The sequence below is a fragment of the Acomys minous genome, assembly GCF_964271855.1.
Source record: "Acomys minous genome assembly, chromosome: 16".
Classification (NCBI taxonomy): domain Eukaryota; kingdom Metazoa; phylum Chordata; class Mammalia; order Rodentia; family Muridae; genus Acomys; species Acomys minous.
This window is the reverse complement of record NC_140498.1, coordinates 2,385,649-2,604,925: the sequence shown is the minus strand read 5'-3', so window position 1 is coordinate 2,604,925 and position 219,277 is coordinate 2,385,649. Positions and strand designations below refer to the sequence as shown.

The 219,277-nt window shown below is 53.6% G+C and overlaps 24 protein-coding genes and 2 long non-coding RNA genes across 71 annotated transcripts; 9 read left to right on the top strand and 17 right to left on the bottom strand.

Annotated features, from left to right (window-relative positions):
• Positions 1-733: 733 nt before the first annotated feature.
• Positions 734-24,213, bottom strand: POLR2A (RNA polymerase II subunit A). Its single transcript, XM_084764339.1, has 29 exons — positions 23,670-24,213; positions 15,945-16,077; positions 15,509-15,645; positions 15,243-15,416; positions 14,828-15,109; positions 14,421-14,582; positions 14,091-14,311; positions 13,770-13,902; positions 13,108-13,232; positions 12,787-12,997; positions 11,826-12,035; positions 11,574-11,742; positions 11,341-11,435; positions 11,019-11,222; positions 10,595-10,817; positions 10,290-10,473; positions 9,956-10,127; positions 9,758-9,863; positions 9,056-9,261; positions 7,194-7,418; positions 6,832-7,078; positions 6,120-6,220; positions 4,041-4,145; positions 3,766-3,948; positions 3,408-3,611; positions 2,801-2,987; positions 2,556-2,669; positions 2,306-2,455; positions 734-2,225 (listed from the first exon to the last, which is right to left on the bottom strand). The coding sequence occupies exons 1-29, from the start codon at positions 23,760-23,762 to the stop codon at positions 1,069-1,071; spliced, it is 5,913 nt and encodes a 1,970-aa protein (XP_084620465.1). The 5' UTR covers positions 23,763-24,213; the 3' UTR covers positions 734-1,068.
• Positions 24,214-25,747: 1,534 nt separating this feature from the next.
• SLC35G6 (solute carrier family 35 member G6) lies at positions 25,748-27,609 on the bottom strand. Its single transcript, XM_084764346.1, has 2 exons — positions 27,195-27,609; positions 25,748-26,769 (listed from the first exon to the last, which is right to left on the bottom strand). Exons 1-2 carry the CDS (start codon positions 27,264-27,266, stop codon positions 25,750-25,752), a joined length of 1,092 nt encoding a protein of 363 aa, XP_084620472.1. The 5' UTR covers positions 27,267-27,609; the 3' UTR covers positions 25,748-25,749.
• ZBTB4 (zinc finger and BTB domain containing 4) lies at positions 26,431-44,946 on the top strand. Of its 4 annotated transcripts, XM_084764342.1 has the most exons (5): positions 30,791-30,949; positions 36,922-36,989; positions 38,396-38,463; positions 38,882-39,918; positions 40,517-44,946. In XM_084764342.1, exons 4-5 carry the CDS (start codon positions 38,891-38,893, stop codon positions 42,417-42,419), a joined length of 2,931 nt encoding a protein of 976 aa, XP_084620468.1. In that variant the 5' UTR covers positions 30,791-30,949; positions 36,922-36,989; positions 38,396-38,463; positions 38,882-38,890; the 3' UTR covers positions 42,420-44,946. The 4 variants fall into 4 exon arrangements, with proteins under 4 accessions (XP_084620469.1, XP_084620468.1, XP_084620466.1 ...); XM_084764343.1 differs by lacking the exons at positions 30,791-30,949; positions 36,922-36,989 and adding an exon at positions 26,431-26,568; XM_084764340.1 differs by lacking the exon at positions 36,922-36,989.
• Positions 43,371-61,822, bottom strand: CHRNB1 (cholinergic receptor nicotinic beta 1 subunit). 2 transcript variants are annotated; one of them, XM_084764345.1, is made up of 12 exons: positions 61,672-61,822; positions 61,437-61,576; positions 60,840-60,884; positions 59,674-59,783; positions 59,456-59,564; positions 59,055-59,202; positions 58,285-58,494; positions 51,028-51,251; positions 49,345-49,517; positions 48,875-49,022; positions 48,406-48,579; positions 43,371-45,159 (listed from the first exon to the last, which is right to left on the bottom strand). In XM_084764345.1, exons 1-11 carry the CDS (start codon positions 61,727-61,729, stop codon positions 48,439-48,441), a joined length of 1,506 nt encoding a protein of 501 aa, XP_084620471.1. In that variant the 5' UTR covers positions 61,730-61,822; the 3' UTR covers positions 43,371-45,159; positions 48,406-48,438. The 2 variants fall into 2 exon arrangements, with proteins under 2 accessions (XP_084620471.1, XP_084620470.1); XM_084764344.1 differs by lacking the exon at positions 43,371-45,159 and having other exon boundaries at positions 47,562-48,579.
• A 113-nt stretch (positions 61,823-61,935) lies between these two features.
• FGF11 (fibroblast growth factor 11) lies at positions 61,936-68,875 on the bottom strand. Its single transcript, XM_084762338.1, has 5 exons — positions 67,296-68,875; positions 65,559-65,669; positions 65,265-65,368; positions 64,464-64,662; positions 61,936-64,182 (listed from the first exon to the last, which is right to left on the bottom strand). The coding sequence occupies exons 1-5, from the start codon at positions 67,486-67,488 to the stop codon at positions 64,112-64,114; spliced, it is 678 nt and encodes a 225-aa protein (XP_084618464.1). The 5' UTR covers positions 67,489-68,875; the 3' UTR covers positions 61,936-64,111.
• A 618-nt stretch (positions 68,876-69,493) lies between these two features.
• Positions 69,494-71,633, bottom strand: TMEM102 (transmembrane protein 102). The gene is made up of 2 exons (XM_084762334.1): positions 70,935-71,633; positions 69,494-70,829 (listed from the first exon to the last, which is right to left on the bottom strand). The coding sequence occupies exons 1-2, from the start codon at positions 71,146-71,148 to the stop codon at positions 69,514-69,516; spliced, it is 1,530 nt and encodes a 509-aa protein (XP_084618460.1). The 5' UTR covers positions 71,149-71,633; the 3' UTR covers positions 69,494-69,513.
• Positions 71,634-77,666: 6,033 nt separating this feature from the next.
• On the bottom strand, positions 77,667-81,953 carry SPEM3 (SPEM family member 3; the record flags this gene model as incomplete). The annotated part of the gene is made up of 3 exons (XM_084762333.1): positions 77,667-81,242; positions 81,414-81,471; positions 81,735-81,953. 3 exons carry the CDS (start codon positions 81,951-81,953, stop codon positions 77,917-77,919), a joined length of 3,603 nt encoding a protein of 1,200 aa, XP_084618459.1. The 3' UTR covers positions 77,667-77,916.
• LOC311586395 lies at positions 81,170-85,310 on the top strand. Its single transcript, XR_014775526.1, has 3 exons — positions 81,170-81,307; positions 81,691-83,435; positions 85,225-85,310. It is a non-coding gene; the product is annotated as an uncharacterized lncRNA (long non-coding RNA).
• SPEM2 (SPEM family member 2) lies at positions 83,383-88,039 on the bottom strand. Of its 3 annotated transcripts, none has more exons than XM_084762336.1 (3): positions 85,408-88,039; positions 85,208-85,265; positions 83,383-84,759 (listed from the first exon to the last, which is right to left on the bottom strand). In XM_084762336.1, the coding sequence occupies exons 1-3, from the start codon at positions 85,543-85,545 to the stop codon at positions 83,432-83,434; spliced, it is 1,524 nt and encodes a 507-aa protein (XP_084618462.1). In that variant the 5' UTR covers positions 85,546-88,039; the 3' UTR covers positions 83,383-83,431. The 3 variants fall into 3 exon arrangements, with proteins under 3 accessions (XP_084618462.1, XP_084618461.1, XP_084618463.1); XM_084762335.1 differs by having other exon boundaries at positions 83,383-84,762; positions 85,408-88,038; XM_084762337.1 differs by having other exon boundaries at positions 83,383-84,670; positions 85,408-85,460.
• A 1,570-nt stretch (positions 88,040-89,609) lies between these two features.
• SPEM1 (spermatid maturation 1) lies at positions 89,610-90,944 on the bottom strand. The gene is made up of 3 exons (XM_084764327.1): positions 90,697-90,944; positions 90,511-90,568; positions 89,610-90,358 (listed from the first exon to the last, which is right to left on the bottom strand). The coding sequence occupies exons 1-3, from the start codon at positions 90,838-90,840 to the stop codon at positions 89,637-89,639; spliced, it is 924 nt and encodes a 307-aa protein (XP_084620453.1). The 5' UTR covers positions 90,841-90,944; the 3' UTR covers positions 89,610-89,636.
• Positions 90,945-91,756: 812 nt separating this feature from the next.
• NLGN2 (neuroligin 2) lies at positions 91,757-107,686 on the bottom strand. 4 transcript variants are annotated; one of them, XM_084761477.1, is made up of 9 exons: positions 107,467-107,686; positions 105,762-106,345; positions 102,655-103,352; positions 99,253-99,303; positions 97,109-97,258; positions 96,771-96,956; positions 96,413-96,605; positions 95,450-96,046; positions 91,757-94,665 (listed from the first exon to the last, which is right to left on the bottom strand). In XM_084761477.1, the coding sequence occupies exons 3-9, from the start codon at positions 103,115-103,117 to the stop codon at positions 93,789-93,791; spliced, it is 2,517 nt and encodes an 838-aa protein (XP_084617603.1). In that variant the 5' UTR covers positions 103,118-103,352; positions 105,762-106,345; positions 107,467-107,686; the 3' UTR covers positions 91,757-93,788. The 4 variants fall into 4 exon arrangements, with proteins under 4 accessions (XP_084617603.1, XP_084617602.1, XP_084617601.1 ...); XM_084761476.1 differs by lacking the exon at positions 107,467-107,686 and adding an exon at positions 103,578-103,769 and having other exon boundaries at positions 105,762-106,609; XM_084761475.1 differs by lacking the exon at positions 107,467-107,686 and having other exon boundaries at positions 105,762-106,609.
• Positions 107,187-109,046, top strand: TMEM256 (transmembrane protein 256). 5 transcript variants are annotated; one of them, XM_084761513.1, is made up of 4 exons: positions 107,187-107,317; positions 107,699-107,730; positions 108,012-108,092; positions 108,190-109,046. In XM_084761513.1, the coding sequence occupies exons 1-4, from the start codon at positions 107,236-107,238 to the stop codon at positions 108,331-108,333; spliced, it is 339 nt and encodes a 112-aa protein (XP_084617639.1). In that variant the 5' UTR covers positions 107,187-107,235; the 3' UTR covers positions 108,334-109,046. The 5 variants fall into 5 exon arrangements, with proteins under 5 accessions (XP_084617639.1, XP_084617637.1, XP_084617636.1 ...); XM_084761511.1 differs by having other exon boundaries at positions 107,216-107,342; positions 107,699-107,735; XM_084761510.1 differs by having other exon boundaries at positions 107,221-107,393; positions 107,699-107,735.
• Positions 109,047-114,029: 4,983 nt separating this feature from the next.
• On the top strand, positions 114,030-119,183 carry PLSCR3 (phospholipid scramblase 3). 5 transcript variants are annotated; one of them, XM_084761507.1, is made up of 8 exons: positions 114,030-114,397; positions 114,701-114,756; positions 115,027-115,265; positions 115,355-115,397; positions 115,498-115,718; positions 115,867-116,028; positions 118,124-118,285; positions 118,473-119,183. In XM_084761507.1, exons 2-8 carry the CDS (start codon positions 114,750-114,752, stop codon positions 118,527-118,529), a joined length of 891 nt encoding a protein of 296 aa, XP_084617633.1. In that variant the 5' UTR covers positions 114,030-114,397; positions 114,701-114,749; the 3' UTR covers positions 118,530-119,183. The 5 variants fall into 5 exon arrangements, with proteins under 5 accessions (XP_084617633.1, XP_084617632.1, XP_084617631.1 ...); XM_084761506.1 differs by having other exon boundaries at positions 114,031-114,397; positions 114,614-114,756; XM_084761505.1 differs by having other exon boundaries at positions 114,031-114,397; positions 114,608-114,756.
• Positions 119,184-119,249: 66 nt separating this feature from the next.
• Positions 119,250-126,880, bottom strand: TNK1 (tyrosine kinase non receptor 1). 3 transcript variants are annotated; one of them, XM_084761484.1, is made up of 13 exons: positions 126,731-126,880; positions 125,172-125,360; positions 124,954-125,024; positions 124,651-124,842; positions 124,145-124,300; positions 123,755-124,038; positions 123,175-123,448; positions 121,993-122,087; positions 121,513-121,677; positions 121,187-121,266; positions 120,148-120,446; positions 119,967-120,062; positions 119,250-119,881 (listed from the first exon to the last, which is right to left on the bottom strand). In XM_084761484.1, exons 2-13 carry the CDS (start codon positions 125,332-125,334, stop codon positions 119,768-119,770), a joined length of 1,989 nt encoding a protein of 662 aa, XP_084617610.1. In that variant the 5' UTR covers positions 125,335-125,360; positions 126,731-126,880; the 3' UTR covers positions 119,250-119,767. The 3 variants fall into 3 exon arrangements, with proteins under 3 accessions (XP_084617610.1, XP_084617608.1, XP_084617609.1); XM_084761482.1 differs by lacking the exon at positions 126,731-126,880 and having other exon boundaries at positions 121,187-121,314; XM_084761483.1 differs by lacking the exon at positions 126,731-126,880.
• Positions 126,881-139,915: 13,035 nt separating this feature from the next.
• Positions 139,916-145,204, bottom strand: TMEM95 (transmembrane protein 95). 15 transcript variants are annotated; one of them, XM_084761496.1, is made up of 7 exons: positions 144,716-145,204; positions 144,260-144,316; positions 144,033-144,113; positions 143,915-143,935; positions 143,746-143,830; positions 143,583-143,661; positions 139,916-143,460 (listed from the first exon to the last, which is right to left on the bottom strand). In XM_084761496.1, exons 1-7 carry the CDS (start codon positions 144,873-144,875, stop codon positions 143,176-143,178), a joined length of 768 nt encoding a protein of 255 aa, XP_084617622.1. In that variant the 5' UTR covers positions 144,876-145,204; the 3' UTR covers positions 139,916-143,175. The 15 variants fall into 15 exon arrangements, with proteins under 15 accessions (XP_084617622.1, XP_084617618.1, XP_084617620.1 ...); XM_084761488.1 differs by having other exon boundaries at positions 143,330-143,460; positions 143,578-143,661; positions 144,255-144,316; XM_084761489.1 differs by having other exon boundaries at positions 143,334-143,460; positions 144,255-144,316.
• Positions 145,205-145,290: 86 nt separating this feature from the next.
• KCTD11 (potassium channel tetramerization domain containing 11) lies at positions 145,291-148,507 on the bottom strand. Its single transcript, XM_084761509.1, has one exon. The coding sequence runs from the start codon at positions 147,304-147,306 to the stop codon at positions 146,608-146,610; it is 699 nt and encodes a 232-aa protein (XP_084617635.1). The 5' UTR covers positions 147,307-148,507; the 3' UTR covers positions 145,291-146,607.
• A 129-nt stretch (positions 148,508-148,636) lies between these two features.
• Positions 148,637-163,014, bottom strand: ACAP1 (ArfGAP with coiled-coil, ankyrin repeat and PH domains 1). 5 transcript variants are annotated; one of them, XR_014775372.1, is made up of 22 exons: positions 162,745-163,013; positions 162,049-162,106; positions 158,476-158,595; positions 158,271-158,324; positions 158,121-158,179; positions 157,693-157,876; positions 157,478-157,522; positions 157,269-157,364; positions 157,084-157,158; positions 156,881-156,990; positions 154,673-154,724; positions 154,483-154,583; positions 152,884-153,007; positions 152,576-152,787; positions 151,632-151,701; positions 151,431-151,525; positions 151,178-151,347; positions 150,494-150,666; positions 149,806-149,915; positions 149,593-149,724; positions 149,237-149,286; positions 148,637-148,807 (listed from the first exon to the last, which is right to left on the bottom strand). XR_014775372.1 is itself a non-coding variant. In XM_084761479.1 (22 exons), exons 1-22 carry the CDS (start codon positions 162,795-162,797, stop codon positions 148,707-148,709), a joined length of 2,223 nt encoding a protein of 740 aa, XP_084617605.1. In that variant the 5' UTR covers positions 162,798-163,012; the 3' UTR covers positions 148,637-148,706. The 5 variants fall into 5 exon arrangements, 2 of the variants coding, with proteins under 2 accessions (XP_084617605.1, XP_084617606.1); XM_084761479.1 differs by having other exon boundaries at positions 149,614-149,724; positions 162,745-163,012; XR_014775370.1 differs by lacking the exon at positions 149,806-149,915 and having other exon boundaries at positions 162,745-163,014.
• On the top strand, positions 149,884-156,862 carry LOC311585865. Its single transcript, XR_014775373.1, has 3 exons — positions 149,884-149,955; positions 155,084-155,131; positions 155,741-156,862. It is a non-coding gene; the product is annotated as an uncharacterized lncRNA (long non-coding RNA).
• Positions 163,015-163,622: 608 nt separating the features above from the next.
• Positions 163,623-169,642, bottom strand: LOC311586648 (uncharacterized protein). Of its 2 annotated transcripts, none has more exons than XM_084762764.1 (7): positions 168,421-169,642; positions 167,985-168,089; positions 167,805-167,876; positions 167,580-167,668; positions 167,239-167,472; positions 166,112-166,267; positions 163,623-164,739 (listed from the first exon to the last, which is right to left on the bottom strand). In XM_084762764.1, exons 1-7 carry the CDS (start codon positions 168,891-168,893, stop codon positions 164,618-164,620), a joined length of 1,251 nt encoding a protein of 416 aa, XP_084618890.1. In that variant the 5' UTR covers positions 168,894-169,642; the 3' UTR covers positions 163,623-164,617. The 2 variants fall into 2 exon arrangements, with proteins under 2 accessions (XP_084618890.1, XP_084618891.1); XM_084762765.1 differs by having other exon boundaries at positions 164,605-164,739; positions 166,117-166,267; positions 168,421-169,641.
• Positions 169,643-169,889: 247 nt separating this feature from the next.
• NEURL4 (neuralized E3 ubiquitin protein ligase 4) lies at positions 169,890-182,416 on the top strand. Of its 5 annotated transcripts, none has more exons than XM_084762758.1 (29): positions 169,890-170,382; positions 171,209-171,653; positions 171,865-171,912; positions 172,077-172,375; positions 172,521-172,632; positions 172,716-172,804; positions 173,639-173,711; positions 173,817-174,081; positions 174,318-174,499; positions 174,599-174,684; positions 174,801-174,963; positions 175,058-175,256; positions 175,339-175,415; positions 175,494-175,572; positions 175,896-176,071; positions 176,154-176,285; positions 176,873-177,018; positions 177,091-177,315; positions 177,411-177,509; positions 177,602-177,763; positions 177,934-178,098; positions 178,690-178,848; positions 179,160-179,339; positions 179,445-179,532; positions 179,644-179,751; positions 179,847-179,991; positions 180,139-180,251; positions 180,328-180,493; positions 181,720-182,416. In XM_084762758.1, the coding sequence occupies exons 1-29, from the start codon at positions 170,074-170,076 to the stop codon at positions 181,922-181,924; spliced, it is 4,695 nt and encodes a 1,564-aa protein (XP_084618884.1). In that variant the 5' UTR covers positions 169,890-170,073; the 3' UTR covers positions 181,925-182,416. The 5 variants fall into 5 exon arrangements, with proteins under 5 accessions (XP_084618884.1, XP_084618883.1, XP_084618882.1 ...); XM_084762757.1 differs by having other exon boundaries at positions 171,847-171,912; positions 175,896-176,065; XM_084762756.1 differs by having other exon boundaries at positions 171,847-171,912.
• A 113-nt stretch (positions 182,417-182,529) lies between these two features.
• GPS2 (G protein pathway suppressor 2) lies at positions 182,530-185,101 on the top strand. Its single transcript, XM_084762766.1, has 11 exons — positions 182,530-182,680; positions 182,820-182,982; positions 183,254-183,363; positions 183,431-183,543; positions 183,654-183,733; positions 183,810-183,892; positions 184,187-184,340; positions 184,425-184,514; positions 184,604-184,683; positions 184,760-184,855; positions 184,939-185,101. The coding sequence occupies exons 1-11, from the start codon at positions 182,552-182,554 to the stop codon at positions 185,020-185,022; spliced, it is 1,182 nt and encodes a 393-aa protein (XP_084618892.1). The 5' UTR covers positions 182,530-182,551; the 3' UTR covers positions 185,023-185,101.
• Positions 185,102-185,196: 95 nt separating this feature from the next.
• On the bottom strand, positions 185,197-189,768 carry EIF5A (eukaryotic translation initiation factor 5A). 3 transcript variants are annotated; one of them, XM_084762770.1, is made up of 7 exons: positions 189,603-189,752; positions 188,782-188,875; positions 187,616-187,801; positions 186,377-186,481; positions 186,098-186,229; positions 185,925-185,998; positions 185,197-185,796 (listed from the first exon to the last, which is right to left on the bottom strand). In XM_084762770.1, the coding sequence occupies exons 3-6, from the start codon at positions 187,778-187,780 to the stop codon at positions 185,936-185,938; spliced, it is 465 nt and encodes a 154-aa protein (XP_084618896.1). In that variant the 5' UTR covers positions 187,781-187,801; positions 188,782-188,875; positions 189,603-189,752; the 3' UTR covers positions 185,197-185,796; positions 185,925-185,935. The 3 variants fall into 3 exon arrangements, with proteins under 3 accessions (XP_084618896.1, XP_084618895.1, XP_084618894.1); XM_084762769.1 differs by lacking the exon at positions 188,782-188,875 and having other exon boundaries at positions 189,603-189,768; XM_084762768.1 differs by lacking the exons at positions 188,782-188,875; positions 189,603-189,752 and adding an exon at positions 189,245-189,359.
• Positions 189,769-189,877: 109 nt separating this feature from the next.
• LOC311586652 (uncharacterized protein) lies at positions 189,878-190,740 on the top strand. The gene is made up of 2 exons (XM_084762771.1): positions 189,878-190,355; positions 190,388-190,740. The coding sequence occupies exon 1, from the start codon at positions 189,883-189,885 to the stop codon at positions 190,324-190,326; it is 444 nt and encodes a 147-aa protein (XP_084618897.1). The 5' UTR covers positions 189,878-189,882; the 3' UTR covers positions 190,327-190,355; positions 190,388-190,740.
• An 8,561-nt stretch (positions 190,741-199,301) lies between these two features.
• Positions 199,302-205,029, top strand: YBX2 (Y-box binding protein 2). Its single transcript, XM_084762767.1, has 9 exons — positions 199,302-199,670; positions 200,308-200,371; positions 201,810-201,843; positions 202,651-202,740; positions 203,287-203,571; positions 203,751-203,854; positions 204,009-204,186; positions 204,496-204,578; positions 204,668-205,029. The coding sequence occupies exons 1-8, from the start codon at positions 199,397-199,399 to the stop codon at positions 204,544-204,546; spliced, it is 1,080 nt and encodes a 359-aa protein (XP_084618893.1). The 5' UTR covers positions 199,302-199,396; the 3' UTR covers positions 204,547-204,578; positions 204,668-205,029.
• Positions 205,030-205,244: 215 nt separating this feature from the next.
• On the bottom strand, positions 205,245-211,577 carry SLC2A4 (solute carrier family 2 member 4). Of its 2 annotated transcripts, none has more exons than XM_084762763.1 (11): positions 211,305-211,577; positions 209,932-210,048; positions 209,671-209,843; positions 209,446-209,570; positions 209,219-209,334; positions 208,938-209,100; positions 208,631-208,818; positions 208,361-208,465; positions 208,133-208,234; positions 207,446-207,649; positions 205,245-206,835 (listed from the first exon to the last, which is right to left on the bottom strand). In XM_084762763.1, exons 1-11 carry the CDS (start codon positions 211,335-211,337, stop codon positions 206,632-206,634), a joined length of 1,530 nt encoding a protein of 509 aa, XP_084618889.1. In that variant the 5' UTR covers positions 211,338-211,577; the 3' UTR covers positions 205,245-206,631. The 2 variants fall into 2 exon arrangements, with proteins under 2 accessions (XP_084618889.1, XP_084618888.1); XM_084762762.1 differs by lacking the exon at positions 211,305-211,577 and adding an exon at positions 210,224-210,612.
• Positions 211,578-215,352: 3,775 nt separating this feature from the next.
• LOC311586559 (large ribosomal subunit protein eL42-like) lies at positions 215,353-215,817 on the bottom strand. The gene has a single exon (XM_084762625.1). It carries the CDS (start codon positions 215,740-215,742, stop codon positions 215,422-215,424), a length of 321 nt encoding a protein of 106 aa, XP_084618751.1. The 5' UTR covers positions 215,743-215,817; the 3' UTR covers positions 215,353-215,421.
• Positions 215,818-219,277: the final 3,460 nt, after the last annotated feature.

Sequence of the window (219,277 nt, the reverse complement as noted above, 5' to 3'; positions counted from 1 at the left end):
GTAAATAACTTTCCACAAAGGTAGAAAAGCAGAAAGCAACACTTCTAAAAACAAACAAATTAAGAGTCAACCATGTATAATATTCAACTATTTCCCTTATGGAAATTGTATTGTAATACTCCAACAGCACATTACTTTTTTCTTTTTTTAATATTTATTTATTTATTATTTTTACAATGTTCTGTCTGCATGTCTGCAGGTCCACCTACAGGCCAGAAGAGGGCACCAGATCTCATTATAGATGGTTGTGAGCTACCATGTGGTTGCTGGGAACTGAACTCAGGCCCTCTGGAAGAGCAGACGGTGCTCTTAACCTCTGAGCCATCTCTCCAGCCCCTCCTTTCTTTTTTTTAAATTTAATTTTTATAGAGACAGGGTTCCTCTGTGTATCCTTGGCTGTCCTGACTCACTTTGTAGACCAGGCTGGCCTAGAACTCACAGTGATCCACCTGCCTCTGCCTCCCGAGTGCTGGGATTACAGGCGTGTGCGCCCCCACCTTTAATCTCAGCATTTCCGAGGCAGAGAGCCTGAGCTGGAGGCTGCGGAGACTCAGACAGAGACGGTCAGGTTAGCGCCCTGGCTGCTGCTCCTCTGCTCAGTCCTCAGCGCCCACGTGGCGGCTCACAGTACCCTGTGACTCTAGCTCCAACAGCACTGCAGGCGTGTGCAGACTCCGCACATAAGCAGAACGCACATGCACATGAAGCCCCAACTAAGCAGCACAATATAGACTTTTGGTCAAAATTAGTAAACTTTATTTAAATTTCAAAAAATAACAGACAAAAGGCAGCTTAAGCTTTGTTCGTCCAGATCACATGTATGACCCAAAGCAGGAACTAACCTTCCGAGGTTAAAATGCCTGTAGTCAAGGCACAGGCAAGCAAAGACCTCCACGGTGGGGTCAGGCAGGGAACTGGTGGGGCAACAAGGCCCTGCAGTGAGTCGATGGAGGAATGGAGGACAAGACCAAACGTGGGACCCAGGAGACTGTGTCACGGGTGATGTACAGGGCGGAAAGCACTGAGCGTCTCTCACCCTAACCTGCCGCCGCTGTGCCCCACTCACTCTCAGTTTTCCTCATCACTGTCGTCTGGGCTGATGGCCGGGCTGGTGAGGCTGTAGGTGGGGCTAGTAGGCGAGTAGCCAGGAGAAGTGGGAGAGTAGGTGGAGCCCTTGGGGGAGGTGGGGGAGTAGGTGGGGCTGGTGGGCGAGTACTTGGGGGAGGTGGGGGAGTAGGTGGGGCTAGTAGGTGAGTACTTGGGGGAGGTTGGGGTGTAGACTGGGGAGGTTGGTGAGTACGTAGGAGAGGTGGGCGAGTATTTTGGGGTGGTAGGTGAGTACGTGGGGCTAGTGGGCGAGTACTTGGGAGAAGTGGGGGAATATTTAGGGCTAGTAGGCGAGTACTTGGGAGAGGTTGGGGTGTACTCTGGTGAGCTGGGACTGTAGGAAGGACTAGTTGGGGTATACTTGGGCGAAGTTGGGCTGTAGCTCGGTGAGCTGGGACTGTAGCTTGGTGAGCTTGGTGTATAGGTTGGAGACTGTGGTGTGTACCGTGGGCTGGAGGGGGAGTAGCTCGGTGAGGTCGGGGAGTAGCTAGGTGAAGTTGGGGAGTAGCTTGGAGAGGTTGGGCTGTAGTTAGGGCTGGTTGGTGTGTAGTTTGGACTGGTAGGTGAGTAGCTAGGTGACGTGGGGCTGTAGCTGGGTGACGTTGGGGTATAATTGGGACTAGTTGGAGAATAGTTAGGGCTCGTGGGTGAGTAGCTTGGAGAAGTTGGTGAGTAGCTGGGAGATGTTGGGGAGTAGCTGGGAGATGTTGGGGAGTAGCTGGGGGAAGTGGGAGAATAGCTAGGCGAGGTTGGTGAATAGCTGGGAGACGTTGGGGAGTAGCTGGGGGACGTTGGGGAGTAGCTGGGGGATGTTGGGGAGTAGCTGGGAGAAGTTGGGGAGTAGCTGGGGGATGTTGGTGAATAGCTTGGAGATGTTGGGGAGTAGCTGGGCGAGGTTGGCGAGTAAGATGGAGAGGTGGGTGAGTAGCTGGGCGAGGTCGGCGAGTAGCTGGGCGAGGTCGGGCTATAGTTGGGGCTGGTTGGAGAGTAAGATGGAGACGTTGGGGAGTAGGAAGGTGAAGTAGGGGAGTATGAGGGGCTCTGGGGTGTGTATCCGCCAGGGGAGCGTGGCTCATACGCAGGTGATGTTGGTGAGTAGCTGGGAGACATAGCACCACCTATAGGAAAAGACAAAAAGGGAGGTAAGTGATGGAGAGCCTGGCATAGGAGTGAGGCGGAAAGGGGCACAGCAGCTCACCTGGTGAGGGGATGTAGGGGCTTGAGGGTCCAGGGGAGCCTGGAGAGCCTGGTGTGGGAGACCATGCAGGGGAGTAACCGGGGCTGAAGCCACTGGCATCAGATGCAGCACTGGGAGAGAAGCCAGCTGCTCCTGGGGTCATCCCACTCCCTGAAAGGAAGAACAGGTGGCATAAGCCGGAGCTCAAGTAGACCTTCCCCAGCCCCCACAACCTGCCGGGACAAGGCTTTCCCTGGACTAGGCTACTCACCAACACTTGGGGACCAGGCACCATAGGCTGGGGTTGCACCCTGGTTCCAGGGTGTCATTGCAGGAGATATTCCTCCCATTGGGCTGGGTGCAGAGCCAAAGAACATGCCAGTAGCTGCAAAGAAACCGAGAATAATTCACGAGGAACAGCACTCAGGGACTAACAGCACCCTCCCTCGCATGGCTACCCTTACCCATCCTCCACAGACCCAGCCAGTCCTACACAGCTGAAGCCCCCAGACTCACGTCCAGCAGCTCCCAGACCAGGGATGTTGGTGGGGATCTCCATGCCATATTTGCACTTCTCAGCATCAAGCAGGAGGTCAAAACAGCCAGTGCCAGCTGGAGCCAGCTGGCCCAGCATGATGTTCTCAGAGACCCCCTTCATGGGGTCACTCTCCCCATGGGCAGCTGCTTCCATGAGGACATCCACCTGAACAACCAGAAGACACATCAATCCCCTACACACCACAGCACCCACAGTTAGCAGAGGGCAGTGCCATGGCCTGCACATTCCCTACCCTGACACAGCTCCCCCTCTTGGCCGACTCAGAATCTGCCTTTACTAAGCTGGGAATGATGGCTCACGCATTTAATCCCACCACTTGGGAGACAGAGACAGAAGGATCTTCTTGAGTTCAAAGCCAGCCTGGTCTACACAGGGAATTTCAGTGAGGGGTACACAGTGAGACCCTGCTTCATACACACAGACATGATAACGATAAAACAAAACTGTCATTAGCAGCTGGGCATGCAAAGTCCTCAGAAGGCTGAGGCAGGAGGATTACTGAGAGTTTAAGACTAGGGGAAGGACTACACCCTTCCTGAACCCAGGGGGAAAGACCACCATTACCGTTTCCTCAAACGAGCACTTCATGAGGGGTCCAGTGTCCTGGCGGTTGACTCCATGACGAGTGATGGCCATCAAGTGGCCACGGCATGTCATAGTGTCACACAGGAGAGCCAAATGCCGGTAATTGACATAGGAACCATCAAAGGAGATGACATGGTATAGTTCTCGCTCCAGAGCCTTCCGCACTGCCTCAATGCCCAGCACCTGCCATGGAGTTGAAAGAGTCAACCCTGACCCTGTCACTCTGCAGACTGGCAGGGAGGATACCTGGGGTCAGTCCATCCTAGACTAAAAAGTGGATTCAGAGAGGAAGCCTCAGCATGGAAGTCCGTTCAGGCATCACGCACTGTGGACTCACCGTGAAGATCTCCACGATGTCATTGGATGTGGTACGCACAGGGTCCACATCCTTCTCGCTCAGCACCCGCATCAGGCTCACACCGTCCGTCTCCAGGATCCACTCTTGCAGGGCCTTGAACTCCCCGTCTTCTGTGATGATGATCTTCTTCTTGTTGTCTGTCTGAGGCAGGTGCATGTACACCTGGAGAGACAAAGTGAGCTCCAGTCAGGCTGAGCAAGGGCACAGGTAGGAGGGCATCCGGTCACAGGGTGGATGGGGGTTCCGATGCCGACCTTGCTAATCTGCTCAATTCCCTGCAGGGTCATATCTGTCAGCATGTTAGACTCAATGCACCGCAGGAAAACATCGTCATCCATCTTGTCCACAACCTCTTCCTCCTGCAACAAAGGTGAGGTCAGTGACCCTGGCACCTTTGGTCGCCCTCAGTCCTTCCCAAACTATAATCTCCCAAGCAAGAATTGCTTTGTTGGCTCCACTAAGACTCTTAGGTTTTAAAAATAACTTTCAAAATATTTATATATTTACCTTATGAGTGTTCTGTTTGGGTGTATGTCTGTGTACAGTATATGTACCTGGTGCTGGGAACAGAACCTCTAATCCCAGCACTTGGGAGGCAGAGGCAGGTGGATCGCTGTGAGTTTGAGGCCAGCCTGGTCTACAAAGCGAGTCCAGGACAGACAGAGAAACCCTGACTTGAAAAAGCAAACCACCCCCCCAAAATAAAAAAAAAGTAGAGTAACAAGCACTAAACTGGGGAGGGGGCGTGAGGCGAGGTGGCGCACACCTTTAATCCCAGAACTTGGGAGGCAGAGGCAGGTGGGTCTTCAAGTTCTAGGACAGCCAGGGCTACACAGAGAAACTCTGTCTTGAGAAAACAAATAAATGAATTTTTTGTTTTTGGTTTTTTGAGATAGGGTTTCCCTGCTGAGCAAACTCTTTAAAACCTAGCCACGCCCTTTTTGAAAATTTGTTTTGAAACAGGAACTCATGGAGCTGAGGCTACACTGATTCTCCTGCCCCACATCTCAAGCAGTGGAATTGAAGAAACTCACAGTAATCCTCCTGCTTCCACCTCTGTAAGAGCACTGGGCCCAGCTAAACTAGTATTATTTTTTAAAGATTTATTTACTTTATGTATATGAATGCTCCATCTACATGTACACCTACAGGCCAGAGGAGGGCATCAGATCACATTATAGATGGTTGTGAGCCACCATGTGGTTGCTGGGAATTGACCACAGGACCTCTGGAAGAGCAGCCAGTGTCTCTCCAGCTCTTAAGAAGCCTTTTGGGTTGTTTTGTTTTCTTTTTTTGGTTTTTCTGAGACACGGTTTCTCTGTGTAGCCCTGACTTTCTGGACTTACTTTGTAGACCAGGCTGGCCTCGAACTCACAATAATCCGCCTGCCTCTGCCTCCTGAGTGCTGGGATTAAAGGTGTGCGCCACCACGCCCGGCTCCAGACTTCTTACAATTTGGGCTTTCCTTCCTTCATCTTCCCAGCCACAGCTCTCTCCAAAGTAATGCTTTCTATGCTCCCACCTGCTTGACTTGGAATAGCTAAAACCAGAACTAGCTAAATTGCAGATGGCATACACTTGTAATCACAGTACTCCCTCAGAAGTGTAAGGCAGGAGGACCATGATTTACCTGGGCTAATGGGGTATATGGTCAGAACCTGACTCAAAAGAACAAAACCCAAAGAGAAAACAAACAACAAAAAACCAAACCAAACCCAACCAAACGTAAGGTTCAAGGGAATCTGAATCTATGATCTGTGTAGCTCATTCCAGACCAGCAGACAGGTACAGTCTCTGAGGGCCACGTCACTAGCCACGCGGATCCTTGTCAGCTACATACCATTTCCCAAGAACACAAACCCTCCTGCTGCCCATCTGCCCCAAGGCTGAAGTCTACGCAGGAGCTCTGGGTGGAGAGCTAAGGGCAGAGCTGTCGGCACCCCTTCCCCAAAGCATGCTGTTGTCTATCTGGATGCTGTATGGTTATTATTATTATTATTAATTATTATTATTTTGGTTTTTGGAGACAGGGTCTCTCTGTGTAGCCTTGGCTGTCCTAGACTCGCTTTGTAGACCAGGCTGGCCTCAAACTCACAGCGATCCGCCTGCCTCTGCCTCCCGAGTGCTGGGATTAAAGGTCTGCGCCACCCCGCCTGGCCCCTGTGTGGTTTATTTTAAAGATTTTTTCCTTAACTGATCGTTGTGAAAATCATTATTAACCATTTCCTGTACCTGTATTAGGTGGGTGTGACTGACCCTTCAATACTTCTCACATCTTAATGCTTTTGGTCACTAAACAAGATTTTATTTTATCCCCTTGGGTCCCCATTTACCTCCTGCATCTTGTTCTCATCACTGTTCATAATGCGGATACGAAGGACCAGCTTTTCTGCATTGTCATCATTGAAGATGCAATTCAAATCATCGCCAAAACCTGGTAGGACAGTGATGCCCCATGAGAATGACCACCTTACACACACTGTTTCCTAGGCTCACTTCACGTCACTTCCCAGAGGGTTCTGTTGGCTTGTCCATCCTCACAGATACCTCTGTAGAAAGGACAGGGCCAGGGCGATGGCCTAGGGGTGAAAGGTACCTGCTCTGCAAGCACTAGGACCTGAGTTCAGAGCACTCAGTGCAGTGTGGGGAGTGGAGGGGCCGTGTCTGTGACCTCAGTGCTGGGCGTGAGGAGACAGGACAGGTGGATAGCTCCTACAGACTCACTGGTGCAACCACATCAGCCGGTCATCCAGCCCAGATAAAACAGTGGGCTCCAGGTTCAGCCAGAGAATGAAAGAGGAAGACATGGCCAATGCCAGCCTTTGGCCACTGATGTGCAAGTGCCTGTACACATGCACATACCCAAACCAAAGCCAAACACACTGAGACGGGAAGTAAGTACAGGGAGCACTGTCGGGTTTAAGGATCCTAAGAAAGACCTGTGGAAAGCAGTGTTCACGGGGGACTCTTAGGACTCAAGTGAAGTGACCATAAAAGAACAGGAGCCTGTGTGGGACATCCGTGCGGGCGCCTGCCCAGCCTTACCTGCATTGATTTTTTCAGCAATCTGTTCCATGGTGAGCTTCCGGTCGGTCATGTGCTTTCGGTCCAGCTCCACACGCAGCAGCCAGGGGGATATTCGGGCCACATCAAAGTCAGGCATCTCGTAGTACACATTGACCCACTCCTGATCCTCTGCCACCACTGTGCTCTGAGGGTTGGGGTCATAGTAGATGGCTGTGTTGGCAGTCACCTTCCTTAGTGTTGTGTGTTCCAGGCGGCACAGAATGTCCTAGGAAGAGATGACAAGTCATGACGCGGCACTGCAGTCCTGAAAAGCTCCAACGAAATCTTCAAGCAGAGCCGTTCCCACCTCTTGTCAGGCGGTCTACTCTCCTGACTCCTACCTTGGCCCGCTCAGCATCTCGAGCAGACTGGCCTAACAGGAAGACAGTGAGTGACGGGGTCTTTGGCTTCTTGGAAATGTTGATGAGCTCCTTAAGCCGAGGTACACCCAGTGTCACATTCTTGGCAGACACCCCAGCGTAGTGGAAAGTGTTCAGGGTCATCTGAGTGGCAGGTTCTCCAAGAGACTGAGCAGCCAGAGCTCCCACCATCTCTCCAGGATGGGCCTATGGAAAAGCTGGTATTAGACAAAGCCTATCTTGCAAGTTATGGGATGCAGTCAGGGTGAGCCTATTTGTTAGTCATTATGGAACTTGCAAAAGATGACTGTAGCAAAGGAAAAAACACGCAAAACCTCGTCTTACTCAATTATTTCCTCCACAGGGGCTGGGGTTTTATAACCTAATCGCTTTGGGCTATGCTGCAGAAAAGTTACTATAACATGCCAAATCCATTTTGTGTCTCTAAAGAAATTGAATTTATGTGTATGGTCTTTTGCCTGCATGTATATTCTGTTTCTACAGAGGCCAGAAGAGGGTATCAGATCCTATGACTGGAGTTAAATTACCATATAGGTGCTATGAATTGAACTTGGGTCCTTTGTGAAAGTAGCCAGTGTTGTAAACCACAGAGCCATCTCTCTCCTCCATATCTACAGTCTCCATGATGCCTACATGTGTGCATGTGTGGCCCATGCCTGCCACGGCACATGTGTGAGGTCAGAGGACAGCTCACAGAAGTGCTCTCCTTCCATCACAGGGTCATCAGGCTTAATGACAAGCACCTTTATCTACTGAGCTATCACATCAGCTTTGTTGTCTCTCTTTCAAACATTATTTTGTTTCTGGGTCTTCCGTATTTCCATGTGGATGTTGTTAGGATCAAGTTGTAACCTTCTGCCTCAAAAGTGCACTGGGACTTTGGTAAGAACTGCGCCAAGGCTGTAACTCACTCTGGGGATTAGAGACATTTAACAACATTTGAGTTTTCCAATCCAAACATGGAGGTTTCTTTCCATTTAAATCCATTCTCTTTTTGGTTTTCTGAGACAGGGTTTCTCTGTATAACCCTGGCGAGGGTGGCCTTGAACTTACAGAGCTCCACCTGCTTCTGTACCCTTTTGCTGGAGTTAAAGGCCCACACCACCCCATATGAACTTCTAAAAATATTAGCCTGGGCAGTGGTGGCGTAGCCTTTAATCCCAGCACTTGGGAGGCAGAGGCAGGTGGATGAGGCCAGCCTGGTCTACAAAGTGAATTCCAAGACAGTCAGGGCTACAGAGAAACCCTGTCTTGAACCTCCCCTGACCCCCTTTCCCAAAATGTATTGTGTATACAATGTTCTGACTGCATGTGGGGCCTGCAGGTCAGAAGAGGGCACCAGATCTCATTGTAGATGGTTGTGAGCCACCATGTGGTGGCTGGGAATTGAACTCAGGACCTCTGGAAAAACAGTCAGTACTCTTGTAACTGTGAGCCATCTCTCCAGCATGTACTTTTTTGTTTGTTTTGTTTTGTAGAGGCAAGGTTTCTCTGTATAGCCTTGGCTGTCCTGGACTCACTTTCAAGACCAGGCTGGCCTTGAACTCAGACTCCACCTGCCTCTGCCTCCCAAGTGCTGGGATTAAAGGCGTGCACCACCATGCCAGGCCCTCCTCACTTTTAGTGTTGCTATGACACAATGGTATTGCTATGCATAGCAGTCTTGCAAAGATATCAAGTGATGTGAAGAGAAACCGGCTACTCCTAGGAACCATAGAAGCCAATAAGCAAAAGAATGAAACAAACAAACAAACAAACAACAACAACAAAGAAACCACTAACTAACTAAATAAATCAAGGCTAAGGAGAAGCATAGCACTCACAATGGCTTGGTTGAACTTGGACTCTATCTCCCCAAGCAGCCAGTCAAAGGCCTCTCCGCTCAGCCGGAACTCCTCAGCCATGCGCCGAGAGCAGAGTGTGGATCTCAGGTGGATGTTGAAGAGCAACGTGGCATTCTCCTGCGCCTGCCGACTCAGTGGGTCATCCCCATTCACAATCACCAACTTCTTGCTCAATTCCTTGACTCCTGGGACCCAGTAAGGGGCAAAGAGATTGTCAGATCAAAATATAGCAGCAGACTCTAGTCCTCCCATCTAGTCTGCAGACAGCAAAGCAAGTGCTCCTTACAGCTGAGAGGTGCTTATTTAACATATTCAAAGCGGACCAGGCCTCCAGGTTCTCCCAGCATCCCTCAGTCCCTACCTGTTACAGGGCTCTCCTGGCTGGCATACCCAGCCCCCTTACCCTAAACTTCTCCAGCCCAGGGGCTGGGCTGCCCTTCCCTATATAATCCAAACATTTTTGCTACCTGCTCCTTTTGAACCTTTGGCCTCCTGGCTGCTGCACCTGGCTCCCCTCTCCTCACATGTTCAGGGCCACGTCCACTCTGGACCCTCCCCATGCGACAGCCCCTGGCTGTGCTCTCCCTTTTGTCTATATAAACTTCCTCCTCCACCACACCAGGGGCAGTCATGTCCTTTCCTTTCCTTTCCTTTTTCTTTCTTTCTTTTCCATTTACTTACCCTCTACCACTTTGATGGGGTGCAGGTCAGAGGGGAGACGAGGGTTGATGTGAAAGATTTTCTGAGCATTCCAGATCATCCGCAGAAGGTTACAGGGGAGGACCACCTGATGGAGGAGGGATTGAAGGGAGAGCTGTCACTCAGGATGGCCATCCAACAGCAGGGCCCCTCTAGCTAGCCCTCCCTCTTTACATGTACCTTGCTGTCACCAGTAGGGAAGATGACCCTGAGCACTTCCCGATCCTCACGCATCCGCTCAAATTCCCGCTCCAGCTCATTCTGTATGTGGGCGTTGCTCAGCACATCCTTTACCAGATCCTCCTGAAGAGTGCGCCGCAAGGCCCTCTCATTGGTGTAATCAAATCGGAATCTGGAGCGACAAGGGGTGAAATCAGGGGACACATGGACTGTGTTCTCACCACCACAGGACATAGTGTGGTTTCCAAATGTGAACAGACCACTGGGAACGGCTTTAGAGCAAGAATCTTAAATAGAGACATGGTGTGAATTGTCTGTTTGCACACTTTCTTACTTCTTCTCAAAAGCTTTGTTAGAAGGTTTAAGTGTAGCCAGATTCTGGAACTCAACGCTCTCGCCTGCCAGGCCGTCCTCTCCGTAGCGCAGCTGGACCACCTGGTTGATGGAGTTCCGCACAGTCGCATCGTACTTCACCATCACTGACTCCATGGACTTTATCAGCCTTCGCTGAATGTACCCTGGGCAAGGGGGTCAGATGCTCAGAGGTGCAGAGGCCACATTCACCCTGGGAACAGAGCCCTTTAGACCAAGAGCCCCCACCCCCACCCCATGCCCACACGTGGGCCGAGAAGGCCTCACCAGTCTCAGCAGTCTTAACAGCTGTGTCAATGAGACCCTCTCGTCCTCCCATGGCATGGAAGAAGAACTCAGTGGGTGTGAGACCAGCTAAGTATGAGTTTTCAACAAAGCCTCGGCTCTCAGGACCATAATCGTCTTTGATAAAGTGAGGAAGAGTCCGATGCTTAAATCCAAATGGGATCCGTTTGCCTTCCACATTCTGCTGCCCGACAACAGCAATGACCTGGGAGGGGAATAAATAAATAAAAATAAATTTAAAAATTAAAGAAGGCCTTTTACATGTGAGTGGACCTTGTCTGAAGACCCAATGCTGCAGGGGTGGGGGTGGGAAATCATCTCTCACACCAAAACACACACACACTACCTTCCCTCTACTTCCAGCCTCTGTTGTAGGCCACGTGTCTGGAAAAATAAAGCTTCTTACCTGGGAGATGTTGATCTTGGAACCTTTAGCTCCAGACACCACCATAGACTTGAAGTTGTTGTATTCAGACAGTGATTTCTGTGCAGAGGAGCCAGTTTTATCTCGAGCATCGTTGAGAATACGATTCACTTGATTCTCGAATGTCTGCCGCAACGTGTTTCCCGGGGTGGGTTCTAGCTCGTTGTTATGAGCCTTCTCGATGACCTGGGGAGAGTTCTCACTGACACACTGCAGTCTCTTTGCCCTTTTTTCTCTAAACCTGTTTTGTTCTTGTTAAGCTCACATCCCTAGGAAAACTCCTCTGCCCAGCCTTCCTTCTCACCTCTATTACATCCTGTTTAGCCTTCTTGATAGTGTTCTGAATGTCCTGGTAAGTCTTGGAGTCAGCAATGGAGTCCCCAATGCCAATGGTGTGACCTAGGGGGGAAAAAAAGCATTAGCAACAATCACTTTTGGACTCCTAGCTAATCTTGAGGACAGTGTGAAGAAAAAAGGATAAACAGTGGGTGAGGGGAAGAAGACTCAGGTATGATCTGCAGCACTTGCTGTACTTGCCCTCGATGAGGAGCCAGTTGTTAATGACAGTCTGGATGTTGGAGTAGAAGAGGCGGGTGATGTCATGACCCATCTCTAGGTAGGAGATATGGACCAGAGAGCCTGCCGACGTGCCCAGGGACTTCTTACAGAGGATGCCCATGATAAGCTCCCCATTCTCCACTACCACCTGTGGACAAGCACTCACTCAAAGTTTTGTTCTCATCCCCATGTCCAAGTCCTTGCTGTATGTGCCCAGAAGCCATGCCTTACTTTGGTGTCTCCAGGAGAGATGTGCTTGTAAGGGCCACTGTCTTCATCGTCGGGATGGGTGCTGTGGGTACGGATACAATTGATGTGGCCAGGGATGATGAGGGAGAAGATCTGCTTGCCTGTCCACAGGGGCCGGGGCTTGAGGATAGCAGGCTGTGGGACTTTCCCATCCCATGTGGACAGAAACATTAAGAGGTTCATCACTTCACCCTGTGAGGTAAACAAGGAAAAAAGAAGAGCGGGGAGAAGGTCAGACTGTGTGTTTTGTTTATGTCAGGAGGTGTCCTATCCATTGAGGAAAGCCAGATTTGTGGAGCAAAAGGATGCTAGAAGTGTCTTCCAAATTTCTAGTAAAAAACAAAATATTATAATAGTAAGACCAGCCGGGCATTGGTGGCATATGCCTCTAATCCCAGCACTTGGGAGGCAGAGGCAGGAGGATCTCTGTGAGTTCGAGGCCAGCCTGTTCTACAAAGTGAGTCCAGGACAGCCAAGGCTACACAGAGAAACCCTGTGGGGGGGGGGGGAAGAGGGGGGAGAATAGTAAGACCTTATTTTTCTTTTAATAATTAGAAAATAAGAAAAATATAGAAATTATAAAAATTTAACAAGGACATACTTTCCCCTCATCTTTTTTTAAAATCATTTTTTAAAAATTTATTTATTTATTATTTTTATACTGTATTCTGCCTGCACATATACCTGCAGCCCAGAAGAAGGCACCAGATCACATTATAGATGGTTGTGAGCCACCATGTGGTTGCTGGGAATTGAACTCAGGACCTCTGGAAGAGCAGGTGGCGCTCTTAACCACTGAGCCATCTCTCCAGCCCACCCCCCATCTTTATTTTACACATAATACATGAAATTAAAGGAAAACACCGTGCCTCTCCTACTCTGGCTCTTTCATACTCTAAAACCCCTTTGCCCACCCAAGACGGTTTCTGTTCAGATCACACACCCGCTCCAGGAAGACGTCTCTCTTGGTGAATTTGCGCACTGCCGTGAGTGTGTCCTGCACAATACCCATGACAGGCCGATTGCTTTGGGGGGTGACAATCATTCTCGGCACCATGGCCAACTCCTGGATCTCTGCTCGTGTCTCCAGAGACTGCGGTAGGTGCAAATTCATCTCATCCCCATCAAAGTCTGCATTGTATGGAGTTGTCACACTGTAGCCAAAGAGAGAAAGAACTCAGAGTTGGGACTGTGCTTCAGGGACACTTAATGGACGGCTTGGCCTGTTCTCATCTCAGCATGACTCCCTCAGGTAGGAACTGACCTAAGATTCAAGCGAAAAGTAGACCAGGGGAGGATGCGGACCCGATGCCCCATCATGGACATTTTGTGCAAAGTTGGCTGGCGATTGAAGATAACAATGTCCCCATCACACATGTGCCGTTCCACCTAGAGAGGCGAGGTACAGAAAAGGGCTCAGTGAAGGAGTCACACTAGGGATGAAATGACAGTGGACCTAGAATCTCTTGTAGACCGGAAGAGATGATGCTGTGATTTTTTTTTCACTGAAAAGTGAATCAAATGCCCCCTCTGCACAGCCTGGTCCATCACCAGGTCACCATGGATAATCAAATGGAGTAACCACCAACATCCATGGAGCTCTCTCCCCGGCCACGCACTTGCTGATATAATCCCATTCTGGTATCAGGGTTGCCAACACAACTGGGTCAGCACAACCCTTTAAAACAAAAAGCACCCAGCATCACAGCGGCACACACCAACACTAAGGACCCTAAGGCAGGAGGAACAGGAACGTAAAGTCTGCCAGTGCCAGGTCAGCCTGGGGTATATGGTGAAAACCTATCTCCAACAAACCCCCATGACACCTCAACTTCCACCTCCCACTCAACAAGCTCCAGTCTAGGCCAGCCCGTCCTACAGGCAGTTTCCTGCTCTGGCTCAGGCTGGCCTTGGCTTGTCACACACCTTATAGCCAGTCTGCAGGTGCAGGTCACTGGGCTTAGGATGGAAACGCAAGTCAATTCGGTCTCCGTTGTCTCGAATGATGTACTTGGCTCCTGGATACTGGCTGTTCCCCCTGCGAACTAATTCCTGAAGTCTAGGACGGAAAGAAGTATGAAATGAGCAAAATACTTTCCAAAACGCATGCACTCCCACCTTCATTCCACAACTGCAAGCAGATGCCAAACTTATAGACTTCAGTGTGTCACTGCCTCACTCCACGCTGCGAGTGAGCTCCTGATAGCACTCGTCCCGCCCGACCTGCTGGCTGTGACCACAGCACACCTGTCAATGTTGAAGGGGGTGACGATCTCTGCAAAGGTCATGTTGGCAGCGATGGAGCGAGGCACACCGACTTGGTCAATGGACAGGTTAGGGTCGGGGGTGATGACAGTGCGGGCTGAGAAGTCCACGCGCTTGCCCATCAGATTCCCTCGGACCCGTCCTTCCTTGCCCTTCAACCGTTGCTTCAGGGACTTGAGGGGACGGCCAGACTTCTGCATGGCCTACAAGAAAACATAGGAAGGGAACCCAGGCAGTCAGCACTGGGTTCTCCTCCAGAGTCCGGCCCCTACCCTGGCTCCAACCCACACGGGCAGGCGTGTGCAGACGCACCCGGGGTAAGCCGGGCAGTTCGTTGTCCACCATGGTGGCCACATGGAACTGGAGGAGCTTCACGTCCTCTGCGATGACGTGGGCAGCGGCGCCATTCTGCTCGTTCCGCCGCAGCTGGTTGTTGATCTTCACAATGTCAGCCAGCTTGTGAGTCAGGTCGTCCTGAGGTAAGAACTCGCCACAGTCAGGCCACCCGCGACCGGCACACGGTGGAAATCCTTCACCTTCCCGGGGACCATGGTAAGGGTGTCTTTAAAGGTTACACAACTATCAAGTGACAGCATATTTCCACACTCAGACGGGCCCACCTGCCCTTCACACATGCTACACCCAGGTGCGTTCGCAATCATCCTCTAGGCACACGCTCCTTTCCCAGAAACCCAGTGCAGAGTCCTAGAGCAGCTGACCTGGTTTCGGGCAGAGCCCTGCATCACCACAGCAGGCCGCACAGAGAGAGGCGGCACAGGCAGCACGGTGACGATCATCCACTCAGGCCGGGCGTAGCGAGGCTCCATGCCCAGCACAAAGCACTCCTCGTCTGAGATGCGTTTGAAGATTTCGTGCACCCGCTCTGGACTCAGCAAGATCTTCTTCTCCTGAGAGTCCTCGTTCACGTGCTTCCACTCGGCATACAGCTCCAGGCCGGAGCGCCGGATCCGGGGCTGGTAGCGCCCACAGCCGCCGTGGCCCTTCCAGGAGGAGAGGAGCATCAGAGCCCAGCCCCTGCCACTCCTGCCACACCCACCATGAGAGTCCACAGCTCATCGTCATTTCACTGAATTTCCCACAGCTACTTTCCCAGTCTTAGCCAGCCCCTGTCACCTTCTCTTTGGTCAGATCCTCATCACCCTCAGGCTGCTCCACACCAAATTTGTTGTCCATCTCTTCTCCGCCTTCGCAGATGTTTTTGCCCTTGCAAAGGTCATAGACATGTGTGAGGCGTTTCTTGGGCTGCCCCTTAGACTTGGCCAGGATGTCCTTAATCTTTGGGTTGTTCTGGGGAAAGAACAGAGCAGGGTCAACTGGAGCTTCCCCTCACCTGCCAAAGGCAACCACACTCCCAGACTGGACGCCAGTGCCCCACTCACAGAATCTACAAGCAGTTTGGAGCAGAAGAAGCAGACACAGCGCAACACTTTCATCGTCTTCACCAGAAAGCCCACATGAAACACAGGCTTGGCCAGTTCGATGTGGCCAAAATGGCCAGGACACTCCGTCATGTTTCCTGTGGAAACAAACACCTGAAACTTTCTTCAAAGCTCCTACTGACCCTGAAGAGACTAGAGTGTTTGTTTATTTCCAAGACAGGGTTTTTCTGTGTAGCCCCAGCTGTCCTGGAACTTTGTCTGTAGACCTGGCTGGCTTTGAACTCAGAGTTTCACCTTGCTTTGTCTCCCAAGTGCTGGGATTAGAGGTGTGCCCACCACTGCCCCGCTAGGAGACTAGGTTTTTAGGTATCCATCCACTCCTGGCTTTAAGGACCTACAACTATGCCACCAGGGACTCCTATGACCCTGCACTTACCTGCACATGTTTGGCAGCGGCCAGTCCGCTCAATCACCCCCTGCCTTGGATCCATTAGTCCCCCAAGCTTGGGGCGACCTCCCTCCGTTGTCTCTGGGTATTTGATACCACCCTCTGTCACAGACATCCGCTTCTGCAGAAAAGAAAAGCCAGTACCAACTAAGTAGGATTCCTAGTCTGCAGAGCTACAGCTCTGTACTAAGGCCTTAGACAATACCAAACACTTGTTTGACCAGGTATGAAATGGGAATGTCAGCACAGTTAAAACTGAACACTAAACTCGAGCAACACATCCCAAAAGCCACTTTGTGTGTTCCTGTGTTCCTAACAGATACGAGCCTTTGCTCTACACCTACCTCTAATGTTTTGTTCTCAGACAGTCTTGTTATATGTAGTCCATGCTGGCCTCAAATTCAAAAATTATCCTGCTTTTCTTCCAAAAGCTAAGGTTACACACGTACCACTATGCCCAATCCACCTGCCTGTAGCTAGCACTGGAACCCCCAGCTAGCTCTCTGGGTTAAATTCCATTTCACAATGACAGCCACAAGATTTAACATAAAAGAGATGCAAGCTGCTTCAAGAGGCTGTCTTCTTCTTCTCCCGAGCTGAAATCAGGCCATGATTATCTGATCCTCTGGAGGGCCCTCTCTGCACCTGCACTGTGTCTGAGAGCCCAGTGTGCTGTCAAGAGATCTCCACCCTGAGAAGAAACAAGGCACATCAGATTCAGTCTCTCCCTCTCCCCCTCTTTTTTGAGACAGGGTTTCTTTGTGTAGGCTTGGCTGTTCTGGACTCACTTCGTAGGATCAGGCTGGCCTCGAACTCAGAGATCCACCTGCCTCTGCCTCCTAAGCTCTGCAGACACGGTCCTTTTCTGTTCATCTGTACATATGGGGAGGAGGATGCAGTCCTGGCAAGCCCAGGGCCACAAGCAGGCTAAGGCGAGCACTCTGTCAAAAACCATGTCTTGGCTTGGAAGTAACTACGGTGGTCAAGGCAACCCTGAGTATCCTTTCACAATGAAAGCCAGACTTTCAGATTAGGCTTTGGTCCACAGCTTCTAGAGATATAAAGCTCTAAGAATCTAACAGAAACTTCACTGAGTGTTAACTCCAAGATACAGACAAAAGTAGTTTCTCTAATCCTAACACTGACCTCCTAGAAATGAACTCTTATCTCTTAGATACCAAAACCTTGACATTGCAACAAGTTATTTACCCAAGCCTTCAGTCTCAAACAGTCAGCAGAAATTAAACCCAAGACTCTAGTCCTAAGCAGACTCATCCCACTGCCCCTGCGATAGCAGAGACAATACCACCTTGCTAAGTAGCCTCAACCCCTCCCAGAATCTGTCACCCCTGCCTCTAAAGTGCTGGGCACGTACCACCACGACCAGACAGCGTGCGTGTGTCTTTTATGTGTTACCCCAGGCCACAGGGAAAAACACAAACCAGCAGCAGCCGCAGCAGCAGCCGCACGTGTTCACTAAGACCTCATTCTCTTCCCTCTGGATGTTCCAAACACACAGCGCCTGGTCCTCCTATCTTTGGACTTCAACTCACTTCACAGCTTTATTTGCTATAATTCTCTCACCTTACACATTTACACTTCAGCTACAACAAAGTCACCTTTCAATCCCTCTGGTCTTACCCCAGTACACACACACTTTGAGTAAAGTCATTCATTTGTTTAAGACCCAGCTATCCTTTCCAATTCCTCCTTTAAAAAAAAAATTATTAAGTATAGTGTTTTGCCTGCACACCAGAAGAGGGCACCAGATCTTATCAGAGATGGCTGTGAGCCACCATGTGGTTGCTGGGAACTGAACATTTCTCCAGCCTTCCAATTCCTCTTTTTATGTTGTTGGTTTTTCCACCCCACCCCACCCCCAAGCATTGAGGGAATCACAGACAAAGGCATGGTGGCAAGAGAGTGAAGCAGCTGGTCACACTGTGTCTGTAGTCAGGAAGCAGAGTCAAACACAGGCTTCTTGGCTCACTCTATATTAGCCTTATCCTCCCCCCCCCACACACAGGGTTTCTCTGTGTAGCCCTGGCTATCCTGGACTCACTCTGTAGACCAGGCTGGCCTCGAACTCACAGCGACCGCCTGCCTCTGCCTCCCACTGCCTCCCAAGTGCTGGGATTAAAGGTGTGCGCCACCATACCCACGCCTTGTTTTGTTTTTTTAAGACAGAGTTTCTCTGTGTTACCTGGGCTGTCCTGAACTTGGCTGGCCTTGAACTCACAGTGATCTGCCAGCCTCTGCCTCCCAAAAGAAAGAGTCTGTGTAGCTCTAAATGGCCAGGAACTAGCAATTTAGACGAGGACAGCCTTGAACTTACAAGCACTGCCACCATGTCTAGCAGACTTTTCCCCTCCAAAAGATGTATTCTTATGTTTGTGTGTTCTGTGTGCGTGTGCGTGCCTGGTGCCAGAGGAGGCCAGAAGAGAGCACTGGAGTTAAGGTGGTATAAGCTGCTGCCATGTGGGTGCCGGGAACTAGACCAAGGTCCAGTAGGCAGTGCTCTTAACCACCGAACCATCTCTTTAGCTCGTGGCAGCATGCATTTTTAAAAAATTGTTATTGGTTTTTCAAGACAGGGTTTCTCTGTGTAGCCTTGGCTGTCCTGGACCCACTTTGTAGACCAGGCTATCCTCAAACTCACAGTAATCTGCCTGGTCTACAGAGTCCAGGACAGCCAAGGCTACATAGAGAAACCCTGTCTTGAAAAACCAAACCAAACAAACAAAAAAACCGTGTAATTCCCTCAAAATCAGGCTCTCACTGAACCTGGAGCTCCCCGATGTGGCTAGACTGACTAGCCAGCAAGCCCCAGGGACCCTCCTGCCTATGCCCCTGCCGGGACCACAGGAGCAACCTCCACACCAGTGCCTCCCGCCACTAGGTCCTTATGCTCGTGCAGCCAGCTCCTTAGCAGTTAAGCCACTCTAGCTCCAGGTGCCGCGTATTTTAAAAGTGGTAAAATACAAGGCATAATGGCGCACGCCTTTAATCCCAGCACTCGGGAGGCAGAGGCAGGCAGATCGCTGTGAGTTCGAGGCCAGCCTGGTCTACAGAGAGTCCAGGACAGCCAAGGCTACACAGAGAAACCCTGTTTTGAAAAGCCAACAAACAAACAAAAATATTTATTTCTTAGCAACCAGTAACCATCTGAAACAAACAAACAAACAAGCTGAAGAGTATTTAACTCATTAAAATAGAGCCAGGAGTGGTGACGTGTGCCTGTCATCTCAGAAAGAGGCCAGCCTGGGCCTAAATAGACACCTTGTCTAAATAAATAATGAATTAAGAATAGTTTTACTGCCTGTAATCCCAGCACTCAGGAGGCAGAGGCAGCAGATCCCTGAATTTGAGGCCAGCCTGGTCTACAGAGTGAGTTTCAGGACAGCCAGGGCTACACAGAGAAACCCTGTCTCAAAAACCAAACCAAACCAAACCCACACACTGCTCTTGCAGACGGCTGGAGTTCAGTTCCTGGCACCTGTGTCTGGTGGCTCACAACCATCTGTAACGCTAGCTCCAGGGGTTCAACACCTCTTCTGGCCTCTTCAAGCACCCGCACATACACACGGCATACACACACCCCAAACCTTTTTTTTTAAGTGGCAAACAACGTGAATGCAGCTCTAGGGGGTCAGATGCCTCTGATCTCTGTAAGCACCTGCGCTAGTACACACAAAACTACAAGGGGGAAAAACAGGAAGCCAAACCAAACAAAAACTAATTCAGCTTCACAAGCACATGATGTCATTCAAAGGGATCCAGCGCCACCTAATGTTGGAAGTGAACCATGTGCACCTGTGCTTCTCTCCAGAGCCCAGAACAATGCTGTGCCCGCGGCTTTGCTACAGTGCCTCAAATGTGACAACAGTTTGGGAACACTGGATTCAGAGTATTAGGACAGTCTTGTTCTATTCGAAAGATGGGATCTAAGTTATTCTAGAAGGGTTCCTATTATTAAATATTCAGGTGACTCACAATTGTCCTTTCCCCGCCTCGAGACAGGGTTTCTCTGTGTAACTGCCCTGGTTGTCCTGGACTCATTTGTAGACCAGGCTGGCCCCAAACACAGAGCCCACCTGCCTCTGCCTCCCAAGTGCTGGGATTAAAGGCATTCACCAGCACACCCAGCTCCACAACTGTCATTTTCAATTAATGTTAAAATTCATTTACCCAAATAATTTTAACTATATGCCAGTCAGTACCAGGAACGACTTGAAATGCTGAGTAACGGCATTCTATAGAGAACAAGATGTCAAAAAAATCAATCCTCCCAGAGCGACAGGCTATTAAAGTAGTACAACAGGCAAGCGTCACAGAGTAAGGACACCATAGTGAGGGCACAGACAGGAAGGGAGGCCCCTAGGAGGTCTGGGCAATGTCATTCTAAGCAGCAGAGCAATGATTAAACAGCCCCTGGAGCAAGGATAAACTTGCTGTGTTAACAGATAAGCAGGTCAGAACTGCAAAAGAAAAGCAATAGCGGCTAGAGATGGCTGAGTGGTAAAGATCACTTGTTGCTCTTAGAGAGAACCCAGCACCAGCATGTTTGCTCACAACTTTCTTTAACTCCAATTAGGGGATCCAATGCCCTCTTCTCTCAGCACCAGGCACACATGTAGTGTACATACACACATGCTGACAAAACATTCATACGCATAAAATAAATAAATCTAAAAATTATGATCAGGCCGGACAGTGGTGGCGCACGTCTTTAATCCCAGCACTCGGGAGGCAGAGGCAGGCGGTCGCTGTGAGTTCGAGGCCAGCCTCGTCTACAGAGTTAATCCAGGACAGCCAAGGCTACACAGAGAGACCCTGTCTCGAAAAACTATAAAATAAAATAAAAATTATGATCAAAAGATTTCTACAGCTTCAGGAGGACTGAGGCGGAGGGCAAGGAAGGCAGATCTCTGTGAGATTGAAGCCAGCCTGGTCTACAAATGAGCTGCAGGACAGCCAGGGCTACAGAGAAACTCTAACAAAACAAACAACAAAGACAAACTTAGTATAGTGCTGGGTCAAGAGACACATATACTAAAGATTGAATGACCTCCAAAAACTTATGCCAATCTACTCTTCTATCACCAATGCATAAGCATGCCTACTTCCTCAGTATTTTTGCTATCAGACTAGGAGACTCCTTTAACCTGCTATTAGGAAGCCGTTTTGTTCAGTTGAGGACTGAAGGGAAGGCCCTTAATGAACCAAACCCTTAACTAAAGAAACACTTGTTCTGCTGCTAAATGTCTACTCACAACCTTTATCCAGTGTTCTATAGTGCAGGGTTGGGTTTTTGGTTTTTGAGGCAGTATCACTAAACGCGGCCTTGGCAGAGATCCTCCCTCCTCTCTCTGAGTGCTAGAATTAAAGGCATCAAACACCAGTCAGTGCTCTTAACCTCTGAGCCATCTCGCCAGCCCAGTTGGTTGGTTTGTTTGTTTGTTTTTCCCAAGACAGTGTCTCTCTGTGTAGCCTTGATTGTCCTGGGCTCACTTTGTAGACCAGGCTGGCCTTGAACTCACAGGGATCCACCTGCCTCTGCCTCCTGAGTGCTGGGATTAAAGGTGTGCGCCACCACTGTCTGGCCGCCTGGCTTCCTGTTATTACCACACTTGGTGGCTCATCAGCACATCATCTCCCACTGCACTGCTGACCTCCACAAACACCCGCACCCACACAACCAAAGGCATAGACCTTTTTTGGGTTGTTTTGTTTTCCGAAACAGGGTTTCTCTGTGTAGCCCTGGCTGTCCTGGGTTCCCTTTGTAGACCAGGCTGGCCTCGAACTCGTAAGAGATCCACCTGCCTCTGCCTCCCCAAGTGCTGGGATTAAAGGAGTACAAAACCAGGCCATGCTTAAAATTATCCTTTAATTTTATGTGTATTAGTGTTTTGCCTGCTTTGTATGTCTGTGCTCCAAGTGCATAGGGTCCACAGAGGCTAGAAGGTGTCAGATCCTGTACATCTGGAGTGATAAATAGCTGTGAGCCACTACTCAGGTTCTGAGAATTGAACTTGAGTCCTCTACAAGAGCAACTAGTAACTGTTGAGCCATTTCATCTGCCCTATATGTTTTTTTTCTTTTTCGTTTTTTTGAGACAGAGTTTCTCTGTGTATTCTTGGCTGTCCTGGACCTAGCTCCATAAACCAGGCTGGCCTTGAACTCACAGGGATCGACCTGACTCTGCCCTCTGGGTGCTGGGATTAAAGCACCACCTCCAGCTTTCCCTATAAACCTTTGATGTATGTTGGGGAGTCTAAGAGAGCCAGGTGTGGTGTTGCACACTTACGCTCTCGGCACTCAGGAAGGCGAGGCAGAAGAATCCCCATTTCCAGGGCGGCCTGAACTGAACATCAAGATTCTGTTTCAAAATACCAAGAGCTGGAGATTCAAGTGGCCACGTGGTTGGAGCACCTGCCTAGCAGGTACAGGAAAGGCTGACTTTGAGCCCAAGCGAAAACTAAAAGAATTCCAGCCTGGTCTACAATGTAAGTTCCTGGGCAGCCAGGACTACAAAGAAAGAGGCCCTGTTTGTAAAGCAAAACAAAAAAGACAAAACAAATGCTGAAAAATCATACCCCGTCCTTCACACTACAAATTGTTTATCAATTTATAATGTTTTTTAGTTCTGTCAATAGAGCCTCTGGTAAACAAAAGTGGCTCATTATCTGCTTCCTTCCTGTACAATGCTTGGCTCACTGTACTCTCACCATAAAATTTACCTTTATTTAATTTATTAATGTAAGGCTTTGTGTTCTGGTATCTCTCCCATAAAAGCCTGTGGTTTCTGATGTTCTATTACATTGTTGGAATATTTATATTGAATTTATTCTGTGGTGGTCTGTGAGGTAGGTTTTTTTCCTGTTTTTTATGAGTCCTGTCATAGTTGAGCCTTTACCCCAATAGAACTGTCTCGGTCTAGAAACACAGCCACTTAACTCCATTCTATTCCCGCCTGTTCCTTCAGGAGGCAGAGGTCAAGTCTCCGAAAGCTATCCCCTGGGACTCCCCCTTCTCTGGCCGCTCTCCTGTCTGTCCTCATCCACTTCCCAGCAGGTTTTTACAGAGCTGCTCTATGCGCATGTGGGTAAAAACCGCTGTCGTTCTGTTTATAATTACCCGGTGGTTTCCTACTGAAAATAGACATGGGCTCTTTAACATCCTCTGCAACATCCCAAGCGCCCTCAGCAGACCCCTGCCCCAGCACTGGATTGCCAGTCTCTAGGACGCAAGCTCACTCTTCCTCAGTTCCATAACATCTGTTTCCTTCACCTAAAAATAAGCCCACGCCCCAGAACCTATGGCTCAGATGCCCGATGCTCTTCATTAGTGTCACCTCCTCCGACAGGTCTTCAAACCGTGACACCATTCGATTCCAGTGACTTTTTATGGTATTCTAGGAGGTAGGGGCCCTTGTTGTGTGTTCCTGGTGCCTGTCACATAGCAGGGTGCTCGGTATTTTTGGGAGGAAAGAAGGAAAAACAAAAAACAAACAAACAAAAAAACCCAAAGACCTTGAGAATCCACGTCCTGAGTACAAACTTTCAACTACGGCTCGCTGAGCCGCAGCAACTCTAAAGTACGGAATCACCTCCTCCGTCTCAGACTACAGCGCGAGGCGGGACCCCCGCGCGACACCGGCGACACCACCGGCCCCTCCACCCCGGAGGCAGCGCGGACGCACGAGCAGCTTACCAACTCATCCGGGCTCAGGACTCCGAACTGCACTCGCTTGATGGTGCGCAGCGGGCATGCGCTGTCCCCGGAGGGGGGGCCGCCCCCGTGCATGGTGAGGTAGGCGCGCTGCGCAGGCGCAAACCTCGCTACAAAAAGCCTGCGCCACCGCCGGCTAAGCGCTCAGAACCCGTCTGGGCGGCCAGCAGGAAAGAGCTCCCGGGGAAGGGAGGGAAAGGCCCGAGGAGGGGGAAGGGAGGAGGTTGGCGGGGGGGGGGGGAACGGGAAGGGCCGGAGAGAAAGCCTTCTCTCCCTTTCCGGAGATTCCTCGGCTTCCTCCCCCCACCCAAAAAAAAAAAAAAGGAAACAAAAGAAAGGAGGAAGGGAGGTTTTGGGAGGGGAAGGAAGAAGAAGAAGCGGGGTAACGAATAAATAAGTAACCGCGATCCCGAACGGCGGAGGGTACGGCAGTTTGTCTCTCCCCCTTCCGGGAGCCACCTTCTTCTCCAACCGTCCCGGTCGCGCTCTCGGCGCTTCTGAGGAGAGAACGGGCTGAACGACGCCTTTTATAGACTCGCCCTTGTGTCCCGCCCCTTCCTTTCCCGCCCTCCCTTGCGCTACGGGGCCGCCCGCCCCGGCCCGCAGGGGAGACGGGGATGGGGAATGCGCGCGCGCGAGCCGGGCGTTGTTGACCGCGGGGCTCCGGCTCCCTGGTTGGGTGTTCTTTCGCCGTGACAGGAGGAGGAGGAAGAGGAGGATTTTTTTTTTCTTCTCCTGGCCCTGCCGCCTCCCTTCCCCGACTTCCCGTGCACTCCAAGGCTGACGACTTTTACAAAAGTCGGAGATAAAGTTAGGTCACCTCTACTCGGGTTCAAGCTCATTTCCGGCTACGGTGTCTTGCTAACGTTCCCCCTCCCCCCCTACACACACCTGGAAAATGGTTCGTTCTACGCGGCGGGAACAAAGGCGGGGCCCCCGGAGCGTGTTCCGGGGCGGGGGGGGGGGTGGGGAGAAAAGGGGGAAAGAGGGCGTGGCGGGCCCGCCCTCCCTCATGAATATTCAGCCTTTTTCGTTGAATATGCACAAGCAAACAAGATGGCGATCCCAACCTATTGACCAGTGGCGGATGTTCGTCGAGAGGCCTCCCGGCATGACGGGAGCGCCTCCTGTCCTCTCATGGACGTCTTTACGGAACCCTGGCCCCCCCCGGATCCACAGCCTGAGCTGCTCCTGAGCTCGCAGGCCTATTCTGGAGATAGGATGGCTGCCGTTGCTACCCGGGAGCGGCAGATCACAGGGCCGCGACAACCCGAGAAAAGCACATCAGCGGTGGGGAATTTGGGGGGGGGGGGGAGAAGGGGGAAGGGCCAAGGAATGTGAACTTTTATGAAATCCTCCACTTTCCGGGCTATTTTCAGAAATAGTGTGGCGGCTGAGTGTTTCAAGGGAGTCTCCAGTTAGAGTGTTTACTACACTCTCTCTCTCCAAAGCGGACGACACCAGCTGCGCAGCCACAGTGATCCAAGTTTGATGTCAGTGTTACGTCACCACTCGGACAGGGAGCTTCACCACTGAGAAGAGAAAAACATCACCCAGGGGGAAAGGGACGCTCCCCTACGCCAGGGCTGCCTGTTTGCCTGACAACCTGTGTGCTTCATCCCCAGAGCTCTTCTCCTTCCCGCCTGTGGGGTTATTCGCCACGGCCCACTACCAGGCGTCCTCAGTGCCCTGGGTCTGAGACGTCACTGCTTAATTATCCCCATATCCCCTGTTCCCAGCCCAAACTCCATTCCCTGATTTCCTGTACTTCAAGTCTTCCCTTTCCACCAAACAGCCCTCTCTCCACACCAGTTGTTTTTTTTGTTTTTTCTTTAATATTTTTATTTTATGTGTGGGCGAGCATGCCACAGAGCACGTGTAGAGAGGATGGTTTGTAGCAGTTGGTTTTCTCAGCCTACCATGTGAGATCAGGCTTGGTAGCACCAGCCTTTACCTGCTGAGCCATCTCCCTGGCCCTTTCACTCCAGGCCTTTCCCAGGCATTTGTTCTCCCATGGTTTTTACTCCGGTCTCCTATCCCCGCCAGGCTCTCAAGTGTGGTTTCAGTCCTCCACTTGCCTTTCCTTCTCACAGCTGAGGTTCTGGGCGGTAATGATGGCAATGCTGCCCAAAACGACCCCTGCTCCCATGATGTCAGTCGGCGCCACCCTCTCGTAGAGCACGTAATACTGCAGCATCAGTGCCACCACCACCTCAGAGTGCAAGACAGCACACACCAGGGCAGGATGCGCCTTAGTGACCGCATAGCTCACACAGACAAAGGAGACCAGTGCAAGGAGCCCCACTGCCACCACACAGCTCCAGCTCAGAGTGTCGTGGGGTACCACAGGCGTCTGCAGCACAAAGAGGCCTGGCACGGAGATCATTAGCCCCACCAGGCCAAATAGGAAGGCCACAGTTGGTAAGCAGGAAGGGAAGTGTAGAGAGCGGTAAACCTGTAGCCCCAGGGACAGCGCCAGACCTCCCAGGAAAGCCAGGATGTAGCCCAGGGCTGTGTAGAGGCCAGTGGTCCCCTCTTGCAGCGTCCCTAGTCCAGGCCCCACGATGATGATTAGTCCCAGGGTGCTGCCGAAGAGGCCGCACCAGGCGTAGCCGCTGAGACCCTGGCTCTCGATGCAGAGTGCGAGGAGGGCAGAGCACACAGTGGAGGAGCCCTTGCGGACAGTGACTGCGTTGCCAGCGGGCACCACCTGAACCGCACTGTAGGCACAGCCAATGCTGAGAACATTGAGAACGGCATGAAGGAAGGCCCGAACCCGGACGTCGGGAGGCCCCAGCAGCGGGTCACCGCGAAACTTAAGTAACAGGGCAATGGGGAGATGGAAGAGGCATCGGAAGATGAGCAGCTCCAGCGAGGGCAGGTGAGAGGTCTGGTAAGCCATACGGGAGAACGGACCCACGAAGCCAGCAGACAGGCCTCCACCCAGCAGGGCCACAAACAGGCCCTTGGTGGCATCGGAGGGCCTGCATCGATGGGGATGGCTCGAGGGGAGGCTGGCTGGAGTGGAGGGCGGCGATGGCTCGGTGAAGTCAGGCAGGTCGAAATAAGGACTCCTGGCATCCTGTAAGGGAGGAACGAGCTCAGAACCGAGGGCAGCCACTGCCTGGGCAGCTTGAGGTGGGGCAAGTGCCAGGCCGAGATCCTGCACCCTTCAGGATAAATAGAGGCACTCACAAGAGCTAGAAAGGGCCCGAGCACGGAGGAGGTGGTACAACGTGGGCCCTGAGCATCTTAAGTGGGAGGCGGCGGGTGAAAGCTCCCGGAGCAGCATGTTTTTCTGAGTAGTAGTTTGAGGAAGGGGGCGTGTTACCATCAGATGCCATGAATCCATATAATGTCACAGGCTCCAGGGCCTTCTGAGAGCACCATTATGAGTGTCATTGGTTGGTGTCTCCAGGACCACTGGGAAGTTTAGAGGAGGGCAGGGAAGGGGAGTGCCCAGATGCTGAGCGAGCGAGTGGTGCTGCTTTTGGCCCCAGTGCTCACCTTCTCTTCTTGTTGGACCTCCTCCCCTCCTCCTGGGTCCAGTTGCCTGATCCCTTTCAGAGCTCCAGCCATTGTGACTGGAGTGGGGGTGAGGTTCCTCCCTGGAACCTTCCTGAGGGGGCCAGGGACTACTTTCTCATTAATTCCAATTCTGTTTTTGTTTTGTTTTTGTTCTTTGTTTATTTGGGGGATTGGTTTAGGGTTTTTGTTTGTTTGTTTGTTTTTGGTTTGGGGTGAGTTTTAAGGGTGAGAGGGGAAAGAGACAGGCTCTTTCTATAGGCCAGGGTACTCTGGAATTCACCGTGCTGCCCAGGATGACTATAGGTATGTACCGCCATTCCAGGCTTGGTTGCTATGACTCCCAACTTCATTCTCTCTCTCCCTTCCTCTTCCCTCCTCCTCCTCATCCCCCTACCCCCCCTTTCCCCTTCCTCTCCCCCATCCCCCCCAACAGCTCCTCTCTTTCTCTAGCTCTGTAATAAAACCGATTTTGGTTTATTTCGTTTATGTTTTGCCTCATTTTACAAGGGTTGTACTTTTTCTTTTCGGTTTCTGTGTATCTGTGGGTTCATGTCCCTATAAATATAAAAGCCGGAGGGTAACATTAGGTATATTTCTTCAGGCTCTGTCCACTTTTTAAATTTTTTTTTAAGCGCAGTCTTCATTGGCCAAAACTTGCTTAGTAGGTTGGGCTAGCTGGTCAGAGAGCCCCAGGGATCCACCTGCCTCCTTTCCTCCTACTCTGTGATTACAAGCGTGCAGCGAGCACCCTTACTTGGCTTCCTTCCTTCCTTCCTTCTTTCCTTTCTTTCTTTCTGGGTGAATGTGGGTGTGCCATGCATGTGGGTGTGGGCACACGTGGGGCACCGTGAGCAAGTGGAGGTCAGACATGTCAGTCCTCACCTTCCACTGTGTCTGAGACTGAGTCTTTTGCTGCGTGCTTCTGCAAATGCCAGAGTCACTGGCCTGAGAGCTCCTGAGAATCCTCCCAATCTCTGCCTTCTATCTTGTCATTGTAGGAGTGCTAGGATTACAAAAGCTGGGACTACAAAAGTGAGGCTTTAGCCAGGTGTGGTGGTGCACGCCTTTAATCCCAGCACTCAGGAGGCAGAAGCAGGTGGATCGCTGTGAGTTCAGGGCTAGCCTGGTCTATGAAGTGAGTCCAGGATAGCCAAGCCTACACAGAGAAACCTTGTCTCGGAAAAACAAAACAAAACAAAACAAAACAAAAAGTCTAGCTTTATGTGGGCTAAAGTATATGAACTTGGAACCCAGCCCCTGCCGTTCTGGGACTCAAACCCAGGTCTTCATGCTTGTCCAACAGGCCTTTACCAAGTGAGCTGTCTGCCTCCCGAGCTCTTCGCTTATTGCTTGGATTTATTTATTCATTATGTATACAGTATTCTACCTGCATGTACACCTGCACACCAGAAGAGGGCATCAGATCACCGTATAGATGGTTGTGAGCCACCGTGTGGTTGCTGGGAATTGAACTCAGGACCTCTGGAGGAGCAGTCAGTGCCTTTAACCTCTGAGCCATCTCTCCAGCCCTGTTTGTTTGTTCTTATTCTTTAGTTTCATTTTGTGCACATAAGTGTGTTGCCGGCATGTGTGTCTTTGCATGTGCCTGATGCCCTCAGAGGTCATAAGATGATGTTGGACCTCTGAAATGAGTTACATGTTTGTACACCACCATGTGGGTCCTGAAAGTTGAACCTGGGAAAGCTGCCTTGTACTCTTAACCACTGAGTCATCTTTACAGCCTCAGCTTTGTTTTTTGTTTTTTTGTTTTTTGTTTTTTAATGAGTTTAGTGTGTGGACGGGTGGGTTGGCACACACCTTAAATCCCAACATTTGGGAGGCAGAACCAGATCCCTGTAAATTCTGGGCCAACCTGATCTAAATAGTGAGTTCCAGGTCAGCCAGAGCTACACTGTGAGACCCTGCCTCAAACAAACAAACCAAAAACAAAAAGAGTGTTTGTAGTTATGTTCACGTGGGTGCATAAGCTGAGCCATTTCTCCAGCCCTAAATTTTATTTTGTTTGTTAATTATGTGTATACCTCTGTGTAAAGTTGTGTGTAAAAAATGCAGGTGCCTGCAGAAGCCAGAGACACCAGGTTCTCTCCTGGAGCCGGAGTGACAGGTGGCTGTGAGTGGCCCGTAGATGGTGGGACTCGAACTCTTGGCCTTCTCAAAGAGCAGTTCTCTCTCTTGACCTCTGAGCAATTTCTCTAGCCCTCGGGGCTTTTGGGGTATTTTGTTGTTGTTGGTGGTGGTTTTGTTTGTTTGTTTTATACAACGCCTTTCCCTGGCTGGTGTCAAATTCCCTATGTACTGTGTGGATTCTGGCCTTGAAATCTTGGTCCTCAAGCTACTCTGGCCCAAAGTGCTTGGGGTTATAGGCACCATGCTTAGCTTCACTGATTGTGTGTGTGTGTGTGTGTGTGTGTGTGTGTGTGTGTGTGTTTCGTTGCTGCTGCTGTTTAGGAGAAGGGTTGCTGTGTAGCTTGTACAGCTCCGAGTGGCTTGGGAGGTGCTAGTGGCCAGCATGGCCTTGGGCTTGCAGTATCTTCCTGTCTTTGCTGCCTGAGTCCAGGGATGGGAGGCTTGGCCATCGTGTCCCACAGGGGACTTTTGAGTTTGCTCCTCTGCCTCCTGAAGTGTTTTTTTTTGGGGGGGGAGGGCTGTTCTTTTTGTGGGGGCGGGGAGCGGGGCTTACTAAGCAGCCCTGGCTGACCTGGAACTTGCTGCTTAGACTAGATTGGCCTCCAAGTGGCAGAAATCCACCTGCCTCTGCCTCCCCAGCAACACCATGCCAGGCCTCTTCAGAGGTTTACATTTTGCAGCCCCAGGGGAGGAGTCTGTAGGGTTGTCCCATTGAGGTTTCAGGAATATGTTTTGTAGATATGCTGTGTTTCTCTCCGGCTCCCACCTGGTTTGCAGCTAGTGTCCTGCCAGGAGGCCGGCAGCAAGGCGTCTGCATTATATGCAAGCACACAGAAGTGGCTATTTCCACTGGTGGAGACACAGTGCCAAGCTGGGTGTTTATCTGCATGCGCTAGTGATCATTCGTGGCCGGTCCAGGCCTTCCTCGCCTGTGGGCCTGGTGATGGCCCCTAGGCACTCCTGAAGGTGGGTGCCCCCAGGGTTCCACTGGGCCCAATTGTGAATCTGCCATGTTGTAAGTCTGCAGCCCCCAAGAACGTGTGATGTGGTGTGGTGTGGTGTGGTGTGTGTGTGTGTGTGTGTGTGTGTGTGTGTGTGTGTTAAGCAAATGTGCACACGCAGCATGCTCTGGACGGTGTGCATTCCTGAGAGGGTGGGCGTGGGGGTGAGTCTCTCCACAGCGAGCCAGTGGTCTAGGGCAGTGCAGCCCAGCCACCGCCCAGCAAGGTGTCCACCCTGCGCGTGGCCCCGAGTCTTTCGTTTTCCTGTGTGGGATCCACCGTGCCTTGCCTATCAGACGCCAGAGCCCAGTGTCGGTGTCCGCTGCGCTGTGCTGGCTTCCTCTCGGCAGCAGCGGCGACGCTTGGGGGGGGACTGTTTCCGGGGGTGGAGGTGGGGGGGAGGACCGGGGCGGGGGGAGCAGATGATGTCAGCGGCGGCGGCGGCGGCGGGGCTGGGCCGGGGCCGGGCGCTGGGGGGGCCTGGGCCGGAGCCGGAGCCGGAGCTGGAAGAGGGCGAAACCCAAGCGGCCGGGGGCGGCCACGGTGATGAGCCGGGCTCGGCGGACGCGGCGCCATCGCAGTCAGGTGGGCCCCGGGGCGAACCCGGCAGGGCTAGGACGGACGCCCCTTCTCTGCTGCCAGGAGCCGCGGGGGCAGGAGCCGCACCCCGCGACCGCTCCCCTTCCAGGTTGATCTAGGGGCGCAGGGGTCGGGGGCTGGAATAGGCCCCGCCCCCGGGCGCGCACGGCGCTGGGGAGCAACTTAAGGGCGCCCTGGTATGGCGTCCAGCGAACCTTAGCTGGGGAACTCGGTCTCCTGGGGCCGTGAAGGGGGTCGCAGTCACTCCACCTACGAAGGGTTAAATTCTGCAGCCCAATGCCCCCCTCCCTCTGTGGGGCAGGTTGGGGGTGGGGCGGGGCGGGTGTGATCCGGGGCAAGCGCTGCAAGCTGCTGGGAGGGCGATGGCGTAGGAGCCAGGCAGAGAGGGGGAGGGGTGGCCCTCTGAGCGCCCCAGAGTTGGGGTGTGCAGGGTGCGCAGTGCGAGCAAGGGCCCCGGAACCGCCGCGCCGTCGGGGCAGGGTTGTTGCCGTGAGTCTTGGAGATTGTGCCTCCTGCGGTGCTGTGGGGCAAGGTAAACTGCCCCTCCTGGGCAGCACCAATTGCTAGCATAGCATCAAGGGGTCTAGTAGTGCCCTCTCGGGTACATAGAGATAGAAAGCGAGGAGGGGTTCGCATAGGTACAGAATTTCAAGACATGGCTCTGTGGCTTTAGGTGACAGATACCTCAAGTGTGGTGTCTGGGCTTGTGTGTATAGTTTTTGCCAGCGTGTGTTTCCTTGCACGTATGTCTTGTGTTGCACATATAAATGTTTGTTTTCTGGAGGGCGTGTGTGTGTGTGTGTGTGTGTGTGTGTGTGTGTGAGTGAGAGTCATGGTGGGCACCAGAATGCAGGGTGTAGGTGCCCATATGAAGAGTGGAGTTGTGGGCATTTGAATCAGAAGGTTCCAAGCCTGAGTTCCATTTCTGTAGTCCTGATGAGGTGTGGTCCAGTTGTGTAGGGGACAGAACGGCGGATGGATTTGTGTGTCTGTGATGAGTGAGTTTCGTAGGGGTTGCGTGTCTGGAACTCAGACCCACTGGTCATCAGGAGCGTGAGAACGTGAAGCCTGGTGTGAGGCGACGGGCCTTGGGCGGTACGTGCAGGCTGTGTTTGTGGGATCACGGGCAGCCAAGCACAGGAAGGGTTGCGTGTTTGCAACATTCTCCACGGGATTCTTTTGTGACGTTGTTTGTGGGAGCCTGTCTGGGCTGCTGGGCTGGGAGGCAAGCTGGTCAGAAAACACTTGGGAGGAGGTGGCGTGACAAGGGCAGTGTGGGCCTCAGATCCAGGAGACCAGTGGAAAGCTTTGTGTGCGTGCGTGCCTGCCTTCTGTGTGACGGAGCGTAGCGCTGCCCAGGAGATGTAGGAGACTTGGGAGAGAAACATTAGGCAGAGCAAGAGCAGCAGGCATGGGTGCTGGTGGGTGGCACAGCTCTTCTTTTGTAGGGTCTCTGTGTTTACCCCTCACTCAGCACGTCAGGGCCGAGGAGAGGAAAGTCCTGGCGCCTACAAGGGAAGTGAGCTTAGACAGAGTGGTTCCTTGGCCATGTTTATGTAAAGGCCGGGTGTGACTCTTGTCACTAAGATGGAAAAAGGGATCGTGAAGTCTTCGGTCTCCTCCTCCTGCTTTGCCCTCTCCCTTTCTCTGCCCCCCTTGCGGGCGTCTCTGACGCACACGAAGTCCTACTCCTGTGACAGTGGAAGGGCTTTGGACAGAAGTCGCTCACTAAGCAGATTCTTCGGAACAGGTTTCCCTCACCTTTGGGGCCTGGGCCCTCCGGTGCTTGTGGACGGTACACATGTATGCTCACTCCATTTGTGTACAATGGCGTGCACTCCCTGTAGCCTGCGTGTGTACATAGGGGGGTGTGCACTCCCTGTAGCCCGCGTGTGTACATAGGGGAGTGGGAAGGCTTTATGGCCGTGCCCTCTGGAGTGGGCTGCCTATGAGGCCTGTAGGACAGGTGAGAGAGACAGGGGCCCTGCTCTGGAACTGCAGTGTTCTGCTGCCTCTACAACTTCTCTCACTGGAACATTCTCTGGGGGTCCTTTTCCACATCTGTAAGATGGCGCTGGTGACCTGCCCTACCGAACTCCCAACAGCGTGCGGAAAGTGGAGCTGCCATACAGCAGCGAATTAGAGAGTGTGCCCGTGCCAGCCCTGCTGCTGCAGAGAACCCCCAGGCCCCCGTCTCACTAGTAACAGTAGTCATAAACAGTTGGCTTGCACTAACTGTGCAGGCGCTGTTCCCGGGCTTTTATGTACCGCCACTCATCCGTTCCTTGCTCTGGCACGCTGACGACCTCACTTATCCAGGCCAAGCAGCTGAAACCCAGGGAAGCTAAGTCCTTCGCCCCAAGTCCCTTGGGTATGAGAGGCCGTCAGGCTCTGCATTGCGTGTGGTACGGTGCTGATGGAGCACCCAGCATGCACAGGACAACACAACACCACCGTTTTTTGTTTTGTTTTGTTTTGTTTTTTTCTTTTCCCTGACAGGGTCACACACACTCTGTAGCCAAGACCAACCTCTAATTTTTGGCAATCTTCTTGCCTCAACTTCCTGGCTACTGGGATTATGGGCTTATCACACCTGACTCACCAAAACTAACCCCACACACACACCCCACACCCACGGAGACAGGGTCTCTCTGTGTAGCCTTGGCTGTCCTGGACTCTCTTTGTAGTTCAGTCTGGCCTCGAACTCACAGCGATCCACCTGCCTCTGCCTCCTCAGTGCTGGGATTAAAGGCCTGTGCCACCCTGCTGGGGGCTAAATTTTAACTTAAAAAAAAAAGGTTTATTTATGTGTATGAGTTCCCCCCCCCATATGTATGCCTGTATGCCATGTTTGCGCCTGGGGCCTGAGGAGGTCAGAAAATGGTGTTGGATCCTCTCCGGCTGGACTTATGAATGGCCCTGAGCCTGTGACTTGTGGGTGCTGGGGAATGGAACCTGGGTCTTCTTCAAGAGCCATTGCTCCAGCCCTTCACCAATCTATTTTTTGGTTTTTGGTTTTGTTTTTTAGAGACAGGGTTTCTCTGTGTAGCCTTGGCTGTCCTGGACTCCCTTTGTAGACCTGGCTGGCCTCGAACTCACGGTAACCTGCCTGCCTCTGCCTCCCGAGTGCTGGGATTGAAGACGTGCACTGCCACGCCCGGCCCCAATCTATTTTTTTGAAGACCAGTTCTCTTTTGAAGAGGCAGTGCTCTCAAGGGTGTGGGAGCCTGAGTGTCAGTGGCTTTGTCTTGTGGGTGCTGGCTGTGGGGCACTGACTCTTGGTTCATCAGACTGTCCTTGTCTCATGGGTCATACAGGACAAGGGAGGAGATGCAGTTTAGTTCAGGCCCAGCCGAGGGGTGTGTGTGTGTGTGTGCGTGCACATGTGTGTGTGTGTGCGCGTGATGCACTTGAATGTGGGGATACAAGTGTCCACTGCACACGCGGAGGCCCGAGCAAGACATTGCTTTGCCTTCTGTTGCCTTCTGCCTCATTGGCTGGAGAAAGGACCTGACATTGACCCAGAATGTTGCCATTTTGGCTAGCACGAGCAGCCAGGGAGCCCTCAGCCTGTCTTTGCCCCGTCAGTGCTGGGGTGATGGGCACAGAGCCACGCCCCAGCTTTTTATGTGGGTGCTAGGGATTTGAACTCAAGCACTATTGCTCGCAGAACTGTCTCCCAGCCCTGTTTTTCTTGAATTGCACTTATTTTGTGTGTGACCCCACGCCACAGGGTACGTGGAGAGTTCAGAGGAGAGCTCGCAAGAGTGGGTTCTCCACTTGTACCATGTAGATCCCGGGGCCCAGGGCTCCAGGCTTGTGTGCTGTGGCAAGTGCCTTTGCCTTCTGAGGTATCTGGCACACCCTAGCTTTTGTGTTTTTGAGGCAGAGTCTCACGATATAGCCCAGAGTGGCCCTCAACTCCCTGCTGCCCTCCTGCCCCAGCCTTCTGAGTGCTGGGATTACAGGCACCAGCAACCGGGCCCAGATTCCAAAGACTATTTTCATCCCAGGAGTTGAACTGAACTGCAGTTGGTGCCGAGGACTCTCAATGGGAGACTGCAGGGTGGAAGAGATAAACCTAAGGCAAAGAGAGAGCTCGGAAGCCATTGCCTGGACCCGAGTGAGTGTTAGCCAGGGCTTGGATTCCTTTGGCAGCCAGAGGGGCTTGAGAAGGCTGGCAAGCCTCAGCCAGACTTGGTGACTGCTGGAACTGGGAACAAGGGAAAGGGCGGAGTCAGATGTGACACAGTTAACACTTAGCACGTGAGGGTTTGTGTGGTGATTTATGTAACCAGCTGGCCTGCTATAGGCTCCTCAGGGCAGGATCCAGCAGGCTGTCAGAGAGAGAGACTAGGGATCTAGAGTCGTCCAAACCTGCATTCAGATCCGGGCTCCGTCGCTTACAACCTGTGTGACTTTTTGCTTACAACCTGTGTGACCTTGAGCAAGGTTTCTCTCTCTCTCTCTCTGTCTCAGTTTCCTTCTCTGTAAAACCGGAAGACTATGAATACTTTCTGTGGCCTGCTGTGGGTAGCTTTGCGGATATAATTAAACGAGACGATGTATATAAATCCTCTCGAAACTCACAGGCAAACTGTGAGGGTTCCCAAAGTCACGGTATGAGCGTTGTCCTCAGCTCCAAGGATGGCTTCTTTCTTGAGAGCAGAGACTCCAGGAAGAATAGCTTTGTTTGTTCTAGAAAAATCTCATTGTATGGCCCAAACTAATTTCAAATTCATGGCCTTCTGGATGCACCCTCTAGAGTACCGGTGTCAAAGACACGTGCCACCAACACCATTTATTTGTATATTTATTTATTTATTTTGTTTTTTGAGACAGTGTCTCTCTGTGTTAGCCTTGGCTGTCCTGGACTCACTTTGTAGCCCAAATTCAGCACCCCCTCCCTATTTTTCCCCCTTCATCACTTTCCTTACAGGTTTCCAGGGCTAAGTTCCAAGGGTGGATGCAGCCATGGACACGAGCACCCATGAGGAGCTGGTTCTAGAATGCTCCTTGGGTAGGAGAACCCCTGAGCGCTCAAGTTGCTTATATAAAACATAACATTTTATACTGGTACAAATACACTAGTAAGTTGTGTCTGGGGATGTATTTCTATAATCCCAGCACTGGGGATGGAGCTGGGGGCGGTAGAATAAAGAAAGAGTTCAAGGGGCTGGAGAGATGGCTCAGCGGTTAAGAGCACTGTCTGCTCTTCCAAAGGACCCAGGTTCAATTCCCAGCAACCACATGACAGCTCATAGCTGTCTGTAATTCCAATTCCAATGGCTCTGACACCCTCACACCAATGCACATAAGATAAAATTAAATAGTTTTAATAAAAAAAAGGCCGGGCGTGGTGGCGCACGCCTTTAATCCCAGCACTCGGGAGGCAGAGGCGGGCGGATCGCTGTGAGTTCGAGGCCAGCCTGGTCTACAAAGTGAGTCCAGGACAGCCAAGGCTTACACAGAGAGACCCTGTCTCGAAAAACCAAAACAAAATAAATAAATAAATAAAAATAAAAAATAAAAAAAGGAGTTTAAAACCATCCTTTATCAGCCAAGGTCTGGGATACATGAGACCCTGTCTCAAAATAAGCAAAGAAGATGGCATAGTATTTGCATCCACGTATAATCCTCCCGTCTACTTGGTTGTCTCTACTTAAGATGCTTAATACCATCTACCTTGCATATGAACTGTTCTGCGGAGCTCGGCTCTGCTGGCCTGATACTTGACGTGTGGAACAGGCTGGCATTGAACGTGCAGTTATCCTCCTGCCTCTCCTCCTCAGTGCTGGGATTGCAAGCACCGCTCCAGCCACACCCGCTGAGATGGTTGTGCTAGTGTGTTGTGTAGAGAATACTGGCCAGAGGGAGTAAAAGCGGCAGGGTTGTGGGATATTGCTCGCCTCTGGTTGCCTGAGGCTACCAGTCATTAGCTCCCTTTATCTTTACAGCCACCCTGCACAGTGGGAGCTGTTTGTCATCGTCAGCATACAGACAAGGGAACGGAGACGAAAGCTAGGTAACTTTGCCAGGTTCACGTAGCTAGTGTCTTCATCTCCCATGAGCCCTTTGGGGACACTGGCCTGAGGTGGGGCACTAGCTTCAAAGCCAGGGACAGGTCACCATACCAGTGCATTCCCTTGACCTGAAGATGAGCTTGCAGTGTGAACTCACAGTGGTCCTTTTGAGGGTTAAAATGAGATGGCGTGCGTAACAGATTTTGCTATGCTTTGCCTATAAACAAATGGCAGCTCCAAAGCTTGTAGCAATCGATGATGATCCTGGGTGACCACTAAGGGCCAAGCAAGCTTTGGGTTGGAGCAGTTCTAAGAAGCACCAACAGGCCTCGTGCTAAACCCCAGCAGTCCACACACAGGTGCATATCTGCAGGCACCTGTCTAGTAACACGTGGTGCAAGGTGGACAGTCCTGGCCGCAGTGGTCAGTGGGGGCTGACCCTGGCCTAGCCACTAACCGTTTAGATAGCCTTGAGCAAGCTGCCGAGCACCCCTGAGTTTCTATCCCTGGAAAGTGGACAAGCCCATGTTAAGTTAAGCACGTTCCTTCTGCCCAGGAGAGGTATCAGAGCCATGCCTTGGGGCATCATGAGGTGCTGTGTAGCCTTTAGGTAATACAGGTAATCAATCAGTGAGACGGGAAAATGTGTGGCGGTGTATTAGATGAGGGGCCTCTGCTGTGGAACAGTACCGAGGATGTGTGTGACCTGCGGTGCGTGGAGGGGACAGGACTTCCTGGCTGCACTGAGGGTGGGTGAGGAGGACCCGGGCAGTCTCTATGTGACTCTGGAACCGCAGAGTCTGCAGTGCCCAGCACAGCTGTGACGTGCCCTCACAGCTCGCTCGCCTGTGGATTGCCTACTGTTCCATTTGGAACCCCCTTGCTAAGATTTCTGGGTCTGTGGCTTGTGTGAGGAGGTACTCTCCTAATGCAAAACTCCAATCAGGTTAGCCCAGTGGAGGTGGGGGTGGGGGTTGGGGGAGAAGCTCTATTTTGATATGTAAATAAGGCCACTGTGATAAAAGAAACAACATGCAAATCTTTGATTTCTCTGAGCCCCAAGATTGGGCCCAAGGGGCTAGAGAGTGATCTGTGAGGCTGTCCTGAACCTGTGGGATTGAACTGTGCCGCTGTGCTATTTGGAGGTGAACAGGGGGGGCTATGCAAATCTTCCTGTCACTGCACTTCTCTCAGCGGGCAGAGCAAGCCCGGTAATCTATGCGGCCTCTGTGGTCTGATAGGATTTGGCCAAGTAGCCTGACAGGCTCCTGGTAGGGATCAGGGTTTGCGGAGCAGCCAGAGTGGCTTTGACTGATGCCCACGGCCCGGATCCTCTCCTGGGGGGCGGGGGGGACTCCCCCCTCCTGCCTTTCTCTTGGTTTCTGACACAGTTTCTGTTTCCCTGCAGAAGGAAAGGGCCGGGCAGAAGGAACTTGCTGAGCCGCTACTCTGCTCCATGTTGGCTTACGTTCTCAGGTGAGAGGGTGCTGGGAGACCACAGCTAGGAGAAAGTAGACCCAAGGTAGGAGAGTCCAGCAAAGGCAGCCATTTTGTCCAGCACTGAAAAAGGGTTGTGTGAGGAGAGCAGCTTCCTTCTACTGCTTACTGTGAATCTGGAGGTCACGCCCTCTTGACCTTCAATATGACCTGAGGTATCCCTGGCCCTTGCTGGCCCGGATGTTATACTGATCTTGGACGCCGGTTCGATATTGGGTGGCCTAGTGTTAGTCAGCCCATGACTTCTGTGTCCCGAATTGCTCAGTTCCCCACCAGGTCCTGACCAGCAGCCTCTAACTGTCGTCCTCCGCTCATTTCCCTGGTCGCCGCAGAGGCTCCTGCCCTCCCTTGCCCAGCCTCTGAGACCGTCCCTGGCCTCTTTTTTCCCCATGTCTAGGCTGGCACCATGCCACCCCCTGCAGAGGTGACGGACCCAACCCATGCCCCAGCTGTCCTTCGCCAGCTCAATGAGCAGCGGCTCCGCGGCCTCTTCTGTGACGTCACCCTCATAGCTGGAGACACCAAGTTCCCTGCTCACCGCAGCGTCCTGGCTGCCTCTAGCCCCTTCTTCAGAGAGGCCCTACTAGCTTCAGCCCCCCTGCCCCTCCCACCGGCCGCCGGTGGCTCAGCTCCCAGCCCCGCAACCACCACAGCTGCCTCCTCCTCCTCCTCCTCCTCCCCGCCTCCGCCCTCTCCTCACTCTTCATCCCCTCCCCGGGTCCTAGAGCTTCCCGGGGTCCCAGCAGCGGCCTTCTCAGATGTCCTCAACTTCATCTATAGTGCCCGGCTTGCACTGCCTGGGGGTGGGGATGGGGCAGCTGTGGCCGAGATTGGAGCCCTGGGGCGGCGGCTGGGAATCCCCCGCCTACAGGGCCTGGGGGAAGGAGGCGATACCTGGGTACCGCCTGCCCCAGCTCCCATGGCCACCTCACAGCCTGGCGAGGGCAGTTTGGGCCCAGGGCCTAGACAAGATGGAGAGTGGGAAGATGACAAAGCCGAGGCCCTGGGTCCTGACTCCCAGCCCTCCTTGCCGCGGCGGCCCTTTCCCTGCCCTCGATGTGGAAAAAGCTTCATACACCCGAAGCGGCTGCAGACCCACGAGGCCCAGTGTCGGCGGGGGTCCAGCACTCGGGGGTCCGTAGGGCTCGGAGCTGGGGGCTCTGGCCCTGGGGGTCCTGCAGGAGTGGATGCCTCGGCCCTGCCACAACCAGTGGGCTTCAGAGACGGCCCTGAGCACGTGGTGAAGGTGGTGGGCGGCCACGTGCTCTACGTGTGCGCGGCCTGTGAGCGATCGTACGTGACCCTGTCCAGCCTGAAGCGGCACAGCAACGTGCACTCGTGGCGCCGGAAGTACCCCTGCCGCTACTGTGAGAAGGTGTTTGCGCTGGCCGAGTATCGCACCAAGCACGAGGTGTGGCACACCGGGGAGCGCAGGTGAGAGACCTGAGGTTAGAGGCATGGGCTGAGGGGTCGGGAAAGCTCTCTGTCCACACTGGGATGTGTTCTTGGCCTGGTCCCTGCTCACTGCGTGCAGGACTTGTCTCCTTTCAGCCCCAGTACCTCCTTTACCAGATGCCAGCATCTTGCCTGCGCATCCAGGCTTGGTGCTGTGGGAAAAGCTAGGAAGTAAAGAAAAATTGGCCCTTACAGGAGAGGATTATGGGAATATAGGCTTGCCGGCTGGGACTTAGAGCAGCACGCAGAACAGCACCTGGTATTTCCTTAGCATGTCCTTTCTGTTTCGTTTGTACCACAAGAGGCATTTTGAGGGCTAATACACGGGACCGTCGCCACTTCACCACAGAAGAGCTGAGGCGGAGAGGCGAAGACAGCGGGTATCGGGGTGCTGAGCTTGGCCTAGTCCGGCTCCAGAGGCTGGCAGAGTGCAGCGAGGCGGAGAGGATGAGCAAGTTGCTGGGGGAGTTGTAGGTCTGAGGGCTGCAGAGGACAGGGCAGGAGGAGGCTCTGCCTTCCGGGTCCTTTAAACTCAAGCGGCTCTGTTCCTGCCCCATTCCCTGCTATCCTGGCTCAGGTACCAGTGCATCTTCTGCTGGGAAACCTTTGTCACCTATTATAACCTGAAGACCCACCAGCGAGCCTTCCATGGCATCAGCCCCGGCCTCCTTGCCAGTGAGAAGACCCCCAATGGAGGCTATAAGCCGAAGCTTAACACCCTCAAGCTGTACCGCCTGCTCCCTATGCGGGCAGCCAAGCGGCCCTACAAGACCTACAGTCAGGGAGTCCCTGAGGGCCCTCTTTCTCCAAGCCTCCGCATACCGGCCCCGGCCGCGATGCCAGCCAGCCCCCCACCCCTACCCCCACCTGCCCCAGAGTCTGGCCCTCCCCCCTCTGTCATCACCTTTGCGCACCCAGCTCCCTCTGTCATCGTCCATGGGAGCAGTAGCAGTGGCGCGGGTGGACCAGCCAGCACAGGAGGGTCCCAAGCTGCCTCCGTCATCACTTATACAACTCCCCCAAGGCCCCCCAAGAAACGCGAGTACCCACCTCCACCCCCTGAGCCTGCAGCAATACCCACCAGCCCAGCCTCTGCCGCCGCCGCCATCAACCCAGCCACAGCCACAGAGGAGGCCAAGGGCCGGATCCTGCGGGCTGGCAGGACTCTGACTTACACAGCCAAGCCCGTGGGTGGGGTGCGCGGGAGTGGGGTTTCCCCCACAGGCACAGGCCGGGGCTCCTCCCAGCTTCAGGCCCCGCCTCCGCTGTGTCAGATCACTGTGCGAATTGGGGAGGAGGCCATTGTCAAGAGGCGCATCTCGGAAACTGACCTGCGCCCAGGAGAGCTGAGTGGAGAAGAAGAGGAGAGCGAGGATGAGGAAGAGGAGGAGGAGGAGCAGGAGGAATCGAAGGCTGGAGGGGAAGATCAGCTCTGGAGGCCCTACTATTCATACAAGCCTAAGCGCAAGGCTGGAGCCACTACCAGCGGGGTCAGCGGGGTCAGCGGACTGCCCCGAGGACGAAGACCGCCGCGCTGGAGGCAGAAGCTGGAACGAAGGGGCTGGGAGGAGACCCCAGCAGCGGAGGGTCCAGGAGGACGAGGACGCAGCGAGCGTAGGCACCGTTGTGGGGACTGTGCCCAGACCTTTGCCACCCTGAGGAAGCTGAGAAAGCACCAGGAGGCCCATAGTGGGGGCTCTCACAACTCCAGGACCGGAAGGAGGTCTTCCCCCCGCTTCACCTGCCCCCACTGTGCCAAGGTGTGCAAGACGGCGGCTGCCCTGAACCGCCACGGGCAGAGGCATGCTGTGGAGCGGCCCGGGGGCACTCCCACACCCGTCATCGCGTATTCCAAAGGCAGCGTTGGCACCAGGCCCAGTGACATCAAGGAGGAGGCCCCCCAAGAGATGCAAGTGTCCTCATCGAGTGGGGAGGCAGGAGGCGGCAGCGCTGCTGCTTCGGCGTCTGAGACTGCCTCACTCCAGGACCCCGTCATCTCGGGGGGCGAGGAGCCCCCAGTAGCAGGTGCGGGCAGCTATGTATACCCACCTGTGCAGGAATTTCCTTTGGCCCTGATAGGAGGCAGCCGGGAGCCCGGTGGTGGTAGAGGAAAAGCTGGGAATGGGGGGCCAGTGGGAGCTTCCGAGGGAGACCAGATGGAGGGCATGGGGGCTGCCAAAGTCACCTTCTACCCTGAACCCTACCCACTAGTCTATGGCCCCCAGCTCCTTGCGGCCTACCCTTACAACTTCAGCAACTTAGCTGCTCTCCCAGTTGCTCTCAACATGGTCCTACCTGATGAGAAGGGCGGCGGGGCCCTCCCCTTCCTACCAGGGGTCTTTGGCTACGCAGTGAACCCTCAAGCAGCACCCCCAGCTCCACAGACCCCACCTCCCCCAACCCTTCCTCTGCAAGTTCCCACTAAGGGAGTAGGGGAAACGACAGGGGCTGAGAGAACCCAAAAGGGAGATGTGGGGTGAGCACTAAGGCCACATTCCCCCTTTCACCAGATGCCACCCTCCCCGAGTCCCCCACATAGGAGCTGCCTGGCCTCCCTGCCCCCCTTGGGAGCCCCATCACACTCTTGTGCAGGGATTTGGGGGCCCCTGGAGCTCAGGAGTCAGGCTGCTTTGTGTGACTGTAGTTCCCCCCCTCCCCCAGAAGGGACTCTTGGTAGGTCCCCTCTCAATCTTCTCCAGGGACCGGCCCCTGTGAGGGGAAGAGCCAGTTCCCATCCTTTCCCCAGCCCTCGGGGGCAACTGAGCAATACACCCATCTGAATCTCTACCACAGCCCCCACCAGCTCTGAATGTCTAACCTGCTCCCCTGACCTGTAAGCCCAGGGGGAGAAACCATCTCTCTCGCCTAACAATGGCTGCCCTTGCTCTGACGCTTTGTCTAAGCCCTTCCCCCAGATGCTTCCCAGCACATTCCACCCTCTGCGGCCCAGGGCCTGGACCAGACCATTGTGATACCCGACCCACCAGCCTGGAAGCATGGCTTCGGTTTCCGTTCTTCCCAAGGGTGGGTCTCTCTGTGCTTCCCTTGGCTTCCATGCCTTCCGGGTCTTCCATTCTCCTTCCTGCGCTCCTAGGCTTTGGAGATGGCCCAACCCACTCCAGGTCAAAAAAGGAGGTAGGAGGTGTTCTGTAGCTGAGCACTTTTCTAGTACAGGGCAGGGAAATCTTGGGCCCCACCTTTACCCTCAAGTCCAGCGACTCCAGATTCTTCCAAGACAACAGAGGTAAATAGATCACACCCTTTCTGGCCTTTATACATGGCTTCTTTGGGGCTAAACCAAATCTGAGCACCAGGTGTGAAGCTCTCCATCCAGAGAGAGGACCTGCTTCCTCCCTGCCAGCCTCTCGTGATGGTTCCTCCTAGATTAGACCAAATAGCCAGAGAAGTGACGGGGGTTCAATGTGTGGGTGAGCCCCAAGATTTGCACAGAACCTTCCATCCTTACCTTTTACCCCCTCCCCCCTAGTGTCACTGTCCTCACCAGTCACTCCAGATGGTTTTGAGGGAACCATCCTCCTCTTCTGGTGGGCTTTGGGGTATCCCCACCAACTTTGCCTCGAATATAGCACCTTCTACCCCATCTTTGACTCAGTTCCCCACACCCAAAGATCCCAGCCTAGGGATGGGGTGCAGGGGCTTTAAATGGTCCCTGATCCCTGATTTGCACTAGTTTACCCAGGTCAGGGGTCCTTTGTCTCCTTCCAGTGGGGAAAATGAGGAAATGTTTGTTCCTAATTCTCTTTGAAAATGGGGCCTCCCTAAAGTGTGATTCGATGGGATGTTTTCCATTCTATACTCACCTCCCCACAAAAACCAGCTCACACAGGAGAGAGCCAGTTTAGGGGAGCAAGTCTGATGTGGGAATTAGAGGAGTATGACTTTAAAAAGGAGGAAGACTGTTTTAATGGAAATGACAGCCTTTCTCTCAGCTACTGTTTTCTGGGGCCAAGATGGCTGCCCTCTGACCTACTGTGGAGGGGGCGAGACCATGGCTTTTGGAGGGAGGTAAGTTTGGGAAGGCAGGAGCATCTTCCTGCCCCTCCCAACCTCCCAGTGCACAGGAAGGGGGAGGGCACTGACAGGCTTCCTGAATGTTAACCACAGAGGGGTTACTCCATTCCTCCTCTGTCTCTTTGCACTTTCCTTGGTCTTGGCCACAGCCTGAGTGAAGAATTTCCTACTGAATGTACCAAGTTCTGGTTTTTAAGGGGGGAAAAGTTTCAAACAGGGAAAAATGAAAAAAAGAAAAAAAAGAAAAAAAAAAAAGAAAAAAAGTCACTAAAAATTCCCATAAATCTTGTTTCTGGCACTTTAGAAAAACTGCAAAAAATACATAATAAAGAATACATATATATATATATATCTACACACAAATTATATATAAATATATCTATATATACAGCGGAACCACAAGAGAGACTGAGGAAGGCCTGAAGCCAGGGGGCAGATATGACAACCATCCCCTACACCCTGCACTCTGGGGAAGTCAGGGTAGTAGAGGGCTGAAAATGGACTGGGGAATTTTTATCTCAGAATAGATCAAGATTCCAAAACCATGGACCTTTTGGAAGAATTGAGATAAATTGTTTTATTTTGTTTTGTTTTAAATATGGGTGAGGAGAACATAGCTTCAAAAATTTGGCAACAAAGCTGTGGCAAAGCAGAAACTTAAAAATATGTATTTGAGCTGGAAGGTTTCAGTTTTGTGAGTTTCAGGTGTTAGAAATTTGGGGCCTTGCAGTTTTGTCATTTGGAGATGATCAAGTCTTGACAGTTTGTGCCCTCTTTCCCCGTGTTCCCTGGGAAGAAGGGATAGAGTCGGAAGAGGCCACGGGTTCAGTGCCACAGCACGCAAGATTTAGACTTTTACAGCCTCTAGCTCTTTACGTAGTGAGGACCCAGATTTAGAGAAACTGACCAATATTTATCTCCAGATTTGTGTGTGTTCCCAGTTCTCTAGGCCAATAAACCAACAAGACAACTGAACTCTTCTCACGGCGGGGTGCCAGGTGCCGTTATTTGTGTGGCTGGTGGGCCGGGGCAGGCATTTGCTTTCCTGGCTCTGCAGGACCCAGAGGCCTACAGCCTGGTCCCCTTCCCAGGGCGATGTCTGGCGACTGAGTTACTCTGAGGCTCCTTGACTCTGGACACTTCACTGTAGTTATATGGCCACTAGACTCCGGCTCTCTTTTACCTGACCTGCAGGTAGAGACATCAGCTCAGGAACTGGGGGTGTAGCTTAGTCCACGCGGGCCCCTCCCTGAGTTTGTTTCTTGGCCCAACATGGTGGCACACACCTCTAATACAAGCACTTAGGAGGTGAAGTCAAGAAGATCAGAAGTTCAGGGCCATCCTCAGATACACATAGAGTTCCGGGCTAGCCTGAGCTTCACGAGGCCCCTTTCTAAAAAACTAACAAAAACAAAAACGCAGTGCCTCCCCCGCCCCACACACGTTTAGACACATCCTCGATGAACGCAAGTGGTAGGCTCAAGATTTCTGTGTCCTAGAATAACATTTGCCTTAAACCAGATCCAACTCTTTTTCTAGTTTGAAGGTACCACTGGGGCAAAGACCGTACCAGGGCCGGGAGAGTTCTTCCACTCCTGTTCCCTCACTGGCTTCCTCTTGCCTGCTGGGTATCCTCCTGGGTTATGGAGGAATGTGGCTAAGGCCGGTCAGGTGGATGGGAGCTTGTGTGGTATAAGTACCCTGACCAGAGCGGACGGCCACTAATAAGCTCTGGCAAGTTGCTGTCAACAACAGTATTGGGTATAGTGTCACTGTAGATTTTAAAATGTTTTCAAGAGAAGCCAGAAATCCAAATGTCTGTGAAATACACAAATTTTAAAGGTACCAAGCTTCAAATACGTTTTTCCTTTAATTTTATGTGTATGAGTGCTTTGCTTGTATGTAGGTCTGTGTACCCAAATGTGTACAGTGCCAGAAGAGGCCAGAAAGTATTGGATCCCCTGGGACTGGAGTGACACATGTGGGTGCTGGGAATCAACCCCTGGTCCTCTAGAAGATCAGACATTAGAATCTTCTCTCTCTAGCCCTTAATTCAAAATTAAAATTACACACCTTTAACCCCAGCACCCAGGAAACAGAACCCAGTAGAGTTTGAGGCCAACCTGGTCTACATAACAAGTTCCAAGCTAGCCAGGGTTACATAGTGAGACCCTGTCTCACAAACAACTGGCATGGTAGTGTGTGCCTGTAGTCCCAGTTACTTCAAGGGCAAGAAGACTGAAATTTTGAGTCTGTGTAGTGAGTTGGACAGACTGGGGACTTACAAAGACCCTGTTTCTAAAACAAGAACAAACAAAAAGCCAGGCTTGGGAATCCCAGTGTGTGAGAGAGGCAGAAGGTTCGATCAGGAGTTCAGGTTGTCCTGAGCTTTGTAGTGAGTTCAGGCAGCCTGGACTGCATGAGACCCCGTCTCAGGAAAACCCAAAACTTAAAGCTGCACATAGTGCTGACCAACTGTGACCCCAGCATTGAGAGGCAGAGGCAAAGGCAAAGGGAGGGTTGCTGAGAGTTCAAGGCCGGCCTGGGCTGTAATATCAAGTCTGACTTTTTTTGAGACAGGGTTTCTCTGTGTAGCCCTGGCTGTCCTGGAACAAGCTCTATAGACCAGGCTGACCTCGAACTCACAGAGATCCACCCACCTCTGCCTCCCAAGTGCTGAGCTTAAAGGTGTGTGCCACCACTGCCTGGCCAAGACTCTGTTTTAAGCAATAGTAACAAAACCATGAAATTAAAAATGAAAGAAAAGTATACAAAGTGAGTCCAGGACAGCCACCATTACACAGAGAAAAGTTGCCTCGGAGAGAGGGATGGGGGGTGGGGTGGGGGATGGAGAGAGAGAGAGAGAGAAAACCAAAAATGAAGGAAAATAGGGTTGGTAAACAGCACAGGGCAGGGCACTTGCCTCCTGCTTGCAATGTCCTGGGTTCAATTCCAACTACTCTAAAACGAACCAATAAATGCTGTGCAAAACCAACTACGAAAGGAAAACAGCAGTTTGAAAGTCTGATACATGCTGTTTGGGATTGTCTATGGGCACGCACCACTATCTGCTTCATTTTATAGATACAGAAACAGATTGAGTCATTTCGTAGTCTGTGTGCCCAAGGTAGAAGGCAAATCAGGTTGTCTGTGTGAGACAAGGGCTCACGCCAGAGCTTAGCCCATAGCTGTCCTGCCTCACCCAGGACGCCATGCCTGGCTTGAATGAGATCTCTCTGTCCCTCTGTCTCAGTCTCTGTCTCAGTCTCTCTCTCTCTCTCTGTCTCAGTCTCTCTCTCTCTCTCTCTCTCTCTCTCTCTCTCTCTCTCTCTGTCCCTCTCAGTCTCTGTCTCTGTCTCTCTGTGTCTTTCTGTGTCTGTGTCTGTCTGTCTGTCTGTCTGTCTGTCTGTCTGTCTCTCTCTCTCTCTCTGTCTCTCTCTCTCTCTCTCTCTGTGTCTGTCTGTCTGTGTCTCTCTCTGACCTCTTATAGTCTAGTCTTGAATTCAATATTTAGCAGAGGTTGGCCTTGAACTTATAACAATCTTCCCGCCTCTGTCTTCAAAGTTCTGGGCATTCACCACCACTCCTGGTTCTTTTTTATTTATTTTTATTTTTTAATGTTTCTTTACTGCAAATGCAAACTTTTTAGAAAAAAATTTTTTTCAGTCTAAAGGTGGTAATCATCACAAAAATAAATTATAGAAATTTAAAAGCAGACAAAAATGATTAATCACAACATGCAATTGTAGGCAGTATTTATATGTACCCTTCCAGATTTCCTCCCCACCCCTCTGTTGGAGATTCAACAAATGTTAAGACCTTATGGGATAGGATCTGTGCGCACAGCTGGGGACATTGCCTGTCCTCAGAAGGCTTACAATCTACTCGCTTATGATTCTATTTTATTAGAGATCTAAGCCTTGATATTAAGTGTAGCCTCAAGAATAGAAATCCAAATATGCTGGCTCACCAGGCTTGTAATCCCAACATTTGGTAAGCCAAGGAGGTAACATTGCTGGGAATTTGAGGCCAGCCTGGACCACACAATTCCAGGCTAGCCTGGGCCAGAGTGAGATTCTGTCTCAAAAACAACAAAAGCTCAGAAGAACAAAAACCCTAAATAATAAGTAGAAGGACATTTCAGGTGCCACTTTAACACCTTCCCAGAAACTAGACTCTGGCTGGGCGTGGTGGCACACGCCTGTAATCCCAGCATTCGGGAGGCAGAGGCAGGTGGATTGCTGTGAGTTCGAGGCCAGCCTGGTCTACAAAGTGAGTCCAGGACAGCCACGGCTACACAGAGAAACCCTGTCTCAAAAAAAAAAAAAAAAAAAAAAAAAAAAAAAAAAACCAAACAAACAAGAAACAACAAAAATAAATAAAGAAACCAGAAACTAGACTCTTACAGGAGTCAAGAGCCATACGGCACGGTACCTGCAACTCTTGGCAAAAATAGCCCTCTGGTCCTCAAGAAAAAGGTTCAGTAGGGGGCAGATGGTACGAGGCATCTAAGAAAATGACTAGGGTCCCGACGCTGGTGAAAACGATGAACGTCCACAGGAAGAGACGGTCCACAACCATGGCCACGAACTGCCAGTCCTCCTTCAGCTGAGGGTAGGCAGGAAAAAGAGAAAAAGAAGAGCTCCGGGTTCAGAGACCTGGAAAGCCCACCCACTGCAGTTTTCCGCCAAGCTCTTGCGACTTGGAATCTAAGAAAAAGACAAGTAGTGCAGACCCCAGACCCCAGCTAGATACTAAATGGTCAGTCGGCGAGCAGGGGGCGGGACAAAAGCAAGCACGCTTCCAATCAGGAACGGAAGCGCTGCTAAGGGCGGAGCTTGAGGCTGGGGTGGGTGGAGCCAAGGCCGCCCAGCCCGAGGGGGCTCCGCTGTGCTGCACTTACTGCGTCGTGGTCCTCCTGTTCCTGCAGCTGTCGCGCCATGTAGCTGATGGAAGAAATGACCTCACGTAGCTCCTGGGGCAGACCTACAGTCCGGGTTGGGCCATCGATAAATCGTCGCAGGTCCGGGGCAGATGATTCAGGCTGAAACCTGTATGGAGAGGGACTGTTTGACCACACGCTGGGTTCAAAGAGAGCTAGCGGTTCCTGTACCCTGCTCCAGCTGCCTCCTCCAACGACCTGGTCGTCCTCACAGCCTCAGCGAGTCCTTCTGGATTCCCCCGGCAGCACTGACCTCTCCAGACTTTTGCAGGTTTCTGGCTCTTAAAGCTTTAAAATGCCACCTTTGAGCGCCGCAAGCAGCGGCAGGGCTACTACAACTCCCATGATGCTAGACCACACTATCTTCCGCTGGCTTTTCGGGAGCTGTAGTTCTCTCCCTTGCCCAAGCGATTGATGGGTCTAGGTCTCACCTGTTAAGTTTAGGGAAAAGAAAATCATTTGGAGGCTTCCGGATGAAATATTCATCAGTCCCTCGGCCCCAGCCACTTCTTGGAGAAAAAGAGTGTTGTGGTTCCGGCAGCTGGTCCCTCTCAGGTTTGGGCCTCTTCAGACCCAGGTATGGAGGGAGCTTGTGAATGAAGATCTGTAGAGCAGAAGCAACATATTGCAGAGGGCTCTTTTTTTTTTTCCCCCAAGACAGGGTTTCTCTGTGTAGCCTTGCCTATCCTGGACTCGCTTTGTAGACCAGGCTGGACTCAAACTCACGGCGATCCGCCTGCCTCTGCCTCCTAAGTGCCTGTGCCACCACTCCAGGCTTGGAGAAGACTCTAGTGCTTTCAGACCACAAGGAAAGCAGCTATCTATTCCTGCACCAAGTGTCCGTTCCAGTGCGTGTACACTCACGGCCCCACTGAGCTACACTGACAGAACAGCAGCTGCACAGCTTAAGAGATTTTTAAAAATTGCCGGAGAGACGGCTTAGAGGTTAAGAGCACGGGCTGCTCTTCCAGAGGCCCCTGGTTTGGTTTCCATTACCGCATGGTGGCTCACAAAGCATCTGTAAGTCTAGTTGGAGGGTATCTGGTGCTCTCTGGCCTCCTTAGGCACCAGACACACATGTAGTGCGCATACATACATGCAAGCACACAAACATACACATAAAATTATATGTGTGTGTTTGTGTGTGTGTGCATATATATGTGTATTTGTGTGTGTGCGTATGTGTGTGCATGTGTGTATGCCCTTTAAAAGTTCTTTTAGAGCTAGGTGTGGTGACACCTTTAATCCCAGCACTCAGGAGGCAGAGGCAGGAGGATCGCTGTGAGTTTGAGGCCAGCCTGGTCTATAAAGCGAGTCCAGGACAGCCAAGGCTACACAGAGAGACTCTGTCTTTAAAAAAAAAAAAAAAAGTTCTTTTAGGCCAGGCATGGTGGCTCACAGCTGCAATGCCAATTCCAGCACTTGGGAGAGAGAGGCAGGTGGATCTCTCAGTATGAGGCTAGCCTGGTCTACAGAGCAAGTTCCAGGACAACCAAGGCTACACATAGAAGCCCTGTCTCAGGAAGGTTCTTTAATGGCCTGGGAGGCATCCCGAAAAATTGAGGGCCCAACGTGTTCTACCCTGATGGCCACAGCCCTGAGAATGTTTCCTTCTAAATGAGCTGATTGGCTGAAGGGCTATTGTATTGTGAGATGACAAGAGCGGAGAGGGAGAGCACGGTGTGTAACGCTCTGACGCCCAGCAGGCCCGGCCTCCCACACCATGCCAGCCGTAGCTGTCCCTACAGTGTGAAAGTCAAACCCAGGTTGGCGGAAGGCGGGAGCGGCACAAAACCAAACGCAAGGATCTTTTTCATTCTTTCCTTTAAAACAAAGCAAAACAAAACTCATTCTGCCATATGCAGACAGGACCTTACCATGTAGCCCAGGCTGGCCTCAACCTTACCATGTAGCCCAGGCTAGCCTCAACTTTACCATGTAGCCCAGGCTGCCCTCAACCTTACCATGTAACCCAGGCTGGCCTCAACCTTACCATGTAACCCAGGCTGGCCTCAACCTTACCATGTAGCTCAGGCTAGCCTCACCCTTTCCCACACCTGGTTGGTTGTAAGATCAGGAGTTAAGACAGGTTGGAAGGGGAAGATCTGTCTTACCTGGCGGACCCAGAAGGGCATTTGGTGGGTGTGGGGCGAGCGGTGGTGCAAGTTGAGGACCACGACGCTCAGGATGACTGAGAAGGTGACGAGGATCATGGTGAACATGAGGTATTTGATGATGATGGGGACGGCCAGCGAGGTCTCGGGCACTTTGTCCGCCAGCAGCAGCAGGAACACAGTGAGGGTCAGCAAGGCGAAGATGGAGAGCCCCATCTTCTCCCCTTGAAAGGCAGAGCGGACAGCAGGTGGAGTCATCCCTCTCCCTCTCTCTCTCTCTCTCTCTCTCCTTTCTCTCTTATTTTTTTGGTTTGTCCAGACAAGGTCTCTCTGTGTAGCCCTGGCTGTCCTGGACTCGCTTTGTAGACCAGATTGGCCTCAAACTCACAGCAATCCACCTGCCTCTGCCTCCCGAGTGCTGGGATTAAAGGTGTCTGCCACCATACCTGGCTCTTAACATTTTATTTTACTGAGACAAGGACTCGCTGTGTAACCCTGGCTGTCCTGGGACTTGCTGTGTAGCCCAGGCTGGTCTCAAACTCACAGCGATCCTCCTGCCTCTGCCTCCTGAGTGTACAACCACGACACTGGTAGGACCAGTCCTTACCAGAAAGAAATCTCTGTCGTAGCGCCAGGAGTCCTGTCTCCTAAGCGCAGACTTTTGGGAAAGTCATTCGTATGCACATCACTCCGTTATTTGTCCCTCCAGCACAGACTTCCTCTGAACCTCAGACTTACACCCAAATGCCTGCTCAGCCTTCCCGTTGAATATCTACCCAGCATCTCAAACTTGACATGTCTACCACCTGATTCCCTCACTACCAAAGCCGTTCTCCTAGCTGGGGCCGCCACAGTCTGTATCCCAACTACTCTCAAGACTGAGACAGGGGGATTGCAAGTTCAAAGCCTGCTTCTGGGCTACAGAATGAATTCAGGGCCAACCTGGACTGCTTAGGCAAACAGAGCCGATGGGCCTGGGGGTAGGGATACAAAGGAGCTGGTCGAACGCTAACCTTGCTTGCGTGCTTAAGACCCTGGATTCAGTTCTCAGTACCAGAAATGTTTTTAAAAAGGAGGTTGGGATAAAATATAGAGCAAATCAGGCCTAGCTCAGCATCACACCAATTCCAGCACTTTGGTGGTAGAGGCAGGCGGATCAGGAGTTCAATGCTAGCTTCAACTACATACTGAGCTCAAGGCTAGCCTGGGCTACATGAAGCTCTGTCTCAAAATGAGATACACACGCACACACACACGCACACTCTTACACATGAACATGCACACAGGCATGCACAGGCTGCGGTTACAAGGTCTATAAGCATTTTTGGTCAGCTTCTTAACTGATCCTCTTGACTCTGTTTGCTTTCTCCCTGTTTTTGTTTTCAAAAGTTATTTTTATTAACGTGTGTGTGTGTACATGTGTCTGCTGTATATAATCTCTCCGGGGGTGGGGGCGAGGCAGAAGTTGATGTGTCTTCTGCCATCATCCTCCACTTATTTTTTGAGACAGGGTCTCTCACTGGACCTGGGGCTCACCAACTGGCTAGGCAGGCCAGTCAGTTCTAGGGACCCCCTGATTCAGCTGCCCTGCCCCCACACTGGGGTTATATATACACGGGAGCTACCTGTCGCTTTACGTATATATGAAAGGGTCTCACTATGTAGCCTTGGCTGGTGTGGCCACTCACTACATAGACCAGACTTAAATTAGCCTTGAATTTAGAGATCCACTTGCCTCTGCTTAGTGGCGGGTCTGTAGTGTAGGGCAGCTGGGATTAAAGGCACATGCCCCTGCACTTGGCATCGGTGTGGCATCTTAAACTGCAATGGTATTTCACCCAAAGAAGAACCTTTTTGTATTTCAAGATTTACAATTTTCTGTATTGCTCAGGTTGCTCTTGAATTCCAGGCTCTAGTGCTGGGGTTAAGGGCTTGCACCACCACACTTTTTGTATTCTTCTTTTCCAGGCTTTACATTGTGGGCAGGCTGGCCTGGAACTTGTTGGCTATATGTATTTTCCAGACTGGCCTCAAACTTAAGGCCATCCCCCTGCCTCAGCCTCCCAAGTATTATGAGATTGTGGGTGTGCGCCACCATGCCTATCTTCCCTAATTTTAAAACATTATTTTTATCTTGTGTGCATTGGTGTTTTGCCTGCACACATGTCTGTGTGAGGGTGTGGGACGGAGCCCCTGGAACTGAAGTTACAGACAGTGGTGAGCCGCCATGTGGTGCTGGGAACTGAACCCAGGGTTCTCTGGAAGAGCAGCCAGTGCTCTAAACCACTGAGCCATCTTTCTGGTCTCACTTCTCTCATTTTTTAACCTCCCTGTCTTGTGACTGGAGATGGCAATCTTTCACTTGAAAGCTTGGTGCCTGCTCTCTCCTCTGCCTGGCATGCTCTGCCAGAGACCTCAGGGCTATTCTCTACCCCCTTAAAGCCAAATGCTCCCTTTACATTGAGGCATCTGCTAGCACCGAATTGTATTCACTTTTTATATTTTACTATAGTTGAGTTACTCTGTGTACAAGGGTGTGCACATATGTGCGTATGCACACGCACGTGCATATATGGGAGAGCAGGAGCCATGGCCCATGAATGGATGTCGGAGGACAGTTTTCAAGAGCCACTTCTGTTCTTCCAGGATGTGGGAGGTCAAAGTCACCAGGCTTAGCAGCCAGTGCCTTTATTTGCTGAGCCGGGCTAACTTCACTGAGTTGCTTCCTTCTGGCTCCCGAGTGATGGGATCAAAGCTGTGCACCACCATCCCCAGTTTTACTACCCTATTTTTATTTATTTGCTTATTTATTCACTCATCTTTCTTCTCTGGGGCTAAGGACCAAACCCAGCAATGCTGTTTCAAAATTGCAGCCTCCGAGGCTGAGGATGTATTTCGGTTGGCAGAGTGCTTCCTTAGCACACAGGGAGCTCTAGCTACAATCCCCAGCACCCCATAAACTGCTGTGCTCTTGCATAGCTGGGTTCCAGAGCTCCTGAGGCAGAGACAGGAGGATCAGACGTTAGAAGGTTATCTTAGCCATGTAGTGAGTTGGGGTCACCTGGGATGCATCAGACCCTGTATTGAAAAAGCCACAAAGCCCCTGGCCCCGTTCTCATTTGATGTTTTTGTTTGGATCACATTCTAAGTTATTTTAGGGGGTTGTGTTTGTAAGCATGTATGTATGTGTGTTGGCACAAATGCCATGGCATAGACGGCCTGCAAGAATCCATTCTTTCAGGCTGGAGAGGTGGCTCAGAGGTTAAGAGCACTGGCTGCTCTTCCAAAGGTTCTGAGTTCAATTCCCAGCAATCACACGGTGGCTTACAACCATCTATAGTGAGATCTGATGCCCTCTTCTGGTCTGCAGGTGTATACATGCAGGCAGAGCACTGTCTACATAATAAATAAATACATCTTTTTTTTTAAAAATCCATTCTCAAGCCGGGCAGTGGTGGCGCACGCCTTTAATCCAAGCACTCGGGAGGCAGAGGCAGGTAGATCGCTGTGAGTTCAAGGCCAGCTTGGTCTACAAAGCGAGTCCAGGACAGCCAAGGCTACACAGAGAAACCCTGTCTCGAAAAACAAAAACAAAACAAAAGAAAACAAAACAAAAAATCCATTCTCCCCTTCCTGTTGAGTTAGGCTCCAGGGATCAAACTCAGGTTGTCAGACTTGGCAGCAAATGCCTTAACCAGCTGAGCCATCTCTGCAGCTTTGTTTGATTTTTTGGGACCAGAAGTCACATATCTCAGGATGGTCTTGAGCTCGCTAAGCAGAGGATGACCTTAAACTTCTGCTCCTCCTGTCTTCACTCCCATCCCAAATGCTAGGATTACAGGGCTTTGCTACTATGTCCAGTTTATTCTGTGATACGGGTCAAAAGCTTCATGCACAACAGACAAACTCTCTCCCACATCAGCTACCTCCCCAGCCATTTTCGGAGACAGAGTCTCACTTTGCACCTGAGAGTGACCTGCAACTCCCTATGTAGCCTAGGCTAGCCTACAACTCTTGACTCACTTGTCTCTGAGTGCTGGCATTACAGGAGTCCACCCCCATTTTAATCTTCCCAAATCTCTTCCTATTTAATCTCCTCTTTAGAGTCTAGAAACGGGGTGTGGTGGCACACACGCCTTCAATTCCAGCACTCAGGATACAGAGGCAGGCCGACCTCTGAGTTAAAGGCCAGCCTGGTGTACAAACTGAACTCCAGGAACCACGTCTTGAAAAACAAAACAAGCCGGCCTTGGTGGCGCACGCCTTTAATCCCAGTCCTTGGGAGGCAGAGGCAGGAGGATCGCTATGAGTTCAAGGCCAGCCTGGTCTACAAAGCGAGTCCAGGACAGCCAAGGCTAACATAGAGAGACCCTGTCTCAAAACAAAACAAACAAACAAAAAAGAAAAACAAAACAAAAACTGCACAAACAACTTATAATTTTTTCCTACTATATGGTGATAGACATCAGTTTTTTGGCTGACTTGCCCATTGGAATATATACCCAGGAGGTCAGTGATTTTATTTGCTTGTTTATGTGTTTACGGGTGGGTTCTGGAGACTGACCTCAGGGCTTTGTGCATGCATATAAGGTAAACAGTCTGCCAACTAAACTATCTCTCCCCGCCCCGCTCTCACCCCACCAGTGCTGGGGATAAAATCCAGGGCTTCGTGGATGGTGGACTAGCTCCAGTCACACCTGTTCTAGCCCGCTCTGCCATTGAGCTACATTCCTAATACAATTTTATTATTATTTTTGTCCCCTGGTACATTTTCAGTGCCTGGCATATCACAGAAATTCCCCAGGCACAGTTGCATGAACGAATAGACCAGTTTCTGTAGCTTTTTCACAAGAACAATATAGCAATTTGAAGAATCTAAAAATAAAACAGTATACAAAAGTGGCTGATTCTTCCTGTGTCATACAAGGGACCTTACAGACTTCATGAAAGGTACTGAAATAAATAAGCTATACAGTTCGCTCTATTTTGGTCCTGTAATAGTAGGTTCCAAGAATGGCCTGTTCTGGGAGGAAGTGATTGTACTTGTAAGGTTCTTTTTTAACACTGTGTGTGTGTGTGTGTGTGTGTGTGTGTGTGTGTGTGTGTGGTGTGTACACAGCCTTTCGCAGAGCACCTAGAAAGTCCAAGAACAACCTGAGGCTTCCATATCAACCTCAGGCCCTCAAGGTTAGTAGCAAGCATCTTTCCCACTGAGCCATCTGACAGGACCTGGAGGTAAGTGCTTGAACTGCGTCTCCCCTGCTTTCCAGATAGAGGACTGATGCTAGAGATAAGGAAACCACACGGGCTTGCTTATCTGTCTTCGTATTTGCTTACTTTATTTTTTTGGAATTTTTTGGAGACAGACTCTAACCTACGAAGCTCCAAGTGACCTCATACTCACTGGCCTCAAACTCTTGGCAATTCTCCTGCCTCAGCCTTCCAAATGCAGGGGGGGAAACATGTTTTGAATACTGGAGGTACTGACCTGCTGCACAGATGAATTCTCTCCCTCAGCCTCTTTACCTTCTCTATAAATGGAAATGACAACTTGGCACTTATCTGATAGGTGACTGTAAAGATTAGAATTTACACATATAGTTCAACTGTTATTACCTTACATCAATTGCTCAAAAGCAGCTTTTTGAAAAAGCACATTTACGTAGTTCCAACTAGGTACCAGGTATGGTTTTATTAACCCAGTCAATCTTCAAAATAAATTCTGTGCAGGAGGGACAGTGACTGTCCCATTTCCAGATCAGGAAACTAAGGCCCATAGTTGTTACGACACTTGGCCAGGGTTTAGCCTTTTCCTGTATTGTACTTCCTTATAGAGAAGAGGTCAACTGTCATCTCCCAAGGAGACAGCCAGTGAAGGCACCAGCGCGTGCCTGGGAGGTGAGAGGAAGGTGGTTTCCTCGGAATGGGAAACAGAAAAGGAGATGTTCGCTTGGCCATACATGTGGGAGCTCCATGAACGGGGAGGCTTGGACTCTGAGGAAATGTTCCTGCCTGAGGAGAAGCCATCAGCAGAGCACGTGCAGAGCCTGGACTTGTGTCTAATTGTGCCTGGGGGGCGGGGCGGGGACCTGGGATTCCTGATGTCCAGTCCTAAGCCGAGATAGCTCAGTAGTTAAGAGCTCTTACTGTTTGTCAAAATAAGCTTCAGTTTGTCCATTTGACAGACTGAGGAGTTACCTCAACAGACTAGACTGTGGGCCCATATGGGGCATCTTCTTTTTTTTTTTTTTTTGGTTTTTTGAGACAGAGTCTCTCTGTGTAGCCTTGGCTGTCCTGGACTCACTTTGTAGACCAGGCTGGCCTCAAACTCACAGCGATCCGCCTGCCTCTGCCTCCCAAGTGCTGGGATTAAAGGCGTGCGCCACCACGTCCGGCCCATGGGGCATCTTCTTAATTGCCAATTGATACAGGAGAGCCCAGTCCACTATGGGCAGTGCCATCCCTAGGCAAGTGGTCCTAGGTTGTCTAAAGAAAGGAGCTGTGCAAACCAGAGAAAGCAAGCCGGTAAGAGGTGTTCCTTCATGGTCTGTGCTTCAAGTTTGTTTGTTTGTTTTTCGAGACAGGGTTTCTCTGTGTAGTCCCGGCTGTCCTGGACTCCCTCTGTAGACCAGGCTGGCCTCGAACTCACAGACATCTGCCTGCTTCTGCCTCCCAAGTGCTGGGATTACAGGTGTGCGCCACCACTGCCCAGCTACTTTTCCCCATTTCGTTTTGTTTTGTTTTCTTTTTCTTTTCTTTTTTTTTTCAAGACAGGGTTTCTCTGTGTAGCCTTGGCTGTCCTAGACTCCCTGTATAGACCAGGCTGGCTTCGAACTCACAGTGATCCTCCTGCCTCTGCCTCCCGAGTGCTGGGATTGCAGGTGTGCGCCACCATGCCCAGCTGTGCCTCTGTTCTTACCTTGAACCCCAACCTTGGCTTCTCTCAGTGACCAACTGTGACTGTGAGCCAATAAAACCCTTTCCTCCCTTGGTTTTGGTTGGTCTCTTATCAAAGCTACAGAAAAGCAAACTAGGCAGCCGCTCTACCTGATGGTGAGAGTTCAGACCCCAGTCTCCGTCTCAGGAGGCTCACAGATGCAAGGGGCCCAACGCCCCATTTCTGACCTCCACGGGCATTTGTGAGTGCGAGAGGGCACACTCACACAGACCTTAAAAACGAAAACTAACCAGGAACTAAAGGTGAGAAGGAGGAAGCCGAGCCAGCGATGCGGAGAGCCGGGACCCCCGGCTGTTTACCTGCGTCCGGTGGCAGGTAGAAGACAAAGATGGCCAGGAGGGTGATGAGGACGCACGGGGCGATGACATTGACCAGGTAGAAGAGGGGCTTCCGTCGGATGATGAGGTAGAAGATGACTTCCTCACGGTGCCCCCCCTTTCCTCCTCTAGGGTCCCCTGGAAGTTGGACTAACCTAGCGGGTTGGTGGATAATCTCCCACTGGCCACTCTCTGGAGGAGGGGACAGAAGGGGACGCAGTAAGTGAACACAGGTGTGGCAGCTGCCCCAGCCATGGCGCACCGCTAGGCAGGCCGCCCATAGCTGATAAACAAGCTTCACATATTTGTCTTGTTTTTCTGTTTGTTTTTAATATTATTTGTGTGTGTTCACGTGCGCGAGTGTGTGTGTGTGTGTACATGCCACAATATGAGTTCTAAGGTTAGAGGGCAACTTTTGGGAGTCCCTCTCATCCCCCACTGTAAGTTCCGGGGTTAACACTCAGGAGCTTCCACCGCTGAGCCATCTCATTCCTATGTGGGGTACAGTGCGTGTGTGTTTTTTTTTTTCTTTGTCTCCGAAACGTCGTCCAGGCTGGCCTTGAATGTACAGCAACACTCCTGCCAACCCCGCCCTCCTCCCCACCCCCAAGTGCTGGCACTAAAGGTGTGAGTCACCACCACGCTTGGCTTCAGTGCCCATGTTTGCAGCGTCCACAGTCACCCCCATGTTGCTGACCCCACTGGGTGAGGCCTGCTTATCAGCCTTGGGTGTGAGAATCACGCGCACTCACCAATGAAGGTCCCTTCGTGGATGTGGATTTCCTGACGCTCCTGTCCGTCAGGCCCCAGGCCCGTCTGCAGGCTGACCTCGGAGCTGTCATAGCTGTAGGAGCTAAACACCATGGTGCAGTTCTGCCAGTCGAAGGGGAAGTAGGTGACCTGAATGGAGGGAAAGACACTGGAGCTGCCAGAAAACCGGTAAGGACTAGGAAAGATTGGGAGGTCATTGGATCCAAAGGAGAAGGGGACCGACGGCCACGTCAGGGAAATGGCGGAGTACCACAGAGGAAGACAGAAAACCAGAGAAAGTATGCAGGGCAATGGGAAGTCAGGGCAAAGGAGAGGCGAGGGAGGGTCTGGAGGGCTCGGGAGTGTTAGGGGGGAAGCCGGAGAACAGACAAAGCTTGGGAACCTGGATGCTGCAGCTGCTGCGGTACAGGCCAGGGGGTTGCCAGCGCACAGAGCCCTCGAAGGAGACCACGACATTAATGTCTAGGGCAACGTCGAAATTTCCGTCATTGCTGCAGGGAAGAGTTCTCTTTATGTGGGATCTGGACCTGTCCTCAGGAGGACACGCCCCGCCCCGCCCACCCACTGCCCCGCCCCCGGAAGGCTTTGGAAAGAGCCTACTTGTTGAGCAGCACCACATCCGGGAGCCAAACAGATTCAGCAGTGATGCGGAGAGAATCGATGCCATCATGTTCCACAGGGTCCCAGCTTAGCCTGTAGTCCGTCCACTCCTAAGAAAGCAGAGGCTAAAGGGCTGTTCAGGCTAGAAGCCAGGGAGAGGCTTGGGGTGTCTGGGAGGGTGCAAACGGGGAGTAGCTCAGGCCTAACCTGTGGCTCTGCCTTCCTTCTCTGGGATTTACATCTAGTTCCCCACCACCACCCCCACCCCGACCCCCCCTGCACTGAACTCTCTAAAACCGAGGGGCTTGGGGGGAGGGTGTGCTGGAGAGATGGCTCAGTGGTTAAGGGCACTGGCTGCTCTTCCAGAGGACCCAGATTCGATTCCCAGCACCTACATGGAAGTCACAACTATCTGTAACTCTTCTGGCTTCTGCGGGCACCAGACATGTATGTGGTTCAGAGACATATATGTAGGCAAAAGGCCCATCCACATGAAATAAAAAATAATAAAAAAGGGGCTGGAGAGATGGCTCAGAGGTTAAGAGCACTGGCTGCTCTTCCAGAGGTCCTGAGTTCAATTCCCAGCAACCACACGGTGGCTCACAACCATCTGTAATGAAATCTGGTGCCCTCTTCTGGCGTGTATATGTAATAAATAAATAAATAAATATAAAGAAAAGTATTAAAAAATAATTAAAAAGAATAACTGAAGAGATTGCCCTAGGGCATCCTCAACTACAGTGGTTTTCAAACTGCAGTTCGCAACCACTTAAAGGATGGGAATTCAAATTAGTGACCCCCTCCCCAAATTTGTGGGATTTTTGTTTTTTGTTTGTTTGTTTTTTGGTTTATCGAGACAGGGTTTCTTTATGTTATCTTGGCCGTCCTGGACTCGCTTTGTAGACTAGGCTGTCCTTGAACTCACAGTGATCCGCCTGCTTCCCTAGTGCTGGGATTAAAGGCGTGCGCCACCATGCCCGGCTCACAAAACTTGAGTTTTAAATCACTGTTTCTCGAAGCCCCTGCTTCGGTTATTATATATATGTGCTTTATTAAGTCATCGTGCCCCCCCAAAAAAATCTAACTGGGCTGAGCATTCCAAGAGATTAAGACAAAGGTGAGGGTGGGGGGCGGGCTCCCTTCGCTAAGCCACGGGGTCTCCATACCAAGTCTAAGTACACCTTTGTGCTCATTTCTTCATCCTTCTCGTTCTAGAAGGGAAAAATTTAAAGGCATTAAGTGAAATGAAGTGGGAAGAAACGAGGTCTCAGCAGGTCACTTACTCCACAGAAATATACTCCTGCCCTCTAACTCCATCTCACAGGAGTTGAGTGGCTATCAGCCTCGGAAACCAGACCTAATGCCTGCTTGCCTTGCTTTTAACTCCTGGTTAAATCACGGGCCACGCCCAGTGTCTAATCCACTCCACCCCGAGTCTCCGCCCAGGCTCCTTGAGCACCAGGCTCTGCTGGACTTTGCTAGAATCTTACGGAGCCCCGCCTCCAGGCCCTCCCACAGCCGGTCCTCCTGCCCTAAGTCCGCCCACAAGGCGTGCTAGCAGAGCAGTATTCTGGGCTTGTCAACAAAAGAAATAAATAATAAATAAAAAGGTCACGCCCACGAACTCGCTCATTGGTCAGATTTTTTCACCCAATCGCCGCCAAAGGCCTGTCCATCTCTCTGCAGAACCCGCCCCCAGCTGTCTAAAGCCACGCCCCCCAGCCTGTCCTGCCCAGCGACCTCCACCCGCGGTGCGCGCTCACCAGGCTGATGAGCTGCGCCAGGGTGAGGCCAATTCTGACCCCCACGCGGTCTCCCACCTCCCGCGCCGGCCGCACGGAGCTGTCATAGCCCGAGAAAAGTTTCTTAAGCAGTTGGCCTTCGGCTTCCGACCCGCGGGCACCTGATGAAGGAATGCTCTAAGTGAAGCTCCGGGAGCCGGCTGCGACCATCGCCCCTGCCTCTGCCCCTGCCTCTTCGGGGCCCAAACTGACTTACCTGGGGCGAGGGGCGCCCCGAGCACCCCCAGAAGCAGCAGCAGCGCCCCTGAGGTCATGGCCCTGCCGCTTCGTTCAGCGAGTTCGTCCCGAGAGCGGCCCAGGCTGCCAGGACAAGGGAAGTGACGAGGCGCCCCAGGAATGTGCACCTGTTGTCGGGGGGACTAGGCGCCAGCCCACCCTCCCCGCCCTGCCCCGCCCTCGGGACTTGGTCCCGCCCGGAGCCAACTGCAGTCGCCCTCCACTCACAAATGTCAGATAACACTTGGGTTGTATAAACCATCTTTAATTAGAGAAAGCATGAAGTGGAGACCCAGTCCCCCTGAGAACAGAGCCGGGGAGATGGGCGGAGCCTGAGCGGGGTTCGTGTGAGGGAGGGGGGGCATCTCTTGCAATGAGCCAGAAGTAATAGGGCCTGAGGAAAAGTGACCTGCTTTTGAGCACTAGCCCCTCCCTTAGGACCGCCATAGTCGTTTTTTCCGCTAACATTTGCTACACTAGGAATCTACCCTCTTTTACTAGCGGCTCCCCAAGCCTTCGCCGTTTTCAGGTCCTTTTTGGGTACTTAAAACCCAGCTGAGGTTATAAGCTGTAAAGTGAAGTAAATTCTATTTAGTTAGAAGCTCTGGGGATGTATGAGGTCTGGGAGCCCGGGAGGGCCCGCATTTCCTAGGCCTGGCCGGGGGCGGGCAGGGAGGGGCGGACATAAGTTGGATTTATTGCTGAGCTAGGGTCTCTTTGCTGGGAGGGAGAAGTCAAGGCTGTGTCTTATTTGTCCTTTTTCTAGAGTTATTATCTATTGTTACAGACCTCAGCTTTCTGCTGTCTGAGGCAGGATCTCACATAGCTCGGGCTGGCCTTGAACTCACTATGTAGCCGAGGCTAGCCCTTTTACTCCCAGTTTTCCTTCCCCCACCTCACAGATGTACCACACCACACCATATCGAGCAAAGGACCTCAGCTTTAAAAGGGGCCTGGAAGGAAGTCCTGCTGAGGTAGCTAAGTGTTCGCGTCTCCCTAAATCAGACACATGGGTTCAGCCGTATGGTGGCATTTTCCTCCTCTCAGCTTCCTACTGTGAGCTAGGTACGGTCTTCCAGAATTCCTATACCTCTCCCCAGTCTTGTTTCCCTGGCAGAACCCCAGCTGGAATGCGGAAACCAGAAACCATGGAAAAGTAGTTAGTATTCTAAAGGGAAGAGTTTTGGAAAATTATCTAGGAAAAACAAACAAGAAGTGGTTCTTGATTCATTCAGTACTGATTAATAAGCGCTGTGTGTGTGTGTGTGTGTGTGTGTGTGTGTGTGTATGTGTGTGTGTGTGTTGGCTTTTGAGACAGGGTTTTGCTATTATAGCCCAGGATGGCCCCCAATTCAAAAACCCTGACTCAGTCCCAGGTGCTGACTTACAGGCACGCACCACCAAGCACAGCTCAGAACCAATTAGTTCTTAATGAATCACGGCTGAGTTCTAGCATTCTTAGATCATTAGAGAAAGTGGAAGGGTTAGGGGTTTAGAACTTACTCCAGTATATGGCTATACAGGCCCTAGTTCCATCCTGGAAAAAGGGACTAAGTGTCATGGTCTATGTCCTAGAGCTGAGCTGAGAGATTTGGGGGGGGGATTGAGGGGAGGGGTAATTGGGGGGAGGGGAATGGCTCCCGAAAGGTCTAGAACGCCATGCTCTAGTATTGGGTGTCTCTGGGATAAGGTGACCTGAGACTGGTTCTGACTCAGAGCAAGGCCAGTGGCTATGTGAGGAGGCTGGAGTTAGGAGTTAGGCCTCTTTTTTTTTTTTTTTTTTTTTAAACCAGGGGCGTCCATCTAGGCCAAGGATTGAAGTTTAAAGGATCCACACCTGGGTTCCAATACAGACCATAGGAATGGCCCTGGCTGGGGTGTTCAGCTGTATCAGAACCTTCCAGACCAAGGCAGAAGGGAGAGAGAAGAAAATGAACCGTGAGCATCAGTGGACCGACCTGGAAAGCTATGGCTTCAGGGCAAGGAAAAGAAGTGCATGGCTTCGGAAACCGGCTCAGCCGGGGAGGGAGAGTATTGGTCCCCTTGCTTTGCCAGTTTTGGAACACCCCCCCACCCCCGCCCTCCAGGGGCCATTTCAGGAAAAACCGAGGTTCTCTTAAGGGGTAGGAGTTAGTGTGGAGAGAGAGAAGTGAACAGCCAGGATTGTTCCAGGCACCACCATCTGAGAACCTCTCCTGGGCCCCAGGATCTGAGAGCGCAGCAGCAGCAGCAGCTCCAGAGGTCCCAGCCAGCCCCTAGGTGCCCTCGGGGTACAGCACCTGGTGAGGCCTGGCTGCTCAGGGCTTGTGTGTGTGGCAACAGGGTGAGAGCAGCAAGGCCCGGAGCATGGCTAGGGGACAGGCTGTGGCGGTGGCTGGCTCCCTGGAAGTGCGGGGAGCCTCCAGTCCAGGGACTACATCTCAAGGGGCGGGGGGACTGGAGGGGGAGGTCTCAGGGACGCTGTGGAGAGAAGGCTCCCGGTACATGGCCACTGTGAAGGGGAGAGAGAGAGGAGCAGGGAAGGAGAATTAGGCACGCAAAGAGCCAGGGAGAACAAGAGATCTGAGGGGCCTCCCTTCCCTTACAATCGCCCTTGAAGAACCCCAGCCCGAAGGAAGAGAGCTCCCCAATTCCCCAAAGGCCAAAGCCTCTCAGTCTCGGCCCTGTCATCCCAGCATCTTGTTCAACATGTATGGCCTGAGCCCTGTGTGTATTCATTCAAGGTCAATTCCCTCCCACGTGACCCACCTTTTCCTCGAGCCCCATACCCACCCTCCAGGAGCTTGGGCACAAAGTGGGCAGCCGCCTTGGTCTTCTTGACTCGGTTTCCCTTCATGACCCGGCCCTCCTTGTCCAGGCCTAAGTACCAGGCCCGGCCAGAACGACGCTGGCGGTAGAGGGCAGAGGCATACAGAACATAGTAATTCTCAAAGACGCACTCCTTAAAGCGACACTCTGCTGTGAAATGTGGCTGAGGAGACAAAAGAGACAGAAGAGAGGTGTGGACACACACACACACACACACACACACACACACACACACAGAGAGAGAGAGAGAGAGAGAGAGAGAGAGAGAGAGAGAGAGATCACTGGCAGAAGGGAGCCCTTGGGAAGAGGCAGCAAGGTATAATCTATACATTTCTTTGGAAAGGAGGGCAGCACCTACTGAGCCCATGCAGAAACCAGAGCACAGAGAGAAGAGGACGAGCCTGGTGGGCCACCCAGGGGCAGGAGCTAGATTTATAGAGGCACTGGAAATAAGATCTCCCTTCATTCCCAGCCTCTTACTATTTCCCATCCACAATAAAGGTAAGTTTAGAGGTGACAGGCCTAGAAGCGGGAGCCCTAATGGCTGAAGGGGCCAGGCATTCAAAGAGCAGGAGTCACTTAAGGGGGAGCCCTGGTGGTGGAGATGGATTCGCTCCTCCAAGGGAGGAGTTCTGGAGCAGGCAGTGGTCAGCCAAAAACAGGAAGGGCAGAGTCCTGGGTGCGAATCCCGTCTGTAGCGAAGGACGGCTCTATGCTGAGGGTGCGTGTCCCCAGTACCCAGGCCACTCAGCCTCGTTGCCTTACCGAGCTGTACAACAGGCCCTCGGCATTCATAGCCATGTAGTGACCCAGCTTGGCACTCTGGATGGTGACCACGCGGAGACCCACAGGAATCAGGTTGAAGTGGGCTTGGGGAGTACAGAGCAGGCATCAGTACACAGGAGCCTCACCCCCATCCGGCCCCAGCTCCACCTCTTCCCTCGCGGCTCAGGAAGACAAACTGAAGGCAACACAGCCTCAAGAGGTGGTTAGGACTGTCATCTCAGGTGGGTCCCCATCTCCCCGCTTCCCACCCAGCAAGCTGGCTTCCCCTCTCACTGAAGGAGCTGGTGTCCTCTGAGGTGCCCTGGATGCTCCCATCGGGATTCGCCTGGAGGTAGAAACCCTGACGGCAGAACAGCTTGGTGACGATGCCTTTGAGCTGAGGCTCTGGAGAGAGAGACATTCATCTTTGAAAAATGACATCTCTATTCCCAGATACATTCCTACACTTGGCGGGATCACAGCGCAGGAAGAGGAAATGAAAAGAACCCCAGCCCTCTTACCCGAGCAAGCTCCCTTCCAGCTCCCTCTGATTCCTGAGGAAGCTGGGGGTGTGGGTCCCTTCCGCTTTCTCTAATCAAGAGCGTCAGCTTAATTTATTGAAATTTATTTAAATGGCTTAATTCCTTCTTCCCACCAGAGTTGGGGGATGGGGGCAGGGAGGAGGTAGGAGACAGAGAGAGAGACATAAAAGGCAACGGACAGTGCCAGGGTTGCAGGACAATGTGTTTGCAAATGTCGGGGTGACCAGCAAGGTGACCACAGGGAAGGGGCTCCCCCTCACGAGTAGGGGTAGGACTGGGCTTGACTGACGCTGACTCAGCACCTGCTGCTGCAGCTGCCGCTCGCTTTGGCGCGGGCCTTGCTTTGGCACAGCGCCGGCCTGTCTGACACTGACCCATCTGTCTGTCTGTCTGTCAGTCAGTCGGCTGGCTCACGAGGGTCCAGTCCTCCCTTAGGCTGAGGCTCTACCCTTCAACCAGGTAACTGTCCTAGGATGGGGGACATTCATACCACATGAAGGAAAAAGGAAGAGGGGACAGAGATGGAAAAGGCTGGCTGCATCACGTGGGGGCTGGATCCCACTCAGAGGGTGGGCTGCGGACTGTACCACTGCCTACTGTTGGTGGTGGGGGAGGAGGGCGCGAGGGACTCCCCTGGGGGAACCGGCGGCAGCCTGGAGCGAGGCCAGAGGGACTCCCTAACTGTCGTACCTGGACGGGAATCACATCCCAACCCTTATGCCTACGCCTTCCCGTGGCTTGCTCTCTGCCGATTTCCCTGTCCCCCTCCCCCCTTGTAAGTGGTACGACCCCCCACCCCCAAGTCTCGGTGCAGGTCTACAGCCTGAACTGTGTGTGAGTTCCTACTGGCAGAGGGTCCCCCGAGCCTGTAGGACCGGATTTCGGAGTCACACAGGAGTAATGGGAGGGGTTGCCCAGCACCCTTCTCGAAGCGCAGGTCACAGAAGGAGGGCGTACGGAGGGGGCTGGTTGACGAGGTAGCTGCAAGGACACCCGGGGGAGAGCTGGCGAGATTGGCTCCCGGCCAGACGAGCTCGACCAGGAGGAACAGATCCAAAGCGTGGAGGGGCGGGAGAACCGGAGCGGGGGCGGGGCAGCCAGGGCTGCAGAAACCCTCGGGGTGACCCAAGCGTCCAGAACCCCCCAGGCCCTTCCGCTTCGGATGGAAAGAATCGCGAGAACCCGCACGTAGGCGAAGAACCGTGGGGGTGGGGAGTCCTGTGTTGGAGGGGGCAGACAAGAGCTGAGAAGCTTGGGCGCCAGGCTTAGCCCCTCAAATCTTCCCCCTGCCCTCGAAAGCAAGGAGACTCGGCATTACCGGCAAAGAGGAAGGAAACTGAAGCATAGTCCCGCAGGTTTTGTCGCTCTGGCCCACCTCGTCCACTTTTGGAATACTCCCCCCCCCCCCCAATCAGGCTGCATTCTCCAGGGTCCCTTGCCTCAGGCAGAGGGACTTCCGGGCCGGAGACCCCGCCCTAGCCACACTCACCTGGGCCGCGGTCCTGTCGCGTGGGCCGCCCCCCGCACAGTCGCACCTTGGACAGCAGGATCAGGAGCTGCTTCTGGCAAAGAGACTTGGTGCCGCGGGGACACACGCGCCGCTGCGCCGAGACCGGCCGGCTGCCCCCGGGCTCACGGACCTCCCGCTTCTGTCGGATCAAGCTACTGGCCAACGCCGCCATAGCGCCCCGGGAGGAGACACCCCCCAAACCAGCAGGCTCCCGGAGCGCCCTGGGCTCCCCTGAAGAGGAGCCCTCTCACCGGGGCATGCTCAGGACCCAACCCACCGCCCCACCCGCAGGATCTGAGGCTAAACCCCTGACCCCTTCACGTCCCCCTACAACCACCAGCTCCCACCCTTAGGCCCTGCACTAGCTCCAGCAGCCTATGCGCTCCTCAGCTGTCCTCACCCGTGAATTTTTGTCCCTTAATGAAAACTCTCCCCTTCCCTCTTTTCTGGCCTGTGCCCCCACTTCCTCTATCCCCAAGTCAAGACCCTCCTATACTTCCAAGATGTGTTCTCAGTATCCTCGGGGTTCTTTACACCCTATTTTGGGGCGCCACTCCTGCCCAGCCTATTCTTGTAATCTAAAGGGTGTGGGTTCTTAGTTTTGTGGACATTAGCTCACCCTGGGCTGCTGTCAATGTCACAGAGAAACCCAACCCTGATGTGGTTTTTTCCCCCCCTTTGCTATACCCTAAGTGGAGTGCATCGCCCACTTTCTTCAAATCCCACCCACCAAACACAAATAGGTCTCAACATCCAGCCTGTCTAGGTTCAGTGAGAAAGGCTTCCCAGACCCTCTGGCTGGATAATGCTTTTGCTCATTGTCACCCCCATTTCTAGTAGCTCGGGGGGGTTCCAGATGCTGAGACCATTTCTCCACCTTGTCACCCTCCACTCCTTTTGAAGTCACCTCCAAATCAGCCCTTCCTGGTGCACACACCAGGTGGTTGTCTGGAGGACCCTCTGTCGCCCCAAACAAGGAGCATGAGTCGTTTTTGGTTTTCTTGTTTGTTTGTTTTCTGGTTGCCCCTTAAATTTCCGGAGGAGCAACTGGCGCTGCTTAGATCCCACACCCTCCAATCTAACAAGGCCCCCAAGAGAGGAGTGCACCCACGTTGTCACCGCTACTCCAACGTGAACAGGCCCTTAATAAGTCATAGCGCATCAGAGCTTCCTGCGACAGGGCTTCCTCGTCCTCCCTGGAATTACTATAGCACCCCTTCCTTTCCCCGACGCCCCTCAACCTGTCCTGTCCTGTTGATCCGGGCGACCGGTGCCGCGGGCTCCAGGCTCCTCCCTCCCTGTCACCCGCAAGCGGAGGTTCCCCCCAACGCCGGCCTAGGCGTCCCGGACCCCCAGGAAGGAGTAAGGATGTCTCTGCAGAGCTCCCCGGTTTGGCAAAGTCAGAGCACTGGGCCCGGAGGTTGGACCAGGCAGAGCGGCGGAGGCAGCGGCAGCGGCTGTGGGAAGCTGAGGTGGCGGCGGCGGCGGCAGCGGCGGCAGCGACAGAGGCTCCCCCTCCTCTGCGAGCCGGCCCGGGGGCGGGGCAGGGGGCGGAGACGCTGGGAAAGAGGGAGGTGAAGGCGGGCGGGCGGAACCCTGGGGTTCCTTGGAAGCTGTGAGTGGGGGACCTGTCTCCGAGGCAAGGCGGAGTGGAGGCAAGGCCTGCAACTCTCGGAGTTGAGAGATGAGACAAGGAAACCTGATGTGGCGGGGCTTGGGGCAGGGGGTAGATGGAATGGCCGGCAGAGAGAAAACGGAAAGGGACTTTACTGCCTGGGATGGAAGTGAGGCCAGAAAAACGGATGGGGAAGGGCGGGGCGGGGAGTGGAGAAACTGGGGTGGCTGTGCCATCCAGGCTGGGCTGTAATCCGGCCTTAATATCTCTCTGTTTTGGTGTGAGCCCAGCTGATCAGAACGAGGTCTCCAAAAGCCAGTTACCCCCCCCCCCCGCCTTTGCCAGTAAATACATTCCTTCTGTTTGCTGTAGACTCTGAAAGAATCGAGCAGAGAGGTTCGGGGGTGTGTGTGGGGGGGAGGTGCCAGCCAGACTTAGAAAACTTGGGCCTCGGGCAGGGCAGAACACTGGGGAGACCTTTTAGAAAAAGAGGCTTTGAACCCTAAAACACACAGTCGAGCAGCCCCCTCCTCGACCCTCTCGCCCAAGGAAACACTTTCCATTCCTGTAAGAGTAGAATCTTTAATGGGTCCCGCCCCCTACGCCGGCTAAACCGCCCCCTTTGCGGGCAACCTTGGCTTCCTCCACCGCCTCACGTAAGGCCCGCGCAGGGTCCCCGCGGAGCTGTGCCAATGCCCCGCGCAGGGCAGCGGAGCCATCTCCCATACAGAGCTTTCGGCCACTCAGAAAATAATGAGGCAGCGTCCCGGCCTCCAGCACTCGGTTCAACTCATCCAGGAGCCCAAGGCAACAAGCGCCGGCATTTTCCGGCCGTGCCAGGTAGAGCGCGGGGAGCCGCTCGCACGCCCAGTAGAGCAAGGTCCGCAGGAGGTAGGGCGCAGAGGCCCGGGTCCCCGCCACCAGCGGGCGCAGGAGCGCCTGGGCCGCCGCGTGTGCCTGGAGCAGCGGCGCGGGGATGCGCGCTTTGAGCGCCAGCTCCTGGCGGGCGAAGCACAGCTGCCATCCAGGGGCGGCCTGCTGCTCTGGGAGGCTGCCCGGCACTAGGTAGAAAGAAGCCGACTCCGAGGCCAGCGGACCCGCCCACGAGTGGCTCCGAGCCGCGTCAGGCCAGCCTGTCACTGTCACCACCGGGATCAGGTCGAATAGCAGGAGGTGGCGTGGGGGGTCTGGAGTTGCCAGGAGGACCGTGGTGACGCCCGCGTGGCGAGCTGCATGGACTAGCCTCGGAGCGCCCGGGACCGGGGTCAGGGACTCAGCAACCTCAGCCAGCTTATCGAAGAACCATGAAGCCACTTGGGTCGGGCATAGTGTAGGCCATGCCTTCGGAGCCTCCGACGGCTTTGGGACTGGCCTTTCCTCGGTTTCCAAAGCGTTGCTGCTCGGCGTTTTCAGTGGTTCGGGAGTTTCAAGGTTGGTGTTGTCATTATTAGGCGATTGCGACCCTGAAAGGTCACTAGATGCTTTTTCCAAAGACATGTGCGCCTCAGGTTCCGGGACATAATCGCGTGACGTGTCCACAGAGCTTTCCCGGTCCGTGGGACTCTCTTTACTATGGGTTTGGTGAATCAAATCACGTTCCCCTGGGACAGGGGGCCCTAGGCAATCCTGCCAGGTCTCCCGGACAGAAATTCCACACATCCGCTCTGGAAGGCGGAGCCACGCATAAGAGGATTCCAGATCCAGCAACAGCGCGGGCCCGGCGCCATCCAGAGAAAACACAGGCACAAGGACTGTAAAACCGGCATCATAATGAGGTCCTCGGGCGTAGGGCCCTAAAGGAGCATGCCCTAAATCTAGAGAACCTTCTCGAATCCCACCGCGAAGCAGTAAGAGTTCTGTCTGGGGTGGAAAACGCGGGTCCTGGCGGTGAACTAGCCCTAAAGGAAGAAGAAGGCTCGTGAAAGGCGTCATGGTCCAAGGCCGGGGTGAGAAATGGCGAGGCTGCGGGGGTCTGCAAATCCCCCGCGGTTGCAACTACTTACCGAGCAGAGAGAAGACAAAATCCTTGGCTCGGAGAAGATCAGCTCCAGGCTTGGGCCCTTCGCTCCAACTCTCCTGAACACCAAGCTCCTGAATCAGCTGAGTGAGCTCCTGCAGCTGTGCGCCCGAGCAGAAGTCGATGTCTGTGAGCGGCCGGGCTGGGGCTGGGGGCGGCGGGCCCCACCAGGGAGCACTCCCCCACATGGTGGAGGCCATGGCTCTCTGGCCTCTGGGCCAGAGCAAACAGACCCGAGTTAGCTGTCAGGCCTTTCTTTGGCTGCGCAAAAGTTCTCCAGTTTCCCCCCTCCTTCTGAGGCGGAGCAAGGGCTAGAGTCCACAAGTCGGTCTTGAGGATGGTGCGCTCTGTGTTAAGTCCTCGAAATGAACAAGTGACTATTTCCTTTGTCCTTTTCTTAGATGTTAAGTTGCGGCCCGGTGAATCGGTTCACCTGACTCAGCACGTTACCAAAAAAAAAAAAAAAAAGCTATTTGGCCCCTCCTGGGGAACACAGTAGCCAATCTTTGTCACCAGCCTTTGACCACCTCCCTTTATTCCTTTTTTCGGAAGTCTCATTGGTCCGTGGCTTTTCGAGTAGGGGGTAGTTGAAAAGGTGGCGAACAGAAAGCGCCATAAAAGATTCTACAGGTAACTTCCTGATGGCCACATGTCCACGCCCTTTTCTGAAAGCTGTCTGGGCGGCTCCGGACCGGTCCCCGCCTCCTGTGAGAGTTAAGTCACGCCTTTCACCCTCCTGAGCTGTTGCTACGCTGGGAGTTGTAGTTTCCCCGCAACACTTGGCCCGGCACCTGCACACCCCTTCCATTGTTCAAGCATGCCTACTGGAAATCGTAGTTTCTTCTCCTTTCTCTCCCCTCCTCTCCTTTTATTTTTGGGACTGGGTCTCACTGGGATGCTCTGGATGGTTTGGAACTTAGTGTGTAGACCAGGCTGTCTTCAAACTCACAGAGCTCCACCTGGCTCTGCCTCCTGAGTTCTGGCATTCAAGGCGTTCAGCACTTTCATACGAAGTCTTGTTCTGTAGCCCAAGCTGGCCAGGAACCACTATGTAGCCCAGGCTGACTCTGAACTCACAGCAAGCGTCCTAGTTCATCTTCCTGGTGCTGGGAGGAATTAGAGGCTCAGGCCACCACACCCAGCTGGACGCCATCTTGTTTTGTTCTGCCTAATCAGTCCTACACAAACACCACTGGTTGGAATTGGAGAAGAGCAATAATTGGTTGGAACTGAATAGTAAACAACAACGAAGAGACTTGCCCTCCTTCCCGTTGTGAGGCTCCAGGGCCTCTCAGGGAAATTCCAGCTTATTTTATTTCCTTGAGACAGGGCCTCACTGTGTAGCGACGGCTGGCCTGGAGCTCAGTGCATATGTAGACCAGGCTGGCCTTGAACTCACAGAGACCCACATGCTCCTGCCTCCCGAGTGCTGGGATTAAAGGCCCCTGATCATTTTGGAGACTATAACTTTGAAAAGTTGTGCAGGGCTTGGGAGGTGGAGTTAGGATGACAGCAGGTTGAAGGCCAGTTTGGGCAATTTAGATATTCTCTCTCTCTCTCTCTCTCTCTCTCTCTCTCTCTCTCTCTCTCTAATTTTAATTTTCCAAGACAGGGTCTCTCTGTGTAGCCTTTGTTGTCCTGGACTGACTTTGTAGACCAGGCTGGCCTTGAACTCACAGTGATCCCCCTGCCTCCCCTCCCAAGTGCTGGGATTACAGGCGTGTGCCACCATGGCCCATCTAGATTCTTTTTTTTTTTTTTAAGGAAAAGCTGAGCGTGGTGATGAAAGTCTTTAATCTGAGTACATGGAACACAGAGTTCCAGGCCAGCCAGGCCTATATAGAGAACCTATCTTAAAAAAAAAAAAAAAAAAGCCAGGCAGTGGTGGCGCACGCCTTTAATCCCTGCACTTGGGAGGCAGAGGCAGGCAGATCACTGTGAGTTCAAGGCCAGCCTGGTCTACAGAGTGAGTCCAGGACAGCCAAGGCTACACAGAGAAACCCTGTCTTGAGAAACCAAACCAAACCAAACCAAAACCAGACAGGAACATATAAGTGACACCGAAGTAGACATCTGAACCCCGGAAAGGGTTGCAAAGCTCACCTATGACACGCAGAACCATGGTGGAGGACACGCTGGGGAATTTGGGGTTACGTGCACAGAGAAGCCATTAGGACCAAGTTGAAAGTCCAGAGCGCACTGCCAGCTGGGCTAGGTCAGGCCATTAAAGCTAGGGCAGGAAGTTACCTTCAGCAACCAATGCTGCGAGGAAATAGAATACGGGGCGGGAACCCAGCACAAACACAGGACGGGCAGGGAGCCTGGTAATGGGACAGTAAACCCGTTACCACTCAGCAGGGATCACCGACGGGAACATCTACCACCAGGCCACGGCTTCTGACACCCCGCCTGCCTCTGCTTTCTAGCTGCCTCTGTGGGTTAGAGCATTCCTCTGGGACATCTTGAAGACCTCCAGGATTGTGATGAGTGTGATGGCTCAAGTTTATAATCCCAGCCCTTTAGGCAGCTGAGGCAGGAGGACTACCGTGAACGAGAGACTCATCTTGGGCCCAAAAGTTCCAGGTGAGCCTAGCCCGAGAGTGAGACCCTGCTCCAAAATTGGGGTAGGGCGGGGTCTGTAGACAAACTCCTGGAACCAGAGCTCACCTGGGAAGCCCAGACCGAAGGGGTTTCAAGTCTCTGCCAGGGGGTGCCCTTCCCCTAAAGATACAAGTTTATATATCCATGATGCAAGAGGCAAAATGAAAAGGAGTCAAGATTGGACCTTTTTTTTTTCCCCTTCCTGTATGGATGTGTTTGGTCTGCATGTGTGCCTGTGCACCATTTGTGTGCCTGGAGCTCTTGGAACCAGAAGATGGCCTTGGATCCTCTGGGACTGGAGTTACAGATAGTTATGAGCCACTATGTGGGTGCTGCGAACAGAGCCTGGGTCTTCTGCAAGAGCAGTCAGTAAGAAATCTCTGCTGAGCCATCTCTCTAGCTCCTGAAGGATGGGCTCACACTTTGGGGTACTAGGCATTGAGCCATTCTAAGAATAAACAAGGTTCACTGGTTTTTCTGAGAACCTTGAAAATATTAGGAATAGACCGGTGGTGGTGTCACACACCTTTAATCCTAGCACTTGGGAGGCAGAGGCAGGCGGATCTCTGTGAGTTCAAGGCTAGTCTGGTCTACAGAGCAAGTTCCAGAACAAGTAAAGCTGTTACACAGAGAAACTCTGTCTTGAAAAATAAAAAAAAAAAAAAAAAGAAAAGAAAATATTGGGAATAGGGCTAGAGAGATGGCTCAGAGGTTAAGAGTACTGGCTGCTCTTCCAGAGGTCCTGAGTTCAATTCCCTGCAACCACATGGTGGCTCACAACCATCTAGAATGACATTTGGTGCCCTCTTCTGGTGGTCAGGTACATAAGCAGGCAGGATGTTATATACATAATAATGTTTTTTAAAATTTTCTTTTCTTTTCTTTTCTTTTTTTTTTTCCAGAGCTGAGGACCGAACCCAGGGCCTTGCGCTTGCTAGGCAAGCGCTCTACCACTGAGCTAAATCCCCAACCCCTAAAATTTTTTTTTTCTAAAAAATAGAAAATATCAGGCTGGAGAGATGGCTCAGAGGTTAAGAGCACAAGATGTTCTTCCAAAGGTCCTGAGTTCAATTCCCAACAACCACATGGTGGCTCACAACCATCTATAATGTCATCTGGTTCCCTCTTTTGGCCTCTAGGCATACATGCAGGTAGCATACCATATAAAGAAATCTTAAAAAAAAAAAAAAAGATAAAGAAAGAAAGAAAAAAGAAAAGAACATACTGAGAATAGCCAGGCAGTGGTGGTGCATGCCTTTAGTTCCAACACTCGGGACTAAAGCAGAGGCAGGTGGAGTTAGAGACCACCCTAGTCTACAAAATGAGTTCTAGGATAGCCAGGGCTACACAGAGAAACCCTGTCTCAAAAAAACAAACAAAAGAACAAAGCGTAAATGAATGAAAATATTGGGAACGGATGAAAAGGAATGTTCTCTAAAGAACATTTACTTTTCTGTTGTTTTTATGAAACTGTTTCTTTACCCAGCTATTACACAAATGATTATTAAGACTCTTTTATATTTGTTTATAAACAAGCTTCATGGGCTGGAGAGATGGCTCAGAGGTTAAGGGCACTGGCTGCTCCTCCAAAGGTCCTGAGTTTAATTCCCAGGAACCACATGGTGGCTCACAACCATCTATGATGTGATCTGATGCCCTCTTCTGGCCTGCAGGTGTATATGCAGGCAGAACACTGTATGCATAACAAACAAACAAACAAACAAGCTTCACAACAGAATCCTGGGCAGTTTAAGCCTATTCTTAACCCTCTGTGTTATCCTGACACATCTTTGCCACAATCCCCAAGTTACCTGCTTTTTAGTTCTTTTGTTGCTCCAGCTGAGCCTTTTTCATTTATCAGCCTGTGGCCAAATCCCCTGCCAGATTCCCTGCTTCCTCTTCTGACTCCTCCTCCCCTGGCATGCAGGAAGTCCAGCCCTACTCTCTCTTCTGCTCAGTGATTGGCTGTAAGCTGCTTTATTGGCACACAAGGGGACACTTGGGGAGCAGAGTTTATGCAACACTGAGGCAGGAGGTTCTCAGAACAAGGCTTGCAACCAGATATTGAGGCGGGGGTGGGGGGGAGTGGGGTACAGAAATCAGCATTTGACTTACACAATAACCTTATGACAACACTTTCCAACAATTTTGTTGTTGTTTTGTTTTGCTTTTCCAGACAAGGTTTCTCTTGTGTAGCCTTGGTTATCTTGGACTTGCTTTGTAGACCAGGCTGGCCTCAAACTCACAGCGCTCCGCCTGCCTCTGCCTCCTTGAGTGCTGGGATTAAAGGCGGCGTGCCCCACGTCCTCATGAGTTTGTGCATGTGCACACCCACACACCCATGCCACAGTTTGTATGTGGAGCTGGAGGGCACCTTGCAGTAACTGACTATGTCTTTCTGCCCAGAGATCTAACATCCAGGCTCGACATCAAGGTCGTCCTGTTGCCCTTGGACTTACTGTGTAATCGTGGCTAGGCTCGTACGCCTAGTTCTGCGTCTACCTCCAAAACGCTGAGGTTACAAGCAAGCACCTCCACACGCAGTCTTTAAAGGAAAAGAGTGATCTGTGATGCCTCAGGTGTGGTGGCTCACGCCTGTAATCCTGGTGAGGCAGAAGAGTGCTGCCTCCAGTTTTGAGGCAGCCTGTCCCTGTAGACACAGCTCCTTCAGCCTGACAGAAGCACCCCCAATGACTGTGCCTCTCATAATCAACCAGAGGCCCCGTTGCCCTGGATCAAGCACACAGACATATCATGTGGTCTTTGGTTCTCACCAGGAGCAGTAACTGCGTGGGGGAAAGAGTGAAGTGCCCCGTCTCTCAGGGCCCCTGGCCGAGAGGCAAGTTATGGCGTAGTGAACATCAGGACAGCCTGAGCCACAGTGTTAGAATCTCAGCTCCCTCCTAGTCATGGAGCGCTGGGGATATTGAGGCTGCAAGGATCGCAAGTTCAAGTCCAGCACAGGCTACAGAATGAGATCATAGCTAGCCTGGGCTAAGAGCAAGAGCTATGATGGAAATATTCTTTTTTTTTTCTTTTTTCTTTCTTTCTTTCTTCTTCTTCTTCTTCTTCTTCTTCTTCTTCTTTTTTTTTATTTTATTTTTATTTTTTTATTTTTTTATTTTTTGGTTTTTTGAGACAGGGTTTCTCTGTGTAGCCTTGACTGTCCTGGACCTGCTTTGTAAACCAGGCTGGCCTCGAACTCACAGTGATCCACCTGCCTCTGTCTCCCGAGTGCTGGGATTAAAGGCGTGCACCACCACTGCCCGGCCTGTTAGAAATATTCTGAGTCTCTGTTGACCAGCTACAATGTGGCTGTCAGAACTTAAAAATGTAGAGACTGAAGAACAGAATTTAAATTGTTTTTGTCTTTTGAGGCAGGCTCTGTCTCGGCTCAAAATGGAAACCACCTTGCCTCAGCCTCCTCCATTCTGACCTTACAGGTGTGAACTACCCAGCTCAGTGTTTGTTGTTTCTGTTTTTGTTTTGAGATGGTTCTATGTAGGCCTGTCTTAGAGATTATGTAGACCAGGCTGGTCTTGAACCTACAGAGATCCACCTGCCTCTGCCTTCTGGGTGCTGGGATTAAAGGCGTGGGCCACCATGCCCAGCTTTATTATTTTTAATGTGCGTGGGTGATTTCCTGCATATATGTCTGTGAAGTACATGTGTGCAGTGCTCACAGAGCCCAGAAAACGGCATGAGGTCCCCTGGGACTGGAGTTACAGATTGCTGTGAGCCACCTGGTGAGTGCCGGGAATTCAACCTGGGTCCACAAACTGTCTCTCCTGTCCCTTCAGATTGGTTTTTTATTTTCCTAGTGAGACAGGATCTCCAGTAGCCCATGCTGATCTTGAATTCATTATATAACTGAGGGTCCCTCCCTCCTCCCTCCTCCCTCCTCCCTCCTCCTCCCTCCTCCTCCCTCCTCCTCCCTCCTCCCCCCTCCTCCCTCCTCCTCCCTCCTCCTCCCTCCTCCTCCTCCCTCCTCCTCCCTCCTCCCTCCTCCTCCCTCCTCCCTCCTCCTCCCTCCTCCCTCCTCCTCCCTCCTCCTCCCTCCTCCCTCCTCCTCCCTCCACCTGTCAAGTGCTAGTATCACAGGTGTGCAACACAGCGCTTGGTGAGAATTTTAAATTTTATTTGACATTCTAATAGTCACATTTGGCTAGTGGCTACTGTGCCCCTCCCCCTCCCAAAAAAAAAAACAGCTCTTGAGCCTAGAAGATAGTGGGTTTGGCTATAGAGCTGTGGAGGTGGAGTAGGAACGTATTGATTCTGTGTCTCTTTAAGAGGATGACGATTGATATCAGTGGTCGTGCTGGGATGGAGAGCCTCACCCACCCACAGAATGCGCCTCTTGTCTGTCTTTACTGTTGATGCGTATTTGCCCTCTCTTTGTGCAAGGCCCTCATCACACTTTGATATGCCCATTCCTTCTGAGGCTCCTCTGAGCTTCTGGGTGTCTCCGGAAAAGGGCACCTAGGAGACAGGGTTTCACACTTTTCCCTGCCAGTGACTGACTGCTTCTGGCGGGAATCAAAGACCACCTGACCTGTCCGGGTACCCAGTCCAGGGCAATGGGGCTTCCAGTTGATTTTGGGGGGCGTAGACATTTGGCGGTGCTTCTGGCAAGCTGAAGGAAACGTATCTGCAGTGTGGTATACCCAGTCTTGGCCGTCAATCTGTTGGGAGGGTGGCTGTAACTCCACTAGCACAGGTACCTCTGAAAAAGTTTTCAGGTCATTGGAGATCACTTGGGCCTTGGAAGGACAGGGGTTTTGTTTGGCTGGGACAGAGGTCCAGGGTACATGCTGCTCAGCACTGTCCTTCTGAGAAGCCATCTGGCCAGGAAAGGGTTTCACCAGGGAAGATGACAGCATTAGCGTTTGAAGTGAGCCCAAGATTTGGGCAGAATCCGTACCTGGAGCAAAGCCTGTTTGTTTGTTGAGGCCAGAGTCTGGGATAAGGCCCGAGTCCTTGCAGGGGCCAGCTTGCTGGGTAAGGCCTGGAGGCTTAAAGCCAGAGCTTTGGCTAAGCACTGGATCGTGACCAGTCACTTGGCATTCCTGAAGGTTAGGGTCTTTGCTGTATTCTGAACTGCAAATGCAAACATCTTGGTTAAGGTCCAATCTTTTTTTGGCATTCATAAGGTTTCGGGAGTCAGAGTCCTGGTTAAAATCTGGGACTCTGAAGATTCCAGAATCTTGGGTAGGGCCTAGAATCTTGTAGTCTACTGCGTCTTGTGTGAGACCTGAGCACTTATGAGGGCAAGAGGTTTGTTCAAGACCTGGGCTCTTGTGATTACTAGATTGCTGAGTAAGTCTTGAGCTTTTGTTAGCTTCAGAGTCTTGGGTACAACATGGGCTTTTCTGTGGTCTAGAGTTTTGGCTAAGATTCACATTGCTGCAGACTCCTGAATGTTGTATATTTCCTGTACCAGAACCTTCAGTGGGGTCTGGCCTCTTTTGGTTGGTTGCTGGGGAGAGATTTTTATTTTTAATTACATTGTCTTGGTTAAATGCAACATTCCTATAGACCACAGAGTCTTGCATAAAGCTCAAAGTCTTCTGGCTGGATGTTTGAATAAATATTGTATTTTTGGGGAGGCTGGAAGGTTGGATGAGACCTAAGGTTGGATGGTTCCTAAGGACACCCGCATCTTGAACAGCGGGTGAGCTTGTTAACCCGGAATCTTGAGTGATACCTAGATTTTTTTGAAGGCAAGATTCTTGGGAAATGTTTGGGTTTACACAGGGGTTAGGATCTTGAGTACAGCCTGGAAATTTGTAGGAACCCGAATTCTTGCTGAGGCTTGGGTATAGAGTAGGGCCTGTGTTCTTGTGGAGGCCTGGATCTTGGGGAAGGCCTGGGTTCCTGGGAACTGCAGCATCCTTGGCAGAAGATGGGGTCCTTTGAAGGCCAAGGCCTCGGTTAACATTTTGACTCTCGGGGGTTGGAGGCAAGATTAAGGTTTGAGAAGTGGCGGAGAACTGAGAAGAGTTAGGGAAGTGAGGAGAGGTGACCGTCTGAGGCGACGCGGAGGTTGAGAGGAAGACGGGGGCTTGTGTCAAGCTAGAGGGCTTCTGACAGTGAGGCTGAGGGACAGCAAACGTCCTGGGAGAAACAAGCGGCAGAGAGAGAGTGCACGGTGGAGGGGTGGGGGGCCGTGTGCTCTGAGCAGTGCTTGGGGAATGAAAACAAGGTTTGGAGGGAGTAGTGTCCTGGGCATAGACCAGGAACTTGGGGCAGACCGGAGCCCGGGGTCCTTCAGTTTTCCTCTCAGAACAGCAAGGATGAAAGCTACAGTACGGGAGGGTCTTGGGCTGGGAGATCTTATCTTTGGCATTATCTGAGACCTTCCATGCCGTGTTCCCAGACTCCAGGTAGCTCAGGGTAGACCCTGCAGGAGGCTCAGCACTGTCCCCGCCATGTTGCTTTGGTGTTTGCTCATCGGTACCAGAACGTACCGGGCCCTTCACCTCTTGGGGCCTGGAGAGGATGTTCAAGTCCTTCCTGAAACACTTGGGGTTCTGGGAGGCCTGCTTCAGCAAGGTGTTCTGTTTTACTCTCCGGGCGTCATAGACCGTACGGCCAGTGGAGAAGCTGGGGCTAAAAGTAGCCAACATGGAAGGAGCGGGAGGTGGGGTAGGGAGAGAGGTGGTGGCGGGGCCTTGAGAGGTTGTCATGGTCACGGGCAGTGCTAAGGCAGAGGCCAGAACACCGGGAGGGGCTGGGGCAGAGGTTGGGCCAGGCACTGGGGTGTTGGCATACGGGTGAAGCAGGGAGCGGCCTGGGGCACGGCCTGAGACCTGAGGTGTTGTTTGCTCAGGGACATGAGCTTGGGAGTAGGTCAAGGTGTGTCCTGGCATTTGGCCTGGGTCATCATGGCTTTGGGATTGGAAAGAAATGTAAGGAAGAGCCCGGGCTGGGGGTTGTGGTGATGTATGGGCCGACGCTCGCTGGGGGCTGGGGGCTGAACTCTGGCCTGGGGTTGGGGCTGGAACCTGGAGTCTGCTCGGGGCCAGGATCTGGGGCTGGGCCTGACTCAAGGCGTGGGCGTGACTGTGGGTGGGGTCCTGGACTGAGGGACAGGGTGGAGTGGGGGATCGGTTATGGGATGGGGTTGGGTAGGAAGCATTGGTTGGTTTTGGGGCTTCACCGAGAGCTGAGGTAGAGTCTGGCGGATGGGCCGATGGGGTAGAGGCTGAGGTCTGCCCAAGACCCTGGGCCTTGAGTTGTGTGCGCTCTGTGGTCTGAGTCTGGGACTTGGTGGAGAGGTGCTCATGGGTGTTGGTGGAGGAATAAGTTGGAGCCTGTTGTGGAGCCTGGGCTGGCCTGTCGACTCGTGCCTTAGCCTTTTTGTCTTGGGGCGAAGAGGATGGAGCCATGTCCAGCTTGCTTATCTTTGGAATCTTGGGAGGAGTCCTTGGCCTGGAAAATGAAGAAGCTTGGGTCTTCATGACTGTGGCCTGAGGGGCTTCCCCAGCTCCCATCAGCCCCTCTTTCCACAGTTCCCACGAAGCCTCCGTGGGGGTGCTGCCGTGTCCACATTGGGGTGGCATCTGGAAGCACCTAGAGCGGTTCTCGTCATTTGTGTCTGCTAGCCACGAGTCAAGGTGACTGACGCGCCCAAGCAGGAGGCTGGGGCGGTGGGGTAGCCGGGAAGATATTCCTGAACACAGTTTCCTGGTATCTGCGGTGGGAAAAATGCACATGGGTCGGCTGTTCAGACCAGCGAGTTGCTTGTCTGCAGGGAAGGTAGGACCAGAAAGGAGAGGGTGCTCAGGTGGGACTGGGGACGGTGACAAAGGGGACAAGCCACATCCTCAGGAGACCCTGTAGGAGGCCCCCTCCCCCTACTCACCTTTGGGGAAAAAATGATGGAAAAGAATCCGCAGGGAGCTTTTCAGATGCCTCCAGAGCTGAGGGGGGGCAGAGGAAAGAGAGACCAGAAGCTGGGTGAGCCCCAAAAAGCCAACGCTTGTGTGGCCAAATCCCAGCGGCCCTTCCGGCTTTAGCTCCTTGAGCGGTGCAGAGCTCAAGCTGAGCCTGGCAACACGGGAGACTGAGGCAGGAAGGTCTTAAGTTTGCAACTCAAACCGAGCCACGCGGTGAGACTTTCTCCCAAAATGCCTGAACAGAACTCAGAGGCCCCTCCACCCGCCCGCCGCGACCCGGCCCTGACCAGAGTCACGACATTGAATCCCACGTTGAGCAAGATGAAGCTGCCCAAAAGCAGAAGAATTGAGTCTCCTAAATCCTGGCATTTCCTGAGGTTGGTGCCCGAGCAGGTTTGGGCTCCATGGTAGGCTCGTTCACCCATGACCTGGAGTCCCAGGACTGCCTGGGCCCCATGGCCCCCACATGCTGCCCTTAGTGGGGGAGGGGAGGAGGGTTGAGTCATAATGGAGAAGGTGACTGGGATCACAAAGAGATGGTGGAAGAGAAAGTTCCCTGGTAACCAGGTCTGAGTAAACTAAGCCGATAGGCCAGCACTGCCCCGCCCCCAACACATCCCCCCCCCCACGGTGTTCAGATTCACTCAGCTCAAACAGGCTTCACTCCTGCAGTTGAAAACAAAAAAAATCTTTCGCCCCCCCCCCATCACCACTAATATCCGGGAGCCCTTGACCTCAGAGACTTGGCTGGAATCTAGATCCTTGGACGTCTTCCCACACTGAGCCTCGGGCTTTTTTGTTTTGTTTTGTTCGTTTTTTGGTTTTTCTTTTTTTCTATTTAATAACTTATTTAGTTTTATTTTTATGTGCATTAGTGTGAGGGTGTCAGATCCCCTGGAACTGGAGTTACAGACAGTTGTGAGCTGCCATGTGTGTGCTGGGAATTGAACCCAGGTCCTTTGGAAGAGCAGACAGTGCTCTTAACCACTGAGCCATCTCTCCAGCCCCTTGTTTTTTGGTTTTTCGAAACAGGGTTTCTCTGTATAACAAGCCCTGGCTGTCCTGGACTGACTTTGTAGACCAGGCTGGCCTCTAACTCACAGAGATCTGCCTGCCTCTGCCTCCTGAGTGCCGGCATTAAAGGCGTGCGCCATCACGCCTGGCTAACCGCCCCCATACAATTTTATTTTATTTATATGAGTATTTTGCCTGAATGTATGTGTTCCATGGTACACATGAAGGTCAGAAGAGCACATCAGGTGCCCTGTGACTGGACTTAAAAGTAATTGTGTCACTAAATGGGTGCTGGTCTCCTGACAACAGCTCAACCACTGACCTCTTTTTTTTGTTTTTCCTTCAGTTTTTCAAGACAGGGTTTCTCTGTGTAGCCCTGGCTATGGACTCACTTTGTAGACCAGGCTGGCCTCGAACTCACAGAGATCCGCCTGCCTCTGCCTCTCTGAGTGCTGGGACTAAAGGTGTGGAAAGACAGTTCGGAGGTTGTCTGCTCTTCCTGAGTTCAATTCCCAGCAACCACGTGGTGGCTCACAATCATCTATAATGAGATCTGGTGCCCTCTTCTGGCCTGCAGGTGTACATGCAGACAAAAACACTGTATACATAATGAATACAGTCTTTAAAAAAAATTAAAAAAGACTTGTGTGCCACCACGCTCGGCCATGACCTCAGACTCTTGAACAGCAGAACTGAGTCTGTCCCCTTTGGGAACAGGAAGAACTGGTGGGTGCCGTGAGGGCTGCGACTTGCCGTTTAGAGCTGGCGAGAACTCTCATACAGGAATAAGAGGGACCTACTGGCAGGAACATGACCCCCTGGGCAGCAAGGAGCCTCGTGCTGAGGAGGAGACTGGTTTCAGGAATCCTAGGCTGGTGAATGGGGAAGGTTCCAAACCACAGACGACGACGAGGACAAGGCTTTCTGGACTCTTTCTCTTTATTCCTTTCTCCAGGCCCCGCTCCACCCGTCAGGTGAGTTTCCCGGTGCGGCTCCTAGGCAGAGAGGGCTTTGAAGGTGAGGTGGAAGGGGGTGGCAGTGAGCTCGCCCGCCCTCTGTTCTCCAGCACCTGCCTCTTCAGCTCCACGCTGTCGTACACCTGGTAGGTGGCGTTGCCGCCGGGATTCCGACTGAGCGGCACGAAGGTGGTTGGAGGTGGGGCCGGGTCGGAAGCCTGGACTTCAGGCAAGGGCTGGGAGGAGTGAGGCCCCATCAGGCCGGAGCCCGCAGCTGGGGCCCTTTGGTACGAGGCCTCACCCAAGGCTGTGAGGGAGGTAGAGGTGATCAGAGGGTGCCGGGAGGGGAAAACCTCAGTCCAGTCAGCTGCCCGCCTGCGCTCTTGAGGTCCCCGGGAGCTGTAACCCACGTGCGCCACGGATGGGTGTGGGGTGTGGTCGGGTTGGCTGTGGGTACAGCCAGGGAGGTTCTGCCGGTGGGCCTGTGGGGAGTTGTGCTCCCGGTAGCCTTGGACCTCGGGCCTGGGGTTCCTGGACACAAAGGCAAGCGGTGGCTCCGAGCCATCCGCCCCGCGCCTCCGCGGATCCCAGGCGTCGTGCAGTGTGTGACCCCCCGAAGAGAAAGGGCTGTAGCCCACAGTGGCCCAGGAGCAGTTAGGAAGCAGGCGGCGGGTAGGCGGTGGTGATGAGGCCCACTGTTCAACTTCCGTGTTACCCCAAACCCGGGACTGTGAGTAGTGGGGACCTAAGGCCTCGAGCCTCAGTTCTGACTTGGCTTCTACTCGCTTGGGCAAGCGGCGCAGCTCCGGTGACAGGTAGAGGGAAGGTAGTGGGAGGCTGGCAAGGATTCCACCCTGGCGGCCCCACAATCCTACGTTGGAGGACAGACCTATTGGCTTATAAAAGCCGCCCCAGCCCCTATGGGGATACTTGGGGTGCGGGCAGGACTGGCCATTCTCGGGAAGGGAATCCCGGTCTTCCAGGTCAAAAAAGGGCACCGGCTTCATCTGTGACACCTTGTGGCTTCGAGGCTGTCTACGAAAGGGTGGGCAGCCATAGGAGAGTTGCCTGCTGTTCCGAAGCCGCTGCTGGTGGCTGTGGTGGCCCTGGTGGTGGAGGCTGTGGCAGAGCTGCTGGTGGTTGCTGCGGCGGGGCTGTTGGAGGCCACGGCGCCGGTAGCGCCTGCGGCTGCAGCGCTTACGGAGGTGGTGGAAAGAGGAAGAGGAACCGTGTGTGGGTTGCGCCATCTTCACCTGTACAGGATCCAGGACACAGTGGATGTGGACATCCTGGATGTTGGAGGGGGGCTCTTTGGGGGGACATTCGGGAGCCTGGATTTCATCTGCTAAGAGGCAAGAGCCAAAAGATCGGGGTTAGGAACAGGTGGTCCTGACTGTTTAGGATTAGTGTGGGTGCGTGTGTGCGCGAGCGTGTCTCATACTGTGGAGAAAGGTTAAGTGAATGCATCAACCATCAGTAAAGCGCTGTTTGGCCAATCAGCTGGGCAGAAGGACAGGAAGTGAGAGGCAGGACTTCCTGGAGGAGAGAGGAGGGAGAGAAGTTCGGTGGTTGGAGGAGGACAGCGGGCCCAGGGGTCATAGCGGCAAGTGTTTGGAATATATGTATGTTATAAGGTTTAGAGTAGTTTGTTTAGTTTATGAGTAGATTAGAATCAGTTCAGACTCTTCCTGGGGAAGTGCTGGCAGCTTTAAAGTACGGTTTAGTCTCTCTGTGTCAGTTATTTGCTTTGTAGGCCTAACGGATACAAAACACTGTAACAATATACTTACTTTTCCAATTCATCCAGCAGATGATCTTGTCTAAGGCGTTCTGCAGCCCATGCCACATCTGGAGGCGGTGGGGAGACAGGAGAGAAGACCAACCTGCTGACACCATGCCCCTTCCCAGCAACCCCACCCATTTCTGCAAGTGAAGCAAGCTTGTAGCCGGCCTTTATGCCTACGGGTGATCCACAGTAGTAGCCACTGACCACGGTTGTCACATTGATGCTGATGTTGACAAGAATGATCAGTCCCAGCAGCAGGAATAGGATGTCCTCAGCATCCTGGGGGCTTTCTTGGTGGTGATTGCAGCACCCCAGGCTGGCCTGCCACAGCTGGTTTTCCATGGTGGGGGGCCACCAGGGCCACCCCCCCACCCAGCCCAACCCACACTGTATTCATGCCAGTACTGAGAGATGCTTACTATATGGGGGTGGGGTGGGGGGAGAGCCAGGTCATAATGAGGAAGGTTAGTCATAATGTGGAGGCAGGTGCTCTTTTTTTTTCTTTTTATTTTTTTAAGATTTATTTATTATGTATACAGTGCTCTGCCTGCATGTACACCTGCAGGCCAGAAGAGGGCATCAGATCACATTATAAATGGTTGTGAGCCACCATGTGGTTGCTGGGACTTGAACTCAGGACTTCTGGAAGAGCAGTCAGTGCTCTTAACCTCTGAGCCATCTCTCCAGCCCACTGGATGCTCTTTTATTCACTATTTGATCCCCAACATGAGAACTTTTATCCTTGGCTTCTGTTTGATAGAACGTGGCCCTTGGGTCCTGAAGTTTAGTTTTCTCGGTCTCCACGCTTAACCTCATGTCTGGTCACGAGACAGTCTTCATTGGGTCAAAATATCCGTCGTGGATTTCACTGAGCTTCTGACACATAGCAATGTATGTAGCCTGTTGGCATGTCACATGTCATGCCTGCTTTGAGGCCAGCATTTAAAGTGATGGTAAGTGGCACTAGGGTACCAGCTCTCCCCATACTGACCACTCCCTTGCCGTAATCTCTCTAATACTAGCACCCACGTCCAGTGCTGGCTCACTTGTTTCAGCATTATAGCAAGACTTCCACCTGCCAACCACCAAGTGCAGCAATGGTCCTTCTTCCCAGAGGAACTGCCCTCTCACTGACCCACCCCAGCTCCAAGTTGACCAATAACCAGCCGGGCGCCGTGGCACTCGCACTCAAGCAGAGGCAGGTGGATCTCTGTGAGTTCGAGGATAGCCTGGTCTACAGAGTGAGTTTCAGGACATCTAATGCTACACACAGAGAAACCCTCTCTTGAAAAAAAATGAAAAAACAAAACAAAAAACAGCAGCACAGCATGGTAGCAATAGGTTTGGCGATCCTAACTGCTGGAGAGGCTGAGGCAGGAAGAGGTCTCCTTGCAGGCCCTCCTGGGCTAGTGACACCATCTCAGTCACACACCACACACACACACACACACACACACACACACACACATATTAAATGATAGAGAACTTGTCAAACATGTTTACTCAGCACTTAGAAAAAAAATTGCATGGTCCACACAGTTAACAAATTATAAAAAAATATAAATGTTGATGACAAAAGGAGTTAACAATCACTGTGAGAGAAACACTGAGAGCAAGGTTTTGGTTTGGTTTGGATTTTTAATGATAGCGCCTAGCAGGGGCTGTAGAGTTGGCTCGGCAGTTCAGGGTGCACCCAGCTCCAGTTCCTAACACTCAGGTCCTGTGGCTCACAAGTACCTAGAGGGAGCTGACATCCTCCTCTGGCCTCCACTGGCATCTGCACGCTGGTGCACATACTCTTCCCCCCACGTAGATAGCTAATTAATAAAATAAAAACCTAAAAAAAAAAAAAAACAAAGCTGGGAGTGGCACACACCTTTAACCCCAGCACTCGGGAGGCAGAGGTGGATGGATCTTTATGAGTTCAAGTCCAGCCTTGTGAGTCCAGAACAGCCAGGGCTACACAGAGAAACACTGTCTTGTAAAAAACAAAAACCAGCCAGGGCATGGTGGTACACACCTTTAATCCTAGCAATCCAAAGGCAGAGGAAGGCGGATCTATATGGGTTCAAGGCCAATCATGATCAACACAATTGGCCAGTCAAGGCTACGTAGTGAGACCCTGTCTCAAAAAACAAAACAGTCTTATATAATCCACCTTGGGGCCAAGTGTGGTGGCACACGCATTTAATCCCAGTATTTGGGAGGCAGAGGCAGGCAGATTGCTGTGAGTTCGAGGCCAGCCTGGTCTATAAACTGAGTCCAGGGCAGCCAAGGCTAACACACAGAGACCCTGCCTCCAAAAACCAAAAACAAAAACAAAAAAAATCCACCTTGGCCTGGAATTCAAGATGTGAATCAGACTGACCTTGAACTTGCAAAAAACATCCTGCCTTTGCCTTCAGAGTACCAGGATTACAGGCATGCACCCCCCTGCCAAAAAGTCATTTTTTTTCTTTTTTTCTTTTTTCTTTTTTTGGTTTTTTCAAGACAGGGTTTCTTTGTGAGGACTGGCTGTCCTGGGCTTGCTTTGTAGACCAGGCTCTTCCTCCCAAGTGCTGGGATTCAACGTGTGCATCACCACGGTCGGCACAAGTCATTTTTTGTGTTGCCAGAGTCTCAGGTAAGCCAGGGTGACCTTGACAGATTATCCTTCAACTCCTTGATCCACGTGCCAACCAAGCATGGTTTGTTTGTTTTTTGAGACAGGGTTTCTCTGTGTAGCCTTGGCCCCCCAAAGCATGTTTTATACAGCAAATTATTCAGCAAAAATGGAGGAAAGGTATTTACTCTGGTCTCCAAACACACAGTACATGTTCTGTATGTAACAATAAAATTAAAGTGATTAATAACAACTTTTTGTTTGGGGGTTTTGTTTTGCTGAGTTTCATTCCATCTAGCCTAGAACTGGCCATGTAAACCTATCTTAGCTTTGAACTTGCAGTGATCCTTCTGCCTCAGCCTTCTGAATACTGGGGTCACAGGGCATATGTTACCACTTGAGTGTAAATGAACAGAAAAAATAGGGTGCTTTACAGAGAATATGCTCACATTCCAGGAATCCACCCAGTCTGAAAGGCCATGGCCAGTTCCCTCAGCCTTGCTCCCACCATTGTCTGTCTGTGCACACACACAGGAGAAGCTTGGCCATCTCGTAGCCAGGGCAGCAGACCAGCTTCTCTGCTGTTCAGTGGGTGGAATATTCGGGAGAAGTTAGGTGGTGAAATGTAGGCTGGGCTAATTCATTGGGAATTTATCCACCAGCAAGAAGAATGGCAGCAGCAGCGGGAAGAGGCAGAAGGTCTTATTGTTTGTTTTTTTGTTTTTTGAGACAGGGTCTCTCTGTGTTATCTTGACCGTCCTGGACTCGCTTTACAGACCAGGCTGGCCTTGAACTAACAGCGATCTGCCTGCCTCTGCCTCCCAAGTGTTAGGATTAAAGGTGTGTGTCACTACGCCCGGTGGGAGGCGGAAAGTCTTAAGGCCGTAAACATGATCCCTGCTATTTGTGGCCACTAGCAAGTCCTGTCTGTGTGTGTGTGTGTGTGTGTGTGTGTGTGTGTGTGTGTGTGTGTGACATGGAGAGGCATAAGATCACCGCTGCTGAGACCTTATAGGTGGGCTCCTTTTTTAAAATGTATTAATTACCTATACAGTGTTGTCTGCATGTACACCTGCAGGCCAGAAGAGGGCACCAGGTCTCATTATAGATGGTTGTGAGCCACCATGTAGTTGCTGGGAATTGAACACATGACCTTTGGAAGATCAGTCAGTGCTCTTAACCTCTGAGCCATCTCTCCAGCACCCCCCCCCTTTTTTTTTTTGGTTTTTCTACACAGGGTCTCTCTGTGTAGCCTTGGCTGTCCTGAACTCACTTTGTAGACCAGGCTGGCCTCGAACTCACAGGGATCCACCTGCCTCTGCCTCCCGAGTGCTGGGATCAAAGGTGTGCACCACCACCACCTGGTTCTAAGTCTATTCTGAAGGGTTGCAGAAACTTCAGGCTCTGCCTGGGACATTGAGGCTAGAGACCCTCCCTCTCTCAGCCATCTTTGCCCAAAGAAACCAGAGCAGTAGAGAGAGCTGCTAGAGCTGCAGCCTAAGCCTGGGGTCCTTCGGCCTGAGCTAGGGCCCTGTGGCCTGAAGTCCATCCTCTAGCTCAGGACCCTCTGGACAACTGGCTGGACTTGGCGGCTTCTCTAGGCACCAAAGAAAACAAGGTAGAGACAACTGGGAGCCTTGGACAGGGCTCAGGACAGAGCCTATGAGGGCAAGAGGTGGACAAGGGCCTCCTCCGGGCTCTCTAGAGAGACCCTATTTTGAGGGAGGTCATTAGCAACTAGGGATTCTGGGCACTGTGAGGATCTTTCCTTCTATACCACCACAAACCACTTCCTCTCTTTTTATTAATTTATTATTTTTTTTGCCCCCAGTCATCTTCCTTTGAGGGGACGATACACCCATCCTTTGCTTGTTCCCTCAGCAGCGCTGGACCCAGAGACCAAGGGGTAACAGTGAGACAAAGCCTCCACCTCCCGTGTCAGCTCTCGCAGCCGACGTCTCACATCTCGGGCATCGTACACGATTCTGCCCGAGGAGCCACGTTGCGGTATTTCAGGGACAGTGGCTGGACCCCGAAAGGGTGGCGTGGCAGGCCAGCACTGTGCTTGCTCACCCTCGGTGCCTCCCCCTGCCCCCACCCCGTTGTTTTTATGGCTCAAAGACTCTGGACTGGGAGGAGGGGGGTTCACAGTATACACGTAGGCCTCTAGGTCCTGCTCAGACCGGATCTCTGTTTTGAGAGGTCGGCCCTCTCTTCTTGGCTGGAAGCGGAGGGTCTGGGGACGCTGCTCAAGAACACCTTGAGTCCAAGGTTCCCAGATCTCCTGCACGGGTTGGAAGCCTTCCCACTCCTTAGGAGCATCCCAGTGGTGGGAGCAGATGGCGAGGTGCTCTTCAACGCTAGTGTCTGGCGCCCAAGCTGCCGGGCGGTGGGCGCGCCGGGATGGAGAGGCCCTACGGCGATGACGGGTGGGTGGGGGGGTCACGGTCATTTTCACAGGCTCCATGGAACATCGAAGATGGATTTCGGGGTAGGTCTGCTTCCTCGACGGCTGAGTCTGCTTCCCAGGTGAGGAGGGTACCTTAGTGGTTTCTGTGGGTTTAGGGAGAGGCGAGGCTGTGGGAGGGGCTGGCTTCTAGAGAGAGGGGGAGGTGGGGCTTTGAGAGAGAAGCTTCAGCTCAGCCGTAAGGAGCCAGCTTAGGGATAGAACGCCTGGTCTCGCCCCGACCCCTAGGCAGTCTTACCTTTCTCATAAATGATATGGAACACTCGGTGTAAGATGATGCGGAGTCGGCTCCAGAGCTAGGTATAGGAGGATATTGTGAACACAAGCAGGTCCTTGTAACCAGGCCTGCCTCCCAGTCACCCCATACACACACACACACACACACACACACACACACACACACACCCGCCCCCGCATCCCTGACCAGGGTCACCAAATTGATGCCAATGTTAATACAGATGACGATGCCCAATAGCAAGAGAATGGAGTTCCCCGTGTCCTGGCAGTTGTTGGTGCTGGGGCTTTGATATGAGGCCCACCCAGGCCGTGGCCGCTCAGCCATGGCCATGGCGGTCCCTAGGGCCACCAGGGCCCTTAGGCCCCCAGACCACTACCCCTAGTGCCCACTGGCCTGCCAGCCTGACCCAGAGGGTCCTGAGAGTGACCGGGTCACAATGGCGCTGGGGCGTTCCCTCATAATGTGCCAGGGTGATTCTCTCATGGTGTGAAACAGGGTTGATTCCCACGCCCCACCAGCCTTAGGGGCCAAACCTTTGACTTTCTCCCTCCCTCCCTCCCTCCCTCCCTCCCTCTCTTTCTCCTCTCTCCTCTCTCCTCTCTCCTGGTTTTTCGAGAGGGTTTCTCTGTGTATCCTTGGCTGTCCTGGACTAACTCTGTAGACCAGGCTGGCCTTGAACTCACAGGGATCCGCCTGCCTCTGCCTCCCAAGTGCTGGGATTAAAGGCGTGCGCCACCATGCCCAGCTGTATGCCTTTCTTATAGCCAGACTCCTGGGTGAGCCCACTGGCTCTCTAATCCACTGGGCATCTGCCCTCATCACTTCCTACTCCTTCTAGAACAATACCAGGCCCCGGACCCCACAGACATAGCTCCTGATCTTTTGTGTAGTTGAGATAAGGTCTCATGTAGCCCAAAATGGCCTCAAACTTTCTATGTAGCCAGGAATGACCTTTGAACTCTGATCCCCCTGTCTACCTCTCAAGTACTGGAAGTAAAGTGTGCACCAAAGACAAGGTCTCCTGCGTAGCCCAGAGTGGTCCCCAGTTTCTGACCTTTCTGCAACAGCCTCCTGAATGCTGTGTGGCCAGAAGTGTAACTATTTGACCATCTTGGTTTTTACCTTAACCATCCGACCCTGTCACTACAGCAACCACACCCGTGCCACTTGCCCTCAGTTCTTGAGTTCTGAGAAGGATTGGGCACTCCCTCTCCCATCACCTTCTACCATGACAGCGGACACGACCAACAGTTAAACTTTTATATTTACAATATTCTCTTCATCTTTTTGCCAGGTTTAAAAATGTGTACAGAGCCGCAAAGGGTTGGGGCGGGGACACGGGACTGTTTGGAAAGGGGCTGGGCATTGGAGTCCGTGGCTGTATCATGGGGTCCCCCAGCCCCCCTCTCACACCCCAGCTCTGGGGCATCTGCTTTACAGGGCTCAGGGCCCAGGCTGCTAGCATTGGGAAGGCATGGCTGTTCCAAGAGTTGCTAGACCAGGCGGGGAAAGGGCCAGAAAAGAACTACATTTCCGTGGAGGGGATGGGAGAAAGGACAGGGGACTCAAGACCAAGGATTCTGGATCTGGGTGTCAGTGGAAGACAGCACCCCCACCCCTGTACAAGTTTGGCACGAACAACCCACAGAAAGCCACACAACACAAGAGGATCCAGTCACAGCTTCCACTGGTGTCCCTTAAAACCCTTGCTGACACCATTCCTTTCCCTAGAGGTCCAAATCCGAAGACCTCTCTGGGCGGCTGCCTCCCGCATTTCCTTTCCCAGTCTTCCTGCTGGTGTCTGCCCTGTCCCCCACAGCCCCCTCCATCTGCCCCTCTTTAGAGCTCGCCTCACTCTCCCACCCAACCCGGCCACGTAACCTTTCCCCCTGACTCCTCCCCTCCCCCCTGTCCACCGTTCTTTTCTTTAGCCCAGCCAATCAGGGAGGGGAGGCAGGTCAAAGGAGGTGAAGAGAGAAGGCTGGTCTGACCCTGAGATGGGGGAGGGCATCGAAGAAGGAGCCAGTGATGGAGACTGAGGAACCAAGGCAGGGGAGGAGGGAGAAACATAGGGATGAGACACAAGCGGGGTGGGGGGTGGGGGGTGGGGGGCACCCTAGCTGCCACCTGCCCCTGGCATTTCCCTTCCCTGGACTAGGACTCAGGGGATCCTTGGCACATTTTGAGAGTCTCCCAACCCACCAACCCAGTTTGGCACGGATGAGCAATGATCTCGCGGGCTGAGGAAAAGGCTGTCCTCAGGTCCCATGAGGGCTTAGGTCAAACATGCATGGCCTCGTGTGTGACATGTGCCATGCCCCCACACCCTCCCACCTCGGCCTCTCCCTCGAAGTTTGTGCTTCCCCAGTAGCTTCTGTCATTGCAGTCTGTGGCCACCTGCTACGTAAGGAGGACGTGTGCGCTGGACTGAGGTGTGCGGGATGCAGGCAAGTGCTGGGGAGAGCAGGACCCTCTGCCTGGGAAACACACATCCACATGCAAGAACATGTTTCCATCCCATCAAGTGTGTCCTGGGCCATGGGAAAGTACGTTTCCAGGCAGTACTGGGACGCACAGGTCTCCCTTCCCTCTAGCAGGAAATCTGTGTTGTCTGCGGAAGGTGAGGACCCCAGGGGGAACGTGCTTCGCCTGACTTGTGCCATGGGGGAGAAACATGCTTTTCAGGGGTGGAGAGGGAGTGGGGTCCAGGGGGCCTGTGATTTCCTTGCCGCTCCCCAGGCGCCACCCTGTATCGTATGGTGGCCAAGGGTCACTGTATTGCGAGCACATCGCTTCCAGGGTCTCCAGGGAGAGGGACTGGGAGGAGAAGGCAAAGGCATGAGGGGACAGGAGTCTGGGGTACAAATCCCCGCAGAAATTCTTTGAGAGGGCCAACATGTGTCCAGGGCGGCGGAAAAAAAAACCACCCTGCACATGGGAAAACACGCCCTCATGAGGAAAGCACGCCTCCACGTGGGAGAAAAAAAAAAAAAAAAAAGACTTCCACATTTCCACACACCGAAGACTGGTGTCCCAAACGGAGGGCAAAATAAAAAACACCCCCCAGGTGTTCCAAGGCCCAGGTCCAGAGGAGAGACTGGGCCTCTCTGCATGGGAAAAACTCGCACCCCTCTGAGGAATCCCGTGTCCACCTTTCACGCTGCTCCACGACGTTCGACAAGTCCACAGGGGGAAAGCCCGGTGCCAAGTCCTCCTCCCTACCTTCCAGTGGCCTGGGCTGGGGAGGGCTGGGGAGGTGGACCCCCCCAAGCCGCCCCCTATACCCGAGTGGTGGAGTGAGGGTGGGGCAGCGTGTTGTTGTGGCTGGTAGCGGTGGGGGGAGGTGGTGGGAAGGGCCCAAAGGGGTGGAGAGAAGGGGGTGGGGGCGGGGGCGGGGGCCCTAGGCCACTGGGCAGCAGGGTTAGGGCCCCCGGGGCCAAGAGAGGCACGTCGTCCGGTGCCCGGCGCAAGGCCAGGGTATAGTCGGGTGGGCAGGCGGGGCGCAGGGCCTCGGCAGGGTCTGCCCCGACACCACCACCCCGCTTCAGCTGCAGTGATACGAGCTCCTCCTCTGGAGGTAGCTCGCGGCCAGCAGTGGGAAGCAGAGGCCCCCCACCAGGCACCCCTGAGCCTGAGCCTCCTGGCGGGCTAAGCCGCCTGCACCGCAGCTCCTGTCGCCGGTCCCGCTTGTAGTAGAGGGCGGCAAAGGCAAGGATGTTGAGGAAGAGGAGGGAGGCACCCACTGCCACAGTGACGCTTAACTCCGTGGAGTAGTCCCTCGAGTCACCGGGGAAGCGGTCATAGGCCCTTGGGCCGGGGTCAATATCAGACTCAGGTGGCAGGGTGGCAGGCGGGGGAGGGCGGCGTGTGCCTGAGGTGCCGGGCCCCGGGGTGCGGGGCGGCCAGCGCGTGGCATAGGGAGGCAGCCGAGTGGTGGTGGTGAAGAGCTCCGTGTGCAGGTTGTGCAGGTGGGGCACGAGCTCCAGCCAGAAGGCCACCTTGTTGGCGCGGTAGTTGTCGCGCACGCGCGGTTTCAAGCCTATGTGCAGGTACTGCTTTTCCTTGCTGTTGAACTTGCTCCACACCACCTCTTCAAAGCGGTTGGGCTTGGTGTGGATGAACTTGGTGTCCTGTGGCACAGGCTGGTTGGGGTCACTGTGGGCACAGGAGGGCAAGGACAGGAGTGAGGGTGAGGCTCCAGAGGAGGGCAGGGCAGCAGAGGGGAGGGAGAAGTGGGCAATTTAGAGAGACCAGGAAACATCTAAAGCTAGAAAAGGTTGGACGTGGTGGCGCATACCTACAATCCCAGCACTTAAGAAGCAGAAAAAGAAAGAGTTGGCCTGGGCTAAATAGTGAGGCCCAGAGAGAGACAGAGACACAGAGAGACAGAGAGACAGAGACACAGAGAGACAGAGACACAGAGAGACAGAGAGAGAGACAGAGAGACAGAGAGAGACACACACAGAGAGAGAGACAGAGAGACAGAGAGAGACAGAGAGACAGAGAGAGAGACACACACACAGAGACAGAGACAGAGAGACAGAGAGACAGGGGAGAGGAGACACAGAGAAAGACAAACCAAACATAAAGACAGAATGCAGAGACAGAGATGAAATTTGAAGAGACAATCAGTGACAAAGCTGAGACTGCAAGGGACAGAAATGGAGAGTCAAAGGAAGGCACACGAGAGGCCGCCAGGGACAGTCCTGGTGACACAACAGTCACACCAAAGCTACCCAGAAAGCCCCCCAACCCCCGCTCCCGGAAAAGACAGGGACCCTTCTAACACCATCGAGTCTCGTCTCAGGAGGGCAAGGGGATGTCGGAGCTGGTGTCTTCCTAGACGAGTAACAGCTCTTGTGATGGGAGGTGGAAGGCCAGGGTACCTCAACCTACAGGGGTGCCCCACCCAGCCCCACGAGGCCCTCTGGCCCCTCACCCAGTCTTGGCGAAGTTGGTCCAGTAGGTCATGACCACGGCGCTGAGCATGACGTCATTCTTGGAGAAGTTGCAGGGGAAGAGGTCAGTGGCCCCCACCATGGGCACACCGAAGACGTAGGGCAACTCGTCCCCGTGCGCGGCATCTGCCCACTCCGGCCGGCCCTCGGCCTGGCAGTGGTGGTAGAAAGTGTAGAAGTAGACGGGCGACTGGTAGTCAGCGTGCAGCTTGGCGGTGGCCACAGCCGGGGCCACCCACTGGTGGTCAGTGAAGAGTGCCAGCAGGGTCTTCCGTCGCATCTCGCCGTTGTCCCGGTCGGCCCAGTCTGTGTACATGAACTTGATGGTCTCTCGGAGCACGTCCTTGCCCTCCGGGTACCCGTACAAGTTGTCCACAAAGTTGGAGACGGTGAAGTCGAAGGCGCTGGCGGACACGCCATCCTCGCTCTCTGCGGAGTCCTCCACGAACTTGAGGCCCTCCCCTTGGTTGACACCAATGAGCATGTCGTAGTTGAGGAACTCTCCCTGTTGCATGAGGATCTCGGGGTCGTCGGGGACCACATCGCCGTCCACCACGGGCCCGAAGGCAATGTGGTAGCTGTGGAGAAGGGGGGGCAAGGACTCACCGTCTGGTTGCTGGCCTCCTCAGCCACACACAGGTGCCCGCCTCTGCATAGAAGACCCCCCTCTCTGTCACTTGAAGGCTCTGAGAGTCCCCTCCAGGGCGTTTTGGCCTCTCTGGACATTCCCCTAGGGAATGTTGTGAAACCTTGTGTTTGATCTATGTGGTGTGGTGACTTCCACTCAAGGGAGGCTGCAAGGGACAGCCACGGGGGAGGGGGGGTAGCCCTGAAGTCCACTTATCGTTGCCCAATAGATTGCCCCTAGGAACCTCTCACTTCAACCTCCTCACAACCAGCTAGGAAAGCGGAGCCCTGGCCCCAGCGCCCTCCCACCTCCGTACCGGGCAGGCTGTACATCCTGATCCACTAGCTCCCGGGAAGATTTCCGGCGCAGACACTCCACAGCCTCAGTGCTGTCCTCCCGGTCACAGCCCACTTTGGCTGCCAGAAGCCGTGTGTACTTGAGCGGCTGGTAGTTGACAGACCAGCTGGAGATGGCGGTGCCACTCTGAGCAATGGCCTTCTGGAACAGTCCTGGTGGGACAGGCAGACCTCAGGCTGAGCTGCGCCAGCCAGGAGAAGGAGACATTCGGTAGGGTCCAGGCTTCGGGAAGGGAAGGGAAGGGAAGGGAAGGGAGGGGAAGGGAGGGGAGGGGAAGGGAAGGGAAGGGAAGGGAAGGGAAGGGAAGATACTGGTACCTTCTGAATGGTGAGAGAGGATCAGCAGGTTGACACAGGAGGCCCCCGCGCCGGACCCAAAGATAGTGATGCGTTCAGGGTCACCTCCAAAGTGGGCAATGTTTTCACTGAGCCAGCGCAGGGCCTGGATCTGGTCCAGGAGCCCATAGTTGCCTTTTGCAGCCTGATCACCAGTGCTGAGAAAGCCTAGGGGCAGAAGAAGGGCGCTCCCTGGAGGTGCCATGGCATCCTCGCCCCTCTACTGGGAGCGTAATGCAGTGTAAGCTTATAAGGAGGACCCTGCCCACCAGGACTGCCACCCAGACCTTGCTCCCTGAGAGTTGGCTGCCCACCCTCACCGAGCACCCCAAGACGGTAGTTGAGCGTGGCTACGATGACATTGCCATAGGCGGCCAGGACCGAGCCGTCAAACATGTTCCCGGTGCCTTCCATGTAGGAGCCTCCGTGAAGGAACAGCATCACCGGCTTCTTCCCGGAGTCCCGGATATCTGTGTGGGGAGGGGCGGCAGGAGGGGCCAGGAGATCAGGGACAAGGACACAGTCAGACCAGAGGCAGCACTGCGGAGCTCCCAGGCCTTCTGAGGACCAGCCTTGGAGCTCGGGGTGGGGGTGGTGGGGTGGGGTGGGGTGACTTGTTACTACCATCCCTGGTGGGGGGGCAAGACCGGATTCCCCCCCCCTCCCTCCCCAGCTAACCCTAGAGGAAGGTCCCTCCTCCTCATTGGCCAACATGACTCCAAGCACCTCACCAAGTGTTGGGCACACTTTTCAAGAAGCCCAATAGAGGCCAAGGGTAGGAAGTGGCCCTCCTCAGGGGCTTCTGCTGGGGCCAGGGGCCCCTCCACACACACAACAAATCTCCTTCCTGCTCCTGGGAAGAGTAGACTAAGGCTGGGACTAGGGCTGCAGGTGCTGGGAGGGTCCTGGCATCTCCTCAGACTCAGGCTTGGGCCTTAGCTCCACATGGCACCCTAGTCTGTGGGTGAGGGGTGCCAGGCCCTAGGGTCCCTGGGGGCTTGGTCTCCTCCCCGCCCTAATTCCTTTCTAGGTCACCTCCCCAGTTACCATGGCAACCCCCAGCCTAATTACTGTGGCAGGAGGAGGCAGGGTGGGAAAGAGCTGGCTTAATGAAGTCACCGTAAAGCCCTGACTCTTGGACTCTCCACCCTCCAAACTGGCCTTGCTGCCATGTTCCAAAGGAATCCTTTGGACAGCTGCCACACGTGGCGGGCCATCAAGCCCTGCACTGGACTAAGGAGTGAAACTTCCTAAAGAGGTGGGCGGGAGTCTGGGAGGGGCCAGGGTCCTCAGGGCTACACAGCCTGCTCCCTACGGCTGTCCTGTGATTCCACTCCGGCCGGAAGGCTGAGGTCAGCTCAAGCCCAGAAGGTTCCAGCTCAGGGGCCGAGCTCTTGCCTAACACCTGCCATGGGGGCATGGGAGCCAGGCTTAGGCCTCTACAACTGGCACCCAGCATCTGCGCCGCCTCCCTCATCGGGCCAGAAGGCCAACCTGCCCTTCCCAACCGTCCAGGCTGGCTTTGTGCCTCCTGCTCTGAGATGTCCTCTGAGTCTCCTGACTTCTTAGCCAGAGTTCTATGCCCACCTCCAGCCCTAACTTTACAGATGTCTGGGACGGACGGGCAGGCGGGGTCCTGTCCTAAATGTCTTCCTTCTCCCCTCCCCTCCCCCAAGCCCTCTCCCAGTGTTGGGGGGGGGACGGAGTTAGAAAGGGAGGGAGCAGGAGGGCGGGGGGCACCAAGAATTCAAAACCAACAACAAAAACCAGGATCAAGAAAGAAGAAAGAAAGAAAAATACAACAACCAAAAAGCAAGAAGCTCTTGGGGCAGATTCAACAAGAAAAGAAAAACCAAAAAAGCTCCATTTGGGAAAAAAAAGAAAACAAGAAAAAAATTCTTTGCAATTATTTCAAAATTTTGTGGTGAAACTTCAAGATATTGGGCCCTGTTTTTAAATTTTTTTCAAACTCTGCGATTCATTTTAGATGTTTCCCTTTTTTTTTTTTTTAATCTGATAGGCTTTTGGTTAGAAATTGTAGCAGGTTTCTGATGTTTTGACTAATGTCATTAATTTGTAATTTTTTTCAAATAGTATTTTGCTTCAAATTATTTTTTTTTCAAATGGTACAGTTCACATGTTGCAAAACAGTCCAGATTTCTTTCAAACTCTCAACATTTTATCCAGTTTTTTTTTCCTGGCAATCCAATTCCTTTTCCTCTTTCCACCTTATTTTCGCCATGGCTAGGTTTTCTCACAGATTAACTAGCGGGTCCAACATTGCTCAAATTTTGTTTGAAGTTTTCATAATTCTTTTTTCCAATTATTAAATTTTTTTTCTTTTCTTTTTCATTTTTAGTTGGGAGAATGACTGAGGGGCCTTGAGGGGACATTTAGTTAGGGGCAGGGCCGTCAGGGTCCTCTTCAAAGCAACCACATGCACCAGCGGGATTTTTAAATCTACCTGTGTCTGGCGGATTGAGCGTCGCCTCGTCACGTTTTTTTGTAAGCGGACCTAAGACCGGGAACACAAAACAGAGAAAAAAAGGACAATTTTGTGGGGAAAGATGGGGTTCAGGGGAGGTGGTAGATGGGGAGGGGAGGGGAGAAAGCAGAAAAGGGGAGGGTGGGGAGAGGCAGAAAAAATAAGCCAAAAAAAAAAAAAAAAAGCAAAATTTGTTTGCAAGAAAAAGAAACCAAGAAAAGAGAAAAACGTTTCTATAACCCAGTTTTCCCCTCCCCAGAAAAAGTCATGCCCCAAAGAGAAGGTGGGTTTAAGGGGTGGGGTGCCTGAGTGGACTGAGGCTGTCTTGGGGCACAGTGACTTAAGCTGGAAAGGATTTGGCTTTTTGGTGTGTTTGCTACTGGCTGAAAATGAAGTAGTGTTAGGGGAACGGGGTCCAGGGGAAGCCTAGGGACACCAAGGCTGGCTTGCCACCCAGGTCAGCTTCCACGCAGACTCCTTTCAGGGTCCAGCCACATGCTACGGGCTGCCCACTTCAAGCTGTAAGTAGAGACTGCTCAGAAAGAAGTCTGCTTCCCTTTGGACTAAGCTGGGGGTGGAAAGCCGACTGGGTGGGGCAGAGCACCCCACGGCTCCTGTCTCCAGCAGTCCTCTGCTGCCAACTGAAGGGCAATGAGTAGGTCAGCTAGGGCTGCCCACCTGCCCACCTGCCCAGCCTCACCCACCAGCGTTTCTCTTCCATCCACACTCACAGGCCTGACTTCGCATCCCACTCCCCCAGTGTGGGTAAAGCCGGGACAGGGGTCATCAGGTCTTGCCCTCCACGCTCCCGCCAACCTCATCCCTTAGAATCACCGGCCCCACCCTAGGTCCACTGCTTCAGAGCCCTCCTCCCCTCGTGGGGTACTTAGGGTTAGCATATAGGAGACAGTGCCTTGGGCCAGTCTGATAACTAAAGTAGGTGTTGTGCTGGGAGACCAAGTGGGTCTAAGATCAGGAAAAGTCCCAGACAGAGCCCAGAGACTTTTGGATTTGGGGGCTAGTGGCAGGGGCGGGGGAGGGGTGGGGAGCTGAAACTGAACAGCCTCAGGGAGTTCCCCAAGCTGACTAGTTTGCCCCAAAGCTCAGGGAGAGATGGGTCACCAAGGCTCCTGCTAGCGCTGACAATGACAATCCACTTAGTCCACTGGGGAGCAGGGTCTCTATTTTGTGATAAGATACAGATTGGGATGAAGTCAGCAGGGTATCCATGAGGCTATGAAGTGTGTGTGTGTGTGTGTGTGTGTGTGTGTGTGTGTGTCTGAGTCAACCACTTCCTCTTAGAGCTGGTGTGAGGAGTCAGTGAAGTCACCTGAATGTGTCAGGCCCCAATCAGGTCTGCAATACGCAATGGTTAAAAATACAGAAGGTGTGGGAAGGCGTGGAGGCAGGGGAGAAACGGCGTGTGCGGAGATGGAGTGGACGGTCTGGCGGTAAGCAGTGTTAGGTGGTTCACACAGGCGTGATGAGAAAACTCCCGCAGGGGAGGATATGGGGTGGACAGCCGCCTACGTGAAAGTAATGGTGTTAGTGATCATGGTAGCTCATGCCTGTAAACCAGCACTCAAGAGGTTAAAGCAGAGTTATCAGAACTTCAAGAAGAGCCTGGGCTTCATAGTGAGTTCTAGACCAGCCTAGGCTATAGAGTGAGACCCTATCTCAAAAGACCACGCACGCAGGCACGCACGCACATGCATACATGCACAGGTACACACACATATACACAGGCACGCACGCACACACACACACGCACGCACAGACATGCACACACACGTACAAGTACACACACACACACATGTACAGGTACACACACACACACCACAGGTACACACACATACACGTACAAGTACATACACACATACACAGGTACACACACACATGCACAGGCATGCACACACACAGGTACACACACATATGCGCACACGCACACACAATTGTGATGATAGAAGTGCTGGGATGAGAAGGCATCTGTGGGAGATATTAAGGTGAAAAACTCGTAAGTGAGAGGGTGCTGGGATAGATGGCCATGAAAGGGCAGCAGAGGCTTCTGGGGGGGTTGTTAGAAGTCAGGGTTTTACACTGGAAGGGTAGTCAGCCGGGGTGCAGGGCTGGGATGAGGGGCAGTCAGCAGCTGGTCCATTTGGGAGACACTAGGATGGACACAGGCAGGTTAGGGTTGGGAGCCGTTCTGTGTGGCACAAGAGGAATCTTGGTGCGAGGTAAAAGGCGTTGGTCTTTCAGGAGGCCATCTCCAAGTAGGAGACGGGACAAAGTGCCGAGCACGCTGACGAGAGAAGAGCCGTGGACACCTGATGTCTTTGTGCAGGGTTATGTGCGTACAGAATCACGTGTGGGCGTCACAGGGGCACACAATCTGCACTCAGGGATTCCAGAAAGTTGGGACCTACATGAGTTAACGGGAAAATACCATTTTGGGGAAGAAATGGGCATATGTCCTCTGTAAAGGGGTTTGGGAACGGCAACTTATAAATTATAGGGACACATGGTCAGCTCGGCAAATGGTTGTTTCAAGCAGCTGGGACTCAGTTTCTGTAGAACTTGAGGCCACAAAGCAGAGGTATGGGACCATTAGGGGCTCCTGGTTACCAGGCCTGCACGGAAACTAACCGAAGAAAACGCACAGCTCTCGGCGCCGTGGAGATCTTGGAATGCTTTGGAGTGATGGGACTGTAATGTGGGGGATGTTTCTGGTGCTGTTTTGGGGGGGGGGCGTCTGGAATCTCTTGCAAAAGGTAAAGGAGCTGTGGTTGATCCTGGCGTGCAGGTTGGTGAGAGAAAGGCTACCTGGGAGCAAGTGCTGGCTGGCGCACAGAGACCAGGAAAGGAGCTCATTCACAAAACCAGCATGCCAACCCCGAGGAGGATGCCGTGACGACAGGGATGGGTCGCTGTGCTGTGAGTGGACGGGTCTTTGCTAAGACCCTTCAGAGATGCAGTACCGCTGACAAGGGCGCTCAGCTCGGGGTAAGGGACTGATAGGCGCTGTATGACAGAAGTCAGGGCAGGCCAGAGTCAGGACTCTTAAGTGGTCTGGCTGGAACTAAGATGCGATGTAGCTAAGCAAAGCGGAAGGGGGGGGGGAGGTGGAGGCAAGGCTGGAGCATCAGCCACCAGCATTGAGATTAAGCGCCTGTGTGCCTCTTTGTGGGGAGCATAGGTGAGCCTGGCCTATACCCAGCTACCCTTCCTGGGGTCCAAAGAGTCTCTTCTGTGGAGGGGGAGGGGCATACTGCCCATCAGGGTGCAAACTTAGGGGCAGGAGTCGGTTCTGTGCTTGAGGGTCTGCGTGTGCATCTGTGGGCTGTGTCCACAGGGTGCCCGGCCTTGTGCCCGTGCCCTTACCGTCCTCAGTGGGCACGTAGAGGTTGAGGTACAGGCAGTCCTCGCTCTGGTTCTGCACGTAGGTGGCAGCCGCCTCCAAGTTGTCGGTGAACCACACAGGCAGCATGATGGCCGGCAGGGCCCCGTGCAGGTTCTGCGGGCAGGCGGGCGGCAGGGTGGTGGCGTTGCGCACGCCGGGCCACGAGGCCGGTGCCTCAGGCGGCTGGAAGCGGCGGGCGCCCAAGGGCGGCGTGGCGTAGGGCACGCCCAAGAACTGCACGACCGGGCCCAGGATCTCGTTGTTGAGCTCGCGCCGCACACCGCGCACTCGCCCGTAGGCTGTGTTCACCACCGGGAAGCGCTCCTCCCCGAGGCTGCCGAGGCCCGGGCCTGGGCCGCCCGGGGCGCCGCCGCCGCCGCCGGGACCCCCTCCTCCCCGTTGAGCCCCAGCCAGCCCCACCAGACACAACGCCAGGAGCCACATGCTGATTGGGGGACCCCCCCTCCCTCCCCTGGCCCCCCCCTCGGAGAGAGAGAGAAGGGGGGGAGAGGGAGGGAGGCCCCCCTCGCCCCAGGAGGGAGGAGGGGGCGGGGCAAAGGAAGGAGGAGGGGGACGGGTAGGGACCTGGGTTAGAAGGGACAGCAGAGGAGTCTATTTCTCTCCATGGAGGGGGTAAGGGGTGGGGAAGGAGGCAGAAGAAGGTGCAGGCAGCCCCGACCTGCCCGGGGGCGGGGGGAATGGGGAGGATGGGGGACCCGGACAAGGTGGGTGTGCAAGATACAGACAGACAAACAGACAGAAAAATACGGAGAGGTGGAAGAAGGGAAGGGAAATTGGACGGGGAGGACAGAAAGGATTGGGGAAACAAGAGACAAGTGGTTAGTGGCTTGAATTTCAGATCAAGTTACCCCTTTCTTCCACCCACAAGCCCCCTGGCACCTACCCCCTTCCCCCAACTGCGCTCTTCCCCTCCGCAGAGACCCAAGCTGGGGGTGGAGGCAGACGTGGTTGAGTGTCCAGGGCAGGGTCAGAGGAGGGAGGGTCAGCTTCCTAGACTCAAGGAGCCCCTTTTCCTGCCTCTATCCCTCCCAGGCAGGCTCTCCCTAGGGACTTAGAAGTCTCAGTCCCCACTTCCCTGGGAGAGAATGAGACAGACAGAGAAGAGAAAATAAAAATACCGAGTCATTAATTAGCAGGAAGTGGCGGGTTTGTTTATACGTGTTAATTACTCCTGAGCTGTAATTTCATGGCACTGAACCCCCACCCCAGGCCAGACTCTGGGCGTTCTTAGGACTGTACAAACCCCTGTACCTTCTGTTCCCGTCAGTGTGCCGTCCCCTAAGGATCTGTGCACGTGGGGACCCCTTTCTCCCCAGACCCTTCCGTGCCTTCCCTTATAAGTTGGGGGTGCCTAGAGCCAGGGTTAGAGTGAAGGGGGGGTGGTGCTGAAGGGGCAAATCCAGGGACAGATGCATGATCCTGCAGCCGGTTGCTGGGCGACAGGATGCTGCCCCGCAATGTTACCTCGGCAACGGGCTGCAGCTTTAACCCTGGAGGGGGGGGTCTAGAGGAAGAGGGGAAGGGGCTTGCTAGGTTGCAGGGTCCATTCCGACCCTGAGCAGGAGGGCAGGGGTATGAGTCAGAACGCTAGTTTCACCCAATCTCAGCAGAGACGAAGAAGTATGTGTGAGGAGAAAGGATAGTCTGGGAGGACAGAGAATCTTAAAGGCACGCCTGCCCCATCCTGCTTAGTCCATCAACAGCCTACCCCTACCCACCAGGTCTCTGGCAGAGGTTGGCATGGAGGGAGAGGCTGTACTGAGGTGGGCTTCTCAGGGGAGCCTACTGACACCCCCCTCCTTCCACAATGGGGTCTTCTTTGTACTTCAGGTTGACCTATGTCCTGGAGCAAACCTCAGGTGTCTCCTCAGGCCGTCCCTTCCATCAGCTCTCCCTCCCCTTCCCCTAACCCTGCCCCCTGGTATTACTGCCTGAACCCCTAGGTGCTCAGGCAGCAGGGGCAGAAAAAAAAAAGGTAGGCAGGGCAGACACCCAGGTCATTTCAGCAAGCCCCCCCCTCTTAGCACCCCCCCTCCAGGACTGTTTGCTGACGCCAGGTTTTTCAGAGCCAGGCGCCAGCCCGCGGGTGGCTCTCTGCAGGTGTCAATTTATTCCAGAGATGAGGACACAGGAGTCTTCACCACTCACACCCGGTCATGCCCTCCCCCGTTTCGGGTCCTTTTAGGCTTCCGTTCTCCCATCAGCTGAAGGGGGGTTTGGAGTTGACTCCCTCCTCACACACACCCCCAACATCTCCTCTCCCTATACCAGGCTGGGCCTTGCTGTCCTCCCAACATGGCCTGCCTCAGTCACCCCCTTTCCCTTAAGGTACTTTAGGTCCCTTGCCTCCTCTCTTCCAACTAGCTTTCCTCTCCTGCCCTCCCACTAGAGCCGCGCTCCATCCTTCTCCTCTGTACAGGGCGCCTCAGAGCATCTTTCCTTGGCCTTCACTGGCTGGCTCCAGCTCTTGCCTTCAGTCTCTCACCCCTCGGTCTTTTCTCATTTCAGTCTCCTTGGTGTTTCACATCGCTCTCTCCTCCAAATACCTTCTCTGATTTTCTCCCTCAAGTGCTTGCTCTCTCTCTCTCTCTCTCTCTCTCTCTCTCTCTCTCCCTCCTTTCTCTTTCTCTATCCCCCATTTTCTCTCTCCATCTCTGTCTGCCACATCTTCCTCCCCCCCTCCTCCCGATCCCTCTGCCTTGCTCTTCCATTCCAGCCCAGGCCTGACTCCCCCAACCGGGGAGAGTTGAGGGACGGGGGCTCAGGCCGCAGCCCCCCCCCCTTCCTGCAGTAGGGAAAATGGCTTGGCCGGGAAGGGGAGAAGGAGGGGGAGGGGGAGATGGGAACACACGGGGTCTGTGGGCCCATTCAAAGGATCATTCATGGGCTGGAGAGAGGCAGAGACAAAGAGACCAAGACGCAGAGACACGGCGAGAGCATCCCTAGGCGGAGACACGCAGACAGAGCAGGCTGGGGGGAAACCAGGCGCAGGGAGGAATGTGGGAAAGAGGAAGACCCCAATGGACCGCCGCGCAGCCCCCTCCACCCAGCCTGGCTTAGCTCCTACCTGGATCAGCCCTGGGGCCGTGGTGCCTCCATCCAGGGCTCCGAGTAGGGGGCGGACGGGCTTCAGAAGGGGGGCGGCGGCCTCTGAGCCCCCGCGGCCCCGCAGGCCCAGCCCCCGCCTGCAGCGCCTCACCCGGCGGGGGAGGGGGATCGCCCCAGCCCCGGGGGGCGGGGCCGGGATCCAGTCGATCCCCAGGAAAAGGAAAGCTGGGGTATGGGGTCAGAGGGAGCTCAAGTACAGGGAACCCCGCAGTGGGGAAGGCTGAGCCAGGAGGGAGCCACGGGACGGGACTGGATTGGAGATCCACTGGCTCTCTGGGCCGGCTTCGGGGGACCAGGAGGTGGTCCAGGCGGAAGATCCTAAGGGATCGGGTGCTGGAGGAGGAGTCCACGGCAATCCCCAGGGGCCCAGGGCCCCGGAGCGCAGAATCCGCGGTGCAGGGGCAGGGATCCAGCCGGAATCCTCAGGGAGGGAGGGGGGAGGGATCTAGTCGATCCCGAGGGCGGGCGGGAGAGGGAGATCCGGGGAGTCAGAAGAGGGCGGGGGCCGAGTCCCGAGCCTCGAGGCAGAGGTCGGCGAGGCTCCTAGAAAGGAAGGCAAGGGCTAGGGGGAGGCTTTGGGGAGTGCTCAGCAGCCAGGAGGCCCGGACTCCTGGCTCTGCGCGCCAGGGCCCGCCCGCCCCGCGTCCATCCCAGCCCGAGAGTGATGATCCGCCGGCGGAGCAGCCGCAGCAGCCCCGCGCGTCACCGCGCGGCCGCCTCCCCCGCCCCCTGCCGAGAGAGCGGCGCACACCCCTCGCTCGCACCCGCCTGCCCACCCGCCCTCCGGAGTGTATGTGTGTTGGGGGGGATTGAAGACAGTGAAAGGGGGTGGGAGTGGACAGACGGACGGATGGACGTAGCGAACTGGATCAGGGTGAAGACAAGCCCCCCCCCACCTCCCGCCCCGATCTCCCACCCTCGGGGGTTTTCGGGTCTAGAAAAGGGGGGGTGGGGGTTATCTGAACTATAGAGGGCAGGGCATCACACGGAGAGGGCGGGGCCTCTAGGCACAGAGGCGGGGCCCTCCACGAAGTGGGAGGGGATTAAGAGCAATAGGTGGGGCTTAGACATCCGCGGGGCCGCCCCTTTCGAGGAGTGGGCCTGGTTTGAAGCCGAGCAGGAGGAGCCTTTGGGGAAAGAGGCGGAACTTCGTGTGGGGACCCATATCTTTGCAAATTAGCTGGAGGTGTGGGGTTGGGGTGTCGAAGAGGCGATCAACTTGGAAAGTGGGCCAATCCGTGACGCAAATCCTTTAGTCCCGCCCTCAACCCCGCCTCCCACTGCCCCGCTCCTCCGCTCCTAATTGGTTCTAGCTTCTCCGCCCGCCAGGCGTCGGTCTCCATTCAGCAGAAGTTTTACAAAGGCGTCTGTAGCGGGGACTGGGGCGCTGAAATGAGCACAGCTCCGATTGGGCACCTCTGGATCTTATTTGCATGGGCCATCGGGACTGGCTGGCTTCCTGGGTGGCCAGGGCGGTGTTGGTTCCGCGCGTGACCACCCACAGCCATGGCCCGGGTAGGGGCTGCTTTCCGCCGTCTAGGTGCCTTGTCCGGAGCTGGGGCCTTGGGTTTGGCCACCTACGGGGCACACGGTCAGGGGACGTGGGGTGCAATTGGGCTGGGGCGGGGGGCGAATCTTGGGGTCTGGTGCGGGGAGGGACCTACCGGGAAGCGCTCTGTCTCTTAACGGAGTGGAGATCCCTTGGAGCCCTGAACCTTCAAGTTAGCCAGTTAGGTCCAGAAGCTTCTCAGTTATTACTCGACGTCGGTTTCCACCAATCGGAAGCCTCCGGGGATGCCCCTTTGCGCCACTGTATACGTGGTTTCCTCCCCCCCCCCCCGAGTTTGGGACCGTCGAAGTTAATACTTACCAGATAACCTTTGCTTCTCTCCACAGGCGCCCAATTTCCGGATGCCTACGGGAAGGAGGTGAGGTAACTGCACTGGGGCCCGGGACTTGGGACGGGCACTGCAGGGGCAATATCTGGGAGTCCTTAAAATGGTGGAAGGTGGAGGCGTGGGAGGTGAGTGGGACGCAGCATAGGTCTCTAGAGCAGCAGGTACTGCAAACCTGTGGCTTGGGGATTTGAGGGAGCAGCAAACCGGGACTTCAGAGGTGGACGTGCTGGGAATGGACTTTGGTAGTGTGTACAACTTCAGGTCCCTGGGCTCCTGTGTGGCTTAGAAAATCTCTTCTCTTTCTCTTGCAGCTCTTTGACAAGGCCAACAAACACCACTTTTTGCACAGCCTGGCCCTGTTAGGGGTACCCCACTGCAGGAAGCCCCTCTGGGTAATCAATCCCATTGCGTAATTTTGATCAAACCCCATCTGCTCTCTCACACTGCGTTGTCCTTAAAACCCGGCCCTCTGTTCCCCATCTCTTTCAGGCAGGCTTACTGCTAGCCTCCGGAACCACCTTATTCTGCGCCAGCTTTTACTACCAGGCCCTGAGCGGCGACACTAGCATCCAGACCGTGGGGCCTGTTGGAGGGAGCCTGCTAATCTTGGGCTGGCTGGCCTTGGCTTTTTGAGGGCTCTTGTTTCAGTGCCCAGCCCTTGCCTTTCTGGGTAACTGGATGCAGAGAGGGAGGGGGAGATGTTGAAGCAGAAGGGAAATTAAAAGACAAAAAGTACATAAAGAACTTGGGAGTCTTCACTTATGTAACCTTGAGCACAGGAGGTTAGAAAGTGAACCTTCCGGGGGGGGGGGGGGGAAGGAAATGAACCTTCCAATTCTTTGCATTTCTGACTTACAAATGAACCCTGGTTCTGGAATTTTGCTCTTGACAAGGTTGGTATTTGTGGGCAGGACTCATAGAGTCGTGCAGTGTTGGCGCTGCTTATCTGAGGAGCACGTGGGAATGTGGACTTCAGTAATCTCATTCATGTGGTTCTTTGGGATTTTTTTTCCCCCCAGTGTTGAGGATTGACGCTAAAGCTCTGGAAATGCTAAGCTATTCCTCTTCCATTGAGTTATATGTCCAGCTGCCTTGTGATTGCTGAAGGTTCAGGTGTGGACCCCCTTCGTTAGAATTTGGTTGCTTGAGGATGGTGAGGGGTTAGTCCTGTTGTTCCAGGAATGCCCTTTTCAGCAGTGTCCACCTGGTGACTCAGATATGTTACACACACACACACACACACACACACACACACACACACACACACACGGAATCTAGGCGTGAGAGTCAAGGCAAGACAGGATAGGCATGTGATTTGGTTATAAACTATGTTATGGTTCAAAGGACAGAGAGTTACGTATTAAACATCAGAAAATGTTTTTGCAGTGCTTGAGATGAGCCTTAAAGGAGCCCTAGTGTGTGGAGGACATTCAGTGAACAGAGACCGAGGGGCATGGGCCATCATGGGTCTTCTATAAAGAGACATGGTTGCAAAGCAGACTTAACTAACACTCAGCAAGTAAAGAGAGCTGAAAGAGGCTGGGCGTGGTGGCGCACGCCTTTAATCTCAGCACTCAGGAGGCAGAGGCAGGCGGATCGCTGTAAGTTCAAGGCCAGCCTGGTCTAGAGAGCGAGTCCAGGACAGCCAAGACTACACAGAGACACCCTGTCTAGAAAAACCTAAAAAAAAAAAGCTGAAAGCTATTTAGGGGGACATAGTGATCCAGTGTTTGTGAGTGGCAGACCCCAGGGAGCACCAACACGGGCAAGATGGCTGCTGCCCTTTCCCAGATGGGGCTCCTGGACTAGCGGTAGAAGCTGAGCTTAAAACCGCTGGACACGCAAGTCCATGAGGTGGGTGCAAAGGGAAAACCCAGTGGCACAGCTGGGCAGTGGGTCGTGTCCCCAGCCCTGCTGCAGACAGAAGACCTCCCCAAGGAGGCCCTGGTGAAGCAGGAGAAGAAAAGACACAGAGCTGAGCTGAGCAAGAAGAACTGAAATGCCTGACGCTGAGGCAGAGCCCATACGTTTCTGAGTACACACCTTCAGAAAACAAAGAGTGCACCTGTGGGCTACAGAGATGGCTCACCAGCCGAGAGAGCACTGGCTGCTCCTCCAGAGGACACAGATTCGATTCCCAGCGCCCACGAGTCAACTAACAACCGCCTATAACTTCAGTTCCAGGGCATACGTGCAGGCAAAAAATTAATAAACTGAGCACCTTCGATGTATTATACAAACTGCCTTGTAAAACAAAGCTAGATGTGAAATGTGCAGCATTTGGAAAACAAGATGCTGGAGATCACAAAGGTGAGGAGGTCACGTTAGGCTGCACAACAAGACTCTCAAAACAAAACACAAGGTGGCCCAGGTCCAGGATGGTGGCAGCAGCAGTATCTGCATGTTGCATGTCTTGTTTTGACCATGGCCAAAAAGGAGAGATGTATTCCGGGCAAAAGGAGTAGCTAGCAAGACAGGCTGAAAGAAACGCCCCCCCCCCAAGAAAAAGCAACCCCAAGTACTTGAGGTAAGAGAAAAATCTGATGAGTAGGAGTAACCAGTGTGAGCCCAGTGTGGTGGCACACGCCTTTAATCCCAGCACCTGGGAGGCAGAGGCAGGCGGATCACTGAGTTCGAGGCCAGCCTGATCTTACAGAGTGAGTCTGGGACGGCCAAGGCTACACAGAGAGACCCTGTCTTGACACCCCGTCCAAAGAGAAGAAATCCTGGGTGTGGGTGCAGGTCTTACAGGTGGTTGTAAGTTACTTAAACTCTCATGTGCAGGGCAGTAGTAAGGTAGTTTGAAGTCATCCTTTTAGACTCTTATTTATGTGTGTGGTTTCATCTTTTTGAGACAGGCTCTCCCTGTATGTCAAGCTGGCCTCAAAGTCTCAGAGGAGGGTGACTTTGAACTCACAGGGTCTCTTTACATAGCTCTGGCTGTCCTGGAACTCTGTGTGTATCAGGCTGGCCTCATAGAGATCCACTCGCCTCTGCCTGGGATTAAAAGCGTGTACCACCATGATCAGTATATCTGCATACTTTCAGGACAAGAATTTCTATCTTAAAAAAATAAATAAAATAATTTCTATTTCCTACCCTAGTCTCTGCTAAGCTCCAGACCATTTTTATTTATATTTATTCTTTTAAAGAATTTTTAAAATTTTTATTATTATGTATACAGTATTCTGCCTGCAAACACACCTGCAGGCCAAAAGAGAGCATCAGATCACATTATGGATAGTTGTGAGCCACCATGTGAAGGGTGGGAATTGAACTCAGGACCTCTGGAAGAAGAGTCGGTGCTCTTTTTTTTTTAAAATATTTTATTTAATTTTAATTTATGTGTGTTGGTGTGAGGTTGTCAGATCTTGGAGTTACAGACAGTTTTGAGCTGCCATGTGTGTGCTAGGAATTGAACCCAGGTCCTTTGGAAGAGCAGGCAGTGCTCTTAACCTCTGAGCGATTTCTCCAGCTGCTCCCTCCTTTATTTTTTAATGTATTATTATTATTGCATGTGTGTAGTATGTAGATAAATAGACAAATTTCAGGAGATGCTTCTCTCCTTCAAGCATGGGCTGTGGGAATAAAACTCAAGTCCGCAGGCTTGCACAGCAAATACTTTTACCTGTTGAGCCTTCCCACCAGCTCTGCGCCGCAGATTCCTGGGCTGACAGCTTTTGTTTGGTTTGTGTCTTAGTTACTTCTCTATGGCATGAGGAAGGGCCATTTATGGAGGAAAGAGTTTGTTTGGGGCCTACAGTTTCAGAGGGCGAGCCCCTGCCGTACCGGGGCACCACCTCAAGCAAGGCCACACTTCTCAAGTCCTCCTGAACAGTTGCACCAACTTGAGGCCGAATACGTGAGCCTATGGGGAGCCAGTCTCATTGCAGTCAGTGTTGTTTGTTTGTGGCGAGCTCGTGTAGCCTACCCTGGCCTCAAAATTGCTGCGTGTCCATGGGTGGCCTTCAACTCTTCATCCTCCTGCCTCCCTCCCCCAAGTGCTAGGGCTATTGGCCTGAGCAACAGGCCTGGCTCGCCGAAAAGGGCCACACCAATCACAAGTGTGCGCTAGTGAGGCAGTTCCAGCCATCACAGGGAAGGCACCGGCATCCAGGGTGTGCAGGTGGAACCTCTGGGTGGGAGCGGGAGACAGGGACCTGTGGGCTGAGGCTTTTATTGGGGGCCACAGCATTTCCTGTGTGTGCTAGTTTCCCATGACAGGATTACTGGACTGCATAATCTGAAGGGAGCACAAGGCAAAGGTGGGGAACTCAAGGGTTTGGTTCTCCGGGCTGAAAGCCACAGTGACGTCATCGTGGAGGTCACAGTATAGGCTCCATGTACACAGGATTGGTTGAGACGCCTTGAACTGTGCAGGTCAAGCATATCGATAAACCCGGGACAGGACAACAAAACAGAAGCAGGGTTTCTCTGTGTGGCGTAAACGAATAGATTATAAAAAAAAAGAAAAAAGAAAGGAAGGAAGGAAGAAATGGAAAAAACACAGAGTGAGCAGTGGAAACATGACCCTTGTTAGTGGACCGTCCAGTGCCTGAAGTGGGCTCAGCTCACATGCTCATACACTGGGTTTTCAGCATTAGTAAGAAGTCCCCAAAATGAGCTTGAGGCCAGCCTGGCCTATGGATCGAGTTCCAGGAAAGCTGAGGCTACATAGAGAAACCCTGTCTCGAAAACCAACCAACCAAACAGTCCCCCAAAGAAAAGGAACAGGGTCGCTGGGCGGTGGTGGCGCACGCCTTTAATCCCAGCACCTGGGAGGCAGAGGCAGGCAGAGCGCTGTGAGTTTGAGGCCAGCCTGGTGTACAAAGTTGAGTGCAGGACAGCCAGGGTTACACAGAGAAACCCTGTCTCAAAAAACCAAAAGGAAAGAAAGAAAAAAAGGAAAGGTCTCAGAGGCCACGGGTGAGCCAAATCCCCCTTTCTTACATCCTATCTCTGAGCCATAATGACGTCATGTTTCCTCAAATGCACTCACCACCACCTCTACTGTCCTGGTTGCTGGTCCAATACATCACATTATGACCAGATTTCGGGAGAACCTCCTCCTCACCTTTGCCTGCCTACAGCCTCCTGGTTCTTCTAATATAGTAGTCCTCCGTTTGGGCTGTACAATTGAAAACTAGAATTCTCAGAGTTCCTGGTCAGCACCTCATCCCACACATTAAAATATAATTGATATCAAGAAAGACCCAGGCTTCTGTTGTTTTTGCTTTGTTTTTTCTTTCTTTTCTTTTCTTTTTTCTTTTTTTCTTTTTTTTAGGTTTTTCAAGACAGAGTCTCTCTGTGTAATAGCCCAGGCTGGCCTTGGACTCACTTTGTAGACCAGGCTGGCCTTTGACTCACAAAGATCCACCTGTCTCAGTCTCCTGAGTGATGGGATTAAAGGCATGCGCTACCAGGACTGGCTTGTTTTGGGTTTTTCTTTCTTTCTTTCTTTCTTTCTTTCTTTCTTTTTTTTTTTTTTTTTTTGGTTTTTCAAGACAGGGTTTCTCTGTGTAGCCTTGGCTGTCCTGGACTCACTTTGTAGACCAGGCTGGCCTCGAACTCACAGCGATCCGCCTACCTCTGCCTCCCGAGTGCTGGGATTAAAGGCGTGTGCCACCACGCCAGGCTTTGTTATGGGTTTTTCAAGGCAGAGTTTCTCTGTGTAGCCTTGGCTGTCCTGGATCTCCCTTTGTAGACCAGGCTGGCCTCCTACTCAGAGACTCACCTGCCTCTGCCCTCTTCTGGTGTGCAGGACTTACAGGGATTAAAGGCCTGTGCCACCACCGCCTGGCATTGTTTTGGTGTTTTAAATAATGACTCACTCCCAAATCGACCTGGAACTCATGCCTCAGTCTCCACAGTGCTGCAATTCCGGACAAGATCCGCCACAACTGCCTAGACACTATGTTTCTTCTTTTGATGGGGGGGGGGGCTCTTTTGAGACAGTCTCGCTATGGTAGCTCTGGCTTGGTCTGGAACTCCCTATGTAGAACAGACTGGCCTCTCCCGCCTCCCCCTTCCCAAGTGCTGGGATTACTAGCGTGTGTCACAATCCCGGGAGGAACGGGGACCTGTCCTGTAGTGTTGTTCCCTGAGCCTCACCTCGCGCCCGTTCATCACTGACACCGTCTGGCAGGCAGCCTGCCACGCGTGTGTGATGGGCGCGCCTGAACAGAGCGGCGCCCGAGTGGGTCAACGCTGCGACAGGGAGAGAACACAGCGAGGTGGCCCCAGAGATGGAAGAACGCCGAGCCAACTCTGCAAGCCAATGAGTGCGAGAGTGCGAGCGGCGTTCCGCTGCGTCAGCGAGGCCCGGCTCGCCCTTGGAAGGAGGATCCCGGGATCCGGGGCGGCCGGCCACGCGGTGGGGAGGCAGAGCAGCCACCCGCAGAAAAGGCCAGGGTCGCGGCGTTAGGGGACAGAGCCGCAGTCCCCACCGACAGCCCAGGTCTCCACGCCTCTGCAGTCGGGGCGGAAGGGGCGGGACCACGGCGCACAAGGAGCCCAAGGTCCAAGGTCCGCGGCCCCGGGAGGAGGAGAAGCGCCGGGTTTCTGCGCAGACGCCCCGCCCGGGCTGGGGGCGGGGCTTCGGCGAGCCAGGGGGTGGGGCCAGATTCTAGGCCCGCCTCCGCCAGCGCCTGTGAGCCCCGGAGTGCGTGGCCCCCCGGCTTTTTCTGGGGTGCTTCAGGTGAGCCGGACCGTAGAGGGGGTCAGGGAGACCTTCCTCGGGGTCAGGTCGTCTGTCGGACCGCAGGTCCATCTGTCCTGCCGTCTGCCAACAGCCGCCTCCGCGGAAAATGGGAGAACAAAGGGAGGGGGCGGTCCTGGGGCCCCAAAGGAAATTCAGGGTCCCAGGTAACCCGCCCCGCCCGCTGACACTTTCGGTTTCTCCCCCGAGACTTAGGCGCCGCCCAAGAGACCCTGGGCACGCGCTGGGCACTGCTGCCTCTTCGTCTTTGTGTCTGTTTCTGTCTGGCTGTCCCCACTCCAGAACTAATCCTCCCGGACGCTGACAGCCCAAGACTCCCCTCCCCTTTTCCATGGCAGGTACGTGGGCGTTAGGCTGGGGTCTCCGTTATCCCCCCCACACACACACACACATACTTGGGTGCCGGGTTTCGAACACGTTCTCCAGGAATGTGCTCAGACTGGCTGCGTGGGGCCCTCCCTTCCTCCTGGGGAGCCACCGCCCTGCACCCCCGCCCCATCTTTCTCTGCCTCTTCCTACGTTTCCCGCGGGTGCTCCTGGTCCTTGGGCTGAGAAAGAAGAGGATGAGGCCACAGGTAACTTTCTAATCTACCCCTGCTCCCCTACAGGCTACTTGTCCCCCAAAGGCTATGCTCCTTCGCCCCCACCTCCCTACCCGGTGACAGCTGGGTATCCAGAGCCGGCGGCGCTGCATCCTGGACCGGGACAGGCTCCGGTGCCTGCCCAGGTGCCTGCCCCTGCGCCCGGCTTCGCTCTCTTCCCCTCGCCAGGCCCTGTGGCTCCAGGGTCTTCAGCTCCCTTCTTGCCACTGCCAGGGGTGCCTTCTGGCCTCGAATTCCTGGTGCAGGTGAGTGGGAGGGAGGGAAGAAAAGCTAGGAGGAGGACTGATGTTCGGGCTGCCCGGGTAAGGTCAATTCTGCTCTTAACTCTTTACAGATTGATCAAATCTTGATTCACCAGAAGGCTGAACGAGTGGAAAGTGAGTAGGAGGAGGAAGAGTTGGGCTTCAAGATCTTTGGGGCAGTGGTGAGCTCCTGGGCAGATGAGGCCCGTGAGCCTCAGCATGTTACTCTTAACAGCGTTCCTAGGCTGGGAGACCTGTAATAGGTATGAACTTCGCTCCGGGACCGGACAGCAACTGGGTCAGGCTGCTGAAGAGAGCAACTGTTGTGCCCGTCTGTGCTGCGGTGCCCGCCGGCCACTTCGTGTCCGCCTAGCGGACCCTGGGGACCGCGAGGTGCTCCGCCTCCTCCGCCCACTTCACTGTGGCTGCATCTGCTGTCCCTGTGGCCTTCAGGAGGTGGGCAGGGCAGGTTTTCTGGTGGTTGGTGGGCAGTGTAGGAAAGCTGCCCAGAAAGAGCTGTGGTTTTACTAGGAGGGTCTGAGCAGTCAGGAAGAGCTCTGGCCAAGGTCTCCCGGCTTGACAGCAGCCCTCTCTCCCTCTCCAGATGGAGGTACAGGCTCCACCTGGTACCACCATCGGCCACGTGCTGCAGACCTGGCACCCTTTTCTCCCTAAGTTTTCCATCCTGGATGCTGATCGCCAGACGGTCCTTCGAGTTGTAGGGCCTTGCTGGACTTGTGGCTGTGGCACAGACACCAACTTTGAGGTATTATAAATAGGGAAGGGGCCGATTTCTAGGCTCTTCATTAACCAAGATGGGGGATGCCTAGGTGCCTTGGGGGGGGGGGTTAAGGTATTTGCCGCCAAGTTTGATAACCTGAGTTCTAGCCACGAGTCCCACGTGGTAGAAGAAGAGAAAACTGTCTTCACATACATGGGTCATGGTGCACACACTTAACCAATGTAATTAGAAAAACAAAAAACAAAAAACCGGTAACTTCCATGCTAATGGACGGTTTAAGGTTGCCACCCTTAATCTCACTATTCCGAATCTGTTGCGACCCCTACTGCGCTTTCAGTTTTCTTCCGCTCAAAAATGAGATGGTCCTGTGATCCTGTAAAAACACAGCAGAAAGCCGGGCGTGGTGATGCACGCCTTTAATCCCAGCACTCCGGAGGCAGAGGTAGGTGGATCGCTGTGAGTTTGAAGCCAGCCTGGTCTACAAAGCAAGTCTAGGCCAGCCAGGGCTACTACACAGAGAGAGCCTGTCTTGAAAAACAAAACAAAACAAAAAGCACAGCAGAAAAGATTTCATGGCTGCGCCCACCTTTAATGCCAGCCCTGGGGAGACAGAGGCAGGTGGGTCTCTGAGTTCGAGGCCAGCCTGGTCTACATAGTGAGATCCAGGCTAGCCAGGACTAAATAGAGAGACCCTGTCTGAAATAACAACAAAAAGCAGGTATCATCCTCCAGCCAAAGCTGAGTGTTCCCTACAGCCCTGTAGGGGCCTTGGGGAGAATCTGAGACCAGCCTGGATCTGGGGTGGAGGACTGCCATCTCTTTCACTGAACCGAGGTAGCTGCTGAGCCTATCTGTCAGCACAGACCCTTCCTAGGTTAACCCTCGGCTGGTCCTGCAAACTTAGACGTCCAGGTGACTCATCCAGCCTGAAGCCCTCACTGAGCCTTCCTCTCACCACCCCAGAGCCAGAAGAGTAAGAATTTCAGGAGGCTCAGCACTTTGACACTGCACAGGCTCTGAGTTATTTTTTGTTTGGTTTGGTTTGGGTTTTTTTGTTTTTGAAGACAGGGTCTCTCTGTGTTAGCCTTGGCTGTTCTGGCCTCGCTTTGTAGACCACACTGGCCTTGAACTCACAGCAATCCACCTGCCCTGCCTCCCGAGTGCTGGGAGTAAAAGTGTGCTGCCACGCCTGGCCAACTCTTTAAGTTCTTTAAGGGAGTTCTTTAAGGGATGACCCCCTGTTCAGATAAGGAGCCACAGGATTCACCCAGTACAGGTGCTTTACCTAAGGCTGCCTTTAAAAAGTGAGTCACCCGGCTAGTCAGAGTGAGTTTCTGGGCCAAGAAGGGAGATAATTCCCGATGGGAACGCGTGTGTCGTGGGTTTCTCAGGAGTCATCATCCCATTTACACAATTGTGAACGGTCCACACTTAAGCCTCACTGTCAGGACTGCAGAGTTGGCAGCTGGGGACCTTGCTGAGCCTGGGACAAGGCTGCAGGATCAGGAAGGAGGAGGATGGACAGGATGTGGAAGGGAATTACTTCAGCTCTAGTCACCGGACCAGGAAGTCACTGAATTACTATTTCCACAGGGCTTGTTAGTGATGAGCTCAGAGAGGCCCATGGGAATCACAGTCCTCAGAGGCCACCTGTTGGTGCCTGTCTGCTAGGATTGGGGGCCTCTAGATGAGGTCCATATTCAGCGCTGGAAAGGATCCCCCCCCCCTTTTGCAAATTAAAAATCACACTTTGAGTTGGGTGTGGTAGTGACGCCTTTAACCCCAGCACTCGAGAGGCAGAGGCAGGCAGATCACTGTGAGTTCGAGGTCAGCCTGGTCTACAAAGTGAGTCCAGGACAGCCAGGGCTACACAGAAACCCTGTCTTCAAACCCCCTCCCCCCAAAAAAGAGAGAGAGAGATTTGGATCTAAATCCTGATATTCACCTTGTACCCGTATAACCCAAAGAACCCATTTCCCCTGCCGTCATGTGCAAATCCAACACTATTGAAAAAATTCGCTGAGTATAGGCTACACAGCCCATACATGCAATTGCGGAATGAGACAGGAGGCAAGTGGGTGGGCGGCATCTTCCACAGTGGGGCCCTTCTCCCCGACAGGTGAAGACAAAGGATGAGTCTCGAAGCGTGGGCCGCATCAGCAAACAGTGGGGAGGGCTGCTCCGCGAAGCCCTCACAGACGCTGATGACTTTGGCCTCCAGTTCCCGATGGATCTAGACGTGAGGGTGAAGGCCGTGCTGCTGGGAGCCACGTTCCTCATTGTGAGTCAGGCGCTCCCACCCTTCCCTTCTTGCCTCCCCTTTTGTGTTACTCGGAACGTTCCGTCCCGTTCCGGGCTCTTTACTAGGTTAGGGACACGTGTGGTGGGATGCAGGTCCAGAGCTAGGTTACAACGGCTGGGCCACACTGACCCGGCCAGATCTCCCGTTAACAGTGACCTTTCCTTAGGATTATATGTTCTTCGAGAAGCGAGGAGGTGCTGGGCCCTCTGCCATCACCAGTTAGAAGCCGCCCCAGGATGAGGAAACCGTCACCTCAACCAGAATTTGAGATGGTTCACCTGCCCTGGCCTTTGCCTCCTGAAGCAACCCTCTCCTTGGTGTACACTGCAGTGGGCAGACAGGGGTGGCTGAGTGGCTGGGGGGCCACTGCGGCCCCCCCCTCCTCCCTCCCCTCCCTCCCTTCACCTGTGGCCCTGCAGAGGAGTATGTTACGAGAACCTTCCTTACTGTGGTTACCCGCGGCCTCCCGCCCCCCAGCAGTCCCTATGCACACAGGAATATTAGCTTTTAAACTTTGCTCCCCACACCGTCCTACCTTCCTCCAAAGCCTCTGCACAGGAGGAGGCCTTTGGGATCCGGGGATTGTGGGTAAAAGGCAAGCAGCACCAAAGATGGCCGCCACACCACCCTACCCTTATGGCAGTTTAGCCGATTACTTTAGCTTCAGAGTGTGGCACCTTAAGGAGAGCCTGCCTCCTCGCTGACAGCTGTAGATGTTGGGACTCAGTGCAGACTCCCGGGGTCCTGGGCCCCTGCCGGTGCTTTCTGCAGCTTCATGTGCCTTTAGCTGTTAGCCCCATGCTTCCCCCTGCTGTAGGAAGGAGGCTGTGTCTTTGTATGTTGTCCTCATATAAACTTTGCGACTTTTTAAACATTGGACGGTGGATGTGATGGAAGAGGGTGGGTATGGGGTAAAACAAAGGTAACCGCAACAGCTGGGGTGTAGAGTTGGCCATCCCATAATCTATACTATTTGCATTAAGTAGGAAAAAAATCCTCAAGTCCAAAAAGTCAGTTTTCATCACCCCTGGTGATTCTGGACCAAACCAAAACCCCCAAGTCAGTATCTAAGATGGATGCCCCGTAGAGCCTAGTGAGGTAGCTAATGCCAGTTCTAACGGTTGCCCCATGGTTCGGTACAGCTACTTGATTGTTGTCTGTAGTGCGTAGAGGCCTCCTCGGCAGCTTCTTAACCCTCAAGTCCTATTCGAGTGGGAATGCATCAGGCAGAGTGTACCACATCCTTCTTGGTCCAGTCAGAGGTTCTGAAGAGGTCAAGGGGCAGGGTGTGCAGGAAGCGCTGACCAGTGCATGACCTCAGGTGCCCCACACACCCCTGACACCTCCTTACAGCAGTAAGAGCTCCCTTGGTGGAAAGTCCGTCTCCGTCAAGCCATCCTGCTTCTGATTGGTCCTGTAAGACCAGGCCCTAAGTGGTACCCATCCCCAAGGATGCAGAGTTCAGGACCGGGCCAGGATGTAGCGACTGGCCGCTGACAGGTCCCACTGGTGATGCTCCAGGATGCGACGACAGTCTGCTCTGGACCGGTTACTGAGGTGGAAGAGCTGGTCTACCTATGTGAGCAGGAGGGACGGCAGCTGACCACGAGAGGGCAAAGCAGGAGGCGAGGCGGGAACAGGCAGAAGGGTCTAGCCTTACCTTGAGGTTGCGGATGGCAGAAGCCACGTCACCCCTGGTGGTTCTAAGGGCCACTTGGCACTCCTGGTAGGTGACCCCATGCACACTCAGCTCTACCTGGGGATGACGACAAATCCTTGTTCAGCCTTTGTCCCCGACCTACAGGCTCTTTGAACACCAAGTTGTTCCACTGAGATCTTACCTCTGTTACCTTCCTCTGCCACTCAGGGTCTGACAAGAGGCCTCCAGAGGGGACAGTGGCTTTGCTGGCTCCAGGTACCCCAGTGCGGTGATTGTGCAAGGCTCCTCTTGGGGGCCAGGGAGGCTGTGCTTTGTGGGGCTGGGTGGGCTGAGAAGAGCTGGGGGTAAAGGTTGGGCGTGGAGGCAGGTCTGGGAGTCCCTGGGGCAGAGCTCTTGTATGTCGAAGTTCAGGGGGACTCGAACCACCTCCTGTGGGCCGAGGGCCTAGGGACAGAATTGACTCCAGACTCCTGGAAATGCCTTCAGAGTTGAGAAAGAAACAACTTGAGAGGCAGCCAAACCTTCCTACTCTCTGTCTATCTGTCTGTCTGCACTAAGCCCTGTGATTTCATAAGAATATTTAGGGAAGCGCGCAGGCCCTGAACTCAGGTGTCTGTATGTTAGGTGGGACGGTAAGAGGAGCTATGCGAATGGCATCAAGGCAGTTAGGAGCCAAAGAACAGCATTTGGGGGCCAGAGGCCGGAGATGCTGTCCTGTGGGGGGATCTGGAGTATCTTCACCGCTAAGATCTTAAAGTATGCCAGGAGGTGATGCACACACCTTTAATCTCAGCACTCGGGAGGCAGAGAGGCAGGCAGATCTCTGAGTTCAAGGCCAGCCTGATCTACAGAGTGAGTTCCAGGACGGCGACCAGGGCTACACAGGAAAACCCTGTCTCAAAAAACCAAAATAAGCCGGGCTGTGGTGGCGCACGGCTTTAATCCCAGCACTCGGGAGGCAGAGGCAGGCGGGTCGCTGTGAGTTTGAGGCCAGCCTGGTCTACAAAGTTAAGTCCAGGACAGCCAAGGCTACACAGAGAAACCCTGTCTCAAAAAACCAAAACCAAACAAACAAAACAAAAAATCAAAATAAATAAATAATCGTTTCTCCAAAGACAGGATTTGGAGGAAGGGAATTCTGTGTGCAAAGGTATGGGTTCAGGGTTGGGAAAGGGGAACTGGAGGATTGTTCCCGAGCCCCTGGGTACCACCGCACTCACCTTTCATCCTCTGCAGGGGCACCTCCCTTCTCTGGCTCTGTGCTGGGGGTAGATCCTGAGACGTTGTTCTCTCCCTGTCCCTGTCAGAGAGTGATCTGCTCATCCCCCAGTACTCACCCACATCGTGGCTTCCTTCCAAAAAAAAGGAGGGGGGGTCGGGGGCTCTCACACATGCTGAGACCCACAGGGGAAGCTCCAGCTGGAGACAACCCCATTCTCATGCCTCGACGGATTCTCTTCCCAAGTTTGCTCCCAGAGAAATGGCTATATTTCTTTGGTCAGTCCCTCCGACCCAACTCTGCCCCCTAACGCTTTCAGTGCCTCACCCATCGGGGCTCCCTCGGCATCTCTCTCCACGGGCAGGGCAAGCTCTGGGGCCTGGATGGGCGACTGGTGAGCCCCCCAAGTCTGCTAGCGTCACTGCTGAAGCCGGAAAGCTGCCCACTTTGAGGGTGCGACAGTTCTGGCCTTTCCAGCTTGCGGTGTCTGGGCTGAGGGAAGAGGGGCTGGTGAGTAAATGGGACCAGGGAGACTGGCAGCAGGTCCCATGCCACGCTCTGCCTGTCGAGCTGTGTGTCTCGTGGCCACACTGCCTGGAGGAAGGAAAGCCTTCTCCTCTCCAGAACAGAAAGGGCCGCTGTGAACCAGGCAGGGCTCCGCGGGGAGCATGGGACTGCCCTGGAGCACAGCGGGGGGGGGGGGGGGACCCAAAAGACCAACATCCAAGGAGAAAATGGGAGAGGCCAGGAGTCAAGGTGGCTGGGAGGGCACTCCCCTGGGGATGCTTAGGGATGTTAGGTTGTCACCTGCCATCAATGATAGTGATGAGATCGCCGGGCTCCATCCGCAAAGCACCTGGCTCTGTGACTTCCCTCACACAGCGCCCCTCAGAAAGCCTGGCCTGTGGAGACGGAGGAAAAGGTGTCTGGGCTTTTGGCCTAAGTCATAAGGGTGATAAAGCCAAAATAAAGGACCTTCCTCTGTGTCAGTCTAATAAATACTCACCAGGTGTGTCCTCTGTGTGCCCATCCCTGTCTGTCTCCCCATTGCAACAAACACAAAGTGTGGTGGGGTTGCTGACCTGCACTCCACGCCATACTGGACATGAGACACAAAATGAACCTTGTCTCTGTTTAAGGGGACCAAGAGAGAACCATTCTGTTCCCTTCTTTTTTTTTTTTTTTTTTTTTTTCCTTCTTGGTTTTTTGAGACAGGGTCTCTCTGTGTAGCCTTGGCTATCCTGGACTCGCTTTGTAGACCAGGCTGGCCTTGAACTCACAGAGATCAGCCTGTCTGCCTCCTTAGTGCTGGGATTAAAGGCATGCGCCACCACGCCCGGCTCTGTTACTTTCTTTTATTCTACACCCAAGCCCACCAGGTCGGCCTCGCGCACACCTCAGGGGCGTTTCTGCTCCTCCCCCAGCCAACAGCCTCCACTCTGCCCTGGAGCTTCGCTCACCTGTGCCTCCCAGCACTGCCAGTGTCTTGCCTTGCGCCATTCTCCGACCTAGCTAGCCTGAAATAAGTGCTCACACCCACCCCTTCCACGGCTCCCAAGTGCCCCGGCAGTGAGGACCAAAGTGCTTTCACAGCAGACAGTCTGATCTAGGGACCAGCTCTGAAGTCATGTGGACAGTGCCACTGTCAATCCCTCCACTTACTGGGTGACTTTAGAGAAGTCACTGCTGACCTATCAGCATCCGAACTGCTCTATCTGTTAAATAGAGATTAAAAATCAACACCTCATCAGGTGTGGTAGCACATGCCTGTAATCCCAGCACTCGGGAGGCAGAGGCAGGCGGATCTCTGTGAGTTCGAGGCCAGCCTGGTCTATGTGAGTCCAGGACAGCCAAGGATACAGAGAAAGCCTGTTTCGAAAAACAAAACAAAAACAAAAACAAAAACAAGAAAGAAAGAAAGAAAGAAAGAAAGAAAGAAAGAAAGAAAGAAAGAAAGGCTCTGTGTATCTGGAGAGTTGGGGTCCCCACCTCTTGAAGTAGCCCTTCCAGGCTGGAAAAGCTGGGCCGGTCTGCAGGGTGAGGGGCCCAGCAACGCAAGGCGAGGGAGTACAGGGCCCTGGAACATAGCCGAGGCCTCGGCAGCCTGGCTCGCTCCTTCTCCAGCCGGTGAAGGAGCAGGTAAGGTGGAACACCTGCCCACGGCTCCTCGCCTCCAGAAAACATTTCCCACAGTGTCACGCCAAACATCCACACATCAGAGGCAGATGAGAAGGCTCCCTGGCGTAGGCTCTCTGGGGCACACCTGAGGAAAATGGAAGTTGAAGGCAGCTAGGGCTGTGCACCCACTCCCTTGCTGCCTTCTCCGCCCCCCCCCCTTCCCCCACTCAATTAGTCTCAGAAATCTCCAGTGCCTTTTGACCTGATGACATCTCTGTCCCGCCTCCTCTAGAAGACTAACAACTACTTCCTGTCCCCAACACACACACACACACACACACACACACACACACACACACACACACACACAACCCCCGCCCTAGTTGCAAGCTGGCTGGCTGCAGCTCTCGAGCCGCGCCTCAAGCCAGACCGCCAGAGTAAGCGCCCTCACCAGGCATAGGGGATGGGACGGGGCCCGCCCATGACATAGCGACCCCGGGCGCCGCCCAGCGGCCGCACCAGTCCAAAATCCGCCACTTTGATCGTTCGAGGTGAGGCCAGCAGCAGGTTGCGGGTAGCGAGATCACGGTGCACTAACCCACAGGACCCCAAGTACGCCATGGCTCCTGCCAACTGACGCAGAAAGAGGCACAGTAGGGCCACGGGAAGTGGGGACGTCGGCGCTGGGGCAGTCAAACGCGCATGCAGGGAGCCCAGTGGTGCCAGTTCCATCACCTGCAGGAACACGGTGCCGCGTCAGCCATGTTCTGGCCCCACTGGTCTTTTCTTGCTCCACACCAACCCTGGGGGTCCGAGGAAAGCAAGGCCCCTTTGTGTTTACCATCTGTAGAGGCTGGCCCAGGACGAGGCCATGCAGACGCAGCACGTGTGGATGCGTTAGCTTCATCATGACAGACACTTCCCGTAGGAAGTCCCCCAGCTCTGTGCCCATAGGACCCTGGGGACCCACACGGAGAGACTTGACAGCCACTGGGATCTAGAGGTGAGGGGAAACACCATCAAACACCCAGAGTAACAGGCCATGGCGGAGCGGAGGGTGTGAAGAATGGAGGAGGCAGTGTGCTGAGGTATCTTGGATTAAAGAAAGCCCCTTGGGCCGGGCGTGGTGGCGCACGCCTGTAATTCCAGCACTTGGGAGGCAGAGGCAGGCGGATCCCTGTGAGTTCGAGACCAGCCTGGTCTACAAAGTGAGTCCAGGACAGCCAAGGCTACACAGAGAGACCCTGTCTCAAAAAACAAACACAAAAACAAAAACAAAAAAGAAAGAAAGAAAGAAAGAAAGAAAGAAAGAAAGAAAGAAAGAAAGCCCGCCCCGTGGGCACTCACACTCTGGCCACTGGGCAGTGTCCACAGTCCTCGATGTACAACGCCAAAGCAGCCTGAGCCCAGCAGCTCCCCCCTGCACACAGCACTCTCTGGAATCAGACACTTGAGTTCCCCCTCCGGGTCATGGAGGCACAGAAGACTGCCTGAGCGTGGGGGAGTCTCCTTCGGCTCAGGAGCAAACCCCCCAAGGATCTGAAATAGGAGTAGGAATTCAAGTGTGTGCAACCCTGACTAACCCTCCCACCCACCTGTCATTCCTCAAGCGCCACCGCCACCACCGCCACCATCACCGCCGCCACATACCTTGTTGACCCAGTTCTTAGACTTGACCCCCGAACGGTACTTCTTCAGGGCTTCAGCAAGTCTGCGCTGGGCTGGGGAAGGGCAGAATGAGAGGGTGGAGTGGGAATGCTGCGGATTCCAGAGAACTGACAGGCGAGACGTCTGAAGTATGGGGGAACCAGGACCACCACCTGGGAGGGCTGGGGAGGCTACAGGGCCTTCAGGCAGGGGCTCCTCACCAGGCCTGCCCATGCCAATGCTGTCCAGGTCCTCAGGCCTTACAAAGTCAAAGTGTTCTGGCCGAGTGACGTTAAGTTCCTCAAGGATGGGCCGGTAAAACTGGGCCAGCTGGACGTCCCGGAGCAGCCGAAGTAGCCACAGGGACCTGGCTTCAGGGAGCATGTCTGGATGCTTTAAATGTATATAGCCTAGGGCAGGGACCGAAGACACAGACAGAATCTCAACAGCCACCCTCAAGGCTACACAAGGAGAGACAGAGCAGAGATACGGAGGAACACACACACACACACATCTCTGGTAGCCTACTCCCATCCCCAAGGCTGAGAAATCTGCTCCCCCCGTACTTTTGGGATTTCAGACTACTGCTTGCCCACTCGACCAAGCCCAGCTATGTTCCAACTCTACAGCAGTGGTTCTCAGTCTGTCTAACACTGCGACCTGTTAATACAGCTCCTCATGTTGTGGTGACCTCGAGCCATAAAAGTTGTTTTCATCACTACTTCATAACTGCAGGGATTTTGCTTCTGTTATGAATCGTAATGTAAATATTTTTGGAGATAAGAGGTTTGCCAAGGAACGGAGGTGGGGGGAGTACGACCCAAAGGTTGAAAGCCACTGCTTTAGAGCTACGGCACACTGCCCCGTACTATGGACACTCAAATACTGTGCCCACTTAGTCCTGAGCCACACCTTTGCACACAATCACTCATATACAATGGAAAACATCTCTCTTCATATGAGACAAAAATGTCCTTTACCAAACACAAACTGGAGACACCCAGATATGCTAACACACCCTACGACAGGCACATAGGAACACACACACATACACACACACAGACCTACAGATATGCCACAAAACATGCCTGAGGCAATCAGATATGTGTCCTCAAGTCCAAGACAATTCCCATATACTTCCACAAAATGCAGGCGTACCGCCACACACCCTCGAGCAGGTGTACTTGAGACGTAACAGTCCACTGCCTCCACAAATCAGAGATGCCTAGATATATAATACCACCACGCATATCTCAGACACCGAGGGTCGCGGAAACACAAACACAAAAAACGAGGACATGCTGCCACCTCATCCCAGTGACGTCCAGCGTCGTCACGGCTTCTTAAACACCGGAGGCGGCCACATTAGAAATTAAATTGGTATCTGTGCTGGGCTGCCAAGCTCAGACGCCGTTCACAAGGCCACCTAGGCTGCCAGGTGTGTGGTCCTTCCACACCCACCTGAGCGCAGGTCCCGGTCCAGAGCCCAGGTGCTCTCCTGCGTCACTCAGCCTAAGCTGGCTTCCAGGCACTTTCACCAGCCCTAGGCCTCTGGGTTCCGACTGCCTGCCCAGAGACTCCTTTACACACCTGCCCCGTCCTTGATCCCGCGGTGGTTAAACCACCAGGGAGTCCTGGATCCCGGGGGAGTGCGCATGGGGACGGGGGGGGGGGGCGGGGGGGGATGGGAGCCCTGGGAGAGCTGGCCACCCTAGGCGGCCTGGAAACAGACAGCAGGAGAAGAAAATTCAGGCCCAGAGAGAGACCCCGCGTTGCTCACAAATAGGAAGGGAAGAGCTGGAGACGGCAGCTGGGAAGAAACGCTGAGCGGGAAGGGATCCAGCGACGCACCCCAAAGGGATCCTGCAAGTCCCAGCCCCGGGCGCCCCTTCTAGGTGCGGACTCTCACCTGGCGGAGGCGGAAGAGGCAGCTGCGGAGCCGCCCAAGTGGCCCGTATTAAATGCTAAGAAGGGCGGGACCCCAGGGCCCGGAGGGCGGGTCCTGGAAGGTGGCCCTGAGCAATCGAGGACCAATTCCCTGGTGGCACTTTGTGTGGGACTCCCAGGATGCGCCCCTCCCATTTTCAGGGCAGGTGAGCCTCTAGGCGGAGCTTAACCTCCCTTCCGCTTGCCTTTCTCTCCCCCCCCCCCCCCCCAGTCTTGGCCGGCTTCCTTTCTCTGCTCACATCTCTTCCTCCTGTCCCTGTCGCACGTGCCCTCTCTTCCCAGACCTGGTAGTTGCAGGGTAGGTTAAGCGGGACATAGGCACTGCCTTTAGGAGAGAGGCTCTAACAGGCATTTCCTAAGTCTTGAAGGGAAAGCCAAGGTACAGGATGCTTCAGGATGAAGGGGTGGGGAGGGTTTGGGGGGGGGGTGGCGGGGATGTTGGTGCTGTTACAGACATCAGCTCTGGTCCTAGACAGAGTCAAGAAGTTTCTTGTCCTCCGATTAGACACGCTGCCTAATCCTTCCCTCTACATCTGTCCCACTTGATCCAACAGGCTCAGCAGGGTTGGAAATGGGCCTGTCTTACCGTGGTGACTGAAGTCCCTGGACCAGTGTAGGCGTGTAGCAGGTGTGGTGTGCGTTGGTTGTAAAGCGACGTCAGTCCATCGGGTCTGATGCTTTCTGTGCACGATCCCTCATTATCCCCTGCCTTTAAAATGCCTTTGGTGTGTTTTGTTTTTATTTTTTTAAAAGATTTATTCATTTATTATGTATACCGTGTTCTGCCTGCATGTTCACCTGCAGGCTAGCAGAGGGCGCCAGATCACATTACAGATGGTTGTGAGCCACCATGTGGTTGCTGGGAATTGAACTCAGGACCTCTGGAAGAGCAGTCAGTGCTCTTAACTCCTGAGCCGTCTCTCCAGCTCTTGTTATGATTTTTTGTACAGTACTCAGATAATGATTCTTCTCTATTTATTCTGTGCACTGTGTTATATTTCTTCTCTCCGTGAACTCACAATTTTTGTAAAAAAAAAAAAATCAGACTTGGAAAACTCTCAGCTGGTATCTCTTCTGATTACCTACTGAGTGCTGTAATCACACGTGTGTGTTGCCCTGCCCGGTCAGCTTCTCCTTATAGGTAGGGAGTATACTGAGATGACCATATTTCAGGGATGGTGACACACTCCTGCAGTCTCAGAATTCAGAGGTGGGGGTGGCATGAGCTCAGCCCGAAGCTACATAGGAAGACCCTGTCCCCCAAACCAAGCAGAGCTTATGGGGTGTGGCTCAGTGGTAGCTCTTTACTGAGGCCCAGTTTACGTGCAGGTTCTGGTGACACGTTTAGAAATACAGTTCACTGGAACTGTAGCACCGTGTACACCCATTCCCGAAGACAGCGCTCCATCTTGGCATCCCAGCTGCTCAGGAGGTAGAGCAGAGCCTCAAGTGCAGGGTAGTTCAAGGACAGCCCGGGCAACGCAGTGAGACCATGCCTCAAAGAGAAATAAGGCCCTAGGTTCAATAATCACAGCACAAAAAAACAAAACAAAACCACCACCACCACACACACACACACACACACACACAAAAACCCCTTATCTCAGAAGCAGCTGTTATTTTAATTTCTTGTTTAAAGGTTATGTGTATGGATGTTTTCCTTCCATGTAGATCCACGTGGGCACCACCACATGCGTGCCTGTGAACTTACAGGTGGCCCTAAGCTACTTGTGGGTGCTGAGGTTGAACCCAAGTCCTCTGCAAGAGCAAGCAGTACTCTTAACCCCTGAGGCATCTCTGCAGCCTCTCTTTAATGTACATTTAATCATTACAAACCTCTATGGGCACCAAGCGCTCAACTGATGCACAGGCATATACATAAGCAAGACACCCACACACATAAAATTTAAAATGAAAATCTGTGTTTACGCCAGGCATGGTGGCGCACGCCTTTAAGCCCAACACTCAAGGAGGCAGAGGCAGGGGAGCGACGTGAGTTCAAGGCCAGCCTGGTCTACAAAGTGAGTCCAGGGCAGCCAAGGCTACACAGAGAGACCCTGTCTCGAAAAAAAAACTCTATGTTTAAAAATGTATATTAAGGTACTAAGATGCTTAGTAGTTAACATGTACTGTTTTTTGTTGTTGTTTTGGGTTTTTTTGGTTGGTTGGTTGGTTTTTTCGAGACAGGGTTCCTCTTGCAGTCCTGGCTGTCCTGGACTCGATTTGTAGACCGGCCTGTGGCTGTAATCTTGTCCAGAAACAACACAAGAAAGAAAGAAACAAAAGCAAGAAGCTACAGTTCACTTTTGCCTGCTCATAACTGTCTTGTAACTGGAGGCGCAGGTCCAGCAGATCACGGCACTTGCTGCCAAGCCTGCTGATCATCCTTCAAACCCCGGGTCCCACATGGAACAAGGAGAAAAACAACTCCTACAAGCTGTTGTCTGACCTCTGTGCATACACAAATACGTAAATAAATGTAAAAAAAATTTATAGTGTTGAGTTGCACTGATTTATTATTTGCTGTTAGCTTATTTCAATTCGCATAATGATTTTGTTGTTGTTGTTTTGTGTTTTGTGGGAAAGCTAAAGAACTGAACCTTGGGCCTTATGCACACTAGGAAGACATTCTACCACTGAGCTGTACCTCCAACCCTTTAATTTGTTTTCTCTTTCTCTCTCTCTCTCTCTCTCTCTCTCTCTCTCTCTCTCTGAGACAGGGTTTCTCTGTGTATCCTTGACTGTCCTGGACTCACTTTGTAGACCAGGCTGGCCTCGAACTCACAGTGATCCACCTGCCTCTGCCTCTGGAGTGCTGGAATTAAAGGTGTGTGCCACCACGCCCGGCTTATTTATTTATTATGTATACAGTGCTCTGCCTGCATGTACACCCACAGGCCAGAGAGAGGAATGTGTCGGATCACATTACACATGGTTGTGAGTCACCATGTGGTTGCTGGGAATTGAACTCAGGACCTCTGGAAGAACAGACAGTGCTCTTAACCTCTGAGCCCTCTCTCCAGCCCAACTATAGAAATCTTAAACGTTTATGTATGTGTGGTATTTATATATCACGTGTGCATATGGAGCGCGTGCATACATGTACGTACGTAAGCCTGTGGGTAAGTGAACATGAGGAGGGCGGAGGGAGCTGTTGTTCTTAATTAATCACTATCTGTATTACCAGTAGGCCAGGCTAGCAATTAAGGCACTGGCACTTGTTATATTTTAAAATAGCTTTAGTTAACCTGGGGCAGGGCAGGCATTACTCCTCTAACCTACTTCCCATAGTGCAGTGCGGCAGGTAAGGGATACCTACCCCAGTCCCATGCCATCTGCTTCTAATAATTTCTATCAAGCTGCCTCCTATCTATAATCCCAAATACTTGGGGTTTTTGTTGTTGTTGTTGTTTTGGTTTGGTTTTTCGTTTTTGGTTTTTTGAGACAGGGCTTCTCTGTGTAACCTTGGCTGTCCTGGACTCACTTTGTAGACCAAGCTGGCCTCGAATTTACAGAGATCCACCTGCCTCTGCCTTCCGAGTGCTGGGATTAAAGGTGTGTGCTGCCACCACCACCGCCCGGCATCCAAATACTTGTTAATGTTCTTCATCTGGGCCGGCCATGTGCTTCTCTCCCATCTAACCCATGGCAGCCTTCCTCTCTTCTTCCCAGGATTCCTCTCTCCCAAGCCCCGGGGACCTTGGCCACACCTCTCTCATCTGCCCAGATGGGATGGCTTTTTATTAATTAGCATCAACATCCATTAGACCATCCCCCAACAGGAAGCCCGAGGTGCCTCTGTTTGGAAAACAAAACAACAGTTACACATTCTTATCAAAGGACTTTTTTTTACAGAATATAAAAATCGCCTTGAGTGGTGATGCACGTCTTTAATCCCAGCACTCAGGAGGCAGAGGCAGGTGGATCACTGTGAGTTCGAGGCCAGCCTGGTCTACAAAGTGAATCCAGGACAGTCAATGATACACAGAGAAACCCTGTCTCAAAAAAACAAAACAAAAAAAAAATATATAAATCTGTAAATATATATATATATTTCTATAGTTTTGAGGCTAGGTATCACTGTGTAGACCAGGCTGGCCTCAAACCAGTCTATGCCTCCTAATCCTGGGCTTACAGGTGAGAGCCAGCAGGCCTGGCCCCATTTGATATTTAGACTCTAACTATACCTGCTTACAGGTATATATCTGTTTCTGTTAACTCTCCCTTGTGATGAATTGCTTCCTTGTGTGTGTAATGACTCATGGTGGTGAGCTGAGGTACTATTGATCCTAATCTATAGGAATCACACAGCCGAAACCTGGAGTGGTTTTCTCCAGTAAGAAATTTCAGTTGTTTCTGCCAGAAGCTGGAGACTATAACCACCCTGAAGTGTCTCTCAGGAGGCCCAGGTCAGTGCAGCCGCCTCCCTCCACCACACATCTTGGAAAGAAGTTACAAATCTGTATGCAATAGCAACACCGTTATAAGTAGAGCTCTTGGGGGCTGGTTAAGAGCTCAGTGGTTACCAGCTCTGTCTGCTCTTCCAAAGGACCCGGGTTCAATTCTCAGCACCCACATGGCAGCTCACAACTGTCTAATTCCAGTTCCAGGCAACCTGACACCCTCACACCAATGTGCGTGTACACACACACACACACACACACACACACACACACACACACACAAAGTAGTAGAGGTCCTAACCTGAATTACATGGATAGACACATGATAATGTGAGCATTCTTTGCACTCCGGTACTGGAGAGCGAACCTAAGGCTTCGTGCACAATAGTCAACTGCTCTATCATCAAACCATTACCACAGCCCCGAGCAAATGCTTTCACAGGACTCCACAAAACTGAGGACCACGTGGCCGTCATAAAATGCACTCCAGGCTAAAGAGAGAGAGCGGGTAATGTCCAAGCTGGGGTAGCAAAATGGTTCATGGACAGAGGTGCTCTCCAGCCAAACTTGGTGACTGTAGTTCAATCCCAAGGTTCCACATGATGGGAGGAAAGAAGCAATTCTCACAGTTGCTTTCTGACCTCCACAGGAATGCTGAGGAGCAGGTACACACACACACACACACACACACACACACACACACACACACACACACACGTGCACACGCACGCACACGCACACAGACACATTAAATAAGTAAATAAATGTAATTTTAAAAAATTATGTCTGGCCAGCCATGGTGGCGCACACCTATAATCCTAGCACTCAGGAGGCAGAGGCAGGCAGATCGCTGTGAGTTTGAGGCCAGCCTGGTCTACAAAGTGAGTCCAGGACTGCCAAGGCTACACAGAGAAACCCTGTCTCAAAAAACAAACAAACAGACAAACAAAACAAAACAAAAATTATGCCCAGGCTGGAGAGATAGCTCAGCGGTTAAAAACACTGCCTGCTCTTCCAGAGGTCCTTAATTCAATTCCCAGCAACCACTTGGTGGCTCACAACCATCTATAATGAGATCTGGTGACCTCTTCTGGCCTGCAGGTGTACATGCAAACGACTTTAATCCCAGGACTCAGGAGACAGAGGCAGGTGGATCTCTGAGTCCGAGGCCAGCCTGGTCTACAAAGCTAGTCCAAGACAGCCAAGGCTACACAGAGAAACCCTGTCTTGAAAAAACAAAACAAAACAAAAAAATGATGTCCAAGTTCTTGGAGCTTCTTGAGGGAAAATTATGTGAGACAGGATTTTCCTCTGACACTCAGTGTCCTCCAAGATGTGATCATCACGGAGTTTCTCTGGGAGTTGAATTAACACGTAAGGGACATGTGGAGACATGAAGGCGGTCATGGCAAGAGAAGTAAGGGAAAACTGGGCACACACCACCCCTATAATCCCAGAACTTGGCTGGGGTAATATAAATTATACGGGTAAATTGACATGTGCTAATTGGGTGGTGGTGGCGCACATCTTTAATCCCAGCACTCGGGAGGCAGAGGCAGGCGGATGGTTGTGAGTTCGAGGCCAGCCTGGTCTACAAAGCGAGTCCAAGGCAGCCAAGGCTACACAGAGAAACCCTGTCTCAAAAAACCAAAACCAAAACTAAACAAACAAACAAACAAAAACACCCATCTATACTGGGATCTAATGCCTTCTTCTTGTGCGCAGGTGTATATACAGATAACACTCATATACATGAAATAAATAAATAAATAAATACATCTTTAAAATACATTTTTAAAAATACATCTTTAAAAAAATGTACAGCTCTGTAGATTGTTCTCCAGACCATATGAAGTTGGAAGTGGGGGCCTCAAGGTCACCCTAGGCTACGTAAATTAATAAGTAAATAAACAAATAGCCCTACAAAGGATGCTGAGGAACAGCCGGCTGAAATGATGCATCTGGTAAGGTACAGGGATGGCGCAGGAGCTTCTGTGTGGTCTCTGGACCTGGTACCTCTTAGGTACCTTTGTGTGTTCGCCAGGCCCAATGCCTGCTGAGCTGCGCTGTGCTGAGTTCATATGGAGGCTTCCCTGTGCGGTCATCACGCAGGCGTCAGTTCTGTATCTGCAGCTCGGGACTGAGGCTGAAGGTCCCAACCACCTGGCAACCACCTCTCCTGAGCCTCCTCATTAGCATAAACTCAGGTGTGAGTGAACGGGGCTTAACCCAAACAGCCACAGGTGTTGCTGGCGCTGCAGTCACTCGGGAAACTCCGAAGGTTTTAGGATCTCCATGGCAGGAACTGGGACAAAGACCAAATATACATTTCTTATTATATCCCAGTGTGACAGATGGAGAGGAGGCTGGGAATCAGGGCACTACAGCCTGGACTCCCGGGCCGGCCTAGGTCTCCTGCCCGCCATCATGCCTCAGCAGGAAACACAGGCAGAGGCTCGCCCCCTGCTTCCATCTTTAGCTTGAGGAGAAAAAACAACAACAAAAAAACCCAGGGAATTAGCCTTTTGGGAAAAAAAAATACATGGAATTAGCCTTTTGGGGTGCCTACCTCCCACCCCTTGCTCCCCATCCGTATTTGTCTCTTCCTTTTGGACTTAGAAGTTTTTTACCTCAGTCATCTTCACTTTGCCGACAAGGGCGAGTGGGATGTAGCGGTGTGCATCTGGCCCAGTCTAATCATCCTTAGGAAGCCCCTCCTCCAGGCTTCTCATTAATCCCTGCCGGGAGGCCCAGACTCAGCACCACCCTTTCCCCAACCCCAGCCTTCTCTACAGACACACCCAGGATGGGCGGCCACATCTACACCAGCAGGACCAATCTCTCCTGCATAGGGCAGAGATCCAGAAGGGGAGCTGGCTACTCCCGCTGGACTCCTGCTGGACTGGGCGGCGCAGCGTGAGTGAGGCCTGTCTACAAAACTCTTGCTCCTGGGGTCAATGCTTTTAGCTTCTCCTCCACTCTGTCCCGGCCACCTCACCCACCATGGCAGGACACCACCAGGGAAAGGCACCTCAGGGGTGCAGCCTCACAGCGCTGAAGTCATTCCCGTTGCTTGGAATAGTTTCCCCAACCTGGCCTTACCCAAGGAGCCAGAAGCCCATCCCTAGTTCTCCGTGTTTCTTCCTGTGTATCCCAAAGCCCTCTGTTCCCTTCCACCGTTGCATCATCGCTCTGCCGGTAACCGACTCCTCCGATAACAAACAGGTTGTCTTGCCTGGGCGTTATCACAGCTAGCGCCTGGCTCCTGTGTGATTCCTGCTCAAAAACCTTTGTTGATAAGGATGGGGCACGGCATCTCCTGTAAAGCCAGGGAGATCAAGTGCCCCCCTGTGCTGGAGGGAAGCCCTAACCTTCACCAGTATGCATCCTCTGTAGGATCCAGTCGCTGCCCCTTCCTCGGTGTGGTGCTCCCCGGCTGCACACTGCTGCCTTTTCTTAGACGCTTCATGTTATCCCTCTGCTGCCTCCTAGGACCCTGAAGTCGCTTCTCTTTCCAATTTACATTTGCTTCACTCATTTTCAGAGTTGTGGCCTCCTGCTGTGTAAACACCTTCTGTTCTTTTTCAAAAAACGAAACCAGGGCCCAAGGCACGCGGTAGCGCACGCCTTTAATCTCAGCAGAGGCAGGCAGATCACTGTGAGTTTGAGGCCAGCTTGGTCTACAAAGCGAGTCCAGGACAGCCAGGGTTACACAGAGAAACCCTGTCTCGAAAAAACAAACAAACAAAAAACAAAACAAAACTTTTATCTAGTTTTATGTGCATTGGTATGTAGGTGTCAGATGCCTTGGAACTGGAGTTACAGACAGGTGTGAGCTGCCATGTGGGTGCTGGGAATTGAACCCGGATCCTTGGCAACAGCAGACAGCGCTCTTAACCGGTCTCCAGCCCCCACACCCTCCGTCCTTAGCCACTGTACTCCCTTAGGCTTGCAATGGAAATTATGCCCACCAGAGTATAGCAACATAGCCCTCAATCCTAGAGTCTGACTGCCTGAGGGTTTTGTTTTTGTCTGTTTGCTTGTTTGTTTGCTTTCTTTTCTTTTTTTTTTTAAAGGTTTATTTATTGTATATGAGTGCTTTATCTGCAGAAGAGGGCATCAGATCACATTGTAGATGGTTGTGAGCCACCATGTGGTTGCTGGGAATTGAACTCAGGACCTCTGGAAAGAGCAGGCGGTGCCCTTAACCACTGAGCCATCTCTCCAGCTCCTGTTTGTTTTTCAAAACATGGCTTCTCGGTGTAATAGCCCTGGCTGTCCCAGAACTCAGTTTGTACACCAGGCTAAATTAGAACTCACAGAGATCGGCCTGCCTAGGACTCCCCAGCGCTAGCATTGAGAACACGCGCTACCATGCCTAGCTGGCTTTTTGTTTTGTCTTAACATTTTGATTGTGGGTGTGTGTGTGTGAGTGTATGTACATGTATGTAGACCACATATGTGAAGGAGCCTGTAGAAGTTAGAAGCAGCACCGGGTCCCCTGGAACTGGAGGTAGCCACCACGTGGATGCTGGGAACTGAACCTAGGTCCTCAGCAAGGCATAAGTGCTCTTAACTGCTGACCCATCTCTTCTGGGCCCACAATGACCGAGTGTGAATTTTGGATTTGTCACTTAAAGGCTGTGAACATGAGCAAATTTACTTCCTGTCATTCTGTCGTCCCCCTCAGGACGAGCCCGCTGGGAGCACCCAACTGCTGGCGTCACCGGGTCATAGCTGTGTCTGTATGGAACAGCTTACCTCTGAATTGGCTTCCGTTGAGCGTCCTCCTGGCATCCAACCTGGTGAATAATCCCTTCCCCAAATTAACAGAGTTCATTCCTATAATCAGCGGGATATCTTAGGAAAATGCTATGTGGTTTTTTGTGTGTGTGTGTGTGTGTGTGTGTGTGTGTGTGTGTGTGTTGTTTTATTTTTAGGAGAGTCTTGCTGTATAGATCACGTTGTCCCGGTACTCACTGCTGTGTACCTAAGACTTGCCTCAGACTTTCCATCCTCCTGCCTCACACACCAGGCTGGCCTTGAACTCACAGAGATCCACCTGCCTCTACCTCCCAAGTGCTGAGATTAAAGGTGTGCGCCACCATGCCCAGCCTGTAACCAGTGATCTTAACCACTGAGTCATGTCTCCAGCCTGAGAGATTTATTTTTACTTAGGATCTCACTATGTAGACTGCCTGGCCTTGAACTCACAAAGATCTGCCTGTCTCTGCCTCTTGAATGCTGGGATTTAAAGTGTGTACCACCACACCTCGGTTTCTTTGTTTTTATCTTTATTTACTTAAAACATGTATTTACTTTTAGTTTATGTATATGCATGAGTGGCTGCACATATGTCTGTGCAATATATGCATGTCTGGTGCCCACAGATGCCGGAAGAGGGTGTTGTATTTCCGAGAGCTGGGGTTACAGGTGTGAAACGCTTGATGTTGGTGCTGGGAACAGAACCTGGATCTCCAGGAAAGTAGCAAGTTTCCTCAAATGATGCATATTTTCTCCCGTTCCTTCATTTTTTATTTTTATTTTATTTTAGGGACAGGATATCGCCAGGCGTGATGGCACAGGCCTTTACTCCCAGCACTTGGGAGGCAGAGACAGGCACATCTCTGTGAGCTGTAGGTCATCCTGGTCTACAAAGAGAGTTCAGTCCAACCAAGGCTACACAGAGAAACCCTGTCTCAATAAATAAATAAATAAATAAATAAATAAATAAATAAATAAATAAGGTGGGGCTGGAGAGATGGCTCAGAGGTTAAGAGCACTGTCTGCTCTTCCAGAGGTCCTGAGTTCAATTCCCAGCAACCACATGGTGGCTCACAAACATCTGTAATGAGATCTGGTGCCCTCTTCTGGCCTGCAGGTGTACATGCAGACAGACCATTGTATACATAATAATAAATAAATCTTTTTTAAAAAAATAAATAAGGGGCTGGAGAGATGGCTCAGTGGTTAAGAGCACTGCCTGCTCTTCCAAAGGACCTGGGTTCAATTCTCAGCACCCACATGGCAGCTCACAACTGTCTGTAACTCCAAGATCTGACACCCTCATACCAATGCACATAAATTAAAATTAAATAAAAATATAAAAAATATAAATAAATAAATAAATAAATAAGGTAGAGAGCCATAGAGGAAGACACCCAAAGTTGACCTTTGGCTTTTATATATGTATGCGTACACACACACCCCGCTCATGGGATTGTTTCATCAGTGTGTTTATCACAAGAGCTGTGTGGCCTTTGAGGATGTCTTTTGTTGTTCACTATGTGCCTGGTGTGGTGGAGATGGAGATCACAGAGCTGCCGGCAGCAGCTCCATAGGCAGCACGTGGTCTAGAGAGCTTAAGTAAAGAGATCACCAAATCAGGCTTTGCTCGGGTGACCAGTCTGGCGACCACAGCTGCAACTCCAGCTGATGTTACTCAAAGAGCTTCTCCCTGGATGGTGTCTGCGTCACAAAAAAGGTCCACGGCCTTGCTTGACATCCATGCAACTGCATTCGTGCAGCTTGGGAACCAGCGAGGCCACCAGACTCTCAGTGGGGACATCTCTGCCTTCAGTTGGATGCGCAGCCCTTCAGCAGCATTCTGTACCTCCCACTGCTGTGTTAAGAAGAGAATGTCCTCCGTGGATTTGGATGCTCCCAGCAGGCCTTGGGGCAGGCTTGCTCTGTGCCCACAAAGGTCAACAAAACCAGCAGATCCGGTCTGTTCCAAAAAGCTTGTAGTCTCCGCCTGTGACCTCTGCCCTGTGTTCTCTACTGACTCCCACGCCCATCCCTTAGGTTGTGTTTTTGTTAGCATACAATATTTTCTTTTCTTTTTTCTTTTTTAAAGATGTATTTATTTATTATTATGTATACAGTGCTCTACCTGCATGTACACCTGTAGGCCAGAAGAGGGCATCAGATCACATCATAGATGGTTGTGAGCCACCATGTGGTTGCTGGGAATTAAACTCAGGACCTCTGGGAGAACAGTCAGTGCTCCTAACCTCTGAGCCATCTCTCCAGCCTGTGTGCAATATTTTCAGTCACTTTAAAAAATACTATACACACCGGGCGGTGGTGGCGCATGCCTTTAACCCCAGCACTCAGGAGGCAGAGGCAGGTGGATCCCTGAAGGAGAGATAAACTTGTTTTTGTTATGATCCCAATTGTGGGATCGGATTGGGTTTGTGAGAACAGGTGAAGTTAATCCACTAGAAGGCAAACCACCTCGTGTTGGAGCTTGAGTATTGCCAGCTGAAAAGATCCATGAACAGACTCTGGGAGGAGATATATAAATGAGCCCAGAACTGGAGGTGGAGCCTTTGGAGACTTGGGATAGTTTTGGCTGTTCACCGCTCCACTTCGAGATGCTCCTAGAGAGAACCACTCAAGGGAAGGCTTCGGGGCTCTGGCTCCTGCTGGGGTTCCGGGTTCTGGTTACTCCAGGTTCCAGCAGAAGAAATCCTGCTGATTATGCCAGGAGAGTCCTCTTTCCTATTGTTTTGGCTAGTTGGGTTATAAGTGATGTATGCTTGGTTAATAAGTTTGTAATAAAATATATTGATTAAGAAAATTGAGCCTACACATCCCTGTGAGTTCAAGGCCAGCCTGGTCTACAATGTGAGTCCAGAACAGCCAAGGCTACCCAGAGGAACCCTGTCTCGAAAAACCAACAACAATAATAACAACAAAACACCCCTATATTGGGGCTGGAGAGAGGTTAGGAGCACTGTCTATTCCTCCAGAGGTCCTGAGTTCAATTCCCAGTAACCACATGGTGGCTCACAACCATCTGTAATGTGATCTAATGTTGCCTTCTGGCATGAAGCTGTCCATGCAGATAGAGCACTCATATACATAAAAATAAATATTAAAAAAAAAAGACTCACATGGACATCAATCATCAAGCCAGAAATGGCATTCACACTTGTTTTTGGTGTTTTGTTTTGTTTTGTTGCTCTTTGGAGACAGGGTTTCTCTGTGTTAGCCCTGGCTGTCCTGGACTCACTTTTGTAGACCAGGCTGGCCTCAGAACTCACAGTGATCCACCTGCCTCTGCCTCTCAAGTGCTGAGATTAAAGGGGTGAGCCACCACTGCCCAGTTTGGGTTCTACTTTTTACAAAGGGAAATGACCTTGAGAGATCTTGTAGTGAGTAGGAAGAGGAGGGCAAGGGTGTAGGGGCCTGGGCTTTGCCATGGAGTGTGAGAAAGATCCCAAGAGAGCACTGGGATCTCAGTGAGGGAAGGTTTGCCTGGGCATGTGTCAGCCAAGATGCTCATGGGCCTGTCAGTGGAAATGCCAGTTAGGTCTGTGTTTAGAAAGCTCTGGCCTGGTGCTTGCTTTGGCAGCACACATACTAAAACTGGAACAGTACAGAGAAGATTAGCATGGCCCCTGCGCAAGGACGACACGCGAATTCGTGAAGTGTTCCATATTTATAAAAAAGAGAAAAAGAAAGCAAGCTCTGGCCTGAGTAGCACGCAGGGCATGTGAGAGCTGCTGACGGAGAGCCTTGACAGCCACGGTAAACAAGTGAGGCCTATATTCTGTAGGCAGGGAAGAGGTGGGGGGGGGGAGGTGTCTTCAATGAAAGGTTTGAGACAGGATCTTATGTGTCCTAGGCTGGCCTGGATCTTGCTATGTACCTGAAGATGACCTTGAACCTCTACCTCTCCAGAGCTTTGCCAGGCAAGTGTCCTACCACTGAGCTACACTGCCAGCCTTAGCATGATTGGTTGGTGATTGTGATAAAGATGGAACAAAGGACTCCCAGGTATGATAAGCAAGTGTTCTTTTTTTTTTTAAATATTTATTTATTATTATGTATACAGTGTTGTCTTCTTGTGCTTCTGCAGGGCAGAAGAAGGCATCAGGTTACATTATAGATGGTTGGGAGCCACCACATGGTTGCTGGGAATTGAACTCAGGACCTTTGGAAGAACAGGTGGTGCTCTTAACCACTGAGCCATCTCTCCAGCCCGCAAGTGTTCCAATAAATAGTAAACTACACCCTTATCGTCAGCACTCTCATTTTTTTTTTTTCTCCAAGATAGAGTTTCTCTGTGTAGCCCTGGCTGGCTGTCCTGGACTCACTTTGCCCGCACCTGCCTCCCAATTGCTGGGATTAAAGACCTGTGCCACCATGCCTGGCCCCGGTATTTTATTCTTAACATACAGTAATAGTTGGGCTGGTGAGATGACTCAGTGGTTAAGAGCACTGTCTGCTCTTCCAGAGGTCCTGAGTTCAATTCCCAGCAACCACCTGCTAGCTCCCGACCACCCATAAAAGGATCTAATGCCCTCTTCTGGCATGTGGGTGTACATGTACCCCTACATTAAAAAAAAACAAAAAACAAAACAGTAATAATATATATTATAATCAATGGTATCATAACCTATAAAGTTATTTTTCAGTTTATATGTATGACTGTCTTGCCAGCATGTAGGTATGTGCACACATGCCCACAGAGGCTGGAAGAAGGAGCTGGACCCTCAGACCTGGAGAATCGGACAGTTGTTGCTGCCACGTGGGTGCTGGGCACAGAACCTGGCTCCTCTGTGGGAGCCCATCGCCCTGAGCCACCCCTAGCCCCTGATATCATACATTTAGTGGAATACAATTGTGCAGTCATAACAAAGTCATGTAAGATGCTTGGGCCTGCTGAGGCTTGTAGCATCTGCCTCTGATCCCAGCTACACAACAAGTCTGTGTCAAAAACACAATATAAGACAGAGGTGGTTTTTGTTTTTCGGTTTGGTTTGGTTTGGTTTTTATTTTTATATTTATTTTTTTATTTTTCAAGACAGGGTTTCTCTGTGTAGCCCTGGCTGGCTGTCCTGGACTCACTTTGTAGACCAGGCTGGCCTCGAACTCACCTGCCTCTGCCTCCCGAGTGCTGGGATTAAAGGTGTGAGCTACTGTGCCCAGCTTTGGTACAGAGAGGTTAAATAGCTGAGGAGGCCCCGTAAGAGCAGACCAAGGATTTGAAGTCAGGCAGCCTAACTCCAAAACCCAAGTTCAGGAGGATCCATGGGGACCTGGGCTCAAGAGGAGTGCTCACAGGCAGGGGAGCATCTGGGAGACTAACAGTTCCTGGTGGGCAGGAGGTCAGCACAGGAGACGGGAGGAGACAGGAGAGAGGCCCTTGGATAGTGGGCGGTATTGTTCATCTCCGGCTATTGGGCAGGAGAATGAGAACATTGTAGCATGTTGATCCTGGACAGGGAGGCGGAGCATAGGAGCCTACCGCCGGCTGGATGCACAACAGAGCCGCTGTCCCTGAGGTCAGGATGTCATGTGGCTTCGTACCCCTTCGTGGGCAACGATGCTGCCTGGTACCTGGTGGGCATCCGCTGTTGTCAAAGGAATAGAGGAATTTCCCTACGCTCTTGCGCAGCTTTGTGCACTCTCTCTCCTAGGACCCCTGGCTCGCGTATTCTCATGCACAAAATGAAAGCGCTGTCTAGATGTGTAAAGCAAAGAGAGCCACACGTCAGGGGTGCAGGTCTATAATCCTTGCACTTGGGAGGTAGAAGGTGGAAGATCAGAGGCCCAAGGTCATCCTTGGCTTTATGGCAAGCTAGAGGGGAGGCCAGGCTGACAAGACCCTGTATGGTAAACGAGAACAAAGGGCCGAAGAGATGGCTCAGCAGGTTAAGGAGCTTGCCACCAAGCCTGGGGATCTGAGTTCAGTTCCCAGGACCCTCTTTGTGGGAGAACACTGACTTGTGCAAATTGTTCTCTGACCTCCACACATGTGCTGTGGTCCATATTAGCCAACACACACACACACACACACACACACAATTTTAAATGAGATTTAGAGCTGGGCATAGTGACATACACCCTTAATCCCAGCACCTTGGGAGGCAGAGGCAGGCGGAAGGCAGAGGCAGGCGGATCCCTGTGAGTTTGAGGTCAACCTGGTCTACACAGGGAGTCCAGGACAGCCAGGGATATTACACAGAGAAACGCTTGTCTGGAAAAAACTAGAAGGAAAAGAAAGAAAGAAGGGAGGGAAGGAAGGAAAGAAACAAGGAAGATCACAGTGGCTGTACCGAGGCTGCAGATACTAACCAAGGCTTCTGGGCGACCACTCCCCTCGCACTGGGAGGGGGAGGGGAGGGGGAAGGGCAGGGCCTGAGTATGAGTTGTCCAGGTGACTGGAAATCACTTGCCCTCTAGGCACCCGGTTTGAAAACCTAGCTGAAGTCTGGGACCCCACCTGGGCTTCCGCGCTCACATTAGGACCTATGGCTGGTAACGGGCCTATCTTCACTTCTGTCTCCTGTCACCCCACCCGGAAGCCCCTGATACACAGAGGACTGGCACCAGAGTTTCTCCACCATAAATTGTTGACATTAGGACAGGATTTTCCTGTATATCCCAGGATGTTTAGCAAGGGGCCTCGGTCTCCACCCACGAGACGCTAGTTAGAACATCCCTCTAATCACAACAAAACCTGCCTCCACACACTGCTGAATACGTGTGGGGAGCGCCCCTCGTTAGAATTCCTAAGAATCTCCATCCCTATCTGCCTGCTCAAGTTGCAGACAGGGCCGGGCAGGAATGGAAGGCACCACACAGGGCCCTGAGCCGCACAGCTTTAGTACAATGGAGGGACTGTATGCCAGCGGGCTGACTGATGTGGTCTCACCCTAGAGGCACAGAGTTCTCCAGAACCCTGATTCCCGGATTCCCGATCAGTCACTGGAGGGCCTACAGCAACATCATCTACAGGCCAACAGTCCCCCGCCTGCCTGCCCGCCTTCCGCCTTCCCGGAACGGGACGGACAGAGGGGGTGCGGGAGTGGTGGTGGTGGTGGTAAGGGAATTCTTTCCTTCTGTAGCTAATTTCCTGGCATCATCCACTGCTGGGTCTGATTGGTGGAGCGCGGGAGAGGAGGAACTTTCCAGCCGTGGGTGCCTGGGTTCCTGGAGGCCATCTGACACGGGAGGGGGGGGCGGGGCATCGATTGCAGAAGTCTGAGTTTTGGGGTCTGGAAGACTGAGGGTTTGGGGCTGGGTCTGAAACGTGGCTGGTTTCCAACCCTAAGGGACATGGAAACGGTAGGCACAAATTCCTGGGAGCTGGGCGTGGGAAAGCTGCCCGCGTCTTCATAAGTCTTTTGCTTGCAGGTGCTGGTACCTGAATGAAAGAAGATGGGAGGCCTGGAGAGAAGCGGGGGGGGGGGGGGGGGGGGGGGAGTTGGGAGAGGAAGACGGGAGGAGGGAAGAAGAGGAAGGAGTTTGTCCTTCAACTCACTCCACCTGGAGGCTCAGAGCACCCAAAAGCAGGGCAACTGCGAAGATAGATAAGAGCAGAATCCTAGCGTCCCACAGATCGTGACTTCCTGCAAGGAACCCAAGAGGTCGAAACTGCGCATCACACCAGGGAGCCCAAGGGGTCTGAGCAGGGTAAAGAACTGAGAACCTGCCTGGGATGCAGCGCTTTCGGGGCCAGCAAGGCGCCTCCTGGCCCTCGCAGGTGGAGCAGTTGTAAAGGATGGTGCTGCCCCCTGCAGGAGACAATGGGAGAAGCGCTGGGTAAGCGAAGCCACACATCTTCCCAGGGGGCTCCGCGGTCTTTAACTTTTACTCACGGCAGGCAGGAGCACAGAGAGCTGAAAGGAAAGACAGGGAGGAGTGGCTGACCTGTTCAGTCGTAGCCCACTTGGCTACAAGTCTTAGGCACCCCCTTGATGCCGTCCCCATCAATACCTTCCCTGGTGTACTGGGGGATCTTGGTCTTCTGAAGCCATTGCCAATACGAAGGGAGCGAAGAGAAGGACCTTTTGATCTCTGGAGAGCCACAGCACAGCTGTACTGTTCAGTGCTGCCCTTCCATGCCCCCTCCCGGGCCCACCTTGTCTTCATCTGCCCTTCCCCCCCCCCTATCTGTGTTTGTCCTCCCTAGGTCCCAAGGTGTTGGTTTCCCCCGACCTCACCCATGACCCTCAGGACTCGATGAGTTTTCTCTGTGATTTTGTTCATGGTCACCTCATCTGTGGAGATGGGCAAGAATGAGCTAGTCTTTAAGGGGGCTTTAGGATTTTGGGTTTTTGTTTTCCTATTTTTCTTTCTTTCTTTCTTTCTTTTTTTGGTTTTTCGAGACAGGGTTTCTCTGTGTAGCCCTGGCTATCCTGGACTCACTTTGTAGACCAGGTTGGTCTCGAACTCACAGAGATCTGTCTGTCTCTGCCTCCCGAGTGCTGGGATTAAAGGCGTGCGCCACCACGCCCCACCCTTGTTTTCCTATTTCTTAGGACACCCAGTTCTTCCAAAGGGAGAGGCTAGTGTGTCCAGATGGGGTCTATGGGCTGAGGCAATGACTGAGGGGCCCAGCTAAGAACTCATAACCCACCCCCTTAGGATATAGGGGTGACGACTGCTGCTGGGCTAACCTAAGGCAAAGGCCGAGAAATCCGGGGAAGCCCATTCCTTCCATTCTATCTGGCCACTGAACTGAGCCAGGCGGCTCGGCAAGGCATGAGCCGGGAGGCGGCAGTAGATACAAGCCTTGGCAACGGCCAGGAAAGCCCCACCTAGTGCCAGCAGCCACATGAGGCCTGCTGGAGGCTGGGTGGCAGTTGGGCCTCCTGGGACCGGGGAAGACTTAGAACTCTCTGAGGTTCGGATTCTAGCCCCTTCGTGCAGGAGGTTCTAGCCTGGCCCAGAACAATGCCATTCTTTCACCCTTCAGTTCCGGAACAGCTGCCCCTGGGCCCCCAGAACTGGAGGCTAAAAGACCTAACTAGCCGGGCACGGTGGCGCATGCCTGCCATCCCAGCACTCGGGAGGCAGAGGCCTCTGTGAGTTTGAGGCCCAGCTTGGTCTACAAAGTGAGTCCAGGACAGCCAGGGCTACACAGAGAGACCCTGTCTCTGGGGTGGGGTGGGGGGAAGACATCTCTAGGAGGAGAGGGACAGAGAAGCCAGGGTTTCTGTTGCAAAGGGATAGTGGTGTCTACACGTCCGTCTGTGGTTCTGAAAGCGATTTTATTTTTCTTCTTGTAAGTCACAGTGATAGATGAATGATGCCTCCCAGTGAAGAAGCAGCCCCCTTATCCACCCGGGGAACACAAAAAACTGCTGCCCCTTCCCACATCCTCCCCCACTCTCCCAACTCTTTATCTCCTCTCTGCCCAGGAAGCCTCAGGCCTTACCCAGCCATTTCCTAGCAACAGGCTCCCGGTTGTCTCAGCAACCAAGAGCTCCCCGAGGTCTCAGGCCCAGCTAAGCCCAGTGGCTTTTACCTCTCTGTAGGAAGAGCCTAGTGACTCAAACTCGAACAAGCCCCTCCTGCCTACCTGGTGGTGTGGCATAAACATACAAACACACACACACACCCTATGATTAAACTAAATCTCAGTGTGCTCTCATACCACAGATAATACCTGAAAGGGTTGCTAAGCAACCCTGGGACAGGCCTGGACACGCCAAGATCACAGAAGGACCATCTCACAAACACAGGAGCCAGCAACGCTAATGAGAACCAACACGCCAAGGATCCAAGTGTCATCAGATGCATTGGCTGGCACACACACACATATACACACACACACACTCATATACACGCATACACACACACACATACAAACACTCACACACACACACACACACACACACACACACACACACACACACCACACCACCATCTTTACCCATGTCCAAGGCTCACTTACATACAGGATCCTCTAAAACACTTGGAATTCCCGAAGGATGCTCTAGGCCCCATGTTGACGGGGGTTCTCCTAGCCCCGTTATGTCAACCTAGGATGTGGTGCCTATTTTCAGTCTCCAACAGTAGGTGGCTTGGGACACAGTAAAAGAACATCCCAGAGTGTCCTGGTCACAGTAGGATAAGGTGCCAGCTCTACGAGGGGAAGTCACAGTCTAGGGGACAGATCCCATTTGTCCTTCATCCTAGTGCTCAACCCTCCAGAGTCCTGCTAGGTCTAGCCTGGGCAAAGAGGCGCTGCCTTACTTTTCCATACGCTTGAACGCAGAGGGCCCATCCCCAACAAGAGCAGGCTGGAGAATCCACGATGCTTTCCCGGGATCAGACCCCGTGTAGATCTTCTGGACCATTCGTGAGTGCTGGGAGTGGAGGCAGCTGGGTTCGGGAATCCCAGACGACATCTTAGGCTCCAGTCAGGTGTGGTGGGATCCCTGACTCTCATCGCTCTCACACCAGAACTAGAAAGGGGCTGTGGGGAGAGCCATTAGCCCTTTGGGGAGAGCCATTAGCCCTTTGGCTGACTCATTTCCCCATAGTCGAGTGAAGGGTAGCGTCTTCAGTGGCGGACAAAGCGCAAAGATCTAGAGTTCAGAAGATCTTCAGGGTCTGGGAAGACAGAGTCCAGACGGAAGCCGTGTTCCAGAGCCACCCGCAGCACCTCCTCCAGGAAGGCAGGCGTGTTCACCACCTCCCGCCGCTCTTCCGGCCCCCCAGTCCACAGTGGTTGCAGCCCCAGTCTCTGATACTCCGCTTCAGGGAGTTCCTCTGGGCGGGAGGCCCACTCTAGACGAAAATGAGGACCGCCTTCTGCCCTGTCCCCACTGGCCACACCAAATCGGTTGCGCATGGCGCCCAGACACTCCGGGTCAGTGCAGAAGAGGTTGGCTCGGAAGGTGTCCACCCGGGCAGAGCTCAGCTCATAGTGGTGTGGGCCCCTCCGAGCAGAGAAGTGAACCAGGCGCGGGTTGACGTCTACATCTGCGTGGAGCAGGGCGGCTGTGGATGCAGCTGTACCCCGAGAGGCTTCCAATTCCCGCAGGGCATCCAGGAGGGGCCGGATCTGGTAGAAGTCAGCCTCCGCCTTGAGAAGCGCAGTTTCTCCGTATCCACGGGGCAGGTCCAGCCGGCCGAGCCGCAGGAAATTGAGGATATGCCGGAAAGCCTTGCCGTCCCTGTCGATGAAGTAATGGCCATCTCCTTGCGGGTTGACATTGGCTGGCATAAGGGTGTCAGCCCTAAACATAGCCCCCAGCATGGAGTCTGGGAAGCGTGTCAGGGTCTCCAACGTAGTGGAATATAGTGTTCCCCCCACATTTAGGGTCACGGGGCCCCCAAAGGAAGGGGGTGAGGAAGACACAGGAGGGGGGGAAATTTTGGGAGAATATAGGAGACAGGCAAGGAGAAGGAAAAGGCAGAATTTCCTGGGTTTGGGAAGAATTGGGTGGTAACGTTCAGACCCGCTGCGTTAGAGGCAGAGGTTGGAGAACAAGACAGCAAAGTTCGTAGCTCACCCCAGCTACTTTGGTGGCACGTGGGGGCTTCAGGACACAGAAATCCCCGAAAGGATGAAAGAACAAAAGGCAGCCAGACAGGGTCAGGGAGCCTCCTGGTCCAGGCGATTCTGATTCTGCGTGATCAGCGATTCCCTCCCGTGTTCTTCAGACAGTGGGTTTCCGGAATCCAACCAGCAGGTGACGGTGGCGAGCACCGGCCAGACTCTGAAAGGCTCAGCTTCTGAGTTTCTGAGCAGAGAGAGTTTTTGCAGTAGGAGAGATCGCGCCGGGTTCCGAGGACCTGTCCAGAGGCCAGCCAGGCTTAGGGGCGCGGGTCCCAAAAGATGGAGGCGCAACTGATGGGAGGCGGCAGCCGGCGGTTCTGTACGGCTGGGGAGGGAGGATGCGCTCGCAGTCAGAGCTGAAAGCGTCCCAAGACTCTGCTGGGAACGAGCGGGGTCTCGGGGCTCGGGCGCCACCGCCTTGCTGGGTTCTGGCAGAAGCCGCTGAAGTCCTCTTCGGCCCCAGGAAGTGGCCTAAGGGCAGCGGTCAGTAGCCCTTTAAGCGACAGCCCCGCCCCTTAGCGCCCCGCCCTACGCCTCCGTGAGCCGGCCTGGCTGTGCTTGGGGTGGGAGTCGGCCGGCCTCACCGACGGGAGAGACGGGGCGGACGGGCTGGGCAGGCCGACGCGAGCGGGGGTGGGATGATTCACGGGCTTTGGTTACGGATGTGGCCGCGACGGCCCCGCGTCCCCTGCAGGTGTGCATGACCTCACAAGTACAACTCGGTCGGGGCTGGAGCCTCCAGTCCATCCCTCTATTGAGAAAACTCAGGTCTCCGGGTTGGATCCCAGTCGGGAACTCCCGAGTGGGGGGCGGGTGCTGAGCCATCGCATTCCGGGGATGCTTTCGGGCCATCCCGGCCCCCACGCGATGGCTTCCCTGAGCGCCTGAGCCCCTCCCGCAAAGGCACTTCCTTTGCTAAGAGAAATCCTAAACTCACGAGAAGCCAGGGCAAACAGGCACATGAGTGGCCACCGCGCCCAACACCCTGCCGGGCCCCCAGGTGGCGCACAGTAAATGAACTGAGAAATTTTTTAAAAGGCAAAGCTGAGAGACTTTAATGGAGAACAGGCCAAGGCAGGGCGGGGAGGGGCGTGGAATCAAAGAGTATGGAGATCGTGACTACGACGGCTCAGTTTCTCTGGGTCGTCTGACGCCATGAGGGAGAAGTCTCGGAATATGTCGAGATAAGTCTCGTCTCCTGAGGAAGACAGAGAACAGGCTGGGAGGCTGGACAGCTGGGTTACTTCGAAGAGCATCACCGGGCAGTAGGGGCGGGTCTGGCAGAGCAAACTTGAAGTGTGTGTGTGCGCATCCTTTTTTTGGGGGGTGGGGTGGGGGGAGTTTTGGAGACAGGGTTTCTCTGTGTAGCCTTGACTATCCTGGAATCACTTTGTAGACCAGGCTGGCCGTGTGTGTGTGCGTGTGTGTGTGTGTGTGTGTGCGTGCGCACCATCCTAAGCGTACCACCTGTGCCTTTTTCTTTGTTCGAAGGGTCAGGCACATTTGATACGATAATAAACAATGGCATTAATGCAGCTGGGCACCAAGAGGGCAGGTAAGCAGGAGTCAGAAGTTGTGGTATGGGCCTGGCGCCTGGGGGGGGGGGGGAGAGATGTGGTTACTTTACCTGCCTGGCCCTGAGCTGCTTCTGTCTCCCTCATCTTTGCCAACCGTAACCTGAAGGGTGGGGATTTAAGGAATAAAAGACGTCAACTCTTCTTCCAAACTCCCCATCCTTTGTCCAGCTCTGCATTCTCTGAGCTGCATCACTCCTTCAAAAGTGCCCCCCGTGAATAGTGCTCACAAAGCAAACACACAAACCCTTCTGCAATGTGCCCTAATAAGTGGCTCCTGTGATGCGCTCCGGCTCCACCCCAGCACCCATGGGGGGTGGGGGGGGGTTGACCACACCTCTCCCCAGACCTCGCCCTGGTGTTGGCATTAGTCCCAGCCTATAGGGGAACAGACTGTCGGAGCACTAGCCTGACCCTCTGGCATCCTCACAGGGTTACGATGTCAGCATTGGCCGTTTCCATTGCAATAGCCAGAGGGTCCCTGCCTTCTGCGTCTTGAGCCCCAAGATCTGCACCCCGTTTCAGGAACAGGCAGGCGAGCCTAGAGAGGACAGCCAAAGTCAGTGGTGGCCATCCCCGAGTCTCCTTCCTTCCCCGTGGTGACGTTTCCGTTGCTCCCTACCCTGTGTGGCCAAGGATGGTGGCATGGTGGAGTGGGCCACGGCCAGCACTGTCTGCTTGGTTCACGTTTGCCCCATTCTGGAGGAGAAACTCACAGGCCAGAAGAGAATTCTGCATGGAGAGCGGCCGAAAAGGGGATGACGATGTTAAGGTGGATTTCTAGGTATTTTAGGATGGTGTAATTACGATGACAGCAGTGTGGTGTTCGATGTACAAATAGGCGTCAGGCTTAGCTGCCATTGCTACATGCTCATGTAGTACATCTATGGGGGTGGGGCTGCAGAGATGGCTCAGAGGTTAAGAGCACTGGCTGTTCTACCAAAGGTCCTGAGTTCAGTTCCCAGCAACCGCAGGGTGGCTCACAACCATCTAGCCAGAAGAGGGTGTTGGATCTCCTGGCACTGGAGTTAGTTGTGAGCTGCCTTGTGGGTGCTGGGAACCGAATCCTGGGTCCTCAGCAAGTGCAGCACGTGTTCCTGACCACTGAGCCATCTCTCGGGCCCTCTCGCTGGTCCTAGTTTACAGGAGACAAAGGCACGGGGATTGACAACTTGTCTAAAATCTCACATAAGCGATGGATCCAAATATCTTCACCACCACACTTTCAACACTCCCGTCTTTCCCTATGGGATGGAGACCCCCCCAAGAGAATCAGGGGAGCCTTGGGGTGGAGTAAGGGAGGTCCTCACAGCAGCTGTAGCCCGGATCAGAGGCGTGGCATTCCCCTGGCTCCCATTGACCCAGTTGACATCCGCTCCGTGCGCCAGGGCGTCAGCCATGGTAGGAAGAGACGGAGGCTGTCCAGCGGCTTGAAACAGCAGGGCCCCAGGGTGCAGGCTCCCTACGTCATCAGATGGGGACTCTGTGAAGGAGAATCAGTGTCCGGTCTGGGCAGAGAGGCCTCAGCACGGGCTCAGATGCTGCAGTGGAGTAAGTCACGTCCAAATCGTGGTGAGGCCCTTGTGACTCAGGGCTGTGGTGAGAGACGGGAGTGATGTGTGTACGTGTCGGGTGTGCGTGTGTGCAGGGCCCTGGGTGTGGAAGAGATAGTTATCACTCATCTCCCCAGACTGGCTGGATGCCAGAGGCAGACCGACTCCGACAGACGCAGCTCTTACCCTCCTCTGCCCTGGCAAGGCTCATAGCCTTCTTTCCCGACCTTCGGAGACGCCCAGCTCAATCTTCTCTCATGCAGGAGATGCCCCTTTGGGGGTTCCCTGACACACTCCACCCCACACTTTTCCCTACTGTAACCTCCTGACACTGTAGTTCAGTCCTTCCAACTTCCTCCAGGGCCCAGGACCTCACACCCTCCTCCCTACAGGGCCTGACCCAGCACTGCACATAAGCCACAAGGCAAACAGACTCTCTACCTGACTTGGATCTGACAATCCCTGGCTGCGGCCTGATGGAAGGCTTTGGGGGCACAGGAGGATGTCCTCTTGGGGGTCCCCTGCCACCTCTCCGCCCTCGAATTTCAGGAAGCTTGGTCAAGAACTTTTTCTCCACATACTTGGCATGAATCCAGGCTTCCTTTTCCTGCCTGGAGGTTGGGAAGAGAGAGTCTTTGGTCCCTCAGCCCCCTTGGCACCCCCCACGCCCTGGGCACCTCCACCCCAGCCTCACCGGGAGCAGCTGGGCCCTGGCTTCTTCACTGCCATGGCCTCCACCCTGGCCTCGTAGATCTGGTTGATAACGACATTCCCCAGCTCACACATAAGCTTCAGGAGGCCCAGAAGAAGCCAAGAGAAAGAGGTTGGGGAAAAGGGTTAGCATGTGACCCCTGGGCACCCCTCAGTCCTTTGTCTCCACAGCATCTTTAGTTACCTTCACCAGTTCTGGTTCCCAGGAGTCAAGGTTCAGAGACCGGACTTTGGAGAAATGCACGCCTAGGCTCCTGCAGGGCCAGAAGGGGAGTCAGGCCCTGTGTGGGCGGTGGCCTGGGAAGCTGTTGCTACAGAAGACTCAGAGGCCAGGCCTGTGTGGGGGCGCAGAGCAGCGGGGCCAGGAGGCGGGGCAGCAGAGAGGCCTGGAGCTAGCCTGCTCACCACTCCTGTCTTAATCTCCTGTTACAGCCTGGTGTTCTCTACCCTCCTTACTTTGCTTGTGGTATTTTGGTCTGGAACATTCTTTGTATAGAACTTGCTAGGAGGCTGGAGAGGTGGCTCAGCGGTTAAGAGCGCCACCTGCTCTTCCAGAGGTCCTGAGTTCAATTCCCAGTAACCACAACATGGCTCACAACATCTATACTGGGATCTGAGGCCCTCTTCTGGCCTGCAGGTGTCCATGGAGATAAAGCACTCATATACATTAAATAAACAACTTGCTGGGACCTCCCACCCTCAGCACCCCAACCCCTGCTTCCTCTGATCAAGACAATAGATTCATCTAGAAGCCCCTAAGGCTGTGCACACCCAACTCACAAGCACTTTGTGTCTTTTGTTTGTTTGTTTGTTTTTGCTTTCTTTTTTGGTTTTTTTTTTTTTTTTTTTTTTGACACAGGGTTTCTCTGTGTAGCCCTGGCTGTCCTGGACTTGCTTTGTAGACCAGGCTGGCCTCAAACTCACAGCGATCCACTTGTCTCTGCCTCCCAAGTGCTGGGCGTAAAGACGTGCACCACCACTGCCTGGCTTCACATGCACTTTGTGCAGCAAGTTTGGTGACCAGTGACAGAGGAGAAAAGCCAGGGTGGGGTGCGTGGGAGAAGCCCGTACGATGGCCCTGTATTGCTGTTGGAAGCAAGGCTTATGCTTGGGGTCTTAGCGAATGACCTGTGGATGCCGGAACACTGAATGCAGAGCGTGACACCGAGGTTGATGCTGGCCCACTCTGGGGCTGGCTCCCTGCAGTCGCAGCACTGAGCGTTTCCATCCACGCTTTGTACCTGGGCCACCACCTGCCCAGATCCCCCAGGTTCCCTTCCTCTGGCTGCCCCGCCACAGCCCAGAGTGGCAGCAGCGCCCAGAGCAAGGTGTCCTGAGACCTAAGGGAGACAGGAGAAGAAAGGATGACCAAGGGGCCTACGGGCGAGGCTCCATCTTTCAGGGCAGCACGGTTCCAAGTGGCCATGTCACGGTACCTGGCCTGGCCCCCGAGGACTGTTCTCCAGGCGAGCCTGGCTGAAGGCGGAGGCGATGCTGCTCTGAACGGCACCGATCCACAGCTGCAGGAGACGCTCAGAGTCAGCCTGGAGGAGGCAGGACCTGTGGGCGGTGGTGACAGTGACGGAGGTGGAGGTCTGAGGCCAGGGGGCCATGAGGCAGAGTGGGCAAGCTCCAGCTGTTGCTCAGCTGTGTATATATAGATTTGACCACTGCAGATTGGTGAACACGCACAAGGCCTCGGGTCCAGCTAGGCAAACACTGCCTGCGCATGACAACCAGATCATGCTTATTTTGGCTTGAGACGGGGCCTGATACACAGCCCAGACTAACTTCAAACTTAAAAATAGGCCAGGCAGGCCTTGAATTTTTTTTTTCCTCCTTTATTAATTTATTCTTGTTACATCTCAATGGTTATCCCATCCCTTGTATCGTCCCATTCTTCCCTCCCTCCCAATTTCCCCTTATTCCCCTCCCCTATGACTGTTCCTGAGGGGGATTACCTCCCCCTCTATATGATCATAGGGTATCAAGTCTCTTCTTGGCAGGCCTTGAATTTTTAAGAAAAAGACTACATTAGCCAGTCATTGGTGGCTCACGCCTTTAATCCCAGCACTGGGGAGGGAGGCAGAGGCAGGTGGATCTCTTAAGTTCAAAGCCAGCCTGGTCCACAGGGTGAGTTCCAGGACAGGCAGGGCCACACACACAGCGAAAGCCCTTCTTGAAAAAACGACAAGGAGAAGACTACATTATCAAATGTGCATTCGTATGTGTACATACTATGCTGCGGAGTTGGTTCTCTCCTTCCATCAGGTGGGTCCTGGGGATTGAACTCAGATCATCAAGCTTGGCTGCTGAGCCATCTCACTGGTGTGTTTAATTCTGAGACAGGATCAGGCTCTGCCCCTCAAACTTAATGACATTATACATGCGCGTGCCACACCTGGCTATCAGCTGTATTGAAATTCAGGTGGTCCCTGACATTATTTTTCAATATTGATGCAAAAAGCTGTATTTATACAACCATTTTTATTGTAGTTTTCAGTATTAAATAGCACTTTTTGTTTTGTTTTGTTTTGTTTTTTCCAGATAGGGTTTCTCTGTGTGGCCTTGGCTGTCCTAGACTCACTTTGTAGACCAGGCTGGCCTCAAACTCACAGCAATCCACCTGCCTCTGCCTCCCGAGTGCTGGAATTAAAGGTGTGCACCACGCCCGGCTTCAATAGCACTTTATTATAAAAGAGGTTTGTAACTGTAGACTAACGGTTTCCAGCATGTTTAAGGTAGGCTAAGTCTAGGCTAAGCTATGTGTACAGTAGATTTTTCAAGATCTTTTCGACTGACAGTGAATTTATTGGAAGGCAATCCCCGTCCTAAGTGGAGCACCTGTACTTCTGTAGCAATTGACAGCATCCTCCAAAATACCTCCTTCCACCACCTGTGTTCTCAGCCGAGGCTCCCTGCCTCAGCCCAACCACCCAGGGGCCAAAGCCCAGAACTGCCCACGGGGCCTCTTTTTGGTGGCGGTTTGTAAATATTCAGACATATGAGAATACTGCCCAAGGGACTGTACTCACTTGCTGGTGGACACTACTTCGAAACAGAAACGCCTTTCCGAGTCTGGACAGAGCTTCACTGTACAGAGACGAAGGTCATCCACCACCACAGTCACAGGGTCCTGGCAGACAGTGACAAGGGGGCCAAGAGCCAGCCGTAGTAAGCAAGGGCTGAGATTCCCTAGCGCCCAGCCACCCAGGACCTACCCACCTTATATTTCTTCTGGTAAACCAGTTGGTTGTTCTGGATGGTGAACCAGCGTCTGGAGGGGATGGAAAGGCTTAAATGCATGGGCTGCTGGTGTGTGTGTGTGTGTAGGCAGACAGACACTGCACTCTTTGCCCCCTAAGGAGCTCAGGAGAAGAGAGAGGGGTGGGCTGATGGAAGCCACGCAGAATGGATCAGCTAAGGGGTGTTTACACCTTGGACAGCCCAGTTTGGACGTGCTAATGAAGCTTACTTACCTTCCAGCAGATGGCAGAAAGGCCAGCCTTCAACTCCTGATTCTCCTGCCTCAACCTCAAATGCCTAGGCTCATAGGAATATGCCACCACACCCAGTTGTTTTGTTTTGTTTTGTTTTTAACTAAAATAAGCTTACTGTTGCAATTTTTTTTTCTAGCGTGGCCAGTGTTGAAGGGGACAGTAGCAGGAGACAGCTGTAAAGGCGGTAAGATGCTGTAACACCGGTAAACACTATTTCTGGGTGTCTCGTGAGGGCTCTGGAATCACTCCCACAATTATTTGTTTGAGGCAGGTTCTTGCCATGTAGCCCAGGCTTGCCTAAAAATCCCTCTGTGGTCCGGGCTGCCTTCAAATGTGCAACCCTCTCACTGGTGTCTCCTGCAACTGCTGGCATCATATACCAGGCTTATTCCTACAGCGTTTGACAAGTGGGACTATGTTGGGGGAGGGGCTCCATTTTCTAATTTGGTCCCATATGGGTTGGTGGTGGTTCTGAAAGATGAAGAAAGGGGGAGCGAGCGCTGGGGTGGGGTGGGGAAGGAGAGAGGGTTGGGAGGTGCAGGGAAAAACAAACCGGAGACACCCTGGAACCAAAGTGTCTGGTTTACACAGTGACTCTCTGGGAGAGGGGAAGCCCCGCCCCTTGGTAGAGGGTGGAGCATGCCAGCCACGCCCTGCGGCAGGACCTAACAGTCACATCAAGGCGTTCCACCATTCTGTTTCAAACCCTGTAGCCTTCAAAGCCCTCCCAGTGCCTGCAAAGCCCTAGTGTGGCTCTGTAGCCACTGTAGCTCCTCCTCCTGTCCTCCCCCAGGCCAGGGCAGCAGCTCCAATTCTGCTGACACCGAGGGGACTCAGGACCTATCTATCAGCAATATTCTTCCCTCGGCTACCCTGGAAATCCCAGCTCAGAAGTTAGCCAGGCACGGTGGTGCACACCTGCAGGCCCAGCTCATGGGAGGCAGAGGCAGGAAGATCAGGAGTTCAAGGTCATCCTTGGCTACATAGTAAGTTTCCCAGACGTTCTGCCTCCTCTCAAGTGCCGCCTTTGCAGGCATGAGCCACCAAGCCCAGGCAGGCCCTGGCAGTTTATTCAGAACCTGGACTGTGGATGTCACTCTGGGGTGGATCCCTTGCCTAGCATGGTCAAAAGCCCTAGTTCAATACACACACACACACACACACACACACACACACACACACACACACACACACACACGGGGGGGGGGGGGGGGGAGGGAGAGAGAGAAATTGAAACTAAATTTCATCCTCTCTACACAGATCATATGTCCTTTACTGTGTTTTCTTCTTCTATAACATTATTACCCCTTTTCTCATCCTACCCCCTTTTTAAACAGGGTTTTGCTTTGGAACTGTCTCACTAGAAACCTTAAATTAAAAATCCTTAATTTTAATTTAATTTTATTTTTGGCTTTTTTGAGACATAGTTTCTCTGTGTAGCCTTGGCTGACCTGGACTCACTTTGTAGACCAGGCTGGCCTCAAACTCATAGGGACCGGCCTGCCTCTGCCTACCGAGTGCTGGGATTAAAGGCGTGGGCCACCACTGCCTGGCTAAATTCAAAATCTTACAGCTTCAGCCTCTACAGTGCTGAGATGACAAGAAACATCACATCTAAACTCTTGTGGATTTTTGTTTGTTTGTGTGTTTGTTTTTGAGACAGGTTCCTCGATGTATTCCTGGCTGTCCTGGAATTTGCTGTGTAGACCAGGTTGGCCTTGAACTCACGGAGATCTGCCGGCCTCTGCCTCCCCAGTGCTGGAACTAAAGGGGTGCACCATTGTCCCGGGGGTTTTATTACTACCTTCTAACACAGCCTGCGACTTATTTACGCGTGGCATTTGTCTGCCTGTGCTGACTGCGGTTGTAGCTGGCTGAGCTCCACACATGACCGTCAGCCGGGCAGGTTCACCTGAGGCACTTGCCCTCTTACCTGCTCCAGGTCTTAAACGCGTTGCTGGCCCGCTTGAAAAGATGTCCTTCCATTACCAAGCCACCAGGCCCCTCCTTTAGGCTTGGCTCCGGCTCCTCCCCACCCAGCTCCTGGGGACGAGAGGATCAAAGGCAGCTGGGACAGGCGCAGGGCAGGGCGCAGGCCTGCTTCCCTCCGGCCCGCTCTCCCCAGCCAGCCCTCACCTTCTGCTTCAGCAGCACGTGTCTCTGTTCCATGTCTCTCTTCTCCCGAGCCGAGTTCAAGACCAGGCTGTGCAACTGGGCATAGCAGGGGCATCTCAGATGGTTTTGGGTTTGCCCCAGTCAGGCCAGGAGAGTCATGATAGCATCCCCCAACCTCCCTGTACCAACTGCCCAAGAGCTCTTACCTGGGCGCCCAGTTCCTTCCGATACTGAGCCAGCCGGTTTAGCTCTTCATGGCCCTGATGAAAATGGGTAGCCTGGGCCTCTACCAAGCGCAGCACCTGATGGACAAGGTGGCAGGCGTCAGAACTGAGGAAGGGTACCCGCCTCTCTCCCTCTTCCCTCCTGCTCAGTCAGCAGCTTCCTCTCCATCTTTGCTGCCCCGGAAACTCACGAACTCCATGATGTCAAATTTCCTCTTATCCTCGATCACATTGACCTAAGGCCCCAAAAGACCTCAGGTCAGTCTTAAAAATCACAGCACTTTCTCCCATCGCACCCTGGGGACTCCTCTCAAGGTATCCAGGTATCTTGGGCGGGGGGGGGGGGGGGGGGAGGGGAAGGAGGAGGGGGTAGGGGGACAAGGGAGAGGAGGGGGTAGGCACCAACCTGCAGAGCATAATCCAGTGCCCGACTCCGGTACCCAGCCCGAGCGATCCTCAAAGCGGTTCCAGCATCCTCGGCTTCCTGGACACGGCGCCTGGGGACCTCTGCGTTGTGGGTAAGAGCAGCCTCCAGGCTCTCAGCCCCTCGCCAGAAGTCCCTGCGAGCCTCTCGGAAACCCCGGAGACCTCTGGAGTTAGGGGAGACAAAACAAAATTCCAGACTTACCCTTCTGCCCCAGGAGAAGAAGATCTCGGAGTAAGGCCCGCCCATATTCTATCAGTTAGCCTGCATAGGAGAGGGAAGTCCTGGGAATCGTGGCGTGGCAAGACCCAAGCCAGGCCGCTTCCCACCCGCCCTCACAGCTCCTCCTGGGGTAAGAGAGATGGAGGGCTATTTTCTGAAGAATAAGCCCCCTTCCCCTCCCGTCTCACTCCTTGACCAGAGTCTGGATTTGCTGCTGCAGCGTGTGTTCAGTGGCATCAAGAAGTTCCTGTGGGGAGGAATCAGCACGTGAGGGTCAGGATCTTGGTCAGCCCTGCCCCGTCCGGTCCACCGTCTCCAGGCCCCGCGCCTCCACTCACAGCGTGGCTGTCCAGCTTGTGGTTCAGGCTCACGGTGAATTTTTCCAGACACTCCTAGGCAAGAAAAACCCAGGAGAAAGTACCAGGTATGGAAGGTCACCGTCTGCCTAACTCTGCGTCCTGCCTGCTGGACCCTGCTCTGCCAGACCCCAGGTCAGCCCCGCCCCTCGGCATCCACAGCCCTGGTTCGGGGATGCTCGCATACCGCCATCATGGGCTCTGGTGGACCCAGGTGAGCCAGGTCACAAATGCCGACGAGGAAGGCACGGCTGGCCGCGAGGTAATGGCGCCCGCTCTCCAGGAGACAGGAACCCAGCTTCAGGAGCTGGGAGAGAAGAGGACAAGAGAGAATAGCCCCAGAGCCAGCACACTGGCGATGCCTCCACCCTCGCCACCCCTGCCACCCCTGCATCACTTCTCCCCTGGCCCGAGACTGTACAGCCCTTCCTTGATCTCATCCGCTGCCCCACCCAGCCCAATGCAGCGCATCTCCCCACAAACCCAGCCCAGCGACTTCAAACTCACACCTGCAAAGGCATTGTTTCTGCTTCCCAGCTTCCTTTTCCTGGGCCTGTTACAAAGTTTCAGCCCATCCCTCCAAAGCTTACTCCCAAAGTCACTGTTAAGTCTACTCCCCAAATATCTTTCTCCCATCTAATCCTACCTGCCTTTCTGTGCCCTGTTTCAATGAGGGGCTCGTACCATCTCGTTACTAGGTTACTGGCTCTCTCTACCCGTCTCTGCTGGCTGTGCTCAAGTCTGAGCCTTTAATTGTGTGTTGGGATGGGAGTGTGTTTCATTCCTTACTCTAATCATCCCCTTGCAAATATTTACTACTCCTCTAGGCTTCAGGATGGGGGCCTAGTAAGATGTTGGGGTGCTCAGTTGTCCATCTTTCTGCGCACGGGTAATGGTCAAAGAGCTGTAACCGACCCATCTGGGAAGGGAAAGCCAGGTGGCTGAGCTAGAACCCCAAATCATTCTCCTCACCCCAGGACTCTCTTATCTATAGTGCCATGGCTGCATCACCCTGAAGGTGACATGCTAGACAGTGGCCATGAGTTGCCATATTTTTGAATGGAGCAAGTGTCTGTAGAGTCCTTCCGCTTGGCCCGGAGTGGTAAGAGGCCACAGAGAGGCTTTGTGTGGAGGTGGCCAGGTGCCAGGAGCCCAGGCTCTGTGTGTTCCCAGCACATTTTCCCCGGGGTTTGGGGAAAGCTTCTGAGAACTACAGCTTGGGTGAAAGTGGCTCGCAGGGTCAACCAGCGGGCAGGAAACTGACCAGATCAAGTTGTGTCAGTCTGTGACAAGGGGACAAAACCAGCTGCAGCTCACAGCGTGCATCAGTGACTGTCCAGCTCTCCTGTCTACGAGCCCCTTTCTCCCACATATGAGAAAAGACCTCTCATGGAACCAAAGCCGGGTGTGGTGACGCACGCCTTTAATCCCAGCACTCAGGAGGCAGGTGGATGGCTGTGAGTTCTGGGCTAGCCTGGTTTACAGAGTGAGTCTAGACAGCCAAGGCTACACAAAGAAACCTTGTCTTGAAAAACCAAACAAACAATAAAGGACCAATAACCAGCTGGGAGTGGTGGCAAAAACCTTTAATCCCAGTACTCAGAAGGCAGATTTCTGTGACAAGTAGATTTCTGTGAGATTGGGGCCAGCTTGGTCAACATAGCAAGTTCCAGGCCAGCCACGGCTACATAGAAGGACCCTGTCTCAACAAAACAAAAACAAGCAAAATAAATCTAAACCAAGGAGGCTGGAGAAATGGCTCAGTATTTAAGGGACTGCTCTTCCAGAGGACCCAGGTTCAAGTCCCAGCACCCACATGGCAGCTCACAACTGTCTGTAACTCCAAGATAACATTCTCACATAGACATACATACTGGCAAAACAACAGTGCATATAAAATAAAGATAAATAAAGTTTAAAAAATCTAGCCAGGCATTGTGGTACACGCCTTTAATCCAGACAGCTAAGGCTACACAGAGAAACCTTGTCTCAAAAAACCAACCCCACCCCCACAAAAAAAAAAAAATCTAAACCAGGGACCGGCTTAGTGGTGTACACCTTTAATCCCAGAGAACAGGAGGAAGGAAGCAGACTGATCTCTGTGAGTTTGAGGCCAGCCTGGTCTAGGACAGCCTCTGTTACACTGGGAAATCCCATCTTGAAAAAACCCTAAACCAATAATTACATCTGTAAGAATGGCAGAGCTGGGCGTGGTGGTGCACCACTTGGGAGGCAGAGGCAGGTGGATTGCTGTGAGTTCAAGGCCAACCTGGTCTACAAAGTGAGTCCAGGATAGCCAAGACTACACAGAGAAACTGTCTTGAAAAACAAAAAAAAAGAAAAAAGAGAGAGAGAGAGAAAGAAAAGAAAAAAGAGAATTGCTAGTTGTCTTTTGTTTGTTTGTTTGTTTCTTGTTTTTTCAAGACAGGGTTTCTCTGAGTAGCCCTGGCTGTCCCTGCAACTCACTATGTAGACCAGGCTGGCCTCAAACTCAGAGATCCACTTGTCCTTGCCTCCTGAGTGATGGGTTTAAAGGCGTGTGCCACCACACTTTAGAAAAGCCAACTTCAGGCCAGTGAGATAGACGGCTTTGCTGGTGAAGACATATACCACACGAGCCTGCCAACCTAAGTGCAGTTCTGGAGCCCATGGTGGAGGGAGAAGTGACTCCTGAAAATTGTCCACTGACCTCCCCACAGCCATCCTAGCATGTGCACTGGCACACGGCCCGCGCGCGCGCGTGCACACACACACATACACACACACACACACACACACACACACACACACACACACGATAGATAGATGGATAGATAGATACATAGACAGACAGACAGATGGACTGATCAGCACTCCTGGGGCAGAAATAGGAAGTGCTCTTATGAGTTCGAGGCCCAGCCTTGTCTGCATAGCAAGTTCCAGGCCAGCCAAGGACATGCAGTATCACCTTGTCAAAAAACAAGCTGGGCCTGGTGGTGCACGCCTTTAATCCCAGCACTCGGGAGGCAGAGGCAGGCAGATCGGAGGCCAGCCTGGTCTACAAAGCGAGTCTAGGACAGACAAGGATACACAGAGAAACCTGTCTCAGAAACAACAACAACAACAAAAACGAAACAACAAAAAAAATTTATTTGCTATGGTGGTAGAGTCAGGCCTGTTTAACATGCTCGAGAGTGAATCCATCTCCAGGAAGGGAGTAGAGGTCAGAGGCCAGGGAATTCAAGACTAGGCTCAAGTACATGGAAAATTCAAAGCCAGCCTGGGCTACACATGACTCTGCCTATAAAAAACAAAACAAAACAAAAACAAAAAACAAGAAAAAAAAACCCCTATTTTTAAAGACAGGGTCTCTCTTCTGTCCTGGAACTTACTATGGAGAGTGGTCCAGTTTATCTCTGAACTCATAGTCACCTGCCTCTGCCTCCCAAGTGCTGGAATCAAAGGTGTGCACCATCACTCACAGCTTTATTCTATTTGTTTGTTTGTTTATAAATAGAGTCTTACTCTGTAGCCCTGGCTGGTCTGGAACTCACAGAGATCTGCTTGTTTCTGCTTCACCAGTGAGTGCTAGGGGCAAAGGCACGAGCCACCATATCCAGATTTTAAGTGTGGTGCATGCGTTTACAGTTATGAGCCATCATGGCCAAGCACAGTTGACCTCTGATGGCTCTGTAATGCATTCCCAGTCTCCCACTCTCTCCCTGGCCCCGCCCCTCTCATTTGAATCTGATCCCGGATCTCTCCATGGTGGTGTGGTCACCTTTTCCAGGCGGGTCTCCAATTCCGACACTTCGGCTTCTACCAGTTCAATCGAGGCTCTGGGAAAGGGGTGGGGGGGGTGTCACGGGGACAGCGCTTAGGTCCCCTGGGTGCTCAGTTTATCAAGGTGAGGGTTGGAGTCATGGGGTGGCGGGTGCAGGCAGACTGAGCTATGGGTTGAGGGCGGCCACCCACCCACACACAAGCCGGCTAATAGCTCATGTGCCACCGTCACATTCTAAGCTTCAATAACCCAGACCAGAGCAGGAAGAAGAGGGTGGATGTGGCCAGGGCAGGAAGTTGCTAACCGCCCAGGGCAGGTGCTGGGGGAGGGGTTCCAGTGAGAAGGAAGAAGGAATGCCGGTTATAAAGGCAAGATGGTGCAGCCGGGCAGAGTAAGGAGAGCTGTGGAGAGCTTGGGCCTTTGTTTTTAAAGGGTTTCACTCTGTAGCCCAGGTTAGTCTGGAGCTCAGAGAAGTCTTCCTGCCTCAGCCTCCCAAGTGCTGGGATTACAGGCGTGACGCACCACGCCTGGTTTGAGAGCCTGGGCTGAACAGCAGAGGCACCAGTTCCCACCAATTCCCTCCCGTCCCTAGGTTCTGCGGGAGGTCTGGCCTGTGGGGAATGCTGTGCGTGTGTCAGGGCATGTGGGGCCTTCCGCCCCCCTCCTCAGCCTGGTGGACCTGCGCACACTTACCGGAAACGGGGGGAGTCCTTGAGACATTCTTCAAAATCTAGCTTGACCGTCATCTTAGATGGCCTGCTCTGGTCCAGGGTCCCTGGAGGCCAGGCAGGTGGGGATGTAGGTAGATGTGGCCCCCACCCGCCAGGAGGGGTGTGGACGCGGGCGCAGACGTCTTCCGGTAGGTAGGGCCTGGGTCTCCAACTCTTTCCCCAAAGGGCAAGGGGTGACCAGGGAGGAGCTCTTACCCCACCACTTACAGGCAGCTCTGGGAGGGGCAGGGGTGGGGCCTGGGCGGAGGGGTGCTGAGATCAGAGAAACCACAGTCCCGCCCCCGGAGGCTGCTGTCATCTTCCTCCTGGGACACTGCTATTTCTCTGTTGGGTGAATAAGCTTTTAAGGAGGACATAATGGTGTCCAGTGCTCTCTTCTACTTCAGACATTGTGTGATTAGTAGGGCGTGGTGGCACCTGCCTTTAGTTACAGCAGAGGCAGGCAGATCTCTGTGCAGTCAAGACGGTGTGGTCTACATAACAAGTTACAGGCCAGCCTAGGCTACATGGTGAGAGACCCTCTGTATAAACAACAAACAAACACCCCAAAGCTTGTGTGACCCTGGACAATTCTCTGACCCTTGTCTCCTCATCTAGGAGATAAGCACCCAGTTACAGCTGGGCAGTGGTGGCGCACACCTTTAATCCCAGCACCCAGGAGGCGAAGGCAGGGGGATAGCTGTGAGTTCAAGGCCAGCCTGGTCTACAAAGAGAGTTCCAGGACAGACAGGGCTACACAGAGAAACCTTGTCTCGAAAAACAAAACAAACAAAAATGATGTTAATAAATTTATGGTAATTAATTCAATCAGACATTACCATTCTGCTGCAAGCTTGAGCCTTTTTTTAAAAAATAATCTTTATTTATTTTTATGTACATTTGGCATTTGGCATACATGGATATCTGTGTGAGGGAGTCAGATCCACTGGTACTTGAGTTACAGTTGCAGGCTGCCTTGTGGGTGCTGGGAATTGAACCTGGGTTACTCTAGAAGAGAAGCCGGTCCTCTTAACCACTAAGCTATCTCTCCAGTCCAAGCTTGAGCCTTTTTAAGACCCTAGGTTTTGGGGCCAGCAAAGTGGCTCACTGTGTGTCAGTGCTTGTCACACAGCAGGCCTGACAACCTGAGTTTATCTCCAGAACCCACAGTAGAACTTACTCTGGAAGGCCTCTGACCTCCACAGATGCGCTATGTTAAGTGAATAAACTAATAGTGTGATTTTTTTAAAACCCATTTAAGGCCAGGCATGGTGGCGTACCCCTGTAATCCCAGCACTCAGGAGGCAGAGGCAGGTGGATCTCCGTGAGTTCGAGGCCAGCCTGGTCTACAAACAGAGTCCAGGACAGCCAAGGCTACACAGAGAAACCCTGTCTTGGGAGTGGGGGGAAAACAAAAAGAAAAAAAAAAAACAAACCCAAAATAACCCTAGGCTTTGTTTCAGGTTTTGAAACAGGATCTCACTACATAGAACAAACTGTCCTTGAATTAGATTTTGGTTGGTTTGTTTGTTTTTCAAGACAGGGTTTCTCTGTGTAGCCTTGGCTGTCCTGGACTCACTCTGTAGACCAGGCTGGCCTCGAACTCACAGCGATCCGCCTGTCTCTGCCTCCCCAGTGCTGGGATTACAGGCGTGCGCCACCACCGCCTGGCCAAATGTGTGCTTTTGCTGCTCTAGCCTAACCGCTAAGTGCTTGACCCTAGGAGCCCAGTCCCTTGGGTTGCCCTCAGCGGCCGGCTCTCAGCTCTGCTTCCCTGGTTTATTATGCGTGGACACCCCTCCCACTCTCGCAGTCTGGCCATCCAATTCCCGGCACTCAGATTCCTGGAGTTGTCTTTATTGTCCACCATCGGAGTGGAAAGGGCCAGGGACGGCTGCCCTCGCCCCATCCCCAGCTGGCTGCATTTTCCACGGTCTATGCTCTTTTTCCTGCGTCCACTGCAGCCTCAAGGTTTCATCTAGAGAAAGAAGAGGTTGGGCTTTCTGGCAGCAGGGGTAAGCTCTTGTCCACGTGACCCTCAAATCTCTAGAACCTACCGAGGCAACCCCTCTGCCTCCCTGGTCAGTGCAGGCACCCCCTTGCCTCTGCCGAGGCTCACATCTGTTCCTGCCCCAGCTTGGGGGGCTATGGTTACCTCCATGTTCCTTTCCTGAGCCCCCTGAGCTTTGGTACCTCAACCCACTAGACCAATAGCTGGAGGCCACTGCGACCCACTGACTCTGGAGGACATGGTACTAACTAAAGAGGGGTGGGGTGGCAGAGAGGAGTCAAGGAGGAGGCACAGAGTCCATGGCTGACGCTAGGAGGCTTGCGGGGTCCTCAGCCCCTGTCCGCATCCCTGGTGTCTGTTCTCTATCACGTAGGCAGTAGACTCTAGGATGCTTAGGGCCTCTTTTCCTGCCTGTCGCTCATACACTGGCCTGATAGGATTGGGGGGCTGGGAGGCAGGAGCTTGCTAAGAGCCAGGCCTAGGGAGATGGTGCCTTCCTCAGGTTATAACAGTCACGGCTATGTCCAAAGAGCCCTAAGTGGTTTTGTCACACCCAAAGGAGCTTCCAACAGGGCCTGAAGTGCTGTTGGGATTCTCAGTAACCCAAGTCAAACCTGAGGAGCCAGGAAGTAATATGAGATGAAGGCTGGAGCTGGGGCGCCTGTGTGCGCTGCCCCCCCATGCCCAGGCTGCCCTCTGCAGCTCTGCCCCCCACTCCCCATGCCCAGGCTGCCTTTCGCAGCTCTGCCCCCCCATGCCCAGGCTGCCCTCTGCAGCTCTGCCCCCCACTCCCCATGCCCAGGCTGCCCTCCGCAGCTCTGCCCCCCCCATGCCCAGGCTGCCCTCCGCAGCTCTGCCCCCCCCCATGCCCAGGCTGCCTTTCGCAGCTCTGCCCCCCCCATGCCCAGGCTGCCCTCCGCAGCTCTGCCCCCCCCCCATGCCCAGGCTGCCCTCCGCAGCTCTGCCCCCCCACTCCCCATGCCCAGGCTGCCCTCCGCAGCTCTGCCCCCCCCATGCCCAGGCTGCCCTCCGCAGCTCTGCCCCCCCCATGCCAGGCTGCCCTCCGCAGCTCTGCCCCCCCATGCCCAGGCTGCCCTCTGCAGCTCTGCCCCCCACTCCCCATGCCCAGGCTGCCCTCCGCAGCTCTGCCCCCCACTACCCACGCCCAGGCTGCCCTCCGCAGCTCTGCCCCCCCCATGCCCAGGCTGCCCTCTGCAGCTCTGCCCCCCACTCCCCATGCCCAGGCTGCCCTCCGCAGCTCTGCCCCCCCATGCCCAGGCTGCCCTCCGCAGCTCTGCCCCCCACTCCCCATGCCCAGGCTGCCCTCCGCAGCTCTCACTGTCCTGTTCATCTTCTATGTCCTCCTCGAGCTCGGGACGGGAGCAGGACCTCAGGTAGCGTCCTTGGCTGTAGTACTCCTTGCGTTGTAGATCAGCCCGCTCCCGGATCGTAGACTTGGAGGCTGAGGGGAACTGGGCTCTATAGGTGGCAGAGTCTGAAAATATCACCCCAGACAGTCTTGAGTCCCGCTGTGCCGACGCTCCTGGGTGGGCGCACTGAGGTGACAAGTTCTCATCTGCCACCCATGTCCCCAACCCCCGCCACCGGTAGAAAAGCTGCAGGGATTCCGCACTCCCCAATGGTTCTCTTAGTCCGTCCACCAGCCTGCCATCTTTAGAGGCCACCCTGCGTGGAGACTCAGCTCCAATTGTCCCCTCTCTTCTCTGGAGTCACCTCCAACCACACGGTAAGACTAAGCAGGACTGTGGGCCAGTGCTCTCTGAAGAAAACAGAATACAGCACAGGATGGAGGAGCAGAGAGCTGAAGAGAACCAAAGCCAGGCAGTGGTGGCACACACCTTTAACCCCAGCACTCGGGAGGCAGAGGTAGGTGGATCGCTGTAAGTTCGAGGCCAGCCTGGTCTACAAAGGGAATCCATGGCAGCCAAGGCTACACAGAGAAACCCTGTCTTGAAAAACCAAAAGAAGGGGCTGGAGAGATGGCTCAGAGGTTGAGAGCACTGACTGCTCTTTCAAAGGCCCTGAGTTCAATTCCCAGCAACCACAGGTTGGCTCATAACCATTTATAATGAGGTTGCGTGCCTTCTTTTGGCCTGCAGGTGTACATGCAGGCAGAGCACTGTATACATAATAAATCTTAAAACAAGCAAAACCAAGAAGAGACTTGATATCCTATGAGCATATACAGGGGGAGGAGGTCCCCCTGAGCCACAGTCATAGGGGAGGGGAGTAGGGGGAAAATGGGAGGGAGGGAGGAATGGGAGGATACAAGGGATGGGATAACAATTGAGATGTAATATGAATAAATCAATAAAATATATTAAAAAAAAAAAAGAAAACAAGCAAAGCCTGAGGCGATCTGGGCTCTGGAGCAGCCTCCTGTCTACACCCTGGAGCAGCAGCCCCTGTCTCTACCCTTCAGTCCCTGGCGGCCCCGTCACTAACCATTGGTGTCTAGGCCATGGCTGTCAGGCACCAGGTCAGTGTCATTTTTGACGCCTGCCCAGCCTTTCTCCACAGGCCTGGGCTTTAGGTCCATTGTCACACTTTGCATACTGCCGCCGCCGCTGCCGGCACCAGATCCGCTGCTGTCCTCCTCACTGGCCAGCGGCAGGTTTTTCTTCAGGAACATTCCTTCATTGTAGTGCATCTTTCGGTGCTTGACAAAGTCACTGGAGTCTGTGGGTCGGTGCGGAAGCTGGGTTTTCTCTCCAGACCTTGACCAGAGGGTCGCTCCCACTTGACGCCTGCCACCCCTTCCATCAAGCCCGCCCTGCCTCACATACGTGTCTTGGCGAAGTCATCGGGCGTCTTTGAGCTTTTGCTGTCTCCGTACTGGAGGACCTTGGGGAGGAAATTGTCCGTTGTGGCAAACCTGAGGGGAGGGGGATGGTAGTGCCTATCATTTAGGGACCAAAGGACAAAGCTGTCTGGGCCGGGGCTCAGAGGTGCGGGGGTGGGGTGGGGTAGGTAGGGGGCACAGCTCAGCTAATCTGTCACAGGGCTCTCACCTCTCTGCCAGTGATTCAGGAGTCACCTTGAGAGAAGACCCGGCAGGCAGGTCTGCATCATCGTCCTGCAGCCTGCAGTGGAGGAGGCCAGGCTAGTACCCGAGGCTTCTCTGCCTCTTCCTTATAGCCCCTTGCTATACAGGAGTCTAGGCTGAAAAGCTAGGGCCAAGGGCTTAGCACCTGTGGTAGGGGGTCTTGGGCTCGTCCGCCTTCATAAAGCCATAGTCTTTGTCAGCAGGGTGATAGGTAGCCAAGATATTCATCTCATCCCAGCGCTGGGACTTCCTAAGGTGAGGCAAGGGCACAGCAAAGGAGGAAGCTCTTCCAGGGCCCTCTGCTAACAGAGGGATCCTCCTACGTTTCTTGCAGGCATTGCAAACTCTTCTTACACTCCCTCGTAGAGGCGAGGATTGGAGTCACAGCGCCGGGTGGCCAAGATTTCTGTGACACCTGTTGCCTTCTCCAAGACATAGAACCTCAGATTTCCAGCCCTCACCTGCCCTCCCCAACCACGGTCTCAGGACTCCAGCCCCGTTTTTTCTTGGCTTCTGGCCCAAGGTGTCCAGAACTCCTCCCTCCCGCCTCAGGGCTGCTGGCTAGCAGGCGAACTGCTTACTTCTCCGCACTGGAGGTTTTCTTCATCAAGATGGAGCTGCTGTTTTTAAGGATACTCCGGGGCTGTTCCTCATAGTTCCGGGAGTGTAATAAAGTTGCCTCGGAGTGTGGACCACTCCCCGAGCTGTACACTTTAGGATCCCCCGGCCCCGAGATGGACGCCCTGGTTGCATCAGTTCCAGTGCCAGGGGATTTGCTGGACCCAAGGCTACAGGCTGCACCCTCCCGGAGATGCGCACTGGTTTGGGGACTGAGGGTCTTTACCCCTTCAGAGCGCTGGACAGGACCAGGACTGCGAATTACAGTGCCCCCGGGATCCAAGACGGGGTCAGGACCGCAAAACAAGGCGACTCCGGAGGGTTGTCCGGTGTCTGTCTGTATACCTCTGACACCTCCAGGTATCGCCCTAGAAACCCCTCTGGGGGACTCCGCACGGAGGCCGCCAACAGGCGCGAGGGACTCTGGCTTCTCCATAGCTGTGCTTGGTAGCCACCTCAGTCTCCTGCCCAGCCTCTCAGCCGCGCACAGCCACGCCCCTCGGCCCTGCCCCCACCGCGGCGGGCGGGAGGCGATGGGAACTCAGACCCGACGCCCTCCGCCTCCGCTCCCCCGGCGCTGGGACCGGTGGAAGCCGGGCTGTAGGGAGACGTCAGCCTGGGAGCCCCCTCAATTGTCTGATTGTCACACCCAGAGACTTTCTTTGTCTCTGTAATTTGTTCCCGCCCTTCTCCATCACCGCCCTTCTCCGAACCAACCAATCACAGCCAAGGGGCCTGGCCGAGGGCGAGGTTTGGGGGGGGCTTGTGACGTCACAGCCCTCCGACCTCAGCGAGCTACACTGAGTAGGGTTGGGGGGGCGGCTCCTGTTACTAGCTCTCAGGCCATCTCTTGGGTGTGTCAGCTGTGTCCCGGGGTACCTCTAGGTTCCCTACTGGTCACTTGAGAACCCCAGAGTTTCTCGTGTGACGCCCCGTGTGGGGTCCCGGCGGGGGAGACTGCGGTGAGAGGTGCGGAATCGGGGACCAGGAGAGGTGTGATGCGTGGACAGATTGCGACATTTCCGGTCTCGGTATCGTAAAGGACTTTCCTAAAAAAAAAAAAAAACCACCTCCCCTCTGCCCGGAAGATAACGTTTACGTCGCCCTAAAGAGTGTAGTGCGGAGGAAGCCGCCACCGCTTGGGTTGAAGCGAGTACTTGGATCTGTCGCTCTTCACCACCCCCCCGCCTCCCGCACCCCGCGCGACAAGGGTTGGGCCGCGCGATGTCGGTCGCCAAGTGCACCTGGGCGCCGGCACGCCTTCGTCGCAAACGCGCCTGCGGCGGGCGTTCCCTCCACACACTGTCGCAAAAGCCGCCCCGAGTCTTCCAGTCTCTCCTAGCGACCGTCACCCCCGCCGTGCCGTAAAGCAAGCCCTTCCCCCCCCCCTCCCGCCGCCGCCGCCCCGCCCCCCGCGACCCCGTCGTCCTTCCGTTCCCCTCGCGAGGGACCTCGGTGCCTTAGCGCCGGCGGCTTCAGTGAGGGCAGTGCCGTAAAGCATACCTGGCCCCCAGCCCCGCGGCCGTATCCCCACCCCCATCCCCCGGGCGTCCGTCCGCCGCCGTTGCCACGGTGCCGCCAAGCGCGGCTGTCGCGCGGCCGCGGTATCAGCGGCGATGGCGGCGGGGTCGGGTGGGAGCGGGGGCTCTGGGGCAGGCCCGGGGCCGGGGCCGGGGCCGGGGCCGGGCGGGGGTGGGGGCCCCGGCAGCAGCAGCAGCAGCGGGCCGGGCCTGGGCTCCAGCGGGGGGCTCGGCGGCGGCGGCGGCGGGGAGCTGCACCCGCGCACCGGGCGCCTGGTGAGCCTGTCGGCCTGCGGGCGCACAGCGCGGCGGCAGCAGCCCGGCCAGGAGTTTAACCACGGGCTGGTGCTGAGCCGGGAACCCTTGCGCGACGGGCGCGTCTTCACCGTCCGCATCGACCGCAAGGTGCAAAGCTGGGGCTGCGGGAGCGAGGTGTGGGGAGGGCGGTGGGAGTGGACGACAGGGAGAAGCGGTAGACTTTGCCGGAAGGTGTGCATCTCCAGCCGAGTCTCCAGGTACCGACAGCGGACCGGCAGGCTGTAGCGCACCGGAGGGGAGAACGAGAGAGAACACGAAGCAGACACATTGGTTTCTGAAGAAATGAGTTTCCTCAGGACAAGGATACAGGGCCCAGGGACTAGAATGGCTAGCGGACAGATCTGGCACAATCTCTTAGTGATGAGAGAGAGACAGGTGCCCGAGATGTGATGAGCGAATAGATAAAATAGTTTAAAAGAAAAAAAGCACAAGCTCTTAAGCGACAAACGCCCCAAGCCAGGAAAATAGATGAGGCGTCCTGGGGAAAAGCAAGGGTGTGTGACTCGCTTGGCTCAGAAAAAGAATTCGGAAAGAGAAGGAATGGCGGGTGGCGCCTTACCCTATGAGAGGACTGGGGTTGGGGATGAGGGCGATTGAGGATGTTATGGACCCTAGGAACCCTGTGGTTGGAGTGGCTCAGGAGCCGCGGAGACTGGGGAAATCAGGGGAGGTCAGAGGTTGAAACCAGGGTATTTAACCAGCTTGCTCAGTGACGTAAACACTGGGCAGCCAGGTACAGCACACAGGGTGCTAACTAACGAACGGGGATCGGGTCCAACAACTTATTGGTGGGTCTGTGTGTAGATGGATAGTCTCCGAGGTCAGGGTGAGAGGGACACGGGCCCGCGCACTGTTGTCTCTGGTGGTTGGGATTCCATACTGAAACTCTGCCCCCCCCCCCATCCTCCCACAGGTCAACTCCTGGAGTGGCTCCATTGAAATCGGAGTGACAGCACTGGACCCCAGTGTGCTGGACTTCCCAAGCAGTGCCACTGGGCTGAAGGGGGGCTCCTGGGTAGTGTCAGGCTGCTCTGTGCTCAGGGATGGCCGCTCTGTGTTGGAGGACTATGGCCAGGATCTGGACCAGCTTGTGGAAGGGGACCGTGTGGGTGTGGAACGCACCGCCACTGGGGAGCTCCGGCTCTGGGTGAACGGGCGGGACTGTGGAGTGGCAGCCACAGGCCTCCCTGCTCGTGTCTGGGCTGTTGTGGACCTTTACGGCAAGTGCACCCAGATCACTGTGCTGCCCCCTGAGCCGGGCTTCAGCCCCCCGACTCCTATCCCCACACCTCCTCTCGAGCCCTTGGCCCCTCCGGAAGATTCTGCCCCATCGGAACAGGGGGCCTCTGTGGATGAAGGTGAGAACGCAGCTTCCAGGGGAAACGTGAGGTGTGGCTGAAGAAATGGGACAAAAGCAGTCACAAGGCAGCTGGGGGAGGGGCAGAGCCGGTTAGAGGGGAGCATGGGGCTTAGAAGAGACGGTCTCCTGACTGTGGGTCCTGAAGCAAGGGCTGAGCCCGTATTCCCCTCCCGTCCCACCTGGTCCCCTAGCCTTCATGGTGTCCCCAGCGCAGGCCCGGCCGGAGACGTTTCCTAACAGCCTTGAATCGCATAATGGTGAGGGCTTCGGGGAGGCCCTGGGAAGGGAAGTGGGCAGTGAGGCGGACAAGGGTGGGATTTTAAGAGCCGGGTCTGGAGAAGAGGGTCCCGAGCTAGCTGGGGGCGGGGCGGGCTGCGGTAGACCCTCACCCTGGCTTCTTCTCTCCACGTCACTGCTACAGACTTTGCCAGCATGGAGCTCTCTGAGGTGGTGAGCAATGCCATTCTGTCTGCCTACAATGGGGGCCTCCTTAATGTGAACCTGAGCTCCCCGCCAGCTGGGGATGGGTCGGCGTCCAGTGGACCGGCCACCTCCCCCATCCTCACTTCCAACGATGCCCTGCTGTTCCATGAGAAGTGTGGAGCCCTCATCAAACTCAGCAACAATAACAAGACGGCCGAGCGCCGGAGGCCCCTGGATGAGTTCAACAACGGGGTGGTCATGACCAACCGCCCCCTTCGGGACAACGAGATGTTTGAGGTACGTCAGATTCTGGCGTCCGGCCACACGTGGGGAGCTGAGTGTCGGGACCGGTCCCTGATGCCAGGATGGTGAAGAGCCAACCGTTTGAGGGCCTGTCGTCTTCTGCTGTTGCATTTTCTGTTCCCGTCTGCTCTCACCGCAGATCCGAATCGACAAGCTTGTAGACAAGTGGTCAGGTTCCATCGAGATTGGCGTCACCACTCACAACCCCAACAGCCTGGAGTACCCAGCTACCATGACCAACCTACAGTCAGGTGGGCGCTCCGGGAGGGGACACAGGTTTGGGGCGGCTGAGAGCAGGGTGGCCGTGCCCTGACTGGGTGTCCGCGCTTACCAGGCACCATCATGATGAGTGGCTGTGGCATCCTGACCAATGGCAAGGGCACCCGCCGGGAATACTGCGAGTTCAGTCTGGATGAGCTGCAGGTGAGTGGGGTCCAGGCCAGGGAAGGGGGGGGGGGTGCGTGCTCCCTGTGACGGAGAACGGCCACTTCCTCTCTGCTTGAGGCTTCTTCCGAGAAGGCAGGCTTGACTGATAGGATCTAAGATATGGTTTTTTTTTTTTTTAAGATTTATTTGTTTTATTATGTACACAGTGTTCTGCCTGCCATCTGTGCCTGCAGGCCAGAAGAGGGCACCAGATGTCATTATAGATGGTTGTGAGCCACATGTGGTTGCTGGGAATTGAACTCAGGACCTTGAGAAGAGCAGCTGCTGGCGCGTCTCTCCAGCCCCTAACGAACTAGTAGCTCTTTTCCCCTCCAGTGCTTGGAATGGAACTGAGGACCCTGACCTGTTCGACAAGTGCTCTACCACTCAGCTACATCTCTAGCCCCTGGGGCGCGTGGATAGAGCAAGGTTTTAGAGGGAAAAAGAGATGGTTTAACTCGAGCTGGTGTGGTGGTGCACGCCTTTAATCCCAGCACTCGGGAGGCAGAGGCAGGTGGATTGCTGTGAGTTCGAGGCCAGCCTGGTCTACAAAGTGAGTCCAGGACAGCCAGGGCTACACAGAGAGACCCCGTCTTGAAAAACAAAACAAAAAAAGTCTGACTCAGTACCTGCCTTGCATTGGACATTTGGGAAATGTGAAACTTGTTGTGTCTGGAACAAGGGACCCAGGCCCTGCCCCAGAGTGGTCTTAGGTGAGTTTCCTTAGTACATGGTCTCCTGTGGAGTGCGGTAGTAGGCAGTGCCAGGCCTGCTGGCACCCAGGCCTGAGCGTGGCTGGATTCCAGACCAGGGTCTTTCTTCTTTGCCTAGGAGGGTGACCATATTGGCCTCACAAGGAAGTCCAACTCTGCCCTGCACTTCTTCATTAATGGCATTGATCAGGGTGAGTGACGTGCAAGATAGACGACTGGCCAGAGCCTCAGTGGGGCGCACGCTCCCGTCCCCGTGGTGGCTCGCCCCTGTTTGACCCGGCTCCACTCTGTTACAGGTGTAGCCGCCCCATTGACCCCACCAGTTGTTTACGGTGTGGTCGACTTGTACGGGATGGCTGTGAAAGTGACCATAGTCCACAATAACAACCACAGTGACCGTCTGCGCCGGAACAATGCCATCCTGAGGGCTCTGTCCCCCGAGGGTGCTCTTCGTCGTGCGTCTCCTGCTGCCCAGGCAGAGCCTGAGCGCCTGCTCTTCCACCCTAACTGTGGGCAGAAGGCAGCCATCACCCACGAGGGACGCACAGCCCTGAGGCCCCAGTACGACCCATGGCATGGGGAGACACTTGCAGAGGGACCCTAATGCGGTGCGGGGCAGTGAGGTGGGAGCACGGGAGGCAGGGGGTATCTGGTGCGGGAAGTCCAGACAGCTCGGTGGAGACGTCCAGGGACAAGAGGTCTGGTCAGTTGTCATGGGGCGGTGGGTATGGCTGGTTTACGTCTTGACGCACTCGGTGTGTTGTTGAGATCTGAGTTCCCACTTGCTGTGTCCTCAGTGCCACCGACGACTTCAACCATGGCGTGGTCCTGAGCAGCAGAGCCCTCCGGGATGGAGAGGTGTTCCAGGTGCGCATCGACAAGATGGTGGACAAATGGGCGGGCTCCATCGAGATCGGTGTCACCACCCACAACCCCGCCTACCTCCAGCTGCCCTCCACCATGACCAATTTACGCTCTGGTGAGCTCCCAAGAAGGGCAGGGCTGGTGGAGGGTCACAAGCAGAGCTGCTCCTGAGTCACGGTTTATTCCTCATCTTCTGCCACCTCTGCCCCTGCAGGGACCTGGATGATGACTGGGAACGGGGTGATGCACAATGGCACAACCATCCTGGACGAGTACGGGCACAACCTGGACCGCCTCAAGGTGAGAGGACAGGCACCCCGGCTGAGATGGCGAGGGGTGGTGGCCTGGGGTGGATGTGGGACTCTGCCAAGCAGGAACTCGGCCTGACTCCTCACCCCAGCCCCACCTCTTCCAAGGCAGGGGACACAGTGGGCGTGGTGCGGCGGGAGGACGGGACCCTGCACTTCTTTGTCAATGGAGCGGCTCAGGGCCCTGCTGCCTGGAACGTGCCCCCGGGCGTCTATGCTGTCGTGGACCTGTATGGCCAGGCTGCCCAGGCCACGATTGTGGACGGCGTGGGTGAGGGCCCGGCAGGGCTGGGTGAAGGGTTAGGGTGGCCGTGGGGAGACTCACATACACCTAGAGACCTAATGGACGGTGTGTACTCTGGCAGAGGTCCCTCCAGTCTCGGAGCCACTCCCTGAAGGGAACAACCAGATGTCTCCGAGTTCCCCATCCTCAGCAGCTGGCGGCTCCGACCTGCGCTTCCACCAGTTGCATGGCAGCAATGCAGTCATCACCAACGGTGGCCGCACCGCGCTCCGCCATAACTGCCGCAGCGAGTTCAACGACGCCATTGTCATTTCCAGCCGGTCAGTCCCCAGCCTCGCCCGTCTCCGTTGTCCCACCACCCACTGAATCAGGGCGTTAGCAACCCCCGCTCTTCCCTGACAGAGCCCTTCGGGATGGAGAACTGTTTGAAATCGTCATTCAGAAGATGGTAGACCGCTGGTCAGGCTCCATTGAAGCTGGTGAGGAACCGTCTGCAGGGGTTGTGGGGTCAGTGCCTGTGTCCTGGGGCTCGGTGCTCACCACCTGCTTTCTCTCAGGAGTGACTGCTATACGGCCTGAAGACCTGGAATTTCCCAACACCATGACAGACATTGACTATGACACGTGGATGCTGAGGTTAGGCCGTCTGCCCCGAGTGCGGCGTGCCAGTGAAGTGTGTAGCTGGGTGATTAGGGAGAGCTAGTGGGCTTTGTGCAGGCTCAGGGACCTGATGCCCTTTCTCCTTGCTTCTGGGAATTCCCACCCAGCAGCCTACAGAGCAGTTCCTGCTTTCTGCTGAGGGAGCCCCAGGGGCAGAGGAGACAGGACTGGGCCTTAGACCAAGACCAAGGCTCTGCACCTGATGATCACGGAATGGATGGTTTTGGCCGGCGGGGGCTGAGCAGGGCCAGTAGGTGAAGACGCGGGCAGGCCCGCTCACTCTGTCTCTGTTTTCCCAGTGGCACAGCTATCATGCAAGACGGCAACACAATGCGCAACAACTATGGCTGCGACCTGGACGCCCTGGGCACAGGTGCGCGCATTGGCATGATGCGAACTGCCAAGGGGGATCTGCACTACTTCATTAACGGCCAGGACCAGGGCGCCGCCTGCTCAGGCTTGCCTCCGGGTAAAGGTGACTACTCTGGCTCCAGCCTGCCACCCTTTGCTCAGCTCGCTCAGGACCTCAGGCTTCTGATGCCTTCTCTCCTGCACAGAGGTGTATGCGGTAGTGGATCTGTATGGCCAGTGTGTCCAAGTGTCCATCACCAGTGCTACCGGCCCCATGGACAACAGCCTGGCAACCAGCAACACTGCCACTGAGAAGTCATTCCCTTTGCATTCCCCAGGTACCTGCTGCCTGCTGACGGAAGGGGAAAGGCCCTGGTGGCAAGCAGTTGGTAGTGTGTGTGAGCCTAAGATACCATGCACTGGGTCTGGCTGGGGTGAAAGGTGTCCAGAGGTCTTTTTCTTTTTCTTTTTTCTTTTTCTTTTTTTTTCCCTTAAAACAGGGTTTTCCAGCCGGCCGTGGTGGTGCACGCCTTTAATCCCAGCACTCGGGAGGCAGAGGCAGGCGGATCGCTGTGAGTTCGAGGCCAGCCTGGTCTACAAAGTGAGTCCAGGACAGCCAAGGCTACACAGAGAAACCCTGTCTAAAAAAAAAAAAAAAAAAAAAAAAAAAGACAGGGTTTCTCTGTGTAGCCTTGGCTGTCCTGGACTCACTTTGTAGACCAGGCTGGCCTCGAACTCACAGCGATCCGCCTGCCTCTGCCTCCCGAGTGCTGGGATTAAAGGCGTGCGCCACCACACCCGGCTTGCCCAGAGGTCTTGATGAGTAAAGGCAGGTGGGGCTTTAACTTTCCTCTAGAAGCTGTCTGCATCTCATCTGAAGGCGCTTCCCCTAATCCTGCCCCCTTTCCCAAATGTCTGTCCACAGTGGCGGGAGTGGCTCACCGATTCCATAGCACATGTGGCAAGAATGTCACCCTGGAAGAGGACGGCACACGGGCGGTGCGTGTGGCTGGCTACGCACATGGCCTCGTGTTCAGCACCAAGGAGCTCAAGACTGAAGAAGTCTTTGAGGTGGGCTGTGGAGACGTGAAGGGGGTTTCCCAACCTGTCAGGTGGCACCAGCTAATGCCCCCTTTATCACAGGTCAAAGTGGACGAGCTGGACGAGAAGTGGGCAGGCTCCCTCCGGCTGGGGCTGACCACACTAGCACCCGAGGAGACGGGGCCTGGAGCAGGCAGTGGTCCAGGGCTGCCTCCCTCCTTGCCTGAACTCCGGACCAAGACCACGTGGATGGTTTCCAGCTGTGAAGTGAGGCGCGACGGGCATCTCCAAAGGATGAACTATGGCCGCAGCCTCGAGAGGCTAGGGGTGAAACACCTGGCCCCGAGGGCAGCAGTGGGGGTTGGGGGTGAGGGCAGAAGACAGTTGGCTAAGCACCTGTCTTTGCCCCACCTTGGATCCAGGTGGGAAGCCGTGTGGGCATTCGGCGGGGTGCGGATGACTCCATGCACGTCCTGGTAGATGGAGAAGATATGGGGCCTGCAGCCACTGGCGTCGCCAAGGTAGGAGGGCTAGGAGCTGGTCTCAACTTTGGGGGTGAGTCGGTTGGGGTCCTGCCTGGGTTTCTGACTTGTCCCTGGGTCTTGTGCTCCAGAGCGTATGGGCCGTGCTGGATCTCTACGGGCCGGTGCGCAGCGTGTCCATTGTCAGCTCCACAAGGCTGGAGGAGCCAGAAGGCACCCAGCCGCCTTCTTCCAGCTCAGACACTGGCAGTGAGGGCGAGGAAGATGATGAGGGCGAGGAGCACGGGCTGAGCGTAAGAGGCTGCGGCAGGGCCTGCGGAGTTGGCAGGCACTAGTTACCACAACGCGGGGCTTCTTTGCTGGCCCCACAGAGACTTGTACTTGAGTCCTGTATGCGCTCCAGTGTGGTGGATGGGGCCTGCTAGTGACATCCTGTCCAGCTCAGTCTCTTCTTCCACACCAGGGCCAGAGCCAAGTAGGCGTTATGCCCACAGCCCTCGAATTCCTGGAGAATCATGGGAAGAATATCCTCTTATCCAACGGCAACCGCACAGCCACGCGAGTGGCCAGCTACAATCAGGGCATTGTTGTCATCAGCCAGCCTTTGGTGCCCCATGGGCTTGTCCAGGTGTGCCTTTCTTTCTGCCTAGCTCCTGCTACACGAGGGCAAGGGACCTTTCCTGCTTCAAATGGAGATAGGTAAAAATCCAGTTAAGCTGGGTGGTGGTGGCACACACCTTTAATCTTACCTCTCAGGAGCAGAGGCAGGTGGATCTCTGTGAGTATGAGGCCAGCCTGGTCTACATAGTGAATTCCAGGACAGCCAGGCCTACATAGTGAGTCCAGCAGAGCCAGGGCTATATAGTGAGTTCCAGGCCAGCCTGGTCTACACAGTGAGTCCAGGATAGCCCAGGATACACAGTGAGTCCCGGACAGCCTGGTCTACATGGTAAGTTCCAGGACAGCCTGGTCTACATGGTGAGTCCAGGACAGCCCAGGCTGTGTCTCAGAGGGGGAAAGCCAGTTAAAAGAAGACTCTGGGAGCAGATGGGTCGACCGTTTGTTTGATGTGTGTAAGGACCTGGGTTCAGTCCCCAGCACAGCACAGTGACATCTGAGTTGGTAGTTTGTACTCTCTGCAGTGTGTCAGGCCACACTCGGGGCACGCGAGTGGCCCTCACCTATAGCTGTGCATAGAGAGCAGCTCCTTCTCCTGCAGGTGCGGATAGACTTCCTGAACCGACAGTGGACATCTTCTCTTGTTCTGGGAGTCATCACCTGCCCACCTGAGAGGCTTAACTTCCCGGCCTCTGCCTGTGCCCTTAAGCGGGCAGCCTGGCTCCTGCGGGGCCGTGGTGTCTTCCACAATGGCTTGAAGGTGAGGAGGGAGCCGGGAGAGTGAAGTGAGCCACGCCTCTGCGTGGAGAGGGCCAGCCACTGGGAGAAGTGCATTTCGTTACCTGGACAGCCCCTGGCCTATTGCTTCCTCCTGTGCTCCTGCCTCTGAGAAGGTTAAAGTTGGAAGTATAAGGGGTCTAGGTAAATGGGAGGGGAGCCTGCCTGGGCAGTGGGCAAGGATGCAGGCAGGGCGTAGGGACTGGCCGCCGGAAACTGTGAAAGGGCAGGGTGACTAGTGGTGTGCGTGTGGTAAGGATCTGATGTCTGAAGACAATAGGTCTTTCCTTACAGATCTGTGAGAAATTTGGGCCAAATCTTGACACCTGCCCCGAAGGCACCATCCTGGGTCTGCGGCTGGATGGCTCTGGAGGCCTTCATCTCCACATCAATGGGGTGGATCAAGGGGTGGCTGTGCCTGACGTGCCCCAACCGTGCCATGCACTTGTGGACCTTTATGGACAGTGTGAGCAGGTGAGTAGCGACAGAGATGAGGAAAATGGAGTCCTGGGAGACTGGGAAGTTCCTGGTCCACAAAGGGCATCTGGGGGCCTGTCAACTGACTACTCTCCTCTGCAGGTGACAATTGTGAGCCCTGACCCAGGGGCTGCCAGTGGGAAGATCGCTGGAACCCAGGGGGACATGGAGAAGGCTGATGTGGTAGACGGTGCGCCAGCCCAGAGGGAGGGTCACCCCACCCTTCACTGTCCTCATCCGTGCCCCATCCAGGACCTCCCGCCCTGCTCCTGTGACTGGTTCTTCCCCCCTGCTCTTCCAGGTATTAAGGAAAGTGTGTGCTGGGGCCCACCGCCGGCTGCTAGCCCTTTAAAGACTTGCGAGTACCACGCCCTCTGCTCCCGCTTCCAAGAGCTGCTGTTGCTGCCTGGTGAGTCCTGCCCTCCGCAGTCTGCTCCCTCCCTCGGCAGCAGTGTGGCTGGGACCCGCGGCAGGAGCACAAGCGTGTCAATCACTGTTCCACAGAAGACTATTTCCTGCCTCCACCCAAGCGGAGCTTATGCTACTGTGAATCTTGCCGGAAGGTGCGAGGGGACGAGGCCCACAGGCGCCGAGGAGAGCCTCCCCGGGAGTACGCCCTGCCTTTTGGATGGTGCAGGTTCAATCTTAGGTACAGCTGGGCCACAGGCATGCGTTTTCCTCTGTGCTGTTTTCCCTGAGTAAGGAGAGTCCCAAGAAGGAAAATAACCGGCTTGTGTGGGGGATGATCTTAAGGAGCCAGTGACCTTTGACTTGTCTGTCTTATCTGTCCATTTAGGGTGAATCCCCATCTGGAAGTTGGGACACTAACAAAAAAATGGCACATGGCATACCATGGCAGCAGTGTAGCAGTTGTGCGGAGGGTGCTGGATCGAGGGGAGTTGGGAGCAGGTATCACGGAGTGGGCTAGGCCTAGGGGGCCTAGTGGGAGGCTCGGGGCTGCCCTCACACAGCTCTCCACTCACAGGTACTACCTCCATCCTGAGCTGCCGGCCCTTGAAGGGAGAGCCTGGGGTGGGATTTGAGGAGCCTGGGGAGAACTGTGCGCCTCCCCGGGAGGAGCAGCCCCCTCCAGTGCTGCTGTCTCCCTCCCTGCAGTATGCCGGGGCCGAGACCCTGGCCTCCAAAGTGCAGTGAGTACACAAGAGAGCTCCAGGGCCTCAGATTCGGGAAGGGCCCCCGGGACTTTTGGATACTTAGGATCCCGGCCACACTCCTTGCCCCACCCTGGCTTGCTGGGTGCCCCTTTGCTGTTCCCCCCACCCACCCCTCAGACAGCATTTCTCTGTCTGTGTGGTCCTGAGTTAGACTAGGCTGCCCTCAAATTCCGAGACCTTTGTGTCTCTGCTTCCCCAGTGCTGGGAATAGGGTATATGCCACCGTACCAGGGTGGTTGGTTTTGTTTGTTTGTTTCTGAAACAGGGTTTCTCTGTGTACTCCTGGCTGTCCTAGAACTCACACTGTAGACCAGGCTGGCCTCGAACTCAGATCCACCTGGGATTTCTGTCTCCCAAGTGCTGGAGGCTGGGATTACAAGCTTGTGCCGCCACAGCTCTGCTTTATTTTTTCTGGGTTTTTGTTTATTTGGTTTGGTTTTTCAAGACAGGCTTTCTCTGTGTTAGTCTTGGCTGTCCTAGATTCACTTTGTAGACCAGGCTGGCCTCGAACTCACAGTCATCCACCTGCCTCTGCCTCTGAGTGTTGGGATTAAAGGCAGGTGCCACCACCACCTGGCCTATTTTTTCTGGATCATAAATAATGCAAACTGGCCTCAGATGTGTTTGGTTTGTATCTGAAGCTTGCCTTGGACGTACTCCTGCCTCTGCCTCCATCCTGAGTACTGGGGAATTGGACAACTGCATCTCTGCTTGGTTTCCTCGAATGCATATGCGTTTTGTTGTTGTTTTTTGTTGTTGTTGTTGTTTTCTTAGTGTTCCTCAGAAGGTGCTGGGTTTGACCTATAGCACTGTACAAACTGTACTTGGCTACTGAACAGGTGCCTGGAATCCTAACACTAGGAGGCAGAGGTGGAGAAGCAGAAATTTTAAGATTAACCTCCACTTCTGTAGGGCGTTTGGGGCCAACCTGGGCTAGAGACCCTATACTGTCTCAAAAGACGTGCGTGAGGCAGATGAGACGCGCGCGCCTGGGATGTGGCAACAGACAGGAGTCGGGGCGGCCGAGCACAGGAAGCCTTAGCTGGGCAGGGCCTGCGGGAGAGTGCTGCACCCAGAGTAGCCGGTACTAAGCCGTTCCTGGTGAGAGGACTCCCCAGAAAACAGGCAGGCCTACGCGGAGGAGAAGCAGCCGTCGCTGGGCCTTGGAGGCCTTAGCACCTCCTGTTTGTGCTTGTCTACAGATTCCGGGACCCAAGATCCCAGCGGACACACCAGGCTCAGGTGGCCTTTCAGGTGTGTGTGCGCCCTGGCTCCTACACGCCTGGCCCTCCTTCTGCTGCCCTCAGAGAGCTTCCTGACGAGCACTTCAGCCCAGCAGAACTTGAGTGGGTCACTAAGGAGAAGGGGGCCACACTCCTCTATGCCCTGCTGGTTCGGGTGGAGTAGGGTGAGGTGCCGCCACTACAAGCACAGCTGGGCCGCAGCCCAGGCCTCTTGACGACGACTGCCTCCACCTCATTCCAGCGACTTCCGGCATGGACAGGTGCTTTCCTGGCAGGAGGAGCACGCGGAGGCTCTGGGTTAGAGCAGGTGTGAAGCACAGCTCTGTGTTCAGGGCCCAGCACACCCCCCTGCCGAGGGGGGCTTGTGGGGAGCCCAGCTCCAGGCTCTGGGTCCCCTTCATGCACTGATTTGGGGAACACGACTCCCTATTATTACCCTCCCCCATACCACTTAATTTATTTCCGTTTTGTTTCTGGTTACTGTGAATCCCAAAGGAGTCTCTCTGTGCCCACATGAAGCTGCTTTTTCCGTGGCCACGGGCGCCATGGGGCGGGAGTGGGGGAGGAAGGGTGGCCCTGGGAGCTGTGCGCCCTCTGTACAGGTGTTACTGACTCTGATTTCTAAGGAGCCAATAAATACTGTCTTCAGAGCGTCTGCCTCTGCTTCTGTCTCCCGCGGCTTCTCGAGGCCTTGTCGGGCCTCTGCAAGGCCCACATGGGATTTGGATAACCCGGCACCGGTCTCCAAGTGCTTCCGCCATTCGTCCAACCCGCTGAGCCGGTGGCCGTCATGACTCCGGAAGGATTTACCCGGGCCGCCGGATGTGACGTGGGGCCAAGGCGCGCCGCAGGCCACGAAGAAAGCTCCGAGAAGGCGGGTAGGGGGTTGGCGCCAGGGCTGCAGGGAAGGGCGGGAGCGGTGAGCCTAGGAGCCCGCGCGCGCGCTGGCACGGGGGCTGAGTCCCGGGAGGGACCGTGGTGCCCGGGGCGGGGTGGGGGTGGGAGGTGGCTTCCGCCGCGGCGGCTCGCAGTCCCTCTGAGCTCCCGCTTCCCTGCAGGCCCCGCCTGAGGTGTGGCAGGCAGTGACAGAGCCGGGCGTCCACCGCCCCAGCGTCAGCAGCGGCACCATGCCCGCACTCCTGGAGCGCCCCAAGCTTTCCAACGCCATGGCCAGGGCTCTGCACCGGCACATCATGATGGAGCGGGAACGCAAACGGCAGGGTGAGCCCGGGCCTGGGCCAGAGCGGGAGGACAGACGGACACTCGGCCCCCGGTGCCGCGGCTACCCTCGGCGAGGCCGAGAGGGGGGCAGCGGCGCCTTCGGGGTGAGAGAGAAGAGGCCCAGCCTAAGTTCCAGAACCCTGGGCTGGGAAGGACCTTGGAGAGCACCTAATGAGCCCCGGGATGGAATAACTGGGCTTTGCTGGGTTTCAGTCTTAACACTGCTTATTTTCACTGCCTTGCCCCTTCCCCGATCTGTCCGATTCTTTAGAGGAGGAAGAGGTGGACAAGATGATGGAACAGAAGATGAAAGAAGAGCAGGAGAGAAGAAAGAAAAAGGAGATGGAAGAGAGAATGTCACTGGAAGAGACCAAGGAACAGGTAAGTAGCCCCTCGGGGCCGGCTCTGGCCTGGTCTTCCCTGCCGTTATCTGCTCACCCTCTTCCAGATTCTGAAGCTCCAGGAGAAGCTTTCAGCGCTACAGGAGGAGAAGCACCAGCTTTTCTTGCAGCTCAAGAAAGTTTTGCATGAGGAAGAAAAACGCAGGCGAAAGGAACAGAGGTGTGATCAGATAGCTAGATGTAAAACTGTGCAGGCGGTGCAGGTGACAAGAAAAAAAAATCTGTCCAACAATAGGGACACCTGACTGACCTGTCTTCCCTTCACTCCAGTGACCTGACCACTCTGACATCAGCTGCGTACCAGCAGGGCCTGACGGTGCACACAGGAGCTCACCTCCTGAGCATGCAGGGTGAGGAATAAGGAAGCCGCCTGACAAGAGGGGCAGCCTCCTCTTTCAGCATCATGAAGCCCCTCTCCCTTTCTAGGGAGTCCTGGAGGACACAACCGCCCAGGCACTCTCATGGCAGCTGACAGAGCCAAGCAGATGTTTGGACCCCAAGTGCTTACGGTGAGGGAAAGTCTTTGAGGATTCCCCGACCCCCAAAGACAATCTCTTATAATAAGCTCAGGCTGGCTTTGAAGTCACTAGCCAAGAATGGCCTTGAAATCTGGTACCTCCTGGGTGTCACCAAGCCCCTTGGTTTGTGTGCACGCCCTCCTTGCTTTCTCCCACTCTTCCTGGCGTCCCAGTCATTCAAGTACAAACATAGCCACCGTGTAGTATGTGAAGTGAGCCGAGCATAAAGACACACAAGCGAGCTTTTCCTATGTGTAGTGCTAACAGTCAGTTTGCACTTCCTAGACCCGGCACTACGTGGGAGCAGCGGCTGCTTTTGCAGGGACCCCAGAACATGGACAATTCCAGGGCAGTCCAGGGGGTGCTTATGGGGCCGCCCAGCCCCCACCTCACTATGGGCCTACACAGCCAGCCTACAGCCCTAGCCAGCAGCTCAGGGGTGAGTGTCGGCTCGCCTCAGACCAGAGAGGGAGGAGTATCAAGAGCACGCAGAGCTGATGGATGTCTCCTTCTCCTTCCTCAGCACCGGCAGCATTTCCTGCAGTGCAGTACCTGTCGCAGCCGCAGCCACAGCCCTATGCAGTGCATGGCCACTTTCAGCCCACGCAGACAGGTGACAGCTTTGCCCTGGGCAGGAGTGCTGGCTTCACTTGAGTCCTGTCACTCACTACCTGCTCACTTCAAACCCCCCTTCTCCCCTAGGGTTCCTCCAGCCTGGTGGTGCTCTGTCTTTGCAGAAGCAGATGGAACATGCCAATCAGCAGACTGGCTTCTCCGACTCAGTGAGTATGGAGCCTTGTCAAGGTGCTAGGATAAGGGGAGCCCCAGGATGCCTGAGGTCAGCTCTGCCTCCTACAGGCTTCACTGCGGCCCATGCACCCCCAAGCCCTGCATCCAGCCCCTGGGCTCCTGGCTTCCCCCCAGATCCCTGTGCAGATGCAAGCAGCTGCAAAGGTAAGGCTGCTGCCGCTGCCCCTTCTCCTGTGCTTAGTCCAGTGAACGCCCTCCCACTGACGACACACTTTTATCGCCATCAGTCAGGCTTCGCCACTGCCAGCCAGCCTGGCCCCCGCCTCCCTTTCATCCAGCACAGCCAGAACCCACGATTCTACCACAAGTAACCAGATAATTCCAGCCCCTCTGCCCTCGGGGTGAGGGTCTTACTGTGTGCCCCAAATCAATAAAATGTACCTACCACCATACCTGACTGCTGTGCTTGCTTCTCACCTAAGTGGGCGAGGGAAGGGGCTACCAAGAGCATATTTTCAGTCAACAAATACACAACTGAGTTGGGCTTCATATTAAACTTGTAGTTTTATTCAGGTTTGATTTTTAACAAATGTGTCAGGGAGAGAGCCCGCAGGAAGGGGTAAAGCCCATGGGGGCAAGGCCCTCCCAGATGCCTGAGGAGGGAGCGTGTCCCCTCTCTCCACCCCTAATGGGGTCTGGAAGAGACGCAGGCAGGGAAGGGGGGCTGGTCCCCAGTCTGTACAAGTGGTACTTGGGGGTGAAGGACTGGAGAGCAGGGGACCAGACCAGGGGTGGATGAAGGACACAAGACCATTTGCCAGGATCCAGCTTTCTGATTCCAAATTGAATTAAAAGAAAAAGGGGGAGGGGGGGAGCCTAAGCCACAAGCAGCACCCAACTCCTTCCCTACCAGGGCTTGGGTGGGAAGAGGTGGGTAGCTTCACCAAGGCCATGGCTCCCCCATTCCTGGCCAAGGGAGCTAAGTGAAGGGCAGGGTCTCCCCGACAGTTTGAAGGGGTGAGGAAAACCAAAATAAAACATCAAATAAATTGTATAGGAGTCCAGCCAAGGGCCCAGCCAGAGCAGACCTGGCTGGGGGAGGGGCCTCTATAGGCTCAAGGATCACTGCTGCCATCGCCGTCACCCTGGGCAAAAAAAGAGAAAGAAATCATATTTAAGATAGGACAGTAGCAGGGAGAAAGGACCAGACTAGAGGGCACCATTAAACCGACTGCACAATCAGTATTAAGGACAGGAAGGCTGCCACACTCACCTAGGAGCCAGTTATTTTGCCATGGCCTTGATTGCAACAGCTGCCTCCTCTGTCATGGCAGACAGCACCGTGATCTGGAAAAGCAAGGAGGAAAGTCCAGAGATGCCTTGACTCAGGGAGTTTTCAAGCTTAAGGAGCAAAGCAGGGGTGTGCAGAGCAGGAGGGTGTCATACCAGGATCTCCTCGCCACAGTCATACTTCTGCTCGATCTCCTTGCCAAGGTCTCCCTCGGGCAGGCGAAGGTCCTCTCGAACCTCCCCACTGTCCTGGAGCAGGGAGAGGTACCCATCCTGGATGCCAATCAGCTGCGAGAGAAAGCAGGACCAACTAGAGTGACAGCAACCTCACTAAACATCCTCTCCCACCAGAGCTCCTGTTCCTCTCAAGCAGGTCAACACATACCCATCCCACCCTTCAGAAACCACTAAACCATCTTCATCCCAAAACCATACCTGGAAGTCATTCCTTTTGATGTTGGGGACATCCATATTATGAGTTGACGGGCAGATATCTTCATATTTCTTCCCAGTAAAAATGTCAATACCAACCAGATGGACCTGTGTACATACATCACAAAAAGAAGCCCAGGAAATCACTGACACAGGAGATAAAGGCTAAGGCCAATGGCTAGTAAGAAGTCAGCACAGCACGTTACAGCGAAGATCAAGGAATTAGAAAGACACACTAAAGCCTTAAAGCCCTGAGGCTACAAGACCACTGCCTGGGGCTGTCAAGTCATCTGCATGCAAGTTACCAAAACTGCTGACAGGGCTGTCAGTCGGTAGTGTTTGCCCAGCATGTACAGGGTCGTATGCTTGGTACCACATACACCCGTGTGTGCTGGCACATGCCTGCAGCCCTAGCATTAGAGAGCAGAGGCAGGAGGAGGTTCAAGCCTGAGGCCCACTGGAATACACAAGACCCTGCATTACTGTACTGGGGGAGGGCGGGGTCCTAGTTCCTAGGACAGTTACATAATGGGCTAAGATAAGTAGAAGAGGCTGAGAAAATGAAGCAAAGGCATGTAAAAGAGATCTTAAGAAAATGACCCGGGGGACGTCAGAATGAGCCACACAGCTGTGTTCAAGGAAGACCAGGGGAGCACACACTGTGGGGATAGCCTAGTCATGAATGCCAAGTCAACAAAAAATAGAAAACCACCAGGGAATAAATGATTAAAAAAAAAGGCAAGGATGAGGCTGAACTTCTAAGACAGGGACAGTCTAGATGAAGAGACTGCTACAAGTTAAGTAAGCCAAGGAACAGAAAGTCAGCAGGCAGCCAGAGCAGGTCAGAGGACACGAGGTAGATCAGAACTCCAAAGGGAAAGCCAGACTGCAAGGAACAGAAGTGAAGTAATCTGAGAATTCAGACTGAACCTCAATGCTGCCTGTGTGTCCTTACTGGAAAACTCTTGGACAATAGGCCAAGGAGAAAAGACATGAATGTCAAGAATATGAAACGGAATCCAAAGCATAAACGGCTGTGGACAGAATTCCACAGACCAGCACCAAGAGGGGGAAAGGGAGGACAGAACGGCGGGCGCCCTGGGAACAGGCTGGGAACGGGAGTGAGAGCTGGTGCTCAACACAAGGACCAGACAGCAAGAAGGGCCAAAGCCGACAGGTGGCTGCGCAGAGCTGGGGCTGGGGCGCTGCGGGGAAGACAGGCTGTAGAGCGGTGATGCTAACCTTGGCATGGCCATGCTTGCCAGTCTTCGAAGTAGACATCTCGACGATCTTACATGGCCGGCCTTTGAGCACCACAAAACCATTCTTACGTAATGCTGAGCACTGCATTGGGAAGGTGGCCGAGGCCCCTGCATCTCCTGTCTCGAAGTCCAAATCATCTGCCATTTTAAGAGGCTTCGATTCCAACTAAAGCCAAGAAGAGAACTGGGTCAGTAAGGATGGGTTACAGGACCGCTCACCGGCCCGCTCCTCTCACCACTGCTCCACGCCCCTTAATTCCATCACCCACCTAAGTCAAGCCCACGCTCCTGCTCTGAAACTGGAGTTGAACATACTGAAGAGCTGGTATATTGGGGGGAAAGGCTGGTTCCCCCGTGGGCCCCCCGCCCAGTGAAATCTAAAGTTGTGGCTTGGGAAAGGAAGCCTCCCAGGCGCTGGGTTGAGCAAAGGGCTACTTCCCGGGAGGGGTAGGACTCAGGTGTTACTTGCCACCGAAACCAACCACCCTCTCTTCCCCACACACTGCCAGGACTATAATTAGGTGAGCAGCTATGAGCCAAGCTGAAGGGCGGGGCTAATGAAGGGGTGGAGACGGAGGACAAGGCCCCACCTAGCCGTAACATCGCCCCCCCACCTCCACACACGCCAGTCATTGGGGTACAGGAAGCCACACAGCCTCTTTGGGGGATTCCCGCCTCTAACATGCACTTGTAGATGCCGTCAAAGGGGAGAAAGTCGTTTCCTAAATGACCCCACTGCCAAACACCTCATCTCAGTTCCCGAAGGGAACTCAGCCTTTTGTCAATGGCCCTCCCACTTTTCCCAGGATGCACCGTTCCTGTCGGCTTTTCAGGCCCAGCCTGTACAGTCAGTAGAAAGTGGAGGAGTGAGGGGTGGTGAATGACAATAAAATGAAAGCAAAAGGTTGGTAGTAGTAACAGAACCAGTACTAGGCTGGTAGAGTTAAGGACTCAAACAGTAACTCCCAAACCAAACACAACAGGAAGGCAGTGGCAAGGCGAAGAGCGAAGAACACCGCAGAGGGAACTACAATTCAGTACTTTCAGGCGCTATCGGCATGGGCCGAGAAAAGACTTGAGCTCCAATCCAATCGCCCTCAGTTTCCCCACTTTTCCCGGTTTCCCAAGCAAAGCAGCCCCACTTACATCTGGCTGGACGTCTCACTTCACATGAAGGCTGGGGGATGAGCGCCAGAGGCCCATGAGGCTGGGGAGCACTAACATATGCCTGCAACGGGCCCTGCGGGATGATCGAGACCCGAGGCTAGGGTCTCTCCCGCACGCCAGAATCCAAGGCTCCGTAGAAACCCCCCCAAAAAAGGCCAGAGCTCCCGGCGCTGGGGGTTGCCGGCTCGCGCCCACCATGTGGTCGCCCGGGGCTTCCGGTGGCCCGGGCCAGGGGGGAGGGGTCCCGTGCAGCCATGCGGCCCCGGTCCACGTTCGGCCGCATGGCCTCGGACCCCGGGGGCAGCCTCCAATGGGGAACACTTCCGGTGGTGCGGCCGCCCCTGCCCCAAAGCTGCGCCAGGCCGGGCCATGCCGCCTCCCCTCCCCCCGCCGGCCGCCGGCCCCCTCCGCATGCCCTCCACCGAGCAGCCCCCTCCCCCACCTCACGTGGCCGCCAGCGCCGGTCCTCAACGGAGCAGGAACCCCCGGCCCCGGCCGATCTGGCCCGCGGCCCCTCGCCCCGGCGTGGCCGCCTGGCGGCCTCTCCCGCGTGGCGGCCTCGCGGCTCGCCGTCCCCCGCCCTGCGTCGCTCCAACGTCACCCGGCCGGCCCCAACCGTCACCCCTCGCGCCAACCGGGCCTGACGCCCGCCTCCCCGAACCTCGCGCCGCTCCCTGGCCGAACCCATGCGGCCGCAGCCGCCGCTCCCTTCTGCCCCCCTCCCCAACCCCCTCGCAGTTCCGTCCCCCGTCCCCGGTCTAAGCCGACGCTGCGCGCAGGCGCGCCCTGCCCGCCCTCACCTCGCGCGAACGCACTGACTCGACCCTGTCCGCTCGCCGCGAGCCCAACCGCTGCCTCCGAACCCGCTGCTGCCGCCGCCGCCGCCGCCGCCGCCTCTAGCGCCGCCGCCGCTGCTGCACACGGGTCTTAGTACGCAGGCGCCGACTCCCCACTGACCAACCAAGCAGCCCTATGACAGCCGCGCAGGCGTGCTAAGCAGCGCCGCCACCGTCCGCCCCCGCACTGCGCAGGCGCACGGGCCCTCCCCGCGCTCCACCCTCTCTCCCACCCACCCAGCCGATGACGCGCACGCGTGGCCCCGCCCCTTCCGCGGCCGGAGCGCGTCCAGCCAGTCGGCAGTGCGCAGGCGCGCCGGCTTTTTTCATTCCTTCTCCCTCCTCTCCCCGCTACCGGGCAGCCTGTGCGGCTGCGCAGTACGCGGCCCTGCGCTCCACACCCTCCGGGGACACGCCTGGGACTCAGCGCATGCGCGTTGGCGGCCCCGGCCGCCCCTTCCACCTCAGACGTCGTCCCTACGCTGCTGCGTGTGGAGCGGACCACGCCGCTGAGCTCCTGCCGCGCCCGGCGCGCATGCGTCCGCCCGGCGCCCCGCCTCGGCCCGGCCTGGGCTCGCACCCTCGCCGGCGTGCTGCGGGAGCTGCCCTGCGGCCGGCCGCGCTCCGCACGTGCTCGCATTGCTACGGTCTCGGCGTCGCCAAACTTTACGCAGCTCGTGTGCTGTAGTTTCTGTGGAGAGCCGGAGCCGTCCGTCCCCGCCACCATTACATGGCGTCCGCGTTCGTCCTCCCAAGTGGACTCGGTCCGAGGCAGTGTCCTGTGTCTCCGGAGAAGGGTGGGCAGGCCCAGGAGGCCGACGCTCGTGCCTGGTGGTTACACAGAGCCAGTTTTATTAAGTTTGTGTCCAACACAGTTGGTCTGGGAAGTTTATGATTCTAGTAATGTCTAAATTTGGGAGACGAAAGAAGGAGAATTAAAAACTAAAATAATGCAGCCGGGCGTGGAGGCGCACGCCTTTAATCCCAGCGCTCGGGAGGCAGAGGCAGGCGGATCGCTGTGAGTTCGAGGCCAGCCTGGTCTACAAAGTGAGTCCAGGACAGCCAAGGCTACACAGAGAAACCCTGCCTCAAAAAAAAAAAAAAAACCTAAAATAATGCAATGTTAAATCGGTTTGACATTATCTAAATCACTAAAGATGAGAATTTTTACCCCTTAGAAGAATGCTGACAGTGCTCAGCATGCTGTGATGGCACACGCCCTCAGTCCCAGGAAAGCCAGTGAGTTCAACGCCAGCCTTATCTACACAGGAAATTTCTGTCTCAAAAAAAAATCTGATCTAGACCAGGCTGGCCTTGAACTCAGAGATTCATCTGCCTCTGCCTCCCAAGTGCTGGGATTAAAGGCGTGCGCCACCACACCTGGCTTGAGATATGTTTTTATTTTTGGTTTTCTGAGACAGGGTTTTTCTGTGTAGCCTTGGCTGTCCTGGAACTCACTCTGTAGACCAGGCTGGCCACCACCCAGTAATATGTTAAACATAAAAGAGAAAAGATAGTCTGGAGAGATGGCTGAATGCTTAAGAGCCTGGAGCATCTCACAACTGCCTGTAACTTTGCCTTCAGGGTATCCAATGCCAAAGGCCTCTTCAGGTACTCAAGCACGTGCACATACACACACACCACACACACAGGATTAAAAATACTTTTTAAAAAGTTTTTTTCAAGACAGAGTTTCTCTTGGAACTTATTCTACAGGTATGTGCTACCAACACCCAGGTTAAAAAAACTTTTTTTTTTTTTTTTTGGTTTTTTTGAGACAGGATTTCTCTGTGTAGCCTTGACCATATTAAATCTTAAAAAAAAAAAAAAAAAAAACCAATACATTAACAAATGAAGATGGGTGCAGTGGCACACATTTTTAATCCTTGGGCTCTGGAGGCAAGGAAGTAGAATCCAGCAGATGTCTGTGAATTCAAGGTCAGCCTGGTCTACCTGACTAATTCTAAGCCAGTCAGGGCTAGCTACATAATCAAACTCTGTCTAAAAGAAAACTAGTAGCCAGGTATGGTGGCCCACGCCTTTAATCCCAGCACTCAGGAGGCAGAGGCAGGTGGATCTCTGAGTCCTAGGCCAGCCTGGTCTACAGAGTAAGTCCAGGACAGCCAAGGCTACACAGAGAAACCCTGTCTCAAAAAAAAAAAAAAAAAAAAAAAAAAAAAAAAAAAAAAGGAAAAAAGGATACTAAAAAGACTCATTTGTTTTGTTTTGGTTTTGGTGATGTTGTTGGTTTTGGTGTTTTTGTTGTTTGTTTTTTTGTTTTTCCAGACAGTTTTTTTCTCTGTAACAGCCCTGGCTGTCCTAGACTTGCTTTGTAGACCAGGCTGACCTTGAACTCAGAGATCACCTGCCTCTGCCTCCCGAGTGCTAGAATTAAAGGCATGTGCCATCACACCCAGCTAATAAAATAAATCTTTTTTAAAAATCTAATTAAGCTGGGCGTGGTGGCACACACCTTTAATCCCAGCACTTGGGAGGCAGAGGCAGGTGAATAGCTGTGAGTTAGAGGCCAGCACGTCTACAAAGTGCATTGAGGACAGCCAAAGCTACACAGAGAAACCCTGTCTCAAAAAAATCAAACTAGGGCCTGGAGAGATGACTCAGAGGTTAAGAGCACTGACTGCTCTTCCAGAGGTCCTGAGTTCAATTCCCAGAAACCACATGGTGGCTCACAACCATCTATAATGAGATCTGATGCCCTCTTCTGGCCTGCAGGGCACTGTATACATAATAATAAATAAATATTTTTTTACAGGTCAAATTAGAGCTGAAGCAACTGGCTCAGTGACTAAGACATTTGCCACTAAGCCTGTATATTCTACCCCAAGAACTCACATGGCAAAAGGAGAGATATTAACTCCTGCAAGTTGTCCGCTTACCTCCTCATGAGCACTGTTTTACACACACACACACACAGAGAGAGAGGATGTGTAATCCCAGCACTCGGGAGGCAGAGGCAGGCAGATCTCTGTGAGTTCGAGGCCAGCCTGGCCTACAAAGCAAGTCTAGGATAGCCAGGACTACACAAAGAAACCCTGCCTTGAAAAACCAACCAACTAAACAAACAAACAAAACAACAACAACAAAACTCAAACAAAAATTAGAAACCAAAACCAACCAGCCAGATAAAAACTGTTGCTTTTGCTAGGCACAGAGGCTCACACCTGTAATCCCAGTACTCAGGGAGGTAGAGGCAGGTGGATCGCTGTGAGTTTGAGGCCAGCCTGGTCTACAAAGTGAGTCCAGGACAGACAGGGCTACACAGAGAAACCCAGTTTCAAAAAATAAAAATAAATAAGTAAATAAGCAAACAAATACAGGGAAGGCCCTGGGTTGATCTCTAGCACTGGAAAAACAATAGGAAGAGATGATAAATTTCCCAGTGACCTCTTTCCATGATTGCTGCAGGCACCAGATGACCTCCACCATCTAAACCATTGAGTGGGTAGAGTGCTCACTATATTGTAATAATTCCCTGCTATTATGAACAAATTGACTTCTAAAAGCTGTGGACAACAACAGGCTTAGAACCTATCATGTGAGGACAGTGCTAAAAACGCATCACTGGAGGAGGAACACACACACACACACACACACACACACACACACAGTCCATGCTTTTCACTTCAGGTTTGGGAGGCAGAGGCAGTGGTGCTCCAGGCTTCCAAGCTAGCCTGGGCTATATAGTGAGAACCTCTCTCCAAAAACAAAAAACAAAAAAGGGCTGGAGGCAGGTGGATTGCTGTGAGTTCTGAGGCCCGCCTGGTCTACAAAGTGAGGCCAGGCCAGCCAAGGCTACACAGAGAGATCCCATCTCAAAGGAAAAAAAAAAAAGGGGCTGGCGAGAGGGCTCAGGGTCATGAGCACTTGCTGCCTTTGCAGAGGACGTGTCGTTCGGCTGCCAGCACCCACGTGGTGACTCAGGAAAGGCTGTCATTCTAGCTCCAGGGCTCAGACACTCTCTTTGGCACTGCCAGAATGTAGGCAAAACACACATTAAACCCCACTAATTAATATAAAACCAAAACAACAGAACCCAAGGCCTCTAACAGACATTAAGCCTGCCTTGGTCTTATTTTTCTAGAACAGGGAGGAATACATTTCTATTGCATATTACTACTAGTTAAAAAGAAAAAAATGAAGCCAGGCTTGGTGGCGCACGCCTTTAATCTCAGCACTTGGGAGGCAGAGGCAGGAGGATCACTGTGAGTTTGAGAACGGCCTGGTCTACAAAGTGAGTCCAGGACAGCCAAGGCTACACAGAGAAACCCTGTCTCAAAAAACCAAAAGCAACAAAACAAAACCAAAGACAAACAAACAACCCAACAAAAAGAAAAAGATAAAAAACAAACAAACAAAACAAAAGCCGGGCATGGTGGCGCACGCCTTTAATCCCAGCGCTTGGGAGGCAGAGGCAGGCAGATCGCTGTGAGTTCTAGGCCAGCCTGGTCTACAAAGTGAGTCCAGGACAGCCAAGGCTACACAGAGAAACCCTGTCTCGAAAAAAACAAAAACAAAAAAAGAAAGAAAAACAACATGACCCCCAGTGGTGCAAGCGGTTAGCGGGAAGTACTTATAGAAAGACAGTTGTGAGACAGAGGCCCCAGAAAGAGGTGGGTGGGGGCATCAGGGCCCGGAGGGGACTCCATGCCAACCAAGGAGGGTGGAGAAATGGTGAGGCGTTGGCAGGGCTCCCGCAGATCTAGGAAAGGCAGAGGTGAGGGCAGCTAAGACGTGCGTGGGAGGGAGGGAGGGAACAGGAGAGGGTAGAGGCCATGGGCTGGGCCAGTCCAGCCGCTGAAGAAACAGGAAAGCAGCTATTAAAAAAGAGAGAGCGGCCGGGCGTGGTGGCGCACGCCTTTAATCCCAGCACTCAGGAGGCAGAGGCAAGTGGATCGCTGTGAGTTCGAGGCCAGCCTGGTCTACAAAGTGAGTTCAGGACAGCCAAGGCTACACAGAGAAACCCTGTCTCAAGGGGGAAAAAGTGTGAGCCACCACACCCGGCAACACTAGCTTTTTTTTTTTTAACATTTATTTATTGTATTTATTGTATATGATATGCCTTATCTGCAGAAGAGGGCACCAGATCTCATTACAGACGGTTGTGAACCACCATGTGGTTGTTGGGAATTGAACTCAGGACCTTTGGAAGAGCAGGTGGTGCTCTTAACCTCTGAGCCACCTCTCCAGCCCAACACTAGCTTTTTAATTGTTGAAATATTTAAAGTAAGCCGGGGGTGGTGGCACACGCCTTTAATCCGAGTACTCGGGAGGCAGAGGCAGGCGAATAGCTGTGAGTTCGAGGCCAGCCTGGTCTACAAAGCGAGTCCAGGACAGCCAAGGCTACACAGAGAAACCGTGTCTCAAAAAACCAAAAAAAAAAAAAAAAAAAGTAAACCCCACCAGTCCTCACTTTGTTTTGCTAAGCTTTGGCATCCAGGGAGCTTATTCTAAAAACCGAGGCTCAGAGGAAAGGCTAGGGGTGACAGGACTGCTTGTGTTCGCACCCTGAGAACCTAATTCTGTGAGCGGGAGGAAGAGGGCGCTCAAGCTGGCTGCGCTCAGGGCGGAAAGGCTGCATAGAGAGGGCAGCGCTCAGGGGCCGGGGGGCCGGGCGTGGGGTCGGGGGTGGGGTCGCGGGGGAGGAGACGGGAAGGACTCAGGGTGACGGACACAGGTTTGAGAGCTATCAGGAAGTGGGCACTTGAGGCCAGTGAGACGGCTCATTATGTAAAGGCGTTTGCTGCAAAGTTTTCCCACCTGCGTCTTTCCCACGAGACGCACATGGTGGAAAGGCAGCTGATTCCTGCACCGGGTCAGCTGGTTTCTACATGCACTCTGGCGTGTGCTCCTCCAATAAGTGACTGTAATGTCGGGGGGGGGGGGGGGGCGCGGGGAGCGGGGGGGGGGGGATGTGTGCAAATGCACTGCATGCTTGCAGAGCCTGAACAGGCCAATAGAGGGCGTCGGGTGCCCTGGAACCAGGTGAGCCACCACGTGGGTGCCGCGAACCAGATCCAAGTTTTCCTGCCAGAGCAGCAAGCACTCTGAAACGCAGAGTCATCGCTCCAGCCCCTAATAAATGTGATTTTTTTTTCTCTTTTTGAGGCAGGGTCTCTGTATATAACAGTGGTTTCTCATAGAACTTATTATGTAGATGAGGCTGGCCCTAAATTCACAAAGATCTATTTACTTGTGCCTCCTGAATGCCGAGATTGAATGTGTGCACCGATAAACCTAGCTAATAAATATAAATTTTAATAAACTAAAAGGAAAGTGATCACCAAAGCCAGAGACTAAATCAGATGCCCTACAGTGATAGGAGAACACAGTTAGCCCTGAGATGGTGGAGACGCTGAGACCCGTGGAGAAGCAGCCGTACAAAGAAGGCTGAAGGGTGGGGAAACTTGCCTTGTGGACAAGGTGGAAGCAATGACGACCAGTTAACCACTAGACCGAGGTAGGAAGGTCAAAAGTTCAAGCTCTATCTAAGTTTCAGAAAGAGTTAAAGATTAGCCTGAGCAGTGTAATGAGACCCTGTCTACAGAAGAAAAAAAATATAGAAAAAATAAATGAGAAAGAATGCTGGGGAACCAAGCTCATTGGGAGACTTAGCCACAATCTCCAAAAAGTTAAGAAAACAAACAAACAAAAAATCAAAACAAAATGGTAAGGCATCCACAACATTTCATTGAAAAAGAAAGCCTTGAGGCAGGTGGATCACTGTGAGTTCAAGGCCAGCCTGGTCTACAAAGTGAGTCCAGGACAACCAAGGCTACACAGAGAAACCCTGTCTCAAAAAACCAAAAACCAAACAACAACAACAACAACAAAACAACAACAAAAACCACACCTTTGCTTCATGGTGGCAGGCATCTTTAGCCCCAGCACTCAATCAGCAGTGGCAGGTGGATTTCTGAGTTCAAGGCCAGCCTGGGCTACAGACTAGGATCTTATCTCAAAACAGCAACCAAAATAAAAACCAATTAAACAATTTGAGGTAGAGTGTTTGCCTAACATGTACCCGGCCCAACACCACAACCCATTTTTATTTTATTAAAAATAGTTTTAGAAGCTGGGAGGTGGTGGTGCAGCCTCTCAGCCCAGCACTTGCAGGCAGATAGATCTCTTTGAGTTCAAGGCCAGCCTGGTCTGCAGAGTGAGTTCCAGGATAGGCAAGGCTATACAAAGAGACGCTCTCAAAAAAACTACAAAAAGTAGTTTAGGCTTCTTTTTACTTTATGGGTGTTTTGCCTGCATGGATATATGTGCATCATGCAGATGCCTGGTGCCCAAAGTAGTCAGAAGAAGGCACTGGATCGCTCGGAACTGGAGTTGTAGATGGCTGTGAGCTACCATATGTGCTGAGAACTAAATCCAGGTCCTCTGCAAGAGCAGCTGCTGCTCTATCACCCGAGTCAATTCTCTGCTCCCCCCCTCCAAAAAAAAAAAAACCCTCAGAACTTTATAAGTGATAGCCAAACCTTCTAATTGAGCTATACTCCCCCGTCTTTGCCAGTCTAATTTTACTATTAAAATGGCCCACCTCAAAAATAAATAAATAGAACGGCCCACCTCTTGTTATGGGCTTCCTCACATCGCCCTTGGAATCGTGATCCAGTCCACACCTGAACTCCTCCTCCTCCACACCTTTCACGCCTTTGTGATTCTTCTGTCCCAGCAGCGAGGTCTCTTGATTGCCTTCCCCAACCGCGATCTCTCTTGGAGGTCAGGGCTAGAGGCAGGTAGGTATATGGTACTTAAAGAGTGGAAGGAAGCAGCCATTTCTGTGTCCCTTACGGCCTCACTGGCGAGATGGTTGTTTTCTTGTCTCTTCTCTTTTTCCGTTCACTATGCCTGATTCCCTAGAAATCAATTCAGAAAGGGCCGGAGCGGGCAAGTTTGGGGAGTTGGAACTCTAGTGTGGAGTTGACTTAGGTGGGATGCAGCGGCGGCCAGCAGAGGGCGCGCTGGGACAGGGAGAGCCGGTACAGCGGCCGTGCCTTGCGGACCTGCGCAGCGGGGCAGCCGTGCTACTCCTGGGGGCGAAGGTAGGGTGGGGGGTGCTGTACCATAAAAATGGAACTCTGTAAAAACATCGCCCCGTGTCCTCTCATGTGGAGGAGGCGGCCCTCGGGGAAGAGCGACTTAGAGCCGTCTACAGGTTGGGAAGCATCAACACCTATTCAATAAATTGATTGGTGGTGCAATGCTCCCAACATCAGGATTACTACATAGTTCTTACTGCTGTGGTGTTTGTTGCCCAGTGTGTGTATCAAAGGAAATAAACGGTCAAATATGCATCACATTTTCTAAAATGTCACGATAAGATAGGATTCTTTGAAAGGGACCCAACCCCTGAGAGAGACAAAGCAAGCAGGTTCTAAGCAAACTGCAAGTACAAGGCCGGTGAGCCAGGCTTGGGGGGTGGGGGGTGGGAGTTGGGGGGATCCTCTGCGGTCCCGAACCTAAGAAAATCTGAAGGTACTCGGTGAGAGACTTCAGAACTGTGGCAACCGGGTCAGGGGTCCCAGGTTACTCAGAAGCAGCTCTAGAGAACTTTCTGGAGCAAACATAGCTTGTCCTTTGGTTTGCCTGCTTTTGTCTGTTTTGGGTTTTCCAGACAGGGTTTCTCTGTGTAGCCTTTACTGTCCTAGACTCGCTTTGTAGACCAGGCTGGCCGCAAACTCACAGCAATCCACCCGCCTCTGGGTGCGCCACCACGCCAGGCTCGGTTTGCCTGTTTTTAACACATAGCCCTGGCTGCCTCAGCCTGGAATTAATGGTGTGCGCTACCATAACCAACCTGAAAAGGAGGTATCTTAGCTAGGGTGTTGGTTACATGTATGGATATTAAAACTGGGGAAAGAGCTACACTTTAACTCTGTAAACTTTTTTTTTCCCTTTTCTCTTGAGACATTGCCTCTCACTGTCCTGAAACTCACTCTATGACCCAAGAAGACTTCTAACTGGAGGCAATGCTGCCCCTCGGGAGGCAAAAGCTGCCTTTTCTTTTTTTTTTTTTTTTTGTTGTTGTTTTTTTGTTTGTTTCAAAAAACCTAAAAAAACGAGAGGCTTCTGCTTGCAATAACCACCCTGACTGCTCTGGAGTGTGCGGGGGGCGGGGGGGGGGGCGGCGTTCTGTACCCTGAGCGGTAGGGGCTGGAGAGTCCGGGCACCGACCATCCGAAGACACCCACCCGCCTCCGGCCCCGCGCGGGTGGTCAGGGGCAACCACGGAGGCTCGCCCCCGGGCCCCGCCGTGCGCGCAGAAGCCAGGTGGCCGTTGGGGCGTCACCAGCCGGTTTGATTTCCCGCGGCCGGTGGAAAGGGGCGGAGGGGGAGGGGGAGGAGGGGGAAATGAGTCCCTGACCAATGGGGTGGGCCGAGCGCGTCACGTGAGGGAGCGGGGGCGGGGCCCAGGTGTGCTTACCGGGTTGCGGGCGGGGCCCGCAGCTGGGGAGCGGAGCCCAGGGGGCGGGGCCGGCGTGCGCGCCTCGGGGTTTGCGCGCCCGGGATTGGCCCGCGGCCGGGGGGCGGGGCCCGAGCGCGCCGCTACAGCCCGCTGCGATTGGGCCTCGGCTCGGCACCGGCGGCAGGCGTGAGGGCGAGGCTCCGGGCGCGAGGACCGAGCCGGGTGGCCGGTCCGCGAGCCGGGGGGAGGGGCCGGGGCGGTGGTGGTGGTGGCAGCGGCGGAGGAGGAGGCGGTGGCGGCGGGGGCCGGTACTGGACCCGGCGGGATGAGCGAGGCGGAGGCGGCAGTGGTGGCGACAGCGGCCCCCGCGGCGACGGTGCCCGCGACGGCGGCAGGGGTGGTAGCGGTGGTGGTACCTGTGCCCGCGGGAGAGCCGCAGAAAGCAGGCGGCGGGGCGGGCGGCGGGGGCGGAACCGCCTCTGGCCCCGCTGCTGGGACCCCCTCAGCGCCCGGCCCTCGCACCCCTGGCAACCCGGCGACGGCGGCCTCGGGGACTCCCGCGCCCCCGGCCCGGAGTCAGGCGGACAAGCCGGTGCTGGGTGAGGGGAGGGGCTCGCGCTAGGGCGGCTCTGAGGGTCGGCGGGCTGGGGGAGGGGCAGCAGGGCTTGGAAAGACGAAGGTAGGCCTGGCCCAAAAGGACCAACTGGTCCGGGAGCTGCCGAACAAACTATTAGTGGATTCCCCTGGAGGGAGAAGTCCTGCCGCACTTTCCAGAGCAGGAGGGCGGGGCGGAGCGGACAGGTCCAGCTAGAGCCTTTGGTAGGAAAATAAAAACCTCAGGGCCTGACCACGCCCCTGTTGGAGGGACACTTGGTGTAGTTGACTTCGGTTCTCGTTAGGTAACCGCCTGAGCTTGAGAAGAAGCAGGTACAGTGAGGACCCTTAAATTTGGGGTGGCTAGGAAGGCCGATGAGCTTTGTGCCAGGTTCGAGGCGGAAGACCTGAACTTAGTAGGATGTGAGGAACGTGGGTTTGAACGCCTGAATCCTCTGTGTTAGTGATTCATTCCACTGAGTAGAGCCTGGGTAAGAATAATTGGACGCCCCAGTGAAATCTGGTTGGCTCCCAGCTTATCAGAGAGGCAGGTTAGATTTTAGCTGAGTTTTCTCTCAAAGCTCAGCCCAACGCCATCTCTTTCCCCCATCTTACTATCCTCACTGCATCTCTGCCTGGCAGCAATCCAAGTCCTGGGCACTGTCAAATGGTTCAACGTCCGGAATGGTTACGGATTCATCAACAGGTATCCAAGGAGCCCAGGGAGGGGGAGGAACAGGGTGTCTTTTCCCGAACTGGCCTGTGGGATTGGACACCTTATTTCGTCTCTACCACGGCCCTTGGTTTGTGCTATCCAGCTGAGGCTGGTTGAAAGTCTTTAACCACAGTGCTGACTGGCAAGATGAAGCTGCCTACCCATCCTCAAGGGCAGCGGAGGATTAATGATCCAGGAACTTGGCAAACCTGACCCTGACCTTCTCAGCTCCTCTGTCTCACCTTCGGGCGTTGCTTCATTATTTTTAGCTTGCTGTGTGCCTTTTGGGGTAGAATGTTTGGGGCTCCTGGTTGAGGACAACACTCAGGACACCTTCACAACTTCTCTCCCTTAAAGAGTTCATTTGAAGGCGGGGCGGTGGTGGCACACACCTTTAATCCCAGCACTTGGGAGGCAGAGGCAGGTGGATCGCTGTGAGTTCGAGGCCAGCCTGGTCTACAAAGCGAGTCCAGGACAGCCAAGGCTACACAGAGAAACCCTGTCTCGAAAAACCAACCAACCAAAAGAGCTCATTTGAACCAGCCTCACCCCCTCCCCACCACACATAGGACTGAAGCTGGTGTGTGTGGTGCGGGAAAGCTGCCTGCCCAGCCAGAGACTGCTGCTTGTCTTCAGCCGGCAGCCTCGCCCCTTCTGAGCTCTGGGAGAGGCTGCAGCAGATTCTGACCAAGTAGAGCCAGAGCTCCTCTACTCGGCCTTCCCTGCCCAGGCACCCTGCCCAGAGCAGGCCTCCCGGGAGCCTCAGTTCCCTCTCTGCAGGCTGACCTTTGTGCAGATCTGAGTTCTTTACAACATTTGTTCTGGGGAAGGCGGGTTCCTGAAGGAGTTCCTCCTGTCCCCTGCCCTGGTCAATAGGAGCCATGCCCTTCCACCTTTGTTCAGTTTCTGTAGTGAGCTCGCGGTTCACCTTCAGGCTGAGGGGGAAGATACAGCTTTGCGACTGTTTGGAGAATGCCCCTAGCACGGCGTCCTTGGCTCACAGCTGTATATACCCCTGGCTCTAGCCCTGCCTTCGCTCTCCTTGAGCAGAGAAGGAAGGAGCCTGTGGAATTTTCCAGCCCCAACAGGGGTTGAGGGGAGGAGGGGACATTGGCCAGGACAGTTACACCCAGCACCAGCAGGTTCTGAGGTGCCCCTAAGGTGGAAGGTGCCGCTGTACTGGCTCCTTCAAGGTGCCTTTGCTGCCTCCTCCTACCTGTTCCTTATGAAGCCCAAGCTTTTCACTGAGGACTTACAGCACCCTTCTCTTTGCACCAGCTTTCGGGGCCCTTCTGACTGCTCTTCTTGCTCCCGGGGTCCCATCATCCCCCCAGGGACTGGGACGGTGGAGAGGATGGGCCCATCTTGGGAATGGGTACCCTGGGAGGCCTCGCCTGTCACCCCGGTAACCACCCACCCTGTTCTGCAGGAATGACACCAAGGAGGATGTCTTTGTCCACCAGGTAAGAGCTAGGTTGGCTTTGTGAGGGGAGCACTGGCCCTCTCTTTGGAAGCCTTTGGCACAACACATAGCTGCACACAATAAGCTTCTCTGGCTCTTATTTCACAATGGCCTCCCGGCTGCCTCAGGTGCCTGTATGAACCACCATCAGCCCCACTCTCTTTTGAGTTGCTGAACAGCTGTCAGAATTGTGTGTTGCCTCAGGGCATGGCGTGCTCACCACCTCCTGGGACCTGTTAACACTACAGGAAGGAATCAGGAGGGGAAGGCCAGAGACACTTGGGTGCAGTGAGGCTCAGTGTGCCAGCAGCATCACCTGAATCCTCAGGCCCCGCCCCCAAGCCTCGGAATTAATGAGATTTGGGGCTGGGGCGGGGCACTCTGTTTTAACACGCTCCCAGGTGATTCTGATCCTGGCTAGTTTGAGAACCACTGCTCTGATTGGTGGAGAGCGCTCAGTGGGACTGAGGTAAGACGCACAGTGTGCTTTACCCACTTTACACCTTAAGACGTTTCTGCCTTTGTTTCGCTTTTGTTTCCATTTTTTGAAGTCCTTGAGGGATGAAGGGGGAAGGGAGGACATCGCGGGAACAGTGGTGACTTTCCCCTTACTAATACATCGTTTCTAATGGCGGTGTGGAGCTGTGCTCCAGACCCCTCCCTGCTACTCTGATCACTTTCTTGTTCCACCCTTCAGCCCTCGACTCCAATAAAATGTCACAGAGTGGCGCTGGGTGGAGGCTAAACTGGCTCAGGGATCCTGGTCTCGCTGCCCTCACCTTTCTCATGACTTTCCCCCCCCAACCAGACAGCTATTAAAAGAAACAACCCCAGGAAGTTTCTGCGAAGTGTTGGAGATGGGGAGACTGTGGAGTTTGATGTCGTGGAAGGAGAGAAGGTTTGGGAGCTGCTGCTGTGGGGTGGTGTTGGCCAGGACTGTGGGGGGGTGGCCTGCTGGGCAGCCTAGGCTTTGACCCTCCTGGCGACAGCTCTGCCCCTGGCTGTAGGAATGGGGCTGTGCGCTCACCTGGACGCGGCCGAGTGCAGGGCTGCTCTGTGAGAGTCCTAAAGAGTCCACCTCTGTCACCGGCCAGTGACGTCTGGGTCTCTTTAGTTCACCAAGCACTTCATGTCTGTTTCCTACACGGGACCCTCAGCCAGTCCTCTGCAGTGAAGGAGGGCAGTGGCTCTATCTCACCCCGCCCTGTCTTTACACGCTGGGGGGATGTGGCAGTTATTTCTAAGGACAAGTTGTCTCTTCTCAGATGGGTACACACTCCTTCTGCGGCCCCTCGGGGAGGGGAGAAAGGAGGAGTGGTTGTGAGGAGCCACAGGATAGAGGACTTGGGCCAGAAGAAGGGGGACACCAGTGACCTGGCAGGTTTGTAAGTGCCGAGTGCTTGTCATCAGGGCGAGTCCTGATTGCTCCTTTCTGCCTCCCCAGGGTGCAGAAGCTGCTAACGTAACTGGGCCTGGGGGGGTGCCAGTGAAGGGCAGCCGCTATGCGCCCAATCGACGTAGGTTCCGCAGATTCATCCCCCGGCCTCGCCCAGCTGCCCCCCCACCCATGGTGGCAGAGGCTCCCTCGGGTGGGACGGAACCTGGCAGCGAAGGTGAGCGGGCGGAGGACTCAGGGCAGCGGCCCCGGCGACGGCGCCCACCACCTTTCTTCTATCGAAGGCGGTTTGTGCGAGGCCCTCGGCCCCCCAACCAGCAGCAGCCCATAGAGGTGAGACAGTTGCTGTCCAGGAGCTAGCTCTCCACGTTCTGGAAGGAAGTGGGGAGTTGTGAGGGCAGAGACCATAGGATCCTCACAGGAAGGAGAACTGAGAGCTAGCAGGCCCGAGGATGACCTGGCCGGGACAGCAGGGGAGCTCATGCCGCACCTGGGCCGTTCTGTGTTTCCAGGGCTCCGATGGGGTAGACCCCAAGGAGACAGCCCCATTGGAGGGCGACCAACAGCAAGGAGATGAGCGGGTGCCCCCACCCAGATTCCGGCCTAGGTACCGAAGGTAAGACTGCTCTGTTTTATCTTCCTCTTGAGGGTCCAGTGTTGGCCCATGTGAAAAGGACAAGAGCTCTAAGAGCATGGGGTTGAGAAAACAGAATCCTGGGAAGGGAGTCTGCCTGAGGGTTCTCTGGTCATGTCAGACTTTCTCTTTCTAGGCCTTTCCGCCCCAGGCCACCCCAACAACCTACCACAGAAGGTGGGGATGGCGAGACCAAGCCCAGCCAAGGCCCCACTGATGGCTCCCGGCCTGAGCCCCAGCGGCCACGAAACCGTCCCTACTTCCAGCGGCGTCGGCAGCAGCCTCCTGGCCCCCGGCAGCCGATAGCCGCAGAGGTGAGCTGCCCAACTCTTGGTGTGGGAAAGGCCAACATCAGTTCCCTCGCTCTGTCCTTTTCCTTTGCTTCTGATTCTGGCTTTTTGCACCTGTCTTTCTTGTCTCTGTCCTTCTGCCAGCCTGCTGGGCCCGCCCCACACACATGGCACTCACAGGAAACCCCCGCACAGGCAGCCAAGCCCAGGCCGCCCTGTCTGTGCCCCCTCCACCCCCAGCGGTTGGGGATGTGACTGGGAACTGTGGGAAGGGATGAGAAGAGGAGAGTAGGAGGCTGTAAGCGAGTCTTAATGTCCTGCTGCTCTCCTTAGACCTCAGCACCTATCAACAGTGGGGACCCCCCCACCACCATACTGGAGTGACTCCAGCTCAGGACACCCAGAGCTGCCATCTGGTAAGTGCTGAGACTGGGTGCTGCTAAGTCCCTCTTTATGATTTCTCTCTCTCTGGCTTTTCCAATGATTGTCTCTTTTTTTCTCTTAGGTATCTGCCCGTTTCCAACTGACTCTACCCAGCATCCTCCTCCCCCCTTTCCCATAATTCATGACATCAAAACATCGGCTTTTCCCTTGAGACTCAGGAGGGCCAAAGCAACAGCCTTTGGCTTTTTTCTCTTTTTTCCCCTCTCCCCTACCAAGGGTTGAAGGAAGGGGTCCATCCTTATTGCTCAGAGGCGCAGCCTCCTCCCCTAAGTCAGGCTGAGAAGGAACCAGCCAGCTCTTACCTCCTCCTGATTGTTTTTCTTTCCCACCCATTTATTTTTTGTTTCCCTTTGACCTCCCAACACCTCTGAAGCCATTTTATGTCATGTGCCACCTGAGCCTCCAGTAAAAACAAAAGCAGGCTTTCTTGTTGTCTTGGCCTCTGCCTTTTCTGTTTGAGAATGAAGACTCATGGCAGCCCCCCTCTGAACCGCCTTGTGTGGGGTTACGGTGTGCACAGTGGTGCCTGCTGTTAACTCCTTGCTCGGTATCCTTAGCTGTTTAGTTCTGACCCTTGTCCCTGAGAGTCACTGGATCCATTGACTGACAGAAGTCCTTGCAGTGCCTGGGCCTTGAGATGTAGTTTACAAAACATTTACTGTTCATTAAAGCAATAGGTAAAGCAGGGAGCCATATGTGCCAGCACTCGGGAAGCTGAGACAGGAGGATTCCTAATTCCAGGTCATCCTGGGCCACACAGACTGTCTCAAGAAAACATTGTTTTAAAAGTAGAGGATTTGATCTGGGCGTTGTGGCACACGCCTTTAATCCCAGCACTTGGGAGGCAGAGGCAGGCGGATCTCTGTGGGTCCAAGGCCAGCCTGGTCTACAAAGTGAGTCCAGGACAGCTAAGGCTACACAGAGAAACCCTGTCTCAAAAAAAAAAAAAAGTGGATCATTGGGTTCAGGCCTATAAAACCAACATTCTGGGAGACTGAGGCAAAATGTTTAGGCCACGTTGAAGACCAACCTGGACTAACTTGTTTTTTTTTAAGGGGATGAAAGTGCATAAGTGACAGATTCTAGACTCTAGAGGCTTCTGAGCCCTGAGCTGAGGGGAGACAGAGGAAGGGGTGGGTGAGGGAGGGCGTTTCCTCTGTCTCCGCATACCCTCCAGTCCCTCCACAACAGGACACTGTTCTTCATACAGGGACGTTATAGATGAGTCTCTATATACATTTAATACAGCAGCCCGTGGGGTTCTGCTCCTAGCCCATTCTTCAAACATACAAAAATATCCAAAGGCTCCTCCCAGCCTTTCAAGGCCCTCCTGCCCTTTGTTGGTCAAAAGCTTTCGGGTCTAGCGCCCTTCCTGGAGGGAGGGAAGCAAGAAAGAGCTGGTACCCACACTTGGCGGCCCTGGGGAGCAATGACTAGGGCCCCAAATCTAGAGGCTGATGCCTTCTTCTGCTCCTTGCCTTGCTGAGGTGTATAATGTGCTCCTTGGCCCTGGGAGGTAGAGCCTACAGGGACTGAGGCCAGATTCTGGGAGGTGTGTCTTTTGCCCTGGAGGGGGTCAAGATAACCCTCTTCTCCCAGAGTCTATGTGGCAAGAATTCAGTGAAAGTGCCAGATTAGATTGCAGGAGGAGCCAGAGTGGGTAGGAAGTCACTCAGCCACCTCTGCTTCTGTTGGTCGCACTGAACTCAGTGCAGCACAGCCCCTCCCACAAACCCGCTTCTCTAAAGGGAACAAAGGTGATCTGGAGCTGAGCCTGGGTAGGGGCAGGAGGAAGGCAGGAAGGCCCACCCGGGTGGCCACAGCCTAGCCACAACATAAATTAATCCAAGAGAGTCACACGAGGGGAATGGGGGAGTGCTCGAACCACCCTTCCCTTCAGCTTCCCAGTTCCCCAGGCTGCAGCTTTCTCCATCCTGGAGGTAACGGAAGAAGGGGGCTAAAGTGCTGCGGAGGAGGAGGGGTCTGTGGGTGGGGAGGGCGGGGCCCACCCTGCTGCGCTGCGCCTCAGTCATTCTCGTCTGGCCCCAAGTATTCGAGTTCTGTGCTGGGTTTCACCTCCTGCTCTAGGAGGGAAGGTGTCCGGCGAAAGGCGGCTGAGATCTGGTCAAACGTCCGGCCTCGGGTTTCAGGCACTTTTAGGAAGGTGAAGATGAAGAAGCCAAGCAGGAGGGCGGCAAATAGAAGGAAGACGTAGGGACCCATAGCATCCTGGGACAGTTGGAGAAAGAGGTGTTGACAGAGGCATGGGAATCCAGGCACTAAAGACTGAGCGAGCTGGGGCTGCCGGAGCGAGTGGCTCCTTTAAGGGGTGATGGAGATGACCGGAAATGAGAGCTTGCATTGAAAACCTTCTCAGTCTTTGGGATCCTAAGAGTATACACTCGGAGCAGATTCCTAAACCACTTACAGCATGATAGAAAGCTTATAGTTTTATTTCTGGTCTAAATTTTTTTCCCCCGAGACAAAGTTTCTCTGTGTAGCTTTGGCTGTCTTGGATTCACTTTGTAGACCAGCCTGGCCTGGAATCCACAGAGATCCACCTGCCTCTGCCTCCTGAGTGCTGGGATGAAAGGCGTGCGCCACCACGCCAAGTGTGGTGGGTCTCAATTTCTGGTCTAAATTGTAGCACTGGTTTAGTTTTTTTAGCAGACGCCTATCCGCTTTCCAATCTCCTTCCACCCACTTCTCTCCTTTGATTCTGGTGGAGTAACTCCGCAGGCTGACCATCCAGAGACCAAGCATAGGGCTGAGAGTCTGAGCAGACGGTGAGGGAGCTAGGGGTGAGTATGGGAAGATGGGCAGAGGGCGGGGAACCTACCGCAACATACTGGAAACCCATGCCGACGACGAAGTTACACATCCAGTTGGAGAAACCAGCTACAGCCATGGCTGCCGGCCGGGGTCCCTGGCTGAAGAGCTCGGCCACAATGAACCAGGGGATGGGGCCAGGGCCAATCTCAAAGAAGGCCACAAAGCCAAATATCGCCACGATGGAGACATAGCTCATGGCTGGAACCCGTTCCTAGAGACCAGCAAGGAATAGCAGAAATTTTGGCTCTGGCCTCTGGAGATCTCCCCTTGCCCTTGGAACAGAAAACTGAAATCTTTTACAGGGCTTATTAAGTGGTGGCTGCCATTCTCCTCCAACTCCTTTTTAGCTAGAACGTCACTAGGCTGCACAGGTTGGCCTTGAACCTCCACCTCAGCCTCCCAAGTGGTGGGCTGCATTTCTGAGCGCCTGCCATTTTGTTGTGGCCACTTCAGGAGGTTTCAGGGTGGAGAGAATATTTGGACCTTTTGCTTCTTTGATGTTAATTCTTCCTTACCTCTGAATCACTGCTCCAGAGGCTTCACAGGGATTACTGTGTCCTGCTATATAGCTAGCCCCCAGTGTGGCCAGCTACCTCAGACACATAGACCATAGCACCCATGGCCCTGGCACACAGCCACAGAGCCTCTTGGGGTTATCCCCCCGGGTTAAACTGTGGCATTCCCCAAGCCTCACCAGTAGCAGCAGAGCGACAGTCATCAAGATGGCACAGCCACACATGCCTGCCAGGCCCAGGAGATGGAGTGTCCGTCGCCCAGCCCGTTCTACTAAGAGCACCTGTGGAAACAGCGTACATGGGGGCGGGGGTGCCGCTGGTCAGTTGGCAGCAAACAAGAGTAGGCCCTCCAGGGCACCCAGGGCTATAAAACCAGTGATGTGGCCATTCCACAGGCAAGCAGTTACCGAGACCAACGTGAAGACAGTGTTCACCACGCCAGCTCCTATGGTGGCGTAGGCTGGCTGTCCCACCCCAGCTGACTCGAAGATGCTGGTTGAATAGTAGAAAACCTGCAAGTGATGGAGCAGGAGAGGCGGGGGCAGGGACGTCTGCCTTTATTCCAACCACAGCAAACCGGCCCGAGCCTAAACGCTAACGGAGGGCATGGCCTGTTCCCTTCTCCCTTCCCTCAAGCCGGTACCTGACCCACACTCTGCCCGGGCCTCCATACGTACAGCGTTGATGCCTGAGAGCTGCTGGCTCAGCTGCAGCACCACTGCAATGACCAGAGGCTGCCTGTGGGTGCGGCTGCCCAGGAGCTGGAGCAGGGACATCGGCCGTTCCTGCTCCAACTTCCGCCTCTCATCCTTCAGCTCAGCCAGTGCGTCCGACACGTCGGCCCAGCCTGTCAGGCGCTTCAGACCTGGGGGTGGGGGAGTATCGGGCCTTATGGAGCTTGAGAGGAGGCTGGCTACTAGCAAAAAAAAATACACAGGGTGGAGGTATGAGCCTGGGCTAGGTGCGAGGTGAGAGCGAGCTCACTCTTTCGGGCAGGCCCCTCCAGGTTCCGGATGATGTAGAGGTATCTCGGGCTTTCAGGACAGAAGGGCAACAGAGTCAGCTGCAGGAGAGCAGGAAGAACTGTGAGAGCCAGAAGCAGTGGCCACAGGGTAGCTGTGCCCAGCATAGACTCCAAGCCCAGCACCTGCGGGAGAAGTGTAACAAAGAGTAAAGGTGACTTTGGTCTCCTTCCGGCCCAACTACAGATGCCTGCTCCGACTCCTGCTCCTAACTCCCCACAAGGCCAGGCTCCCCACATTTACCTGGGCAACCAGAATGCCAATAACGATTGCCAACTGGTTGAGTGTTCCCAAGGCACCCCGAAGATGAGTCGGGGCGATCTCTCCCACATACATGGGCACCAACCCTGACGTTAGCCCTAGGCAGAAGGAAGAAGAGAGCGGAGGATAGCTACCTAGCCCCACACAGAAGCCCACACGCAGTGAAGGGGAGCAGAGGCACAGAATGGAGCCAGGGCACCCATGGGTACCTGAGTAGGCGCCAATGAGGAACCGGCCAAGAATGAGTATCTCATAGGAGGCAGCAGCATTGGCTAGGCCCATGAGGGTACCTCCCAGCACTGCCAAGACATTGTTGGCCAGCATAGCCCTTTTCCTGGCAGGCACACAAAGAGGAAGGCTGATCAGGCCACTCATCCCCGCCTACTGCCGCCCCCCCGACCCCGACCCCTGACCCCTGACCACCAGCTCCATACCTTCCCAACCATTGAGAAACGATGCCAATGAGAAAGGAAGAGACCATGCCACCCACAGAGAAGATGGCCACCGAGAGAGCCCAAAGTGTAGTGAGTGTGCCTTGTGGGATGGAATTCGGTCCCTCAGGCCCCTGCCTCCCCAGCCACGTTGCATTGTAGCTCTGTTCAATCACCTGTGGGGACAACATGGGAGTGACTCTAGAGACCTCTCTCTTTCGGTCACCTGAGGTACTCCCGCCCTGACAGCTGTAGGCCACTCACCTTCTGTGGGGCATTGATGACCCCAATGTTATAGCCAAACTGAAGAGAGCCGAGCACAGCTGAAAACACGGCAAGGACCAGCGTGCCAGTCACTCGCTGCCGAGGGGGCTCCCCGTCCTGGACAGGCAGAAGAAACAAAGGGAGGTGTGTCACGCAGAATCACATCTGGCTTCCTTGAGAGGCCCAGGCCCAGCTGGAGCGTGAAGATGCTGGGCTCTATCCAACATACTGGGTAAGAGAGAGTGAGCCATATTAGGAAGTGTGCAAAGATCTCGCTGTAAACAGAAATCACCAGGACCCTGGACATGTAGGGGGAAAAAAAGGACATCTGTGTTCACACTACAGGCGAATGTTTGAGACTCAGAACCTTGAACTTCCACTGTGACCTTGAGACAGGCTTAGATTCGTGTGACCTTGCGGGGAGTCACTCCCCGCTCTAACCTGACCCTATGTTTCCTCTTCTGTCGGGTGATATTGCCCCGCTCCCCCGCGGTACCTCAGTCTGTGAAAACACTACAAACATCAAAATCAACTATTCAAGGCATCCCAGACACTGCCTGTTCTTATAAACTGACAGATTTGGTGTTAGCATCAGCCCTAGTCCTTGGAAGTTCTTTCAGCTGGTTGTAGCAGGCCCTCAACAGGCCCAAGAAAGCCCATTCCACAAAGGACATCTGGGTCATCGGTTTGGGGTGCCTTTTTAAGTCTTGGCTTAGCCTTCCCTCAGCGCCTAAGCTGGGACCAAGTACTAGGGGGATATGACAGGGGATTTTAGCCATGCCCCAGGGAAGAGGGAGGGATGGCGGTGTGAGGGGAGGTGGCGGTGGTGGCTGCTGCTGGCGGTACAGTCTGTCTCCAAGCGGAAACCTGAGCTGGGGGGTGGGGTGGAGGCTGACACTCCCCTCTGCCCCTCCACCCACTGCAAGGCCAAGAGAAAGTTCAGCCTCCTGGAGGACCGCCAGGAGTGGGGGTAGGGCCCCCCCCCAAGTGTCTGGGTCCTAGAAACACCATGAGCCTGAACAGACCGGCACCTCCGTGGCTTTGCCTTCCGAAGTAGAGTGCGGGGTTAGGGTGTCACCCAGTGCCACGCACAGTCGGACAAGACACAAGTCTGGATTCGTCAGAATCCACTCTCCTCAGCTTGGGCGCCTGAACAGTCTGGAGGACCCACTCGGTCTCTTGGTGGGATTGGAATCTGACAGTCACGGGTTATCTAGGCTGAATATAAATAGCCAGCACCCCCCCCATCTCCAACTGCCTGGGCAGGAAGCGCCTCCTAGCTGACCTTAAGCGAGACCCCATCCCAAGAAAAGCTGAACCTGCTGCCCCGATTTGTTCTCCCACCGCCACCCCACCCCAATGCTGAACCTTACCTCAGAGCCAATCTGCTGGAAACCCGACGGCATCTTGTTTTAAAAGAACAGAAGTCTCTGGAGACGCAATAAGGAAAAGCGAATAGGATATCTGGCCCCGGCCCGGAGCGCAGAAGGAGGAGACCCCGGCGTGCCGAAGCGAGGTGCGATGCGCGCAGGGCCGGTCTGATGGAACCCACTGCCACAACCCAAGGAGCCGGAGAGCACCAGGGCTCTCCGGGAGCTATGAGACCTGCTTGCCGGGGGTGGGGGGGCGAAAGACGCGGGGAGCTGTGGCCACCTCCTCACTCCCGCCCCACCACGGGACACGCCCTTCACAACACCCATTGGCCAGAAGCCCACACACCCCAAAAGGCCACGCCCCCACCCTTAGCCTAGTGCCGGCTAGGGGAGACACGCCCCTAAGGTTCCCGCCAGCCCCAGAGTTTTCAAAGTAGGGTCCTTGGAACAAAAGCCTCCTCCTGCCATCCAAAATCCTGGACTGAGAATTTTTTCTTAAAAAAAAAAAAAAAGAGTTGAGTGCAGCTCGTCCTCTTGTGAGGTGGAAGAGGAGGGTATGGGGCTAGGGCGTACATGTCAGGGTAACGGGGTAACTCCTGCAGGGTGACACAGAGCGCGAGGGTGTGTGTGTGTGTGTCGGAAACAATGCCCCGAAGTAACCCGGAGCGGCTATTTTTAGCCCCCACGTTAGGCTCCGCCAAATGTCAGGTCCCCGGTGTCCCAGCCTGTCCCAGGCGGGGGAGGGCAAGGGAGATGGAGCCTTAAAGGGTCCGCGACACGCTTCCCACAAGGAGATGACCCAAGGGACCAATGACTTCCGTTCTCAGTATGTCTGGGGACCGTGCCGGGTCGTCCTGGGCGGGGCGCTGCCTGCTGGCCAGCCCCCTTCACACATTCTCTACCTTGGTTCCTGGAGGGGACCCAAGGGACAGGTGCTCACGCCGGCCACACCACCCTCCCTGAAGTCCCTGAGCCTCCAGGCATGTGCTGGCCGCGTGGGCGACATGCTTTCCAGAGTCAGCTCCTGTTTTGGGTCTCCGGCTGAGAGGGCACGACCTCTGCAAGTCCAGGGAGAGAGGTGCCAGACAATTTAACCAAGCAGAGAGAGCGCAATTCAGAAAAAAAAAAAAAAAGCCCCTGAGAAGTGCGAGGCTCTAGCGCCACCTACAGGGAGAGCGAGGAACCTCGGTGGCTTGAACCAGGGTAGCTACAACTTCTAGGCTATTAATTAACACTTCCTTCTGTGAGTTCATTAACCTACAACACAACCCTCTCTGGAGCGCCGGCCGCTGGTGTCTAGCTGCCACCGGAATGGTGCAGTTTATATGACGAACATGTACAAGCATGGACCTCCTAATAAGTTCCTTATCCCAAAGAGTTAACCAGTCAGGGGGGGGGGGGAATAAAGGAGTTAACCAGTCAGCCCCATATACTGGAGGTCAGGGTGTTTTGACCTCTCTCTTGCACAACTGGTTTTCTCCATCTGTACCACTTTAGTCCAGACTATCCTGACTTGACTCCTTTTTCGGCTTCCTCTCTATTCCCCTCAAAGGAGGGTAGAGGGGCTGGAAAGATGGCTCAGCAGTTAAGAGCAGTGACTGCTCTTCAAGACTCAGGCTTGATTCCCAGCACCCACACGGAAGCTACGACCACCTGTAAATTCAGTTCCGGAGGACCCAACACCCGATTCTGGTTTCCACTGGCCTCAGGTACACATACATGTACACTCAGGGAAAACATCCATTCATATAAAATTCAATAATAACTAAATGATAAAATTAAATTAAAAATAAAAGGAGGCCAGGCTTGAGGGCACACACCTGTAATCCCAGCACTTGGGAGGCAGAGGCAAGTGGATCTCTGTGAGTTTGAGGTCCACCTGGTCTACAGAGTGAGTCCAGGACAGCCAAGGCTACACAGAGAAACCCTGTCTCAAAAACCAAAAAAAAGCTGGGCGTGGTGGTACATGCCTTTAATCCCAGCACTTGGTAGGGGAATCTCTGTGAGTTCGAGGCCAGCCTGGTCTACTGAGCGAGTTCGAGGACAGCCAGAGCTGTTACACAGAGAAACCCTGTTTCAAAAAACCAAAACCAAAACCAAACCTAACCAAAAATAAATAAATAAACAAACAAACAAACAAACAGGGGTAGAATGCCAGGTGATCGTGGTGCACACTTTTATTCCCAACACTTGGGAGGCAGAGGCAGGTGGATCTCTGACTGCATCGCTTTTGTTTGGCCTCGGGCTTGTCTTCTGAGTGCTGGGATTGCAGATCTAAGATCAACTCCTCCCCAGAGCCACTGTCTCCTTCCTTCCCTCACCTCCTTCTCTTTCTCCCCACCCTCATCTTCCTTCCTGTTGCTCCTCTTTCCTCCTCCTTCCTGGCCTAGAACTTACCACGTCAGCAAGTCTGACCTTGAATCTGTGATAATATGGCCTCGGCCCCTTGAATCCTGGCACTTAGTGCTTTCACCTGTCCCTGCAGTCTGGAATACCAAAGAAATCCTACTCACCTTCCAAAACGAGGCTCCTGGGGCTGGAGGGCTGGCTTACCGGCTAAGGACGCTTTCTGTCCTTGCAGAGGACCCAGGCTCAATTCCCAGCACTCTGCCTGGTGGCTCACAACCACCTGGACCTCCAGTGTCAGGCGACCCGACACCCTCTTCTCACCCCCCGTTGGCACCGGGAACACAAGTAGTGCGCAGGTACATATGCAAATAAAATACACTAAATAAACCTAAAGGACATAAAAATAATCTTAAAAAAGCAAGACTCCCCTCCGGGAGAAGACACCCTGGCCTTTCTTGCTGACAGCGAGATAGATGTTCTTCTCTTCTGTGGTCATTCGTTGTCATTTCTTCTCTCTGTCGTCCATCACAGAGACAGATGGTCATCTTCACGCAACCCACTGAGAGCGGGGTGAATGAAGGAGGGTCTGTCTGCGGTTATGGTGGACAGGGTGGAGGGGGCAAGAAAAAGCTACAACTAGAAAGGAAGTGAGAGACTTGTAGAAGGGAGGACTGAGCGGGTAGGGAAACGGACCCCGGGATGGGATGCGGGAACGCCATAAAAGGACAGTGGCAGGGAGAGGGGGAAAGAGCAGGGAAGGGTGCTGAGGGCAAAAGAGAAGAGGAGGGAGACACAGGCAGGGCTGAGGTGCATGTGTGGTAGACACCGGCTTGGAGCCAGATGTCCTGCAGGTTTATTCCTGCTCTCATTTGCATGTTTCTCAGGTATCCAAGGCAGTTTTTACTTTATCTTACTGTGTGAGTGTATGTGTATGTGTGTGCATGTGTGTGCATATGCATGTGTGTATATGTATGTGTGCATGTGTGGGGGGGGCTAGTACCAGCAGAGACCTAGACCTGGAGTTACAGGCAGTTGGGAGTTGCCTGATGTGTGGTATAGGGGAGTGAATTTGGGTGTGTCATCTAGAAGAGCAGAATGAAAGTGGGATCAGGGGCTGGAGAGATGGCTCAGTGGTTAAGAGCACTGTCTGCTCTTCCGGAGGTCCTGAGTTCAGTTCCCGGCACCCACATGGTGGCTCACAACTGTCTGTAGCAGCTCCAGGAGACCCGACACCTCACACAGACATACATGCAGGCAAAGCACCAATGCACATAAAACAAAAATGGGTAATTAAAAAAAGAAAGAAAGAAGGTGCAATCAGAAGGTAGTTTACAGAGTGCAGAGGATGGGCATGGCGGTGCACGCCTTTTATTCCACCACTGGGGATGCAGGGGCAGGGAGATTTTTAGGAGGCCAGCCTGGTCTACATATGCCAACCAGTGATGTGATATATAGTGAGACTCTGTCTCAAAAAAAAAAAGGGGAGGGGGGCTGGAGAGATGACTCAGAGGTTAGGCGCACCAGCTGCTCTTCCAGAGGACCTGAGTTCAAGTCCCAGCAACCACATGGTGGCTCCCAACCATCCATAAATCTGATGCCCTCTTCTGGCCTGCAGGTGTACATGCAGAGTACTGTATTCTTAATAATAAATAAATAAATTATATATATATATATATATTTTTTTTTTTTAGCGACACTAACAATAACTTTATTTTTTAACTGGTGATGTTTCTGCGGCTTCGGTATTCTCCTCCCAGACAACTCAGTTCTAGAACTGGATCGCTTGGCCCTTTCTCTTCTTGTCGCCTCCCAGTTCAAAATGCTTGCATCTCTTAATGGCCAGCATCCTCTTGGATCTGTAGTTGGGCTCAACACACTCCAGTCTCAGCACGATCTTCTTCGTGGTTTTGGCCTTCTTTCTGAAAGTTGGCTTTGTCCGGCCTCCGTAGCCGCTCTGCTTGCGATCGTAGGGCCGCTTCCCTTGGGCGTACAGGGAATCCTTGCCCTTCTTATACTGGGTCACTTTGCGAGGCTGGTGCTCGCCACATTTCTTACAGAAAGTTCTTCGGGTTTTAGGTACGTTGACCATCTTTGCACTAGAAGTGTCTGTGCAATCAATGAAAAGCGAGACTTGGCGTCCGCGTTCACCACCGCCCAAGAGCCGAACAGGAAAGGGGTTTTAAAAAAAAATATTTTATTTAATGTTTTAAATGTATGTGCATTGTTGTGAGGGTATCAGATCTCAGAGTTACAAACAGTTGTGAGCTGCCATGTGGGTGCTGGGAATTGAACCCAGGTCCTTTGGAAGAGCGGGCAGTGCTCTTAACCACTAAGCCATCACTCCAGTCCCAATAAATAAAATCTTTAAAAAAAAAAAATAGCCGGGCGTGGTGGCGCACGCCTTTAATCCCAGCACTTGGGAGGCAGAGGCAGGCAGATCGCTGTGAGTTCGAGGCCAGCCTGGTCTACAGAGTGAGTCCAGGACAGCCAAGGCTACACAGAGAAACCCTGTCTCGAAAAACCAAAATAAATAAATAAATAAATAAATAAATAAATAAATAAAAGAGAGAGAGAGAGAGAGAGAGAGAGAGAGAGAGAGAGAGAGAGAGAGAAAACCCTGTCTCAAAAAGCCAGGTAGTGACGGCCCACCCCTTCAGTCCCAGCATTCTTTGGAAGGCAGAGGCAAGAGGATCTCTGAGGCGAGTTCAGGAAGTCCAAGACCACACAGAGAAACATTGTCTCAAAAAAGCAAAACAAAAAAAAAAAGACTCCATGTGTAACGTCCTTGCCACCCAACATGAAGAAGGAACCTATGCTGTGGAAGGAGAGAACTGACTGCCACCTTCATATGGGTCCCTTGCTACACTGGTATGCACACACACATACTCAAAGGGAATGAATCGATGAATCACTCAATCAATTAATACTATGGGAATAATTCAGAAGAGTGATGATTGTAGGGAGGCCTGACAGCCTGAGTCAAACCCCTTTGTCCCACAAGGTGGCAAAAAAGATCTTTGGCTATGTGCCTGCCCTTGCACTCCAGCACACACACACACACACACACACACACACACACACACACACACACACACACACACACACACACACCCCTCTGAATGAATGAATGAATGAATGAATGAATGAAGTAACATTTAAAAGGCCGAGGAGGGAGCCGGGGCTGTCGTTCAGTTATAGAATGCTTGCTTAGCATTCGCAAAGACCTGAGTTGGATCTCCTGAACTATAAACTATAGATATGGTGCTGGACGGCGGTGGCACGACCTTTAATCCCAGCACTCAGGAGGCAGAGGCAGGAGGATCTCTGTGAGTTCGAGGCCAGCCTGGTCTACAAAGGGAGTCCAGGACAGCCAGGGCCAAACAGAGAAACCCTGTCTTGGGAAAAAACAAAAATAAAAAGATAAACAAACAACAACAAAACTAAAGCTGCCGGTAGGATGGCACAGGTCTGTAATCCCAGAGGAAGGTCATCCTAGACCAGGGTGTTCAAGGCCAGCCTGGGCTACGTGAAACTCTTTTTATTTTCCCCTTGAGTGTTGGAGAAATAGAAGATTGAGAAGAGGGATACGGAGAACACTGGGAAGGTGGAAAGAGGCTGGGAACTGGGAGAAGGGGAGGCGAGTCCAGGCTGGAAAGGAAGGCAGAGGAGACGGTGAAACAGGGAAGCTCGGTGCTGGGGCTGAGTGTGTGGCCTCCCCTAGGACAGCCCGGGCTGGCTTATCTTAGAGCCCATGATAGCTTTCCCCAATCTCTGGTCCTTATCTGGGAAGCTGATCCCTGCAGGCTTCTGTTGTCTAACCCTCTGTGTGTAGGTAAGGAGCAGACTGGCCGGCAGTGCGGACCCCGGCTATTCCCACCCCTGCGTCCAGCTGCGGCTCACTAGCGTAGCTTCACTTTGCCTCCAGTTCCTGGGCTCCACACACTCCTTCCTCCCCTCAGCCCTTTCTTGTGTTCTGTGCCTTGGGGTCAGGTGCAGGATACTGAATTTATAACACTATCACTCTGAGTCAGGCGTGGCGGCACACACCTCAATCCCAGCACTTGGGAGGCAGAGGCAGGTGGATCGCTGTGAGTTTGAGGCCAGCCTGGTCTACAAAGTGAGTCCAGGATAGTCAAGGCTACACAGGGAAACCCTGTCTCGAAAAACCAAACCAAACCAACTAACAAAAAATTCTATCCAGCTGGGCGTGGTGGCACAGGTCTGTAATCCCAGCACTCAGGAGGCAGAGGCAGGTGGATCTCTGTGAATTCAAGGCCACCCTGGTCTACAAAGTTAGTTCCAGGACAGCCAGGGCTACACAGAGAGACCCTGTCTTGAAAAACAAACTAAACCAAACAAAAAAATACTCTCCAGCAATAAGGACCAGGCATGGTGGCAAATGCCTGTAACCCCAGCATTTGAGAGGTGGTAGGGCACGGGGATCAGAATTTCAAGGTTGGCCGGGCATGGTGGCGCACGCCTTTAATCCCAGCACTCGGGAGGCAGAGGCAGGAGGATTGCAGTGAGTTCGAGGCCAGCCTGGTCTACAGAGCGAGTCCAGGACAGCCAAGGCTACACAGAGAGACCCTGTCTCAAACAAAAACAAAAACAAAAACAAAAACAGAATTTCAAGGTTAAACTTAGCTAGGTAGCAAACTCAAGGCCAGTCTGGGCTACATGAGACCCTATCTCAAAAGCAAACAAACAAACAAAAATAAACAAACGGTCAGGCAGTTGGGCAGTGGTGGCACACGCTTTTTAATCCCAGCACCCAGGAGTCCGAGGCAGGCGGATCTCTATGGGGCCAGCCTGGTCCATAAAGAGAATTCTATGACAACCAGGGCTGTTACACAGAGGAATCCTGTCTCAAATAACCAGAAACAAAACAAAAACAACCGATCAAAAATAAAACAAAGGAAGAAGGACAGATGTACAGACAGACAGACAGACGAGGGGCTGGGGAAGTGGCCCTGGTATAAGAGTAGTCTGTACTGTTCTCCCCAGGGATGAGTTCAGTTTCTAGCACCCACAGCAGATCTAACTCCAGTCTCAGGGGATCTGCTGTCCTCCTCTGGCCTCTTTGGGCCCTAGGCACACACTTAACATAGGCGCACACAAAATGCTTGTAAACGTAAAATATGCTTTTCTATGATGATAGAAGGAAACTTTGGGGGTGACAGATGTGTTAATTACCTTGGTTATGAGGCTGGTCCCAGGTGTATGCCTACGTCAAAACATCAAACTGTAGGGCTGGAGAGAAGGCTCAGAGGTTAAGGGCACTAACTGCTCTTCCAGAGGTCCTGAGTTCAATTCCCAGCAACCACATGACAGCTTACAACCATCTATAGTGTGATCTGGTGCCCTCTTCTGGCCTGTAGGTGTTTGTGCATGAGAGCACTGTATACATAATATAATAAATACATTTTTTTTAAAGGGGGAAAACCACATTAATCTGTGTTCTTTACGTGGTGGATTCAATGTCAATTATATCTTAGTAAGTCTGCTTTGAAAACCACATGAACTTTGCTGTTGCGTCCACTCTGAGCGCGCTGTGAGTGTCCTTCACCTCTGAGCCATCTCTCCAGCCCCTCTCTGAGTGTCTGTCACTCACCTTCATTAGGGCC

Excerpts from the sequence above, each read along its gene's own strand:
- POLR2A (XM_084764339.1), bottom strand. The coding sequence starts at position 23,762 with ATGCACGGGGGCGGCCCCCCCTCCGGGGACAGCGCATGCCCGCTGCGC. Across the intron at positions 13,903-14,090 it reads ACCCCCTTCAACATTGACAG|ACTTCAGGAATTAGTTCGCA; the intron begins GTGTGCTGTGGT and ends TTTCCGTCCTAG. Across the intron at positions 7,079-7,193 it reads GAGATGCTGAGCGGGCCAAG|GACATTCTGTGCCGCCTGGA; the intron begins GTAGGAGTCAGG and ends ATCTCTTCCTAG.
- SLC35G6 (XM_084764346.1), bottom strand. The coding sequence starts at position 27,266 with ATGGCTGGAGCTCTGAAAGGGATCAGGCAACTGGACCCAGGAGGAGGG. Across the intron at positions 26,770-27,194 it reads AGGTCCAACAAGAAGAGAAG|GATGCCAGGAGTCCTTATTT; the intron begins GTGAGCACTGGG and ends CCTCCCTTACAG.
- ZBTB4 (XM_084764343.1), top strand. The coding sequence starts at position 38,891 with ATGCCACCCCCTGCAGAGGTGACGGACCCAACCCATGCCCCAGCTGTC. Across the intron at positions 39,919-40,516 it reads TGGCACACCGGGGAGCGCAG|GTACCAGTGCATCTTCTGCT; the intron begins GTGAGAGACCTG and ends ATCCTGGCTCAG.
- CHRNB1 (XM_084764345.1), bottom strand. The coding sequence starts at position 61,729 with ATGACCTCAGGGGCGCTGCTGCTGCTTCTGGGGGTGCTCGGGGCGCCC. Across the intron at positions 61,577-61,671 it reads CGGGGCGCCCCTCGCCCCAG|GTGCCCGCGGGTCGGAAGCC; the intron begins GTAAGTCAGTTT and ends TTCCTTCATCAG. Across the intron at positions 60,885-61,436 it reads TGGCGCAGCTCATCAGCCTG|AACGAGAAGGATGAAGAAAT; the intron begins GTGAGCGCGCAC and ends TTTCCCTTCTAG.
- FGF11 (XM_084762338.1), bottom strand. The coding sequence starts at position 67,488 with ATGGCGGCGTTGGCCAGTAGCTTGATCCGACAGAAGCGGGAGGTCCGT. Across the intron at positions 65,369-65,558 it reads AGAGGACACCAGCTCCTTCA|CCCACTTCAACCTGATTCCT; the intron begins GTGAGAGGGGAA and ends GTACTCCCCAAG. Across the intron at positions 64,183-64,463 it reads TGTGCCCAAGCTCCTGGAGG|TGGCCATGTACCGGGAGCCT; the intron begins GTGGGTATGGGG and ends TCCCCTTCACAG.
- TMEM102 (XM_084762334.1), bottom strand. The coding sequence starts at position 71,148 with ATGGCCTCCACCATGTGGGGGAGTGCTCCCTGGTGGGGCCCGCCGCCC. Across the intron at positions 70,830-70,934 it reads TTTTGTCTTCTCTCTGCTCG|GGCTAGTTCACCGCCAGGAC; the intron begins GTAAGTAGTTGC and ends TTCTTCCTTTAG.
- SPEM2 (XM_084762335.1), bottom strand. The coding sequence starts at position 85,545 with ATGGAAAACCAGCTGTGGCAGGCCAGCCTGGGGTGCTGCAATCACCAC. Across the intron at positions 85,266-85,407 it reads GCATCAATGTGACAACCGTG|ATGTGGCATGGGCTGCAGAA; the intron begins GTCAGTGGCTAC and ends CACCGCCTCCAG. Across the intron at positions 84,763-85,207 it reads CTGCTGGATGAATTGGAAAA|CAGATGAAATCCAGGCTCCC; the intron begins GTAAGTATATTG and ends CTTGCCTCTTAG.
- SPEM1 (XM_084764327.1), bottom strand. The coding sequence starts at position 90,840 with ATGGCCATGGCTGAGCGGCCACGGCCTGGGTGGGCCTCATATCAAAGC. Across the intron at positions 90,569-90,696 it reads GCATCAATTTGGTGACCCTG|CTCTGGAGCCGACTCCGCAT; the intron begins GTCAGGGATGCG and ends TCCTATACCTAG. Across the intron at positions 90,359-90,510 it reads CCATATCATTTATGAGAAAG|AAACCACTAAGGTACCCTCC; the intron begins GTAAGACTGCCT and ends CTAAACCCACAG.
- NLGN2 (XM_084761477.1), bottom strand. The coding sequence starts at position 103,117 with ATGTGGCTCCTGGCGTTGTGTCTGGTGGGGCTGGCTGGGGCTCAACGG. Across the intron at positions 97,259-99,252 it reads GCTCAATCCGCCAGACACAG|ATATCCGGGACTCCGGGAAG; the intron begins GTAGATTTAAAA and ends CTCCCCACACAG. Across the intron at positions 96,606-96,770 it reads CCTCTCTCACCATTCAGAAG|GACTGTTCCAGAAGGCCATT; the intron begins GTACCAGTATCT and ends CTGTCCCACCAG.
- TMEM256 (XM_084761510.1), top strand. The coding sequence starts at position 107,236 with ATGGGCCATCGGGACTGGCTGGCTTCCTGGGTGGCCAGGGCGGTGTTG. Across the intron at positions 107,394-107,698 it reads GGCCACCTACGGGGCACACG|GCGCCCAATTTCCGGATGCC; the intron begins GTCAGGGGACGT and ends TTCTCTCCACAG. Across the intron at positions 107,736-108,011 it reads GCCTACGGGAAGGAGGTGAG|CTCTTTGACAAGGCCAACAA; the intron begins GTAACTGCACTG and ends TTTCTCTTGCAG.
- PLSCR3 (XM_084761507.1), top strand. Across the intron at positions 115,266-115,354 it reads GCCTCGAATTCCTGGTGCAG|ATTGATCAAATCTTGATTCA; the intron begins GTGAGTGGGAGG and ends AACTCTTTACAG. Across the intron at positions 115,398-115,497 it reads GAAGGCTGAACGAGTGGAAA|CGTTCCTAGGCTGGGAGACC; the intron begins GTGAGTAGGAGG and ends TACTCTTAACAG.
- TNK1 (XM_084761482.1), bottom strand. The coding sequence starts at position 125,334 with ATGCTCCCTGAAGCCAGGTCCCTGTGGCTACTTCGGCTGCTCCGGGAC. Across the intron at positions 121,315-121,512 it reads TGCCGAGGGAGCCCCGATGG|CCACGATGTGGGTGAGTACT; the intron begins GTGAGGCACTGA and ends TTTGGAAGGAAG. Across the intron at positions 119,882-119,966 it reads CTGCCATCCGCAACCTCAAG|GTAGACCAGCTCTTCCACCT; the intron begins GTAAGGCTAGAC and ends CTGCTCACATAG.
- TMEM95 (XM_084761485.1), bottom strand. The coding sequence starts at position 144,875 with ATGTGGCTGCTGGCACTAGGTGGGGCTTTCCTGGCCGTTGCCAAGGCT. Across the intron at positions 144,114-144,254 it reads TCCTGAGGGTCATGGGTGAG|AGATCAAAAGGTCCTTCTCT; the intron begins GTCGGGGGAAAC and ends GTGGCTCTCCAG. Across the intron at positions 143,831-143,914 it reads TCTCTGTGCTCCTGCCTGCC|GGGGCAGCACCATCCTTTAC; the intron begins GTGAGTAAAAGT and ends TGTCTCCTGCAG.
- KCTD11 (XM_084761509.1), bottom strand. The coding sequence starts at position 147,306 with ATGCTGGGGGCTATGTTTAGGGCTGACACCCTTATGCCAGCCAATGTC.
- ACAP1 (XM_084761479.1), bottom strand. The coding sequence starts at position 162,797 with ATGACGGTCAAGCTAGATTTTGAAGAATGTCTCAAGGACTCCCCCCGT. Across the intron at positions 151,702-152,575 it reads CAGTGTTCCGGCATCCACAG|GAGCCTAGGCGTGCATTTCT; the intron begins GTCATTCGCTAA and ends CTGGCCCTGCAG. Across the intron at positions 149,725-149,805 it reads ACCATCCTTGGCCACACAGG|GCTCGCCTGCCTGTTCCTGA; the intron begins GTAGGGAGCAAC and ends TGTCCTCTCTAG.
- LOC311586648 (XM_084762764.1), bottom strand. The coding sequence starts at position 168,893 with ATGGAGAAGCCAGAGTCCCTCGCGCCTGTTGGCGGCCTCCGTGCGGAG. Across the intron at positions 167,669-167,804 it reads CCTGAATCACTGGCAGAGAG|GTTTGCCACAACGGACAATT; the intron begins GTGAGAGCCCTG and ends CCCTCCCCTCAG. Across the intron at positions 164,740-166,111 it reads CATAGAAGATGAACAGGACA|ATGAAACCTTGAGGCTGCAG; the intron begins GTGAGAGCTGCG and ends TTCTTTCTCTAG.
- NEURL4 (XM_084762756.1), top strand. The coding sequence starts at position 170,074 with ATGGCGGCGGGGTCGGGTGGGAGCGGGGGCTCTGGGGCAGGCCCGGGG. Across the intron at positions 173,712-173,816 it reads CATTAATGGCATTGATCAGG|GTGTAGCCGCCCCATTGACC; the intron begins GTGAGTGACGTG and ends ACTCTGTTACAG. Across the intron at positions 174,082-174,317 it reads CGCACAGCCCTGAGGCCCCA|TGCCACCGACGACTTCAACC; the intron begins GTACGACCCATG and ends CTGTGTCCTCAG.
- GPS2 (XM_084762766.1), top strand. The coding sequence starts at position 182,552 with ATGACTCCGGAAGGATTTACCCGGGCCGCCGGATGTGACGTGGGGCCA. Across the intron at positions 183,893-184,186 it reads TTGGACCCCAAGTGCTTACG|ACCCGGCACTACGTGGGAGC; the intron begins GTGAGGGAAAGT and ends TGCACTTCCTAG. Across the intron at positions 184,515-184,603 it reads CTTTCAGCCCACGCAGACAG|GGTTCCTCCAGCCTGGTGGT; the intron begins GTGACAGCTTTG and ends CTTCTCCCCTAG.
- EIF5A (XM_084762769.1), bottom strand. The coding sequence starts at position 187,780 with ATGGCAGATGATTTGGACTTCGAGACAGGAGATGCAGGGGCCTCGGCC. Across the intron at positions 186,482-187,615 it reads GCAAGCATGGCCATGCCAAG|GTCCATCTGGTTGGTATTGA; the intron begins GTTAGCATCACC and ends GTATGTACACAG. Across the intron at positions 185,999-186,097 it reads ACTGTGGCGAGGAGATCCTG|ATCACGGTGCTGTCTGCCAT; the intron begins GTATGACACCCT and ends TTGCTTTTCCAG.
- LOC311586652 (XM_084762771.1), top strand. The coding sequence starts at position 189,883 with ATGACGCGCACGCGTGGCCCCGCCCCTTCCGCGGCCGGAGCGCGTCCA.
- YBX2 (XM_084762767.1), top strand. The coding sequence starts at position 199,397 with ATGAGCGAGGCGGAGGCGGCAGTGGTGGCGACAGCGGCCCCCGCGGCG. Across the intron at positions 201,844-202,650 it reads AGGATGTCTTTGTCCACCAG|ACAGCTATTAAAAGAAACAA; the intron begins GTAAGAGCTAGG and ends CCCCCCAACCAG. Across the intron at positions 203,855-204,008 it reads TTCCGGCCTAGGTACCGAAG|GCCTTTCCGCCCCAGGCCAC; the intron begins GTAAGACTGCTC and ends TTCTCTTTCTAG.
- SLC2A4 (XM_084762762.1), bottom strand. The coding sequence starts at position 210,259 with ATGTCCTTTTTTTCCCCCTACATGTCCAGGGTCCTG. Across the intron at positions 209,571-209,670 it reads GTTTCTCAATGGTTGGGAAG|GAAAAGGGCTATGCTGGCCA; the intron begins GTATGGAGCTGG and ends TGTGCCTGCCAG. Across the intron at positions 206,836-207,445 it reads TGGGTTTCCAGTATGTTGCG|GATGCTATGGGTCCCTACGT; the intron begins GTAGGTTCCCCG and ends CAACTGTCCCAG.
- LOC311586559 (XM_084762625.1), bottom strand. The coding sequence starts at position 215,742 with ATGGTCAACGTACCTAAAACCCGAAGAACTTTCTGTAAGAAATGTGGC.